Raw genomic sequence first — 287,165 nt, forward strand, 5'->3', positions numbered from 1 at the left:
CCCCCTCAAGGTGGTCAAATTGACCATTCCAAGAAGGACGGCACTTGGGGACAAATGGCCCTTGAAAACCTGGTAACCACATGCAAAAGAATGAGGTTGAACCTCTCTACCTTATGGATCAAAGGACTAAATGTAAGATCGAAAGTATAAAAGTCTGGGGGGCCTGGGTGGCTCAGTGGTTTCAGCCACTGCCTTCAGCTCAGGTCATGATCTCGGGGTCCTGGGATCGAGCCCCGCATCGGGCTCTCTGCTCGGCGGGGAGCCTGCTTCCCCCTCTCTATCTGCCTGCCTGTCTCTCTGCCTGCTTGTGATGTCTGTCTGTCAAAAAACAAACAAAAAACAACAAAAAACCCAAAACTGTAAAAGTCTTAGAAAAAACATGGGGGGGGGAAGCTTTGGGACATCAGGTTTGGCAATGATTCCTTGGATACGGCAACAAAGCACACAGGCAACGACAGGAAACTAGATAAATGGCTACATCCAAATTCCAAACGTAGCTGTGAAGGACTATCAACAGAATGAGGGCAGCCCACACAATGGGAGAAAGTAGGTGTAAATCCTGTACCTGTAAGAGATTAGTATCCGGAATATATAAAGAATTCCTAAAACTTAAGAAAACCCCAACAACCCAGTTAAGAAATGGATAAAAGATGTGAATAAATGTTTCTCCAAAGAAGACACACAAGTGGTCAGTAAGCTCATGAAAGATGCTCGAAACCACTAATCACAAGGGAGCTGCAAACCCAAACCCCAGTGAGACGGGTGCCACCCTACACCCCCTCGGGTGGTTGCTACAAGAAAGGAAACAAACCCACGTACGTACCAGTGGGCACGGCGTAGAAGGTTCAGTGGCTGAGGGGAACCGCACGGCAGTCCTTCCAACAATTCCAAACAGAATTACCCTAGGACACGGCAACTCCGCTTCTGTGCAGATCCCCAAAGGACAGAGCGCTGGGGGCCCAACCGGAATTTGCACGCTCATGTTCACACGGCGTTCATCGCAGTAACTGAAAGCAACCAGTCGAGGGACGCAGATAACCAGGTTGTGGTGTGGACGAAATGCGGGATCGCTCAACTTCCAGAAGGAACCGCGTCCACGTGCTCTAACACAGACGCCCCTGGAGGACGGATGCCGAGGGACGAAGCCAAGCACAGAAAGATATGTACGGTTCTATTTACCGGAAATGCCCGGAGCAGACACATCCATGGGACAGAAAGCAGAAGAAGAAACTGCCAGGGGCAGGGTCTGGTGTTTAAGGGAGGCAAAGCTTCCATTCGGGAAGATGAAGAAAGTTCTGGAGAAGGATGGTAGGGGTGGGGTGGGGTTACACAACCATGTACGCGCTTAATGTCACTGAGCCGGACACTTAGAGATGGTTCAAATGGTGAATCTTATGTATATTTTCCCATCATAAAAGTGTTGCCTGCTTCTCCCTCTCCCTCTACACCCTGACCACTACTCATTCTCTTTTTTGCTTTGCTTTCTAATAAACAAAATCTTAGAAAAAACCAAAAACTTAAAAAAGGTTAAGTGTCTAGTAACAGTCCTTACCTTGCAACGGTGCTTGGAGCATCAGGGGCACAAGCCGTGTGTGGTTCTCACAAGCAGACCGGTTCTCTGGCTTCCCCGCTCCAGGTCCCCGGCCTTTGCACATACCGATGGCCTGTCAGTGGTGACGGAGCTGCCCTGAGGAGCAGTCTTCTGCCTCACTGCTCCAAGGCTGCTTCTCCTAGAAAGCGGGGGCAGCGCTGAGGGCACGGTGTGGGCGAGCCTGGCACAGGACCCGGGCCCTCGGTACACCGGCTTCCCTCCTCCAAACACCGACCCCATGTGTCTGCCACCACTGTGCCCCACAGCTGACGCCCCTCTGAGCTGGGAAGCCCTTCTCTGGGAAGTGGAGGGCCGTCCCCCCAGCGTGCAGGGACCCCTCTACCTTCCAGGACTGGTGACCTGTGCAGCGGTCCCACCTCGGGGCCACCAGCTGCCATCGACCCTGCCTCCCAGGCGCAGATGGGCCCCTCCGCTGTCGCCTCTGCATCTTCTGCACATCCGGTTAGGCCTCTTGGACTGGACTTCGTGGGGACACAGCATGCGATCGGCCGCAGGCTTCCCCCGTGCTGGCCTGGGGCATCAGGGGACAACGAGGCTGGTGAAGGCAAGGCCTGGGAAGGGGTCCAAGTCCCGGCCCTGAAAGGGGTCCTGCCGGGCAGGCCCAGGGTTGTGGGAAGGCAGTCCTCCTCCTCAGAGCAGACAGAGTGCATCCCAGTGGAGTGAGCCCTTTTAAATTCAGAATCCTAATCCCAGCACCATGGGCTCAGGAACTGCAACCCCTCCACCCCCGGCCACGCTCCCCCTGCAGGCCAAGCTGGGGGCTGAGCAAGGCCTCCGTGCACAGAGACCACCCGGCAGCAGCCCTGAAGTGGGGAGACTAACCCACAGGGACCAGACCCTGGGCACGGTTCATACCATCAGAGTTGGGATCAGCCTTCTCCGTCACCATCACAGAAGCCACTGCGTGTGGGTTCTGACCCCGGAGTTCCAAGCTGAGACCCCTCCCAGGCATCATCGGCTCGTCACCAGAGAGCCACCCTGAGTGTGGCCCCTGCTGGCCTGGGAGGCTCGGTCCCCAAGGGTCCGAGGGCACACCTCACAGAAACAAGCATTTCCATACACATAGGGGAGGACACAGCCTTTTATAAAATATTTATTCTAAAAAAATCACACTGTACAAATTTAGATAGAACATTCTCAATACTCGTATTTATAAAAATCTGAACAGAACAGACTGGAGTGAACAGACAAACTTTGTGGCTGTTTTCTTTTTAAATTAGGAAGGAAAAGTGTTTTTCCAGGTACGATGATAGCGGACGTCCCGCAGGCGCCCGACAGGCAGCCGGTGAGAGGCGGATCGGTCCCCGGGCCGCTTCCAGAGTGCGCTCTCCCGGCAGAAGTCGCTTCCACCGCGCGGGAAAGGCCACCCACGGGCCGCAGGAGGCCCTGCTGAGCCGCGTCGGCTGCTCTGGGAGACCCCCGGGCCGGTTCCGTACAGCAGAAAAGTTTGTGCTTCGAGAAAAGCCAGCACAATGTGTTCAGAATTTCCTGTTTCTCTAACAAAGCGGGTTCTCTGTACACTTGTTACAAAGGTCTGTACAAAAGGACAAAGCTCCCGGGAGGTGTCGCTTCGGAGTTAAAAATGGACAATACGGAACTGTCTTCCGCAGCTCAAGCTGTACATTCACACAGAGGGAGGAACACAGTAAAAAAGAAAGAATTCACCAAGAAATTCCAGACCGGGGGAGCCTGGATTTGTAAAAGGAGCGGCAGAAGCTTGGACACTTCCGCTCTGCTCTTGCTGGAGGCCCGGCCCCCGTCCCGGGCAGGCGGCGCTCCCCGAGCTCCATGTCCTGCTCCCGCACTAGAGCTGCCGGGAGGGGTGGAGGACAGGGACAGCAGCCCTGCGACGCCGCGGACCTCGCAGCTGGTGCGGGGACAGGAGGACGGGAGCGAGCGGCCGGTGGGCGCGGGGCAGAGAGGCGCGTCACGATCCAGGTGAGCTCACAGCCACGGGTGCCAGGCGGGGTCCATGCGACACAGGTTGTCCAGGCTGTTGGCGGCGGCCACCAGCGTGTTCACTTTGCTCTCCCCGCCTTCAAACTGGGCCAGGTTGTGCAGGCGGGTCATGATGGCGGTGACCGCCTTCTGCACCAGGGAGACCAGCTGCTGGCTGTCCATGTTCTCGGGCTGCCCCGCAGCCGAGAGCGGAGAGGAGGTGTCCTCCTGCGTTTTTTTGTGCCAAGCAATGATCTCGTCCCGAAGCACCGTTTTCAGGATGCCATCCACCTGCGCCGACAGAGAAGGAAACGGCGCTGGTTTAACCACGAGCAACGCGGAGGGGCGGTTTCCTAACAGGGCTGGGCCCGACGGTGGCGGGAGCCACAATGCCCGGGGCCTCGCCAATGTGCCAGGGAAGCCGCCTGGGGTCGAGCGGTGGCCAAGAGGCCCAGCACTTTGATCTGGTCTGAGCAGGGCACACGTGTCCCATGGCACCTGTTGCTGACACACCACTGCCTGGAGCCAAACGTCTGTGTCACTCCACGCGACCCGTCGGGGCCTGTTCCCAGTGCTGCAACCAAGAGTGAACAGGACAGAAACACCAACAGCCCCTTGCCCTTAGGGGGCTTCGGTCCTAACAAAGACATGCCCGGCATGCCCTGTGGTGATGGGCATGTGCAGGGAACAGCCTCGGAGGGGGTTCTTGGCAGGGGGTGGGGGGGTGTTGGTGACGAAGTCACATTTGGGCTGAGAGGAAGGAATCAAGGACGAGAAGCATGTGGCTGTTACAGGACCCCAGCGCAGACACTGGATTCCAGCCCCAGCTCCACCACTCCTCGTCTGGGTGACTCTGGAAGTTACTTAGCCCTCTGCGCCTCAGTTTCCCCATTTACATACAAGGCATAGTAATAGAGCCTCCCAAACGTGCTTTTTAGAAGATTTCCACACAGAACGGTCTACATTTTAGCCAACTTAAAAGGCATTCTCTACATTTAGGCTGTTAGGAAATTTGAGTCCAAAGTTTGGAAACAGCCCGGAGTCCTTCCTGTCTACACTGCACTGTCTACACAAAGAGTAGCGCATGGCATTATCCAGTTGTAACAGGCCTTTGAGATATGGGGAGCCTTCCTTGTTCTTCTTAAAGTTTTGAAATAGATGCCATTCTAGGACCTGCCCAAATGCTGTTTCCAGAAGTGTAACAGTTCTATCTACCTGAGGACTTCCCATTTCAAGCCTTACGCTGCAGGTACGCGACTGTGAACTCGCTGCGTCAGAGCACAGACGGCTCCTCACGGAGAAATCCCAGGGCTATTTTTACTCCTGTTCATACTCATGCTCTCCCCAAAAAGCACTCGCCACTGATGGACATGTGCAACTGAGAACGGAAAACCAGAAGACGCGAATGATGTAAAGTCTGTGTTCACAGTTAAGCATTTAGCTAATAATTTAAAAACCGTTCTGAGTCTGTGCTTTCGGAAAGCAACTGGTATCTGAAGGCCTCTCAAGACACAAACTGCTCATCGGTAGAAAAAAAGGAGGGAAGGGGCACCTGGGTGGCTCAGTGGGTTAAGCCTCTGCCTTCGGCTCAGGTCATGATCTCAGGGTCCTGGGATCGAGCCCCACATCGGGCTCTCTGCTCAGCAGGGAGTCTGCTTCCTCCTCTGCCTCTGACCCTCCCCCTGCTTGTGCTCTCTTACATGCTCTCTCTCAAATAAATAAATAAAAATTTTTAAAAAAAAAAGGAGGGGAAAAAAGTACAAACGGTTCCAGTTAGAAGAAAAATGACCTGCATTCAGTCCCCAGTTGCAGGGAGAATTACTCCAGTGGTTAAGACAGGCTGGGATTTGAATACGAGAACTGGATTTGAACCCCGGCCAGCCCTCCCCAATGGTGTGAGCTCTGACAGTCGCTTGCCTTCCCTTGCTCCCTGTCCATACGACCACCCAGAGTAGCCGCTAAAAAGCCACCACGGCAGCCAGAGGGGCCATTGTCCTGTCACCATGTCACTGTGACAGAGCCGCCCCACAGCTTCCTGTGGCCGACACCATCCATCACGTCTCCCACCACTGGGTCTCAGGGTGTGCCTTGCCTGACACAGTCCTTTAGACCCTGTAAGCCACGCACAAGGCAGACAGGTGCCTGCAGACAACAATTCCGCCCTTTTATTTTTAGGTGATCTCTATACCCAGGATTGGGCCCGAACTCGCCATCGGAGATCAAGGGTCACACACTCTACTCACTGAGCCAGTCAGGCGCCCCTCTTCTGCCCTTTTGTAGCAGAAAGCTTTACAAAAATGTAGAATGGAAGACAGCTACAAAACCAAGTAAACAAAGCCGTCGAGCAACACTCATAGTGGAGAAAGTCATCCAATTTCTCTGTAAAACTGCTCCCTCAACATCCTCCATGCTATTAGACAGCAAAAATTTTGAAACGCTTTTAAGAACCCTGAATTGGGTGGCAACAACAAGCCTTCTCCTCCCTTACCGGCAGACCGGCAGCCTGTAGGGCTGCAGTGGCCCAGTGGCCCCGTGTGTGCTGCGTGGCCTACCTTGAAGTTGGGCTGGGCGAAGCAGCGGGCAACAGCGATCATAGAGGCCGTCAACGGGCCGGAGACGCCGATGGTGGTCAGAAATTCGGAAATGTTGGGAGTGAGGCGGAAAGGGACGGGCCGGTTGGCGTCCAAGTCTCCAGTGGCATCGTTTATATCAAATCGGAAGTAGGCCACATTCAGCTTGCCGGTGTCCTAAATCCCAGAAGGAGACAGTCTCAGAACTCCCGCAGCACAGTGCCCATGTGAAAGGACAGGCCCTGCCCGGCAACACCCAATTACCTGAGCGATCTGTAACATCTCGGGGTTGAGTCGATTTAAATGCAAGACGAACTCTGCAAAGCCAATCAGTGCGAGCTGGATGGTGAACATCTTCCGGAAGGTCCAGTAGTCCGTGGCGTTGGGGAATGTGTGCAGAGCCCACTCTTTGAGCATGCTGCGCGGGACCATGTTACTCTGAACTTCTTTGAGGATGTCTCGAAGGACCTGAAATGGCAGATCACTCCACCATAGCTTCCCTCGACTTGTTTTTTCTAAAGGAAAACTCTCAAATTGTACTTTCGTACTTACCTGGCACCAAAAGTGTGACTTCTGTTGACACACATACATATATGATATCATTCACCTAAACACGGGGATGTCAATTTCCCTCTTGGGCTCATGTCGTAAGCTTAGAGCAACAATAGAGCCACCTGAGTACAAGTGTTAGCGGCACGATGTGTGATACCCGTCTTACCAAAAATTTAGGTAAAACCTGAATACTGCACCTTGTTAACTACAGAATACACTGGAACAGTTAACAAAAAGAACAAATGAATAAATGGATACTAAAGACCAAAGTGCCCTAAACTGCAGGAGCCAGTTTCTCAAGGCAGAGCAGACGTTACACGACACTTCACACTGAATTCTGTGGACACCACGAATTCAGAGACGGTCTCGATAAAAAAGTTTACTAGAGTTAATTTAATTCTTGTTACACCAAATGGTAAGGGCACAACGTCTGTTCTGGGCTAAGTTCTACCCTTGGGCTTTCAGTAGCTACTAGAATGCAGGCCCTAAGCAACCAAGAACCACATAGACCATCAAGAACACTAGCACAAATCATAAAAAACAAACTAAAAAACAAAACCCCAAACTTTTGTATAAACTTTGGAAAATTTTTTAAATTCTAGAAATTAAAGGCTTACAACCATCTGAGTAGCTTTTACTCAAGAAAGAGAGCGTGAATCCTAGTGACAGCGAGCTTTGTAACAGTTTAATTATACTATTCCCATCCCCTTTACTCCACCTTCACGTTGGCCTTGAAAACCAACAGCTTCGCACCCACGGCAGCTGTAGAAACCAGCAGCCTAAACAGCCACTGCAGTGGGTGAATGGGTTCAGTGAGCCCCCAAAACCTCATCTCCAGAGAATTATCACTATTCGTCTTGTCTGACGGCTTCCTGAAAAAAAAGCCCCATTCATTGAACTCTGAGCTCAGTCAGATAAGCCCAATCAGTGAGGAGCATCCATTTCAACTGAAGGTCATTTGCTGAAAGCAATCTGGGACAACTGTTTAACACAGCAGATGCCCGAGGCAGTGATACCAGCGGCAGCACAAAAGACTACGGCAAACAAGAGGAAGAGCTAGGGAATGAGAGGACCACATGAGACTTCGAAAAGCTTCGTATATTCCTGAGAAACGTCAGAAAGTCCTATGCTCTCACATGTGGTTGGCCTTGAGACTACATAAACAGAAGTGCAAGCTAAGGCAGAGATGTAAATCACTTGGACATGTTGAAGGCATCTCTCCCCTCTCGCCAACACAAAGAGGTCCCCCAAAATGGGGAAGACTTACTGCTTAAAGGCATGTAAGAAAATCTCTGTCAAATCATTACTAGCTGAGCAGAGATTTCAATGGCTGCACATGACAAAAACACTTTTACAAGTAGTCCAGGAAAGTTACTAAACAAACAGCAACAATAACGAGCCTTGGGAAAAGGATCTGATTTCTAAAGTTGTCACCTATTAGAAATACCAATTTTGCAACGAAAATCATGAGGAAAGTGAAAGAACAGGAAAACACGGCTAATACACAGCAAATAAAGTGAAGTCCTTGTATCCAGAACATAAGAAATTCTTAGAATAATAAAAAGACAAATCATATAATTTAAAAACGAGCAAAGGACTTGAATAGACAGTTCTCCAAACAAAATATGCAAATAGGCAATTAGCACATGAAAAGCTAAACTGCACATCACTTGTTATCTACCAAAATGAATGACAACGACAATAACCAAAAAGACAGAATAACTACTGGCAAGAACCGCAGAGAAAAGATAACCTTTATACACTGTAATCACCTGGGAAGAATAGTTTGACAGTTCATGTAATGTTAAACAAAACTGACCATGTGACCTGTCCCATCCATTCTACTCCAAGGTGTATGTCCAAGACAAATGAAAACATACATCCACACAGAAACATACATGAATGTTCGTAGTCCTTAGCTCTGGCTGTAAGTCAAAAAGTATAAATCATCAGGGGCGCTTGGGTGGCTGGTGGGTTAATCCTCTGCCTTCGGCTCAGGTCATGATCTCAGGGTCCTGGGGTCGAGCCCCACATAGGACTCTCTGTTCAGCAGGGAGCCTGCTTCCCGTCCCCCTGCCTGCTTCTCTGCCTACTTGTGATCTCTCTGTGTCAAATAAAATCTTAAAAAAAAAAAAAAAGTATAAATAATCCAAAAGTCTACCAACTGACAAAGAGATAAACTAAACATGGTATTAGTCACATAAGGGAATATTAAGGAATAAAAAGGAACAAACTACCGATACATGCCACCAAAAAGCATGTATTGTAGGATTCCTGTCACATGATAATGAAGAACAAGCATATTCACGATACGCGTGAGACTGAAAGATTCGTGGTTTCCAGTGTCTGGGGCAGAGAGGAATAAGGAGTGAGAGTAATGGGTATGAGGCTTCTTTTGTGGGTGATGACCTGTTTTAATTCTTTTTTTTTTTTCTTGAAAAGGAAGCTCCATGCCCAATGTGGGGCTTGAACTCCTGACTCTTGAGATCAAGAGTCACACACTCTACTGACTGAGCCAGCCACGTGCCCCTGGGTTGATGAAATGTTTTATAGACGAATAGTGGTGATGACTGCACAACTCTGAATATGCTGAAAACGCTAAACTGTACATTTTATTTTATTGTATTTGAGGGGTGGGTAGAGGGGAGAGAATCCTACGCAGACTGCACACTCAGGATGGGGCGGGGAGCTCGATCTCTCAACACTGAGTTTAGGACCTGAGCCAAAAATCAAGAGTTGGATATTTAACCAACTCAGCCATCCAGGGACCCCTGGACTGTACATTTTAAAGGGTGAATTTTCTGGCAAGTAAATGATACCTCAATAAAGGAATTTTAAAAACCAAAGGATGAAGCAGAGTTAGCAAGGCAACAAGCCAGGTGCAGAGTGAGAAGGGGCCATGACATCGATTGTTCTGTTGGGCTGCCAGCACCTCGAGCCGGCCAGCAGGACCCCACTCCGTCTCTAAGCTGAACCGACTGCCACCCGCATCAGTCACACAGCCGGTTATAAAACACTAGGGGACCCTCATGTCAGCAAATATTTGCAAATGGAGGTCGGTCATCGGTTTCCACACCAAAGGCAAACGCAGCCTTAAGGATACAATCCATTCTTCTCCCACAAACACCCCGGGACGGTCCTTGGTCCACAGAGTGACCAGGCAGTGGCCTGTGACCTGATGAAGCCCAGACACCAATTCCCAAGGGAGGCCGCAAGCTCTGGCCATGGAGGTCAGTCAGGACAGACGGATTCTGCACAGAGGCAGGAGGCTGCACCAGACCCCGCAGGCCCTCTGTGCCCTGAGCACTGCCAGGGTGTCTGAGATGAGCACCCTGTGGACTCCATCTGGCTAAAAACAAAGTCTCCCATGCCCCAGACTAACCAAAGTGCTAACACCGGATTCCCTGGTGTTCTATCAACAGCTGTGTGACTAACGAGGGTGACAGGTGGTCCACGTAGAGACCCTGTGGGGTCCTGCTGGGTCTGCTAGACGTGGACAGACAGAGGTCAGCTCATAGCTTCCGGCTCCTTGGTATGGCTCCTAGAAGCCGGGAGGCCCTCCCAGGAGGCACAGGAAGGACCACAGTGGCATCTGGGGAACAGGCCAGGAAAGCGGCCTCTTGGTGATGCACCCAGTCCCGTGCAAGACCCCCTCATCCAGACCCCACGCTTCCCCCGCTTTCCGCCACGGGCAGGAATCTGCAGGCGGGGAGGGCCCTTCGTCCACCGGGTGAGGCCAGAGCCGTCCGGGCTCCTGTGGTCGGCACTGTGCTCCCTCCCAAGGGAGTTTCACCTCCCAACACAACTGGGCTGACGTGTTTCAGCACTCGCCCCTTTCTGTATTTTTAGAAGTATTTACAGTACGGAGACCGTGTGTCACCTAACGCCCCGCAACAAACCAGAGGAACGTGAATATGAAGGGGATAAACAGCCTCATGTCCCTTAGATCAAGTTTGGCGGCCAACTCAGTTTGCCATGAAGTCACTCCGCAGCAAATGGCATTTCACTAGGGTCCCGGGTCATCTCATTTCTAGCACCTCACACGGCCAAGGAGGGGAAAAGGTACCTCTCGGCTGCCCATGAGGCCTCAGGCAGAGCCTGCGCTCCCGACCGTCCCGATTCGGTACCTGGTGGCTGGCTTGGGTCCCGCGGGCCTGCACCGTGGCCAGTCTGTCATAGTACCGGGAGATGGGGTTGTCGTGCTCGATGCCCTTCTTGGCACAGCGCTGCTTGTAGATCTCCACGAGAGAAAGAGAAGAGGGGTTGTCCTCCACGAGGCGCATCTGTGGGGACACCGCCACCACTCGTGGAACTGGGGAGAAAGGAGAAGGAAATGGGAGCAGACTGAGAAAACGCCGGGCAGTGCTCGACTCGACATCCCCGCTTCCGGGCAGCGAGCAGCTCACTCAGCCCCTTGGTGAGCAGAGGAAGCGGGTCAGACCGGAAATCACACACCGTGTCCTCACTCCGCGCCTGGCGCGAAGCCCGGTGCCCTGGCGGAGCCCGAGCTGCCATCACCTTGTGAACAGAAATTCTTTAGGAAGCAATCTTCAAAAATACAAACTAGAGACTCTACCAACAATTCACTCTTTCAAGGCCTTTCCTCATCGGCTTCTATCGGGAGAGTCCCATCTTCCCACTCACCCCACGCGCCCGTCCAGTGCGGCTTCGTTAACCTGTCCTCCGGGGTCAGGAGGGCTGGCCCCGACTGGGAGGACACTCCTGCCCTGCTCTGTGTTCTCGGGTTCAGTTCGGGAAGCTCCCGGAGTGAGTCTGCTCACTCCACCCGGTTACCCCGTGGAGCTGCACTGAGAGTGGGGCGCACCCGGGACCCCGACGACCCCTCTCGCACTGGAGAGGCCGCTGATGAAGCAGTTCACCTCACGAGGGGACAACCTCCGCCAGGACGGCCCCCCACCAGAAAGTGCCGGGCGTGCCCGCCCCACAGCCGGACAGCTGCACTCACTCCCCAAGTCTGTCTTCCCACTGATACGATCTCGGGACCAGTCACTGGACTTCTGTGAACTTCAGCTTCTTCATCCATAAATGAGAATATAGTACATACTCTATAGGGCTGCTTGCACGTTAAATAATACTTTAGAGATACTAGATCAAGGTAATATTACTAAGAATCTTTTATTTTTTTAAGTAAGCTCTATGCCCAACATGGGGCTTGAACTCCTGACTCTAAGAGTCATGTGCTCTACTGACAAAGCCAGCCAGGCGTCCCTTAAGACATTTCTTGGAAAATATTTTGTAGAGAGCGGAGAAATTTCCAGAAGATAGCAAAAAAGACCTCAGAATCAATCTTGTCCAGTGTGGGGTCACAGCAGCCGCCGCGCGGGTGTTGCTCAACAGTCCAGAGGAGGCCGTGCCCCTGTGCTGGCACCAGCCTGTCCCTAGGCCCCTGTGACTGCCTGCCTGTACCTGCACCAAGTTTCAGTGTGGTGTGTACACACACACACACACACACACACACACACACACACACGCGCGCTTCAGCCCAGCGTGAACCCGGCCTAACATCAATGAAAGCACGCCTGGCCTGCTGCCAAGGCTTCAATCCATCGAGAGACTGCCGTGAGGGGCGCCAGGGTGGCTCAGTCGGTTAAGCGTCTGCCTTCGGCTCAGGTCATGATCCCAGGGTCCTGGGGTCGAGCCCCACACCCACCTCCCTGCTCAGTAGGGAGCCTGTTTCTGCCTCTCCCCCTGCTTGTACTCTTTGTACCTCTCTCAATGAATAAAACAAAAAAAACAAAAACTTGAAGAGAAAGAAAAGTTCCGCTGTGACTTGAAGGCCCCTACTTGAACTGTCGTTTGATGTGGACAAAGTTTGTTTCTTTGGAGAAAGCAAAGAACCATCTATTTTACCCCCAGACGAGACCCACACTACAGAGCACGTTACGTACATGTTAACACGCATACGGTTTTCTACAGACTCGTTACTCCGATCTATTTCTTATTTCAGGGATACTGAACTTAAGGGTAAGGGATTTGGGGTCAAAATGGGTTGGATTCTTAGTGTCAGAAGGAAGCTCTGTCAGGGACCAGGTAACATGCCCTGCAACAGGCTCCTTAGCCTGAGGGACGAGACGCTGCAGTGTTCTCACTGGTTCTCTTCTCTGGAATGACAGCTCACCTCTGCCCCCGTTAGAGACAGAAATGGGTCACTCACGAATGACCTACGAGTTGGTATGGAAAGACCTTACTCAGAGGCTGCCGGTCGCCACATGACCAAGATTTTTGCGGCCTTCTCGACCCCCTTGTGCTGCATTTCCTGCCGGGAAGGCATGTTCTGGCCATGGCCACGCAGTGCTGTGTGAGCTCCAGGAGTCGCTCGGAGACCGCCCACAAACACGCTCAGAACACGGCCCGTGCTCGGCCCACATTTCACCAGCGCATGGCTGGATTCCTGGGCAGGAAGGCGCAGCGGTGGGCACAGACATGGCACCCCCTTCTCTAAACCAATACTCATCAGACACTCGTCTTGCACTGAGAAGCCTAAACGCTGGGGAGCAGCTTCTCCTGGGAGCAGGGCCCTCCTTCCAGAACCTTCTGTGAGAGGTACGCTTCACAGCACTCTCCGCTCCCGAGGGAGGGCACATGTGCAAACCCATGAAGGCCAAGGGGAGCAGCCGCGCCCCCAAAGTGCACCTCTCATACCTGTGAAAAACAGGTGCCTCTTCGTGGTTTCCTTCCTCTTCTCCAGACAGGGGTTCAGCAGGCGGAGCAGCTGTAGCACGCGCTCCTCCCGCCGCGACTCGGTCAGGCAGGCATCATTCATGACGAGGTACGGGTAGATCTTGCCATTGTGGCCGCGGATGTAGAGTCTCCGGGCCGCGGTGTTGTGCTTCTGCACGATCTCCACCCTGGGCATAAACCTATGCAAGCGGGCACACGGTGAAACCCCAGCTCCCCGAGCCCCCAAATGCCAGTCCCTTTGAGAAGAAAAGGGAACTTGACACGAACGACATCTGGAGACGGACTCCCACAGGCGCAGCTGTCACGCCGATAAAGTATAAACGGTGCAACACTCTTACGACATGGCGGGGAAGACCCCTCAGCAGAGGGAAAACGCAGGAAGAGAAGAGGACACAGTAGCTTCAAAACATTCAGCCACGGGGTCCTGCCTCAGGAGCTCAGGGTGAGCTGCTGATTGGCTCTGAGCACCCAGCTGCAGAGCTGGGGGCGGGGGCGGTCCTGAATGTGGGGAGCAGGACAGACAGGCCCAGGACAGTCAGGCATGGGGGCTGCGGGGAGCGGTGCCCTGGGAATAAGCATGAGTAAGAGTGAGGACTACTCGCCCTCGCCGTCACCTCCCTCCCGTGGGCCAGGGAGCAGGGAGGTCTGGCCAGAAGGGAAGTCACATCTGGAGGCCAGGAAACCCGATTCTGCACGAGAAAGCAGACTTCCGGGGCTGAGTATGACCGTTTGTTATAGAACTTCTGACATTTACCGCAAGACAGAATGTCTACTCTAATAAATTTTAGAATTGTCCAATTCTGCTCTAAATACTGAGCTTTAGGAGTTCTATAGACTGGGTGACTTTCTATTCTGTTCAGTTCCGTGGGGATTCAGAAAAGGTTCTTTTTAAAACCAAGAGAAACACACACTTGACTCAAACAAGACATTTCACCCATCGGCGAGGCTAGACCCTTTAAGTGCCTGATCCCTGAAATCCCAGAACAATCTCACATTCTCCCTTTACAAGGGCAAGGAGAGCACAGGGGAGGGAACAAGCCCAGATCACCGCACGAGGTCTGCCCCGAGGCCCGTCCCACGGCGGGGCTGCCCCGGGTCCCGTGCGTCAGTGATAACCACTACACCGGGCACACTCACCGGGCAATCTTGATGTAATAATGGGTCGGCTTGGGCATCAAAAACTCCCCTGGAATTTCTACTTCAGCTGTCTGTGCCGAGAAATTGCTCAAAAACCGGCACTTTTCTTCTATGAGGAAGAACTTCGGAAGCTGCTTGGTTTTAGCCTCCAGGATTTTGATCCACTTTTTCAACTTGGAAATAAGATTATGAAGCTTCATGGATCCTGGGACACTGAAGTCAAAATCTTCAAAATAAAACACAATTAAAAACAGTTTAAATCATCTGGGCTATCTGGAATTCACTACAAAGTCATGCTCAAAAGCCTCCCAGGTAGGAAACAGGTACGTTTTATTGTACGTCTAACTCGGAGCCAGGAACATCTTCAGTCCCTGTCACTCTTAAGTGTGAGTCGCAGCCTGAGCGACTTCTTTGCTGACCCCGGGGTGAGAGGGAAGGGAGGAAGTACCAAGAGGAAGCCTCGCCCCCCCATCACCACAGGCCCTGTGTGGGCCTCTGAGGGGCACAGGAGCCCACTGGCCAGCCCTGAAGGTCACCGCCCTCCGCCACCCACAGCCCTGCCTGACAGCAAGCGTCACACTGGGGAACCACGGCCCTGTGCCAAAAGACAACACCGCGAATGACCTGAGGCTAAAAGAGAAAAAAAAAAAAAAAACAGTCCAGGGGAATACTCAATTATAAGTAAGTTCATCAGAAGAACGTAAGGCAAGAAACTGAAATGACAAAAACAGAAAACGTGTGCTTTTCATTTAAGCAACTGAAATACCCCTGATTGCTGTATATCTGATTTTCCTAAGACACGGCATTAAGAGGTCAATTAAACCGAAAACTCCTTCTTTAAAAAAGTGCCAATTCCACACAGACAAACACCAGGGGTGGAAGGGGCTCTGATGACTCGAACTTGCCAGAGCCCGAAGGTCAGGATAAGCCGAACCATCTCAGTCACAATGGGAGCCACCGTACCCTGCAGACAAGGACTGGGATCTGGGACATGGCAGGGGCCCTTTGCACGCAAGCAGATGGGCTCCCAGGGACCTCGTGCGGACGCTCTTCCGCAGAGTCAGGGTGCGTGGGGGAGCCTGGGGCAGACTCCCTCCCCCTCCACCATCCTCACTGCCTTCTCCCCACCACCCCCTCTGGGGCCGCAGCAGCCAGGGCCCGGAGGAGGCCCATCAACACCTACACAGGGGCCCAGGGGCATCCTCTGCGATTAGTGGGATAAATATTTCCTTTTACAGGACTTCAAATGCCCACCCAACCCTGGCATGCCCAGAAGCACCGCCCCGCCAGTAAGGTGTCCGGTGTCCATCAACGCAGACACCCCGTGTGCGCCCTCTGGCTACACCACCTCCGCCCTAACTCCCGGCCACCACAGACCCATTCTTCGCTTCCATCCTGACGTTCACAAATGCTTCCTGAGTGCAGACCATGCACTAGGTGTCCTTTCGGGGCTGGCTTTTTGCACTCAGCACAACGTGAGGTTCGTCCAAGTTGCTGCACCAGTGGCTAGCTCCCCTTTATTTCTCTCCTGTGAGTGCGGGCGCGGCTCACTCTGCTCATCCATTCTCTCAATTCGGAATTTCCGCAAATCAAAGGGCTGCCGCGTTCATGTACAAGTTCCTGCATGTAAGTCAGTCCTCATTCCCTGGGATCACGGTGATGTACTGTCCTTGAACTTTCTTCCACCTCCTTACTGGGGTGGGCGTTAGTAGCCAACACGGCGATGGGGCCAAGGACGGAGGTGGGGTAACTCTCCTCCGCTGTGTGGACGAGAACGTGGCATTGAAACACAGATCTCGTCCTCCCTGGGAAAGGAGGACCAGAGGGGCTGCGGAGCTCTGAGTTGCGTACGAAAACGCCCATGCCGGGAAGAAGGTCAGAGCCTCAGAACGGTCTTCCTCCAAGTTTCAGGTTTTGTATTTTTTTCATATCAAAATCCGAACGACTTGTCTCACTCTGAATTCTCTATTTCAGACTTCATTTGATTTAAGGAGTGGACGTTTTAAGATAAAAACTGAGTATCATTTCCCTTGAGTAAAATAGGATAGTTTCCATAAAATTCATCTCAGACTCTTCCTTGGTCAGGGAATACGACCCACCACCTCATGGGAGCGTCACAAAGAAAAAGATCGAAGAAGGAGGAAGTGTTTCCGTGGAAAAAGTGCGAGGGGCTCATGTTTCCTTGTTCCAAGACCATCTTCTTCAAGGTGGGATGCACTGGGGAAGCCCCTCGACCTAAAGGGAGCCCAGCATTACCTTTAACGACCCACTCACAGCACAAGGGGAGAAAATGTGGGGCCCTGGGGCTACCTGGAAGGACGGCAGGACACGCCTGATCTCACATGGATCAAAAGAAAGTCACGGGGGCGCCTGAGTGGCTCAGTGGATTAAGCCGCTGCCTTCGGCTCAGGTCATGATCTCAGGATCCTGAGATCGAGTCCCGCGTCGGGCTCTCTGCTCCGCAGGGAGCCTGCTTCCTCCTCTCTCTCTGCCTGCCTCTCTGCCTACTTGTGATCTCTCTCTCTGTCAAATAAATAAAATCTTAAAAAAAAAAAAAAAAAAAAAGAAAGTCACAGCTGTAGCTGCAAAGCATCCTTTGCAAGTAGTGGGACAAATATTTCCTTTTACAGGACTCCAACCTCGTCTACACAGCACAGATCCTAGCTGTGTTCTCTGTGATACGAGTTCTTAAAAGATACTTTAAATAACTAGCAGTGTGAACCATTATTCTATGGTTTAGTGTCTCTGTGAAGAAAGAATGTTCTGGAGACAGTTATAAAAACAGTAATTAAACGAAGATGTTTCTATTCTATCCACTGGAACAGTGAGCAGACAAATCTTGTTTCCCATGGTGATCACTCAGGTGTTGACGCTCAAGACAAAGGCCTGCAGAAGTCATCCAGGCGGCTAGAGAGACGCTCTGAGGCCTGGGGCTCGCCGGGTTCCCATGTCAGAGGATGAGCAGGTCAGCGGGATGGCGGTGGGACATGGGTGGAAGGATCGCCCGCACCCAGGGGACAAGGTCGGTCAGCCTGTGTGTGCACGCGCTGCGGGAACCAGGGCCCGTCTGGCAGGTGAAGACTGAGGCCAAAGGGACTGGATTCGTCTGCCACCAATTATAGACGAACCTTGAGGCCGAGGTTCCCACTCCTGGGCGTCTCGAAAAATGCACGAACCCAAACCAGGGGCCAGTAATGATGATACAATTTCCTTGTCTTTCTGTCACCCGAATCCACTACTGGTTTGAATTCTACTTGTCACCTTAAGTCCTGCACCTTTGTGCCCGACTCACCTCCCGCCCTTCAGTTTTCCCACAAAAACCAAGGGGAGAGAGGGACAGGAGAGGGTGGGTTCAGCCTGAAACCCTCCTCTTCTGAACACCCTCCGGCCCCTCATGCAGAGCCTGGCTGCCACCTTCACCTGTCGCTGGAGAGAAGGCTGTGCGGCCTCGGGCTGCAGAGAGTTACAGCGACCTCATGATCAGAGTCCACATTTTAAAGAGCCCAGTAAGCTCAGCCAGGTCTGTGCTCATGAAAACCAAGAAATAACAGCTACCTGAATGTTAAAGACAGAGGAAGAATGGCAAGTGGAACCTTCTCTAGGTACAGGGAGGGACTCACCAGTCGTGAACTGGCCCTTCAGCTTCTGGAAGACGGGGTCCTGGGCAGTGGCCTGCGCCCGCCTGGCTAGAGACTCGGAGGCTGCGCTGGAGAACATGGTCGAAACGTTGGACACGTTCTCCAGGCCCACCCCGAACGTGCTCACCAACTTCTTGACGAAATTTAGAGTATGGGGGGTAATTTTGGCATCTGACACAGCTCCGCTTTTCTCAAACGCAACGGAGTAACATTTCGCCAGGCCCTGCTGGAGCTGCCTGAGAACCTGGTGGAGAGAAACCCAGATACGTCGCACAGCAGCTCTGAAGGCCAGCAGCTAACTGACCGCTGAGCATCCACCCAGCACGCCCCCTCCCCTGCCTCCCGGTGCACAGGAGGCGTCACATCAGCGAGAACGGCGCAGAGCGAGCCTGTGCCCACCCCTGGGCGCGCCGCACTGCCAGCGGTGTTTTTAACCACAAGGACCAAATGTCCTGAATGTGAAAACAAACAAGCAAATCCTCCACTTTCTTGGGCATACAGCTACCCTGATGATTAACCACAGGAAAAACCTTCTATGCAGAGAGCTTTGAAGTTACTGCTGCGTGTCCGCGTGCGCGCGCACACACACACACGGTAACGGTAATAACAAGGGGGCCTCTTGGTCAGCAAGACAAACACTAGTCATCAGCTTATACGCACACCATTCAGGAGAGGGTCTGGCTGCTGAAAGTGCACTGAAAAATGGACTTCGCTTCTGGAGTTACTATGCCACAGCCGCCTGCCCCCCTGGCTGCCGCCCACCCCGCACAGCCGCGGCTGGCTAACTGGTCTCAGACATGAGCACAGTAAGCAGGGTAAGGCCAGGACTGGCTTTCCCAACCCCATCATCTTCTTTAGGCATATCCCGCGTCAGGTGTTTGAGGCTGTGTTCGTACGCAGACATCTGCTACCCGCCCACTCCACTGTCCAGTCTGACAACACAGAACCCAGACATGACCAGGCAGCGAATCTGCAGGACGACAGTTCCCCGCACGTACCTCTTCGTGCCAGTTCTCTCTGAACCAGACCATCTGATCGACGATGCCTTCCAGGGAAGACAGAAGGGTTGGGTGGAGCTCTCGCTGCATGTGCATGATTCGGCTGCAGCGCCACATTGGGGCTGTTGCTCTTATGGGCCCTGGATCTGATGCAGAATGGGACTGGTTACCCACTGAACTTGGCTGCTGCTGTCCAGAATCTGAGAGTAACACACACAACGCCAATGTCAGCGCAAAACTGGCCGGATGCGAGAGCTCGGTGCTCTAGAGGACCCATCGGCCAAAGGAACGCTGGTTCCTGCGGGCGTGTTAACACAGCACGAGACCGGCTCCCCAGGGACCCTGGGAGCTGCTCCGGCTGGCTCTAAGGACACGTGCGCTGAGGGGCTGGGCTAGCGGAGCGTGACTGCCTACAACCTGGCCTCAGATGTTTCCGTGAAAAGCAGAAAGGGTCACGTCGAGAGAGAGAGAGAGAGAGAGAGAGAGAGAGCGCGTGCGTGCGAGCATGCGTGCACGCAAACAGGGCCGTGTGCTATGTGGTGAACTAAGGTTTAAGGGGGCGTAAGTGTTCACTGTCCTCTTTCTAACTTCACTGTAGGGTCAAGCATTTTTTAAATGTTTGGAAAAACTATGTCATGATACATTCCTTGCAGATGGGTCAGAAAATCTAGAAGTAATTAATGAGCAGGTCTACATTTGTTCATCTAGGAAAGCCAAATCATGTCTTTTAAAATAGTATTTTTGAAAAATACAGTCCTTTGCAATGTGAGAAATATACTATAGAACCCAAATGCCCATTTCTCTAGCTTTGGCTCACTCAGAATAAACACCTTAATTTTCAAAGGACCCAAACACACATCTTAGGTAGGCCTGTGAGGCCAGAGCTGGTGCCGCGCGGTCTCTGGACCAGCCCAGCTCACCAGCGGCAGTGCGACCACGTCCAGGAGATCAGGTCACCTTCTTACAGAGTCTTTGGCCTCACACCATGAACACCTGGGTGTCAAAAATGACCTGAAGCAGATGGTGCTTTAATGGTTTACAAGGTACCATGTGTAGTGGGCAACGAACGAAACCATTAAAAGTTACTTCTTACATAGGAAGATTTGTATAGATCAAAACTCTTCTGTTTGAGTGAATCTGGTAAAACTGATTTCTATGCTGATTCTTCAGCAGCTGAAGATATGATAAACTAAATGACATACACGGCAAGCAACGTTTAGACTCCTTACCAGGATGCATTATTTAAACTTTATAATTCTTCAGACCTAAACATTTCATGTATTTTTCCTACTTATGGACCAAATCACTCAGGTAAACCAGCACCCTATTAAATCACAACCATGGGGAACCACCGACTTCCTTCAGAAACCTAACCCAAACCTTCCAGCCCCACAGTGTCCTCCCATGGGCTAAAGACAGAGGGCAGGAGAGTGTCCATAGCCATCCAGACATGGAGTGCCCCCACGGACTGAGCCCTTCACGGTCTGGCCAGCCAGCCCCGCCCAAGACATACCGCTCTTGTAGCGTTCCCGCTGCTCGATTTTCAGGGTCAGGTACAGGGTCCGGATGGGAAAGTAGACTGCCTGGGGATACACGCGTCCAACCTGCTTAGAGACACGGGGCGTAAAGAGCACTGCTCACCACCTGGCTTCTGGAAGACGACGATCTGCATGGAAAGTAACTGCTGCCACTTGCAAATGGGCTGGGGCCTCCATCCAGACCAAGGAGGCACAGAGTGCACCACAGGGCGCATCCACGAGCCCGGACTGAACAGCAGGTCAAATACCTAGTTTACCTTTGAAAGCTCTGAGAAAGATCAACACAGTGCACTCCCTCAGTTCTGCCCAGGGGACTGTTAATGACAGAGAAACCACACCTGCCTTGGATTTGGCAAATGTGAGGAGGACAAAACGCACTGGTCCCCAGATCTTACTCAGGCAAGTAACGAGAAAACTCAAAACGACACTGGTCAGTCTTCATATTGGGCACCACTCACTGGGGAACTGGAAACTGACTCTGACTGACAAATAGGTTTGCCAGTAACTTCACGTAACTGCAGTGAGGAGGATGCTGAAGATTTTCTGTTTCAGAAACACCAGTCCTACCAAACTGGGGTTCTATGGCTTCTTCAAAAGGCCTGAACAGCTACTCTGATGTCCCTCAGACCCTTCCAAGTGTGTCTATAAAAAGACAACAGCAGTGGGATCGAGCTCGGCCACGGGCTGCTGGGCAGCCAGCGAACGTACAGGGAGAGATGTCTGATGAACGACGATTCTCCCGCAGAGACCGATTCCACGTCCCGGCAGATAAACGCCAGCCAAAATGCCAGTACCCAGGGACATCACTGCAGCCTCTCACGGGGAAAAACAAAAACCATTTCCAGGTACAAGTAAGCTGCACAGACAGAACGTGCAACAGCACGATCTTAAGTATTTGGTCAGGATGCTCTTCACGAAAAGTCCGTCATGGGACCCTCTAACTTTGTAAAGAAGAAATGCGCTCACAGGCAGTGACACAGAACTGTCTCCGAATTCCCCCCATCGGGGTCCTTCCTCTACCCCTGGGCTGCTCACATGGAGGGACAACCTGAAACCATCTCGAATAATGGTCACGAAAGCCTTCCTCGGGGATCCCGGTGCGTGCACTCCCGAACCCCGTCCCCATCCCCAGGGCACACAACTTTCACCCCCAACAATGGCACGAGGGGTAAGGGGTCACAGCCGCTATGATTACAAGGACTTCAGTCTGAAGGGCAGCTACAAAGTATCAATTGGATTTCCGTGTCACTAATTCAGAGGATTCACTAGTAATATTAAGAGAATACCTGCTTTACTTGCATCTTTATGTGGCAACACAGACAAGAAAAAGAATTGGCATTTTAATCCTCTGACGATCTAGTGGATTACTTCGTTCTGATCCTGGATTATTTTGTTCCAATCACTTTTAATCGTGCTTTAGATCAAGTGACATTTAAATGTGGGCAGCTTCCTACATGTGAAATGAAGACCTAATTTTCTCGTGAACAAAGAGACCCTGTTGTTCCCACCTGGCTAATGAGGTTCAGAAGCAGCTTCCCCTCGGAGCCGACCAGGCAGGTGAGCAGTTGAGGGATCCAGGCCAGCCACTGGATGGGCGGCACGCCGATGCAGTACTTGTCCACGGCGTCAGCCAGAGTGTTCTTGTCGTCATCAAAGCTCAGAAGCCACAGCACCTAAGACAGAAGGAAAATCCCAGAGCTGAAGGGAAACTCGGAGGCCCTTCCTCAGTGACTTTTCCCCAGTGTTAAAACAGCACATAGCCTTGCTGACAATGTGGGGAAAGATGTACAAAAGGGCCAACGATATGGCTAAACGCACCGTATAAACCGTAGATGAGACCGCCAACGTGAATACGCCTCTTGCGTGGCGGAGGCATTACCGCCAATCACCAGCGACCAACCTAGTGACCCAAGGCCCCGCCAACCTGCCAGTTCACACTCGTGACCTCCCCACAACGAAATGGACTTGTTAAAAACCTCTGATGAACACCACCCCAGAACGAGGGGGCCACAAGCTGGGGGCTCGGTGCCCACGGATGTCTGAAACAACTACATCGAGAAGGAGGCGAATTCAGAGTCAAATATTTAGGGAGCGTCGCTGTGTCACCACAGCTGGCGCATGTTTCTGGAGTCGGCTGCGAACACATCTGGACATTAAGGGATTCGAAGAAATCCAAATCCATTAAAAGGAGACAAACCAGAAAAGCAGAACAACTTATTCCTAAGTTTTCCGCAAGGATGAATTCTGGGTTTTATGTATGTGTTTCCAGAGACGAGAGAGGGAGCAACACTTAAGAAGGAATCTCAGTGTTAAGCAGTCACCTCCGGGCAGGTGCCTGTCAGCCACCAGTCCCGCTCCCTACGCTGCGCTGGGGTGACCTGGGGGAAGAACTCCAGCGAGTGTGACCGCACCCTGCAGCGTGTGCAGAAATCCTGGCCTGCCGGACACCCGCGACTAGTGCTGTGCAGCTCTGGGACTGCGGGCACGTCCCCTGCAGGTGAGGGGGCGAATCACCAGGTGTGTGGCGGGAAGTTCTCCCGGCAGCCTCCTCATCGGTCTGCAGCCATCTCCGCCCAGGGTGAGGTCCCAGACAGAACGCTGGACCGAGTCCCAGGACCGACTCCAGGCCTGGCTTTGCTGCTTAAAAAGTCCTGGGACCCCAAATATGTCAGGGCTCTGTTTTCTTAGCTTTCAAATGGGGGACAGATGCCGCGAAGGCTGACGGGAAAAGGCCAAGCAGGCGGGAAATAATGCCTCACCCCCAGCACGGATGAGCCAAGAGCCGGCTTCTCCTGAAAACCTGAAGGCTACCCAACAGCTTTTGGTGAAAACGGGTTCTTCTCGTCTCACCTTGGCTAAGTACTTCCTTGACTTGCTCTCATTCTGATGCCGGCAGGCATGCAGGTAGCAGGTAATGGCAGATACGCCCAGATGGAGCTGCCGCTCCTTCACGAAGATGTTCTCCAGATAATCGCCCCACATGGCCCAGGCCTTCACCAACACATCATGCATTTGCACGGCTGCAGAAAACGCTTTGTTTGCTTCCTCCGATCTGTGAGGAGACAAAAGCAAAACATTATTATTATTATTATTATTATTTTTTTGGTGAGCTCCACGTAACAGAAAATCAATCATTTTTAAAATGAGTAATTCAGTGGCATTTAGTACGTTCAAATACAGTCACATAACTGCCACTCTGTCAGGTGCCAAAATGCTGTCGTCATCCCCAAAGAAAACCCCGTACCACAGAGCAGTCACTCTCTGTCTCCCCGAAGCTCCCATCCCTGGGAACCAGCGACCTGCCTTCTGGCCCCACAGACTGACCTCATCGGCGTACCTCACAGGATGCGACCGTGTACTATGTGACGGTTTTCGAGGTTCACCTACGCTGCAGCAGGTGTCGGCATGCCACTCTTTTTGGGTCTCATACTGTTCCCTTGTGGGTCTACACCAGGGTGTGCTTATCCATTCATTTGGGTTGTTCTGACATTCTGGCTACTGTGGACGGGGCTGCTACAAACATTCATGACCAAGAACCCGCTTCAGCACCTGTTTTCAATTCTTCTGGGTACATACATGTAAGAGCAGAATTCCTGGGTCACACGATAATTCCGTTTAATTTTTTGAGGAAATCACAAACTATTTTCCACAGTGGCCACATCATGTTACTATCCGCAAATGATGGTTTTACATCTTCGAACAATGTGCAAGCCAAGACAACTAGGTACTCCTATCCCTCGTGATTATAAACGCAAACCAAAGCCAGCTGCACGTGAAAAGTCTTATACATCATGATCAAGTGGGACTCTTCACAGCAAGGCTGCGGTGGTAGTGGCAGGTCAACACATACGAGAAGGTGGTGAGTCAACACGCACGCAAAATTAACCACATGCATCCCGTCAGCAGAGTGAAAAAGAAAAACATGATCCCCTCAGTGGGTGCAGGAAAAGCATCTGATGAAATCCAACACCATTTCATGACAAACACACCCAACTACAGCTAGGTATGGAGGGAAACTACCTCAACGTAATAAAGGTCAGAAAGGAAAAACCCACAGTTAACATCTTATTCAATGGTGAAGAAATAAAAGGTTTCCTCTCCAATCAGGAACAAGGCAAGAACTTTTCACCACTTCTACTGAACTAACCACGAGAAGTCCTAGGCAGAAGCAGTTAGTCAAGAAAAAAGGTAAAAGCATTCAGATTGGAAAGAAGACGTACAGAACGATCTCTACTCCCAGATGACCTAACTTTTTACACAGAGTGTAAAGTTATACTATACTACAGAGTACAGACACGCAAAACAGGGCAAGTAAGCAGTTGGCGAAGTTGAAAATGTAAGAGCAATATACAGAATTCAGTTGTATTTCTTTACCTTAGCAGTGGAGAATCTGGAAATAAAATTAGGAAAACTTATAATATCAAAAATTAAGAATACATTCAGCATAAGAAATGCAAGACTTGTACGCCAGAAACTGTAAAACGCCATTAAATGAAACAAAGATAAACACCTCATGTCCAGGAACTGAAGGTTTAGTATTGTCGTGACGGGAAACGCCCCAAGTTAACCTCCATGATTCAATGCAATCATCACTCGAGCTCCAACTGCCTCTTGTGCGGAAATGAATAACCTAAAACTCATGCGGAATGTCAGGGCTTCCAAACAGCCGAGCCAATCCTGAAAAAGGATCAAGTCGAAGAACTAAAGAAGAGCGAGTGACGCAGTGGGGCCCCAGCACGAGGATGGATGTACATCAGAGGAACAGAGCTGAGTGTCCAGAAATAAACCTTTATTTTTGTGGTCAGCTAACTTTCCAAAAGGAGGCCACGGCCCTTCTATGGGGAAAGAAATCTTTTTGAGGACTGATGCCGGGACAGAGTCTACACACGTGCGAAACAATGTATCTGGACCACCACCTCCTGCCACATATAAAAATTAACTCAAAATGGTTGAAGACCTGACTCTAAGAATTAAACCTCTTTGAAGAAATCGTAGGAGTAAATCTTGTGACCTTGGGTTAGGTGATGGCGTCTCAGCTATGACACCAAAAAGCATGAGCTACCTAGGAAAACAGATACACCGGACTTCTAAGTGAGAAGCTTTGTGCGTTAAGGGCACGGCCAAGAACGTGAGAAGGCAGCCTGCAGACAGCGTGAAAACGTCCACAATCATACACCTCAGAGACGCAGCCAAACATCTGGGAACTACTGCCGGATGATAAAAAGCCAAATAACCCAACTAAGAAATGGGCAAAATAACCGAACACGTGCTGCCGTGGAGCAGACCCGTACATGGCACAGGAAAGACGCTCAACATCGCCAGTCATCAGGACGACGGCAGTGAAAACCAGCGAGGCCCTCCATCATCCTCACGAGCACAGCTGCAGTCTGAGAAACGGAAGGTGACCCAGGCCGGCAAGGACGTGGAGAAGCTGGACACGACGGACAGTGCTGGCGGGAATGCACAATGGCGCAGCCACTGTAGAGAACCATCTGGCGGTTTCTTGACCAAAGATAAACGTCCCGCAGGACCCAGCAATTTCAGCCCTAAGTATATGCCCAAGGCTCCCCCCAAAGCCTGTACGTGAACGTTCACAGCAACGTTACTCACAGGAGTCACGTGTGCAAACAGTCCAAATGTTCACTGATTGTTGACTGGACTGAAACCTACAGACACGCCGGGGAACACTTCGCCCTGACGCAGCACAGATGACCCCTGAGAGCATGATGCCGAGGGAAAGCAGCCAGGCACGGAAGGCCACAGACTTAGGGATTCCACTCGAAATGCGCAGAAGCAGCCCATCACAGAGACAGAAAGTAGATGAGTCATTGTCAGGAGACGAAGGAAGGGGAAAACGGAGTGACCACTAACAGGTACGTGGTTTCTCTTGGGGATGATGGAAATGTTTCAGAACGAGCAGGCGGTTATGGCTGTACACCAGGGATGCCTGGAGCCCACTAACACTTCCAAATGGTGTACCTTAGGTCGTATGAGTTTAAAATATAAAAAAAAATATTTAGAAAAGCCTTTTTATCTTGACAATAATCAATAATTTAAAATAAGCTAAAAATGCAACCCCTTTTACTAAAAATATGAAAAGTGGGCTCTAAGCCCCACATATGGCAAAGAGCAGCATCTTTGAAGCCTACCTCCTTTGCCCACTTTTTACAAAATTTTGTCTAATGTTCATTTCTCTAAAACAGGGTTCTGTGACCTTCTTCTGAATGGGCCAGACAGTAAATGGGTTTAGGCTCTGGGGGCTGCACAGTTTCTGGCACAACTACTCAATTCTGTCGTGGGAAAGCAGACATACAGCCCATCCGCGGGGGTGGGTGAGCTCCCAGACCTCATTTACAGAAACCAGACGCTGGCCGGGTTTGGTCTGCAGGCCACAGCGGACTGACCCCCTGCTCTAAAACGGGAATTGTCTCCATAAAAGGAATCATATCAGCTCTGGTCCAAAATATCATGCTGCGAAAATGGGGAAACGAATCTATGTCATCAGCAGTCCTGTGTTCAAGCAACTCATTTTTTAAAAAAGCATTTTTAAGTACAACCCATCAAAGTGGCTTATCCGTCCACTGTAAGTTACTGTCTTCACAGAGACAGAACATCTCAACTATCACCCCTGACAACTGTCACGCAATCACACTGACTTCCAAGTGATAAATATTTAAATAATCTGACGACTTTTTTCTCTCCTGTATAACATACATACTTGTTGATCTGAGCCAAGAACATTCCCTTCAGTGCATAAAACTCAGCTGTCATCTCTTTCGTAAAGTATTTCAAGTTTGTAGATTCAATCACTTCAAGACCCTGTTTAAAAAAAGTAGGAAAAATTTTCTTGAAATTTCTAGACAATGGTGTCAAAACTGCATTAAAATATTTATCTAGGCACTAAGTCCTAAGGTCACTGACAAGCGCACTTGAAGCTGACGGTCGACCTTGCCTTCCACTAACAGTTCTTGACTGACAAGCGTACGTAAACTGAATCGCTAAGTGTCACATTCAGTCCTGGATACCTTAAAGGTACTATTTTTTCCAAAGCTTTCTATGTCTAGTCCATTCCATTGTTTTTATTAATATTTCTCTGAACTTCATCAAAATCTACTTTATATCCTCATACTCCTACACTTTTTCATTTTCTTTCCTTAAATATGTCAACCAAAGTGTAAAACGTAGACCGTAAAATGTACGTCAAACGTTCAAGTGGTTTCCTTTCCCTTTCTGGTGGTGAAGGGATGGTTTCCCACGAACGATGTCGTGTTTATGGCAAGTTCTCACCCTCCTTTCCTACTCTCTGCACCAAGAGTCCCCACGGGCACCTGCGCTCTGCTGGCCCTCCTTAGCAGAGGGGCGGCCGACGGCTCCCATCATCACTCTACCTGCATACACTCGTTCTTCCCCATGACTCCAGCCAGCTGGAGGTAGCATTTGACTTGCTGTCGGATCTTCTGGAAGCAATCCACGATAGGCACGGTTGGGATCGTATGAATGCGACTTAGGATGTCCAGAGCTACGTTGACCAGTCCCTGTTTTCGGGCGATCTTCCCATACTGGATGATTGCTGAGGCAGACGCGTGAACCCCAAGCATGGCATTGTTCGAACTTGGGTCATGCTGAGAACTGTTTTCATACGCAGTTACGATAGCTAGAGAGCAAAGAAAAGAGCAAACAGTCCATGCCAAACATTTCTCAACGCGTTCCGCAACAAGGCCGAAATAAAAAATGAAAAACACGTACACATGGGCTTATGAAAACAGGAAGCTCGGGGATAAACCCCCATTACTTTCCCTTGGGTTTTACACACGGAAGACGCGTGACACGAAAGGAAGAGGTAAACAGCCCGGACTGTGGAGCTGAGCGTTACCCTCGTGGCTAACTGAATTAGGACGGTGGCTCTAACAGATGCCCGGCAGGTTGAAGGGATGAACAAAGAGAAGTTGGAAAACGGCAGAAAGCTCCACAAGGACACTTCCAAGCAGCTCGTCCTTGGGGGGGGGGGCCTTCACAACGAGCACCAAACCCCAGAGCTCAGATCCCACCGGCCCGCGCCCCTAGCGCCGACTCTGTTCTAGCTGGATGATGTTAAAGGGTTGGGGGGCTCTCCCCACCTTTCACTGCCTACTCCCTGCCTTTCCCAGACCAACCACCACTGACCAAATCTACCAGAAAATAGAACATCTGATAAAGGGGAAAAAAAAAAAACACAACAAAACCGAGACATGAAACCAGGACAGCGGGCATCTGGGAAATTACATGATGAATGCATGCCGGACCAGGTAGGTTTACCCTGGTAATGATGCTGCCTCCACATGAACACGCTGCTCCAGTGCGACAAGTCGTCCGACACGATGGGCAGCCTGTTCCTCCACGTCTTCACCACCGTCTTCATGTCGTGTAGGCTGTTGTTCCTGCCCAGGTTGGTCGGCTGGAGGCCGGCGTTAATCTGCGCCGCTTCCTGGAGTTCGATGATCTGCTGGGCTGCCTGAATGGGGCCAGGATCAGGGACCCCACGGTGAGTGCCCATGAGGAAAACCAACCGGAGTCCGTCAGCAATCTGAGGACTATAAAGGTCTCCCGACTCACTCCCCCAAGGAAGCACTCTCGCTTCTCGCTTTCGTTTACTCTTTGCCTCAAACTCTGCTCTTGTGATTCCCGCACTTCTCAAAGTTCAGCTCTGTGGCTGCTGCAAAGCAGGAGAGGGAGGACAGTGGTGCAGGCAGCACACCCTGCAAACACGGAGCCTCCAAACTCTTTCTCATTCCTTTCGCCACCACCTGAGTCGGGCTCTCCTGCCAAGGGCTCAGATCAGAACAGTCAGGCCCGCATGCCCTCAGGCTCTCTTTTCACCAACACTCAAACCCCGTGGCCACACTAAGCATCTCAAAATGTGGTTTGGGTGATCCCTTTGGGCTGGCGAATCCGTCTTCCAGCGTGTCCCTTATGTGACTGTCTAGTTCACCACCTTCGACACCTCAGACACACTGGCTGCGATGCACAGCCTAGCCAAGTCCCGTTCCCTCCCCCTGCGAGGTTCCATTCCCTCCCACGGGGATTCCTCCCTTTTCTAAACCCCACATTTCCCCTCTGTCCTACCACATGGCACTGAATCACAGTCTCCCTCTGGTGTGAAGCTGTGCTTCTCGTGGCTATCCTCTCTCCAGCTAGATGCTCCTCTGGGGCAAATCTTTGTTCTGAGCTTGTCAGAATCTCCCAAGCAGAGCACCTAGACCCCCCCGCCCCCCCACTTGCCATCTTGTTGACTGACCTTAACTGGAGATACAGCCTGGAAGCACCACTGCTTTCCGGCCACACCTCAAGTTCAGTTCGTTACCTTCAGCTTTCTGAAACCTCCCTCTCCCCATGCTCCCTCCCCCCAGCAGGAGGTAACCACTGATCTGAGTTTCGTCTACGTGCCTCTCCCCATCCCGGACACTCCGCGGAGAGGGAATGACACAGAGCATGGTCCTCTGCTGGCTTCTCCACTCAGCATGTTGCTAAGGCTCACCACGCCATGACAAGGCTCAACACTCATCCCTTTTTATTGCTGCACAACAGCACGCTGCCTAGATCTGCCCCTTTTTATTTAATCACCAGCTGACGGTCATTTGGGCGGTCTCCACACTTTGGCCGTTACGGATATTGCTGCTGTGAACATGGGTGTGCAAGTGTGTGTGTTTAGGATGGAAACAGTAGTTACTATTTTGAGGAACTGTCAGACTTGTTTCCAGTCTGCCTTACAATCCCACCAGCAATATACGTGGGTTCCAGTTTTCCCACATCCTCATCAATGCTCGTGATAGTCTTTTTTATTCTAGAAGGGTAGTGGGAGTGAAGTAGTATTTCACTGTGGTATTGATCTGCATTTCTTTACTGACTAATGCTGGTGAGCAATTTTTCCCATGCTCATGTGCTCCTTTGTATGTCTGCTTTGTAAATGAAATTGGTTTATCAAATTGGCGCAGCTTTCAGCCATTATTTTTCCAATATTCCTTTTGCCCCTTTTTCTGGCTCCACTCCCTCTGGGACCCCCACGGTAAGTATGTTGGTACTGATTCAATCAAGTCTCTATTATTTACGGAACGTGACCACTGAAGTCTCTGCCCGGGCGGCTCAGTGGTCAACCAGTTAGCCCGAGATGTCCCTTAAGACCAGAACCACGAAGCCGCTCAGCCTTTGCTGAGGGCTGTGCGCCTGCTGCGGCCTGCGTTCGACAGGTCCGCCGTAGCCTTCACTTCCGGCTTGTAGGGAGCCTCAAGGTCAGGCAGCGGCCTTGTAAAGAAGGACGTTTGGTGGAGAGGAGCAGCACTGCGAGAGGCTATGCGAGAGACTGCGTCAGAGCCAAGCAAGTGCATGGCGGCCTGTGTGGCGGGAACGAACTGTCAGAAACCGTGCAGATGGCCCAGCCAGGAAGAGGCTCAGGCACAGGTTGTCAGCGGCACCCACAAGAGTCTCAGAGGATGCGCAGCGGCATCACACTGATGGGCTATGGTGGCTGTTAACAAAAATGCTGGAGAAAAAATGAGAAATATAAAATCCCTCCTGACAGGTCACCTGTCATTTAAATCCCATGGAAGCTCCAGAAATGAGAACATTACTCTCTATTTTGACTCTGCCTTCCTTTTACTGAGGATGAGACAAGTGGAAGGACTTTCCTCCGCCGTCCAGCTCGGTGCGCGCGCCACACTCACCTGGAGAAGAGGCGTGTGCACGTGGGACACGACATGGGGCAGCCGCCGCCACTCGCGGATGGCCAGACTGCTGGCCATTTCCACCAGGCGCTCGATGAAGCTGAGCTGCTGCTCTTCGGGGTGGCAGATGGCCAGGTATCCGCGGTACATGTTGACTTTCCACGCCATCTCTTTGGGACAACTTACTTCCACCTGGTGGAGGAAGAACATTACATGGGAAGTAACGGGCAAACTTGTCCGTACAAAGGTCAAAAATGCAAGCCAATTTTTTTTGTAGCCAATCATGCAAAGAGGTAAGCAGGAATTAAACTACGAACAGATACTTATGTTCTTTGGAGAAGTCATGAATTTAGATTGCATTTTCTGGACTCTCCTTTTCTAAATTCTAGGAGTAGCCAGTCTCTACAGGTTCTTTGCTTTGAGTCATCAGCAGTTCCAGAAAGGAGAGAAACGGATGAACAATGATGTGACAGACCAGAATAACAATAATCCCTCGGCTACAAAGTCAGTCAGCGAATTTCCAAAGCATTCAATATATGTTTGTCTCCACTCTGATAAATATAAATTTGAGTTGCTTCCAATTCATACTGTTATCCTGGGAAATCAATCTAACTTGTTCCACATTAGACAAGGAAGCAAAAGGCAATGACTCCAGTTGATAAGAATATGCGAGAACATAAACTTGACTGTTCTTCAAAAGCCGCACTCTGTCCTCTACTACAGAATTCCCCCCCAGGCCTCTCACATCCTGCCTGTCAGGCCTCTCATGAACTTCACTGAGCCCGGAGCTTTCACATTCTCTCTCCTCGGCTCTAACCCCTGCCCCTTCCCCCTGACAACGTGCACCTCCACATAAAGGCTCCCCGTGCTCCCCCTTCGGCCCTCGAAAGCTCTGTCTGCCTACCACCCTCTAAAGGAAGCATTAAAACTGGTCTTATTTTATCAATTCTGCCCAGAGCATTTAAAAACATAAATGATAAAAATTAAGGTCTTTTCAAAAATCATTTCTGTGTAGGAGAAGAAAGGCTATTCATTCTGAGGCATCTCTGGGCAGTAATAAAAACCATCCACACTTTCGTGCCAAAATACTAAGTGACATAAGGACCAGGATGATGAGGGGGCCACCCTGCATTATGTGACCCTCTGGCTTGTTTTTTTGACATCTTACTTCTCTAAAGCACATTCACATTCATGGCCTCTCTCAGATCTCAAGAATCTAACAATGAAGAAAGTTAGGAAGACAAACTTGTCAAAACATCTGCTTCCAACACGGTCCGCTAAAATCACACCAATCGCACATTTTCTGGGCTTCAACACTATTCAAGATAAGCCTTTGTCAATCACCACATCCATCCCTGTGACACTGAGAAAAAAGGCATCTCTCATTTTCCACCCCCTGAAACAAGCTACCCCATCGATTACACCGAACCAAGCAGCCCTGAAACCATAATGCACACTAACGAAAACAGAAGTGATTTTTTTTCTTGAATTATCAGTGAGTGAGTAGATAATTTTGGACCATCTACTTGAACCAACACTCTTCGAATTTACTACAGACTACCCAGAATGTTTATTCACATACAATGAGCATTTTTCTAACCCGTAAGCACAATTTTTAGAAAATGATTAAGGGTTTCTGAAAGAAAAAACTCACTTTTCAGACCTACGGCTGACATGCATGACGCCTGACGCTGCCTGCATCCAGCTAAGTAAAACCCCACGAAGGGAGAAGAAAGGAAAGAGCAGGGTAGGGTGAGCTCTAAATATTTATTCAGCAGAACATCTACCAGATCAAGGAAGAGGACAACCCACTATAAATGTGTTTTGTCAGAAATAATACAAGTAATGGGTTATCTCTGGAGTAAACTCCCTTCATCGGACAGGCAATTTCCAGATCCCAACCCCAAAGTCAAGCCCTGGGCTGTGTCCGCCCTCTGTGGTTCGTCATCTCAGTTCCACCATCTTTCACGTGTTTGTTAAAAAGCGACACTAGTAACAACATAAACATGGTAGCCAGAATACAGGTTAAAATTTCAGGTTCATCGTTGCAAAGACAGTCGCTCTATAATCTCAGTGTGCTTCTGAAGTCATCTCCGAATTACAAGAGGAAAGTGGCATTCACTGGTGTGAGCGTCAGCGGAGCCCAGCGTGGGAGAGGGCAGGTGAGAACAAGATGGCGGCACTTCCCCCACCTCCACCCCAGCCACGAACCCCACGTGGGAAAGGTGGAGAGAGGAGGAGCAGAAGCAGGGAAAGGGCCAAGGGAGAGTACGAGGGAAGGGCCCAGATGCAGGAAAGGACGAAGAACAGCAAGAATGGCCGTGTCGGAAGACCATCTAAGGCAAAAATAACATGTCGTGGGGCTCAGATGACACAGAGCTGTGCTGTCCCACACTGTGCCTCTCGGGTCCCCCCAGCAGGAAAAAGGGAATAGGGCCCCTGTGCCCACGCTCCCGCTGCGCACTGAATCCTCTGGATGGAGTTTAACTAAAAAAAAAATGTGGCATTCAACCAAGTTCCTGACTCAGCTTAATGATACTGGGTTCCTTCACTTCCACAATAAACACGCTTGAAAGAGAACACTGCCTCATTGAGCACACGGCTGCCGACAGCAACGACAAACCCACCAGGCCCGACGCTGATTCACCCTCGCCGTGCTCACCTCCAGCGGCGTTTCCGCACCAGACCCATCACGCTAAACTAATTCTTCCTCCAGCTCCCAAACTGAACAAATGTGGGAAAGGTGTCAGAGAACTGAAAATAATACTGGCTTCCCAACAGCTGTTTTTCATCTGCCAAAACGCCCAGCTTGCTCAGAGCCAAGAGAACTCTCTGGAGATCCACACCACCCGAGCCCGGGGGGAGCCACCGGTGGGGGAGGGTGGTCTCACCTGCACCAATGCCTCCTTCATGGCGGTCCAGTTGGACACCCGCCAAGCACACTCCAGGACCAGGTAAGGGTTTATGTGACCTTTGGACTGGCCATATTCCGTCAAGGCTTCCCACTGGTTCAACTCCTTAGAGCACCTGAAAGACCAGGATTCAAGGGCAGACGTTCACTCACCAACACACTCACAGATTCGGACAGGGCAAGGGACAAGATTTTCAGTTGTGGGCTGCAAAAAAAAATTGTCCCCCCACAGGGCAAAAGGTGAGGTTCCCAAGGTGCCCCACTGCAGTGAGCCCCCCCGATCCCCGAAGGAAACGGCTCCCCCAGGACACCGAGGGCTGCCCACCACATGGCAGGAGCCCTAAGCACCAGAGCCAGGGGGGAGGCAGAGATTATCTGTTCTTTCTCCCACCGATGCTTTTAATTACTCGTGGACTAAATGCTCTTCTGAGGTGCTTCTTTTCTTTGTAAGGCCATAAAGAAAATAGCAAAGGCCCCTTTTAAAATCACCCATTACAAGACAATTTCAGGGACTTTTTTTTCTTTCCCCACCAGTTCCCTTAACAGAGTCCTGAACCGTCAAGCACTGTGGCGTACCGGATCCAGTGGTCCTCCCACAGCTGGTACTCCGGGAAAATAGCAGGGGAGGCGTTACTCCTCTCATGCTCCTTCTTGGCTTTATCCATTGCCTTTTCGTAGGATTCTTGGGCCTGAAGAAGTCAGTAATGCTCTCGGTTATTTAGGGCAAGCGGGAACTCAGGCCTGGGGTTACCCTGCCCTCTTCTCTGGAAGATCACTGGCCCCCGAGGCTCCGCTCGCACAGGGAACAGAGTGCCATGTAACCCCGCCCCCCCCGCCCCCCCACGGAATGGACAGAGTGGAGACTGCCTAGCCCCGGGATGCAGCTCCCCGTCCTTCAGCGAGAGGACAGAAGAGGCCACAGCTCATCCTGTGCTTCCAGAGTTTGGGGGCTGAGAATCATATCCTGGGACAGGGGCCACACTTCAATGAAAGGATAGACATGAGGATTTCAGTTTAAACACAAACTACAATCTATCTGCCATTTCCGACAGGACCACTGAGTGCAGATAAAAAACATCCACATTAGCAACTAATTGGTAAAGACTTCACGAATGAGTTTCAAAAATGTTCGTGTCACGTAACGTAGGTTTCTCTTACACTCGAGACTTCAATCAAAGAGCCTTTCTATGTAGGATAAACACTTGAAATAAACCAGTCAAGTTATCTAACGTGAACTCTGACTTGAGATCCTTAGAAACGGCCTCTCCTTAGCCATGCGGCCCAGCCACGTCACTGGACACAGGACGGCGGCTACCTGCTCGAAGAATCCGTGCTGCTCATAAGCAATGGCCGTCGCCGTCTCCGAATACTTGCAACGCTTCTGCCACAGACCAGCCCACATATCCTCCTCTTGTAGCAGAGAGTACAGTTCAGCCAGGGAATCCAGGATCTCCTGAAAACACAGCGTGGATTCTTGAGTACTTGGGACAAAAACGTTTTCTTCCCAATAAGGCGACTTCACTGTGCTGCCATTTACAATCACTGGGGAGAGGATTCCCGAGGCAGGGAGGTCCCTGGCAGAGACGAGGGGACCCAGAAGAGGAGGCGGGCCTCACCTGCTGAGGTGGAGTTATGCTCTCCTGCTCATAAAATTCCGTCGTTTGCTTCGGCTTAATCTGCAGGCTCAGACCTTTCTCAAAAGCCTGGTGCTCAAGCATCAACGTGGAGCGGAACCAAAGGTTGTGCGTCTTCCCCAAGTACTTCAGCACGCAGGGCCGGATGGGAATCGGGGGGACGCACTGGGACATGGCCTCCACGAAGCAGTTGAGGGCGCTGGGTTGACAGTCCCGCTGCACCTGGTGGCTGCCGCTGCACAGGAACGGGCTGATCTCACCGGCCAGAGCCTGAAACCCAAGAACACGTCAAGTCTCCACTCAAAATACGGCCTCACGCTCACACAGCGTCTGACAGCGTTCTGGAGAACTCATGGACAAAGCAGATAGAGGCCAGCGGTCTCCTCGCCCCGTGAAACTTAACAAGGTGATTCACAGATATTTATCAACAGCTAAAACTACGTTTTCCAAAACGGGATTTAAGACATATACTCACGTGCTGCTGTCTGTCGGACAGAATCTTCCACAATCTGGGGAAAAGCTGGACCCAAGTCTTCTCTGCCAGTGTTGTGGAGATGTGGCACAGCTGGACAAAGGCGCTGAGCAGGGCTCCCGTCTACAGAAAGAACAGAGAATCATGGAGCCACGCGGGAGCCCACGTGTCCGCGCGCGGGACACTCCCGTCTCGTGCTTCAGCGGACGCTCCTCCATTTCCACACTTTCGGAGACTGAGCAAGTGTCAGGTCAGAGCGAAAACACAGATTCGGAGCGCCAGGGGCCCACGGTGTGCTTAGTAGCCAGCGGCCTTGCCTACATTTTTTTTTTTTTTTTTAAGATTTTATTTGTTTATTTGACAGAGAGAGAGATCACAAGTAGGCAGAGAGGCAGGCAGAGAGGCAGGCAGAGAGAGAGGAGGAAGCAGGCTCCCGCAGAGCAGAGAGCCCGATACGAGGCTCGATCCCACGACCCTGAGATCATGACCTGAGCCGAAGGCAGCAGCTTAATCCACTGAGCCACCCAGGCGCCCCTTGCCTACATTTTTTAACGTTCAAGGGCATTTTCTAAACATGTCTGCGAGGTAGGAGTGCAATGCTGACGCGGACATGAGGACGGGAGGCACAGGGATGCCAGCAAAACGAGGCCGCTGGCAACATGGAAGGGGAAAGGGGAGGAGCACACGCATGGGAGATGAGTCACTGGCCAAGAAGGACAGTTCTGAAGAACAGATCAAGAAGTGAGAAGTCTCGGCAGCTGACGGTGGGGGAGAGGCGGACAGGGAGTGAGCGGCCTGGCCTGGAATGGGACGCCCCATGAAAGGGGCCAGGGTTGGAAACAAAGGGCCCCCAAAGGGAACCAAATCCACAGGTGCCTCTGACTGTCCACAGCTTTGCTGTGTCTGCAAGTCTGAATTAGCTGCCAGGATTCCTTATGAACAGGCAGGTTTCTAGGCAGCTTGAAGCCATTGGGCCCATAGGGCCCACCTCCCCATGGAGACGGGGTTCAATGACAGAGGATTCATAATTATGCTTTCCTTTTTCCGACAGCAAACCCAAGAAAAGAAATCACCCTCAGATTCATGTCTACCGAAAATGCAAAAAGCAAAGACAGAGATATTTCAAGGAAAATGGGGGAAAACGCTTCAGGGAAGGATGCTCCTGGCTGGTACTCAGGCCGCCCCGTGAACCTGGATGACCCCATGTGGTGGCTCCGTCCTCCCCGGACAGTGTGTCGGCAGCCTCCCAGCCCCAGGTCATTTAGCAGAGGCCGAAGCACTGAAGGGCCACAAGCAGTCATAGACCAGCCGATTAAAATGCTCATCTCGGGGTGCCGGGGTGGCTCAGTGGGTTAAGCCACTGCCTTCGGCTCAGGTCATGGTCTCAGGGTCCTGGGATCGAGCCCCACATTGGGCTTTCTGCTTGGCAGGGAGTCTGCTTCCCTCTCTGTCTCTGCCTGCCTCTCTACCTACTTGTGATCTCCCGCTCTCTGTCAAATAAATATATGAAATCTTAAAAAAAAAAAAAAAAAAGTGCTCATCTCAAGCGCAGGTGGGGGATTCTAAGGCTCCTGGCTTGTCCTCATTCTCACGCGACCACAGGGAGAGGTGAAGAAGGGTGTGGGTTCTGTTGCAGCCGTCAGCGCCAGGGAGATAGGGAGGGGACACTGTGGGGGAGACAGGGAGGGGACACTGGCTTCAACAGATTTCCCACCGTGAGTAAAACGGTCAGTTCTGGGACCAGAGACCCAGAGCAGAGACGAGATCAGGCTTGCCCGGTTTCAGGAAAGACCTGTTCAGATGCCCCCTAGTCCCTCCAGACTTAGACAAAGAGCCTGGAGGCACCCACTGGCCCCTGACCACTTCACAGGTAGAGGAGCTTCAGGAATGAAAACGTCAGGGTGACTGACTTACAAATGCAGGGACTTATAACCCTACTTTGCTCTGCAAAAACCAGCTTCCATACACACGTGATATAATAACAGGAACACTCTTGCCATCTGCAACGATGTGGATGAACCAGAGGGTATTATGCTGAGGGAAGTTAAGTCAATCAGGGAAAGAGAATTATCATATAATCTCACTGATATGTGGAATTTAAGAAACAAAACAGAGGATCATAGAGGAAGAGAGGAAAAAATAAGATGAAACCAGAGAGGGAGACACACCATGAGAGACTCAATCACAGGAAACAAACCGAGGGTTGCTGAAGGGGAGGGAGGTGGAGGGAGGGGGTTACTGGGTGATGGACAGTAAGGAGGGCGTGTGATGTAATAAGCACTGGGTGTTACAGGATAAGGCATAAATCACAGGTCTGTTCCTCTGAAACCAGTAATATAATATATGTTAATTACCTGAACTTTAATTTAAAAAATGTTTAAATGGGATTGAACCATCAGAAAGGAAAAAAATATATGAAATATGAAAACCACCGCCACGCCCTCTAATTCCCTAAGCCTCCCGGCTGCTTCCCTGTTCCCCAGAGTGCTCACCACCTGACGCAGTACATACTGATTTTACTTCTTTCCATTTACCACTTGCCCCCACTGGAACCCAAGCCCCACGAGGGCTGGCTACTCTTGTCTGTTTCCTTCGATTGTCTAGCACTGCTAAAATGTACTCTGATCTTCCCCAACGAGCTGATCATCAAGCTTATGCCAAGGCTCCCAGTAAGTCAGCATCTACATGGCAACTTACCCTGATGACTGTTAGCCAAGAAAGGCCGTCAGGTTTGGGGGCACTGATCCACCACCCCACCTTCTGGCAGTGATGACAGCAGGGACAGGGGCCTAGTAAGGTCTTCAGTTTGGGAACGAGAGACCCTTACACGGTCGTGTAAGAACGCTCTGCTTCCTGTTCCGTGCACCAGGAGACCAAGTTTTGAATGTTTCTCCACACACAAATACCACAACTATCCCTCAGAAGTTCAAAGGCTGATTTAACACATAAACTCAGGATAGATCGTGAGAGATGTTTAAATGCAGAAACAATCTGTAATAGGTAGTTTCCCTCCAATTTTTTTCACCTAGCTCAAGGTATGAAAAGAATCATCACTGTTTCTTTGTAATACACATCAAAAGCAACTTGGTATATGGAGCCTTAACTTTTTAAAGATTTTATTTGAGAGAGAGAGTATAAATGGGGGTTAGAGCCAGAGGGTGAAGCAGGCTCCCCACTGAGCAGGCAGCCCAAGGCAGAGCTTGATCCTAGGACCCTAAGATCATGACCTGGGCTGAGGCAGATGCTTAACAACTGAGCCACCTAGGCACCCCTAGATTCTCAGTCTTTAAAAATGATCATACCGACAATTAATCTTAGACTTTGTAGAAGCAAGAGCTTCTAGCTCATTAATCTCAAAATAGATGCATCTGGGAACTTCTCCCTGCAAAGAGGGGTGAACTTCACTTACCATGTTACCCTATTCTCATTTTCTCCTTTTTCATTGCATTTGAAAAATAATCCAGCCATGACTCATCGTGTATTTGGTAAACCATTTTACCATTTCTTTCAAGGGGCAGCAGTGGGAAAATTAACTTTTTCTTATTTTCTCCTGGGAGATACTGTAAATTCTTTCTCAAATCTTTGCACAGAATAACCTCTCTAGAGTTTCACACAACTACAATGGCACCAACTGAGAAATGAAAGAAAGTTAACTGTAATTTGTAGAAGACTTCACACCGCTGGGGAGTATAGCCTTGCCTGAGGAGTCAACATATTCCAGAGAAAGAAGCAGCACCATCCTCCCGAACCCATTCACAGACCTTCACTTCCCGGAGAGTATCGAGGAATTTGTCGTGTCTGTTGGTTAACATGTGTAGCTGGTTCCCAATGTCCTTCTCAGAAAGTTCTTTGGTTTTGGGAGTGCTGGTCTGGTCTCCAGGAGCCAGCTCGATATCAATCTCTACATCCTGCGGACAAAACACAAATGGGCAAAACCAAAAGGTCAAATGATTACAGGAAATCCAACAAACACAACTCTTACAAACTTGTTATGCTTTTGCAAGTCAAATTTTAGTCCGTTTCCTGGAAGTTTGTAATTATTTAAATAATTTGGAGTTCCAGAAAAAACAACAAGCAGATTAACTGGACCAGATCTCTCTTTAAGTGATGCTATGGAAAAGAAAAAAAAAAAAGAAAGAAAAAAAAAAACACTATGAAAAGGTCAGTTTTGTTCTCCTGTTCGGATTGTGGAAAGCAGAATGAAAGCACGAACTTCAAGCAGCAATAATAAGAAAGACTGTAAAAGATTCTAAGGAATCAGAGCCTGCCATTCCTCTGTGCAGGAGGGCTGCCTAGCTGCCTTGCTCGTCCAGAGCAGGAATACTGTCAGGGTCACGGTGCGGAACCTGCTGGCACAGTGGTTTATAGGACTCATTCCCAGAAAGTAATAAACCTTATTTCTGTGGGAAGCTTCTGAGAAGTCACAGCCAAAATCCCATCACTGAACCAGCCTCCAAGCCAAATTACTGACCATTTGGGATGTGCCCATGAAAAAGCAGAGGAATCACTTCCAAGTTGATAATTTAAAAAAAATTTTTTTTATTTGACGGGCAGAGATCACAAGTAGGCAGAGAGAGAGGAGGGGAAGCAGGCTCCCTGCTGAGCAGAGAGCCCAATGTGGGGCTCGATCCCAGGACCCTGGGATCATGATCTGAGCCGAAGGCAGAGGCTTTAACCCACTGAGCCACCCAGGCGGCCCCCAAGTTGGTAATTTAGCTCACACAGAATGAGAAGGAAATGATCATATCACTACATGATCTAGTGTTTAGCAACAGAGAAGAAAATTCTAATTCTTATTTATTAATAAAATGAGTAGATATTCCACATCCAGGAGAGGGATCAAACTATTCCTTTTAAAGCAAAGAGGGTGCCTCCTCCTTCAAAACTAGCTGCTCTGCTTTTTAAGATTTTATTTCTTTTAGAGAGAAAGAGCATGCGTGTGTGCCTGCCCAGGACGGGTGGGGTGTACAAAGGGGGAGGGAAGAGACTCCCTGTTGAGTGTGGGGCCTGATGCAGGTCAGTCTTACAACCCTGAGATCAGGACCTGAGCCGAGACCAGGAGTCGGACGCTTGACCAACTGGGCCCTCCAGGTGCCCCAGGGCGGCTGCTTCTAAAACCCAACACTCCAGGAAGAGACTGAGCTTCTAAGAGCCAACCAGCTAAAGGAGACAGAGTTTAAAGATCTGCGCCTCTAATAGTGGCAGCCACTCCTCTCGGAGTGCCGAGGGCCATCATGATGGGGACACGAGCCTTGCCAGCCAGCTCTGGGCTCCAGGGCTGCCCCTGCCAGGACCAGGTGGAGATTCGGGAGGTCTGCAGCTGCCGGTGGAACCTGCTAGTGCCACGGTGGGCATTCCTCCTCAGGGTAGTGCTAATACAACATGGGCTGCCCTTCACTTGGCGAGAAACATTACCGACACCAGAACATCTAATACTAAGCATCACTAGTTCATGACAAAGTCCAAATTAAACAGCAACACGAGATGCTTATCAATTCAACCTAAGTGTCCCTCAACGGATGGATAGACATTGAAGACGTCATGTGGCTACATACAATGGAGGACTACTCAGCCAGAAAAAAAGAATGAAATCTTGCCATTTCCAGCAACATGGATGGATCTTGAGGGCACTTTGCTGAGTGAAGTGAGACAAACACAAATACCATACGATCTTACTCATATGTGGAATCTTATAGGCACAAAAATCTCCTAAGAAGCAGACTCATGCTTGCCAGAGAGATCAGGAATGAGCAAAATGGGTACAAACTTCCAGTTATAAAATCAGTCAGTCCTGGGGATGCCATGTCCAGCACGGTGACTGTACTCAGTAACACTGTACTGCACATCTGTAAGTTGCTAAGAGAGACTGCAGACGTTCTCATTATTAAAAAAATCCTGTAACTGCGTGATAACAGGTGTTAACGAGACTTATCGCGGTGACTGTTTAGTATACGAATAAATAGAGAATCCTTATGTTGGACCCCTGAGTCTAACTTAATTTATGCCAACTGTACCTCTATAAAAAAGAAAGAAAAATCTCACTGAATGCAGGTACCACGTTCAGAACTCCGGGGTTAGAGACAGAATCTAACCCCCAAATCTAAGGCTGATATAAAATTCGCCAACAGAAACGGGGATTCTGCTGTGAAAAGGAGGCCCCACGCTATCGGCGGCATTACCTCCTCTTTGGACTCGCTGTTCTCTCGCTCCCGAGGCTCCTGCTTGACATGCGTGACCATGGCGAAGGCCGCTCGGTCGTGGCTGTCGGCCAGGTTGATGACATTGGTGATGGACGGGAGCATCGCTCCGTGGCAGCTGGTGCCAATGGGAGTGCCCTTCTCACACACTGCCAGGAGCAGCTGAAGAGGTTTTAGGGAGAAAAAGAAGACAAACCTAAGACGTTCGCCTGGCATTTGGGGTGCAGGGACCCACGGGTAAGGTCTAGGCCTTGCGACTGGAGCGCACGTGCTGAGGACTCCTAGCCCACAGCTCGGCTGTGTGCTTCTCCCCAGCTGAGAAGGAGCCTGAACCTCTCTTCCAGACACCCGTACTCAGGACTTCTGACTCAAAACGTAAGCTCAGGATCTTTCTCCCCTACCAGACGGGCTTCCTCCTGCCATCGACTCCTGCCTGGACTAAGCTCCTGACGCATCAACCTCCTCTTCTCAAACCTCCCTCCTCACACACAGGCGACCCGAGTGCTCTTCTCCCTGTGCCCCTTAGTGGCTTCCCCATGACCCCGAGGGGACAGTGCTGGCTCCTGAGCAGGCTCCTGAGCTCTTCTGTAACGTAACAGTCTCCCCGCCACCCCAAGCCAGCACTCCCGTGACTCTGCCCCCACCGTCCCAATATGCTTCGGCACCTGGCCTCTGCCCCTCGGCCTAGCACTCGTGCATTCTGGGAACAGATATTTACTGAGGGACAGATATTTACTGAGCACCCCCTGGTGCTCTGTGAGGCCCTGGATTTGTATGTCAACTTCGTGGGAAGGTGTCCCTGCCCTGGTGGAGCTGTAGGGTCAGAGGGAAGGACAAGACCAACACCAGCACAACAACAGACACAGTAAAAAGCAAAACAGGCCCCAAACCAAACCTAGAAGACACATACTCACTGTGATGACATTCCCAGAAGACAGACAGCATCAAGGGTGCCCAGTGTTAGCCTGGGTGTCAGGAACATGGCACGGCTGGGAACACGAGAGGCCAGCGGGGCTGGAGACTAAGGAGGGATGGAGGGAGAGAGGCCAACCCAGGGCTGGACAGAGGTGCAAGGGTCTGGTCACGTGGGGACCAGAAAGACCATATCCCATAAGCTGGAGTTTGTGCCGGTACCAAGGCAAGGAGGGAAGTGATCTGCTTTACTGAGGACAATTTTGCCACAATAACAAGACTGGTGGGTAGGCAGGGAAGTGGGGACACTGAGCCGACTGTTCCCGTCACCCTTGTGAGCAGTGATGGTGGCCACGCGGAGAAGGAGGAAGAAAAAAGGGTGAGAAGCAGGCAGGCGGCCCTGGCTGGTAACACGCAGTGACAGACCAGACACGCAGAACAAACAAGGGAAGGAATGGCAGATCCCCAGCTGGTGCCCTACGACCTGTCCTTTCTCCGTCCGCTCCGGCATACCTACCGCGGTCAAGGTCGTTTCCATCTATGTCTCTACGACCTGACCCAGGGCCTGGCACCCAACAGCAACCAAAAGTTCTCTTGAACCAATGATGCATCAGTTAGGAACCGCTCACTGTGTGGCCCTTTGCCAAGTTCCCAGCACGCTCTGCACACAGCGCTATGGAACGCACACGCGGCACCAACACAAACATGTTAGCAAGTCCTCCCTTTTGCCTGGTACATAAGGCCCCTTTCCCCAAAGAGAACTTCACAAGCTTCAGTCCCACTGGACAAAGTAACACAGTAACCTGCTGGTTCCACCCGTCCTGCACCGGGAGACCAGGACCATCCGCCAGCACCGATAATGCATGGGAAACTGGGCGGCTCGGGGCCAAGGAAAGACCGTGGATTTCAATCACAAACAAACAAGAAACCAGGAAGGCTCACTACCGTCCAGTCAGCACTATCGTGGACATCTGACCAGACACTGGAATGGTCTGACAGGCTTACACAGGCCCTTGTCACTGGCACCTCGTCTCATCACAGAGGGCGCAAAGCCCATGGCTCTGTCAGGCTGCCCTAATTTCCAGCTCTAAGAACGATGGGACCAGACAATCACAGTACATTACATCCTGAAGGAAACGTACATTGAATTTACAATTTTTAGAGATGAGGAGAAATGAATCTTTTAGCTATAAACTAAGGAACACTATTCAACTTTCTAAGAACTTAAAATCACCCCTAAAAAGCCCCTTGAACTGAAAACACGGCTTTAAGTCTTTTTTCTTCCTAGAAGAGATGAGAGCAGGTTATGGTGGAGGTTTCCAGTTCCTCTCAGACAGTGCTAACCCTCCCCGACCCCGGTTTTGGTGCCTGGGCCACAGACGCTGAGCTAAGCCCATCCTACCTCAATGCACTGCTTAATCCAAAAGTGGTTCCCCATGGCTTCCCAATTCTGTGAACAGGTCACATAAAGCAGGCGCTCGTACACCCGACGTTTCATGGAGTTGTCAAAAACCTCAAAAAACTTTGCCCTGATCAGAGGCTGGGCACAGCGCAGCCCGGAGAGGAAAGCCGGCTCAAGTTTTGCCGTCAGCTCACTGCCCGACAGGGTCTCGTCCCTGCAACGGAAGGAGGAACACGGGGTGAAGAGCCGCAGCAGAGGGAGCCCCCGCAGGCCGCAAGCAAACAGGCAGAGAACCAGCGAGCGCCGACGTTCCGCAACCCCACACCAGAGCCAAGGGCGGATCATGAGGCCGGAGCACTTGAGCAGAGGGTGCGCTAATGGCGCACCTAACGTGTGACGGATTTAGTATTTACACGCACAGTCAAGCTTCAGCCATCATGAGAAGATTAAATGCCACATCAGTTAAGTCAAAGGACACACTGTGGACACAACACGTGCAGTATTTGGTTCACCGCGGTCATTACCTGTAGACGTAGTTCACGAGGTCTAAAAACTGGGCATTTAGCTCTAGGTCTTCTGGAAAGCGCTTTTCTATGTAGGCCATCATTTTCACGAGCAAAATAGACTTCTCCCGGAGTGTAGGTGTCTGTATGAATTGGATTTTTTTTTTTTTCTTTAAAGAAATGGTCAATTACATCTGCTTGAGAATAGACACATTCAGAAGTATTCCAGCCATCTGCTCTACTCTCTTTTAAGCTCCAACAACTCCGTCAGTAAATCTTTGTTTTTAAACAGAAAGATCCTGGGTCTATCTGCGAATACTTAAAATCAAGACTGCAGATCTAACTTTCCTAGAGGCTACATCTCACTTTGAAGAGAAAGCAACTGAATTAAACAAATTAGATACTTGCAAGCATCCTTCTAAATGCAGTAACAGTCACTCACTATTAATTTTTTTTCCTCACTATTAATTTTTGGGGGCTTAACTTTACCAATACAAAGACTAAGAAGTAAGGTTCACTTAACATTTTAATACAAGTAAAACCACATTAAGAGAAGTGACTACTTATTTCAAGCTTCTAGTTAAAAATCTGCGAAGCACAGTGAGAAAAATTCATCTTAAGGAAAAATACTGTCAAGGCCAACATAGGGGAGAAAACGTTTGCTGGAGAACGTTCAGAGAAGAGCTGAGAAAGCTGTGCTTAAAACACACACACACTCTCTCTCTCACTCTCTCTCTGTCTCTCTCTGTCTGAGGCGGGGGGCCTGGCTGGGGCATAGCCCTCTGGCTGCTCACCTGATTGGCCGCCATCGGGGAATTGTTTTTAACCCACTCTTCCACGATTTTCACCACAGCCCGTAGGATCTTGGCATCTGGGGATTTTTCAATTAGGGAGGTCAGGATGGCCTGAATGAAGTTCTTTCTCATCTCCATGCTCATGACGGCCAAGCGCGTCTTCACCAGCTCCAGACTCAGCATCACCAGCTCACCGGTTCCTGTTCACACGGAGAGAATCACCCCAACAATCCACACGCGTGCGCCCACGGGCGACCACTCTGCATTACGTGGTATGTCAGGGTCTGCCCATCCCCCTTGCCCCCCCGTATTTTCTCCAGTGAGAGCTCTGGGATTTAAGGTGCTGCCTCACCACTTCTCCGCTACTCTGCCCCGTTGAGAGTGGCCTCCTAAGAGCCTCTGCACAGGCAAGGGGACAATGGAGTGGACGGACCAGCATGGGCGACCCAGACCCAGCAGTCCTGAAGCCGCATTCCCAGCACTTCCGTCCTGAGCTGCCTCTAACGGCAGAGCCTAGCACAGCTCCTGCCCAGGCCGACGTATCACTCGGGTTCCTGGGCCCACTGCTCAGGCCAGGAACCTGCGACTTCATTCTGCGTCAGGCATGACGGCTCTGACCATGCAGTTTCATAGCAAAAACCCTGAGACCGTCCTTATTTAGTGGTGAATGTTTCCCGTGAATGTGCAACCACGTAAAATCCCTTCATCCTCACATTCACAGATTTGGAAAGTAATTTGTTTTGAAAACGAGTCTCACTTGGGTTTTACGTGAAATGCTCAGAACCTCTCTGTCAAGAGCAAACAGACAAGGGGCTGTGGAAACGCAACAGGAATTCGTGCTCGGGTCAGAGTCCAGTTGGGGTGTTACACGAAGTCTGAGAAAACCCCGAGGGACGCCAGCTGTCACCTGAGGTTGCGTCTGTGCTGCCCGACGCCGCCTGAGGGCTCAGGTGCTCGCGGACCATCTTCTGCAGGGAGCGCATGAAGACCGAGATGAGCCTGTCTATGTAGCTCGGGTTGTTGCTGCAAGCGGACTTGAGGATCATAAGGGTCCCTAAAAGGCAGAAATCTGCTGGTTGGTTTTTTTGGGTTTTTTTGAGAAAAGTTTTTTAAAAAGGAACAACAAAAATGTGCTACTTAAAACATTTTAAAATGCACTAAACAAAAATGTGCTCTTTCTGACAAAAGTATGGATGAGCCCCCAAATGTCAACATTCTAAGCTTTTGTAAATTCTCAATTCAGGATTGACACCAGGCAAGAGAGCCAACTTCCGTGCTTTGGTGGCAACAACATTCATATCTACTGCTCTGGATTTTATTCCTAGGTTATAGCGAAGTATCCTAAGTTTTTAGTCCCATGACATGCTTGGGGTGGGGGGCGGGGAAGGAAGAAAGAAAATCCTTAGGAAAAAAAAAAATCTGACTACCTGGTCATGATAAATGCTATAGAATTCAGTTTGTACCCATTCTGTAAAACTGTCTAAGATCAATAAAAATGAGCAAAATTGACGTCAGAACACGAACATGGAATTATGTGGGGGAAAAAAGGTTACCTTTTCTAGCTGACATTTTTATGAACATCCTGATCCTGATCTACACCTTAAATTTTAAGTTTATAGTCAAGGCTCCCATTATACACCAATAAACGGGTACTTATTTGCCATTTATAAGCGCCATCACCACAGATGTGGACGATTTCTCAGTAGAGAGCGAACTTATGCTCCGTCTGATTCTACAACAGGTAACCTTTAACACTTTGACGAGTCCGTAACTGAGCCCGGGGTTGGGGACAGGGAGGGGAATGGTGTGATCAACTCTCCAGCCCCAGTGCTGCCCCTGGCCTGCTCTCACCTCCTCGAAGGAGGGAGACAGGGCCAATGGTCATCAGCTCTGCTCAAAGAGAGTCCTCTGAAGAACTAACAAGACGTTTACGGAGAACTAGTAAGACGTTTATGCTCTGGAAGCCAGGCTGCAGAGTGGATCTACTATATGATCCCACTTTAAAAAAAGTCACAAAAGTATTCAACCATCTGGTTCTAGAATAGGGATAGCAAGCTTGAACAGTTAAGGATTCAATTTCAACTAAATTTATCTGGCTCCTGAATTTCAGATAGCAAATAGTAAGAGTTTGGAGAGCTAAAGTATTCACTTTGCAAATTCACATGTAAGTGTTTGCATAACAAAGGCTACCTGTATGTATATTTATATCCCTGTACACACGTGTCCAGATGTTAAGAGTAAATGTTACTAAGTAGAGAGACAACTTTTAGTTCCCCGTCCTTTGTACTTACAAAATTTTATACAGTGAATAAGCTTAAAAAATTTTTTCAATTGCTACCCCCAAAGTCTAACGCTCCTCACAGATGCGAGTTTCACAAAAATTAGACTTCTGGGTCTCTCCAGAGACCAAAATCATCCAGCTGCCCCGATTATCTGAGAAACCAATTTTCATTTCACCTGGGGCAGCCAGAGCCTCACCAAGCAGACAGGGACAGCTCTCATCTTGTAAGTGGTTCACTAACAGGTGGGCACACGATGAAAGGTAGCAGTTGTCCACACGCGCACATGGCTTTGGCAGCATCTCGTGTTCAAGGCAGAACCACGTGACAACAGGATCCACGTGATGTGGGACTATTCCCCCCCACGCCCAATCCCACAGCTGAGGCTGAGGTGGGAGGGACTAAGCACAGACACTGGTCGGGTGGAGGGTGTTCTCAGACCACAGGGTCGGGGGTCTCGTGTGTACCAGGCCACACACAGACACCCTCAGCACACATCAGCTCATAGCTCCTCCCGACACCCCGAGCCTTTCCCAGAAGGAAAGCTCGGACAGAGAGCACAGAGAGATCATGCCAAATGGAATGGCTGCCAGAAACACCAGGGCAGACACACACTCACCGAAGAGCTGGGAGGGATTTGCGTTGGTGGCCTTCTCGTAGTTGGTGAGTCCCTCGTAGATGACCTTCCCGACAGCCGCATAGAGGCACTCCAACTCTTCATACTTGGAGGCTACACTGGAAGTGCCTGAAACAGAAGTGAGAACATGGGTCCTATGGTTTGGGGTCTCGGGCCCATCTGGGCTCCAGGAGGTAGACCTTCCTCACACTAGGCACGGAGCTTTAGTTATCTTAGGAACTGGAGCAACTGGCCCAGGCTGGTCTCTCCTGCTGCAGGATGCGAGCTGCTCCTCTCTGGGCTGCTTCTGACTCGACCAAGGTAAGTGACGTCTTCTCTCCCCAAGCCTTACGGGAACACGCTCAAGAGACGCTTATTTATGATACGCCAAAACCTGACCGTGGCAGCTGCTTGAAAATCTGACCGAACACTATAACCCAGCTCCCCTTCACTGCCTTAAGGAAATGTCACGTTCGGCAGATGAGAAACAGCATTTCCAAAGCAAGACAAAAAAATACCACGTCATGACTGCTTATGTCCATTTTTTTTTTTTTTAAAGAAACATTGAGGGGTGACTGGGTGGCTCAGTGGTTAAGCCTCGGTCTTCGGCTCAGGTCATGATCTCAGGGTCCTGGGATCGAGCCCCGCACTGGGCTCTCTGCTCAGTGGGGAGCCTGCTTCCTCCTCTCTCTGCCTGCCTCTCTGCCTACTTGTGATCTCTGACTGTCAAATAGATAAACTCTAAAAAAAGAAAGAAAGAAAGAAACACTGAAAGCACAAAGAGGGACAATAAAATGCTCTCTACAGGAACCGGAGGATGAGACTCTCAAATGACAGGCTCCGTGCCCTCCCGTCCACTCAGGCAGCAGGGGCAGGGGTCACCTACTTGGCTCTGTCGGGAAAATGCTCATTAGGCGGGAGAGGAGGCTGTGGACCGCTCGCAGGACCTTGGTGTTCCCGCACGTCATGCATGCGGCGACGCCCCGTTGCAGCGGTTTGAAGCTGCTAAGGATGGCCGGAGACTGGAGGACGGTGAGCAAGAAACTCAGCACTTCCAGCCCCGTGCAAATATTGCCGTAGTTGACTTGATTAGGCTGCTCCTGGAATGGAAAACACAGGTCACACACAGACGGCATCACTCCTCTGGTCCAGTCCGTTACAGAAACGCCAATCAGGCAAAACTGAAAATTAAACATCCTTTTAAAAGCTCATGAAAAATACTAATACTCGATATTAAAGGGTGAGAATCAGGGGTGCCTGGCTGGCTCAGTCCGTACAGCATGTGACTCTGAAGGGTTGTGAGTTCAAGCCCCACGCCGGGTGTAGTGGTTACTTAAAAATAAAATCTTGAAAAAAAAAAAAAAAAAAAAGGAAAATCCCTAAAATTGATCTTAAAAAGCAATCACTGAATTTCACTTCTCTCATCTTTTCTACTTAAAATACAAATATCCTTCCAAAAGGAAGTATCTTTGAGATGGTGGGTCATGAAATCAATCTAACAGATGACGCTAGCATTAATAACAACAGAAAACTGAGTGCACGGTTGTTCCTTGAAACTTTTGTTTCCGTGGTCTGCACACACAGACGCATACACGGTGGGCTGAGATAAAACCTTCCACTCACTACGGGAACAACGTGGGAAGCTGCTATGAGCTCGGCACACCACGTCATGAAAATGTTAGCCTATCACGTGGCAGAGCCGTCCACTAATGGCTGAACTTGACTCAACCGCGACTGCATGAGGGGAAAGTAATCTGACCTTTGAAAAAGAGAAATCGGCAGGAAATCCAGAAGTGCGACATAAGTTAGAATCGAAGCACGTACTGCACAAAGGCAGCCTATGAACGCACGGTTTTCATAGCACAGGGAATCTTTAGAACCTTCCGAAACAACTGAGGCAATTATGTCAGTCTTGGCAATGTACAATAACAAAGGTTTAAAATGGGTCTGCAGCTGCCAGAAATGACAGGATCATGGTTTTCACAGAAACAAACCAAATAAAAAACCCACCAAATTAGTTCTGGGCGCTAATTTCTTTGCTACCTGACTTTACAGTGCTCAACAACAAACTGCATGTCCCCTTTAAAAACTCACATTTGTTTTAAAGGTTGTCACATAAATCAACTGAAATGGTTTATCCTGATCCAGCCAGGAGGTCAGTTTAAGAAATGAGATCTCAAGAGGCAAGAGAACTATGAGGTCTCCAAAGCTCCTCCCTTGGGGCTAGGGGCTCAAACTGATGTCTTAAAAATCTTTTCCAGGCAGTGAAACTCCCTCCTCCTCGTACTTAGCGGCCATGACTGGCTGAGGGACCGGAGGGTTCGGGTTTCGGTGGTCCAGGAGCGAGGGACAGACACAGGCACCCACCACACTCATCAGCAGCTTGTCGAACCACTGCAGTTTGAGCTCAGACTTGGACCACATGTCCGGTCGCAGGGCGGTCTTCAGGAGAGTCACGCACCGGCGAGATAGCACCTCCCCAGGAGACCCGGCGGTGTTGGTGTTGTCGTTGACCTGGAAATGCACTCAGATTCAAGGCCCGTCTCACTGTGTTCGTCTTCCGTGTCCTGACACTGCCTCTTGCCCGCGGAGCCCAGCTTCCCAATTTTGTACTTACAAAATTTTATACAATGAATAAGCTTAAAAAATTTTTCAATTGCTACCCCCAAAGTCTAACCCTCCTCACAGATGTGAGTTTCCCCCCACCCCGCCCCAGCCACCTCCTCTCCCGCCTGACTCAACGGGGCCTCCTGTGCTTCAGGGACCCTCTTGGATGGGGCCCTCCTGCTCCCTGGCTGGGGGGGGTCAGGTCAGTGGTGATGTGCACTCATTTGCTTGGTGTATGGATCAGGGTCGGGCAGCTCCCCAGAACAGGGCCTCCCCTGGCAGCTCCCCGCCATGGACCTCCTGGGCTGTGCATGCCAGAGCACCAAGAAGGGACTGGTTCGATCACTTAGCAGATTCTTCTCAGTACTCTGAAATCCTCACCAGTATGGCGAGACCTAATATTCCATTTAATAATTACACAAACTGAAGATTCCCAGATTCTTTAAAAAAAAAAAAAAAAACACTTAGGAAAATTTCACTTGTTTTTCTTGAAAAGGAAAGATAAAGTTTCAGAAATAGATTTCCAACAAATGCATGAAAATACATACTGACATGAATAACAAACACGAGTTTTAAAGGCATTTACATTACTAAATATCATATATAATCTATATACGTCGGATCATCCTAGCAGCAGCACCTTTATGAGACAGGTACCTTGGAGGTTAAAGAACGTGCCCAGTTTTAAAATATGCCATTATCACCACGGAAAGAAAAAAAATGGTTTTAAAATAATCTTATCGCGCATAAAACACAGACAGGTTTCAGAAATATTAGCATGTCATGAAATCAATGGAATCTGGTATGAAAGTGAGAGAGCAAGCCTCAGACCTTGGTGTGTCCATTTCTATCAGACCCAACAGTCTGGAATCTACTAAGAAGTCTGTTTTCAAGAAGCCCGAGCATTAGGCATCCAGAAAGCCGTACCTGGCAAGCCACGCGGATGAGGAAGTTCACCACGGTGTCTGTGTGCTGCTTATCGATGGGCTTGGCAAGAAGGGAGTCTGCTCCCGGCAGCGACTGGCTCCTCCCGAACACCTACGAGAGGCAGGAAGAACACATTCAACGACACATTCCCAACGCAGGGCACGGACCCGTGCCGCCAGCTCACAGAGCGCAGTCTTTATGGGGCAGACGCTGTTCTGGGCGCTCGCCTGACTTCGATCTGGTAAGAGAGCCGTGGGTGCTCTGCTCTGTGAACTGCACGTGGAAGAGGGCAGCGCTAGAGAAGGGGGAGGAGCTGGGAGGCTCCGTGGTGAGCCGGCAGGGCAGGGTGCATGCCCGGAAGGGCAGCTTGCCACCGCCCTGGGTGGACATGTAAACAGACAAAACCTCACGTGGTTCCGGGACGCCAACCCAGACACAGGTGGCTGCAGAGACCATGTGCTCGGGAGGAATGCAGAGGGGAGGGACAGTTCCACCAGGACAGCGAGGGAGAGTCATCACCTCAATAAGGGGCGAGGAGAGCCAGCATCCTCAGGGCTCTCTCGGTGGCTGCCCTCCAACAAAATGGGACAATCGTTTAAAAAACTAAACACAACACGGGTGCACGTTCTCAATGTCAATCTTCTTACCCTACAGTGTTTCTCTCAGTGTCTTACTGCAAGGAATGAACCATTCTCGTCTGAACTCTAAGGGTATTAAACGTGTATCAAGAAAACGCCATCTGGGGGTGCCTGGGTGGCTCAGTGGGTTAAACCTCTGCCTTCGGCTCGGGTCATGATCCCAAGGTCCAGGGATCGAGCCCCACATTGGGCTCTCTGCTCAGCGGGGAGCCTGCTTCCCCCACCCCTCTGCCTGCCTCTTTGCCTACTTGTGCTCTCTGTCTGTCAAATAAATAAATAAAATATTAAAAAAAAAAAAAAAGAGAGAGAGAGAGAGAGAAAGAAAACGCCGTCTGGTGACTTGGGAAACACAGCGGGTAAGCTGGTGTCACTGGGGTTCCCCCGTTGAGCGCAGCCTTTCCCAGCTGTGTCTCGGGCATGGTGCTGGGTGCTGAGGCACACTGAGAATTTATGGGAATAAATGAACAAACTCCCTCGAGGAAGACCTCATAAAAGTAAGCACACAGGGCGCGTGCCCACATGCTCACCGCGCTGATGGCTCCCGTGGCCGTCCTGAAGCGTTTCACCTCCTGGGCAGAATCCACCGACAGGCCTCTCTTAATGGAGGAGACAGAGTTGACGCCTTCTCCGCTGGAATTCGGGTCCATGTCCGAATCCGGCTTAAAACACACACACACACGTGACCTCACTGGATGATTTCTAGAGAAGCAGAAGCAATACCATCTGGGACGACAGAGGTCTGGTAGCCATACCTGCTGGTCCTTGATCCTCTGCAGTTCCCACTTGATGACGACTTCCGACAGGTCGACGGCTAGCCTCCTCTGCTCGATGGTGACGCTGGGCGTGAAGCCCAGTCTCTGCATGGCGCTGACCATGTGCTGCACCAAGTGATGTCGCACCGGGTAGTACACCTGCGGGCACGGGGACGCGTCATGCCTCCAGAACCCGTGCACACGCGAACACGCACACGCGCAAACACATGAGCTTAACGCAGACTCCTGCTCAAGACCACTGACCCACGGCCAAACGAGGAAATTCTCATCTCCCTGTGGACGTGTGTGGGCGTTTACCACCACACCCCACCCCAGCCCCTCGCTGAGTCACTGGAGAACACTGTATTTCAGGCCTTTAGTACCATCTCCAAAGAATGGTCAAACACAGGGGCGCCTGGGTAGCTCAGTTGGTTAAGTGTCATCTTCTGCTCAGGTCATGATCCCCTTCTGGGGCTCTCTGCTCAGCAGGGAGTCTGCTACTCCCTTTCCCTCTGTCCCTCCCCCCTGCTCACAAGCAGGCACGCTCTCACAAATGAATTTAAAAAATCATAAAGAAAAAAAAGGAGACAAAAAAGAGTGTTGAAACACTGAATTCTCTTTAGGTAGGCAAGACTACTAACATGCACCAAACTTCAGACTTGATGTCACAGACATTCAGCCATACCAAGAGACAAATCACTGGTTCTAAAAGAGCTGGCGGTAAAGAAATTTCTCCTCTACCAGAAATCTACAGGAAATATTTACATTTGGATCAATCTAACAAAGTGGGGCATCTGGCTCTGGGAAGGAGGTACTGGCGCAACAACTCTTGAAGCAAGTTACCAAAACCGAGAGCTAATGATGACCACCTCCCAAAGCAGTAAGTCATCAGTATTCACGGTTACCCATGTCCTTACAAGAAAAACACAGTCCTAGACAGAAGCAGACACCTGGGATGCAGTCTCTACACCAGAACCATTTCCACGTTGACAAAACCACAGACACACATGCAAACACACGCACACACACACACGTGCATCAATGGGCCAGAAGTAACTTTACTAAAAGGTGAATAAGCCACCTTGTTACCCCAGAAATTAAAGAGAAGCAAAAGGTCAAAGTATATGGCTGAACATGCCACACAGCCCCGTCTACACTGCTTTCTACACACCTTGAAATGCTGCACGATCAGATGCAGAATGTGAACCAGCTGAGGGACCGTGTGGCCCTCCTCCACAATGATCTTCCTCGTCCAGTGGGTCAGCATCTGGTGCCCATCCTCCATCCTGGCAGGCACCGCCGGGGTCAGTATGGCCATCGCTTGCCTGACAATTGCTCGGGCTTCCATCGCGTGGGCCTTGAGCAGACTGTGAAATACCTAACGCAGGGAAGAGATTCTTACATGGGATGAGAATAAACACTCAGAGAAACAAGAAAAAACCCAATCACTGAACCAAGGCAGGGTATTTCTGCAAAATGATTTTTATAAAATTCCTCAGGGCTGTCTTAATGGGAAAGAACACAGTTGCTTCCTCCTTCATTAAGTTTTGAGTGATGAACACATTCATTCTCTTCCTACCGAGCACTCACTTTGGGCCAATGCTGGACTAGCGTCCAGTGCACAAAGATGAGTGAGACCTAGCTCCCCGCAGGGATTTGCTCTCGTGTAACCCACAGCTGTCAGCTGAAGCAGAGACCCTTTCTTTCCCGCCACCATGTGGCAAAGGGATCAAAGGGGCTGCCATGGGAGGCAGTCTTAGGCTAGTGCAAGTGAGAGGTGATGTCCTGACGTCAGTAATATCACAGGACACAAAGACTACCTGACAGGTGCTGAGGGTCGAGGGGACAGGACAAGTGTTGGAAATCAGTAAGATTCGCCCAAACCCAGACACCGGGGGAGCTAGAGAGTGTCGGGGCTGGTCCCTGGGTCTCTGGCTGGGCGGACAGCATCACAGAGCAGTGCCTGTGGGAGGTGATGTCTGAGGCCGAGGGCTCAGTCGAGGTCTTGGATTTACCACCACAGCAGCTCACAAGACAAGGAGTCAGAGGAAAACATTTAGAAGTGACCTCACAGAACAGAAAAAGGGTGATCACTCATAAAATGTTACTGGCACAACTCAGTGCTGAAGTGTACCACCACCTTTGACTCTTAAGAGACAGAAATGTACATACTCAGGGTCCTAAGAATTTGTGACAGCAAAAAACAAACTCAAATCCAGAGCCGCCTGGCATCAAGGCCTAAACCACTGAGGGACTCAGCGAAGATCTCTTGTCGTCAGCAGAGGATCAAGACAGCATGAGGGTTCTGAAGCGCCTCATGTCTTAACTAAGGAGTGGACTGGGCCCTTCCAGAAGAGTTTCAGCAGACCAGAGAATGGAAGCCAGAATGCACTGTGTAGAGGAGCATGAGGTGGACAAAGGGGACATTTTGTTGTTTCAACAGCAAGGCTGCCGAGGAACGAGAGAGCAGAGCAGGAACTGGGGAGGGAGGAGAGAATGCACAGTCATGGGAGAGCTCAGAGAGCTTAAGGATGACAGAAAAGAGCATTTTTAACGGTTTCGGAAAAGACAATAGGAAAGGAGGCCCCGATGGTGGGAGGGGGAGGCATGCACATGCGCACAAGCCCAAAGAGTGCTGGGAGGAGCCGAGGCGTGGCGGCGGGCAGGAGGGAGCCTCGCGGCACCTGGAGGACGATTTTCTTGTGTATGGCAAACTTGGCAATGATGTGCGCCAGCAGCAGGTGGCCACTGTATTTGCAGGCCGGGTCCACGCAGGCCTTGGAGAGCAGGCACGGCCACGCGAAGGTCATGAGGCGGCGCAGCTTGCTGTTGCGGTTCTTGTTGTTGTCGTGGATGTGGTGTGGGGCGTGCTCCACCAGCAGCGTGGCGAACTGCAGGAGGTAGATCCTCAGGGAGTCCAGCATGTCCGCCTGCTTCTCGGGATCCAGCACCTGCGGGGCACGCAAGGAAAGAACTCACTTCTGGCCCCGAGCACTGCGACCTATGAAGGGTTCTACAACAAGCTTGTGCTTTTATAGCACGCACACACGCGCGCACACACACACTATATGTGCATATATAACATCAAGTTTTAGGACAAGGGAAGCAATGATGTCACATCAATTTTCCTTTCACGTGCATGGATTGGAAATTCGCTGCATTTACATCAATGCCGAAGGGCAGGCGCCCCCTGCAGGGGGTGAAGGTACCTGAGGGGACAAGGAGGGCCTCCTCTTTGATACAAGGTAACTGATTCAGGGTGGAGTTTAATTCCAAGTAGTTGACATTTTTTCCTAGTCAGTTATTCATGATCTCGTCCTGATTTCTGAGCATCGTGATCAGAAAATGCTACCCAGAAAACAAATCTCTACAGAAGCGGTTAGTTTTCTACGTAATCAAGTATCAGACAGATTCCTACATTTTATGAATATAAAAACAAGAGTACACCTCAAGGAACACCCCACGCGTCTCTACCGAATCTGGGGCACCGCTGGCATCCTCCTTCAAGTCCGCTTCCTGATCCCGTTCCGCCTACCAGAAAGCTCTGAAAGGCTGAAGTCTCCCCCACAACTGTGCTTTCGTCAGGGTCCCTTTAGTCCCCTAACCCCCCTCTCCCTGGACTGGTTGCTTACCGACGGCCCCACCATGGGGCCCCACCCGCCTGCTGCCATCTGTCCTCCTCCAACACTCAAATCTCAGCTCCTCACTTGTGCCGCGTCAGCAGCATCCGACCCCAAAGACAGTCCAGAGAGGGTAGCACAGCTGCCCAGAATAAGGCAAATATCACCATGGGGACTCGAAAAGATCCCTTGGGCTCAGCTTGAATTCCTAGAGAAGGTGGGGGGGGGGGGTGAAAACTGCAGAAAAGAGGCCTGTCTTAGGCGACAAAGACTATGTAAGGACCAATGGCTGCCCCTGGGAATAGTCCCCTCCACCTGGATCCTAGGACAGAAGAGTGACAGAGGGGTGAGAAACTGAGCCCTTCCCAAGGGCGTTCAGGCAGCTGCAGTGCGCTGCGAGGCATGCCTGGGGCTCACAGCACCCCAGCAAACAACGTGTAAAGCGCACGCTCCACAACCTAAAGCCGACATAGCGCCCGCTAGCAGCGCAGCAAAGTTCGAAGGCTGACCTGCACGGGATAGGCCAGGCATTTCTCAAGGAAACACTCGCCCCCTCTGGTGCAAACAGGAAACGCAGCCATAAGAAACGCAGACTGTAACACCTAAGGTAACTTAAGACATCGCAGCTGCCACGGCAACAGTTCTGCGAACTTGACAACAAAATCCTGGGGTGGGGGAGGAAGAAAGGGGGAACCAGATCCAGTCTGATGTTCCCACTGGGTTTTGGTAGATTCTTTTGCAAAGCTAAAGATGAAAACTGTACTTCAAAAACATTGACCAGCTAGAGGGGTTTTTACAAAAGAACTGATAACCTGAGTTTTTACTGACATATGTTCTATTTCTCACTGGGCTCTTATTAGTGTGGAAAGTCAGTCCATTCTAAAGTGAAGATGCCTTTAAAACTGCACCAGTAAGAATTACAATGCTCTGCTAGAAATGAACGCAATCATGGAAAGTAAGAACCTTAGGGAAATACGCTTATTTCAACGAACCCACCACATACGCGCGCACACGCACACATTCTGTCTCACTCACGCATCTGCTAAGTTACTTTTCATGCCAACATATTATTAGTGATGCCACCTTGGTTATAAACACACTGGTGATGCTTTCCGGGTTATCGCCTTCTGGGTTGGGAGGTCCCAAGAGCTGCTCTCCTTCCCCCTTCTCAAAGCTGTATAAGAAAGCAGGATTCAAGATATGCTGCAGAACCTACAAAAAAATTTAAAAATGAAGGAGGAGGAAAGCAAAGCCATGCTCTTCGTTTCTTTACGAAGGTGGGCGGGAACACCAGGGGGTCACTTTGCACCCGGGAAGCTAGAGCTCAGTCACGGGTATGACTCATCATCCCGACTTTTACTCAAGCAATCAGCTGGAAAGGGAGAGTAAAACAGGAGGAAATGTGACATCAGTCTGTCTACTCTTCTCATTTTCTCTTTTCATTTTCTACAAATCATTTTCTAAAAACAAGGACACTAACAAACTACTTCTCAGCACTGGTTCACTAGGACCTGCCGTATGCTTCTCAACAAGGGCATTCTCCTCACCAACAGTCCAGATGCTGTTGAAGTGTCACTAGAGGCAAAGCAGATGAATAGGCCCTCGCTTCCCTAGGAAACGCGCCCCAATGCCCACGGCTCCCACCGTCCAACAGTGGGACTCACCTTGGCTTTCAGTTCATCTCCAAAGTTGGGGTCATTGAAGTCCACAAAGCGAAAAAACAGGGCACGTTTCTGAGAAATGTTGTAATTTTTGGGAATCTCTTCCTCCATATACTCTTTCAAGAACGTCATGTTGCAGAGAAAACGACCGGTGAAGGCCCGGAGCAACTGGAATAGCAATTCTATATCGCCGTAATTCCTTCTGCGGGGTCAAACGAGAGCACAGATGAAGTCCTGGCCCACTTCAGGACTAGGCAGGATCTTTGCGCTGCCTTTCTTTTATTTATTTATTTATTTAAGATTTTATTCACTTATTTGACAGAGATCACAAGTAGGCAGAGAGGCAGGCAGACAGAGAGGGGGAAGCAGGCTCCCTACTGAGCAGAGAGCCCGATGTAGGACTCGATCCCAGGACCCTAGGATCATGACCTGAGCCAAAGGCAGAGGCTTTAAACCACTAGGCCACCCAGGCACCCCCAAGTTGCCTTTCAACAGCTCGAAGTCCCAGTCTGCTCTCTGTAACAACGTGACTACACGTGGCCAGTGAACCACAGCTCAGCCCAAGATCCCAGGCAGGCTCTGGCTTTGCCTGCAGGACAGAACAAGTCACTCGACGGGAAGGCAAACAGATGCACCCACTTGCAGTAATTCAGCAGACAGTAGGCCAGCAGCTTGGGCTCCTTCCAGTTGGTGGCAGCCATGTTCTCCTTCCGGTGTCTTTCTTGGAAGGTTTCGCTGACCCACACGCGTCTCAACTGGCTCACTAGAGAATGCTGATTGGCCAGCCAGGAGTCGTCATTCTTAACTATAATACTTATAATCTGTCAAAGAAGTGACAGGGTTAGGGAACGGACAGGGTTCTCTGCGTGTCTTGCCTAAGCTTTCAGGATTTCAGGTGCTCAGGGAAGAGCGGCTACCTTGATGGCCTGAAACTGGAGGTCCAGGCGCATGGTGCTGGTGCTGGGCGAGCCGGGGCGCACGGCAGTCTGCGTACCGCCGGGCACCAACAGAGTGATGAACCTGTTCGGGTTAGCTGCCAGCACGTCTCGCAGAGGTCTGGCATCTTTGTGTTTTAAGAAACTCTGAAAACGAAACAAAACAAGCCATTTTAAGCTAGGCCCAAAGATTTAGATACTCTGAATTCTAAGGTTCTTTCTAAATCTCTCCAGGCAGGCTAAAAAGTCTCCATAAGCACCCTTGGAAACAACAACAAAAAAAAGTGCTTCTCAGCAGTAATACTTTGGGATTATGGGGGTCTCATAACCTCAGCAGCTCTTTTCATTTGTTACCACCACCCATATCCTAAAGGATCCCTCCACTCAAACTTTCTGCATGCACAACAATGATGTTTCTGACACTCGGATATAGGACAGAAAAATAAAGCCGAGGCACTGAACAGTGAACTATTAATTTCAGATTTCAGAGCACACCGGCTAACACAAGTCTGTGGGGACCCCTGACTCCAGCTCCTCGCGCGCCTACCATGAACATTCTGCTCCACTGCGGATCATTCAGCGTCGCTTCCATCATGAACAGCTCTACCGTCTGTGAGGGGTGCCGTGTCAAGAACTTGATCAGAGGCTCTCTGAAGGGACTGCCAGCCTAGAACACATAGGGGGAAATGGCGTCTTCTCAGGGCTTGAGGCTTCGTTGGTCTACCGACCTACCATGGCAGAAGGAGGCACGTCTCCCCCTTGGGAATGGTGTGCGCTACAGCCATAAGCAAATATTAACATTAGACATCTTCCTGCTGTTAGATTAATGCATCTAAAATGTAACAAAGTGAAAACATCACAAGCCAGCAGACAGAGAAAGGATAAGAAGTAACCCCGAGTTTGACCATTACCTCAATCAGCATAGCCCGTTCTGTTTTCATCACCACCTCTAACAAAGGCTTGACCAGAGTTTGAGGTGCAGCTGGGATCAGATGAAAAAGGTTTATAATTGCTGAACAAATTTTCATTTCCTAGTGAAGAAAACCAGAAATTACAAAATAGGCCAATTAACGTTGCCAGCTAGAGATACCAACATTACTACAGACCCTACTACGGTCTAGCTCCATTCGCAAGGCTAGCCACCAGAAGCGAAGAATTAACATGTAAAAAGCCACAAGTTACCAATGTCAGGTTACTGCTGTGGCTCAAGGAAAGTAACTGCCCTTGGCCTTGAGATTTTATCTGTCAACGGAGGGGAGATGGAGCTGTGTACACCTGTCGTGATTGTGCTGTGTCTGTTTTCAAGAACAGGGCCAGGGGTTGGAAGTGAGCTGCCGGGTTGCCTGCGCCAGCCCCTCCCGGAGGAGGGGACGAGCATGCCTGGGGCCGTGACAGTGTTACGATTCCCCTGCTTTGCTGTGACATCATGGGGTCTTCCCGATACACTAAGGTCTGAGGGCACAGATTCCTTCTGCCCTCAAAACTTAGCACAAAGCAAGTCTTCAAAACATCGTCAAGTATTTATCCTGAAAATTAGACATTAATGTAAATAAACTGACCATGGTACTAAGTATTTGTCGAGCAGGCCTATGAGGCTGACAAACTCCTACTGAAGCATACGAAAACTGTGAAATGCCAAGATTTCTGCACTTTTTAAGGTGCTAAGAGCTCCATGGTCAATGGCTCTTGTTCCAACGTTCTGCTCTCAGTGGCAGTCCCCATGGTTTGGAATCCACAATTCAAAGAGACCCCAGGTGACCAGAGCCCTGGCCAGACAAGGGAAGACTCCCTGATGTACGGCCCTGCCTCGTGTGCAACAGGAGGCCCGTCACACTAAGCACAGTAAAACGGGGATGATAAACACTCGTCAGGAGGGACCACACCCCAGAGGCGTCTGAGATACTTCCCCAAAAGCCTCTACCAAGGGAAAGGCCAAACCGTGAGCTGGGGAAGAAATGACAAAACGTGGCTCAGGGTCACCCCACCTCTCCTGTAGAGTTCTCTTCTACAGAACTGCCAGGTGTTCACACAGAGGAAGCTCTGTTCTGAAATCACAACCTGCTCACAACGGCACTTTTGCATTATGGGTTTTCGTTTTCGAAGTGCGAACAATCACTTCTTTTGGTCTCCACAACACCACCGGAAGATAGGACTGACAGATGTTATCATCCCCATTTTACAGCAGAGGGAAAGCTCGGGGTCTGAATGTCCGAAGTCCCAGTGTCGGGACAACGTCAGTGTGGTGTGTGTGAGCGAGAGATGCGGGGGGACTGGGCGCGGAGGTCTTAAACTCCAAGCAGGCAGGCACTCGGGAGTGTGAAAGAAAATAGAGCTCCTCCCAACTCCTAGCAGGTATGACACTCTCTGTGTGGTTTCCTCCCAAGAGGCTGTTAGATGTATGAGCTCATACGAACATTCTGAGAGCGAAACCCAGTCGAATCTTAAACGGTGTTGACATACTGCCATTCGAACATGTAGAAAAACCAAAGAACTTAGAATCTTGCTTAAAACATCCTAATGGGAAACATGCGTGGCATCCGGACACTTCACAGCAATGGTACTAATACGACTCTGCCACAGACAGACGATACGGCTCACTGCACTCCAAGGCACAACGCACTCTGTCCACCACAGAACCACAAGTCACAGCAAAACCAATACGACAACACCCCCTCCTGCGCCTCCACTGGGATTCTCACCTCTACCCCTTCCATGGCAGGCTGAACCAAAGCAAAAATTACAGCATGAAAAAAGGCAACAAAAAGGTAAAAAGGAAAAGAAAAGAAAAGAAAATATAAACTGTTCTTCACAGCAAGTCATAAACTGACTTTAATAGGGTTGTTCTCACCTCAAACTGACAGAATGGAGACAAGGAACATCTCCCGCACTCGGAAATGCTTTCCTGAGGATGGGGAGGAAAATCATCTTTTTTTTTTTTCTATTTATGTTATTTACATAAAAACTTCCCATATACTCATACACAGTAAGGATTATTTGGCGGGGGAAACAAGACAGTAAAGACAATTATCAAAAAGCACACAGTAATTGGCAAATGCTTAGCAGCAAAAAAGTACACCTTCCACCCTTCAGACGTCAAAACAGAGCCCTTCAGAGAGTGTGGAACAGCGCATGTCCCTTCCCTATATCAAATTTAAAAAGCAGGAATTTCGGAATTCTGGCCCAGGGGGAGAAACTATTGTAAGCAAATACATTTAAAACTCTGTTTCGAGTAAGTTACGATCTTAGGTGCAGCACTGACTTTAACAAAATGCTCTTCCTCTTTCCCAGCGGAAGTCAGGAGAGTACCAGGTGGTTTAGCCCCTGTATCGGGGCATGTGTGAGGCCTCCACCCCCCGGAGGGACCCGCAGGCCAGGACGCCGCCGCCCACAGAGAGCTGGGTTATTCTAGGAAGCTGTGTACGCACACACAGACACCACATGGCAAGGGGTCAGAAGCTCTCCCCTGGGAGCTTAACGCTAAGCAGCAAACCTTCCTAAAAACGGTGCTCGTGCGAAGCTCTGCTCTTCAGGGTACCCAGCATCACAGAAAAGCTCGTATTTGTTTTATTATAAATAGTCACCTATTTAACACCTCTTCAGGTTCACCAATCGTGTAATATTATTTGGGGAGTCAACCAAATGGGGAAAGACTATGATCTAAGATCCATCCCAACCCTGAATGACATTCATAAAAAATGATCAGAGCTCAAGGACAGAAAGGCAGCGGCTTGGCCTCAGGCGGAGGCAATGAAACGGGGCACGCTGAACCCCAAACACCACAGCCTGAGGCCACCCCCGCAGAGCCGGGTGTTCCCAGGACGGTCAGGAAGTGGACTCCTAGGATGGTCAGGACACGTTTCTGTAGGAGCTGGAAGACTTTCCAGTACCCACAGCTCCGTCTCCTGCCCATGACCTCTGCCCCATCCAAGAAGCCCTCCCAATAACGGGCCGTAAAAGTTGATGGAATCTTTCTGATCTAATGCAAATCATTCACTTGCCCCCTAGAGGTTGTTCGATGTTTATTCTAGAACTGTGCATTTCAGAAAATTAACAGATTATAAAACAAATATAAAATTTAGAACAAAAATACCTAGTGGATGAGAGATGGGGAGGAAAGGCACAGAGGCACTGTACCTACTCCCAAGAGTTTAGGCTTTAAATACACTCTGCTCTCCCCCACGAAGAGTTCCTGATTTTCCCCTTTGTGTATAAATAACAAACCTCCCAAGAGGTCATGGGGGTATAACACTCCTAAAAAAAGTGTAAAATCCTGGTTTAGTTTTGCTTTAGTTGGCTGTTTTTAAAAGCAGCAGGAATTGAGACTTACATAAACAAAACACCTTGACACAGAATGGCCAAAACAAAGCATAATAAAGCCAAAGGAAAAAGAAAATTCCAAGTTGGGATGAAACACAGTATCCGACAAATGCGCAGAGGAAGACAAAAAGCCACGTTGATTATGCCTCTGAGGAGCTATAGCGTCCCCTCCTTAGGACACTGCCGTACAGTTTCACCAGGTGTAACAGGACCTTAGGGAAAACACAATCCTACCGATTGGACGGTCATCAACTTGGAAAGTATTTTAAACGAGTATTAACATACACAGATTAGATTCAAAACAGCAAGAACCATTATTTTTAAGAGTGAAATCTTAAAATGACCAAACATCAGACACATAAAAAAATTTACCTAAAGTAGTTTTCCCTGAAAGCCATAAAAATGGGTTTTCAAGTACTGGCCGTTTGATATTTAGCAAACAGTTGGGGTGGGGATTCAGACCCGTCAACATACATGCCAGTATCTACGTGATGCTTTGCTACGTTCTCCTCAGTGTCTGAAGCCCTGAAACCTACACTTAGTTTCATGAGGCAGTGATGATGGGAAGCAATGGGAAACGGCTGAGGAATGCACCCCAGGCAAAGAGCAGCTGCCAAGAACAGTCTAGAAAATACACTTTATACACTTTACAGCAAAACCAGTAAAATTAAAAATTCTAACATTACAAGCATCCCAGAATTCTTATCAACGAAAATGTATTAAAGTGAACAAAAAGAGATTTTAAAGAAACACAAAAAGGAATGTTCCAATAATTAAGAAAAACAAAGGCAAAATGTAATTGCTAGTAGATGTTCAACAGTTTACACGACTATAATCACATAAACTGGGTTTCTGACCGGGATTTTAATGAAAAGCCCTGCTTCGATAGTAACATTGTGAACAGCAGTGGCACGGGTGCCCTTCCCAGAAGCAAACAAGTCACTCACGTTTCCGTCGCTCCTCTGGCCCCCTTTGTGGGTGAGGACCACCACCTCCATCCACTTTCGTAGATGTTGCTGTTGGAAAAAACAACATCCTTAGACATTCTTCTCTCACACGTGAACAGTTCAATTCCATGCTGTTCTTAGATGAAAATTCATATGTAATTACTAATTCCCATCATATTCCATGTGAGGATGGCAGTGTTCGAATCTGAAACAGCCCGAACGTTGAACTAGAGGGAGTAACTGGCATTTGCATCATGTTCTGTGAGCAGAAGGCTGAATTTGCCCTGATGTAACAGGAAACGTCCTGAAACCTGGCCATTCCGATACGGCATTTTACCGCTGCACTCCTATGGCCACGTTACTTTGTGCTGCGCCTGTTCATGCAGAGCGTTGAGGAGCCAGGCACCAGGTTAGGCCCCCCGGGGTGGAGAAGTGAACAGGCAGACATTATCCCTATCCTCGTTCCAGCTCGGGTTCTAGCGGGGAGAGCAAGGTGAAACACACGGGTGCCAGCTGCGGCACAGTCACGGTAAGGGTTGTGGAAGAGGAACAGGAATCAGCTGGAGAAGGTGGTCTAGGTCGCGGAGGACCCTGCTGAGGAACACTCCAGAAGCACAAAGGGAGAGCACACCAGGCAGAGAAAAGGAGATGCAAAGGCCCTGAAGCCACCAACAGGCAGGCTTGGCTGCTATATGTGGCCCAAGAGCAGTGGGCACAAGGAGGGGTTTGGGGGATGGGCCGAGCACGGATCCCATCTCGTCAGAGGCTGCACAAACGAGTGCGAACAGGAAGCAATTCCCTCCTGTGCAGAACCAGGACAATCATTATGTGGTATGACCCTGTATTCTATGCCAAGAGTACAAGAAGAGAGATCCCTGAGCCCAGAGCAACTCTGGTCTGCCCAGGCACACGGCAGCCAGCCTTCCAGCCACGGTGTCCAGCAAAGCCTGGCAGATAAGCACTCAGAGCCTACAGGTAAAACCACAAGACTATCCAAATAACAGAACTATCTTCACTGTCCCACACTGTCCAAAACCTGTTCTTTACATACTGAAGCCCTACAGAAGTTAGTTGCTTTAAAAAGGATTCCGTGGTCAAGGTGGCTTGGGGACAGGTGACTTAAGTCCACCTAAACACTTACGGGGCCAGTGTTCCAAAGAACACACATTGAGAGACACTAAAATATACATGCTTTCAAAGAAACTTAGTATGTTATTTGCCAGTAAAATTTCTGGAAAGATATTAATAATCACCAAGATCTAGGTTCATGAAAGTCTATCTTAGCACAACAGCTGTTCTACCAAAGATAAGAGAGGAACAAAACCAAAGGCGAAGGAAGCAGCCAGCTGCTTCACCTAGGCACTCTGCTTTCAGACGCCACAAACGAAAAAAATAACACTCATTGTACATAAATTCACTTCTAGCTCAGTAGGGAGCTATCCACGGCACATACCCACATGAGAGACTTCAAGGTCAAGTAACACGAAGTTTGAGTTTTTAAAAAGGCACTTCTGGGGGTTGTTCTCATGAATGCCCATTCTACACAGCAGAGTGTTTCAGCTCTTAAAATTATGCTGAAGGCTTAACCTGTTCATCTCAAAAGCATATCATTCGCGGGAAAACAAAGACTGCCGCGCTGCCCCCGCCTCAGCGCGGCGCGAGCAGGACACATCAGGAGACCCCGCTGCCAACGTGCCGTCGGCACAGACCCAGGCTGGGCCTGGGCAAGGTGGGGGCCGGAGGAAAATGGCCGGACCTGCCAGGAAAGGGGGGGGAAGTCCCCAGCCGACGTCAGCAACTGCAGACCGTGAGGTGGGACAGCAGTCTCTCCAGACCGCTCTTAACCGCTGGGGAAACGACGTGCACTGAACGAGGTCCCGGCTCACCGCAAACACGAAGGGTGAGCCCGGCGGTTGGCCAGTGAAATAGCCACAAACATATCACCTCCAGCAGGCAGGCAAAGGCAGCAAGAAATGGCAGCGGGGAGGGCAGAGATGCCAACGACAATGCTGTGCCACCTGGAAGGCACACGAGGGTCACACGCCACCGGCACCGAGAGCTGCGATGTGATGGCAGATGCGGCACGGGTCCAATGTGCTTACGTCGGGAAGGGACTGCCCACGCCTGCGAGGGTGTGCGTGCGTGGAGGCTGGAAGGGCCTGTGGGTTACACACATTTGGAAGCTAAAGAGGAAGGAGCCTTCCAGTTTGGAGAACTTAATTCCATGGAATACTGCTTTCCAGTAACACACTCCAACAGGACGTCAGCTACAATCTTAAGGGCCAGCCACAATACTACCAACTCCCAGTCAAGGTGCTTTGGTCACTGATCCTTTCTTGGGCGTCTGCAGGTACAAAGAAACCGTATGTGAGGTACAAAGCTGTGTGGTCCTCGTGCAGGCACAGAGCTGCACTCCGCAGACTACACGCACCACAGCTACCGAAACAGAAGTCTTTCATCCCCCGAGATGGCAAATGGCCAAAGCCCACTTGAGAAACTTAAGCATGAAAAGTACGTGCACGTTTGCAGGCATGTAGCATGAAATCCTGTTATTTATAAACTTCTACTTACCAGAAGCAAAACTGAACGCATAAGACAGTTAATAGTTCAATCTCCTTCATCTGCTTATAATTCAAATTTAAACATTGTCAAATACGTATTTTATTTGCATAATTACCTGGTAATTTTAAAAACCCTAAAGACTTTTTTTTTTTAAAGATTTTATTATTTATTTATTTGACAGAGAGAGAGATCACAAGTAGACAGAGAGAGAGAGAGGAGGAAGCAGGCTCCATGCTGAGCAGAGAGCCCGATGTAGGACTCGATCCCAGGACCCTGGGATCATGACCTGAGCCGAAGGCAGCGGCTTTAACCCACTGAGCCACCCAGGCGCCCCCCTAAAGACTTCTAAAGTTCCTGTATGTTTTTTCCTACATCACTGTCTATAACAGCAAAAGGCTGGGCAGAATCTAGACGCCGTCAGTGGGGGAATGGTGCCATGAACTCTGGCATGTCCACATACTGAAACAGTACGCAGCCAGACAGAAGGAAGACAGAAGGAAGAAGCACTTCTGTTCTGATCTGAAATGATGAGTGGCAAACAGAAAAAGTAAGAACTCTGTGTATATGGTGCTTCCTTTTGAGGGAAACAAAAAAGAATATATGTATGTCCTACTACAAATATAAAACATCTCTGGACCGATATTCAGGAACCCTTTACCAGTGGCTGTCCCTGGGCAGGGGAGGTGGGCAGCTGGAGGACAGGGACGGGAGGAGACTTTCACAGTACTCCTTTCACACTTCCTAAATTTTAAACCATGTATATATACACACATATCTATTACTTACCTAAAAAAAAAAAATTACAATATCAGGTTGATTACTAACTACGTTTTAATGCATTTGGCTTACCATCATCTGATCACAAAATTTATCATTGAAGGAGTTTGGGAAGAGCCTGGTGACAGAAGTGAGACGATTCACGACATTCAGCGTCAAGCTTCGATAATCCCCCAGCATCATCAACAAAGGCCGCATGTGTGTATGAATTTGATCTACTTCTATGGTAGCACCTTCCAGAAACTATTTAAAAAAAGAAAAGTTACAGAGGAAAATAGCCAAGAGAAGACACTTTATAACAGAATAAACTCATTTGGCTCCAGCAGCCAATCTGTGGAATATTAACCACATACATTCCAAAAATTTATCATGAAACAGAGACTCGTCATTACTGTTGAATATTTTAAACAAGTGTGACTAGGAAACAAGCAGAGACATTACTGGACTCCCATGTGTATTCACGCGAGGCAGACTTCCAGGCGTACAAACCAGGTGAATGTTATCAGGAAGAAGCCCGGTGACAGGACACACGCACATTTGCACACACATAGCCGCTCGCTCACCTTTCTCATGCAGGCTTCTCCGGCCTCCTGCAGCTCGCTGTTTGTGGAATTCAGGGCCTTGAAGAGTGCAGCGATGATCTTCTCCCTGGACTGAGGAAGGTAATTGCAGGCAGCAAGCGCATCTTTAGGAAGAGAGATCAACACAATTTCATTACTAACCGGAAAACAATATATGAACAATGTCCTCGTCTAAAGGCTCTTCCCAACCAACACCAAGTATGAATCACTGAAGCACCTGCCAGATGTCTGGCCGCGAGAAAGACCAAAGAACACATGGTCCCCTAACACGTGTTTGCGTTATCTAAGAGGGAAGTCAACAGCCGCTCAGAAAGGCCGTGACACATACAACCGCGTCCAGATATTAGAAGGGCTGGAGGGGGAAAAAGGGGGCACCCACTGACACCCCTTCCCTAAGACATCGCCACACAGGGTGAGAGGATTGGCTGAGCTGCGGGCAGATGCACAATGAAGTGACAGAGAGGGCTGGCCTTGAACTCTAGCGCTGAGGGAGGGTACACACACCACACAGCCTGACTTCTCTTCCGCTATCCGTGTCTCATCGGGCAGCCTCCTCCCGTCGTGGGGAGTTCAAGGCTTTGAAAACACAAATGCTCTTGGAAAAGGCGACACACCTCAGTCCTCTAGAGCAATGCCCCTGTTAGCCAACGGGATTGCATGAGAGGTGCCGGAAAAAAGGTATCCCCACCAAAGAACAAAGCTGCCAAACTTGGCTACAGAGAGCCTCCCCCCAGCCGCCTGCTGTCGTCCACACCCCAGCCCTGCGCCTGAGCACAGGCATTATGGTCTGCCTCTCAATTTGTCTACCTCTAATTCAAGGAGGATTCTGGCAACATTTCACGTAGAGTATAGAAATCAACAAGGCAAGAGACCAAGTCAACTAAAAAAACTTTACTGCGTATTTATTCAGCAAAAAAAAAAAAAAAAAAAAAAGTAGGGGGAATGATGCTTCTAAGTGAGAAGAATTAAAGTCAGTAAAAATTCAACAATGCAGCTGACGTTGGTCATGAAAGCCTAAAGAGGGCAGGATTCTCAAATGCCACGGAACCACTGCAAAGCCTCTGAAGGTTGTAGCGTATCTTCCCGTATCCTCCGATTGGGTGAACTGGCAATATACGAGCACTAGGACTACGCTCTTCAACTACAGTGTTGGATTCACCAGTGAACTACCGCACTGAGTTAATCACCATAAAACTAAAATACATAGTTTGTAAGCGTAAACAGCTGTTTAAATCCTAACCATTTATACAACTCGTCGACACCTCATCATGTCGTTTCAGAAACAGACAAATGTAACTGTCCCACCTTAGAAAGAACATAAAAAAATAAAACCCCCCAAAAGGCCACTGCCTCCTTGCACCTTCGTACCTATGACTTGTTTCAGACTTAATGCACACGAACTTACTTAATGCCGCAATTCGCAAAGGAACGAGTGACGGGAGACTTTTGTAACAGGGCAGCTTTGTCAAGGCTGAGTCTTCAGCCTCACACAGATTTAACAGCTGTGAAAGACAAAACAACTTAATTTAGCCAGCTCTTTCTGTGAAGACACAGTGACCTTGAAAATAACAGAACACAGCAATCTTACACCCATGCAACACAATTAACTGACAAACTAAACTCAGACCCTGGGGAATTTAGTATCGAACATGACAGAGCTTCCCTTTCAAGCAAACTGTCAGCCTCATTAGTGAAATAAATTCTTAGCTATTTTCTCCCCCACTCTGATACTGTAACATGGTTTCCCCACCCCAGGGATCACCTGAACCGCAAACACGATGGCAGGTACGTCTCCCTCTGTATTCAGAGCGGCCTTCCAGAGCCGTGGGCTGGTGCCTGACAAACGTGTGCTGTGATTCGACCCTGGAGTGCTTAACATTTATTTCTACCCAACCCCCCCCAAAGTACAGGAAAGTACAAAGATAGAAGCTGAAAGTCACGGAGAATAAAGTAAGTCAGAGATTCCTGTAGCTGTCTTTCTGGACATTTTGTGATACCCCAGTATATACTGATATATCTAAAACATAAAATAGCTCGTGTGTTGTTCTGCTACTGTTTTCCCCTTCTACGTACATCTTGGGGGAAACGGTATAAACTTTACTGTCACCTTTTTTCCCTTAAAGATTCCTACTTAGTAAAAGATTTCTAACAGCCAAAAAGGATATATACCAAAAGCACTTCGAGTCACCACCTTACTCCACTCCATCACTACAACTCTCCTCCTGTATCAACACGTGTGTGTGCACACACGTGCAGACATCTGTGTCGGCAGCTCTAACGAGACAGAGCGAGCGTGCACCAGAATCGGCTGGGAAGCTTGCAGCCAGTCCATTGTAGGTCTGACCTGAGAACTCAGGAGAGTCTTTGTTTTTAAAAAGACCCTCACGTGTTCTGATACAGCTAGTGCTCTGATCAACACTTGGAAAACCAGTTACATCCGCCGGGATTTATCACTCAACACCACCAGGTTCTGGCCTTAAAATACATCTGCCTCTGGAACCAGCAAAGAGAAACTTCCCCTCATTCTCAGGTGGCTCTCCTAGAACCTCTGTCAGGTCACATGAACTATGACTCCTACACCAGGGATACAACAAGGTAAAAAAGATCAAAGCTAGACCATGTGATCATAGGATTCCATGTCCAAGTAAATACACAGAACTTAAAAACTCAAGAGGTAAATTTTCCGTAATTGGAAATTCAAACTCAGTGTGGATCAGAAAGAAGTTGCTTCCTTATGACTTTTGCCTCTGTCTAGCCTGACGACGCCTTAGGTCTTAAAAAATATGGGTCTTAAAAAAATCTCATATTGGGACTGATCACCAGATCATTACTGTATTCTACGAATTAATAGCTAGAACTTGACCGTATCTACAGTTCGATTTGTTTCTAATACCACCCCATACTAGAACGTTCAGAGACAGAAACACTTGCAGAATGCCATCTACCCTACCCCAACGAGAACAATCAGAATCTATAGTTCAAAGAGAGCTGTCAGAGCTCAATGATGGCCCTCGTGTGAAGTAAGTTCTCAACAGCACACGGCACATTCTCAGGGGACGAATACATTCGATGCCCTGGTGCTCGCTCTGAGCCCGTCTTACTCTGGGCACCAGCCGATAGAGTGGTCAAAGCAGAGAGTCCATCTTTCTCTAGACTACGTCCTTAAGGCTCTGCAGAGCGAGGTGCCCTGGAGAAGGCCTCAGAACACAGCCGCACTGGGTGGGACCGCTCCCGTCAGCAGGCCTACCTCCTGTCACATACCTGCGCAGAGCGCTGTGCCAGGTTAGGGCCGGTCCCCTGGGGTCACCACCCGTGCCTTCTCTGAGTGCTGCCTGACCAGTCTTCGCACACTGAGACAGGTTACCAGACACACGTCATCACCATCCACACCACGCCGCACCACCACCCCCCTACCTCTGTGTAGAACACCTTATGCTCCACCACGTTGAGGTCCATTGTGAAGAGCCTGGGCTGCAGCGTGGTGCAGAACGTGTTCCCCTCCATCAGGCCGATCTGCGCATTGGCAGGCTGGTGTCTGAGCAAATGCTTCTTCGGCGGGACCATATCCTGGAGGACCTGGGGCGGCAAGGGGGAAGCACCACTAACCGGCCGTCCCTTGAAGAGCAAATTCTGCTCATCACCACGTTCTAAAGTGACTATCAGTCTGAAAGCCATGACATGAAAGGTTAGGATGCCCTTTAGTTAGGAAAGGGAAGGTACGTTCCATGTGCTAAAACTGGCCGGTGAATAGTTACATGTCAGGTATACTGAATCCTAAGTCTCTCGAGTAACTGCTCTTAGATTTTTATTTTTATTTGACAAAGAGAGAGAAAGAGCACAAGGCAGAGAGGCAGGCGGGGGGGTGGGGGGTGTGTGAAGCAGGGTCCCTGCTGAGCAGAGAGCCCGATGATCGAGCCCGGCTCGATCCCAGGACCCCAAGATCATGACCTGAGCCTAAGGCAGAGGTTTAGCCCACTGAGCCACCCAGGCGCCCCCTGAGTAACCGCTCTTAAAAAAGAGAAGAGCGATGGGATTTTGTGAGAGACCCGGGAAACCAGCCTTCTGTTCTCTGGATGCTGACGACTACAGATATAGCCGTCAACATCAGCGCCCTGCTTTCTGCGTCCCCGAGGTCAAAGAGAGCACATACAGTAGCACCTGGTGAAGCGGACACGAAATTACAGATTATGTATCCTCTTCGAGTCAGATGTGAGGGAAAAAGGTCTCAGAAGTTGCTCCAATTATCCTTGTTCCGGGGACAGAAATCTCACCTCTTTATGGGGCTCCATGATCACAGTGACACTTTTTCCAGTGACCTGAGCCAAGACCTGCAGTGAGTGCATGGCCTGCTTTCGCACCGTGGAATTTGGAGAGGTGACTTCTCGCACCAAGTCGTGCGTCACGTGGTGAAAGGACTTCTCCTGGGCGGCCACGATCTCTTCGGCTCGCTCCTCGTCCTTCAACGGCGTCGCGCACCTCATCAGAAGCTGCTCTAGGGTGGTCTTTGCCATGGCGACGGCCCCGTTGGAAACCTGCAGGCCAGGGACTTGCAATGAAAGGGACTGTCGCTGCCAATCCACCCCCATCCCCGCTGGTTCACCAAGACCGCTTCGTAACCTGCACACAGTACTTCCGCGGCTACAGGACCTCAGCCTGCTGTATGTCACTCAGGAAAGAAAATGGCGACATAAAAAAACTCCTGCATTTCCCAAATGGAGAAGCTGGAAACGCCCACCACGTACTATGTGTGTTATACCTGCGCAGAGCTTCATGGAAATGCAACTTCCAGAGAAACTCCTGCAGCACGTGCACTATTTAGCCCTACAGAGAGAGCGAGGACGACGACTTCCCTCTAAAGAGGTACCGTGTTAAGTGCTCTGGTCTGGGATGGATCTTTATCAACGCAGATATTCAGGTAACCAGGGAAAGCCTACAAGGGGTCCTGATCTGTCCTCGTGTGAAAGACGGTAATGAAATCTAGGCCTCTAGGAGAGCATGCTGGCAGAAGGGCTTCATACTATGCTCTTGGCCAATCAGCTTCTGGAACCGCTTGGATAGGTCTGGGGCCACCCATCACCTACCTCTCCAGTCAGGTCCATCATGACAAAGAGAAGTGCCTTGAGGAATGTCTGCTGGTTCTGGAGAACCCAAGTGAGAGGCAGCCGCTCCATGAGAAACTTAATGGACACCACACCCCCCAGCTTGGCATACCAGGCCTGCTCATAGCAACACGCGCACAAGCGCTCCACAATGTACGAGAACAGAGGCAGCTGGCATGCCTGGGGAGAAACACACAGAGACACCGTGCTGTTAGCCCCCCGTGGAACCAGCTTCTAGAAGGACTACCCACAGGCACCAACATGCCCAACTACTCCTCAGCCCTTCCTTACCCTCTCCTTTGAGCCCAGGATGATACTTGCGACATCAAATATCACAGCGAGGGCCACCTCCCCAATCTTGCAAAGCTCCTTTTCTTCATACGCCATACAAATAGCGATTGCATCAATAAGGACCAACGGATCCATTCCTTTCGACCCATTTTCTTCGCTGTGAAACATGGCTGTGCTGGGCTGGCTGCCCACCTGGTAGCAAGGTAGCAGAAAAGGACCTGGAAGAGAGGTGGCGGGAATGGGAGAAGAAAGAAGAGCTTATTACATGAGTGTTCTTGTCTTTCAAATAGATTTTATTTATTTATTTGACAGAGAAAGAGATCACAAGTAGATAGAGAGGCAGGCAGAGAGAGGGGGGAAGCAGGCTCCCTGCCGAGCAGAGAGCCCGATGCGGGGCTCGATCCCAGGACCCTGAGATCATGACCTGAGTGAAAGGCAGAGGCTTAACCCACTGAGCCACCCAGGTGCCCCCAAACAGCAAAACCACCTCATTAAGAAGTTTTTCTTTTTTTTAATTTATTTTTTTAGTAATGTCTACACCCAACACAAGGCTCGAACTCACAACCCAAGATCAAGAGTTGCATGTTGCACCGACTGAGCTGGCCAGGCGCCCCAAAACTATCTCATTTTTTAACTTGAACTTAGGAGCCCAACAAAAGCCAGCACTGGTTCTTTCAGCAACTTCCGTTAAACTACAACTACTTGTAAACTAAGTGGTCTAAGGTTATTTTTCTGAATGTTTCCTATTATAAAGTAGGCTCTTTTCAGATTTTCTCTATGATAATGAGAACCATGTATCTTCTTAAAAAAAAAAAAAATCATTAAACAGGCCAAGGGGCACAGCACAGAAATGAGTGTGGGCTACACTCTGGACATTCCTGATGTACAAATAATAATTAAAAAGCAACCCGGCTCTGATGCCCAGCTCACAGAGAGAACAATTAATTGAAGCCTTGCAGGTACCCGGCAAGGTGGGTGTTCGTTATCAAGAAGTTTACAAGCCTGCTGGAAAGATGTTAACAGAGAGACAGAGAAACAATCTAAGATCGATGACTATTCGGGACAAGAAGAACTACAAGAGGGAATGTTCTCAGTGTTCTGCAGTGTTCAGAGAAAGCGGCTTTTATCCATCTGGAGGATGGGGGACCTCAGGGACACAAACTGCCACAGCGCTGCTTGAGTGTGTCCACTGACCAGCGCTGGTTGGGGGAGCTACAAAACCGGGAGTGAGTGTCCAGAAACTTCTAAAACTTCTATAGCAATGGGCAGTGTCGGGACACTTTTTCCCTCTTTTGCAAGAGCGCTACTCTGCGATGGATTAGAAAGAGAAACAAGGAAATGAATAAAAGTGGTCCCTCCCCATCTGGAGCCTGAGGACCCCAAAGCAGCGGTTGGGAACAGCAGCTAGGAGCATGGCAGGGAGGATGCGGCCAAAAGGCGGGGAGAGAGGCTGGGCCTTGGAAAGCAACACACGGAGGGAGGGAAGACCACCAACGAGGGAGACCCAAACTGTCTCATAGGCAGAGTGCCCACAGTATTCTACCCGTTTCCATGAACAACAAAGGATGAAAACCTTCCACTGGGTGTACTGCACAGAGACACTTGGTAACAGTTTTCAAGTTACTATTGGAACCACCACTGAAATAGCAATCATCCTGCAATAAGTGGGAAATCAGAAAACAAAGGCCAGGGGCGCCTGGGTGGCTCAGTGGGTTAAGGTCTCTGCCTTCGGCTCAGGTTATGATCCCAGGGTCCTGGGATCGAGCCCCGCAACAGGCTCTCTGCTTCCTCTCTCTCTCTCTGCCTGCCTCTCTGTCTACTTGTGATCTCCGTCTGTCAAATAAATGAATAGAATCTTTAAAAAAAAAAGAAAAAAACAAAAACAACAACAACAAAAAAACAAAGGCCAAAAATCAACCAGCCAAACCGCTCCTCTGAACACCACAACGTCCTGATTGCGTTTCTGAAGCACCGCAAGGAGTCCCATAAGCACTTCCTCTGCTCCACTCACCACACTGCTGGGCAACGGCCACCATCGTGTAGTGGCGGATCAAGCTGGCGACAAAGGGCAGGGCGCTGGGCCGGAGATCTTTAATGACAGCAGACATGAAGGCCCCGGTCAGGGCCTGCTCAAACGTCTTCCGAGCTGGAGTGTCTTGTGCCTTGTAACGATGAGATATGATGACATTCGGTATGGTCTTTTCTGTAAAGCTGGAAGACAAAAATCCAGTCCGTCCTCACAACACTGAAGTCCTGAGCTGATGATTCCACTTACATGATGAATTTCATCACGATGGTTCTAGAGACATCCAGGATGTCCTACCTCATACCAGCACAGGCGATGAATCAGACCCATTTTACGACACGGTGGCAGATTCAGTATTTTTACAGTTTTTAAAGTAAGTTGATGTCTTACTTTGATCTTCTATGATTAACTAAACCAAATTCTAAGAAGTAACCCCAATCAGTGAGGAAACAGAAATGAAAAAACAACTATTAATGGCAGCTATACGCACGTTATGTGCTGAAAAATCACCCCACGGGAACAGACTCAGACGAGGTCCCAGAGCTCACTGATGGCACAACATACCACCCCCCACGGATGCCGTGAGAAATGTGAAAATACACATTTTCACATTTGTGAAATGTGTACGGGGAACACAGCAAGAGAATGTGGGGAACACAGCAAGAGAATGTGGGGAACACAGCAAGAAAACATACACACACGATCACACAAGACCATCACCTATGGTCACAGCCCTAAATGGTAAGAGCAAAATACAAGTATCGCAAGACAAATGTTTGGGGAATGAAAGGATCACGGTGGACCAGAAGAGCCAAAGACCCACTGAACACCCGTCACGTGCCAGGCACTACGGATATACCAGCGAGCTACAGGAGAGAAAAGGGCAGGACCCTTGCCTCCCGAAGCTGACAACCTCAGGAAGAGGCAACCATCAGGAACACGATGACTAAGGCAAACACTAATTCTCCAGCAGCTGGTCCCTTCTTTTCGTTTCCTCTAAAAGCCCAGGAAAGCACCGCTAGGCAAGTACCATGGGAACTTCCCGACTCGCAAGAGCATGCACTTAGCACTAGGAAATCTGGGAGGCCTTCTGCACCCCTACGTCCTAAGAGGCACAGATCGCAGGAACCACATTCCCAACATACTTAGGGTGTGCGAGAAGCTGGTAGAGGGCGTGTTTGTTGTCCTCCAGACTCATCATGGCCACCAGGAAGCACTTGATCACCTCCCACGCCTGCCTCCGGTAGTAGGGCTCAGTGTTCGCACTCTTCAGGCAGTCCAGAGCGGTTTCGATGGCCTACAACAGCAAAGAAACACAGAAGCTACAGCTGACGCAGAAATTGCACGATCACTCAATTCTCTCTTCAGAAGGTAAGAGGGTTTTACTTTTTCAGAAGACCCACATGGCTACGCACACCTTTTATCCTATCCAGTTGGGGGGGGGGTACAAAATCACACACAGAATCATGTGACGCCTTTAATAGTAAGAGACCAGTCACCCGTCATGACAATTACATACCTATCAACCAAAAAACTGGTCTGTGTGACAGAGGCAAGATTTACCCAGGCTGTGTGTGAGGAAGCAGAGCGGGGCTGACAGGGACAGCAGCCCTGCCCTAGAGACTCCTACACGGCCACACGGAACATGACCACAGCTCCCTGCTGAGTCACCCCCGGCTTGTGGGGATAATTTCGGAAGGGGCTAAGGTTGAGCCAATTACCTGCCAAAAGAACAAGGGACTGTGAAGAGTGCCAAAAGCAGGATTATCTTAATGGGGATTTACTGGCACTCAGCGTGGCAAGCTGCCTCTTCCCTTCGCTTTGGCAGCCGCTCCAGCCGTAGCAGGGTGCTGCGTGCCCTCGGCTGCCAGCTGCCAGGAAACCAGCCCCTCGCACACCTGAAGTCCGTGTGGGCGTGCTGGAGGACTGGGAAGCCTACCTTCAAAAGTTGGTTTCTTCTTCCGGGGAAAACCACTTCTAAAGGCATTTTCTGGCTCTGTCAGGTACTTTAGTTTTCACTACTAATACCCGCCTTGCCACTGACAGGGCCGAGGCAAACAGAATCCTGTATTAAGGAAATTCCCTAAAATGTGGGAAGGGGCTCCTGACACAGAATGTTCACTACAGCGACTTTCAACGTAAAGACGGATTTTTAACTGTAGTCTCTTAGAAGGAAACTAGTGTTTTTCTGGCAGGTATTTTTGAGAAAGGCTTGGGTGAGGGGCCGGGGTTGCATGAGGGGGTCCCCCCCCGAAGTCTGGAGAGGACCCTCATCTATGGGCTGGGGCTGCGTGAGAGGCTGGGGGAGGGTTAGGGACAACGCGGGCTTCAGGAAGTGTGGGGTCAGGATGATTGAGGTGATGATGGAAAATAACTCTAGGGGGACATTTATCCATGATGGATATCATTCCTCCTAGACGTTAGGAAAGTCTTGTATGAAGAAAAAAGCGGGAGGAGCCCCTGGGTGGCGCAATGGTTAAGCATCTGCCTTCGGCTCAGGTCACAATCCCAGGGTCCTAGGATTGAGCCCTGCATCAGGCTCCCTACTCAGCAGGAAGCCTGCTTCTCCCTCTCCCACTCCCCCTGCTAGTGTTCCCCCTCTCGCGGTCTCTGTCTCTGTCAAATAAATCTTTAAAAAATAAATAAGGAAATAAATAAAAAATCACAGAACCCACCATGTGGGTAAACTTCGTCCAGAGACAGATGAACAGGCAGAGCTCTACGCTACGACATGACAGGACAGTTAGCCCGAGCAGAGGGAGGCCTTCGAGTCTCTCCAGGCCACAGAATGCGGTTTAAGACCAGATCTGCAAGGAGCTCAGGAATCCCAGCTGGTCTCTGGCTTATGAACAGCTGTGGCACAAAGGTGCACACAAAAGGCCACTCTAACACCCTTTAAAAAAAAATACTCCCTATGTAATGGCTAGATAATGGTAACAAAAGCTATAAGACAGGTGGAAGAAGGCTGGCTCTGTGATAAGGGGGAGATTCGACCTTCACAATCTAGATCGCAATCAAGTGGAACAATATGCACTTGACAAAGGACTCAGTGAGGGGGAAACAGCTTCCAACAAAGTGAAAGTAGCAGAGTGGGACACTCTGTCAAGACGCTGGGGACATAGTCTGTCCACTTTTTACCCAGTGAAACACAAGTCGTAAATGGCAGATGGAGAGAGAGTGCAGAGCTGTCCACAGAGAGCTCAGGAGCCAGGACAGACAGCAGGTACCAGGTCTGGGTAGAGAATGGGAAAGTCGCAGGTACTCAGGAGCGGCAAGTTTGGAATAACTTGGGTTCTAAATGACACTTGAAGTAAAGCCTGCCAGGCATCAGAACAGATGAAGTTCAAGGGTAGGGCGGGCTGGGTAACATCACTTCTTGCTCTATCAGGAAAGACAAAAATGCTCAAGGGTCCAAAATTCTTATGCAGCACACCTCCACCGGCCTCCTGGGGTTATGAAAGGCCCCTTGCCAACCAAGCTGGTCCCCAAATACATTTTCTACTTTGAGTTAGAAATTCCCTCCCAAGTGCCACCTTGCCAGCTGAGTCGATAGAGTGTGCGACTCTTGATCTCAGGGTTGTGAGTTTGAGACCCACGAATAGAGATTACTTAAAAATAAGATCTTGGGGTGCCTGGGTGGCTCAGTGGGTTAAAGCCTCTGCCTTCGGCTTGCATCATGATAGGGATCGAGCCCCACATCGGGCTCTCTGCTCAGCAGGGAGCCTGCTTCCCCCTTTCTCTCTGCCTGCCTCTCTGCCTACTTGTGATCTCTGTCAAATAAATAAAATTTTAAAATAAATAAAATCTTAAAAAAAAGATAAGATATCCCCTCCCAAGAAAATACATTTTATTTATATATCTTCAAACAGAAATCAGCATTCTTAAAATGAAATGCATAGTAACTTTAAGAAGTTCCTCAAAACTTCCGAAAGTTCCAAATTTACCTTCTCCATCGGGAGCTGAAGAGATGCTTTACAATCGGAAAACTCCACTGTGATGCTTGGGCCTTGAACCTCAGTCACAACATAGTGCAGCTTCTGGGATTCCTTCAACATCTTCCTGTTACTGCCACCAAATTTGCCAAGTACACGGTAGGCCACGTGAGAAATGCTATCAGCAGGATTACGCAGGGTGCGCCATAAAGCCTACAACCCAACGCACTTCCATTAAAATCCTCCCAAGGTCATGCATTCTCGTGGTTCATAAATAAAACCCGAAAGTTATGAAAGACTATACAGCAAAAATTCATCCTCCCATCTCTGTCCCCGAAATATGCACTTCCCCTTCTTGGGAGGAACCAATGTTAGTAGTTTTATGTATCCTTCCAGGAACATATTTTGTCTTTAAAGAAAATGCACACATAAACATAAATGTCCTTCCATGCCCCTGAAATACAAATGGTAGCATGTGATAAGTGTCACAGAGCTCAGGAGCAAGAAAACTAAGCCCCATATGGTTTAAGTATAAGCAAAATGCAGGGATGAGAAGCATGGAGGGACATGCTAATGACTGGTGAAGTTCTTGTCCTGGGGTTTGATGGTGAGTTCTCGGGTTTTTAGTCCCTCTTTTAAGCTTTATAATGTATGAATGTGACAAATTCCTAAAAATAGGACAGCTAACCCATCTTATACCTTTCAAACCTCACATTAGAAAGGATGGTGAAGAGGGGAAACACGGATCATGACAGGACCGGCGTCATGGGAACACGTGACAAGGACGTGTACTTCATACTTAAAATTCGTGTAAGGGCCACATGCACTCAACAGTTTCAAAGAACTTATTGTTGTTCTCACATTCTTTTATCTGAACTATCTTAAGTCCTAAAAATTACTATGTCTGTCTAATTAAGTCAATTTTCTTAAGTCATCTTCCATAACAATGCCAGATACCAGTACCTAGCAATAGCCAACATAAAATCTTGGAACTTTTCTTTAAAGCAAAATTTCAATTTCTTTTACATCCCCAAAGGTCCAAAAAGGCTTGTCTTAAATGAACACCTGTTGAGAGATGCTAATCCTCCCTACCTCCACTCCCGGACCCAACCCAACCACTCCTCACGTATCCTCAGGACAGGGAAATTCTGTTTTACTCCCCAGGAAGGAGTGGCATTGGGAATGAATGCTGGTGGATGGGACCACAGAGAGATGGCCCTTGTCCGGGATGGAGGCGGGGGGGGGGGGGGGGTGGTTTACTCCATCTCCAAAAGCAGGAAGTAGCCTTGCCCTGGTCTCTCCCTAGGGCTGTCTGCCTCATGGTACAGCAAGAGGCCCATGAGTCCATCCCTGCCTCCTCCTCCCCTCTTGTATGGTGCTCTCCCGCACCTGGGTCAGACCCAGAGTCTGCCTTCCAGAACCAACAGTGCTGCTCTCGAGGAATGCTCTCAAACTCTCCATAACAGCTGAAGAGAGTGGACTTGAGGCCCTGACCTGACCTCTAGGACCATTCCCTCCCACCTAGATAGAGCCCAGGGTCTGCATTTCAGGACTGGTGGGTAAGTCTCCCAACCCTGCCTCAAGCGCATGCTAAAGTTTCCAATCTGGACTCCTGCCTTTTAGGCGTTAGGGTGTCTCCATCATACAAAGCTGGCATTCTGACCCCTGCCTGGGCCCAAATACTCTCTACCAAAGGGGTAGACGAGTAAGTAACAGGCAGCCTAAACCTCTAACAATTACCAACTATATTATGAATCAACACAACTGCGAAACATGGAAGAGAAACCTGGTGTTTATTATACAAACTCTCATGAAGAGAAAATACAAAATGTTTTCAAAACAATCTCCTTGGGGCGCCTGGGTGGCTCAGTTGGTTAAGCATCTGCCATGTCAGGTCATGATCCCAGGGTCCTGGGATTGAGCCCCGCATCAGGCTCCCTGCTCAGCGGGAAGCCTGCTTCTCCCTCTCCCACTCCGCCTGCTCCGTGTTCCCTCTCTCGCTGTCTCTCTGTCAAATGATTAAATCTTGAAAAGCAAAACAACAACAACAAAACAATCTCCTTGATGATCTGCTTCATTTCCCTTGACCGCGAAGTGGACACCTATGCTTCCCTCAGGAGTCTGCTGCTCTTTACTGTGGTATCTCAATCTTCTGGGGGTAAAGGAAGGATCCCGCTGGCAGCGGAGGAACTGTTAAGGCCTGCCCTCACAGGTCATCCACTGAACAAGGACGTGCCACCTGGGAAAGCCCTCCGAAAGAGGGAAATACTACAAAACCCGTGTCTGCCTGAAAGGCAGGGAATTTCTGCACATCTCTTCCCAAGCCAAAGACTCATGAAGTTGAAAGCACATGGGGCACAGTGCAGGCCCGTCACTTCTGGAAACCACCTAAACCAGCCTAAAATTCCCAGTAGAAACTAGACACGCGAGCACCCACCGTCCGGCCCTGCCCCACGCTGGCCCCAGCGAGACCTCGGGCCTACCTGCATGAGCTCCGCGCGCACCGGCTGGATGTGGTCGTAGAGGAAATCAGGCTGCAGGTTGTCCACACACAGCTCCAGGGTCCTCAGGCCTTGGCTGACCAACGTCTGCGACCCATTGAGGGCGGACACCAAGGGGTCCATGAGCATGGGCAGGTAGGGCAAGAGCGAGCTCAGCCGCACGGGCACCGTGAGACACAGCTCCACAAAGAGGTCCTTCATGTGCTGCTTGTGCAGGCCGCTCTGCAGCATGTTCAGTCCTAAACACGGGGTTGGAGGGTGACCGAGAGCAAAGTTACACCCAGTCCGGCCGCAGTTAACTGTGCAAAGTAACGGTTCCACCTTTCCCTATCACCATGAACGTGATGACAGGAGGACAGCATCTCCCGTTCTCATGATCTACGCGTTAGCTAAATCCATCCTATAACCGTGACTCCTTCTGTCGGCCACGTTCACGGTAATAACAGCAGGCTGCACACAATTATACATTATAATTTAACTTATAATTATTTAACATTGATCTTCATGAAATGGTTAACATTATACATAAATATTTTAGAAACTGTGTTATGGGGGCCCGTGGGTGACTCAGTGGGTTAAACCTCTGCCTTCTGCTCAGGTCATGATCTCAGGGTCCTGGAATCGAGCCCCTCGTCAGGCTCTCTGGTCAGGAGGGAGCCTGCTTCTCTCCCCCTTTCTCTGCCTCCCTGTGATCTCATCAAATAAATAAAATCCTTAAAAAAAATTAAATAGAAACTGTGTTACATTGGCGCGCCTGGGTGGCTCAGTTGGTTGAGCGTCAAACTCTTGATTTTGGCTCAGGGTCATGAGATAGAGCCCCACACTGGGCTCTGTGATCAGTGTGGAGCCTGCTTGGGACTCTCTCTCCCTCTGCCCCTCCCACCCCTCAAAAAACAAAAAAATAAGAATCATGTTATTTCCAATAACATGACCAATCCAAAGACACAGACCAGTAAGATCCATTCCCCTCAAGCTTGAGGTTTACAACCTTACGTCTGTTATTAGGCTTTCAACAGACAACAGCTGAGGTCTATTGCTATAAAATAAACATTCTCTTTAAAAAAAAAAATCCACTTTGGTTTCCTATCAATAGAGAGGATCTTCCTTTCCACAAAGTCAATTCCCCACACTTCATGAGGGTCCCCTGAGCTCCTTCCTAACCGAAACATGTCGGATCAGCACGTGCCCCACGTGCTCAAAGCCAAGGCAGAAAGGGTGGAGACAGCCCAGAGAGAAGAGGCGCCGGTGAAGGCAGCACACAGCAGCAGCACTAGATTCAGAGTCCGGAAGAGGAGGAGGGAGAGGAGAGGGAAAGACCAAGTTCCCAGAAGGGGACCCACTTGAACACAATGAGGTAGGGAGTGCAGGAGGAGGAAGTCAGCCTCAGAGCAGAGGGCTCAGGCTGGGGAGGGACAGCAGACGGGCTTAAATACGGCGAGTGCCACTGGCTTACGGACGGTGGGCTTCTGGCCATGTTACAGGCAGCATGGTCAACCATTTCCCACGGCCTCCTCAGTACCATATGTCGGAAATGGCTTCTCTTCAAGGAGCCCCTTTTTAGCTCCCTATCTTGAAAGCATTCCTGCCTACATGCAATTACAGGGTTCTGCTTATGCAAATGCGCAACAAAAGAAAAATATAAACTCGTAAGTCAGCTTTATAATTGCTTTTTCCCTGTCTTACTCGGATTCTCTTTCGATCTAAGGAGCCCTGGTATTATTACGAAGCAGCCCCAGAAACCATTTTCCAGGCCTGCTTACCAAATGCTATGAAAATACAAAGCCTGACCAGCGTGATGAAAACCTTCCAACTCTGTTCCACTCTGAGCAGGGAGAGGAAGGTCCATCCCTGAGCAGGAGGGCTCCCTTTAAAGTCCCACTGCCTTTAAAGAGAGTGGAGCACACGGATGGATGGATGGACACACACACACACACACACACACACAACCCTGCTGGCAGGTGACATGCACATGCATCCCCTCGCCATGACCTTCACTGGGTGCAGAGGATGAACCCCACAAACACTGTCAGCCAAACCCCTACGTGCACACAAGACTAAAAGGCAACCCAAGTCGCCGCTCTGACCTTGCAGGAGGTTTGGTAGGAGAGGCAAAAATTCCTGATACAGGAGGTCATGGCTGCCTCCCCCAATGGAGCGGAAGAGGGCCCGAAGCAGCAGGAAGTAGTTGTAGGGCTCTTTGGCAGTCTGTGCAAGCTCCATGGAGCTGTTCACGATCTTGTGCAGGTGGGGCTGCAGGGTGGAGAAAAGGCAGGTTAACAGGCTCTCAGGGAGGAGCGGCCCCGCCCGCACAAGGCAAGCCCAAGGTTCACTGCAAACAGGAATGGAAGGTAATTCTGATGACTTTACTCCGTAAGGAAAAACAAGACCTTTCCGACCTTTATCTGGCTCAAATTAATTTCTCTTAAAATACACGCTGGTTTCCACAGGGGTGGCTAAGAAAGAAGCATTTAATAGGTTCTTTTGTTACCGCGCAGTTACCTGATGTTGAAAAAAGGACGCTCTGGAACAGGAACCAGAGGGTCTGTCAACCCTGCAAGTCCTGTGAACACAGTCACTTCCTTTACAAGACTCAATCATCAAACAAGATGAAGAAGCCCATTTTCTATAACAATCTAAATGCAAGAAATCCCCTAAGGGAAGTGAAACTTCACTATCAAATATGATACACACAGAGTTTGGGAAGAGCTGCAAAGATTGAGATTATAAGGGGGCGTGTGACCCTCGATTTTGGCTCAGGACACAATCTCAGGGTGGTGAGACTGAGCCCCAGGTACCGCTCGCCCTCAGCGCAGAGTCTGCTTGTCCCTCTCCCTCTGCCCCTCCCCCTACTCGCTTGCCTGTGTAGTGCATGCTGTCTCTCACTCAAATGAATACATAAAATCCTTAAAAAAAAAAACTGAGGGGAAAAAAAAAAACAGATTACAAGGTTTTGGACAACTCAACTGAAAAAATGGGTATTTCTTAAATAAAAAAGCACTTTATTATAGTAACTTAAATTAACATTTTAAGCCAGATTAACATTTTATTTTGTACTTCAGGTCCTGGTTTTAACATGTGACAGGTTAGGATGCACATGAAATGCCTTATAGGCATACCGAACATGAGCTGAGAAGTGCGGTATGGTCAGTGACATGGTCAATGACACGGTTCCCAATTTGCTGTCACAGGAGGCATGACAGATTGATTTTACAGACTAAATCAACTACATATATTATTTTGACAAAAACTTGCATGAAATTTGTTCTCTGAATGTTTTTCTGGAACAATATTCCAACACCCTACCATTAGGGTTTGTTCTGTTTTTGTTGTCCTGTATCTAATGTTAGCAAAATTTGTATTTTTTGACAATACCAAATCATGTGGACACAGATTGCAATCAAATATTTCTTCTTTGAAAAATTCAAGTATGTTTCTTTCATATGAATATGAAAGTAATGTCAAGGTTGTTGACAAATGATTACTACAGAACTGAAAAACTTCCTTAAAAACAGTCACATAAGAGCAGAGATGACCGGTGCTCTTTGTCACCATTCGTACATTTATGACGCGGGGCGGGGGGCGGGGGGAGTTTGTTTACTTCTTCAGAATTCCCCCACAGGAAGACAACACTCTTCGGAGACAACTGGTGATAATATTTGACTTTCTGCAGGAATTAAAATATTCTGCCTTCAGTGGAAGTGAATTTTTTATTAAATTTTCTGTTATACCATCTGCTGCTTTTTCAGTGGTAGATGGAACCACGGGTAAGTTTTTTAGCCATTTGCTAAAATCAAATAACTGATGAGATCAAATTATACTGCATTAGTCATCCACAAAAATGTCAAGAGACACAGCGCTCCAAGACAGTCTTAATAAGGAATACGAATCAGTAAGAATTCTTGATATAAAGGGGGGAAATAAACAAATGGTCCCGAACTGAGATATTCATATACTGCCACAGAAAATAAGAACATAGAGAAGAAACAGACTTAAAGTGGAAGATGCCCGATGTCATCAAAACGGTGACAAAACCAGCTGTTTGTCCTTGGACAGAAGTTAGCAAAGACATTTTTTCCTTCTTTCCTTTCCACTGCTCAATTTTTAAAATAGGAATGATGTGCTCCTAATTTGGGTAATCAATCCAAAGAAATTTATGTGGTGGCCGAAACTCCTGGCAACCTACTGCCGACCACAAGCATCCTGAAGGTCTCACTCTAAATCACGGATACACATCAAGCTCTGCTCAAAGACACATGAAATCTTTTTTACATCTGGCCCTTACTGGTTTTAAGTATTTATTAATTCAAAGAGCACTTTAGAAATAGAAAAAGAGTAACTCCAATCTGCAAAAGTGAAGATGGGAATTAAAACAACACCAACAGTATACCGGGATCTAAGTGAGCTTTACCTTCAGCATTTGTTCGTTTTCAGCTGCAAAGAGGGAGACAGAGCCGAAGACCAACTTGAACAGCTTGAGGTACAGGTTGGAGAGCTCCACGTGGGAGCCCATTTCCGGCAGGCGGTCCAGGAGGTACTCCACCAGAATTGTAGCAAACAGAGCCGAGGTAGTAGGGTTCGCCAAGAAGGAATTGGCAACAATCTGTCCAAACAAGACATACATGTGACAAAAATAATCCCCTCCTCCAAGTAGCTTGAGCACAAAGCAATGAACTGTCCAAAAATACAAAATCAAACCTGTGATCAGACACTCCAAGAATTTACTTATTCACCCCAAGGGGAAAGAAATTAATAAATCTGTGAGAACTGAATGGATTAGATCACTTCAAATACTTAAGTCCCTTATTTTATCCTCACCAACAAATACCAAGAGATGACATCTAACATATATTTAATTTCTACCAATGAAAGAAACTGATCCGAAATGTTTGTTATTTCAAAAAAGATTTTTTTTTTTAAGATTTTATTTATTTGAGGGACGCCTGGGTGGCTCAGTCGTTAGGCGTCTGCCTTCGGCCCAGGTCATGATCCCAGGATCCTGGGATGGAGGAAGCCTGCTTCTCCCTCCCCCACTCCCCCCGCTTGTGTTCCCTCTCTTGCTGTGTCTCTGTCAAATAAAAATTTAAAAATTAAAAAAAAAATATTTATTTATTTGAGAGAGAGAGAGAGAATGAGCATGAAAGGGAAGAATGGCAGAGGGGGAGAAGCAGGCTCCCCACTGATCAGGGAGCCCAACACAAGGCTCGATCCCAGGACCCTAGGATCACGACCTAAGCCGAAGGCAGAAAATCAACCTACAGAGCCATGTAGGCGCCCCCCAAAATAACTTTAATACTGTACCCCAATATCTCTCAGTTGGTTAGCTGTCCAAGTCGTGATTTCAGCTCAGGTCATGACCTCAGGATCCTGAGATCGAGCCCCTGCACTGGGCTCTGCAAGTCCGCTTGAGATTGTCCCTTTCCCTCTACACCACACCTACCCCCCCAGCCCCCGTTCACACATGCGCACATGCACTGTCTCTCAAAAACTCAACTTTTGTTCTATGAGCACATCCTTAGGCAGATTTAGAAAACCCTCAAAATAAACAGAATGCCAAGTACTCAAAACAGAAAACTTTAAAGTTAATGTTTAAAACATGAAAAAGGAGTTTTATACCTGAAGAGCATAATTTTTCGAGATTCTTTCCACCATATAAGGGACCGTTGTCTGAAAGATCTCTTTAAACGTTAGGGGATTCATCATTGTGAACACACCGGCGAAGTGTTCCAACACCTCCTTCTCTTCCTTCATTCTGACGGTCTGGCAGTTAGCTACTCGAATGTATGTTTGTCCATTTCCTGCTATCTGGACCTAGCACAGGGAGAAAAAACATGGACATTAAAACCAGGCATCTCTGAATGTATTGCATAAATAGATTAGCTACATATTTAAAAGAGAACATTTCGATTAGATAATCAATGCCCCAACCCATCTTTTAATTCACTATTCTCAGCTTAATTTTGGAAAATATTTAAAATAATCAAAAAAGCTTTGTTAAGGGTTCCAAACAGAAACAAACTGAGTAAACGTCAATCTTGTTTCTATTGCCGTCCATTTACACCAACCACCGGCCCACAGAGACCACAGAGCCCACACACAATGACACAATTCAGACTTCTCCCCGTTAACCCAGTGCTGGGCTACTGAACAGAAGCAAACCCAGGTGTTCAAATACTGTCGGCCAGCCAAACTATCGACAGATGAGACTCTGAAGACCCCTTCCATCACTGGCCGCTTTCCTCCACCCCTGGGAGCCTGGCTGGAGGGCACTGCCTTACCTGGTAAATATCTAGAGCCTGCATTGCATATTTCACAAGTTTTATGTAAATTTGGGTCTCTTTGGGCTGTAACTGCTTGTTGGGAATGAACTGAGCTTCTGGAAGAGAGAGAGCACAATCAGTTACTGGGAATAAACCCACTCTGTGGAAAGCATCATGTCTAAATAATTCAAGAGCGGAATTACCACCAGGTGCTTTACATGACGTTATGCCCCAAGTGATTGTCTTGACGCCACAGACCAGGGTTTTTACCAAACTTCGACAATCTGTGACCTGGAATGTCTGCTTGTCCTCCTTATCCTTTTCTCCTTGTTTTTCAAAGGGAGGCACAGGGGCTGGGGTCACAGGGGTGGCAGGGGTGGGGGGCGGAGGTGGAGGGGGGGCAGGAACAGGTGCGGGGGAGGGGGCAGGGCCGGGGGCTGCGGGGGCAGTGGGCACCCCGGGCAGGGCTGCCTCCACAGCTCCGAGTTCTGACTGGGGCTTGCACTTCTTAAAAATGGCAGAGAGCTGGTACCGGGCGATGGTGTGGAATTTCAGAACAAAGACCTATCAGGAAGAGAAAGTGGCGAGAAAGACAAAAATCATTCCTCTTCGACAGGCCAACAACCCTTTCGGAAGATGGAAGAACTGCGAAACCACTGGCTGAAGTTGCTCTGCTTCACGCCAAGGGAGGAGGAGCATATGCTCTTTTCCCCAACGGTAACCGCAGCGGCATCACTACGGTCACTGTCGCCACGAAGAATCTGGCTCAGAAAAGCTGGGGAACCTGTTGGTAAGCCTGGACGCGGCCCAGACTACTCCAAAACCCACGCTATCGCCCACTGGCCTTGGCAATTATGCTCTCCTCCGCACCCACACCCCCAGCTGGGTGCTTTGCCAGTGTTCGCAGCGAACCCAGCCCCTGGCTACACAGTGTCCCAGAAATACCTCTTCCAAGTACTTGCCAGGAGGCATGCTGAGAGCAACCATGTATTATTTTCTTATCTCTCATGACAAAATCCTGGGAGCCAGACCCTGTGATTATCCCCAGTCACATGAGTAGGCAGGCACAGAGAAGTTAAGCATCTTGCCCAAGGACACTTGGCTAGTTAATGGGGAGTGGGGATTTGAACCCGGGTGCTCTGACCCCAGGGATCCAGCTGGGCAATCTGCCGGCAGCAAAAACTTGTCAGCAAAGCCCTGGAACAAGTTTAGCCATGGGTGGGACGCAAGCGCAGGATGCCACTGCCCCTCGGGAGAACCGGTACCTCCAGCATCCTCATTAGGACATCTCTCCCGTTGCCGCTCTCCTGCTCGCTCTTGGAGCGGATACAATCCACCAGGTTTAGCAGCAGCTTGCACGACATGGTCTGGATGCTGCTGGGCAGAGACTCATCATCTATGTTCTTGGCAAAGAGCTGGACGGCGAGGGAGAGGTCGCTCAGGGGCAGGTGCTGACGGACGTGGTGCACGAGATCAGCCAACGTGCTGTAGGCGAGGGGCCTGTGGGCAGAGACTCTGCTAGTAGGCGGGTCACAGGCCCACGGGGCCACATGTGTAGGTGCATGGGGGCAGTACACCTGGGCACGCGTTCTATGGTTCCGGCTTCCCAGCTACACGACCACAAGGCTCGAGTCTGGTCTCAGTGCCTAAGTCTTTACTTCCACGTTCTTGCATGTCGTGCTCACAAGGGCACATACAGTACATGGGCAGGAACAACCACCAGTTCGATCACACACTAAGTGGGTTTTGTTATTCAAAGATAAACAGTGTGTGTCAACTAACACTTTACATACTGTGACCATTTTATAGAGACAGAACAAGAACATCTGGGCTACTGAGCACTTTCTCTGACTCAAGGTCTAGACACCTGCCATGTGCCAGCCATGAGCTAGATACCAGGATACCAGAGACCAAAGTGAACCGAGCCCCTGCCCTCAGGAAGCTTCTTCATAGGAGGGGAAACACACCAGGATGAACTGCATGGTAAGTGCTGCAGGAGATGTGAGAACGCCCCAGGACAGAGACCGGAGGGGGAGCCCACTCGTGGGGGACAGAGACCGGAGGGGGAGCCACTCGTGGGGGGCAGGCAAAGCCCCTCTGAAAAGGTCACACTGATGCTGAAACCTTAAGGACAAAACAGCCACAGGGCAAACAGCAAGGGAAATTTCCAGAAGGAGGAAACTGGAAAGACAAAAGCCCTGAGTGGCAAGTGCCAAGGTTCCACGGAAGCCAGTGTCTTTATATTTGCAACTATTTTATATGGAAAATGCAGTAAACAGTCTACCTCATATTCAAAGTGTTCTGCGTATTTTTCAAAAGATCTATCACACCTCCCATATTAAAACCAAAAAATTACTAACATTGCTTCATTTTATGTTGTAAGACATGGCAAAATATTAACTTTCTCCTTTAGAAACAATAAATGTGACCACAACTACATTTATTCTATAAAATGCATAAAAAACAAAGCTAGAAGGAAATACACCAAAATATTATCCATGTTACTTGAATAGAACTTGTGTAGAAAATAGAAAGGTTTCCTTTCCTTCTTGCTTCTTGTTGAGTTATTAAATATTCTTTTATAATAGACACACTTATTACATAAAAAGCAAAAAAGCAAAAAAAAAAAAAACCCCAACAAAACAACAACAACAGAAAAACTAACACAAGTTGGATATAATTTAAATCAAGATAATTATTCTGACTTCTCCCTCTAAGCTAAGGCACAAAAACCAACTAAGGCATTTCAAATTTCCTGCGATTCTAAATCCAACGGAAAAGTCAAGTCGTCGCCTGTTAAAATACTCGTAACACCAACTGCCCACCGCCCGCGTTTTGTCAATAGGTACGTACATTTAAGACCATACCTGAGAGTCTCTCGAGCAGTATATCCTGATCCAATGAGTACGGACTCATCGAACAGCTTGTCCATGCAAGGAATGAACTCTAGAACACAAATACCCATTGCACATGTCATCAGTTACACCAACAACACAGGAGCCTACAGGCAACTGGCAGTCTAGATTCGGGAACGCGTGGGGAGGAGGAAAACACACATGCTGTATTTCAGTCTGAGACAGTGGCTCTGCTGGGCCAGACAAGCCATCTGCGGGCAAAGGTGCAGTTGGGATCAGAGAATGAATAAGAAAAAGTGAGCTTCCTGTTCCTTGGCAGAGAACCTGCTCCCAGTACTTCGCTGGAGGCCCGTCCCACCATCCTTAAAACCTGTCACCAGCAGGGCACCTGGCTGGCTCAGGTGGAAGAGCATGTGACTCTTGGTCTTGGGGTTGTGAGTTCGAGCCCCACGCTGGGTGCAGAGATCACATAAAAATTAAAAAACAAACAAAAAACAAAAACAAGTCTTATCTGAAAAGAACAAACAAACAAAAAAACCTGCCACCATCCATCCAGGCCTGTCTGGAGAAGAGGGGTAGCATCTTCTAAATGCCCCTGTATTCACTGCCCCGAAGTCCTCCTTCTTAAACATTTTGTAGTTACTCATTATGGAGCAGTTAAGGGTATTTCTCTAAATAAATGACAAAAATCTAAAAGTTTTACAGGGTTCTCCTAGACGTGGGGCCCAGGTCAGGAGTCCCCACTTCTCGGTGATGCGAACAAGGAACTCACGGGGGCTCTGCCTAATCCTGCAGATGGAATCCTCACCAAACCTCCTGGCCACACACACCCCCCGCCCCCGCCAGGCCTGTATATCTTAACAGGGAAGAAACAGCTGGTCTTCACTCAGGGACAAATCACAACTCTAAGGATGGGCAGACAGGGCAGCAACATGCATTTTTTAGGCCTCTCCTCCACACTCCCCCAGGGAACTCTGGCCACAAATATTCAAAGGATGTTTCGATTCTGGAACAAGCCTGACATCGTGGCCAGCTTCAATTGATTGAATACAGTACCTCCTCCGCCAGCTAATAGCTATTACAGGTCAAAAGAAGTGTGGATACTGGAGAGAAGAAATGCACATCTCCGGGTAATTCCCAATGCGAGGCAGCACAGGGAGAAGTGCCAAATGCAAGAAGCAATCAGCGATCCCTCTGAAGGCAGAGAAGGGAACATGCTTGGGATGTCCCCAGTGGGTGGCCCAGAGGAAGGAGGCACAGAAGGAAAGATGACAAGGGCTCAGACACCACCTGCTGGTGGGCTGGCTAGGGATGAGCCAAGCGTGCAAGGAGGAAGTGATAAGAAATTAAGCTGTGCGGCACTGGTTCCCAGATTCCCTCCGTGACCTAGAATCAGACTCCCAGAAAAATGGGTAACGCTGTTGAACAGCCAGGTTTTCTCAAACCACTGCTCTTTAGTATTAGTACAAATGGGTTACCACCTGAGCCGAATGCAGAGGTTTTAACCCACTGAGCCACGTAGATGCCCCAATAAAAACCTTCTTTTGAGATGTGATGATGTTACCCACTTAGTCCAAGAACTACTATGGCCTTCAAAACAAAGTATCCTAGAGTATCCTGATTTAAAAAAAAAAAAAAAAAAAAATCAGAGGCACCCAGGTGGCTCAGTCGTTAGGTGTCTGCTTGGACTCAGGTCATGATCCCAGGATCGAGCCCTGCGTCAGGCTCCCTGCTCACTGGAGAGCCTGCTTCTCCCTCTCCGACTCCCCCTGCCTGTGTTTCCTCTCTGGCTGTCTCTTTTTCTCTGTCAAATAAATAAAATCTTATACATTAAAAAAAAAAAAAATCAAACCAATCAGTAGAAAAGGCTTAAGAGGGGGAGGGGGACTCTAAAAGCTGAATTCAATGAGCCTGATGTGATGAAACCCTGAGAGAGCAGCATCGTGGAAACACTGATCTTTGTGGAACAGCCTGGAGACCAAAACAGACCTGTGTGGCTTACGGGGCCAGGTTGTGGGTGATGGAACACGATTATCTGATAAGCACAGGAAAGGTTTTTTTAATCTGTCCACCTTCCACAAGTAGAAACCTCCTGCTACACAGTTCCCCAGCAGAACCTCCCAGAGCCTCGTGACTTGAACGGCAGGAATGCCTATAGTTAACCTGAGAACCGCAGTGATTAGATTTTAAACTGTTCCACTAAAAATTCTCCCATGTTGATACTGTTCAGAGATGAACATGTAGAAAAGCCACATATAGCCACGGGAGCCAGGGCTGGAGCAACTCCAACGGCCCTCGGCCCTGGAGGCACGTGGGGTGTCCGCGTGCCGGGAATGCTGGATTTCTTGCGCTGGGGGATGTGCACCTGCATTTGTCCTGTAATTTTTGGCAAAATCATATGTTTCTTTTGTGCACTCTGCTGTGTTACATTTTTTTAAAAAGGGGTTTTAAAAATGTCTATGTTCCACTTATATCCATATGCAATATCACTATAATCTATATTTTAGCAGCATAGAAATACCTGAGCTTTATGAGTTAGCATTTGAACTATTCCTTTTCTTTCATGTTAAAGAACTATGTAAGAAAGCCCAATCTTTGTTTTACATACACTCCAATTTACAAGCCACGCAAATAAAACATTGAATATTGAATCCTTACTGGGGGGGTAAAAGGATTACCACCTCAAAACAATTAGGATGTAACTTTGACACACGATTTGGAGACAGCAAATACAAAAATACTTTTGAATTATATATATCAATAATTGACTTAAAAAAAGTATAATTGTCAGAGTAGCAAAAAGCAAGTAATAATCTTGTGCATAAAAAGAGGACCCATCCACCATTTTCACACTATGGAGAAAGAAAACACACTTTTCTTCTCACCTTTTAAAGACTGTTAGCTGTGAGTTAATAAGCAAACAGCCCCTTGCAGTTTCAAAAGATACGCAGCCGAAAGGCAGGGAAGTACCATGAGATGCTAAGGACATGCACTACGCTAAGGAAATCATCACGTGAATTCTGAGATGGTTGGGAAGATACAGGGAGAACCCTGGACACAGCAGGCGAAGGAGAGAGGCAGACCAACAGCGCAGAGGGGATGAGGCCGGAAAGAAGGGGAAAGAACAAACCCAAGACAGCAGCAGAGAAAGGACACACGGAGCCTGAAACACCCGAGCAAACTCAAGACTCCGCCCAACAATGGGATGTTTGCAGTCCCACAGGCAGACAGGCCCACGCAAGCATCGCATGAGATGGTGGACATACGGTTTCTTAGCTCCGTGGTGAGGATATGCTTTGCGGCGATCAGAAGCTCCTTTCTGAGGTGTGCAGTCTCTGCAGGGCAATTTGAAAGTAACTGTAACATTCCTTTCACCATCTGCTGTGAGTACTTGGTCACCAACTCCTGTACAAACAAGAGGAAAACAACGGTTACACTGATACAGATGGGGGGGATAAGACAAACCCCAATTTTATAAACTTCAAAAAACTTCAATAAGACTAAGTGTGGTTCGAAGACTAAGTGTGGTTCGAACCACTAAGTGTGGTTCAATCATAGAGAAGACTCTATGATTACTCATAGAGTAATCATCCTAATAAATAAGTATCATCCAGAAAGCTTTCATAGTGTATATGCTCACTGCCACGGTGGTGCAATGTTTAGTAGTAGTTCCTTTTACACAATGGGATTATGGAATCCTTTGGACCTTTCTGTATTTTCCCAGCTTTTAACAATAAACATGAAATCACTTTATTATTGGTGGGAAGGAGGGAGAATACTGAAAATTTTCATAGAACGTAATCTACTCAGTCCTCGCATTAATGTGGTTGTGAATGACACCAGAAACACCTTTCCTCAACTCAGAACAAGCTCTCACCAGTTTCCTTTTGAGGAGTGTGAAGAAGGCAATTCACCATGACAGCGCAAGCTAACTAAAACGTACAGTGTACCTAATTCAGATTTTTAAAGCCAAACGTTCCATATTCTTATTACCATTATCTAGACAAATGCCCTTAAAAAAGGGGCAAAAAGAGTTATGAATTTTTTAAAAGATTTATTTATTTGACAGAGAGAGAGAGAGAGAGATCGAGATCACAAGTAGGCAGAGAGGCAGGCAGAGAGAGAGGGGGAAGATGTAACCCAACGTGGGGCTCAATCCCAGGACCCTGAGACCATGACCTGAGCCGAAGGCAGAGGCTTAACCCACTGAGCCACCCAGACGCCCCTAGATTTACAAATGTTTTATTTTTTTAAAAGATTTTATTTATTTATTTGACAGCGATCACAAGTAGGCAGAGAGGCAGGCAGAGAGAGAGGGAGAAGCAGGCTCCCCACCGAGCAGAGAGCCCAAGGCAGGGCTCGATCCCAGGACCCTGGGACCACGACCTGAGCTGAAGACAGAGGCTCAACCCACTGAACTACCCAGGCGCCCACAAATGTTTTAGAAATAGTTTTTTTTTTTTTTTAAGATTTTATTTATTTATTTGACAGATAGAGATCACAAGTAGGCAGAGACACAGGCAGAGAGAGAGGAGGAAGCAGGCTACCCGCCAAGCAGAGAGCCCGATGTGGGGCTCGATCCCAGGACCCTGGGATCATGACCTGAGCCGAAGGCGGAGGCTTTAACCCACTGAGCCACCCAGGCGCCCTTAGAAATAGTTTTTACCCTAAACAATTTGGTAATGTGTTTTTATTTTCCTGAAAATAAAGTTTCTTCTTTAAAAAAGAATTAAAAAATAACTATAATACAATTCCCTTGTTATACATAACTACAATTACACTAGAATCTTACTCAAATGAGAAAAAAGGCGTCACTTCTTTCTTCCAAGCTTTTCTCTGGACTGAAATCTGGACAGAATACAACTACGAGTGGGGAAACACAGAAACAGAATCACTCTGCAGACTCCTCCAAAGAGCATCCCAAACTCCTCTATCCCTGGCTTATGAACGAGGCCATTTTTTAAAGTTCTAATCTCGCCTCAAAGCTTGCCGTAACACACGACTTCCACCAACCGAAGTCGGCCCACGCGACAGCCTGTGTGCCAGGGCTTACTTACAACGGGCCCCTTAACGAAGGCCAGAGATGCAATGGCGTATCCACCGACAGAACGGACACCAGTGGTTGCCAGGGGCTGGGGACGGTAGGAAGAGGAATGTCACCGGTCATCAGGGTGGGGATTCTTTTAGGGTGAAGACACAGTTCTAAAACTGGACGGTGGTGACAGATGTACAAAGCTATGAATAAACTAACAGTACAGTTGATGCGTGAATTATATCCTGATAAAGCTCCTTAAAAGAGAAATTAGAAACAAGCCAAATGTTCAGCACCTGGTGAATGGATAAACAGCACAGAGCACCCATACGGGGCAGGACTGCACACAATGTGTCCCCTGCCCCTCAAATTCATGTTGACGCTCTCACCCCCACTGTGACTGTACCTGGAAACCAGAGTCTTCAGGAAGTAATTAAGCTTAAATGAGGTCTTACATATAGGGCCTTAATCCAATGGGACTGTGGCCTTAGAAGAGAAGCCGCCATCTCGCCCTCTCATTCCCCCTCCCCACGTGAGGACACAGCCAGAAGGCGGCCACCTGCAGCACAGGAGAGTCCCTGCCAGAAACTAAACCCTGCCAGAACCACGATCTTGGCCTTCCCAACGTCCAGAACGGTAAGAAAATAAATTTTTGTTGTTTGAGCCATCCGGTCGATGGTATTGTGTGAGGGAGCCTAAGCAGACGAAGACAGCTAACCACCCATAAACATAAAGCATCAAGACTGACTCTCAGCGTTACTGCTAAGTGAAAGAATTCACACTCCCAAGGTTACATGCACTATCAGATCTTGGATTCATTTGTCTGACATTCTGGAAAAGGCAAAAACTAGGTGCCAAAAAACAAGTCGGTGTTTGCCAGGGGCTGGGGAGAAAATGGGACTGTAAATGTATAAAAAGAATTTTGAAACACCCTCGATTTCAGTGTGTTGGTGGTTACTAACTGTATGCATCGGCCAATTCGTAGGACTGAACACCTATAAAAGGTGAATTTTATTGGATGTACATTATATCTCAGTAAACTTGACTTACAATTTTGTCAATGAACTTACCTGATAAATCCTGATGATATAAGCTAAAAATGACAATGTTTTAATCTGAGCAGCAATAAAGTCAGCATACAACTCCTTGTTGTAAAGCTTATGTTGCCTAGATGAGAAGTGAAAAGAATTTACAATGTTAGCTCTTAACTCCTTAGGTGATGTCAGTATGAATCAAAGCCTACGGTAATTACTTAGGCCCTGGAAGTGTGACACAGGCCGGAACACGGCACCGACTGTAACTACTCTGTACTCGTGCGCAGGTCCCAGTATCACATAGGGTATAAAGGCATGAAGCAAAGCAGGTTTCCAAGCCACTGCAGAGCAGCTGTGACTGGCTTCCCACAGAGCCCACACCAGACTGACCCAAGCAGCCAGGAGATGCGACCAGGGGACCGTCTACTCCGTGAAAGACCCAGTCAAAGCCACACAGAGTATTACGGCTGATTCACCCTCAGATCTTGTCCTCCAATGACTCAGAGCCAGAGGGGCTGCGGTCAGTGGAGTGAGTGATAGAGGTCTTAAGAGAATGCTGTAAGTTGGAGGAAAAAGCTTCAGTGGGGCTTCAAAGACAAATTTGCACGGTTCACACAGTGACGAAGGGTGACGGGTGACGGGGAAAAGGGGTGTAGAGAACCTTCTAGCACTCATGCCGAAAGGCACAGCAGGAATGGGGCTTGAAGGAGGGAAGGCTCGCATATCCCGCAGCTGGGAGTGAGCACCGTAACACCTATCTATAGCTCTAAACTCACAAGCCCCCCAAACCTGAGGTACTAGCTCATCTTTTCAAAATAAGGAACTGATAATAACTACTCACATCGTTATGGAAATACAAGTTCAAGAAGTCCGAACTGCTTATCCTTTAACCAAAATTTTATCACTCAAAATATTTACGTCTTACAGAAGACGACAGCAAGGGTATTTTTACTTGGAATTCTAGAACTGTGACAGTCGGCCATGTCTCTGTCCGAAGAAATCTCACCTGGCTTGTGCAGATACCTGAATTGCAATGGTATTCATGATCAAGGGCACAAACTCAGCAACAACATTGTGGATGTTCAGTTTGTAGAGCTAAAAGCAAACATACCAGATTTTCAAGCTCTTACGCTCTGCTACGGCAAAAGAAGTTGGCCCAGCAAAAAACCTCCACAATTCATTACATTAGTTAGCACATGTACACCCCACACATCTTCCATTTAGCACAGAAAATTGGATGTGAACTTTGTCATAATACAAGAAGCCCCAAACCCAAGACACTAGTGAGCAACACGCATACCTGATACATCAAAACAACAATAATGGGCAATTCTGCCAACACTTTCAGAGAAAGAGATCCTCTTGGAATGATGGAATGCTGGAAGAGAGAAGCAAGCAGGGCCACAGTTATCACCGTGGCACGTAACACGGCCCACCACTAAGCACCACCCCCGTGAAATAAAGAGAAAGTATTGCCACGGCTTTGTATGCATCTGTGGTCAAACAGCCCAGACATTTTAAAAACAAAGCACAAAACTATCATTTAATAATATAAGGGTTTTTGTATTTTCCAATGCCATCAACCACAGTTAAAACATCAGGAAAATTTGTCAAAACTTAGACATTCAAATCACTTGCGGAGATTTTAAATTAGTATCTATTAACCAACTCAAAAGAACAACAGCAAAAAGTACAAATTTGCCCAGTTTTACTTAAAAACATTTGTAAAGAAAGAATGTTTACAATAAATATAAGAAAAAGTTGAATGGTCTAAATATATAAGAACTCCCAGGGCGGGTAAGGAAAATGTGAGACTCGAATACCAAAGGACAACGGACAGGAGCAGACAAGTCAGGAAAGAAACACAAAGACTGAAACTGAAGACAAGTTTCTGAGTCGGGAGGAGAAAAGGAATGAAGGCTTCATTCAAAATGTAGACTCCTGTTTATTCCAACCCAAACTGAAACGTTTTGCAAAATGACTGCAGTAAAACAAATACAGATGAAATTCTTAATTCAATCCTGGAAACACAGTTGTGGTAACTGCTCCATACAGGCTATCTGTGTGCCAGATAGTTCGAATACGACCTATTACCTGCAGACAATATCAGCATTCTCTTCAAAACTCCACAAGACAGGTTTTTTAGATAATGAGAGGGAAAATTAAGGCCAGAACAAAAATTATGTGCTTTGCTGCAGTTAGAAAGCCCAAGTGGTGGGGCTGGAACATTGTCCCCAAGCTCCTGCCCCCGGAGCCCATGCTCTCAGGTACTGAGCTAGAAATTTCTGTGTAGCTTAAAGAGACCTTGTTAATGTCAAAGCTAAGGATGGAGGAGAGGCCTCTCCGCACGGACAGCTGTCTTTCCAACAGGTGATTCTGGATTTCCATTACAGTTTTATCATTTAATTTCTGCATTAGAGGTGAGCAGGAGTCCTGTTCAGCACCTCAAGGCTACACAGAGGATCAGTGATGCACACACGTGTTATCTTAAATGCCTCTGGTACTTGGAGAAGAAACCCCCAAAATACACTAAAGTCAGTATCTCATACTTTTCCTCTACCTAGTACAGGAAGACAAGGATAAAAACAAAACAAAACAACTGAAAAAAACTTACTGTTCTCGTCTCACTGTCCTCACGTTCTGGATTGACTTTCACAGCAATTGTTGTGATCATACCAACCATTTCCGGGGGAGGGACGGTGTTCTCGGGGATCACCTGAGGGTTCTCAAAGTAGCGGTTCTGCATAAAGAGAGCACAAATCATTCTTCCTAAAGTCAGACACAATATTCCTCAGCAAAACACACCTGACCTGTGGTGGAAGAAACCTAATGTCGCCCACGTCTCTTGTCGCACTGATTCCATACGACCTGGGGTTCTCTCTATGGACGAAGATAACACGACAGTGACAACATTCTCTGCCTCCAACAGTGAAGGAAAAAAAACCTGCCCAAAGTATTTTCTACCTTTTTTCCTAGCTGGTAGAAGCGGGTAGAAGATGAAATGTGCGACGTATTACATTACTACCTCAGCAGGCAGGGGAGAAGGTGGCCCCTCTCTCTGGTGGTAGGAACTTAGGAGCTAGTCCCCACTGAATCCACCTTGCAAACAGTCTCCTCCACAGAGTTCAAAGGCAGGGACCGAGGTAAAGGACAGACAACATTTTTAAAAGCCAAGGCCTCCTCGCCATGCTTAGTTCTCAATGCAATTTGGGCTTCACATGAAATAAGACCACTTCTTACAAAAAGTAGCTTCTCCTATTGAAGTGATAGGTGACAGAAATTGGTAACCAGAACTCAAGGTGTTTTTGGTTTTTTTAGATTTTATTTATTTGACAGAGAAAAAGTGAGCGCGAGCATGCGTGCACAGCAGGGGGAGCAGCAGGCAGAGGGAAAGGGAGAGGCAGGCCTGCAGAGCAGGGAGCCTGACGTGGGGCTCCATCCTGGGACCCTGGGATCATGACCTGAGCTGAAGGCAGACGCTTAGCTGAGTGAGCCGCCCAGGTGCCCCTTAAGTTTTAATTAAGTTTTATATATTCTGAGGTTAAAATCCTCAAAATACCAAAAGGGGTCCATTTTACTTTGATAATTTTTACAAATTGTTTTTAAAGCTTTAAAAAAAAAATCTTTAGAGGGGTGCCTGGACGGCTCAGTCATTGAGCGTCTGCCTTCGGCTCTGGTCGTGATCCCAGGGTCCTGGGATGGAGTTCTGCATCGGGCTCCCCGCTCAGTGGGGAGCCTGCTGCTCCCTCTCCCACCCCTCTGCTTGTTCTCCCTCTCTCTCCAGCAAATAAATAAATAAATAAATAAATAATCTTTGGGGGAGAAAAAAAAATCTTTAGAATAAAAACTCTGACATATGAACAGATTTATGCAGAATGATTACCATTACTTGTGATTACTTGTGATAGTTAGGAACTGAAAATTGGGAAAACCTGCACCAAGGAGACCGTCGCAGTACATGCATAGGACAGGAAGTTAAGGGGCCACTAAGAACTATGACTGCCAGGGGGCGCCTGGGCGGCTCAGTCGTTAAGCGCCTGCCTTTGGCTCAGGTCATGCCATGATCCCAGAGTCCTGGGATCAAGCCCCCATCGGGCTCCCTGCTCTGGGAGAAGCCTGCTTCTCCCTTTCCCACTCCCCTTGCTTCTGTTCCCTCTCGGTGTGGCTCTGTCAAAGAAATAAATAAAATCTTTAAAGAAAAAAAAAAAAAAAAGGAACTATGACCGCTGGCAAAAGTGATTTAGAGGACATTCTAAACTGGTCCCAGTGGCGCTAGCTACCAGGTGAGACTCAGGCAGGGAGGAGCCCACCCTCACGCACACCACGCTCTTCCACACACGACTGACACCAAAAGTGAGACTTCTTTCAATACAGAAAGAATTCTAATGTTACTGAAAAGGAGGCTGAAAGTGTAGGCCCCTTCCCCAGAAAGCCTTCACAACAGGAGTACAACCACTTTAAAAAGCAGGAAAAATATAGAGGCAAGAAAAACGAAAACCAAACAAAACAAAAACCCACACACACTCCTCAACATCAATGGTTTCTTACAAGTGAGGAAATTATGGATAATCTGCCTCGGGTTTTGTTGTACTTGTTTATTTATTATTATTTTTTAATTTCTAAAATAAAATTATTGCTCTTATGTCAAAAATAACATACTTAGGGGCACCTGGGTGGCTCAGTGGGTTAAAGCCTCTGCTTTTGGCTCAGGTCATGATCCCAGGGTCCTGGGATCGAGCCCCGCATCAGGCTCTCTGCTCAGCAGGGAACCTGCTTCCTCCTCTCTCTCTGCCTGCTTCTCTGCCTACTTGTGATCTCTGTCTCTCAATAAATAAATAAGATCTTTAAAAAAAAACAAAAACAAAAACATTTAAACTGTGAAAGCAAGAGAATTTTTTTTTTTTAAGATTTTATTTATTTGACACAGAAAGAGACAGTGAGAGAGGGAACAGAATCAGAGGGAGAGGGAGAGGGAGAAGCAGGCCTCCCACCAAGCAGGGAGCCTGATGTGGGGCTCCATCCCAGAACCCTGTGATCATGACCTGAGGTGAAGGCAGATGCTTGACGACTGAGCTACCCAGGCGCCTAGAGAATTCTTCTTTTAAATGGTTGATTTATCAGCCTACATTCTGACCATCATTAACCACTCCTCATTCTAAAATCAGCCTCCAGCCTTCCCCCATTATTCCTTCAACCCCACTATTCCGAATTCCCTTTGGAATGAGGAAGTAATAAGTGAATATAAATAAGAGTCAAACAGTATTAAAAACATACCACTACTTTTGGAAGCTCCTTGTAAATCTGTTTCACAAAATCCAAAAAATGATGAATCTAAAAATAAAATTTTAAAAAGACAGTATGAGGAAGATATTTATCAACAGAAAACGCTGATAGTAAGTAACAAAAATGTTAATAGTCTTACTATATAAGAACTAATAAACCAGGCAGGAAAACTGTCAGACTCAAAATACAAACAGGCCATGGACGTGAACAGACAGACAAAAAAAGAATAAGTTTCTAATTCAGGAAGAGCAAAGGAATGAAAATTAAAATAAATGCCACTTTTTGCCTTTATGAAAGTACTGCTACACCACGCGCGAGAGTCCAATGAGAGGGAGACTCTCCTGTACTACCAGGAAAAGCATCAACTGCTCAGACCTTTCCAGAAATCGACCTGACAGTATCTATCAGAAGCATTAAAGCATTGACACCTTTGACTTGATAACCCAGCTCTTACAAACACAGTCCAGGAAATAACCTGATAATAACTTGTTGATAACAAGATACTCACCAACAGTCCTAAAATAAAAATTCTGAAATACCTTAAATATCCAAACACAAGGGCATCATAAGAAAGACAATTTATTACACATCCATTAAAAACTACCTTTCTAAAGGACTTCTCATGATTGGAAAACACCCTTGTATGATGTGATCATACCTTGTATGATGATTTTTTTGGATTTCGGGAAACAAAAGCCACATCCAATACTATCACATTTATACAGAAAATATACATTGTAAAAAGAACAGAAATAAAGACATTAGTTTTCTTCAGATGACAAGAATTCTACTTCATCTTCTTTTAATTTCACAATAATCTACAACAGGCTACTAAGGTTCCCAACCGAAAAAAGTATCATAATTAGGGCTAACACAGCCTGTTTAGTGCCTACTACACAGGTACCAATCACTCTTAAGAACTGTAACTTTTGTTATTTCATTCTTTAAATACTCCAGGGTGATAAGTGGCTCCTCATCCATCTTCAAGACTTCAACCACCACTGAGTGGCATTTTGATAGGCAAAATCAAAATGCAGTTAGAAAAGCAGGGGGTTTATTTGATACGCTAAAAGTCTGCTAAAGGATCCTGACTCCAGATGGGGAAGTCTTCCGTTCCACAAAATCTACATGTTTCCCTATTTATTGCATACCCACATATTTAACTGGTATGAGTTCTCTGGTGTCATAGAGAACAGGACACAGAATCAAAGGTTTTCTCACACTCGCTACATTTATATTTTACTCCTGTATGACTTCCTTAAAGAAGACCTGATTTTTGACTGATTCTCCACTCTCGTTATATGAACGTGGCTACTGCCCACTATGACCTCTTCCACATCTAACTTGAACCAATAAAGAATGAGTATAAAAAACGGGCACTTTGTGGGAGAGTATGTTTGCTAGGATATACAGATTGTAATTTTATGTGTTTCCAAAAAAATTTTTTTAATTCTTCAAGCCACCTTTTGAGGATATGTCCTGTGAGAATCCTCATTTTACAATAAAGGCTCCAAAAGGCTAGACGCTTACAATGTTATTACCTCCTAATTACAAGGCTGAGATTCCAAGCCAGTTCTGACTTCAGAACCCACATCTTAAACCACTGCAGGGCATAAAATGACTGGAGCCTTTTAGCACACCACATGTGGAAATACCAGAATTACCCAAATAGCCCTGCCAGTCTGGTAGTTTACCACATTTCAAAGAAATGTACAAATTCAGCCAAATAGTCATGTAAACATTGTCAAGAAAAAAGTCACTGTGAAACCTGTAAAGAATTTCCCCCAAACTTAGGTATCCTTTTCTTGAACGCAGCACATCTCCTGTCAATTTTAAGAGAGCAAATAAACCACACAGTAGGGAAAAACCTTGTTGACAGACTTTCATAAATGCCATCCGGATAAACACTTACTTCTTGTGTGATGGGCGGCCTGAACTGTTTGTGTAGCTCAATGATTATTCTTAGACAAATAAGAACATTCTCTTCATTTTCCGTCTTTAAAAAAAAACAAAAGGCATTTAAAAAAGAGTTATACTTCTGAGGTTATCTTAATCTAAAGATTACAGACTATCTTCCAAGCATTTTTCTGCATACACACCCTACATCAGCCAACTCAGATTCGATCTGTGGAACACAGAACATTATTATCTCAGATAAGAAGCTTTTGAGGTCTTTGGTGGACCACATGAAGGGCATCCCACGAGTAAGCTTTGGAAAGTAATACTCCCACCGATGAAAAACGGCACTTAAGGCAGGTCACACTATGAGCGAAGGTCTTAGTGGTCCAAATGACACTTCTTCATTGCTTGAAAATGTTGTCAGAAAAACCCAGTAGGTTTTTATTGGACCATTGGCTAAACACTTTACGCTCTTGGAATGGGGTGTCTTCCCCATCTTACCCACAGGAAGTTAGTGCTCAGAGAAGGTAAGCCACATGGCTAAGATGAAACAGCCAACATGAGTTAGAGCCGGATCTGAAGCCAACTCTACCCCCTCCAAAGCTCATCCTTCCAAGGAGCCCAGAAGCACAACAGAATTCTAAACATATCGTCATTAAGAACAGCAAGAAAACAATTTTCGAGGCTAAAGTAACAGACAGGTGCCAGACAGATTCACCAGAAGAATCAGAGAAACTCTTTATAAGCATCTACTGTGCCTAAAGTAGCACGAACTCAAAGCCTTGCACCTCTGAGTTTACCAGTCCAGCCCTTTCCAAAGATTTCCACCATAGGTAGTCAATTCCCTGCCGACTCAAAACAAACGATCTTCAATTAATACTACTGCCTCGTAATTTGGTCAGCAAAATGGGGGGAAAACAGACAACAAGAAAATTTTTACTCATGTGAATCAGAACTTTAGTGAAAGGGGAAACAGTTGTGTAATACTAGATTCCACAATAAGAAAACCACTGACAATCAAGATATGGCTAAGGAACAAAAAATCTCAAAGATTACCTCTAAAAAGCGAAACATCACAGACAGAACATTTTTTGTATGAGGACGAAGATGTTCATTGGTTGGTATTCTGTGAATTATTTCTAGTACTAGCTTGCGCAGTTGCTGGTGAGGGAAAATAAAAAAGGTCAGTATCAAATCCTCGCAAAAGTCCCAAAGTCATTCTTTCACACTCTGTAAGGTACAAAGCTATCTGCAGCCAGCACTGGGAAATGCCAAACTACAAGACAGACCCCACTTCAAAAAATAATGCTGTGAATTACTAAAATGTTATCCCAGGTATGCACCACAAACCACTGTTTTCAAGATTTCTACAGCTGTGCACCGAATGAACCAAGTCCAACTTTCCCTCTTCCACAACTAATCATTACTCCCTGGTTAGGAAGGGCCCCAGTGTGTGAACGTCTGGAGGGTTTCACACGAACGAGCCCCGCACAAACAGAACTTGGTTTGGGGTCTCCGCCAACAGAGTTTGCTTCCTACGGTCCTATCTCCAGATCCCCCTTGGGTCCGATGACCGATTACACAACCCGACTAAGCTTTCAGGATTCAGGCGATAGAGCCGACAACTGAAAGGCAGGTCAAAGGTGTGGGCCTTCAACTGGTACAACATAAAAATGTGGCAATAACTTTATTTGGCAATAACTTTCACTGGCATTATGGCAATTTTTAAAGACTTATTGATATTGACATATAATATATATTTATGTATTTGTTCATAGAAAAAATTGGTATGAGACTTCAAACAATCAAGGTGGGGAAGGGGGTGCAAAGAGTGGGCAGGGATACAGATAAAAACTGGTCAGGGGCGCCTGGGTGGCTCAGTGGGTTAAAGCCTCTGCCTTCGGCTCAGGTCATGATCTCAGGGTCCTGGGATCCAGCCCCACATAGGGCTCTCTGCTCAGCGGGGAGCCTGCTTCCTCCTCTCTCTCTGCCTGCCTCTCTGCCTACATGTGATCTCTGCCTGTCAAATAAATAAATAAAATCTTTAAAAAAAAAAACCAAAAAACTGGTCAGAAGTTACGAGAACTGTAACTAGAAGAGCAGAGGCAGGCACTAGGTATGGAGAGGGTCACTAAAGGATCATTCCTTCTTTTTGTGGATATTTGAACTCAGTGTACACGTCACCAGCTGGCAAACGTGAATGACGTAAATTAAAACCTTAACTGATGAGGCATGGTTGGGGGCAGAGTTATCCTTATATGACAAAACCTTATTTTAAAGTGGAACCCTAGGGGCGCCTGGGTGGCTCAGTGGGTTAAAGCCTCTGCTTTCGACTCAGGTCATGATCCCAGGATCCTGGGATCGAGCCCTGCATCGGGCTCTCTGCTTGGCAGGGATCCTGATTCCCTTCCTCTCTCTCTGCCTGCCTCTCTGCCTGCCTCTCTGCTTACTTGTGATCTCTGTCTGTCAAATAAATAATAAATAAAATCTTCAAAAAATAAAAAAATAAAAAAAATAATAAAGTGGAACCCTAAATTTTCTCAGGTATTTTAATTCATAAATGCCTGTGATCATACAGCACAACACACCCCCGCTCCCCGACATTTTTGAACAGATTACCTGGGCTGGTTTCTCCTGGAGAAACTGAACTTCTCCATCTTGAAGAAATGTGAGAAATCGAGGGATGATATGTTCCAGGAACGTGGAATACTGAGGAGATGATGTCACATTCTAATTATGCAAAAATAAAAGAAAATCCCATTAAGTTTGCAGACATACCTTCCTTCCAAATTCATGTATTATAAGCTCAAGAAAATATAAAACGTGTTAGCGAAGCCAACAGTAATTTTTAATGCTTTTAGACGCTTCAGTGATAACACACTTTTAAGTAAAATGATCACTGCTTCTGAAATACAATTTAAGATAGGAAGGGAATGTTAAAATTTACTGTTCAAAGTACACATACTAATGCTGGGGGAAAGGTGGAATCTGGCGCCTGTCCTAGAGACTGGCTCTGCCACAGCCCAAGTTTGAGCCTTCTGAAAAATCTTTTGCCTTCTCGATCTTAGCATCTTCAAGCGGAAAATGAAGAGCTTAAACAAACTGGCACCTTTTTCTACTTTGAAAAGCAAATTTATTGGTCAGATCCATATTAATTAGATGGTAATCTAACCTCATCTATTATTAATCCCAGCACTGACTTTAAGAGGAGAATTGGAAATGAACATCCAGTCTGGAGACGGTGCAGTAAAATGCGTCCTAAGGAGTTTCTGGATCCCGCTTAGGAAGTGGGAACCCGAGGCAGTGACCACGCCCCAATCTGATGACTGTGTATCATTTCCCGCCTTACGGAATGACGTGGAGGTTATGTGAGTTAATTGAGGACGCAGTAAATGCTCTCCGGTAAATGGTCATTAATATCATCAAGTGTTATTACCAGAGCCCCCGTGTGCTAAATACTGAGCTGTGTTGTTCTTATTCTTTCTCACTCAGTCCTCGTGAGCCCAAGGGGAAGTATTATCTCCATATCACGGATAAAGAGGCTCAGAGAGGTCATAAAACTTGCTGAGTGTCAGTCCATGGGCTTTAGAAGTGGTTGGAAATTGAGTGTCTTTAACAGCCAAGTCCTTTCCCCTTTTAAGGCCTCACTTGCCCACTCAACAGTCACTGAGGCTCTATCATGTGCTCAGTGGGGATAAGACGAAGAAAACAGAGGGGCACCCGGGTGGCTCAGTCGGTTGAGGATCTAACTAACTCTTGGCTTTGGCTCAAGGCAAGATCTCGGGATCGTGAGATCGAGCCCCATGTCAGGCTCTATGCTCAGTGGGGAGTCTGCTTAGGAATCTTCTCTCCCTTTGTCCCTCCCTCCACTCATGCTAGCCCATGTGCACGCTCTCAAAAGTAAATAAATCTTTAAAAAAAAAAGAGAGAGAGAGAAAGTGAGAGAGAGAGAGAGAGAGAAGAGAGTTGATACAATTCATGCCCTCCCAGATGGGGGAGGCAGTCATGTACTGGGAAAACAGATAAAAAAAAGAACAATACAGAATGATGATGGAGGAAATACTGGCAACTAACGGAACACTAAGTGCTGGATGGAACCAAGGGCAGAGAAGGTTCTAAGAAAAGCCTATGCAAAGGCACAAAATTATGAGAAAGCACAGACGTAAAAGGCATGTAAACTAGCTGAGCCCCGCAGGAGGTGGGAGCGTGAGAGCAAGGGGTTCGGCTGTTACTATCACGAGCCTGACAGGCCCTTGAGGGAGGCATCTGGGCAGTTAATTAAATACAAGTGTCTGAAACTCCAGACGTGGATCTGGGCTCAGATAAAGATGTGGGAGTTTCTACCATTATAAAGTAATCTTGGAAGAGGAGTCTATGAAGGAAGAGAAGGAACGGATGAAAACCAAGGAAGTGTTGTCACAGGAGCCAAGAAAGAAAGTGGGATTCTTGGAACGTGGGCCTGAGCACCAGGCTCCCAGGCCCAACCCAGGACTCCATTCACACGGAACACTGGTGGGAACAGCCCTTAGGTACCTCCCAGCCTCTCCCCAAACAGGCTGGGAATTCACTGAGGGCAGGAACCTTAACCCCCAAAGCTTAAGGCTTTTTAAAAATACCCACATTCAAGGACTTAAGGAACAAGAAGATTCCCACTGCAACGTTATCACGTTTACCAAAAAATCAAGATCATTGGCACATGAGTCCATATCGACCGCTGCTTCCATAGGTTTCAACAGTTTCAAGTTCCTCTGATTAAAAAGATTCATTCAACAAGCTGCCTGGTTATTCTGACAGGATTTCAACTCAGCCCCCAGCTTTTTGACCCAAATGAACTTTTCATGGGAATTCTAACCTGAAGGTTCCTTTATTTCCAGTCCTGAAAGATGGCCCATAAAACCTTTACTTAGCCCACAATTTTATTCCTAAGTGCTTAGTGAAATGTATTTAAGACTCCTGAAAACATTGGGATTTTTCTTTTGTTAATTTCACTCACCTCATTCCAATATTCTTCTGGGGTGCTAGTGGTGGTAATTTAGAATTACCTACTATGGGTCATTCTAGTATTTAACCCTTTGAAGGGCTTAGTCATCTGAATTTCATGGAAGGCCAATGTTTCTATCAGATTTCCAAAGTCACAATTTTCGAAAGCCCCAAGTATACATACTGCTTCACTGCCCTTTAGTTCTGTGAATTTAATCAATGTGTCTGTGACCAAAGTCAGAAATTAACTTGCTAACTGCCAGACAGGAGAAAAAGGGGTGGGACACTTACAGCAGACAGCCCCAGGCCCACACGCAGAGGCCTGAAACAAGCGCTCCTTTCTGTGGGATCACCAGCTCCCCATGACTTCATCCTCTCAAAGCCGCTGAGGCTATGGTTCTCACTTAGCAGTTCTTCCAAAAATGCAGAATGCACGCCTATCACGTCCTCCCTCCCACCTCTTTTTTTTTTAGCTTTTTTGTTTTTTGGTGTGTTTTTTTGTTGTTGTTTTTAACAGCTTGCGTTAGCAGTTTGGGCAGAAGAGAAAGCTCTTTAGCTCAATCTTGAAATATCTCAGGATTTTTTTTCCCCCAGCTCAGTTCAAGGCAACAAGTCCTTAAAAACTGTCTACTTAAAATAAAACCACCAAAAAAACCTCCCACTGAACGGAAATACTATCCAGTGCTACAGAGTAGGGCCCTGATTCAATCCCACTAGCATTTATTTGATCCTTTGTAATTCAAATGACCATGCCAAAAGCTAAATACATTTTATCTGCTGTTCTTAATCACATTAACTGAGAAATGTTTTATTATCCCCACATTAAAAATAAGAAATGTGACTTTTTCTCCTGCCTATGAAACTAACAGCACACAACTAACCATAAAGTTGGACAAAACAAAAAAAGAAAAAAAAACAGAGAATGGTTTTCAGATGCTGAACAGGAGGCAGGGCCAGACCACAGTCTCCAGGAGAAGGGGAGCTTATATGGCCACCATGGCTCTAAGCCTGCGTCCCTCTGGACGTCCTGACTGGGGCTCAGCAGGAAGGCCCTGCCAAAGTGAAGAGCTAACAAGAATTCCAAGCAGTCCAGGTGGCCAGAATCTGCAAAGCAGAGCCCCAGAGAAACAAAACTACGGGGAATGGTCTTCTCTGAGACCTTGACTGAGGACCGGACTGCACGTATAAGTAAGATGAGGTAAGACAACCTGAACCTTACCAGACAGTTGACATCTTTGGGACTGAGATATCTGAAGAGGTACAAGAGGCCCAGCAATGTTGTAGGATGGTGGGGTTCCAGCTTGGACACAGTGCAAACACGTTCCTAACACCTCTTTAATACCCCAGACATCCAGGGGCACCTGGGTGGCTCAGTCAGTTAAGGGGCTGCCTTCGGCTCAGGTCATGATCCCAGGGTCCTGGGATCAAGCCCCAAATTGGGCTCCCTGCTCAGCAGGGAGTCTGCTTCTCCCTCTCCCTGCTGCTCTGCCTACTTGAGCTATCAAATAAAATCTTTTTTTTTTTTTTTTAAAGATTTTGTTTATTTGTCATAGAGAGAGCACAAACAGGCAGAGTGGCAGGCAGAGGCAGAGAGAGAAGCAGGCTCCCTGCTGGACAAGGAGCCTGATGCAGGACTTGATCCCAGATTCCTGGGATCATGACCTGAGCCAAAGGCAGCAGCTTAACCAACTGAGCCACCCAGGCGTCCCTCAAATAAAATCTTTTTTAAAAGAATGAAAACAAGGGGCGCCTGGGTGGCTCAGTGGGTTAAGCCTCTGCCTTCGGCTTGGGTCATGATCCCAGGGTCCTGGGATTGAGCCCCACATCAGGCTCTCTGCTCCACGGGGAGCCTGCTTCCTCCTCTCTCTCTGCCTACTTGTGAGCTCTATCAAATAAATAAAATCTTAAAAAAAAAAAAAAGAAAGAAAACAAACAAAACAAAACAAAACAAAACAAAAACCCACCCAGACATCCAGCTGAGGAAGGACCATGTCCTAGAGGAAGACCTATTCTAGATCTCTAAAACAAGCCAAGCCTAAAATCAACCTGTGATGGTATCCATGGGGAGCTGGAGTTTGGAGGCTGAATCCCATCAAGTTAGAGAGAGCTGGTAAACACCTTAGCTTTCCACGGATCCTCTTATGCCACAGCATAAAGCCAAGCCTACACATGTTCGAGGAGATCAGCTAGGAACTGAACTGCCTATCACAATCAAAATATCAGTACTCTTCAGAGGAAGGTAACAGAATCCAGAGTCCCTATACTTCACATACAGTATTCGCCACATTATCAAAAACTACTAGACAATGCAAGAAACAGGATAACGTGACCCATAGTCAGTAGAAACTAACCCTCATCTAGCCCAAATGTTGGATTTAGCAAACACTTTAACGCAGTCGTTATAAAATAGTCCGAGAACAATAACAACAACAAGACGATGTTGGTACATGATTATAATCTCCTGAAGAAGGGAAATCTGAAAGAAGAACCAAATGGAAACTCTAAAACTGAAAGTACAAGAACTGAAACAAAAAAAATATAAAAAGTAAACTGAAACTTTACAACCTCTCAGCCAACTGGAGAAGACACAGAAACAGCAAACCTGAGGGCAGATAATGGAAATCATCCGATCCAGAGAACAAAGGGAAGACCGAAGAAAAGTGAACAGAGCCCAAGGTCCCACGGTCCGCTGGGAAATCGCAGAACATGAGGCTCGGAAAGAGGAACTGGTCAAGGTCATACAAGTGCTCTCAGTCCACAGTAACAAACCTGAAAGTAATGAATCTACAATGTAAGTGTGAGGGCATCCTGAAAGTTTATGCCTCTCAAGATGGAAAAAAGTTTAACCACCAAAACCAAAGCAACATCCCTCAACTTTATCTGAAGTTCACAGTCATTAGTGTAAAGAAGCTGGACAACGCTGTGCACACATCAAATTTCAGTTCTGAAATAACATAAATCACATTAACAGAATGATTTTTGACTCACTAGTAAGACTGACAAAGAAATGACTGGCAAGTTCACATAAATATTTACCTCGTAATAAAAAAATATATACATTAAGCTCATACCTCAAAATTTTCACTAACTTCTTGCATCATTTTTAACTTTGTTTCATCAGCTGTGAATGACAAAACAAGTCGTCAGGTAATGGAAATTACATTAAAGATCTTCACAAAATTAATGGATTTAACAACTTAAGAGAAGCAATCAGATCTTATCAGTTCCACCGTCACAGTCCAACAGAAGGCACATAACTAGTTTCCCTACAACCAGTCACACACATTCACACTCTCAGACGTACGCGTGCATGCACAGACAAGGATACACACACACACACACACACACACACACACACACACACACACACACGTGCCTCTTTGGGGCTCCAGGTAGTAATGCTCATCACTTTGCTTCTCCACAAGGCAGAGAATGGGAAATTTAGGGTAAGAATATCTGTTCATCTCAAAGTGCGCATCATCTGAATTGAGATGAATGAGTCACGATAACGCATTTCTTAATGACAAGAAGGATCAACTCACGTGTATTTACATCCGTGAGAGCTGCCACAAACTGAAGGTATTTTTTCATCAGAGTGGTTTGGTCAACCACCGTGGCCCCCTGCGTTGCAACAAATGCCATTTTTCTTTTCAGTTGGTTTGTTTCTCAAGAGAAAAGTATCAGGCCCATGAGTTCACCAGCCTATGAAAAGAAGCATATGGTTAGCCAACTTACTGAAGGCACAGGCTCACCGTCATTACAAAAATCGTATCTAAATGGCTGTATTAAGCTAATTACTTTTTAATTACTCTTAAAAATACTATTCCCTCTGCTTTTTTGAAAGTAAAATTTACTTGCATCCATTTTTCCTATTAATTTCTAAACATGATTTTTATAAACAGAGGCTTTTCCCTCCCTTACTCTTTATCCTTCTTTCCTTAGGCCAGCGGTGGGCAACCTCTAAGCCAGACAGTAAATATTTCAGACTTTGTGGTCTCTATCAAACTACTCAGCTCTGTTACAGCCAGAAAACAGCCATGGACCACATAAACGGAAGAGCGTGGCTGTGATCCATAAAACTGTATTTAGGGACACTGAAATTTGAATGTCATGTCATTTTTCACTTGATCTTAGCCAAAAGGCCGAGAAGTGACTCAATGTCATATAATTCTTAAATGCCATAAAACATTACTTTTTTTCAACTTTTCTCAACCATTTAAAACATAAAAATTCTTTGTTTGTGGGCCAAATAAAAAGAGGTAGCTGAGGGGCACCTGACAGGCTCAATCTGTGGAACACACAACTCTTGGTCTTGGGGTTGTAAGCTCGAGCCCCAGGTTGGGTGTAGAGATTGCTTAAAAATAAAAATCTTGGGGCGCCTGGGTGGCTCAGTGGGTTAAGCCTCTGCCTTTGGGTCAGGTCATGATCTCAGGGTCCTGGGATGGAGCCCCGCATCGGGCTCTCTGCTCAGCAGGGATCCTGCTCCCCGCCCCCCCCCCCCCACCGCCTGCCTCTCTCCCTACTTGTGATGTCTCTCTCACTGTCAAATAATAAAATCTTTAAAAAATAAAAATAAATAAATATCTTAAAACAACGACAACAAAAGGGCAGCTGACTGGATTGGGCAACCTCTACCCTAGGTGACTGGTTTTCACACTTCAGTGTGCACTAAGATCACCAGGTGCCAAAGGTGAACCTCCAAGCACGACCCAGAGACCATGGTTCAGTGAGGGGCTGGGGAAGCTGTAGATTTTGCTTGCAGCTAGCACAAAGTAGACACTTAGGAAATGCTGCCTGAATGAATGAATGAATGAATGAACGCATGCATGCTTCAAGTTGCTGAGGACCACACTTGAAGAACTACCTCTCCTGGCTGACACCTACACAGAGGGAGACCTGGTTTCTGTTTAAAGAGCTCACAAAAGTATCTTGAGAACCTGGTGAAGTTGCTTTTATGCATCCTCCTCGGGTGTATAACCGTTTAATTCCACTCTGCATCAAGAGGCAGCTTCATGACTTAATTTTCTCCTCCTTTCTGCAGGCCTTTCAAAAGCCCTCCCTACCGGAAGCCCTCCCTTAGCTGCACACACTTCTGCTCCCAAGTGACGTGACGGGGACACCCTGACTCCACAGGGCCTCTTCGGGCCACTCTCTTCGAGACACCAAAAGCACTTTTCCTACGCAGAGAAGACGCCGACTGCTGCTCCCTCGCCCTCCGACTCAGAGCAGGAAAACTCTCCGAGACTGGAGAGGCACCCTGTCAGCCCCGCCGGATGACCTGCAGACTGCTTCCTCTTTGAGGACGCACGCCCTCTGCCAAACACGAACGCCCCCCCCCCCCATCCCATCCCTGGAGACCCAAGAACAGGGTCAGGGCCTCTCCGTGCCTACGAAACTTGTGGTCGTGCCCAAACTCCTTAAAAGCTTGAACCCCCTCTTTCACCGAAGTCGGTTCACTCTTCCATTTCCCGGGGCCCCAAAAGGCCAGGCCCCGCGTTCCTGCCGGGCCGTGGGGGGAGGAGGCGTGGGCCTGAGAAGGGGAAACGGCCCATCGCGCCTGTCCGTGGGAGAGCGGCTCGAAGACGCCGGGGGCCGAGGGCCTGGCCTCCGTCGGGCCCCCTCGTCCCGGCCCAAGTGAGGGTCCGGCGCCGCGCCCGCGCACGGACGGACAAACGGCCCCGCCGCCCCGCCCCACCGCGCCGAGCCTGAGGCAACGCCGCCGGGCCGGAGGGGGCGCTGTCTTGGCCGCTACCTTCGCTCCCCGCGCCGGGCCGGCCGAGCCAGGGGCCTGTGTGGAGGCCGGGGGTGCCAGGCTGGCCTGGGGGCGCTTCTAGGGGAACGGAACCCCAAACCCACACGCTCTCTCCCAGGTCTCAAACGGCTCGCCGTTTCCCTCCTTTTGTCGCCGTCTCCGGACACCCAGCGTCCGCCCTCCAGGCCGCGGTACGGCGAGCGCCGAGGGCCAATTCTCGCGCCGCTAGCCCTCCGCCTCCCAGAGCTCCTCAGCGCGGCCAAGCAGCGGGAGGCTACAGGGCGGCCGCCGGCTTCGGCCTGCCGGGCTGGGCACCGGTGGGTACCGGGAAAGGATGGCCGGGTGGACCGGGCGCAAGGAGCCTACCTCTGTCGCTGCGCGGAGCCGCCGCGCCGCAGAGGCCTCCCCACGCTGGGGACCCGACGCACCGGCCCGGGCCTCCGCGCGCGCCTCCCGGGGCCGTTCCGCCGCCCTCTCGCGCCGGCTCGCGCTTACCCTAAGCTCGGCGGCGGGCCTCCTGCAGACCCAGCCCGCGACCCCCAGCGAAGCCCTAGCAGCCGCAGCCACCGCCACCGTGCAGTCCCGCCCCCGCTTAAAGCGGCAGCGCCCGCCGCGGGAGAAATAGGTCCGGGCGCGCCGCCCCCAAGTGGGTGCGGCCTGGGCGAGCGGCGGGAGCGGGGAGGGGCGTTGCGCCGGATCGGGCCGGCTCGGCCCTTTAAACCTCCGCCTGGTGGGCGGGGCCGCCCGCAAGGTTGGAAAGGGGGCAGGTGCCGGCAGTCTGGGGGCTCCTTCTGCCCTAAATAGGCGCGTTGGAGCCAGGTCTGGGAAGGGTAGGGCAGGGACGGCTGGGGCCGCGGCAGGGCGGTGGGCACCCGAGGGGCTCCCTTAGCAGGCGGCCGTCGGGCCCAGACAGAGTCCATCCCTAAACTGAATGTGGCAGTCCGGGCGGGTTTCCTCCCTCCTCCCTTCCTGGGTTCGTTTTTTTGTTTTTTTTTTTTAATATATTTTTTTAATATTTTATTTATTTATTTGACAGAGAGATCACAAGTAGGCAGAGAGGCAGGCAGAGAGAGAGGAGGAAGCAGGCTCCCTGCAGAGCAGAGAGCCGGATGTGGGGCTCGATTCCAGGACCCTGAGATCATGACCTGAGCCGAAGGTAGCGGCTTTAATCCACTGAGCCACCCAGGCGCCCCCCTGGGTTCGTTTTTAACCAGTCGAAAAGGGGAGGAGGCAAGCAGGCTGGAGACAGAGGAGACCCTGTATGCAAAGGAAAGCCCTGGTGTTCTGCTCCGAGGTGGCCGGCCTGATCATTTGTTCTGCAGCTGCATCGCCGAGGCTGGACCGCAGACGATCTCTGTCAGCTCCTACCTGGCGGCCAGTTGTCTCTGGCCAGGACAGTCCAGTGATGAGAAGAAAGCGGAGTGGGGCAGAAGGCTCTGATGCCTACGTGAGATGGCGTGGGCAGGACCAAGACGCCTTAGAAGGGAAAAGTACTGTTGAACCTTACCTACGACTCCATCTAGAAGAGTGGTTGAATAGTGAGCGGCTCCTGGTAACCCATGGTTACCATGTTAGATGGACTGAGGATTAAAGTGATGGTTTATCTCCACCATCTCCATTACCTGGTTCCACCACCACTTCCCTTTCCCAACAATATCTTACCCTCCCCCATCATCACTAAGTTACCAAAGTCTTTGTGTTCCCTTCACAGAAAGATACATTTCACACTTTGCAATAAATGCAGCTTGCAACAGCTGCAATGTATCTCGGGAGAAAGGCGCCCTATTCAGAAGCATGCTCCTTACTTGTTTAAAAATGTTGCCACTCAAGAACAACCCTCTGTTGAACTGCTGGGATTTTACATCAATGTATTTCGTGTCACTTGTTTCTTCCCTGGGAGAAATAAAATGGGTCAGAATAACTTCCCTCGCCCATGGAAAAAGTTCTTGCAAGCACAATCCTCTCTGCTCCTAAGAACCTCCCCCCCAAAGTAACAGCTCCAAAGCTGGGGAAGGTTTAATCATCTGAGAGCTGGAATCAGTGTACAGTTGTTTCATACTGTTCCGTGGAAAGGGGGTGGAGAGAAAAGCAGAAAGTAGACAAATCTTTTGGTAAGTTTCAGATTAATTGCACAGCTAAAGACCTACAGTTAAGCCTAGCTCTAATGTTGGCTAGATTCTTGCACTTCCCATGGCCCTATCTTCTCCTAACAAAGTACCCAACATGCTGTTTGATTTTTGTCCACTTTCTTGTCAGAGACAGTGTCAACCCCATCCCTAGCAGGTAGATTAGATCACACGGTTCCTCTGCTTAAAACCCTCCAAAGACTTCTCAGCTCATCCTCGTTCCCTGGCCCTATGTACCTCCCAACCTTACTCTTCATGGTTCTAGCTGCAGTGGCCTTGCTGTGTGTCAGGCCAACCTAGGACCTCTGGAATGTTCTTTCCTCAGAGGCACACAGCTAACTCCTTATCATCCCTGATGAGCTCAAATATCACCTCCTCAGAGACAACTTTCTTTTTTTTTTTTAAAGATTTTATTTATTTATTTGACAGACACGGATCCCAAGTAGGCAGAGAGGCAGGCAGAGACAGAGGGAGAAGCAGGCTCCCCGCTGAGCAGAGAGCCTGATGTGGGGCTCGATCCCAGGACCCTGAGATCATGACCTGAGCCAAAGGCAGAGGCCCAACCCGCTGAGCCACCCAGGTGCCCCCAGAGACAACTTTCTTAAGGCCCAATGTAAGAAAACCACTGCTCCTTCTACCACCACTCGCATTCACTATCTCATAATACTATAATACTGTAATAATGTCACCAGGAGAAATACTCAAAATACTGTATCTCCCCTCAATAACCTCGTAATCTGAACATCAGTTTCAGGGTGGCCTTTGCAGTGGCTTCTGTGACATAGGACTACTACGTCTAGTAGTCCCAAGACTGTCTGTGCCTACTACGAAATTATTATCCAATGCAATCAAGTTACACATAAAAAAAACTAATCTTGTTATTTTCTTTTCTGCATTTAGTTCATTTTTAATAATTTTTTTAAAAGATTTTATTTGAGAGAGAGCTCGTGCATGTGCACGAGTTGGGGGAAGGGTCAGAGGAAGAAGCAGACACCTGAGCTGGGCAGGGAACCCCAACTCAGGACTCTGAGATCATGGCCTGAGCCAAAGGCAGATGTTTAACCCACTGAGCCACGCAGGTACCCCTAAAAAATTTTTTTTCAAGATTTTATTTTTAAGTGACTTCTACGCCCAACATGGAGCTCAAACTTAACGGCCCTGAGGCCGAGTCACACGCTCCACTCACTGAGCCAGCCAGTGCCCCCGCATTTAGTTTGTTTTAAAAGCCACTAATAACCAGACCTTTGAATAATGTTAAACAGTGGGGGGCGCCTCGGTGGCTCAGTGGATTAAATCCTCTGCCTTCGGCTCAGGTCATGATCCCAGGGTCCTGGGATCTCTGCTCTGCGTGGAGCCTGCTTTCTCCTCTCTCTCTGCCTGCCTGCCTCTCTGCCTACTTGTGATCTCTGTCAAATAAATAAATAAAATAATTTAAAAAATAAAAAAGTAATGTTAAATAGTTAAATATTTGAAACTCGGTTTATAACCTTAACATTTTTTCCCCACCACAATTTTCTCCTCAGTTCCTGATGGAGAAACTAGGGACACCCTTCCAGGTCTGTAAGCAATTCCAATGACGACAGCGAATACTGATCATGTGCACTGTCCCAAGCACTGTTGTATGCGTTAACTCATTTGATCCTTGCTACAGTCTCATAGAGTAGGAACTATTTCCATTTTAAAGGAAAGGAAAATGAAGGACTCAGAGGAAAGTGGCTTTCCCAAGTTCACATAACTCTCAGAAGGAATCCAAAGTCTCCTGATTCCTGGGCCTAGTATTGTCCCCACGATTTTGATTGCTGCTACAGGGGGATCACGCCTGTCTAGCACTTTCAACTCTCCTGGGAGGGCTCACTCAGATCTGTTCCCCCTCCCTTAGGGTGCGATGGCAGTGTGGCCAGTGAGCCCATCCCCTGTGGAGGCCACCGCTGTCCCAGAGACAGAGGCCATACCCGCGGGTGTCTTCACTCCCATGCTGCGGTTCAAGTCGTGGTCCATCCGAGCCCACCAGGCAGGAGGGGTTCATCCAACCTCCCTCCCTTACCCAAGTACAGGCTTAAGCCAAGGCAGAAGTGCGACAAGGATCCAAGCCGCCAGCTTCCAGTCTCAGAAGACAAGACAGGAACAGCCACCTTCTAGAAGGAAAGACCTGCTTCACTCTGTTACGGCGGGTGGAAGCGCCAGCACAGGCCAAAGGGGGGCCTCGTCACCCCTCACTGCGACTGTCTGAGTCTCACATGGCCCTCAGTGATACCCTAGCCGCAGCTGTGGGCACGAGCAATTTGACAGCAGGGACAGAGAGGGTAAACTGAGGAATGACCTGAGACTCGGCGGAGGTGCTTGACCCCCTCCCTCAGGAGGGATATGGGGTGTCTGCAGTCCCTCTGCCCAGCGCCTCGCACGCAGTGGGGGCTCCACGGGAATGAGTCGCTCTCCAAATCGTGTGCGTCAAGAGGGGAAATGGCAACTGGAGAAGAACCCAAAGGGGCCTGCGCACGGCTTTGCAGCGGGGCGCGCGCCTCTGGGGACGCTGAGTCAGAGGCGGCCGGCGCGGACGCGGGGAGGCGGCGCAGACAGGAGGCGCGCAGACCCGGGGAGGGGAGGATGGTGGGGAGAAGAGGGGTAAAGGGAGGAGAGAAGAGAGGAGGGGAGGGGGCGCGGGAGGCGGCGCGCGCTCGGGAAGGCGGGGGGTTCGTGGGGAAAGGAGGGGGACGGCGAGGGGAGGGAGGGACGCGGGGAGGGGGCGCGGCGCGGCGCGGCTGACGTGGGCCGGGGTCGGCGCGGCGGGCTGTGGGCGGCGGCGGCGCGCAGCGACACAGCGTCGCGAGGCGAGGACGAGCGAGCGCCGCTCCCGCACCTCCCCGCATAGCCCGCGCCGCGCGCCCCGAGGAGCGGCCGCAGCCTCCGAGTCAGCCGCGTCCCCTCCGCGCTCCTGCGGCTCCCGGCGCAGCCATGGCCCCGGCCTTCTGGCCGATCCTCAGCCGCGTCTTTTGGCTCGCCTGCCTCCTGCCTTTGGCCCCGGCTAGGGTGGCCGCAGGTAAGGCGCTGCGCGGGCCGGCCGGCCGCCCCCCTACAGCCGCAGCGCGCCCGGGGCCTCGGGGCGGTCTAGCCGTGCGCCCTGAGCGCACCTCCCTCCTCCCGGGCGGCCTCTGCAGCGCGCAGCGGAGGGGAGCGTGGCCGGCCTGCCACTCGAAGCCCTCTCTTCTCTCCCTCCATCCTTCTCCCCAGAAGTCGGCCCGGCCCTCGAGGGGGCTCCCGCGCTCCTCGGTTCCTGCTGCCACCTCCAGATCGGCCCTGTCCTGGGAACCGCGCGCGGTGGCCAGTGCACCCATGCGGGTTCCCGGGGGGGGGGGGGGGGGGGGGGCTCGCAGCCGCTGGGAGGTGGGGCTGGGAGGACGATGCGGGGAGACCGGGAATGCGCGGGACCCGTCATCACGCCACAGCCCCCCAGGGAGCGTGGACAGGTTGTTCGCCGAGCAGCGTCTTTGCCTTTAAATGTCGTCTTATCTGGAGAGGTTTTCCACTCTGTGTTGGCTTTAGGGAGGCTGCCATTTCGTCTTTGGAATGGTTTCCAAAATGGACCCCGAGCTGACAGGTTTTGCTGGGTGCTCCCCCCGCCCCCCCTCTCCGCCGGGCCGTGCTTCTATGCTCTCTACTTCCCCACCGCGGAAAGGCCAGCACCAACCTTTCTGCCACATTTTGGCGACAACAATAGGACCCGGATTGGAGAGTTGTTGGGGGACAGGTGGGACGTGGGCAGCTCTGGTGATGTGCGTGTGTTAAACTGACAACATTTTCCATTACGTCCCTTCCCCCGCTCCCCCAAGAAAGAGGGGGAAAGAAAGAGGAAGCGATCTAATGCCAAATCGTGTAAGACAATGGAAAAGGTAAAAATAAAAACCTGCATTTTAGGGATGAATTAAAATTTTGTGGGAATTGTGCTTGGTCAGGATTACCTGCTTCCCTCCTGGAATTTTCATGTAGAGATGGGGGTCTCTTGTCCATTGGGTTTACATGTGTCTGGAAATAAATGATCACCATGGCCTGAACTGCAAACAAGAAAAAAAAAAAAGTACATTAATTCTTTGGAAGTCATGTGTGGTTCCCAGACCGGCCTATTCATGGTATGATCGAAATAAGCTGGGAATGAGGTTGGGGAGCATACCTTCTCCCTCACACACAGGTTCAAAACAGAGACTGGGAAGCCCTTTCCATTCTTCCTGGGGTCTGGGTCAGCCTGCACTGAACACTTCCCACACTAGAAGTCACAGTCGAGTCCAAGGACTGGACCATTCATTAATTCCAGATTATGTTGTTCAGACTTCCAAGGTCCCTTGGGAGGTGTTTGGGGCTATGCACGTGTGCAGTGTGAAAGAGCTGATGCGGCCATTTTCTAGAATGTTCAGGGTCCCACATGCTGTGGGAAGGTGTGCTCCAAGGGGAAGCCCACGGCACCTATTCGTGAGTGAATGTGGCTTCCGTGGGTCAGGCTTCGTGGCCGTTGCCACTTCACTTTTTGCTTTGGCCCTTTCAGCTCTGGGTCACTCATTGCACCCATGGAGCCCCCTACGCCCCTCCCTTAGCTGCTGCTCTGTACTCTGAGGCCATGTCACCTGGGCTCCCAAACCTGCAAAGATAGGTTTGGATGGGTAGGGCAACAGGATCGGGGCTTGGTTCCTTTAGCCGCAAGTCGTAAAGCCTTCATGGTCCATTTCAGCTTGGATGCCACGGACACTTCTTAGAGCCCTAAGGAAGAGAGCAGCGGCATGACCCAGGGACTGTGAAACATATGCTTGAAAAATAAAAAATAAAAGCTTGAGAAAAAGTGCCCTCAGAGCCTCCCAGTGTCTGGACAGGTGTGGGGGCTCCTAGGAGCTGGGCCAGCCTCTGCGGCAAGGGAACTCTAGCCACAGCCCCTCCCCACCCTACCCCCCCCCATCTCACCCCTCCTCCCAGCCAGTCCATCCCCCTGGCAACGGGATCTGCGTAGCGCTGACACGCGCCTGTCTCCAGTCCGCTGCAGATGCTGGATGGCCATTAGCATGCAGCCGAATGTCCCTGCCACCTGCCAGCCTCGCTCTGGCCCACGCTCCTCGCCTGGGGGGACAGGAGGGAGCAACAGGGAGAAGGGAGGGGATGGCCCCTCTTTCTGGGAAGCCTGGCCAAGTGCTGCCTCACAGCCAAAGGGAGGGAGAAGAGAACTCAGCCCAGGGGAGGGGGGTGGGTACAGATTTGCTTGGTGACTCCAGGCTGTCACATGGGGCCCTCAGGGGACTCATGTCCCTCAGTGTAAAATACGTACTGTATTTTCTTGCAGAAATTTCTGCCATAGCATCTGGAATTCTCTCTTTGGGATTAAGACCACTGCAGGTCCCTGTGTCAAGGCCAGTCCAGACGACTTCACAATCCAAAATATGGCTCTGGGATGGGGGATTCAGAACAGGGAATGTGTGACAGCGGGAAAGGCTAGAGCAGGAGTCCCCAGTAGGGACAGATAACACTGCCTAAGGGTGAAGGGGATGCAGCTTTGCTGAGTCTACGAAGTCTCTGGTGAGCTCCCTGAGGGTAAGAGGCATGTCCTACACTTCTGGGTTCCCCCACCACTTGTGGGGTGGGGGACAAGGAAGGGGCTTAGTCAGTACCACCTGACTGAACAGTCTCCTGGGGCAGTGCTAGGTGGGCTGGTCCCTCTGCCACACTCTTCTCTCCAGGAGCCTTGGGCAACAGCAGTATGAAACACGTACTATGTGCCAAGCACTTTGCTGGGCGCAGGGGGAAATGACAATGACCCCTGCTCTCAAGGAGCTTGCAGGGCAGCAAGGGAGACAAAGAAACCTTCATGCCCATGTGGGGTTGGGACCACTGTGTGCCCAGGCTGCTCGGAGAGCACTAGCGGGAAAGGCGTTCAGGGAAGATTTCCTGGAAGAGGTTATATCCATTGACATGTAGGTAGAGAGGGGCGGTGGGGACAGCATGTACAAAGGCCCTGAGGTTAGGAAGGACAGAACATGTTGGGAGAGCTGCAGGAGTTAAAGTGGCCAGTCCCAGCATGGATGTGCCAGGATGTGAGTTCGGACTCCACACCGAGGCTGGTCCATGAACACATTAGGTGTGGAGGAAGCTTCTTGCTGGTTTGGGTTGGGGGGTGGATGGTGCTGAGAGAAGGGAGGACAGGAGGCCGAGCGCCAGGGCCAAGGATGAAGCAGTAACTATGGCTGAATGCTGTCTAGTCATGATGGAGAGGAAGCAAATGTACTCAGATGGGAGGAGTAGGAGCAAAGGACTCGGGATTGACTGATTCCTGGGACAGCTGCTCCCCCTGGCCCCAGTGGAGAGCAAGGGCTGAAAATGATAGGTGTGGGGAGGGGAGAGCCCTAGACCAGCACTGTCCAGCAGAACATGGGATGATGAAGGAAAAAGTCTACATCTGCCCTGAAGGGTAGTTCCTAACCACATCTGGCTCTGAAGCACTTGAAATTGTGGCTAGTGCAATTGAAGAACTGAATTTCCAGTGTCGGTTCAATTTAAGTAATTAACTTTGATTAATTTAAGCGTAATTACATGTGGTTAGCAGCTCCTGTTTTGCTCAGTGCAGATCGGGAGCCCAGAAAGTAGGTCTAGGTTACTTGGTTCCACCAGCGTTTAGGAGGCATCTGAAACTAGGAGAGCAGGTGTGAGTGGCCAGGAAGGTGGGTGGGAGTGAGGGAAATGAGCGGAGAGGGGCTTGGGGCCCCTGCAGCCTTCCATCTGTGTCCGCTCTTCTGATGAGGTATATGTTCGTACAGGCTGGACACTCTCGAACCTGCCGCCCTTCAGAAACCTCACCTGAAGAGGAGATTTACAAATTATAACCAAATTGTCACCAAGACGTGCAAGAATGTGACTGGCAAGAGTGAGGGGTTCTGGGAATCAAGATCTACCTGCTTGGGGTGCCTGGCTGGCTCAGTCAATATAGCATACGACTCTTGATCTCAGGGTAGTGAGTTCGAACCCGCGTTGGATGTAGAGATGGCTGAAAAACAAAATCTTTTAAAAAATGAGAAAAAAAAAAAGAGATTCCTGCTCAAGAGATTATCATACCCAGAGTGAAATTCACATTAGCAGACGTGCTTTAGATGTATTGTCCTGTGAAAATAAAATAATTCAAAACTGTGTGCAGAGTGGGATTATGTCACATTAAAAACTTCCATGCATGAAAAAGAGACACGAGGACAGGAGTATGGTTGCAGCTGTTTTATGGAAGTAGGATAATGGGACATTTCTAATATTCTTTTCTTTTTTTTTAAGATTTTACTTATTTGACAAAGAAAGATCACAAGTAGGCAGAGAGGCAGGCAGAGAGAGAGGGAGAAGCAGGCTCCCTGCTGAGCAAAGAGCCCGATGTGGGGCTCCATCCTAGGACCCTGAGATCATGACCCGAGCTGAAGGCAGCGGCTTAACCCACTGAGCCACCCAGGCGCCTCTTCTAATATTCTTTACACAGATGTATGTATTACTTTCATGATGGAAAGAAAGCTTATTTTATAAATCTTACTTTGTTTAGATAATAAAATATTATGCACAAAGTGAAGCGGTTGAAGAATAACGACTTAGGAAAAGGCCCTCGATGTGGAATTGAAAACAACAATGATAGAATACAGAATTCCAAATTATGAGCACAATTTTTTTTTCAAGTAAGAAATGCCCACATACGGAAACAGTGGGTTGTTACTGATTATTTTTATTTTTAATAGAATTGTTTAAGTTTTAATTTTCTATTTTCTCTATTTTCAGGTTACAGTTAGTTTTACTTTCCATGCGGTAGTCAGTCGGGAGGGGGGTGGTATTCGTAAAGGGCCACGACCCGGCCTCCAACCCATATGCTCAAGGTCCTGTTCTCTGTTAGGGTCCTCCAAGACTTGATTCCCAGGTTCCCCGTAAGAGCTGCATCCCCCACATTTTAGTTCAAGTTCCCTGAGTAGTTGAGCAGCCTTACAGGTGCAGCATTGGCCCCAGTGGGAATCCCGGAGGTCATTTAAGAGCAGTGAGCATTGGGGGTCCAGTGACAATGAAGATAGGTGACAGTGAAGATATTCCGTATCTTTACTATCGAGTACTTGAAATGCAGCTACGGGGGTGGGGTGGGGGGTGGGCGGGGGTGGTGACCTGGGTGGCGCAGTCTGTTAAGTGTCTGCCTTCAGTTCAGGTCGTGATCCCCGGTCCTGGGATGGAGTTGGGCTCCCTGCTTTGTGGGGAGTCAGGTTCCCCCTCTCTCTGTGCCCCTCCCCGCCCATGCTCTAGCCAGCACACACTCTCTCTCTCTCTCAAATAAATAAATAAAATCTTTAAAAAAAAAAAAAAAAGAAAGAAATGCAGCTACTGTGGCTAAGAAAGTGGGTTCTAAATTTTGTTTCATTGTCACTGAAACGTACGCAGCCACGCATGGCCAGTGGCTGCGGTGCTGGGCAGTGAAGAACTAGAACTAGAATGTTTTTCTTTACGTTCACAAGAAGGCTTGGCTTGGGGCGTCTGGGTGGCTCAGTGGGTTAAACCTCTGCCTTCTGCTCAGGTCATGATCTCGGGGTCCTGGGATCCCTGGGATCCAGCCCGGCATCTCGGGCTCTCTGCTCAGCAGGCAGCCTGCTTCCCTTCCTCTCTCTCTGCTTGCCTGTCTGCCTACTTGTGGTCTCTGTCTGTCAAATATATAAAAATCTTTAAAAAACAAAAACAAAAAAAAAGGAAGAAGAAGAAGAAGAAGAAGTGTTGGCTTGAATCATAGTAGACCTTTGTCTAGGGTTGGTCTATCACTGTCGAGGCATTTGGCCTCTAAGAGGCTCCAGACTTTGTGTTTCACATCGGAATTTTGTTTGACATGGAGAGACTAGTCCGAAGGAGTGGGTAATAGAGGGCAATTTTTTTGGCAGCACCCAAGGGAGTCCCTCCCGTGACATACGTTGGCAGTCATTTTCATAGCTAAGAAATAAGTCTGGCCGGGGCGCCTGGGTGGCTCAGTGGGTTAAAGCCTCTGCCTTTCGCTCAGGTCATGATCCCAGGGTCCTGGGATCAAGCCCCGCATCGGGCTCTCTGCTTGGCAGGGAGCCTGCTTCCTCCTCTCTCTCTCTCTGACTGCCTCTCTCCCTACTTGTGATCTCTATCTGTCAAATAAATAAATAAAATCTTTAAAAAAAAAAAAAAAGAAAGAAAGAAGTCTGGCCAGGTCAGGCCTGGGCTCTGGAGGGCCCTGCTTGGCTGGCATAAAAAGAAAATCTCCAGACTCACCTGGGCCCGGGTTGGAATCCCGGCTTACACTGAACCAGCCACGTGACCCTTGGGCAAGTCACTTGTGCAGGCTGAGCCTCAGTTTTTCCACTTATAAAACAGAGTAAGAGAAGCCAGCCCGGAAGGTGACGGTGGGTTCCTTGCCACACCTGTCCTGAAACACAGTCTTTGTCTCTGGACTTCTAGGGCTGTATGAACTGCACCTCACCACCGATGGCCCTGCCACCACGGGGGCAGAGGTGACAATCACAGCTAGCCTGGTGGCCAGCGACAATGGCAGCCTGGTCCTGCCCACCAACACCCGCCTCTACCACTTCCACTGGATCCATACCCCGCTGCTGCTCACGGGGAAGACCGATGAGGCTTTCAGCTCCACCATCCGTGCCGTGGGGACCGTGCCCGGGGACTTCCCGGTCTCCGTCTGGGTCACCGCTGCCAACTGCTGGACATGCCCACCTGTGGCCAGGAGCCTCCTCGTCCTCCCCATCACAGGTGAGGAACTTTTCTGTTTGCTAACTGGCCTTCAGACTCTTGCTGCAGAAAAAAACCATCCAGTCTGGTTCGTAATGGTATGAACAGGAATCGGACCCATGGTCCCTTCTCCGTTATCCGTGTTGGAATGGACACATGTTGCTACTGGGGCTATAAATTAACACAACCCTTTGGAGAGCAGCTGATCGATACGTTTCAATGGTTCTGCACTATTTCAGTCTCTGGTCTGTTCATTCTCGTCCCTCCAGCCTCCCACCCTAACACTCCTCTCTCCTTCCAGCAAGTCCCCGCTCTCTCTGAGTTTACAATCTGTCAAAGAATTTGTCTTCAGGAAGTACATTTCCATTTGGGTAATGTTTTATGCACAAATACGCTCATTGCAGTGGTGTTTATAACAACAGAAGAAAATATTAGCCAAGCTAAGTTTGCAACCATAAAGGGACTGGTTAAGTATGTGGATATAATTTGTATCATGAATAACAATGACATTTACAAAGACTTTGTAATGTCCTGGGGGAATACTCCTGCTTATAAAATTTTTAAAAAGCACAACACAAACTTCTCTAACCAATTTGCTTAATTGTGTTTAACATATATATGTATATGTAATGTACATCTTTATTAAACATGTACACACAAATGCTTTGCATCTCTTCAAAGCATCAACAAAAGTTGTGTTTGAATGACTGGTGGTTTCTTTTCATCCTACATTTCAGCATTTTTCCAAATGAGCTTTATTGAGCACACCTTACTTTCTGCATTTGGGGTGAAAAAAATCAGCTCCTAATTTTTATTTTTTTATTTATTTTTTTGTGGGGCAGAAAAGGAGACACAGAACAGCGATCCTTAACCCAGTCCAGGACATTGCATGTGATCAGTAGAAGTGCTAATTTTTTTCTAGATGCATCTAATAATCTGAAATCTCTCTTGAGAATTTCTTTCAAAGCCTATGCATTTTCTCCTGGTCCTGGGCATCTTTTACGCCAGAAAGTTCGGGATCCTGGTGAAAGTGGCGTAGGAGCAAGGCAGTGTGTGTGGCGTGTACTGTGAGTCTTAACCAGTGTCCCAGTGTCCCAAGCAGCAGGGGCAATGATGTGGGGGCTGGGCGTCTCTGTGTTCAGCGACCTGCAGGGTCCCCTCCCGCCTTCACTCAGCTCTGACAGCCAGAAGGTCCCGGTGGGGACAGGCTGTCCTGCCAGCTGGCCTATGACGTCACTCCTTGGCCCCACCTTCCCGCCCCCTTGGGGGACTCACCTGCTTATGATCTCTCTCTCCCAGAGCTCCTTGTGGGGAACCTCGTTGTCACCCAGAACACCTCCCTGCCCTGGCCCAGCTCTTACCTCACCAAGACAGTCCTTAAAGTTTCCTTCCTTCTCCATGACCCGAGCAACTTCTTCAAGACGGCCTCATTTCTCTACAACTGGGACTTCGGAGACGGGTATGTGCTTCCCCATTGATGCCCCAAAGCTTTGGCCTGCGGTCGGTGGCCCCATAGTCCCACAGAAAGTGCTCTGTACTTTCCCACCCTTACCTCCTCACTCCTTCTCACTCCAAACATTCCTTCCATACTTGCTCTGTGTCAAGCGTGGGATAGGTAGGGACCAGCGTGAGCCGGTCACAAGACCTGTCTCCGAGGTGCCTACAACCTGGTAGAGGAGGTCACTGGTGCCCCAAACATCCCTTTAAGAAAGGTCAAAGTAGGATTTTTCTCCATTTGACTCTGGAAGGACCTATTTGGCTGATGGAAGCTGCAATTATACACGTGTGGCAAAACTCTGGTGTTCTGGCTTCATTTCTCCAGACTTCTCCTCTCCAAACAAGCCTGGCTAGAGGAGGCAGGTCAAGGGAGTGGGGCTCGGGCACGGAGCCCAGGCAGCCCACAGACACTCTGATCGCCTCTGAAGGTAGTGCTCTGCTGAGACCCCTCAGTCCATTTCAGTCCCCTCGACTCCCTGGCTGATGGTCCTTCCTACTGTATCCCATATGTTTCCACCTTCCATTGGTGGAAGCCAGCTTCCCCAGCCAACTGCCGTTGCCTCCTTAAGACACTTCTCAGGCTTGCAGAGAAACACAGACCAATCTATCAAGTTCATCGAAGACTTAGTAATCCTTCTTGTGCATCACTCCGCACCCCCATGGGATTTACAGGCTTAACGTGCTTTCTTACGTACAGTAATAAGTTAGAAAACAAAGTGGGGACTCCTAATTATAGCAAAAATAGTACATAAACATAGGATCACACTTACTGGAAATGGACAAGACCCTGTGTGAAGAAAACTGGAGCTACTAAGACATATCAAAGTTTTTTTTTTAAGATTTTATTTATTTGAGGGGCACCTGGTTGGCTCAGTGGGTTAAAGCCTCTGCCTTCAGCTCCAGTCATGATCCCAGGGTCCTGGGATCGAGCCCCACATTGGGCTTTCTGCTCAGCAGGGAGCCTGCTTCCTCCTCTATCTCTCTGCCTGCCTCTCTGCCTACTTCTGATCTCTGTCTGTCAAATAAATAAATAAAATCTTAAAAAAAAAAGATTTTATTTATTTGAGAGAGAGGGGGGAGACCGCAGAGTGAGAGTAAGAGGGAGAAACAAACTCTGCTGAGCAGAGAGCCGGACGCAACACGTTGTCCATCCCAGGACCCTGAGCTCATGACCCGAGCTGAAGGCAGACGCCTAACCCACTGAGCCACCCAGGCGTCCCACCTAAGAGGTCTTAACGATTTGAGTAGATGTGTTATGTACACCATGTCCAGGATGGAAACTTAATATTACAAAGATGTCCATTTCCCTCTAGTTATCCCATAAGCTTGATGTAAGTCCAATAAATACTCCATTTAATATAATTTTGGAATGTGACAAAGATTCTACAGTTCATCTAAATTTGGTGTTTAAGTATGCACATATATACACCCATATATGCATGCGTGAATGGATATATACATATAGACATGTATAAAAATATATGTCATTACAAACATACATGTGGTTTCATAACCTAAAGAACATCTGGAACATCTGTCACAAACCAGGGGACAGCTGTATTCTAACTAGGAGCATTTCTCTTCACATTAAATACATTATTCACTATTTTTACTATAACGGGACATTGTTGACTAGCCAATGAAACAAGACAAGAAAAAGAAATGTAAATACTGTAAGGGAGGAGATAAAAATCATCACATATGTAGATGATATGGAAAACACAAGAGACTCAACTGAAAAATCTTAGAACTAAAAAGAGATTTTCGTGATATGGCTGATTATAAAACAAAGATTCATAGCCTTTCCATATGATGGCAATAGAAAAAAAAACTTTTACAATAGTTACAAAACAGGAAAACTAAGAGAATAAACTTAGCCCAAAATGTTAGGGTTTATGTAAATAAAACTCCAGATTGTACCTAGAACCTTAAAAAAAATGAAGAAAGAATGCCTCAATATTGTCAGAAGGAAAAAAGATCAGAAAAGCAGAGTGATCGGGGTGCCTGGGTGGCTCAGTTAAGCCTCTGCCTTCCGCTCAGGTCATGATCTCAGGGTCCTGGGATCGAGCCCCGCATGGGGTTCTCTGCTCAGCAGGGAGCCTGCTTCCCCCCTCTCTCTCTGCCTGACTCTCTGCCTACTTGTGATCTCTGTCTGTCAAATAAATAAATAAAATCTTAAAAAAAAAAAAAAGCAGAATGATGATGAGGGAAGATTGGGAGAAGAAGTAGAAATGCATACATAAATGTCTTTTCAAAACTACAAATAGGGGCACCTGGCTGGCTCAGTCAGTAGAGCATGTAATTCTTGATCTCCGGGCTGTGAGTTCAAGCTCCGTATTAGGTATAGAGGTTACTTAAAAAGTAAAATCTTAAAAAAAAAAGCCACAAATAATTTGCAGCAACCAAAGTCTGCTCAACAGAACAGACTAGAAAAGGCAGACACAAACCTGAGTTTATACATACATCTATTATATGGTAACAGTGGTATTTTCTAGCCAGTGAGTAAAGATAGATTATTTAATAAATGGCACTCAGGCAGTTGGTTAACTATTTAGAAGAAAAACAATCTATCCTTAACAAAAGCAATTCCAGATAGACTGAAAAATCAAATATAATGAACCAGGACTAGATTGAAATGTAAACGATCCCCTGCAATTGGATAATTTGGCAGTGGGGAAAGCATTTCTAAGAATAGAGAAACAGAGGCAGAAACTAGGAAGGAAAAGAAAATGCTAGATTTGGCTCACTAGATTTAAAATCTGAGTATGAAAGAAGTAAATCAAATCACAAGGCAAAAGTTAAACTGGGTTAAACTGGGTTTAGAAAATATTTGGAAGATATTTAATGGGCTAAGCTTCATATATAAAGAGCATTGAGAAATCAACAAAGATTTTCTTTACTATTAGACTTCCTTTTGAAATAATTCAGGTAATTGCAGGAGAAAGCATGATATTATATACTTTACATGTCATATCGTAACCTATGATGGAGATATGACTTTGTGTTACAGATGAGAAAAGTAAGACTGAGAGTTATACAGACAGGAAATCTAGAACTGAGATTCAAAGCCAAGTATGTCATAACTCCAAAGTATATATTTTTTTCCCTATCAGGATTGTTCTTGTCTCTAATTCAGGGGCTCTTTTAGATTTCTGGTGGAACGGGGCAGAACACTTCCTGGCAGGTGACAGGTCCCTGTTGCTGGGAGTTCTCCCACCTGTCACTTAAAAGCACAAAGATGACCAGCAGCCACTTCACCCAAGCATGGCTGCCCTTGCGTCCTGGCTGGCTCTGGGGGGTGCTGCTGTGATGATGTCCGGTTTGCTCACAAGTCATTGGTAGCCGAGCTTTTCACTCCACGGACCCCCCTGACTCTAAGAGTCCATGTGAGTCACTTCTGTCATCTCCCTCCTGTCACCTTACAGCACCCAGATGGTGACTAAAGACGCTATGGTCTATTACAACTATTCCATCATCGGAACCTTCACTGTGAAGCTCAAGGTGGTGGCGGAGTGGGAACAGGCAACGCAGAATGCCGGGAAGGGCATCATGCAGAAGACAGGCGACTTCTCTGCCTCGCTGAAGCTGCAGGGTGGGTTTCCGGGCCGTCCGGCCCCCTGGGGAGCCCTGGGCAGCACTCTTTCCGGGATTGGAGCCCATGAAGTTCAGAGTGGCTCCAGCTGGGCACAGGGCAGAGCTCGGATGCCCGTTCTCTCTTCGTGTCCCCCGGGCAGCCGTCTGAGCAGTTGGCCACTATCCCCAGTTCAGAGAGGGCACTGGAAGCCACGGAGGAGGTCACATGGCCACCAAGGGGCAGAGCTGGATTTGAACCCAGGCCCATCTGCTCCCGGAGCCCAAGCCTGTGGCCAGACACTGTGCTGTGAGCCAGTGGGTCCACGTGGCTCTTTGTTCTCAGGCCACACTGGCGTCCTGCCAGGGACTGTCCTGTTGGGGCTGCAACAGCCTTGGTCTCCTGAAGAGAGGAGACGCCCAAACCCATCTTTCCGTGACTTTGGCAAGAGGGGGTGCTTGGGCAGCTGCGGCAGCTTTCTGAGCTGTGCTGCAGTGGGTGTGAATGGGGTGCTGATTTCCCCGCATTGCACAGGTGGGGGTGATCCGGAGCTAGCCCTCCGTCCTGCTTACCAGAGCCCCGCCAGCTTCCTCCAGCATCCTTGCTCGGAGCAGCTCCGGCACCTGCTGCTATGGGGCGGGGGCAGAGTGGGACTCGGGCATGCCCTGGACAGACCTGTGACCCTCACCTTGGCAGAGACCCTCACAGGGTGGTGGTCACACAGCGCTGGGAGCACTGAGACCACTGTCCTCAGCCACCAGGTCTAATGGCGCCCTCTCTGCCTTTCAGAAACCCTTCGAGGCATCCAGGTCTTGGGGCCCACCCTAATCCAGACCTTCCAAAAGATGACAGTGACCTTGAACTTCCTGGGGAGGTGAGTGAACCCCAGAGACGACAGAGGGTGATTCATTGCCCTGCCCACACTCTCTCCCGTGGATGAACCTGAGAGCTCCATCCCCTGGGGGGCCCCAAGTTTGGGGGCCAGTGGAAGCTTATGCCATCTTGCCCAGCGGCCGTGGGGGAGTTGCGGGCACAGCTCCATACTCAAGATCCAGGGGACAGGGCACAGGCCCTTTGGAGCTGTCTGCAGTGTGGGCATCAAGGCAAAGGCAGGCAAGAAACCAGGTGAAAAGCCCTCTGCGTGTGGCTCAGGCCTGCCTCCAGCCCCCAGAAAGCCACCTTGGGTGGGAACCAGCCCAGTCTTGGCAAGAACAGCATTAAGCTGAGGATGTAGAAGCCGGGCACGTTCTTTGCACGAGGGTGGGTGGAGCCGCAGAGGTCAGTGGTCAGGGCTCAGATCTCTAGGAACTCTGGTTGGGGGGACCGGCCCCACTCTTCAACTCAGGGCCATGACAGAGGGAAGCAAGTCTTGATGGGGAGCAAACAATGCAGCCAAGAAAAGAGAAAGATGAGCCGTGGAGCTGGGGGAGGTTTCTAAAGCTTGTGGGGAGCTTTGCGGGCAGGTGCCTGGGACTTGAAGAGTGGGGTGGGAAGACCCTCGGGCTTGGCAGATGCAATGACTGAGGTGGCAGGAGTGCGTTTTCCAGCTCCTGAGCCTGGGCTGTGGCAGGTGGATGACCCTTTCAGATCCTATTCAAATGCCACCTCCTCCAGGAAGCCTTCCCTGACTTCCCCATTAAGAATGTGCCCACCTGTCCCCTGTGCCCCCACAGCACACCCCGTGGGTCCCTGGAGCAATCATCCTGCCTTGTCCAGCACTCTGTGCCTATCCCTGTTTGCCTTACTAGCCTGGAACTCCCTTGGGGTACGGGGGGGCATCTTTAATTTACCATTGTGTTCTCTGGGTCTGGAAGGGGTGAAGCAGAGGCCAGGACGGCTAGGTGTTTTGTCCTGAAAAGGACACTGAAGTTCACGGCTGTCTGGCCTTTCTCAGCCTTGGTCTGTGCTCACACTGCTTGCTGAGCCATTGCTGAAAACCCACCCCCGTTTCCCTGCAGCCCCCCTCTGACTGTGTGCTGGCGTCTCAAGCCCGAGTGCCTGCCGCTGGAGGAAGGGGAATGCCACCCCGTGTCGGTGGCCAGCACGGCCTACAACCTGACCCACACGTTCAGGGATCCCGGGGACTACTGCTTCAGCATCCGGGCTGAGAACGTCATCAGCAAGACACACCAGTACCACAGGATCCAAGTGTGGCCCTCCAGTAAGTGACCCTCCCGGCCGCCACCGCCAACATGCGAGCCAGCCCACCGACGCGAGAATCCTCACCAAACCTACTGGCCCAACCAACACCGCTGACTCTATGCCCAGACCTCCCCCAGCCCACCTGTGCCGTCGCCGGCCAGCCCAATACCCCTCGGTTCTACCAACACCAGCCCCGTGGGCCATACCGACTCCCAGCTTGACCACACAGCTCTGCTGCCATTACCACACACACTCCCGATGGCCCTTCTGGCACCTTCCAGACCCCGGAGACACCACCATCCCCACTCCTCCCACCAGCAACGCCACCGCCGTCTGCACCCAGGCCCTCGATCCCATGCTGCCCAGCAGCCAACAGCTTTAACTCTCGCTTGCTGCCACTATCACGGTCCCCCGTGTCCTTCCCATGCATTACCAATGCCACGCTGTCCCCATCGTAAGCACTCCCCCACGATCACAAGGCTCCCTCCTCCGCCGTCACCCTGATCCTGGTACTCCTGTCACCATGAAAACCAGCCCCCAGGGAGTGGGTGCTGCTCACCAGTGAAGTGGGGACCCTGTCATCTGTCAGGATCCCTGGCCACCTCCCCTGGATTGTCCTTCCCCGAGTCTCCGTCAGGCCCGGCCCCTGGCTAGTCACAGGATTGGTTGATGATGGCTGAAGTTCTACCCTTCTTTTTCCGGGGATGGAGGAGCTCTTCTGGGACCCCAGAAAAGCTCTTCCTTCCATAGAGGAGAAAGTGGGATCCCAGAACCCTAAGGGATGGTGTTTCAGGGGCCCAGCCAGGTCACAGTCCTTAGGGTGCACGCAGCAACCTTGCCAACTGCCCTCGTCCCCCCACGTCGGACCCACAAGTGCACCACTGTGCCCTGTGGTCTCCCCAGTCCCTGTCTGAGCCATTGGGCAGACGCTGTGCTCCATTCTGGGCCCTGGCTGGCCTTGTGGACCTCCCTGGGGGCCTGGGGCCCTGCCTCCCCCAGCCCTTCCTGGGTGCTGAGTGCCCCAGGGCCCCCCAAATCCTGCAGAGGAGACAGTTTTCCAGGTCATCAGCGCTGCCTTTTCCTGGGAAGCAGAGCCTCCTGGCACACTGTGGTGTCTACACCAGGGGCAAGGTGGAGGAGGGAGGAAGGGGGAGGGGGACTGCACTTGCTAATCACCTGCCGTGCCCCTGGCACACTCACACCCCTCCCCTCGTGGCGTTCCTGAGGCAGCCTCATGGGTCAGCATTAGCACCGGGGAGTTTGGTTAGAGCCGGAGTTCGAACCCAGGACCGCCTTACCGCAGACCCTGGGTTCTCCCTGTTTCCGCATGCACCTTCCTGACTCAGGGGGTCAGGGGGAGGAGCCTAGAGCTGGCGGAGGGCAGACAGCCACAGCAGGTCACAAGGTTCCGGTGTGTCCTCACAACACGCCTTCCCGCCTCCGAGGCAAGTTGCCCGAGTGAGAGTGGGGAGGCGACTGTGACTCTTGGATGGCCTGGTCATGGCTTCTATCCTGTGCTATTCATGAGGGCAAGTCATTAAGTCTGGCCCACTCTCAGGGGGTGGGGGACTTAGCTGCCCCTCTTGAAAGTGACTTTCCAGTAACATGTGGACATATTTTAAAACCCTAACGCACCCCTACTCGGTTTTTGTAGACTCCTAGATTGGCCCACTGGGGACTGCCTAGTTGGGATCCACGTGCCTAAGTTACAAATAGCTCTTGTGGGGTGTGACCGGTGTGTCCCCCACTGCGGTCTGAGAGCCGACCTTCCCCACCAACTCCCCAGACCCGTGACTTCGCCGTGTCTCACTCCCAGGCATCCAGCCGGCCGTCTTTGCCTTCCCGTGCGCCACGCTGATCACCATGATGCTCGCCTTCATCATGTACATGACCCTACGGAATGCCGCTCACCAGAAGGACATGGTAGAGGTGGGTGCTCACGAGGGTGGGGGCGTGGACGTCACAGCGAGGTCCTAGGGCTGGGCACGATGGGCCCGAGACGTTCATAGACCACGCTGAGTTGGGCCCTTCCCATCTGTGCTCAGCCCTTGCCAGCTGGGCCCCCGGGGAGGGCAACTGGAAGAGGGAGGGGCCAGGAACAGAAAAGCCAAGGGCACAGGGCAGCCCTGCGAGTCTCTAGGCAGCTGAGCTCGCAAGGCCCGGGTCAGAGAACCGGCCGGCGGGTGATTGACCCATGGGGTTTTGTTCACCATAGGTGGCTGATTTTGACTTTTCCCCCATGTCTGACAAGAACCCGGAGCCTCCCGCTGGGGTCCGCTGCTGCTGCCAGATGTGCTGCGGGCCCTTCTTGCTCGAGACGCCCTCGGAGTACCTGGAAGTTGTCCGCGAGAACCACGGGCTGCTGCCGCCCCTCTACAAATCCGTCAAAACGTACACCGTGTGAGCGCCCCCGGGTCCCGTCGCGGCATTAACTACCGCCAGCGGGGCTCTGCGGACGGGGCGGGGCGCGCCGCCGAGCGGGCGGGGCTCCGGGTGCGGGGCTGTCCTCCCTGCTGGCCATCATCCGTGTCTCCAGCTGCCGCCACGAGCCCCCCGCAGCCCCACACCCCTGCCATCCGTCCATCTGTACAGTCCGGCCTCTGCTGTGAGCCCCTCTCCGTCCACCCTTCCCAACCCCTTGCCTTTGAAGAGCCCCAAGTGGACCCCTGACGCTCAGTGGGGTCCCTCCCCTCTCCCAAGGGTGCCTGGCTGCCCCTCACCCATTCCTCCCCCCGTGTTGGCCTTTCTGCTGTCCGTCTGGGGTCTGAGCTTCCTCCCCGGGGTGGCCCTGCCCAGGTCAGAGAACTGGCAGGAAGGTCACCAAGGGTTGAGGCTACAACACAAAAGGTTATACACATAGAAGCAAGCGCATGCGCGCGCACACACACACACAGATACACACGTCACACATGTCACACAGGCATCTCCGACGGTGTCCTCTGTATCAGGGATGTTGGTTGCTGTGTCCTGAATTAGGACCAAGGTGACATCGGACTTTCTGCACTTGGCCATGCCCAGCTTCCGGGCCGGCCCTTCCCTTTGGGCACTGGTCCCCGTGGCTCCTGGGGCCCACTCTAAGGACACCCCGTTTCCTGCCTGCTTGCTGGGGGTGGGGGCGGGGCTAATGCTTCGTGAGTGAGGAGGGTTTTATAAGCAGCACCTTCTGTTCCTGAGTCTGTTAACTTCCATGGAGGGAAAAGAGAAGCCAGCCAGCGGGGACATGGGTTCACTGTGGGGGATGGTGTCCTTGGCCTTCTGCACGGCCTGGGGGAGGAGGAGGCAGGTCTGGAGGGATCCCTCGGGGGAGCCTAGAGCTGGGGGAAACGGCGGGTCCAGGTGCCTGCGGAGAGAAACCACAGTGAGCACCCCACCCCCCCACCCCGCCTGGCCTAGCTGCGCAGGAGCCTGGGGAGCCAAGTTAGGGGCCTGTTGGGACGGGAGGGGGCAGGGCCGTGGGGGCGAAGCTCTGTTGCCATAATCTTTGCTCTCGGACTTTGTGCAGACAAGAGCATTCTCGCTGTCGTGCCGCTCATTCTCATGAAACACTGCCATTAGTGAAGAATAAAGCTTGTGTGCTCTCAGAATAACCGAGCAGATGCCAGGGGGCCCGGAGTCTCTTTCTTTTCTGGGCACGGGGCTTTGGGCCTTGCACAACAGGCGCCCCTGCTGTGTTCTCAGGCAAGCGTGGATGGAGCTGCTGTCTGGGGGCGTTGGGTTCGGTCGTTGGGACCAGCACTCCTTAAACCTCTGCTCAGGCTGCATGGCCGACTGACCAGACTCAGAACCGGGGTGGGGGGATGGTTTCTTGGAGGTGGGTCCAGGTCCCCCACCCCGTGACTCCAACCTGCAGCCAAGCCTGCACTTTTGGGGAAGGATCAGAGCCCAGAGGACGGCTACACTTAGCGAACTTGGGAATGCGGATCCTGCGGCCCTGACCACATCCAAATCCACACCTGCTAAGGGGGCAGCCACCCTGGTCCCCTCCCCGCAGGCCAGCAGGACTGCTGGTGCACCATCAAGGGTGAGCGCCTCTGGTCGCACTTGAACTTGGATGTGCCTGGGTAGCACCAGAGGTCTCCCCACACCACATACTTTCATTCAGGACGTCCGGAGTGGGGCCTGGGAATCAGGGTTTCTAACGATCCCAGATGCGTGGGACGGGCCAGGTCTGAGGACCGCGTTTACAGTTACCCTCCTCTGGAGTCACCTCCCTTCCTAAACTCCCTTTCTTCCATAAGAGATCTGGAGTTTTTTCTAAATTGCCTGTGCTCCCCTGCCGTCCTCACGATCCAGCCTAGCGAGCCAGTGTGCCCCAATCCTCAAGCTGGAACATGGGTCGGCATGAACCCCACCCCTACCCTGGCTGTACCCCTCTGGGAAGCCCCACTTTTCCACGAGCCAAGTCAGTTGGGGAAGTTTCTCAGACTTCAGCACCAGCATGGGGGCAAATGCTGCCACGCACAACTTTCCACTGACTTCCCCCCAGCCAGGGGTGAGGGTGTCAGGCACCTGTGTGCTACAGGGGACCCTTATGCCTCTTGATAACTGGTTAGAGGATCAAACGAGACCTTGGAAAAGGTGGATAGGGTGGGGGGAGGGGACTGTCCTTGCCGTGAATCATTTTACTGTGTTCCTAATAGATGAGGGCGACACGTGGTTTGGAGCCACTCCCTGCCGGCATAGGACAGGCTCCCCATCTCTGCACATGCCTTCAAGAGATTCGAACATCTAAGCCCCTTCCCACCCCCGGCCAGGGAATTTAGAAGTGATTGTTCACGTTACAAAAGGAGATCTAGCTCTAAAAACCGCAGTACTCAGGTGTTCCTCTTTACAGAAGTTAAAACAACGAAGAAACCAAATTGTTAACCACCATAAAGGAGCAGGAAAGAGTTACTGGAAGAGAAATGCAGAAAATGGCAGCAACAACAATAAGAGACAGCAGCAGAGGGAGGCGTCACTTTGCCAATGGGAGACTCGCATAACTGTAGTATATTTGGTAGGAAAACATCTGACCCGCAAAATTTGGGGGTACGCAGGCTGCCGAGACCAGCGTCTGGGTTGAGCCGCAGAGCGCTGAGCACTGACCCTGAGCAAGGCAGGTCTTCGAGGTGCTCCCACGTTGCTATGCTGTCTCAGCTGGGGGTGGCGGGGATACAGGTGACTGCAGCCCAGGTGGGGGTATTTGTGGGGAGCTAACTGTATACTCGCCCACCAGCCCCCGGTGTCTTCATAAACGGTGTCACAATTCTATTCTGGCCCTACCCACACCCTACCCCCACGACCCCCCGCAGCCTCTTGCCCCGGCAAGAGGGGCTGGGGTAGGTATTCTCACAGCCTGCCCTTCTAGAAGGGACCCAAATATCGCCGATGAGAGGCTGTGGGTTCCTATGACCACAGGGAGTCAAGGGTAGAATCAGTTGAATATATATTTTTTAAAGATTTTATTTATGGGGCGCCTGGGTGGCTCAGTGGGTTAAAGCCTCTGCCTTCGGCTCGGGTCATGATCCCAGGGTCCTGGGATCGAGTCCCGCATCGGGCTCTCTGCTCAGCGGGGAGCCTGCTTCCTCCTCTCTCTCTGCCTGCCTCTCTGCCTACTTGTGATCTCTCTCTGTCAAATAAATAAATAAAATGTTTAAAAAAAAAGATTTTATTTATTTATTTGACAGACAGAGATCACAAGTAGGCAGAGAGGCAGGCAGAGAGAGAGAGAGAGAGAGGAGGAAGCAGGCTCCCCGCTGAGTAGAGAGCCCGATGCGGGGCTCGATCCCAGGACCCTGGGATCATGACCCGAGCCGAAGGCAGAGGCTTTAACCCACTGAGCCACCCAGGTGCCCCAGTTGAATGTATTTTTGCCTGGACTTGCGAGGAGCCCTTTTCCCCTTTGAGAAGCCTGGTCCAGTCACCTTGGACAGAGTGGCGTGTTTTTTGGAAGGATTCTGAGCAGTTGAGCCTGATGGGATTAAAGTGGGTTTCCAAGGAAATGTACTGAGTTGGTTCCAAGGAAATTGGTACTGAGTTGAATAGTGACTGCCCCCCAAATTCACGTCCACCCACACCTATGAACTGATATGGAAATAGGGTCTTTGCAGATGTAGTCAAATTAAGACGAGATCTTACTGGAATGAGGTGTACCCTAAACCCAACGACCAGCGTCCTTATAAAAAGAGAAGAGACGCAGACAGATACACGGGGAAGATGAGCATGCGGTGGGGGGCAGGGACAGGGTGATAAGAGCACCAAGGGTCGCTGGTGCCACCAGAAGCTGGGAGGCACAGAACGGATTCGCCCAGGTTAGCCTGTAGGGGCCACCATAACAAAGCCCCACGGCTGGGGGGCTTCAACAGACATTTATTTTTTCATAGTCCTGGAGGCTGGAATTCAGAGATCAAGGTGTGGAGGCTCCCACAGCCCTCTCCTTGGCCCGTCTCCCTTTCCTCTGAGCGTCTGTGTCCTAATCTCTTCTTTGAAGGATACAGATTTGATTAGGAACCACCCAATGACCTCTTTAAAGGTCCCATTTCCAGATGCCTGGTTGGCTTAGTTGGTTCAGCACCTGCCTTTGGCTCAGGTCATGATCCCAGGGTCCTGGGATGGAGCCCTCTATTGGGCTCCTTGCTCAGCAGGGAGCCTACTTCTCCCTCTGCCTGCCACTCCCCCTGCCAGTGCTTTCGCTCTCTCTAATAAATAAATAAATATATATATTTTTAAAGGCTCCATTTCCAAAGAGGGTGACCTAACGAGGTGCTGTGGGTCAACATAGGAAATCTGGATGGACACAGTTCAACGCGCCACACCTTGATTTCAGACTTCTAGTCTCCAGAACTGGGAGAAAATAGATTTCTGTCTTTCGAAGCCACCGGTTTGTGGTGTTTGCTTCTGCAGCCACAGGAAATGAATGTACTTCCGTGTCCTTGTGGCAGTTGGGCTCACACTCTGCACCCACCCATCCAGCCAGCAGATCTGCATCAGATCTCCCCACCCTGGAGCCTTTGCCACTCCACTGTCTCCTCCTCACCCTGCCCCACATGTGTGCACCAGGACCATGTCCTCTTCCATGCAAACCCAGCTCAGAGCCCTTCCAGTGGCCCCAAGGCTGGCATGACCTGGCCCCTTGAACCTCACTGCCCTCATTCCCTGCGGCTCATCCCTCCAGATCTGCCTTCCTTGGGCTTTGCTTCCGCTTTTCCCCCTGCCACACTCTTCCCTACACACAAACCCCTCTGCCCACACAGACACACTCTGCTTCCCCCTCTGCTTCTCTACTCTCAAGTGCCACCTGCTCAGTGAGACAGTTCCAACACCCCCTGCCTCCCGTACTTTGTATCCCCCACCCACAATAGCAATGATCACCCTAGAGCCTACTATTAATTTTACTAATTTATTGCTTTCATCTGCCTTCCCCCATAGAATAAAAACTCTAAGAACTCCAAGAAGGAAGAGGCTTTGACTACTGTGTTCACTATTTACAGTTCCAGCACCTAGGACAGTGCCCAGCACATAGTAGGTGCTCATTAAATATCATCCGGGAAGGGAGGGGGGAAATACCACTTCCCCCATTTATGGCTTCACAATGTCTGGAGTTTAGATTCAGTGTCTCCCCAGATTATCCGGAAAGAAAAAAGTGGCCTGGAAAGCCCTGATTTGGGCAAAGGGGTGATGTCCAGGGGACAGGATGTGGAAGCCTCCCTGCCTGGATCCTGGAGGGAGAGACCATTGTCTGGTGGCGTTCCTTCCTGCTGGGGACCTGGAGCTGCCTCATGTGATGGCATGGTCAGAAAGCGGTTCTGCTGTTTGTCCACCGTCAGGCTGGCTCTGACGATGATGCCTCATTTGGAGCTGAGGAGGAGGATTTGAGGGTAGAAGCAGGGAGGCAGCCAGGCTACGGGGCTGAAGGGGCAAGGTTGGCTGGGACCTGCTTGGCATCTGGCCAAGGGGCTGAGGAGGAGCTGGGGCCACCAGAAAGGGTTGGGGCCACCAGGCACGGCTGGGGCCTTGGGCTCTTAACCTGGAGTGCCCGATCCCAAGGGATCCATGGAGAGAATTCACAAACTCATGGAGGGGGAAGAAACTGCATCTTCAACATTATAAACCTTTGCTCAGATTGTGGTGGTTCCGTCGGCTGTAAAGGTAGGCAGTGCTTTTTGCAGCTGCCGCGGCTGACTTCGCAGGCCATAGAAATCGTAAATGTGTTCACATCACATTCCAGTTGTGTGGGTCTCTCGAAACATCAGCTATGCTGATCACATCTTCAAAACTACAGCTGCTGCTAGACCTGCTGCTGGATCTTATTTCACTAAGCACATATGTTATGATACTGTTTTGATAACTGTATCCCAGTATAATTGGTTTCCTTTGTAATCCTATATGCTTTTACCAACTATTCTAAGGGCTTGATTGAACCGGAGGGGAGCTCATGGTACCAGAAGGCTATCTGACCTCTGTAGCTGTTCCTTAAAGAGGCTCCAAGGGCATGGGGGAAACAGTGGGGGGACTCTGTTTGCTTTGGGGCAGAAGAAAGGATCCTTCCGGGGACCCTAAACTTTCCTATCCTGCGTATCTGACTCAGTATACCGGGCGGGGCCACCCCGCACGAGCAGGCCGTCTGCCTGCAGTGCCCAGCATGACCAGCAGGTGGCAGCCCCACCCGGCCATCTTTCCGCAGTTTCCTTCTTGCAGTGGTGGCTCTCAGGTGCCGTAGAGGGGACACATGGAACACAGATGGTGCAGGACCGGGCAGAGGCTCTGGCACCCGCAGACATGCAAACACCTGTGCACATGCATGAACACACAGGCACATGCCACGTGCACGGGTATGCTCACGCTCACACAACTAGAGCAGCCTACCCGAGAATCAGCTTCCAGAGCATTCCACCTCTTCTAAAACAAAAGGCACTCCTGGGACTCTGGAAGAGGGGGCCTCCTTTGTTCTGCATCATCTCTACTTTCCCTAATGGTCTTTCTGAGGTGTCCACAGGTCAACATGAGCCAACTCCGGCCTCAAAAACCTAACTGCAGCTGGGGCCGGAAGCGGGCGGCAGAAGGGGACGTCTGAGTTGCCGTCTGGCTCCGAGATCATGGGCAAGGGACAGTCTGAGCTCTAGTTTCTTTGGTTTGCACGATTTGTACAAAGAGTGAACTCTTTCAACCCAACAACAAGAAGACAAACAACCCAGTTAAAAAATGAGCAGAGGACTTGAACAGGCATTTCTCCAACGAAGAACTACAAATGCCCAATAAGCCCATGAAAAGATGCTTACCATCATTAGTCATCAGGGAAATGCAAATCAAACCACAACGAAATACCACTTCATGCCTACTAGGATGGCTATGATAAACCAGCCCAAACACAACACAACAGAAACCAAATAATACGTATTGGCTGGGTTGTGTCGGTGAGAATGGAAAACGGTTTGGCGGTCCCTCAAAAAGCGAAACGCAGAATTAGTGTGTGATACAGTGATTCCACTCCTAGGTCTACACCTGAAAGAACGGGAAACAGATGCTCAAAGAACTCGCTCACAGCCAATGTTCACAGCAGCAACACAATTTGCAACAGCTGGAAGGTAGAAACTGCCCAAGCGTCCATGACCAGAGGAATAAAGAAATTGTGGTCTATGCCCACACTAGAATATTATTCAGGCTTAAGAATAATTTACTGACACCTGCTACGATGTTGGGTCAACCCTGAAAGCATGAGACTCCGTGAAAGAAGTCAGACACCAAAGACCACATGTACGTTTCCATTTATAGGGAATGTCCAGAACAGTCCAAAATCCTTGGACAGAGAGTGGATGAGTGGTTGCCAGGGGGCTGAGAGGGAGGAACAGGAAGTGGTACTTTAGTCGGTAGGGGGTATTCTTTTGAGCCGATGAAAACATTTTGAAACGAGAGAGAGGTGGAGTTTGTACAACATGCGGAATGAGCTGCTGAACTGTTTGCTTTAAGATGGTCAAATGCGGGGCGCCTGGGTGGCTCAGTGGGTTAAAGCCTCTCCTTTGGCTCAGGTCATGATCCCAGGGTCCTGGGATTGAGCCCCGCATCGGGCTCTCTGCTCTGCAGGGAGCCTGCTTCCTCCTCTCTCTCTGCCTGCCTCTCTGCCTAGTTGTGATTTCTCTCTGTCAAATAAATAAAATATTAAAAAAAAAAAGGATGGTCAAATGCATGTCATGTGAATTTCATCAACTCTTTTTGCAATTAAAAAGAGAAAAAGAGGGGTGCCTAGGTGGCCCACTCATTAAGCGTCTGCCTTCGGCTCAGGTCTTGATCCCAGGGTCCTGGGATCGAGCCCCACATCAGGCTCCATGCCCAGCAGGAAGTCTCCTTCTCCCTCTCCCAGTGCCCCTGCTTGTGTTCCCTCACTGATCTCTCTCTGTCAAATAAATAAATAAAATCTTTAAAGAGAGAGAGAGAGAATGGGTGCATTTTCTGGGCATTCATTCAGAGAACATTCTGGCAGCATTGATGAACCCATACCAGGGACCCAGCGGGTCCAGGTTCTCTCCCAGCCTGCTGCCTCATGGCAAAGGGCTGTTGTGGAGACGGAGGATGGAAGATTCTGGAGATACAAGTATGAGGGGAGACTGAAGGCAGCTGCAGGACCCTCCTGGGGGCCACCCCCCACCACCATCTTTTCCAGCTTCCGACCAGATCCGGGTAGCAGACGCACACACCCCTCTCTGGGGGTCCTAAGCGAACGCCTCACTCGGTGAGTATCTTTTTGTCGGGGACACCGAGGCCCAGAGGTGGGAAAGCCTTCTCTGCCTTGCTGGCAGCGTCTCTCATCGGCTCACCGGACCTTCGTCCCTGCCACCAGGTGAGGAAGAGCAGCCAGGAGGAAACAGAGCTGGGGCGGGGGAAGGAGGGAGAGCAGGGGCCACAGGCTGAATCCCTGCACATGGGCCCTGGGGGAGAACAGGGAGGGACTTTAGGTTTCCGGGGGCGGGGGGGCTGCTAAGCACTGGGTGCCTCACCTCTTCCTCAGTGCTGGGTGCTGCTGTCCCCGCCTAAGGCCCGATTTCCACCACTGTGACCTCAGTCTCCCTCCACGTAGAGTTCTTCCGCCCCTGTGACACTCGTGTCTCTCCTTTTCTGTAAACTGCACGTGCCAAGACAGGTGCGCACCTCTCACTCCAGAGTGCAAGAGGAGCTCAGCGGACCCCCGGAGCAGAAACGTGAAGAATCACACTCACTTCAGGAGCCCGTGATGGAAAGCATCCTGGGCACGTTGCAAAGCCATGAGAATCTGGTGCCGTATTTTGGAGCCTGTGCTCTGTAAATTGCCTTGGAGCATTGGGCGGGAAGGTGGGTCTTGCTTTCCTTTTAATTCTGGTCCTCCAAAGCCCCCGTGTGCGTCTAGGAACTGGCAGCAGGGGGTGCTAGAAGCTCTTCTGAGAGGGAGCCAGCCCCAGAGCCGGAAAGGGAAGGCCAGGCCTGGAGGTGGAGGGGGGAGAGGATGACCCACTCTGGCTGTAGTTTCTGCCCCCCAGCCCCTCGCTCCTCGGTCCCCCAAGACTGTGTGGGGATCAGGTGCCTGTTGATCCCCTAGCCTGGTCCGGGAGGAGATGGGAGGGGATATGGCATCTTCTTTCAAAGAGAAACCACAACTTTTGGCCCCAAACGCAGGCTGGGTCCGCTCACTCTCCAGCTCAAAACCCTCAAAGGCCCCCCATCACCTTTAGTACCAAATCCAGACTCTTCGTTTGGCATTCATGCTCCTCATGCCTAGCTTTTCTGCCTTATTCACGATAACATTCCCCCTTTCACCAGGACGCATGTGGTCTAACCATCTCCACCCCCCGCCCCCCTGCTCTCAGGGCTCACCCCTCATTCACTGTGCCAAGTGCTGGGAACGCAGCCTCGAGTCAGCAAGGCCCGGCCTCCTGGGACTTCCTTTCCCTGGGATGACCAACACCACGCCATGAACCGCAGAAACAGCCACCGAATGGCAGGGGCTGTGATTCCTGCTGTCCCCATGCCTCTCTTTCACACCTGCCTGGGGGCATGCCCGAAATCTGTCCGGCGCCCACCATGGGGACTGGTCCACAAGAGGCTGAGCTTCCGGACTCCAGCCGGGAACATGGGGATGACAGTTCTGGTGACGGTCTGCGGCTCCTCGCAGAAAACCACGAGGCTTCCCCACACCCGCCCCCTCACCCCCCGCCCAGGTCTCCCAGGGAGCCACTCTAGGACTCTGAGCTCAAGGGGGCAGAGACCGTACACTTGGTCCAGCAGGCACCTGACCACAAGCATCCTACCAGCTACTCCCAGGGCCACATACCCACTTCTCCCAGATTTTAACAACCAGGACAAAGATCATTGCCCACGATCTCTTTATTCCTATAGTTCACCATGGACACAAAGAACATTCTCGCTATCTTCAGATTCAATCGGCCAATGAGAACAGGGTTCTCACTCTTGGCCATGTTGATTTTTTCCTCAGCCCTGTGCTCCCGGAAAACAGCAGGGCTTACAGGAACCCCCCACCCCCACCCTTTGTGTTCTGGAAAATGACTTGTTGCAAAGAACCAGCCTCCAACACACGATTTAGACGAGGCTCACGGATGCTCCCTGCCCTCCACCGTGACCTTGTTCACTTCTGACAAGGACAGACACAGACCCTCAAAATCCCCTTCATGGACCCATACATGATTACCTGAATTGCTTGTTTCACTGGTCAAGGGGAGCAACGTGCTTGTCAGCCAGGTTTTGGTTAAACGTCTCTCCTTCCTCCGGGCCCTTGAACGTCAGTTCTCAGCCTGAGCCAGCCAACAGCCCCTCCTGGAATGGCTCCAGAACAGGGTTAGACATTCTCCAATCTTCTTCTTCTTCTTTTTTTTAAAGATTTTATTTATTTATTTGACAGAGAGAGATCACAAGTCGACAGAGAGGCAGGCGGTGGGGGGGGGGGGGGGAAGCAGGCTCCCTGCTGAGCAGAGAGCCCGATGTGGAGCTCGATCCCAGGACCCCGAGATCATGACCTGAGCTGAAGGCAGAGGCTTAACCCACTGAGCCACCCAGGTGCCCCTGACATTCTCCAATCTTCTATCCCGCTTCCCCACACCGGATTCCTTCTGCCTTCATTTGCTCCTTTCTGAAGCAGAGAAACTCTTGGCCTCTCTTCCGATGCCGGCGGACCCGATGGTCACAGTCCTCTCCCTCTTGCAAGACTTTCTTCCCCTCCTTGCGAGAATCCTTTTGCATAAAGTCACTCTTATCAAGTCTGGATTTGTTTTTACTTGACACTCTAGAAGGAGCAACGTGAAGATGGTCCCTGATGGCTCCAGTCAGCAAGTCACCGGGCGGAGCAGCTGATACCCACCTGCCTTGGCTTTTACACAGGGGCTCACAGGATATTGGGGAAAGTGCTTTCATGTCCAAACAAGCCAACACTAGGATTCCTAGGAACACAGCTGAGCTCAGTCATTCTTACTGAGGAATGGATGCTTCCCTCTGGACTCAGCACCACCATCTCCCCAAGGGCCCCCGTCTGGGGCAAACCTCCTTCAGTTCAGCATTCACCACATAAGCCAGGAAGCTGTCATCGGAGGCAGAGGGACTCCGAGGCCGACTCTCTTCTTGGACCCCGGAACCTGGAAGAGGAAAATGCATCAAGAACAAAACACGAATTAATTGTTCAGGGTTTTCTCTTGCCTGAGCAGCTCCCCCAAGGTCTCAGAGCTGGGGGGGGGGGGGGCGCGGGTGGCGCAGCTGGGATTTGACTTCCTGGCTCCCTGGGCTTGCACGCCCCGCCCCACTGGGCTCCCAGGCTGCTGCTCCTCAGGCCTTCATGGGGGCCACCTGTCCTGGGAGTGACAGGTGAGGCGCGGGGGAGGCTCTGACTACCAGGGGGCGCCTGGGCTCAGAGGAGGGGGACAGGAAGGCCCTATCTCCCACGTCCTGGCATCCTCCTGACAGCAGGATTAGTGAGCCCGGCGGGGGTGGGGGGGTCAAATGTTTGCAAGCTGTGTGACCTTGGACAAGTCATTTTATTCTTCTGAGTCTCACTTTCCTTGTCTCAGTTGGGGGAAATAAGGGTGCAGGCCTTGGGGACTGTGTGCCATGTGCCCCACAGTGAGGACCGGTGACGACTCGCTGCCACTACTAGTTCAGGTACTGTTATCAGCCTGGATGGAAAGCAGAGGAAACTGAGGCCCAGAGAGTCAAGGGTACTGGCACATAAGCCAGAGTGAACCTGCCCCACCCAGCGCTGACTAAAAATTCTGGTTGGCAGCACCTCCCGATCTGGCCCTCACACAAAGTTCCAGAACATTCCAAGTCCCCTGAAACTGAGCTTATAATGGGACAGGTTGCTCCCTACAGTGTATAAGGAAGGCTGGAACCGTGGACACAGAAAGAGCCCCAGGATGGAGCCCCAGCTGGGCCACGGCAGCCACTGACTTCTCTGCGCCTCAGTGTCTCTGACAGGATGTCTTGGAAGTGGTTGGGATTAGGTGTGCGGATGCGTGTGAAAGCTTTATCCCCAGAAACGTGAGTCCCACCTTGCAGCTCCCTGGAGGGCAGGGACCAGGTCTGAGGACTTGGTTCCCAGGAAGCAGGGTACATGAGTGTAGGCCGTGACTATGTCCTAAATACAGGCAGCCGTGTCTACACGGGGGGCACAGGGGTGGAGTGGATTAATACAGTAGCCGCCTGTGGGTGCCAGAGGCAGGAACCGGAGGGGGAAGGAACGGTAGAGGCGCTGGTTGTGGGCAGGGCAGTTGTGGCATCTTGTTTTGGAAAATGGAATCCGGGATACCTGGGTAGGTCAGTGGGTTAAGTGTCTGACTCTTGGTTTCCACTCAGGTTGTGATCTCAGGGTCATGAGATCGAGACCCACGTTGGGTTCTGCTCTCAGCACAGAATCCGCTTGTCCCTCTCCCTCTGCTCCTCTCCTTGTGTGCGCTCTCTCAAATAAATAAATAAATAAATAAATTTTAAAAAAAGGCAGAATCCTTTGGTTCAAGGGAGCGAGCTGGGGACACTGTGGTGGATAGAGGGCCACGCTGGGCCAGTGCCTCGCTGCCTGCCCCTGGGGCCCGCATGAAGCTAGGTTTTAGGATTCTCACTCAGGACCTCCCCCTCCTCTAAGGCCTAGTGCGGGGGGGCGCCGTGAGGTGCACCCCCAGCTCTGGATTTTTCCCTAAGTGCCAGGTGACCTTCAGAAGATCGCTTTCTGTGATTTTCCTCACAGCCTCGCCTGCAGCTCCATCTTTAAAAATAGTTGCACAGAAACCCATTGCTTATTCAATGAGCTCTTTTGTTAAAAAAAAAAAAAAATACCCTGCAGCTTCGGTTTGTTTAGTTCATAAAAGGCCCACTGCGATTATCAAAGAGCCAGCTCATTAAAGGAAAGTGGGATGCTGGGAAGGAGTGGGAGAGGGCAGGGGTGGCCTGGGGGAGGGGGTCCCCCCCGCCCCCCCGCGGTGGCAGACAGGGGCCCAAATCTCAGTCCCCTCTGGAGACCTGGGACCGCAGGCCCACCTCTTGGAGACTTAGCTGGCTCATCTGCATGGGGGTAAAAAGAATCAAAATGTCAGGTCCTGGGATTTGGAGGGGACCAGGCCACGGTCCCTCTCTCCACCCCACCTCATTCCACTTGCCTCCCTCTGTGGCTCTGCCCACCCTCCCCTCCCAGCCAAACTTCTGGAAAGAATCACACCCACTCAAGTCTCACCTTCTTCTCTTTCCTCCGCCCGCATTTCCTCTGCCCTGCTCTTCCCAAGGTTATCAGTGATGCTCACGTGGCTGAATGGACGTTAGCAGACAAATATATTTGTACAGTACCTCGTGTCCGCCGGGCCCTGTTCCCACGGTTGTCAGCCCTCATCTTGCTGGGCGCTCAGGGGTGTGGGGTCCTGGGTGGCAGCCCCGTAACTGGGGGGCAGGGGTCCAAGAACCGGCTCCGGGGGTCCGGAGTGAACAGACCAAGTTCGGCTGGCAGAATCCAAAGCAGAGAGACGCGTGGCAGCGGAATGAGAAAGGGGTTTATTTCGGCGAGGCCAACACCAGGACGACAGCAGACTCGTGTCTCAAAGATTGTGCGGGAGGGCTGAAAATGCTTCCCGGTTTATGGAAGCAAAATGCGGACGGTCGGTGGGGACGTACAGGTGGGCAGCGAGGGTCAGATCAATCCTTGTCTTGGGGTCAGACAGCGGCGTCTCGCCGGCTTGCTTGGCCCACAGGGTCTTTTGCCTGAATTAAGAGATAAACTGGAAAGAAACACTTGTCAGTTAGAAAGTCTGAGGCCAAAATGAAGGTGGGTGACGTCCTTTTTCAGGCCCGCCTCCCAGAAATCTACAGACCCTGGGCTCTCCTCTTAGCCGCCCTGCTGGCTGGGCCTTTGGTCTCTTTCTTCTCTTGAGTTTCTCCCAGTGGACTTGGCTATTTGTCCACCCAACCTCTGTTTGTTTGTTTGTTTGTTTGTTTCATTTTCTATAATGGGAAGGGGGCTCCCCATTTTTTCTGGACGTTCATGAATCCAAATGCCTACATTTTCCAGTCCCCCTACAGCTGGGGGTGGCTGATAAGAGAAAAGCAGAAGTTTGGGTTGAAACATGTCAAAAGGACCCTTAAAAGGGACACAGGCAGCACCTCTCCATTCTGATCCAAGCCACTACCCTGTCTGATGAAGTTGATGCCAATGGCTTTCCAACTGGGTCCTGCTCCCCTACTTTCCCCCAAGCTGCCAGACAGATCCTCTATAGGCATCACTGTTCTATTCGAACACCTTCTGTGGATCCCCATTACCCAGAAAGAAGTTTGAACTCTATGTTGAGCCACCAGGATCTCCAAACCCGCTACAGACCTCTCAGCTCACTGCCCAGCTCTCTAAACCCTAGTCCTACCTTGTCCCATAGAAATACATTTGAGCCACGTAAGTAATTGACAATTTTCTGGGGCACTTGGGTGGCTCAGTTGGTTAAACCTCTGCCTTCAGCTCAGGTCATGATCCCAGGGTCCTGGGATGGAGTCCCCCCCCCCCACAACACCATGTTGGGCTCTCTGCTCAGCGGGGAGCCTGCTTCTCCCTCTCCCTCTGCCTGCTGCTCCCCCTACTTGTGCTCACTCTGTATCTGTCAAATAAATAAATAAAATCTTTAAAAAAAAAGTGATCAACAATTTTCTAATGGACAGTGAAAAATGAAAAGAAACAGGCCGGATTATTTTAATAATATTTTCTCTTAGTGCAATCTATTCAAAATATTATCATCCCAACATATAGTCAATATAAAGTTTATTAATGGGATGGTTTACCTTTGTTTCTTCATACTACATCTTCACCATCTGGTGTGTGTATTTTCTTCTTAGAGCGCATTTCAACTTGCTCTGTGTTTAGATTTCATAAAATGTACAGTTGGAAAAGTGGATTCACATACCCGACTTGTTCCAAATAGAGTTAAAAGCCTTCCAGTGACAGAATTAAAGATCCATTTTTCAATTTTAATTTTAACGAATTAAAATGAAAACTTGGAATTCCTTTCCTTGGTGGCCCTAGACACCTTTCCAGAACTGTCTGTGGTCAGTGGCTGCCACGGAGGACAGAGCAGCTTGGGGTCTCCACCAGCGCCGGCCGGCAGACTTTCCAAGATGACGAGAATGCTCTCTACACTTGTTCGTGCGCTGTCTGACGCTTCTGAGCACCGAGGAACTGAATTTTTAATTCTGTTTCCTTTCCACGGATTTAAACGATGTGGCCAGTGGGTACCCTAGTGGGAAGCTGCTGTCACTCCCCAGACCTCTCGTGTGCCAGCCTTGGCCTCCTGTCTTCCTCTTGGCTGAGTCTTCTGTTTTAAAGATTTTGTTTTATTTATTTATTTAATTTTTTTTTTAAGATTTTATTTATTTATCAGAGAGAGATCATAAGTAGGCAGAGAGGCAGGCAGAGAGAGAGGAGGAAGCAGGCTCCCTGCTGAGCAGAGAGCCCGATGCAGGGCTCCGTCCCAGAACCCTGGGATCATGACCTGAGCCGAAGGCAGATCTTCACCGACTGAGCCACCCAGGCACCCCTCAAAGATTTTATTAAGTCATCTCTACGTCCACCTTGGGGCTCGAACCCACAACCCCAGACCAAGAGTCACATGCTCCACCGACTGAATGAGGCAGGCACCCCTTGGCTGAGTCTTGTCACCGCAATTCCTTGTCAGGTTACTGCCTCCCTTCTGGACATTCCCCATCACCTTGTTTTGTTTCTTGTCCCAATACTGACATTTTTTTTTTTTTTAAGATTTTATTTATTTATTTGACAGCGAGAGAGAGATCACAAGTAGGCAGAGGGAGAGAGAGAGGGAAGCAGGCTCCCTGCTGAGCAGAGATCCCGATATGGGACTCGATCCCAGGACTCTGAGATCATGACCCGAGCCGAAGGCAGCGGCTTAACCCACTGAGCCACCCAGGCGCCCCCCAATACTGACATTTTTAATCACAATTAATTGTTTGCTTTTTCTTCCTAGGTAGGGGGAGTGAGCTCCATGAGGGCTGCGCCGTATCTGCCTTGTTCATCTCTCTGTGGCCAGTGTCTTGGGATGAGCACACATAGGGCATTCTGTAACACTGAGTCAAACAGGTAATATTCATAAAGGATGAATATGAGTGTCCAGCATTATTCACTTCACAGTGTTTATTTTTTTTTTTTTTTAAGATTTTGTTTATTTGACAGAGAGAGATACAGCGAGAGAGGGAACATAAGCAGGGGGAGAGGGAGAGGGAGCAGCAGGCTTCCCGCTGAGCGGTGAGCTCGATCCCAGGACACTGGGATCATGACCTGATCTGCAGGTAGATGCTTAACCGACTGAGCCACCCAGGCGCCCCACCTTGTCTAAAAAGAAAGAGAAGAAGAAAGAACAGACCCAAAGCAGAGTCACTTGCCCCCAGGACAGCAAGCCTCTCAGACTGCTGAGCTCTCAGCCTCTCTGGCAGTGGAATTTGAAAGCAATCAAAGCAATCGGTCTGGAATTTCCTGGTCAGTGAGGTCATCTGGAAGAGAAGACCACATCTCTTCCCCTAAGGGAAGATAACCTAGCCTGAAATAATCCTTTCCTTTCTTTCGCTAATAATCTCATCCCAGTCCTTTCCCTCTGCCTATCAAAGCCTTCCATTTCCTACAGCTTCTGGGACTTTTTGTGTGTTTACTGGAAGGAACTTCGCCCCCGAGCGCCCCATGCGCCAAGTGAATGGTTGAATAAAGCAGATTCGATGCTCAAATTTACTCAGCTGAGTTTTTGTTCTTTAACAGTGGTGAAGCAGTGGGGCTCCTGGGTGGTCCAGTGGGTTAAGCCTCTGCCTTCGGCTTAGGTCATGATCTCAGGGTTCTGGATCTCAGGGTCCTGGGATGGAGCCCAGAGAGCCCAGAATCCATCGGGCTCTCTGCTCAGCAGGGATCCCACTCTCTCTCTGCCTGCTGTTCTGCCTTCTTGTGATCTTTCTGTCAAACAAAAAAAGAATAAAATCTTGGGGTGCCTGGGTGGCTCAGTGGGTTAAAGCCTCAGCCTTCCGTTCAGGTCATGATCCCAGAGTCCTGGGATCCAGCTCAGCATCGGGCTCTCTGCTCGGCAGGGAGCCTGCCTCCCTTCCTCTCTCTCTGCCTACCTCTCTGCCTACTTGTGATCTCTGTCAAATAAATAAATAAAATCTTAAAAATAAAGAAATAAAAATAAAATCTTAAAAAAAAACGGTGAAGTATTGTCTTTCTCTTCTTAGGAAACACACATCCTCCCACTGCAGGCCAACAAATTCCTGCCTCTAGAGTACTAGCCGTTATGTATATTATGGCCCCTGGAGTGATAGTTACTACCTCCTGAGCCCTTGCAATGTGTTAAGAGAAGAGCTGGAAGCACTTTCCATTTACTAGCTCACTTGATCCTCACAGCAGTCCTATGGTGGGGCTGGGATTATGAGCTGCACTAAGGCACAGAGAAGTTCAGTAACTTGCTCAAGGCCACACAGCCAGTAAGTGGCAGAACCAGAACCCAGGCAAACGGACTGTAGAGGCTGAGGTCAAATTAGCTATGAGAAATAACTTTCCAGCTCTTTTGACCATGACCATGGTAAGAAGTACATTTTACATTCAGACCCAGGACATACCTCTCTCTCTCTCTCTCTCTCTCTCTCTCTCACACACACACACACACACACACACACACACACACACACACACACACTCACACACATCCCTGAAAAAAAAAATACTACATTGTTGTATATGATACTTTCTGGTATATTCTATTTTATTCTTTCTCACAAGAAAAAAAAAAGTGCTGGTGTGACCCACTGAATTGATTTCATGACCCACTCCACTCTACTATTTTTTTTTAAGATTTTATTTATTATTTATTTGACAGAGAGATCACCAGTAGGCAGAGAGGCGGTGGGGGAAGCAGGCTCCCTGCCGAGCAGAGAGTCCAATGCAGGGCTCGATCCCAGGACCCTGAGATCATGACCCGAGCGGAAGGCAGAGGCTTAACCCACTGAGCCACCCAGGCGCCCCTCCACTCTGCTATTTTGATCCACATTTTATTACGGAACATTTCTAACACAAGAGTTGGGGGGGATTATGAGCCCCCCTCTCCCCACGAACCTGTCACCAACGCCAGCAATTATCAGCATGGGGCCGACCCCAGTCACCTCTGCTGGGTTCCTCTTCTGCCTTGTTTTGAGGCATCTCTCAGACTTGATGTCATTCAGTGTGTAAACACCACAGCTCAGGTCTTAATTGGTCAGAGCCGCCCTGACAGGATACCACAGACAGGACGGCTGCAGCAACATTTATTTTCTCACCGTTCTGGAGGCTGGAAGTCCAAGGTCAAGACCCTGGCTGATTCAGTTTCTGGTGAGAGCTCTGTGCTTGGCCTGTAGACGCCCACCGTCCCGCGTTGTCCTCACCGGGCCCTCCTTCAGTGCATGTACGCACAGAACTCGGTAATGTTTTGTCTTATAAGAACACTAAGCCTGTTGGGTCAGGGTGCTTCCCTGTGACCTCATTTGACCTTATTTACATAGGCCCTATAGCCCAATAGGCCCTATATCCTAATATAGTCACATTGGGGCATCAGAGCTTCAGCGTCTGAATTTGGTGGTGGGGGTGGAGAGGACGCAAGCTTTCAGTCTGTAACAGTTCGATAATGGTTTTGGCGAAAATGTCCTTCTCCAGGGGAGATGAGGATGGGGACATTGAGTACTTTGGGGACTGGAGTGGAGGGGACAAGAGAGGAAGGTGTTAAATTCTCCCCACATCAGTCTAGCACCCCCGAACCTGGAGAGGGGAAAGGGGTTCCCAAGAGTCCTCTAGGCCCTGCCTGCAACTGAATTTTGGCTGTCTCAGAGATCTCAGCTGTTAACGCCAGGAAAAGACACTCATTCAGAGAGCTGGCCTTCGAGAATTCTGGGGTGTCCAAGGAGCACCCACACACAACTCTATGCCTAGGAGTGCCTGCTGGCCCTATGGACTGGGATAAAGACCTCAGGCCGAGTCAGGAGACCTGGGCTCTGTGTTGCCTGGGACCATTTACCCATGGCATGACTTGGGCAAGCTGATTCTCTCTCTGGCCTCAGTTTCCCCTCCGTAAGAAAAGGTTGTCAAGATCAGGTTGCCTAGCACACACATTCCTGGATTCTCACTATCGCAGCTTGATGATGGGGCAAACCCCAGCGGGTCTCTCTAGGATGTGTTTGTAGAAGGACCAAGGGATCGTCTGCCTTGAGGGAAGCTGGGAGGACCCCCCAGAGCAGCGCTGCGAGGGGACACGTTCCTGGCCCAAGTGGAGCACCAAGCTTGTAAATCAGGACGATTCCATTTGAGGCAGGGATGGGGGACTGGAGGGACAAGGGGCTGGGGAAAGGACAGGTTTATTTAGCAAACCCCAGATGGGCCATTCTGATGGGAAGAGGAGACTTGGGGAGGCCTGGAGAGGGGTAGGTGAGGGCTCTCTGGTCAGGATAGTTCCCAGAGCAGGACTGGCCACCGGGTTGCCTTGTTTTAAAGGTTGCAGGATGTTGGAGGCTATGACAGAGCCAGGAGAAAGCTGCCGATGGGAACAAAGTCCCCGCAGCTCTGCGGATGTGAGCCCCGGAGGAAAGGGCCGGCTGCTACAGCCACCCGCACGGCGCAAGGCAGATGGGGGATCCGGCAAAAGTCGGAACTCTGGAGCTGCGTCAGCCTCAGCAGATCCCCCGGGACCGGCAGGAGGCTGGCGTCCCTCCCAGGCTCTGGGCGGGGGCCAAGGCCAATTTTGTGCAAATGTAACAGGACAAGGTGACCCCAGCTGGCTGGCGGGCACGGGGGGCGATGGGAGAGGCGGACAGATGGCCCAACACTAGCAGAACGCCCATGCCCTGATTTGGGCTGCGCCCCCTGCACCCGCCCACCAGCTCATGCGCAGCCAGTAGGTCTGTGCACTTGCGTAGGTGTGTCCCTCGTGGATGAGCCCACGGACGTGCCCGGACACACTCCCTGCAGGCCTCCCTCCCCCAGGCTTTACCACTGACACTTTCTGTTCCTAGAGGTGTGTTGTCCTAGAAATCCCTTTCCATTCAAGGATTTCTTGGATGCTGCAGCCAATTTTCATTCCTGCCATGGAGTTCCTCCACACCCTCTGCCAGGAACATCTCTTTTTCATTTATTTCTGGCGCTGGAGAGGCAGGGCGAGGAAGAGCCCTGCAGACGGCTCTGTGGTATTTTCATCAACGCAACAGCCTCCCGAGCACGTACACTCTGGAAGCCGGGGCCTGGCTCCAGAACTGGGTCTTTCTTCCCCTGAGCATGAATGGTGACTCCCTTCTCCCTCTCCCCTGGGAGGCAGGGAACCCCGGTGGAGGTGGGTGTCCCCGGGCAAAGGGACTCCATCCCCAACCTAATCCTCCCCCACCTGTTCCCGTTCCCAAATCTTATGTCCCATGAGGCCAGGGGCCATGTGCCCCCGCCAGACCTCAGAATGTGACCTTATTTGGAATTGGGTAGACATCGTAGACATAATTTGTAGACATAATTAGTTAAGGACCTCAAGAAGAAATTACCCGGGATTTAGGGATGATTTAAAATCCAATGAGTGAGGGTCCTTACAAGAAGGGGGGGTACACAGAGACACACAGCAAAGAAGGCTACGTGATGATGGAGGAGAGATTAGAATGATGGATCCCAAGGATTGCTGGCAGCCATGGGAAGCTGGGAGAGAGGCTCCCAGTGGTCTCTCCCGTGGGAACCAATCCTGCTGATAACTTGGTCTGGTCTCATGAACTGTAAAAAAAGACATTTCTGTTGTTCATGCCCCCTGGTCATGAGGAAGGGTGGCCTTGGGGCTGAGGCAGCTGTGGCACGTTCCCACGTGGCCACCAGCGTGGTGGAGGCAATGAATGGACAACGAAGGCAAGTTGTTGTTGGCCTGAGAAAGATCCTGTTGGAGCCCCGGAAGCGGGACATGCTGCCATTGCAGAAACCTCTAGGGGGAGGGCCTGCATTTGTTGCCTGGGGCCACCATAAAATACCACAGATCACAGCTGGCTGGTTGCAGAGGAGCTGAGCTCCTCGTCCAGGGCTTCTGTTGGCTTAAAACAAGTTGTCCTCTCCCGGACCAGGAGACCAGTTAGGGGACAGGACACAAAGTCTTCACTTCTGACCCCAGTGGCAGAGTTCAGGGATCTCCAAGACCACTCCCATTTCTGACACCATTTGCCAATTTGGGGGGTCCCCGAGACTACCCTCAGGTTCTGTCATTTGCCGGAAGGACCCACAGAACTCACCGAGAGCTCCGGTTCTCATGGTGATGTTTTATTACCGCAAAGAAAAGACGAAGATCAGCCGAGGGACGAGACTCGTGGGGCAGGGTCCATCCAGGAGGGCTCCAAATGAAGAGCTTCCAGTGACCGCCCTTCTGGTGGAGTCAAGAACGGTGGTTACATTGTTTAGCAACAACATGCGACAGCAGGCACAGAGCACTGCCCACCAGGGGGCCTCCCCTGAGTCTTGGTGTCCATCCAAAATCTTTATTAGGGTTCAGGCCTATAGACATGGTTGACTTCAGCGTCCAGCCCCTCCGGAGTTCAAGTTCACCCTGCATGACCCAAAGCCCCTACCCTAAATCACGTTGTTTGCTGTCTGGCACGGCCCAAAGCCCCCAGGGAAACAAAAACCCTCTAATCAGGCAGGATGTTCCAAGGGCTAAGAGATCAACGCCCAGGAGCTATGGGCAAAGGCCAGATCTCTTTTTGGATCGGGTTGATTCTTTTACTAGACACCTGCCAAGGGACCTCCAATAAGATGTTAAACCTCATGGTGCCTCAGTTTTCACATCTCTAAGATGGGTATGCAGGTACCTTCCATCCAGCATTGTCAGGAGGATGCTGCAAGGCGGCATCTCTGAAAGCCCCCAGCCTGGCGTCCCCTGTAACACAGCTGGTCCTCGGGTAGAGGGCAGTGCTGGCCAGGCCTGCTGCCTGACTCACAGGTGATTCATCCCCAGCCTCGGGACAAGAAGATCTGAGGTCCCCAGCCAGCGTGTGGGGGCTCTTCAAAGGTGAGCTGACAGGCCTGACTGCAAAGTGAGAGCGGAGCTCATTATGTGTGGCCTTTTTGATGAATTATAAAGAGCCCAAGCCTCACGCTGCGAACGGAGAGGAAGAGATGTAAGACCACTGGCAGACGCATATGTTTTATTTCTGAAGCGAGAGGAATTCTGGATCTCTACCAGGAGAGGGGCATCTTTGTGCGGGATGTCCACGTAGGCTCTGGGCTGTGCGGCGCTGAGCCTGGAGACTGAGCCCATCACAGAGGGGGCGGCAGGGCCGTTCCTTTTAGGGGACTCTGCTCTGTTGGAAGCTCTGGGCTGTGTCATCTGTTGGCAATGAGGAGTTGCCCTAATCACCTCCCTGAAGGTGTTTTTCCTCTCTCCCTCGAGTCAGGCATGAGCCTTTGCAGGAGTGGGAGACCCCGGCTCTCTGGTGAGGGCTCCCCTGGACAGCCCTCTTGAAGACGAACACGCAGAAAGCAGATGTCTGGTGGGTTCCTTGGATCTCGCACTCCCCTGCCCTTCCCTCCTCTTCCTGTCTCCTGAAACGGGCTCCCAGTGGGTTTGAGGGGAACCCTCGGTCTCTTCCCAGCTCTGGGCTACTTCCATCCCGCTGCTCACAACCTCCCCCTTCAGCTGACGGCAACTGCTCCCTTCCTGTGTCTCAGGCCAATGCTTGGCTTTGGTCTGGATCTCTCTCTCTTTCTTCAATGAGCTCATTTATTTGTTGACAAATCCCACTGGCAACCTTCACAACTTTTCCAGAATCCACCCATTTCTTTCCACCTCTACAGCTCCTAGCCGGGTCCAAGAGGTATCACCCTCTCTTGCCTGGATTATTGCTGTACTTTCTGTCCCCATCCCCTCATGATTTGGTCTCAGCCGTTAAAACCTAGGCAGACCATGCCTCACCCTTGCCCTAAGGCACAACCACCCCCCACCCCACCGAGTCTCCCAGTCTCCCTCAGGGTCCCTGACCTACTCCCTCTGGACTCTATACTGCAGCAAGGGGACATCGTGGGTGCCAGGGGGTCAAGGGGATGGAAAGAAACACTCAGGTTCTCTCATGTTGGAGACACTCATCCTATAATAAGTCACTAGAATAGGACCTAGGGTCAAGAGGTGAGCTGGCTCCATCTGGGGTCTTCCCTTCTCTCTACAGCTTCTACCAATGCAGGAAATACCCCCGAATAAGCAGAGATCACCCCTTGGGAAATACACTGGCCGCCATTTTGTTTCATGATGGCAGCCGGACTCCCACAGAAAACTCCTAATATGCACATACACATGCACACAGACACGTACACAGCACTTGGCTCCAAGTTCTTTCTGTGACTGGATTCATTTAATCCGCGCAACAGCCCACAAGACAGGTTAGTACTATTATCTCTAGATGTGCCGGCTTTCATTACATTCTCTTTAGTAACATTGCAAGTATTGTCAACGACGACTAATTATTTAGAAATTTTTCCTGGGGCAGGCAGGCAAATGGGAAGCCCTACTCAGCTGGGCTAGAGCACAACCCTCCCCTCGTGTGGTCAGCTGGGGCTCAGTAGCCACTTGGCCTTGTCATAAAGGGGAAGAGTTCATATCCCATCCCCCGCCCCCAACTCCAGTTGAGTGTGGGATGGAAAAACTGGCAACTTTGCCACCCTCAACACTTGCTCGTCGTGGGGGCACCCTTGCGACTCTAACACTAACAGCTCGTGTGAGTTCTGGGCTCGCCATGTGCCAGGCCCCCTGCTAAATGCTTTGTGAGATCTGTCTGCTTCAATCCTGCCAACAATTCAGCATCATGGGGCATGTGAGCTCCATTTTACAAATAAGGAGAGCAAGGTTCCAAGAGGTTAAGTCACTCATTCCTGTCCACTCGGTGGCAAAGCCGCCAAGCTTGCCCTGATCCCGGGGGAGTCACTCTGATCTTCCTACTTGTCTCCATGAGGAATTTGTATCCAAGGCAGGAGGAGACCTGCAGGCTCACAGGTAAATCAGGGAAGGCCTTCCCTCTCCCAGCGCTTGGGGGGGGGGGGGGCTCTTCTCCCTGACTCTGCACCACTGAGCGGCTCTCTGCCTGTCCACCCACTTTCCCTCCACGTTTTTCGAAACCTGCCAAGCCCTAGACTGCCCCCCACCCCCACCCCAGAGCTGCCTGTAAGAGTTTTCTAAGCAGGATGGCCACCCCTTATCCAGACTTTCCAGGCTCTACTCTGGGACCAGTTTCCAAAAATACACAGTGGCTCCAGCACATGGCTGAAGGGCAGGGCAGCTGGGAATTGGGGGCCGGGCTGTGCCAGAGTCATCTGGTAGCTCTCTGAGATGGAAATTTTACCCAGACTTCCAGAGGTGAGGCAAGGACCCACTCCAGACTCCAAGACCCATGCATAGGGGATGGGTGTCTGGGACATCTGGTGTCCTAGGTCTCACCGATAACCTCTGTCGGCCCCAGCAGTGGTGAGGCAGCTCTTTCCCACTGCGAAGGCAGATATAGTGTGTGGGGCCGTAAAACCTAATGCATTTGCCACCGGGAAGACATTTTAATAAAAGCCACTATCCACCCTTTTCAAGACAGGCTTGTCTGATGAATAGCTCGGATGAGCCTAATAAAGTTATAGGTGAATGGAAATTAGGCCTTTAATGGGTCCAGTAGCAGCCGAGGCTCGTTCACACTGCCTTTTTATGAGACCAGGATAAAATCCCCCCTCCTCCTTCATTCCTTCAGTTCTACCCTGGAGCAAAGGTTCTCATAGCTGAGACCCAGAATATTCCATGAACCTGTTCCAATCCTCTGATCTTCCATCTCCTTTTGACCACCTGAGCCGAGGGACCATAGATATTCTCAGTCGGCCTTTGATTTGTCCGTCCTGGGTTGAACAGCGGTCTGGCTCTGCACTCACAGCCTCCTTCGCTGATGCCCAAGCTAGAAGCGAGGGGCGTGGGGGCCCACCGAGTGGAAAGAGGAAAAGCAAGTCTGCGTCTGTGAGAGCCGATTCTGTTCCACAGACTTGTTCTGAGTCTCCACCGAGGCCCGGGGTGGGCCACATGCTCCCTGATGGGGACCTGGAGAGACTGTCCCAGAGAGGAAGATGCAGGCCTGACGGGCACAGAGAGGTGAGAGCATGGCCGGTGTTGGCTCTGGGCAGGCGCAGGAAGAAGGGCCCCTCCCCCACCGGTGTGACTATGGAGGACGCTGCCCACCTTCAGACCATTCTCCATTGCAGCCTGGATCCCCGCTGGGCATTCCAAGTTACAGCCTGGGGTCTTGATGCTGGACTCTTCCTCCTCCTTCCTCCTCTTTTTCCCACGGGAAGCAGGTCTGGCTTCCTGTGCACGGCTCATGATGCTTGCAAGTGTTCTGGCCAGTAGAACCTCACGCACTGCTGTGGGGCTTGCCTTTGGGGGCTGTTGGTCTGCGTGGAGCCACGGTGCTTGCCCCCAACCCCAGATGGCCCCTGGATGAGGGGGTGCATCAGTGAGTGCACAGAGGCAGTGCCCACGCCCCTGGGGCCGGGAAGCTGCCCAGCCGGAATCAGGACCCCAACCTGTCGGCTCTCCCACCAGACCTCGCCGCTGCTTGCCTTGCAGGCTTCCTTGGATGACTGGATCCTTGGCCGCTAAATACTGCTTATGCATCCATGTAGTGCCTTGACCCAGAGTCTTCATCCAGCTGGTCTTCTAGAACAAACTACCACAGATGGGGGTTGGGGGGAAGGCTTATATACAACAGAAAATTATTGCTCACAATTCTGAAATTGGAAATCCAAGAGCAAGGCATCCGCAGATCTGGTGTCTGGTGAGAACCTGCGTCCTGGTTCATGGACTACATCTCTTCCCTGTGTCTTTGCCAGCCAGAGGGGTGACGGAGTCCACTGGGGCCTCTTTTACAAGAATGCTAATCCCGTTCCAAGGGCCCCGTCCTCATGACCTAATCACCTCCCAAAGGTGCCCCTCATCCCCAATACCATCACATTGGGCATTTGGATTTCAACTTATGAATTTGGAGGGTGAAGTCCCAAACGTTTAGTCTGTAGGACCCAGAAAGCCCATATCATGTAAATTAGGGTGAAGGAAAGTGGAGATTTTCCTTAAAATAACCAAAAGGAGAGTTACATGCAACTTTGCAGAGTACAACGTTCACAGGGCTTCACCTCTCCAAAGGAGCCACTTTCTGAGACGATGACCTCAAGATGGGCAGGCTGGGATGGAACAAAGCCATGAATGGGGATGTCCCAGCATCTCGTGTTTGTAAGTTCAACCGATGGTCATCGTCATGACGGGTACACCTCGATATTCACCTGTTTAGCCAGGAACGGTGCCGGGGACCAGGAGGGTGAGTTAGATGCGGAGTCCACGCCGAGAGTGGGGGCAGTGGAGGTGATGTGGCTGCAGGTGCTCAGTGACCAGGATGGGAAGGGCAGCCAGGAGGATCCCCCGTGGGGTGGTGCCGAGGAGAGAGAATGAATCCCCAGGAAGGGGTGTGGGTGTGAGCAGACAGTAACTCCACAGAGGCTGGGTGGAGGAAGGAAAGGGAAGTTGAACGTTCTCCACTTTTTGAGAACTTCTGATTATTTATTTTAAATAATTTTATTTATCTTGAGAGAGAGCGTGCACTTGAGATCTCGAGTGGGGACAGGGGCAAAGGGAGAGGGAGAGAGAGGATCTCAAGCAGACTCCACACTGAGTGCAGAGCCCGACGTGGGGCTCGATCTCACCACCCCGAGATCATGACATGAGCCAAAATCGAGAGTCGGTCCCTCAACCGACTGAACGGCCCAGAATCCCCAAGAGAACTTCTGACCATTTAAATTTGACCTTGGAACCGTCTGTGAAGAGGTGATCTGCCAAGCGCGTGAAGGCCGTAGATAAGACTGCGGGGAGAAAGTTCACAAGCTGCTTTAGAAAGAGTGTTTCAAGCCCCGTGGAGGACTTTGAAGCCGATGGATGAGGCCCACTAGGGAGCAGGGGGGTGACGGGCAGCAGTATGGCACCCCAGGGTAGGACCTGGACGCTGACAAAAATCGCAGTGTCGCGGCTGCCAAGAGGCTCCGGTTTCATGGGCCTGGGATAGGGCCTGGGCATCCGGATTTTAAAAACCTCCCAAGGTGATTTCACTGGTTGGTCTGGAAGTCAGGACAGCTGGGGTCACTGGGGGATGCTGAGGCCAGCTGGTGTCCTTGCTGGCTTCCCCTAGATTTCCCTACATGGAGGCAGAACTACGTACACAGTGACCTGTTCTATGTCATCCAGGGACCTGATAGTTAGTCATCCCTGGCTAGAAGTGGGCAGCAAGGAGGCAAGGGTTTCTCTCCTTCCTCCCCGACAGACACCAGGAGCCCTTGCTGCTCTCCCCTCCAGTGGCCTGATGCTAGCTTCCCTTCCCTGTCGTAGCTCAGGGCCGCCTCCACCAAAGCCTGAGATGTCCTCAGGGTTCCAGTCTTCAAGGGCCCTGCCCACACGCATGGGGGAAGGGGGAGATGGAACTTCCGGGCTTTGGCCTAATTTCCCAGCTTGCTTGGGCTCCGCGGCTGCCCAGGGGCCTGGGGAGCTTGTGATCCCAGGCAGGGAGAGCCTTTGGTCTGTGCCCCAGTTTCTCCAGCTTGTGGGTTTTGGCTGCCCTCCCGTGGCCTGGAAAACCGAAGCCAATGACCCCCTCTTGGGTGGGGTGGGGCAGGTTTGGTTGCCATGGAGACGTTTTGCCTTTCAGCCAGCTGAGCCCCATTTCTGCCCCTGCCGCATCTGCCCAGGCTGGCCCTGCCGGGCAGAGTTTCCTGCTTAGAGGCGGTCCCAGCCAGGGAAACAGGGTATGCCGCACAGCACCGGAGAGAGCCCAGCTTTGCACCGATGGCCACAGTTGTGGCGAGCCCAAGATGCTGAGAACTCCACCTGCCAGGCTTCATGAGCTCCCCTTTCCATCCGGCCAGATGGGTGCCCTTGGAGGGCCAGCCTGTGGCCACGGCCCGGGCGAGCCACCACTGTGGACATCCGGGGGACACTGTCTCTGATCCTGTTCAATAATCCCATAGGGATGTCCTGCCAATGATTTCTCAGGTGAGAGGCAGACTTCCTGGTGGTTAGAATGGGTGTGTGGGAAAACGGAGGGTGGGGTGTGCCCGCCTCTGAGCGTGCGGCAGAGGGCAGTGAAGGTGATCGGAGGTGGGGCCTTTTCCACAGACACGTTGGTGCCCTTGACCCGGTGAGGCCCTAGCCTGCTCACCTGTCTGCCTGGTCCAGTCTTACCTGTGGGCCGGCTGGCCAAGGCCGGAATCAACATACCCGCCCTCTTCTACCATGAGCCTGGGCTGACCTCCCAGGTGGGAGGAACGAGGTGGACTGCTGGGTAGGACCCAGGGGTCCCTCTCCAGGGCCCAGAGTGGAGGAGTGGATGTTGGACTGAACCCCCGGTACAGGGTGTGGGAACACTTTGTAGCATGTTATGTTGGAGAAATGGCTCCAGCATTTATTAGCTGTGTAATACTGGGCAACTTGCTTGACTGCTCTGAGTCTCACTTTCCTCCTCAAAAATTGAGCTCACTTCATGGATAATGAGGATGGCGAGAGATGGCGCAGCAAAGGGATGGACGCTATCAGAGCTCAGAAATGTTGGTTCTGAAAATTATTAATACTCCTGCCTTGGTGGGTGCACACGGTGGCCTGGGCCCCAAGGGTCCAGTGGGGAAGGGGGCCTAGACCTGAGATGTCCATGTCCGATGTCCATGGTGAGGAGCACACTGGCTGTGGCCATGGCAGGAGGGGGGTTTGTTTGGACAGAAAGAATTCCTCAGATTTGTCAGTGGGATCCAAGCTGGAAAAAGAGTTGGTGGGCCTGTGTGAACATTCGTGGGGGGTGGTTTAGATCATTGGCGAACCTGGCTCTGCCTTTGGGTCAGCCAGAAATGGCCACAGCGATGCCGTGTCATAGACCAGCCCAGAACTCAGTGGCTTACACTCGTGCCTGCGGACCTATGGATCCACTGTGGGCCCCGGAACCCTGCTGGGCTCTGCGGGGCTCCTCTGCTCCGTGAGGCAGGTGGGGCTTAGCTCGACCCCGTGTGTTCATTCTGGGACTTGGGGCTGATGGGCCCGCAGCTCCCTGGGGGAAGCGCTCCTTACGGTAGTGGGAGACCTGGGAGAAGGCTGGCACACGGGCCTGCAAAGGGGCCATGAGGGCTGAGGCCCGATAACAAGCATTCCTGAGGGGATGGGAGGAATTTTTCTAGGAAGCTCCCAGTCCCAATTTCTGGTTTACCACACCCCACTCCGAGGGCAGTTCCTTGCCTTGATTTACCAGCCTCCACCCCAGAGCTCGGTGCAAATGGTGTGCGGATACCCACAAGCCCTTGGCGTCCACTGACTGCAACCACTGTACTCACTCCTTAGGGCCCCCGGTGCACACCCACACTCAGCCTCCCACATTTCTACAGCACCTTCCTTTTCTCAAGAGCACTGGGATGTCCGGACCGTGCCCCCTTGCTCATTCAACATATGACCGCAGTTGCAGACCTACGTATGAGCAGGACTGGCTGCTTGATCCTGGCTGCCTGAGTCTCTGTCCCAGCTCGTGTCATGTGGTTGGAGACTTCCAGACACATTACTGTCTCTCTGGCCTGGCCTGGCCTGGGGGTGGGGGATGTCTCATTCATGTTTCTCATATCCCAGGCCAAGGGTTGGCCCCAGGAAGGGATGCAGGCTGGAACCAAGCTGCAGCCTTCCCACAACATTGCGGCCGCCTCCAAGGCAAGTCCCAGGTCCTTGGTAGCCTCACCAGCCTGCCCGGAAAACCTCCATTTCATAAACTGTATGATCACCCCCTTTGGGGGGTGCAGCCAGCTCCCTCTTTCCCCCTCCCTCCCCAGACCTCAGTCTGGAAAGCTGGAAGTTGGCTTTTTTTTTTTTTTTTAAACTTCTGCTGACAGCTTGAGAATCTTGTGATTTATACGATTAATATGAGAAGCAACATCATTATTCTGTTAATATATTATTCATTTCACTAGTGATCTATTCTCTCCACACCCAGCTCCGAGAGTCAATTTTCCCTCCCTGCTATTTTAATAGAGCTGCATTTTAAATGGTGAGAACAGTACATTAAACATGTATAAGATGTAATCCCATTTAGAATGTGCTCTTGCAGGGAATCCACCTCGTAAGCATGAAGACAACAATGTGCCTGGTCTTATCGGGTTCCCGCTCAGGTGGGCCGCCATGAACAAAGTTGAGCTCTAATTAAGGAATCCATTCAAACTTCTGATTTGGGCCTCAGGCTCATCAACAAGGGGCATCGGCTCAATTCTGAGTCCTCCAGATTGTGCCCACTTGGAGCATCTCCTTTGCCGACCCTTGCCTCTGACATTGTGACATTGAGGCAAAGAGGGAAGGAGGGGTTCTTCTCTAAGAGAGTGGGACCCTCATCTTTCAATTAAAACGCACTTGCCAGGGGCACCTGGGTGGCTCAGTGGGTTAAAGTCTCTGCCTTCGGCTCAGGTCATGATCCCAGGGTCCTGGGATCGAGCCCCGCTTTGGGCTCTCTGTTCGGCAGGGAGCCTGCCTCCCTTCCTCTCTCTCTGCCTGCTTGTGATCTCTGTCAAATACATAAATAAAATCTTAAAAAAAAAAAAAAGAGCACTTGCCATGGCTGTAGCCTTCCTGATGAGTCCCATCCTTCCCCTTATAAACCATGAATCAAACAGTAAATCCATCCATGCATGGGCGCCCCCTACAGGCCATCTGGACCAGCTTTTGTTGGTGGAGCAGAGTTCTCCATGCAAGGTCAAAGGGGAGATGGAAGGGAGGATGAAATGTTCTAGAAGCATTGTGTCATTGTTGTTACTGCCAGGATAGGGGGAGATACAGGGAAGCCCGTGCAATGTGTCTTGACCTTGCAGAGTTTCTGGCTGACCCAGATCGGTGACTCCCTGGTCTGAGCGGGGAGGTGCCCTGGAGTCTGGCAACGGGGCTCCAAGGGCACAAAACTGAGCTGTTATTGTGAAGTCACCACTGAAGGCTTCCTGGGGGAGAGGGCATTTGGATGGCCCAGAAGGACAGACTGGATTTGGCCAGTTTGGGCTCACTGGGGAAAGTGGTCGGCAGCGGCCATGGCATGAGAACAGAGTGAAGCCCGTCTGCACATGGCTCCCAACTATAGAGCCAAAGAGCTTGGACCTGCTGCAAGCCATGGGGAGCCACTGCAGGTTTCAGAGCTGAGTGACCAGTCAGAGCTATGCAGGTTCCCATTCCGGAATCCTGCATGTAAGAGATGGGTACCACTGTCCAGGCACATTCTGCAAATAGCTCAGGGCTAAGATGGGGGAGGTGGAGGCCTTCCTGCACTTTTTTCCTTCACAGGCAAACTCCTATTTACCCTTCGGGAATTTGCTAAAGTGGCCCCTCCTCTGCCAAGCCTCCCCTAACTCCATTCTCTGCCGCCCCTGAGCTTCGCCCAGCCCTCCGCAGAGAGCGACCCATAATCAGCCCTGGCTCGCCGAGCGTGATCCACGGAGCAGCAGGTCGTAGAATGAGGCAGGATGGGAGCCGTCTCAGTCCAGGCTCCTCCAATAACAGACCCGGTGACGAGGAGTCGAATGCCCGCTCATTGGGAAGTATCCAGGGGGCATTTGTGAGGTAGCCAATGAAAGGGGAATTCTCTGGGGTGCCTGGGTGGCTCAGTGGGTTAAAGCCTCTGCCTTCAGCTCAGATCATGGCCTCAGGGTCCTGGGATCAGGCCCCGCGTCGGGCTCTCTGCTCAGTGGGGAACCTGCTTCCCCTTCTCTCTCTGCCTGCTCTCTGCCTACTTGTGATTTCTCGCTGTCAAAATAAATAAATAAAATTAAAAAAAAAAAAAAGAAAAGAAAGGGGAAGTATCAAGCGAGCTCACACCACAGGAAACAAGCTGGAAGCTTCTGGAAAGTCTTGGGAGACAGTGTGGAGCACACGCTTTGGGGCTACCCACCGTGCTGGGGGCTGGCAGGGAACTGATGCACCATTGCCTTCAGCAGTCACTTGTTGGGGACCGGCCCTAGGGACTTCTGACCAGCTGCGTGTCTAAGAGAAAGTCCTCGGGCCACCAGACATGGAGGCTGGCAGCTGGAAGCCTGGTGGCCAGAGGGGATGTGTGTGCTGCATCTGCCCCCCAGCCTCGCAGGAAGTCCTGTCTGCAGGCAGGAGAAGTGTGTGGTCACAGAGCTGGGACTTCAGGAGACAGGAGCTGGGGGTGCATGTCCGGTCCTGTCCTGTGTCTTGGTCACCACAAAACCGTTCCCTGCAGAGAGGCTGGTCCAGCACGCCAGCCGGGGCGACACACCGTTCCAACTCCCAGTGCAGGCTCCCACTGCCTTCTGTCTAGAGGCTGCCCTGGGCAAGGGTCCTGGGTGGCCAACGGGAGTGTGTCATCAATGAACAATCTGGGAAGAATTTCTTTGTTGTCCTCCCTCGAGTCTGCTTCCGAGACACAGGGACCCCTCTGCACCCTGACACTTGCCAGTGTTGTGTCACGCTCTGGGGACTAGGCTGCATGCTCCTGAGAGATGCTTCTCTGTTCCCCTTCCAGCAGGAGCAGCCTGGCTGCCTCGAGCACCCCATCTGTGAGTCACCCCTCCCCTGTGTGTCACCGACACTACAATGAGGACTTCCGGGCAAGGACTGGACGGAAGGAGATTCGGGGTCCAATGGCCTGCCACAGAAGGTCACACGGGCAAATGAATGGTGGCTTTCCCCCAACGTGCCCCACCAATGTGCTGACCAGATCTGACATTCTCAGTGGGACGACAGCACCCCCAAGGGGCTAAAATTAGCTCTGGGAAGAGGGCACAAAGACGTCTTAGCTATCGTGGTTGCTTGTGTCTATCACAAAGCTCAACGCTACCTGCTACCAGACAAAATCATATTCCCTTTAGTTTCATGGGGGCTGGGACGATTATTTAAAAAAACGTCTAAAAAGGCTCCTCAGACAGGTGATAATGGGAAAAAAAAAGGTGAGAAATGCTGGACTTGATGGAGACTGTGTGATACCAGCTCACATCCGTGCCCATTCATAGCTCCTTGCGGATCACACTTACTGGCTGGAGAGAGGAGCTCGGGCTGGGGCCGGGATCTGCGGGATCCTGCAAAAGGCAGAAAAGGAGGAAGGGGCTTTCGGACCCAGGCCTCCCCGGCATGGGAATGGGTGGGTGTCTCAGCCCAGGAGCCCCCATGTTTGCAGATCTGAAGGGCCACGGGGAACCTGCGAGATGCCCCCTCCTGCCCCCTGATCTATTCATTCCTGTGGAAGCCTGCAGCCTTGTGCCACAAGAGGGGGCGGGTTCCACGTTGTTCCTCCTCCAACTGGCTTTCCAGGGTCCCGTAGTTCTCGTTTCTGTTGCCAGAGGACCACAGGTAATGACTGTCCCCAGGGAGACAGCACACGAGACTTGACTTTCTTTCCCGGCAGTTGGAACGTTTCATCTAACTTTCTGCTGTCTGTGCCTGGGGGCAGAGTGGCCACCGTGCCGTCCTCAGGTCCAAGTGCAGCTCTCCCTCTTGCGGGCTCCGTGGCCTGTGGGGAGCCACCTCACTGGCCGCTGTCAGTAAAGGTGTGAGAGAAGAGTCACCCAGGGAGGGCAGGGAAGGGCAGTCCTCCCCTGCAGCTCACCTGTGGGCATGTCCCTCTGCAGACGGTTAGGGCCCCCTTGGGCTACGGTCTGCCTGCGTCTCTGCAGGGGCCAGACTCCGGACCATGGGGTAGAAGGGGTGTGGCAATGAGGTTTGTGCGAGCTAGCCTGGGAAACTGGCAGCTGACTCACCAACACAACTTGGGTGCCCAGGGCAGATCTGGGGCTGGGGCTGTTTCCTGCCAGGGCCAGGCCACGCTGGGGACTCCCGTGTGGACCCAGCCTCCTCCGGAGCCGGCAGGCCTGCACCCCCCTGACCACTGGACGATGGGGAGCTGGAAGACACTGGTGTGGATGGGGATGGGCTCATCTCCTCTTCTTGCCTTCCTGGCCCCACATGGACCCACTGTGTGACCCTGGCCAAGTCCTCAAGCTTCCCTGCACCCCTGGAAATGAGCAGCTGTGCTGGGTGGCCTCCTCTGGCCGAATCGTGTGATCCAGAGGCAACCCGATTCTCCATCACTGCTGAACGGCTGCATCTGTTGGGCCCAGCTCTGGTCTCTGGGAGTTTGGCCTCTTGGGTTTGGTAAGTGGCAGACTTGGCTGCTGGGGAGAGACCCCTTGGTCTTTGTGGTCTGGGCTTGGCATCACTTACGCCGGCCCCAGGGCTATGCGGTTTCTCTACCTCCTCCCCAGCTCTCTCCCCCTCCCTTCCTCTCTACCTGCCCCCTCCCTGTCACCCCCACTCCGCCCTGTTAATGAGTCCCAAGGAGATGCTGTGTGCTGGGGTTGCATTTCGTGTTGGCAGACGAGAGGCCCTGAGAGCCCCTGGCAAGTGTGGCTCCGCTAAGCGCAGCCCTGACTCATGGTTTCCATGGCAATGGCACTCTCGGTAACAGCCTTGGCTTGTTGCCAGGGCAGATGACAATTGTGACAGCCCATCAGCCCTCGTCCAGCTGTGCTTGCAGCCAGAGGGGACAGGATGCTGAGTAGGGGGCGGCTCTCCTGCCCCTCTCTCTGCCCAGCCAGGGTTCAGCCTGGAGCACTGAGCCCCTGAATGCCACTCCTCTGGCCCGGACAACCTCAGTAGTGATGCGAGGGCTTAGAAGGAGTCCCAGATGGGGACAGGACAGAGGAGCAGGCTTATTGTCCCGACACAGCCCAGTGTCCCTGTAGCGCCCAAGTTTGCAGTCTCTTGGGGTCCTGCTGCTTCTGACAATTCCGCAATTCTTTGTTCCAAATATTGAAGAAAGGACAGCAGATTAGAGGAGGCTGGAAAAGAGAGCCTCCCTAAAGAGCCTCCTAACCCAGTGTCTTGCTTGCGGTGTTTCTTAGGGTCACCTCCCATTGATGTTTCACAAGGGGTTTTCTGCAGATTTCAGCCCCGAGGGAGGTGGAGGGTGAATCCTACAATTTCATTTCTCCACTGCCCATTAACAGACTGCCCCAAACAGCCAGCCTATTACCGATGATATTGCCAGCCCGTTATGCTGGGCTGGCTGGGCTCAGCAGGCCAGTTCTTCTGATCCCACTGCAAACCTCCAGAGAGCGGCTGGGCTGCTGTCATCTGTGGGCTTGACTGGACCCTGAGAGAGCTGGGCTTCTCCCTGTTCCATGCAGTCCAAGAGTGCCTCTTGGGTCGTCTTCCTGGAGGGGACCTGGATTTTGGAGATGGGGCACAGAGCTCCCCAAGGTGCAGGATCCAGGAGGAAGCAGCTGAAGCCGGCAGCCCTCTGACAGGCCAGACCTGGAACCGGCACGTCTCTGCCACAGTCGAATCACAGGGTTGGCTCCAAGAGGGAAGGACTGCATGAGGGTGTGAACGCCAGGAGGCCATGGTTCACCGGGGCCATCTTAGGGACCTGCCCCATTGCCCCCACCCATGGATAGGAGAATGGGGTGCAGGTAGCTTATGTGATTTAAATCTTGGTTCAATGAGCAGTGTCCTTAGAAGAGACCCAGAGGCACGTGCTCGCATATAGGCTTGACAGAGTTCAAAAGCTAATGTCCGGAGCGAGCTGGTTGTGCAATGGGGATGCAACTCCAGATTGCCCAGGTTCCCAACACAAGACTCTGCCGTATGTTCAAGAAGACCTTTGGGGCAGCTGGTGGCAGTATTTCTTGTAGTGTTCAGAGGAAAGGGCAAAGTTGGGGATGACAGGGTAGATTATCACTGGATGTGAGGCTTTGGGTCTCCTCCGCCTTCTGGGCTCTCAGGGATGTGGCTGTTGGCTCACAGACATCCCTGGCCACTGGTGCAGGTCTGTGCAGGCCCTGTGACTCACTTGTACCATGGAACCCATCCCCCTACCCACTAAGGCCCCTGGAGTCCTGGAGGTCCTCAGATGTCCCTGTAAGGAAACATCTGCTCTCTCCTTCCTCTCCTTCTTTGGCTGAGGCTTTTGCTGCTCGTGAAGCCACAGGAAGCTGCCACTGCCTTAGGTGGCCCTCATTCCATCGGCCTCCTGATGGCCCTGAGGGCTCCAGCAAGCCAAAAACCCACAGTATGTCTCAGTGACTTCCCACACTGTAGAGGTCGATTTCTCTCTCATGCCTGAGCCTGATGTGGGCTGGATGGTGCTCAGCTCCACACAGTCATGTGGGGGTCCCGGCTCCTTCTATCGAGTGGCTCCAATCTCCCCTGGAGCCCTGGGATCCGGGAAAGGAGGGAGGGTAGAGGAGGACTTGATGGGCCGGACTCGCAGGCTGGGAAGTGTGGTTCAACTGTGTGTCCAAGAGGCACATGCTAGAGCATCAATGCTCTGATGCACACAGATTTCTACATGCCAAAGCAGAAATGTGGACAGATCTGGAGGAGAGGGCCAAAGGGTGAGTCCCAGAGAGAGCTGGAGGGGAGAAGCCATCCCTGCAGGAGACATAAGACCTTGCCCTCTCTCACCACAGGCCCTTGGCCTGGGAGCCTGTGGCTGGTGCTCAGAGCAAGCTGAATTTGCACACCAGGCTTCCCAAGGCCTAGCCTGCTGCCCTGTGGGACTCACACACTGGGCTTGGTGGCTCGGGGAGGCCAACCTAGACCCCAGACCAGATGCTGCCATTTCCAAGCCCTGGACAAGCCTGCCTGTCCACTTCCGTCCCTGCACCCATACAGGTCTCACCAGCCTGCTCCACACAACAAAATCCCTGGAGTTCCCCGTCGGGCTTGAGCCTGACCCTGGACTCCAGCACAGGAATGGAGTTCACTCCCTCCACATGCCTGGAATCAGTTGGCATTCAGTCCTGGATATGAGCCCCGGTCTGTTTGTGCAGCGTGGGGGCTGGAAATGAACATTCCTCCCCAAATAATAACATCAACAGCAACCTAATTCAAACCGAGCCTGTGCGTGCTGAGAGCTTTCAGCACCTCCCTGAGAGGGCTGGAAACTGGGCCAACACTTGTGGGTAGAGCCGAGCCTCTTGGGGGTTGGGCAGGTCACAGCTGGCCAGGAACAGGGGGTGCAGATGTGCGGGACAGTGGAGGGACTGCGCCCACTGTTCAGGCCCTCGGGAGCTGCTGCTGGCGTCCACTATCTAGACAGCGCCGCTCCGGGGTGCTGGTGGGCGTGCTGCACTGTAGCCTGCTTCTGGGGCTGGACCAGCTCCTGGGCTTTTGGGCCAGCAGCATCTGTTGAGCCCAGCGCTAAGAATCTACCCGGGGGACCCGTCACACTCACGGGGGATGGGGGTGCTCCTCAGCTCCTGTCACCCACCTTGCTCAAGGTGTCTCTTGGGTTCTGGACCTCAGGGACTGCACGATGGGGTGGGGGGTGATTAGTACACGTTCAAATCCTTGTCCTATGTCTTCTCTGTTGTGTGACCCTGAGCCAGTCTCCCAACCACTATGAACCTTGATTTTTTCATCCATAAAGTGGGGACAGTAGCAGTTACCTTGAAAGATGGTCTTGAGGGATTAGAAATCCCACGTAAAGCATCAGCGCCTAGAACACTCCAGAGAGCATGGCTACTGTTGTCATGGCGATAAAGATGTTTCGGGGACAGAGATGGCTCCGAGACCTGGTCCCCGCCATGCTCCCCTCCCCCACCTCCTGCCTGGCCCTGCCCAGCTGGATCCCAAGAAATGAAAGAAATGGGACCTGCCTCCTCCAGATTATTTTCAGAAGATCTTTCCGGATACCATATTCACCTTTCCTGGGTCTCATTGGCAAAGTGAGTTCTGGGGGCCACCCCAGGCTCAGAAGCATTGGGATGGTATATCTCAATCATCAAGGAGCCTTTGTATGAAGACGGGAGCAGGCCCCACCACAAGGCCCCCCAAAGCTGGCTCTTGGGGGACAGTGTGGGGCACTTCTAATTCGAGAAGCTCTCCAGGTCGCTCGGAACCACTGGCCAGACAGGAGTCTGCTACACTACACTGGCTGAAATGTTCCACACCTTTAGGACATGCTCATCCCTCAAACAGAACAGCAGACTGTCGCCATCCTGGGACAGCTCTTAAGGACCCTCACTGTGCAGAGAAAACTGAGGACCAGGGACAGGGAAGGACAGGCTTGAGCCACAGTTCATGGTCTTAAAAAGGCTCCATGGACACAGAGCTGCCTGTCCCTCCCTCACGGTCCTCAGTCCAGACCCAGTGCCCCCTGTCCTGCCCCCCTCTGTCCCTACATGTGCACTGACCGGTCTGTATACTGCTCACACCCTCCGCCAGCCTCTGACACAGCTGGACACAAGGAACAGAGGCAGCAGTGTGGCCTTCTTGTGTGGCATTGGCCTTGATGCTTCCCTAGAGCACTTAGCTCGAAAGACAGTCTCCGCGACCGGTGCCCCCGGGGCTCTCTCTGCCTGGTGGTTACTGAGACAGACCGGGATTTTTCTTGCAGACCCCGGGGTGGGCTGCCTCAGCGCGAGGACACTGCGACCACGGGTTCTGGGTTTGCTCAGACACGAAGAGGGTGCTCATTCTGGACAGAGCAAAGTCCCTTAACCCCTAGCGAGTTGATGTATTTATTTATTTATTTATTTGGTGGCAAAATCCAGACAAAATTTGCTGTTATGACCATTGTTGGGGGTGCGGTTCAGTGGCACTCCGCACGCTCACACTGTGGTGCTGCTATCCCCACCGTCCATCTCCAGAAGCTTTTCATCCTCCCCAAAATCAAAGTCTGCCCCCATGACCCACGGGCTCCCGTTGCCTGTCTCCCCCAGTCCCGAGCAGCCGCCATTCCCCTTCCTGCCTGCATCCGACAACTCCGGGGACCCAGACGACTGCGATCATGCAAGCTTTGTCTTTCTGAAACTGGCTCATCCCCACCCCAGCCTCGTGTCCTCGAGGTTCATCCCCGGTAGAGCACGTGTTGGCATTTCCTTCCTTTTTAAGACAGAATGACCTTCCATTATGTGGACAGACCACAGTTCGTTCATCCATTGGTCTGTTGGACATCTGGGTTGCTTCTTCTTTTTGGCTCCTGTGAATAACAGTGCTAGAAGCAAATATTTCTTGAAGTTCTCACTTTTAGTCCTTTTGGGTACGTTTCTAGAGGCGAAGTGGTAGGGCACATGTTGAGTCCCTGTTTACCTCTCAGAGGGAGCGCCATTCTGGTCTCCGTGGCGGCGGAACCACTGCAGGGGACATTACAGCGGATGGCAAGGGGCAGACTCAGAGGTAGGGAGTGCGGGCATCATATGGAGGTTCTGGGGAGCTAATGGCACCCACACTTCATCCCTACTCTCCACCTCCTCCCGAGCAGCTTCAGCGTGCAGCCATGTCTAGAGCCCTGGGGCTCCCTCCATCCCATGGGGGCCTCTCAGGGCTAGTTGGACCTCCTGAGAGACGGAGATAGTCCAAGAGCTCCCCTGAGTGCTGAGGGCCAGCCAGGTGCTGGCCTGGGGGCCTCTCCCATCAGCCCGGGACCCTTCCCCACCATGGCTGCACTGCCTTCCGGCAGGTGTCTCCAGGAGTCCCGGAGCCTCTGGCTTTCCAAACACAGGAGTCCTCTCTTCACTCATGTACCCTCCAGGCAACCACCCACTCACACACGGGCGCCATCCTCTTGAACTCAAGCAAATGGTGCCCCTTCTCCCTCCCGAGGATCCTCTTTATCTCAGGCACCCCCGAGGACTTCCTGAAGCCTGGCTTTTCTTTCCCTGGAATCATGACTTGAGTCTGGCCCAATCGCAGGGAATCCATTCTCTGCTCACCCAGACACACCTGGTTGAGTGTTGCTTTGCCACGATTAACTGCCTGGTTCTGCAAACTCATTCTGCTATTCACACAAGTCCTTCCCACTCTCTGGCCTCAGTTTCCCTACTTGTAAGGTGAAGAGGGAAACTCCAGTTCTCTGTAATGTATCCTAGCTCCTTCTCTTTGACTAAATGACTTGACTTTTAATGAGTATTATGTTTAGGATGATTTCATTTTTTCAAGGTGAACTTTCACAATGGCATGATTCACCCAGCTTTCTACGGGCTGGCGCAGTGTGACCTGCTCTGATGACTCAGGGTCACTCAGCATGGTAACGTTTCTGATGGGGTGGTGCTGGTCTTCTCTGGGTGCAGGAGCTCCAAAGGCTGGTAGAGTTACGAGACAGAGGATAGTGGCAGGAAGGAAAAAGAAAAGAACCAATGTCAGGAAATTACTGTGTGCCAAATTCTGCACCCCCTCTATTAGCAGTCCTTCTTAAGAAATTACAGCTTCATAACAAATTACAGCTTCGTAACAAATTACCCCAGAAGTAGTAGTTTGAGACAACACATGTCTATTATCTCATATTAATCCATATCTTCTGTGGGTCAGGGATCTGAGCACAGCCTAGCTGTGATGCTCAACTCACAGCCTCTCACTGCGAGCAAGGTGTGGGCCAGGGCTGTGGTCTCATCCAAAGATTCAACTGGGGTGGGTCCACTTTCACATTCAGTCACTAGGATGTTGGCAGGATTCCATTCTTGGAGGGTCTCAGTTCCTTCCTGGCTGTTGGCCAGAAGCTGCCCTCTCTTCTGTGCCATGTGGTCCCTCCAAAGGACAGTTTACAAGTGGCAGCTTAATTCCCTTGGAGCAAGGGAGGGACAAAAGTTGACAAGCAAGGTGGAAGTCACAGTCTTTTTGTATCCTAATCTTGGGAGTGACAGCTCATAACTTTTGCCATATTCTTTTTTTTGTTTTTTAAAGAAGTGAGTCACCAGGTCCAGCCCACATGCAAGCAGAGGGGATTTCACAAGGGTGAAGCCTCAGAGGCTACACACCACTCTCCCTATCATGTAGGATTTATTTTATTTTTTAAGATTGCATTTATTTATTTGACAGACAGAGATCACAAGTAGGCAGAGTGGCAGGCAGAGAGAGAAGGGGAAGCAGGCTCCCTGCTGAGTAGAGAGTCTGATGTGGGGCTCGATCCCAGGACCCTGGGATCATGACCTGAGCCGAAGGCAGAGGCTTTAACCCACTGAGCCACCCAGGCACCCTCCTGTAGGATTTATTATCTTGAGATAAGGCTCCAGGCTATGCACTGATGCATCCCAGTCCTGCAGGATGTGAACCCATGCTTGCTGGTTTCAAGGCCCATGCTCTTCTATTTACTTCTACTGATCCCCCTTTCACACTCAGCCATGACTGGGGGACTTCAGCCTTCACAGGGCTCCTGTCCCCTCTGACCTCTGACCATCCCACACTTGCTACATCAGAATCTTCACGGCACATGTAACATTGAATGCACACTCCCCGAGGTGGGAGCCAACGCAGTAGTCTGGACCCCTTGAACCTCCATGCCACATATCACGTGTTGTGCAGGGGGCAGCCTGGCTGAGCCTCTCCAACTCTGCCATGGGCATGCTCTTGATCCACACATGGGCAGGACAGATTCACATGTGCTGGGGGCCAATGGAAGAGCCCTGTGGCCAATGACATTTGGGAGCTGGAGGAGAGCCTGCAGACTTCTGTCTACTTTCTCTGACTACTCTAGAAACCTCATGTAAGTGGAGTCGTACAGAATTTGCCTGAGATCCGGGCTTGCACCAGGCTCTAAACTGACTACCAGCTTATTTCACTTAGCATAATGTTCTCAAAGTTCATCTATATTGTGGCATGTGACAGGATTATCTTCCTTTTTAAGGCTGAATAATATTCCATTGTGGGGATGGACCACATTTTGTTTTCCCACTCATCTGCTGATGGACATGTGGGTTGTTTCCACCCTTTGGCTCTTGTGAATAATGTTGCTAGGAACATGGGTATGCAAACATCTCTCTGAGACCCTGCTTTCAAGTGTTTTGGGTAAATACCCAGAAGTGGAATTACTGGATCATATGGCAGTTCTATTTTTAATTTTTTGAGGCACTCATCCACTTCTTCCATGCGTTGCCATTTATGAATTTGCAGGGGAACCAGGTGCATGCGGGAAGAGTCTAGCATTTCCTTCAAAAGGCGTTGGCAGCATGGCTCGGGCCGTGGAGGTGGGCGAGGCCCATCTGCCTTCTCACTTTCTTCAGGCTTTGCTGGTGAAAGCTGACACTTTGATCTCATCAAATTTCCAAGGGAAAGAAGAAAAGGAGCTCTTTGATGGGTAGGCGACAGGACACAAAGCCTCCTCTGGAGATAGCTCATGATTTGGGGAAGGAGAGAGTTGGAGGGGGGGTTGCTTTCCTCCATTCTTGTACAATCCAGGTCCTGAAGCCTCACCCCAAATGCTGGTTTGCGGCTTTTGAGATCCACCAGGCAGGGTGGGAAGAAGCAGCAATTCCGTTATTCAAAGTGTGGCTTAGTGGGGGCAAGAACACCGTTCCGGGCATAATGAACACAAGTGGTGATGGCCGGGGCATCGCTACTGCTAAACGCACTGAGTCAAACTGTCTGGACTCAAAATAACTGTTTTCATGGACACAGGCCTCTGGGGCAGCAGGGGGTGGGGTGGGGTGTGTGGGCTTGCAATCCAATTTTTAAATGTTTGAAAAAAGGTCTTAGTTGTGTTTTGGGGGCAGAAAATTACAACCAATTTGCTGACCGTTTTGGAAAATATCTTCCAATCGATACACTGCATTAAATTTCAGGGAAGACAAGGACAACCATGTATGATGGGAAGGAAGGCCCGTGAAGCCCAAGAAGATTCCACTTTGGACTTAACCAGCGTAGAAAAGCCTGTCTTGGGTTTGGGCAGATTTAAAAATCTGCGGGGAAGATGAGAGACCACCAGAAAAATGGCCAGGAGCTGCTCTGAAATCTTGCTTTGCAATCAATCTGGTGCACCAAGAAACCTTTCCCTTCTGATCCTTCTCAGGGTGCTGGGTCCTGAAGGGAGCCCGGGAGCCTGCTTCCTGCTTTTGGGGCAGTGCCCTTCCTGGGTAAACAGTTCCAAGGGCCTCTAGGGGTATCCTGGGAAAAAAATCTTGCCCACAGGTTCAGGTCAGAAAAAGAAAGCCAGAGGGGCAAACCTGACTGCCTCCCTGCCCGGTGACTTGGTGGACGCCAACATGGGAGGAGCACAGAGGCAGGGCTGTGACAGCGTGATCCCAACATGGGCTGGAGGTTCTACTGACTTTCCATGATCCACGCCAGCCATTGGCTGGAGCTGAGGGGCAGCGGCCCTGGGATTCCCGCCTCAAGGCCCCATTAGCCCATCACTGGAAACTCTAGGGAGATCCAGGCTTGCACAAGGCTATACACTGAATTACTTTCTCTCTGGAACAATCAACCATGAAACCCAGGATGACTTCCTGGTGGAGAGAAGGGCTGGCTGGGAAAAGATGCCAGAATTCTGCAGTGTTTCCTATACTCTGTCTCTGCTTACCTTCTCAGCTGCCCTAAATAAAGGAATCATACTCACTACTGCATACCAAACACCTTCAGCATGTCTGGGGGTCTCTGTGCAGCATTTCATTTGATATGGACTGAATTACATAACCCCCAAATTCATATGTCAAAGTCCTAGCCCCAGGATCTCAGAATGTGATTGTATTTGAAGACAAGGTCTCTATCTGTCTTCAATCTATCTACCTATGCAACCATCCATCTATCTATTTATTTGTTTTTCTGTCTAGTAGGCTCCATGCCCAGTGTGGAGCCCAGCACAGGGTTGAATTCACAACCCTGAGATCAAGACCTGAGCTGAGATCGAGAGTCAGATGCCCAACTGACTGATTCACCCAGGAGCCCCAAAGACAGAGTCTTTAAAGAGGTGATTAAGTTAAAATGGAGTCATTAGGGTGGGCTGTGATCCATTATGACTGGTGTCCTTGGAAGAAGAGATTAGAATTCAGACACACGCACAGAGACCACATGAGGACACAGGGAGAAGACGGCCATGTTTAAGCCAAGAAAGAGGCCTCCAAAGGAACCAGTTCTGCTGACACCTTGATCTTGGGCTTCCAGCCTTCCAGGCTGTCCGAGAATACACTTCAGTTGTTTGAGCCTCTCAGTCTGTGGTACTTTGTTAGAAGAACGAATACATCTTTTAACTACCAGAAGAGCCCAGGGAGGTGGGAGGAAGAGCTTTGGTGAGGTCAGACTCCTGCCCGAGACGGCCGGGCAGTGTGACAGAAGCCAGTGGGTGCTGCCTCCAACTTGCAGGCTCCAGCGGAGTCGGTTTGTTTCCTGGGATTGTTCCAGGCTGGACAGGTGGCAGGTGGACTGGCTGGCGTCTCCCTCCACCTTGACCTGTGGCTGAAGTTGTGTCTCTTCCTGCTATGCCCCAAAGCACTGTCTGTGTCCTCAGGGACCGCTGGGGCCAGATCACTGGCTTTGCTGCTTCCTGATTCATGAACCACAGGCAGCAAGAAGGACAGCAGGACAGCCAGGCCAGGGTCGAGCCCAAATACTGCTTAGGTCTGGGAAGCACCAGTCAGAGGGTCCCTGGAGAATCCTGGGCACTTGAGGGAAGCCCGTGGCGTGGCTCAAAGGCTAGGGGATGGGGCCAGAAAAGCCATGTCTCATCTCAGTGTGGGAGGGTCTGCACCCACCGGAGGTGGCGGTGTGGATACAGCCCAGATAGCGCCCATCCGAGGTCCATGCTGAGCCCTGCTGAGAAAGGCCAGACCCCTAGATGCTTGCTGTGAAAATTCCCAGTGCTTTCAAGTCCTACCTTAGGAAGTCTCTACTGGTGGAATTTATAGTTCACATTCGTTTCTGGACCCCCCAGGGGTCACCCTACCAGGCGCCTCTAGCTTGTGCCAACATCCCATGAAAACTACCTCCCAAGAGCTCCAAACATTGTGTCTCCTTTCCAGAGACCCTAAAACCCCATCAGTAATCTGTGTCCCCATGCATTCGAGAGAAGGCAGGGAACTCCCTTCTCTTCTTGGGTCGTGTCATCTTATTATTCGTTTGCTTGGTTGCTTTCCCTCTGATTCCTGGAGACAGCATCATCGTATGCACATTGGATCGGTGATTTCTTTCCTGGGCCTGGATGCTGGGTGGTAAAGTTAAAGACTACGACTTCCCCTTGGAGAAGAGAGAGCATATCCACTGTGTTGCCCCAAGAAGCCGTCATAACACATCAGGCACAATTTCCTCTGCGGAGCTTGGAATGGAAAAGGATTGCTTACACATTTGTATTTCAGTCAAGTGCAGGCTGTTCCTTCATCTGTAATAGCATCTTCAAATAGAAAGGAGACTCTTGGACATCCCTCTCTCTCTCTCTCTCTCTCTCTCACACACACACACACACTGCAGGTGTTGAGGTTTTAAAAAAAGCCATGTGCTGGGCATCCGATCTAGCCAAGTTTGAACCCGGGGCCCACCAGCTCCTTGTTATATGCATAACCTGACTTGAAAAAAACTGACCTGACAGCCTAAGTGGAAGATTTAATGGAGGGACAGGTAAAGGTGACTGGAGGAGACCAGGCTGGAAGTGCACGGAAGTCAGGGACCATTGTGACAGCCTGGGAGAGGGCCGGTTGTGACTCAGGCCCGAGATAAGGCACTGTGCCACTGCCCGAGGCTGACGAGACCCCAGAGTCAGAGCCAGATGGATGAGCCTGGTGGTCTTCCTCTGCCCCCGCTGAGCTGGGGAGCAGAGCTGGGGGGGGGGTCCAGTGCCTTGGCCGTCACGGTGGGAGACAGGGACAGGCAGGGGAGGCGGGATGCAGGGCTGACAAAGAAATGGCAAATGCAAACACAGTACGTGGCTGCCCAGAGCTCTAATGGAGGGTTCAGAATCTTGGCTCCATGGTGGATCTTGGGGGTCTGGAAGACCCCTGAAATGGCATGCAATGGAGCAACAGGGGCACAAGAAAGAGCCTCTGAAAGTCTGCAGCCTTGTGCCTCTATGGGAGGAGCGTACCCATGGCCCTCATCAGGTTGTCTGAACTGGTCTGTCGCTACCACTCTCCCTAAAGCTCAGAATCACTGCCTGAATCACCTCCACAGCCACCTGGGGCCTCGCCTGCAGTGCACCTGTGTGAGGGGTCTGCCTGCCCCAACGTGCCCCCATACTCCATTCCTCACACAGCAGCCAGAGGAGCCCTTGGAAAAGTCACAGAGCTCAGAGCGTGCCCCCCTCCACCATGAGACACTCCCAACTCTTCCCTTTCTCTTAGCTAAAATCCGTACTTTCCTCCACGGACAACAAGGCTCCTGAGGATCCTGCCCCTTCTCAATTTCTCTGTACTCTTTGCCCTAAACTCTTTGTCCCGTCTCGGGGAGAACAACCCTCCAGGTACCTGGCGCCATGGGGCTTCCCAGGACTTGGGACTTTCAGTGCTAAAACTGGGACAGTCCCTGCTACCCGGGACAGCTGGTCACCCTAGCTTCCTTCTCTTCTGCCCGGGCAGCTCTGCCCCGTCCTCATTAATGACCAGCCACCCTACCCACAACAACGTGGGTGCCCCTCATCTGTGCACCCACATGGCCTCATTCTTCCCGTCCTAACGCCCACCCTGCTGTACTGAAATTGCTTCTTTAATCATCTCTCTTCCTGCTGCCTTATTCACTGCAGCATCCCTGAACCAAGCAGATGATCTAAATTAGCTGAATAATGTGTGTGGTCGGAGCAGGAAGGAGCAGCTGATTCCACGCAGAGCAACCCTCATGTCCCCTTTCTGCCTGGGGACCTGCCTTAGAGCGGGCAGCTCTCTAGTTCTGGGGTTGGTCAGGAACATCTGATGGCCAGCAACAGAAGACAATTCTGAATACAGTAAGCCCCCCTCCTTATTAGGAGGCTTGAGGTAGCTCAGAGTTGAGGGGAAAGCAGGAAGGGGGTTCCCCACAGGAAAATCACCCAGCTGGCAGAGTATGGCAGGACTCACGTTTGACAACCTTGGGATTCAAATTTCGGGGACGGGGCGTTGGGTCAGCATCTTGGCCAGAGCAGGTGGGGGCATTGTGACTGATGCTCCCATGGTGCTAGTCCACTGTAGACTTTTAAGCCATTAAAAATGCCCCAAACCGGGGGGTGCCTGGCTGGCCCAGTCAGTAGAGCATGGGACTCTTGATCTCAGGGTTGTGAGTTTGAGTCCCACATTGGGTATACAGCCTATTTAGAGAAAAGTACTGAGTAACTGAGTAACTTACGCACCAGAAATGTATTGTCTCACAGTTCTGGAGGCTGAAGTCCAAGATCAAGGTGTCAGCGGGGCCATTTTCCCTCTGCAATCCCTGGGAGAGGCCCATTGCAGGCCTCTCTCCCAGCTTCTGGTAGTTTCCTGCCTTGTTGTAATATTCAAGCTTCACATGGTGGTTTCTGTGAGTGTGTGTGTGTCTCTGTCTGAATTTCTCCCTTTCATAGGAACACCATCATACTGGATTAGGGGCCATACTCCAGTATGACCTCACCACAACTAATGACATCTGCAGTGACCCTATTTCCAAATAAGGTCGCATGTTCAAGTACTGGGCGTTAGGACTCCAACATACCAATCTGGGGAAGGGGGAGACAATTCATCTTATAATACCCACCAAGACAGAGGACAGGGAGCAAGGGGGCCCCTCATAACAAAGTGACGGTACCATCCCCCGAAGAAGGGAGAATGAATGCTGTGCTTGTACAAGAGATCCCCTAGCCGATTAGGTGATCAGATGGCAGAGGGCCATGGTGTCAATCAACACCATTCTCCCATATCTCAGGGTGTAAGAACACAGTCAAGTTCACCCGGGCACCTACTTAGCAGGCATTTACTGAGCACCGAGAGTTCTGTCCAGCTCTGTTCAGCCACTTGGGCTATAGCAGTAAAGAAGCCAGATGAAATCCCTGCCCTCGTGGGGCTTCCACCCCAAACCTCTGATGATCCCCTTCCAGAGGGAAGTGGGGCCTCACCTTTCCCACCGGGGTCTTTCCTGCTGGAGTTTCAGTGCTCAGAGACGAGATTCCCTACAACACCTTCTCCTGGTGGGACAATGACCACCTGACATGCCAGCCCCTACCCCCACCTCCTCCATCTGGTGTCCCCCCCACCCCCCCACCCCTTATCTTTCTTTGTCTCTGGAACTAAAACAGGTGGTGAGTTTATCAGACACAAATTGCTCAAGGACCTCATTCATTTTGTGCAGTAATTAAATAGAAGCTGTTTGGAAATATGATTATAGATGGGCCCATCAAAGCAAATTAAATCTTTGAAGAGTAATGGCCTAATTAGTTTCCAGATTCTGCCATTAAAAAAAAATCCAAATGCCCTATTGTCCCAAACCAGGAAATATTGGGGGCCCAGCTGTGAAAGGCATCAAAGGTGGCTGTGGGTTCTGAGAGGATGAGGGGCCACGGGCATAGACCTATTTATCAAGACTAACCTGGCTGGTCAGACTTCTGTTCCTTGTTATTTACTTGCTTCACAGGGTTGTGTCTTTGGTGGACATTTACGCACAAAGTATGCACTCAGGAGCTTCTGGACTCAAGCTCCTGGCAGTCCCCTCCCCCCGTCCTCCCCTTCCCCAACTCCCCACTCCCGCCTTGCTCTCCCAGCCCTGGACTGAGCCTCTTCCCTTTCCTTCTTAAAGCTGCCCCACACATCTGTGCCGGTTCCTGAAGACCAAGCCCCACCTGACCCTCCTCACATTCACAGGGTTCCCACTGACCTCGGAGAGAAGGAAGATGAGGTTCTGGAAAGTTCTGGTGGGTGTATCGGCACGTCTCAGGTCCTGTCCCTGTCTGAGCTCAGATTCTGCATAACGGATGCCCCCACAGGCCTTGGGCTCCCTTCTGCCCTGTTACCTGAAGGTGGGGCACCCCCTGCCAGGGAGAGAAAGGCCGCTTTCGGCTGTCACCCTCCAGCTTCCCCTCTTTGAGGAGCAAGCACCCAGACTTTCCCACATGGAACTGTCACGTGGTCCAGGCCTGGCCAATCAGGACACTTGATCTCCCTGGCCAAAGTGATTGGTCAGTGGTGGGCATGTGACCCACCCCCACCCCTAGCCAAGCCAATCAGAAGCAGCATTCCGTGCCTGCTTTTCCGCAGACTGGCTGTGCTGGAAGTTGGCGTGTGGCAAGCCTCGCTGAGGATGGCCGTCCACCAGCAAAGTCGAATCCCAGGCTGGAGCCCTACACGCACCTGGGTCGGGAGTGAGGCCTCCCTGGACTTTGCGGTTACTACATGAGCCCTTCGTTTTTCACATCTGCCGGTTTGAGTTGGAATGCTGGCAACTGAAAATGATCTGGTTTGCAAGCTTCTGCCTGTCGGCACTCCCAACCCATCAGGCCCAGTTGCCAGCACATTGCCAGGCTCGTGGGCCTCCCCGGGGACCCCCATCTTTGTCCTCTCTCCCCCGGAGAGGGACTGAAGCTTCAGCCCTGTACGTTCCCTCACAAGCAGACAGGACTTCCTCTGCACCCCCAAGAATGGAGGCTATGACCTATGCTTAAATTTTATTGGGATAAACGCTTGTGGAAAAAAATGGGGAGGAAGTCAGGAAAAGTTGGGGTGGGCCGGTCTGCCCACGTGCAAGGTGGACCGAGGGAAGGCAAGAGTGGGGGAGAGTATGTGGCGTGGAGCATCCTAGAGGCTATGTAATCTAAGGGAGGCTCAGCAAGACTGCTGGGGAGGCGTGGAGCCCCCGCCTTCCACCCTGTCACCCTCCATCACCAGCTGGGAGCAGTGGGTCTCAGGGCACAGCCATGAGGGGTGGGGGCTGAGTCAGTCCTGTTCCGTGCAAGGAGAGGTCTGCAAGGAGACTCTCAGACTGGGGGTCTCAGCCCTCCCTGCTCGGGATCCCCCAGGCTGCACCCTAAGGAGCAGGGCTGAGTGTCAGGGCTCTGACATGGTCTCCTGACAGGGACCCTTTGTGGGCCAGGGGCCAGCTCCGACTCCACCATGAGCTGTATCTGCTAAAAAAGGTCTTGGAGCCCCACTTATTGTCTGTGCAGTCCCCACATCGGGCATGACTTACTGAGCTCAGTGTCTTTGGCTCTAAGAGTATCTCCAGGGTGTTGTGTGGATCGAAGTCACTCACTGACTTGTTCACTCTTCATTCACGTGTTCTTTTGCTCATTCGCTCACTTGCTGGGCACTTCCTGTGGCCAATTGGAAATGTGGAAATTGGAGTGAATGAGTGGGTTTTGGGCACTGCCCATCATGGAGCCAGCGTCCAGTGGGAAGAGTGACAAAAACAAAGCAAAAAAAATTAACGCAATGAATACCACTGTCATGATCAAGAGGGACTAGCTGTGTGTGTGTGTGTGCATGGTGGGATGAGAAGGGGAGAGGGGAGGGATGCTGCCTGGGACAGGGTGGTCCTCTCTGAAGAGGTAACATTTATAGCTGACATTCAAAGGATCAGGAGCAAGCCCCAGAGGGTGAGGAAGGGGGGATATGAACAAAGGAGAGGCTGATCCTCTCCTCTCTGGGCCTGAAGAGCTACAGCTGGTGGGGTGTAGGCCACAGAACCAAGAGCCCTCCAGGGGTGGTGAGAAAGAGCTAGGCTGGGCCTGCCTACAGGGGAGATCTGGTCCAGAGCCCTTTGAGATGCAACCGGGATACCCCATGTTAGCTGGCAGGTGGCAGAGGGAGAGGCGACAGGGCTGGCCTCCAGCAAAGAGTCTCCAGCCTGGAGGCCCCGTGGGGTTCCTTTGACCAGAGCCTTGACCTACCCACCTCCTTGTCAAGTCATCACAGATAAGAAGACATAACCACCCCTGATTTAATAAGAGCTTGGGGGAGGCAAAAATACTGCACTGAAGATGGTCATTGGTTGTGAGATATATGCAGATTTCAGGACCATTAAAATGTGGGAGGAGAGGCGCCTGGGTGGCTCAGTGGGTTAAGCCGCTGCCTTCAGCTCAGGTCATGATCTCAGGGTCCTGGGATCGAGTCCCGCATCGGGCTCTCTGCTCAGCGGAGAGCCTGCTTCCTCCTCTCTCTCTGCCTGCCTCTCTTGTGATTCCTCTCTGTCAAATAAATAAATAAATAAATAAAATCTTTAAAAAAAAAATGTGGGAGGAAATGGAATCTTAAAATCGAGGAAACACAGAGATTGAAATCCTCTCAGTGGTGGGGTAAATTGTGGCCCTCCCCAAAGATATATCACGTTTTAACCCCCTATAACCTGGGAATATAACCTTATTTGGAAAATGGATCTTTGCAAATGTTAATTAATTAAAGGATCTTGGGATGAGATCATCCTGGATCAACAGAGCAAGCCCTAAAGGTGATGACAGGTATCCTTATAAGAAACAGAAGAGAAAAAAAAAAAAAGAAAGAAAGAAAAGAAACAGAAGAGAAGACATAGGTCCATGGGGGGAAAGAGGCAGAGATTGAAATGATGCTCTCACCAGCCAAGGAACACCAACGATTGCCAGCAACTTCTAGAAGCCAGGAGAGAGAGCAAGCCATGGAATGGATTCTCCCTCAGAGCTGCCAGAAAGAACCAGTCCTGCTGACACCTTGACTTTGGCCTTCTAATCTCTAGAACTATGAGAGGATAAGTTTCTGTTTTTATAAGCCACCCAGCTTGTGACAAATTGTTACAGCAGCTACAGGAAACTCATACCACCTCCAAGATGAGGAACAATTTCCCAGGATTTCCAGAGGCTTTCTAGGGCTCTGGGTGCATGGATGACACGGCCAAAGAGGGGGAGCTGGGTGCACATGTCCAGGCTCAGAAACCAGTAGGGAGGTCTATGTGCCCAAGGCCCTTGGGGTACCCTGCATGGCTCACTGCTCCCTTGAGGGCAGCCTGGGTGAGAGTTGGGCTAGGAAATGACTGTCCCTGGAAATGTCTGGGGTTGCCAGCAGAGGCAGGAAGGCATCTCCAAGACCCCACTTCCCCACTTTCTTCATTCTAAGGCAGGACCAACAAACACACATGATGAAGTTAATACTGGACCCTGCTGGGGTCCCACCATATGCCAGTGTGTACGTGCACGATCTCCTGTAACCCTCGCCATAACCCAACAAGAGGACCCACTGTCACTGTCCCCATTCTATAGCTAAGGAAGTTGGCCACAGAGACATCAAGCAACTTGCCCAAGGTCACACAGCCAGCTAGAAACAGAGCCAGGCATAGGACTTCTGCTCCTATCTCCATGGCACTATCAGGGGTGTTAGGCCTGGAGCTGCCGCTAATGAATTTCGGAGCTGCTCCTGGAGACCTTCCTTCCCCTACCCTGGGCCTCAGTTGCTTCACCAGAAAGGAGGGTGCTGGAATCCAGGTTCTTAAGCAAAATGCGTGCCAAAACAATCGGTGAATTTCTGCAAAACCCACCCAGGGCTCACCCTGTGAGCAGGGATCCTAAGCGTGCACTTCATACAAGTTCCCTCGGTGACGCGCCCAGGGTGAGTCTTGAGAAACCTCTGATCCTCCCAACACCCCAAATTCTTCCCCAGGAGGCAGCTAGAGCACAGGTTTGATTTATTCATGTTCATTACAGGTTAGGTCTGCAGAGCTGTGGGGAGGATGGGCTGGCAGGCCAGGTTGCAAATGAAAGCCAAACACATTCTAAATTATGAAATGCACAAAAAACCCCGGAAACCAGGCTCTTTCATTCAGATCCGGAGGACTGGATGCCGTATCCTTGGTAACGTAGTTCGAGAAAAACAAGTCCTTCTCCTGCCAGTGTGGAGAGGCCCAGGCTTCCATCTTGGGGCAGGACGCGGGATCTCGCTTCGGCCTCCTGCTCCCACCCTCCCTCTGGATCAACCGCGCGTGTGGCTGTTGATTAGTGGGGCTGGGAGGGAGGCCAAGCCAATGGCGCGATTCGAGAAACTTTCCGGACACAGCGTGAAAAATGCAAACCTAAGAGTCACGTTGATCTCATTTCTGCAACTGTTGCAAACCAATTCCCATTCCCCAGTTTCCTTAATCTTTTTGATAAATAGGGTCCATAATTACGTCTCCTTTCGAGATGTCCAACAACAAAAACTCTAAGCCTGGGAGGGATAATAGTTGCTTTGTCATGGCATTATTCAAAGGCGACAAGGAACACGTTCAGGATAAATTTTGCTTTACATTTAATTTACTCTGTATTGATTTTCATCAGTGTGATTTAAGCAATTACCTCTGAGCTAATTCTTAGTTAAAAAGAAGTTAAAAGTTATACGACGTAGACATTAAGATCTTGGAGCTTCGTGACGGACAGAGCTGTAGAGACTGGGTGCTCTCCCTGCCACGTGTCTCCATTTCTACTAGTAATGATCCGATAAAATGGTTCAGGTTGTGGGGGGCGGGGGCAGGCACCATGGAAAGAGTGAGCCCACCGGCCACAAATACGGCAGGGACTGAGTTGACCGTGTGGTGGTCCCCTTTACAGATGGGTGCCCTGAAACACTGGAAGGTTACGTGTTCTGAAGTGGGGGGGTGTGTGGAACTGGGGTCCTGTGCCTCCCCAGCAGACAAGACATGTGACCAACCGTGTCTCCAGGTCAGCAATGAAGAAAGCAAACTGAACCCCTCGGCGTGCTTTCCCTTTGCCCCCATCCTGCGAGACCCGCCCCGTTCATTACATCTGCAGGACTCACGAGCACCTGCTCACTGACAGACAGGTCTCCCTTAGCTCTGTCCCTTGCCAGGTACTTTGAGGGTGGTCGGGAAGGCTCCAGGACCTACGGAGGAGGCCAATTTGATGCACAAAGAAGGAGGAAGCGGGGAAGGATATAAGAACTGATCAGGTACGAGGAAAAGAAGAGAGCAGCCAAATGTGGGAAAGGCAAACCCAGGTGGTCCCCCGGGGGACTCCTCGCTCCGAGCTCTGTTCTATAGGACACCCTACCCCCTTAGTGTGTGGGTTGTTGGGGGCGTGTCCAGGAGGCATGGGCTGCGGAATAATGTTTAGTAGAGGTGTGGCCCCAGGAGGGAACGGGGAGAAAGCCTGGATATAAAGTACCAGTAACTCTAGGTGTGATTTATCGAGCTCTGTTAGGAAAGGCAGGCATTTGGTCCCCGCTTGGTCACATAAGGACAGACCCTGGCCTGGAACACTTCTTTCCCAGGACGTAGGGAGCCCACACAGCCTGTGCAGGCCTATTGCCTTGCCTGGGAGGACCTTTAGCTATTTCAGACCCAGTGTGTGCTCCTTTGTTCCTCTGAAGCATGTGGGCGGGGCAGTGGCCGTCAGGCATGCCTGCAGCTGTCTGTATTTTAGACCCCACTGTATGCAGGGGCTTGGGACAGGTCAGGTCCCTTCCACTGCAGCAGGAAGTGGGGTGCGTGCACCCACATGGCCCAAGTCGGCTTTGGGGCAGACCCACGGGGTGTGGGTACCCTGCCAGCGGCGGGCGCTTGTGTCTTCTGTCCTCTCCGACCTCGCCTGCAGGTCAGTCCTGAACCACTTGAGCTCAGCATGTGTGTCCTCTGTTCTCATCTGATCATGCGCCCGTCTCTTCCCTGGGAGGCACTTACTGCCTTTAACCTTGGCCGCACGAGTGTTCTACTTAGTCCTGCGGCATGGCCTGGCCGCCCAGGGATGGGTGAGACAAGCACCTGCTCCAGTTCTCACATGCGCCCTGGCTGGAGGAAGCCCTTCTGTTCGTCACATGAAGAAACTGAGGCTTGGGGACAGATGTGGCTTGAGGTATCTTGAGAATCTCTTGAACCGGGTCAGCGTGGGGTGGCATGAAAGGCAGAAGGCGCCCTCCAGGTCGGTGGGGGGAGGAGCAGGCGTCAGCTTGGGCTCACAAGAGACCTGCAGGGAGAGAGCTGCCACCCATATCTACACAATGTCACTTCGTGGCCGCAGGTCGGCAGGGAGGAGGTTTGACTCCTGTGTGGTTGGTTGTAAGTGGCCTTTCAGGAGGAGCCCAGGGGCACTTGAAGGTGCTGATTGCAAGGCAGAAGGGGCTCTGTTTTAGTTTCCCTGGGGCCACCATCACCAAGTCACAAATCACCACAAGCCAGGCGGTTTAAAACAATAGAAATGTGTTCTCTCATGGTTCTAGAGGTCAGAGTTGCAAAGTCAGGATGTGGGCATGTCCCCCTCCCTGCAGTCTCCAGGAGAAGCCCCCTCCTTGCCTCTTCCAGCTTCTGGTGGTTGCCTGCATCCCCGGCCTATCTGGCTATTCGCTGCTCCGCTCCTGTTGATCTCTGCCTGTGTGTTGCGGGGCTGCCTGCTGTGGGTATTTTGCGTGTGTGTCATGCCCTTTTCTGATAAGGACCCTAGTCATTGGACTGAGGGTCCACACGAATCTAGTGTGACCTCAACTTAACTCAATGACATCGGTAAGGACCCTATTTCCCCATAAGATCACATGCCCTGAGGTTCTGGGTGGATGTGAATTTGGGGGGCATGGTATCCAACAGTCTCCAAGGTAAAAAAGCGTACCTGGGGGCCAGGAAGGACAGGAGTGATCTTAAGGGGATGGAGGGGAAGGGGTTGGTCCTGCCCAAGAGCCGGCCCTTCTGGCCGATCCCCACCCTGGCTGCCAGGAGGGAGGGTGAAAGAGGGGTGAAGAATGATGCGGATGGGCTGAGCAGATCTGCAGAAGGGACGCTGGGGACACGGGCATATTTGACCGTGAGGGAATCCTGAAGCCAGCAATAACAATTGTCAGCAGTTTCGGAGTATTTCACATGGACCAAGCACAACTCTTTGCTGTTACAAGTTTAAGTCATTGAATTCTGCTCTCTGCTGTCGGACGCGGGTTCTGCCATTACTCCCATTGTACAGAAGAGGACACCGAGGCTCAGAGAAACGAACCTGCTCAAGGTCATGTAGCTAGTAAGTGGGAGAGTGGGATTTGAACCCAGAACCATGGCTGTCTGCCTCCCAAGCCTGTAATCATTCACAGGGCCCAAGGCTGCCTCCATGTGGAAGATACAAAGGGGGCAGGTTGGATGGGGCCAAGGCAAGGGGGAGACCACCCTTCCAGCCCCACCCTGAGATGGGGAATGGCGAGAGGGGGAGTGATTTTGGGGTGTGTTGGGGAGGCACTTAGAGAACACATCCATCTGGGACATGTTGAGGAGGAGGGGCCTTGGGACACCACGGGCAAGGCTCAGTGAGTGGCCAGACCCTCGGGGGAATCGGAAGTTGGGTTTGGACAATTCCCTGGGAGTTTACAGACCAAGAATCTGAATAAAGGAGAACATCCCCACCCCTGCGTGCCCAGCCCCACCACCCATACATGCACACTCTCTCCCTCAATAGTCAGGCCCTCGCTCCCACCTCTTTTCCTGCTTTCAGAAAGCTCCCTTGACAACCTGCCTCCCTCCGCTCGCGTGGACACAGCAGCAAACGAGGGCTATTTTAGGACCTGCTTCATCTTCACGTTGTTTTCTCCCCCCACTGGTTCTATTCGCATCGGGTTGTTTGGCACAAGGTTTTGAATTGTTGGTTTTTGCGCTAAATTCATTTCCCAGAAATGTCAAGCATCACCAAGGCCAAGAGTGGGACATGTGTTGTTCTCTGCCTTTTGTTCCGAGGCTTCTCTTTCCACGCACAAATGCGTTCTGTCATCTGGCGGCACATGGGACCCGGTACCTTGAACTAAGCTGAGAGCTGCCGCCCCACCTCCCCCCAAGTCCCCCCACAACTCCCCAAGGGCAGCCTCCTGGTTCAGCCTCCCTTTGACAGAATTGCTTAATATTTGATGAGTGGGAAGAGGAGGGGTAGTCTAGGTTCTCAAACCCTGAGGGTATTGTGGAGTGAGGGCACACAACTCTGGGCAGACCCAGACAGACACCAGCCTGAATTCCCTATAAAAGCAGCCACGAGGGGCACCTGGCTGGCTCAGGGTGTCAAGCCTCTGCCTTTGGGTCAGGTCATGATCTCAGGGTCCTGGGATCGAGCCCCGATAGGGTTCTCTGCTCAGCAGGGAGCCTGCCTCCACCCCACCCCCCACCCCAACTGCCTCTCTGCCTACTTGTGATCTCTCTCTCTCTCTGTCAAATGAATAAATAAAATCTTTTTAAAAAATAAAATAAAAGCAGCCACAAGTCTATGTGGTTTGGGTGCTAAAAGGGGACCCTTCTCCCCTAGCCCTCCTCCGAGGCTGTTCTGGGCAGACCTCTGAGCAGCATGGGCAATGTCAACTTTCCTCTCTGAGCCTCAGGACCCTGAGCTTCCCGTCTTTGTCCTTGATTCATGTATCTCCTCATTCATTTTCTTGCTCACTTCACAAAGCATTTATTGAATGCCTACTGTGGACTAGGTTTGTAATTAAGGAAGCTTGAGGGGATTATTAATAAAAACTTGGATTCACTTTTTTTTTTAAAAGTTCTCCTCTACATGGTTACATCATCAGTTCGATCAGGATGGTTCATTTATTTATGTTCTTATTCATTTTGGGACATCCCCCCGCCCCAACCCTATAGAGTTAATTTTTGATGCTGAAGTGAAAACTGTATAAAAAAGGTGTAGTGAAAGGGGTGTCTGGGGAGCTCTGTGGGTTAAGCCTCTGCCTTCGGCTCAGGTCATGATCTCAGGGTCCTGGGATCAAGCCCCGCATTGGGATCTCTGCTCAGTGGGGAGCCTGCTTCCCTCCCCCACCCCGCCTGCCTCTCTGCCTACTTGTGATTTCTCTGTCAAATAAATAGATTAAAGTCTTTTTTAAAAATTTAAAAAAGAAGGTGTAGTGAAAGAAGTACTCCAACCACCTCACCCCCTGGGGGTAGCCAATCTCATTAACTTTGAGGTTACTGTGCAATGTTTCTGTTTGCAAAAATTAGCCAATATGTATGTATATGTATTTTTCCCCCTTTCTTTCTAATACAGAAAATAACCCCATAGTAAGTATTTTTTTCATACCTTGCTTTTTCCACTTAACAATGTATCCTGGAAACCACTCCATATCAGGATATAGAGATCTTTTTTTTTTTTTTTTTTTTTTTTTTTTTAAAGCAAGTGCATAGTATCCATTATGTGAATGCACCACAGGCTTTTCAGCCACTCTCTGATGTATGAGTGTTTATTACAGATAATGCTGCAGTAACTTGCCAGTGTATCTCTGTAGTATCATTGGAAGTGTATCTTCAGGGTTGATTCCAGAAGTAGGATTGTTGGGTTGGGGAAAAACACATGATATTTTGTCAGCTATGACCAACTTTCCCTCCGTGGGAGGGTTGTACTCTTTCGTACTCCCACCAGGAATGTATGAACGTCCCTGACTGGGGTGAGGGGAGATCCTAATGGGCAGATCTACATAGAGCCTCATTCTGTGATGTCCTGATGGCATCCCTCTGCCAACAGGAAAATCCATCAAAGGGAGGGACGGAAAGCGAACAGATGAACATGAATTTGTCTGCAAGATGTTTTCTGCTTGCAAGGAGGCAGGGTGAGGGGCTCCAGAAAAGGTGGGAGTCAAACAGGCCTCTGGTTCTTGCACAAGAGATCCTTTTCCTTAGTGAGATATCCTGAGAAAACATCCTTTCCCAGACAACCCTGTCTGCCATCCCCTTGGGAGGGCAGGGTGGGGAGGGAGAGACCACAGGTCTCCCTTATGAAAATAGCCGTGAGGGTCCTCTGATGACTCCTGCTAAACCCCAGAATGAGTGGGGCAGTGGGGGGGCATCAAAATAGTTCACATCGCCATGAATTTAAAGAAGGATGGTCAGTGTTCTAGATCTTGGTTTGGGTGGTGTTTACCCTGGATGTATTTGTCAAGACTCACTGACCTATACACTTAAGTTCTGTGCTTTTCACCACGTGCAGATTACGCCTCAATAAACTGAGCATTTAAAAAGTGGTGGTCTGGGGTGCCTGGGTGGCTCAGAGGGTCGAGCCTCTGCCTTCAGCTCAGGTCATGATTTCAGGGTCCTGGGATCGAGCCCCGCATCGGGCTCTCTGCTCAGCAGGGAGCCTGCTTCTCCTTCTCTCTCTGCCTGCCTCTCTGCCTAGTTGTGATCTCTGTCCGTCAAATAAATAAATAAAATCTTAAAAAAAAAAAGTGGTGGTCAGAGTCGACCTCATTATGACAGTGAGGTTTCTTAAAAAGGGACAGGAGATGGGGAGAGACATGAAGCAGATGTCTGGGAGAAAGTCGAAGCAGGTAGAGGAAGCAGCTAGACTATAGGCTTTGAGCAAGAATCTCCCACAGGCATCTAGAAAGCCACCTGGAGCTACGAGGATTCATCTTACCCCATTGGTTGATGGGTGGGTCAGCTTGGACCAGGAAGGACAAAAAGATGGGGCAGGGAACTTAGGAACATCATGGAGGACAGGTGGATTCACCCAGCCCATTAGGCCTCGTTGAGGTCGATTTGTCAGTTTTTACTATAACAATGCTGTGTAACAAACTGTCTAAAAAAAATCCCAGTGACTTACAGCAAAAAGTGTTTATTTCCCTGTGCATGGGTTTCCCTGTGTCTGGGCTTGGCTGGGCTCAGCCAGTCCTGGTTCCACACCTTGGGCTGGCTTCCCCATTCCTTCACTGCTCTGGAAACACAGGCACATCTCAAGCCTTTGCTCATACTGCATCTGTTGAAAAATATCGCACGGCCAAGGCCAACGTGGATAGGCAGGAACGTGTATGACAGCAGGAAGTTCTTCTACACATCACAGAGCAGAGAGATATCTGCATCATCCCATCACAGGGAGGGAAGAATTGGGAATGGTGATCCAATCTACTCCAGGATCTCTGATCGAGACAGGGACCTGTGACCTCTGAAGGCAGAGTAGAGCCAGCGGACCTTGGGGTCTAGCCACCTATGCTCTCAGATGTCACTTGAATGAATGCCCAGAAGGAATGTCAGACACTTTGATATTGTCATTGGAATTAATGAGGGCCCGCACAGGTGGGAGTGGGGCTCTGCCACTTCAGAAACGTGGGCCCTACCTTTCCCTGCCTTCTCGGGCATGATCTGGGATCCTCCAAGAGCCCACATTTTTGGGGTTTGGAATATTTTCCGGACACGACGGGAAGAATCTTCCGGTATGTAACACTATGATCTGACACAGTGGGCTGGCTTTGAGGTTTTAGCCTGTATCTTTAGCCAAAGAAACTTTCATTTCTAAGCTTTATTGGACTCTGTTGTGCTTTTTTTAAAAAAAAATGAAAGAGCCATCTACAACTTCTGAACAAACTATAATAAAAGTGATAAATACTGGTACACCGTACACAGACTGTCACTTTGGATTTACTGCCCTCCAACTTTTTCTGGCGAGTCTCACTAAATTTACGCTTTGGGCCTTAATCCATCACTCTATCTTTTAATGCAACATCTAATCTCACCACTTCTTTTCTTCCTTTAATACGGTTTCTCTTGAGGTGTATTTGCAGGACTGATTTTTATCATGTGTAATGTGGTTAAAACAACGCGTTGGTTATAAATCAGAGCCATTATTGGGATGCTTGAGAAGTCGCATTAAACACGATAAATTTAGTGCCTTTGATTCATTCTGGGAAATCTGACAGTTGGAAGAGTAACTGAAGTCCCTTTAAACTCCGGGGAGGAGAGAATCATCCCTTCAAGGTGAAAATCGAATGCTTTCTCCAACCTCAAAACTTTCATTCCTTGAGACCAGGATTTGGGAGCTGATACCAAGCAGTGAGTGGGTTCGTAGAATCCTCCAGGAGCCAGATGAATCTTGGTTTGAATCCCAACTCAGTCACTCACATGCTGCGTGACCTTTGGCTCGTCAGACAACTTCTCCGGGCCTCTTCCCCACTTTTAAGATGGAAATGGATTGCTGCCTCCAAGGTTGGGAGAGTTCATGAACAGCCTGTGGGGGTAGACGGAGCACATAATAAGTGCTTAACACATGTGCGTTTACTGAGATGGTTCCTCAGCAATCAAGGCCTCTGGCCGTAGGACTTGGTTCCTTCTGGAGGAAATAAAGCCGCGTTTGTACCTAGTTGGGTGGAAGTCTGCTGAGTCCACACCTCACTCCTCCTGCAGGATGGAGGAGGGTCCGTGTTCAGCTTTTTGCCCCAACTCAGAGCCTGATGCCGAGGATTGCCGGGCTCCCTGGTCCCTGTCCCTGCCTCTAGTGCCTTCCCAGGGCTTCCTGGGGTCTCCAAGGACATTCCTGCCATCCCCAGCTGCATCCAGGAGGAAACCCAGCCGTCCCCACAGTGCTGTAAGAGCGAGGTTCTATAAGACCTGTCCTCCTGTCTCCACTTCGGACACCCCGCCCAGCCTCCCCGTCTTACGTGGAAGATGGGCTCCCATGTGGGTGTGAGGATGCCTGTGTGCAAGGTAGGCAGGGGCAACCAGCCTGGGGTCCTGATAGTCAGCTCCCAACAGCTTAGCAGGGGACCCAACAAGATGAGGGCAGGACTCCACAGCCACTCCCACACTCACGGCACCCCGCAGCAGGCACATTTCAGACCCAGAGCATAATATAGCCACAGTAAAACCTGGACAGAGAGTGTCCACCCCACACCTGTATATCTCTCTATCCTTCCCACCCCCTCACTCATTCACCTGTCATCCTTAAGTCTCCTACTCTGTGCCAGCTTACGGATCAGACCCGGGATGCTGCTACTCTGGGTACAGTTTCCCTGGCTGTGTGAGCACAGGGAAGCATGCTGGAACTCAGGGCCTTTGCCCTGGCTGTTCCCTCTCTTGGATGCTCCTTTTCCCAGGCTCCAAAACAGCAAGGAGTGTCCAGTCTAGGGGAGGGACAGCTTGAGACAGGCATTTCCAGCCCAGTGGGGACAGGACTGGGATCAGGGAAGGACGAGGGCCCGGGAGCCCAGAGCGGGAGAGGGCTCTCTCTGGGGAGCAGGGGCAGGTTTGAACAGTCAGAGATGGGATCTGGGTGGAGAAACGTCCTCCCCTCTTCTTCCTGTCCCATTCATGTTCTCCTAGACGCTCCTCCATCTGTTTGCTCACACCAAGTCCTTCGCAGGTGGGCCCACAGCTTCTCATTACCTTTCTGAAGCCCCTGGTCCTCGGGGTCCTGCTCAGGTCCCATCTTCCCTGAGAAGATGTCTTTAGCCCAGTCCAGCACCTTCCCTCCCTCTTTTCTAACTGTGAAGTCATTAAGTGGCCTTGTGAATGGTCAGTTGGGTGATGGCCTCTCTCACAAACTCTCCCCTATACACTGTGATCCTAGAGTCCCTGCTAAAGCCCTGTCCCAGGTCGGGAGAACGCTGAGGGGGAGGCTCGTGTGTGGTTCCTGCTGTTGGAAATGAGGCCACCTCAGCCTGGGAGCTCTTTCGAGAATCCACGCAGCAGCTGAAATTAGGGGGATAAATGGTCCCCAGCATTGGTACCAGCAAAGACGCTTGGGGAACATAAAACTCACAAGAAATTAGTCACTCTAAATTGCTTTATTTAGTTTGAACTTAGAATAGTGCTTAAATTATTCAGCCAGGGAGGGGGAGGGAGGGGGCAGGAACGGGTTGCCAGGCCTTGCATCAACCTGAAGGAGTCACGGGCGGGAAAGTGGCGACATCTGTCTGGGGGTGGCCGTTGGTAGCTTGTGGGCCGCCTGGATTCCTTCTGAATTTGGTAAAAGCCCCCGGGATGTGAGCGGTGAAGGCACGACTTCGCATCAGGAATGCGCCCTTTCTTTTTACTCCAAGGTGTGGATGCAGGGAGGTGCGGGGACTGCTGCAGCTGAGACAGCTCTCCCCACCCACCCCCTGCTCCAGTGGCCCATCTGCCTGCTTCCATTTGCAACACGACCCTCACTGGCTCTCGCCTCTCCTCCCAGCCTCTCGCAAACGCGCCCACGTCGCTCCTTGGGATGCTCCCAAAGCTCTGTGGGCTCAGTCCGGTCCCCTGGGAGAACTTTCTTTCCCTGGCTTCCTGGACCACACATCCTGGCTTGCTTCCCGCCTCGTAGGCAGGTTTCTTGGTCGCTTCCCTGGCCCCAAGCCGCGGATTTTGGACCTCTCCCTCTGACTACAATCCCTCTCCTGGTGAGCTTCCAACCCACCATTGGTTGAAGAGCTCTGAGTGTATCCCTCTCACACTGCAGACTCACACGCACAATTGCCTTTTTGACTTTTTCACTTGGATGCCTGAAGCTTATCAGCCCCCCACCCCCCCGCCTCCCACTGAGTTCCCAGTACCTCCCCTCACCGCCCTAAACCCTGCCGAAGGACTTCTCTGCTCCAGTCTCTCTGCTGCTCAGGCCCAATCCCTGGCCACCTCCTTTCCTTTCACATCCCCTGCCTAAGGCATCCCTGGACCCTCTTTCTGCCAAACGGGTCCAGAATTCACCCCACTCTGCTCCCTCCCTGGTCCCAGCTGCCCTCTTCAGTATCCTAGGTGGACTCCATGAGTATTTCCTGTGTCTGCTGCTGACCCAAAGTCTAACCTCAGCGGGTGGCTGGAGGGACAGCACAAGGTGTGTCCTTGTATAGAATACAAACTCTGTGTCAACACCTCCCTGTCACAGAGCAAAGTCCTCATCGGGGCTGGCAGGACCCACTTCCAATCTCTGTCCTTTTTCCCTAAGTCCCTTCTGCGACTGGTCTGCCTGCTACTGGAACACAAGAGGCATGCTTGACCCCGGAGCCTTTGCACTGGCTGTCCTCACTGGTGGACACCAGTCTCCCGGACACCTTTGGTTCATTTCTCCTTCAAATCTCTGCTCATCTGTCGCCTTCTGAAGGAGGCTCACTCTGGCTGGCCCACTTAAAACTCAATCCCGCTCCCAGGGTGCCTGAATGGCTCAGTCGGTTAAGTGTCCAACTCTTGATTTCGGCTCGGGTTATGATCTCAGGGTGGTGAGATCGATCCCCTCCATGCTGATCATGGAGCCTGCTTGGGATTTGCTGCCTCTGTCCCTCCCCCCTCACAAACAAACAAACAAACAAACCCTCAGCCTCACTCCCATACTCCATACCCCTGCTACCTTCACCTGGCTCTTAATAGCATTTGTTCTCCTCTAACACATCATGCAACTTACCTAACCATTGTTTACTATTTATTAGTTATCCCCGCCACAGCGGAAGCCCCAAGAAGCCCAGGAATTTTTGTTTCCCTGTTCACTGCTGTATCCCTCGTGCCTAGGACAGTGCCCGGCAGACAGTAGGTGCTCAATTAAACCCGTACTGGGTGAAAAAATAATGCCATGAAGTCTTGGCTAGACTTTAGGAGAACCCACGGGGAGGCTTTGAGCCAGAGGCTGTAGAATTTACTTGGCTGCTTGACAGTTCCCTTGGCAAGGGCCAAATCGGAGGACTCTGTTCGCCCCCCCTTCCCCCCACAGCCACCCGGGCAGGTTTCGCTGAGTTAATGGGGCCATGGGCCCCTCCCCATCCCAGCCACCGGCCGCAACCACACCAACCCCACGGTGGCCTCATCTGTCCAGGGAGCAAGTGCACTAGCACACATCGACGCAGGGTTGGTGAGGGCAGCAGGCATGCAAGGAGTAGCTAGCTCCTCAGAACACAGCATCCAACTTGAAGCATTTAAAAAAAAAATCTTTTCATTTTATTTTCTGTATAAAAAAACAAAGCCCAAGATTCCAGAAAAATGTAAAAATCTGATGGAGAAAAATGAAAGCTTGGAAAAGGGAGGGACGAGGCAGCAAGCTGAGGGGGCCCATTCGCCGGCTGCTGTGGGGGTGTGTGGGGTTGCAGAGTTACACAGATGCGCTCCAGGTGCCTGTCAGGTGCCAAGCATCTTGCCTCACCCTCTGCATCTGATTGTCCTGAATTCCCAAATGACCCAGTGGGGCTCTGGGGGTGACAGCTGTGGTTTCCACCTACCCAGCTCCCTGTCCCCTCTTTCCTAGTCACAATACTCCCATTTTCCTAGGAGAACCATCCCTCTCCCAGTTTCTGGCCATAAAGTTTGTGTGAGGATGTGGACGCTACCACCAGTAGCCGGTGTGACCACCGGAGGTAGGCTCAGCCAGTGTGTGCCAAGTTCCTGGGGTAAGCCTGTGACCTAAGCACAACCGTTTAGCATATTCCAGGTTTTCTTTTTTTTTTTTTTTTTAATATTTTATTTATTTGACAGAGAGAAATCACAACTAGGCAGAGAGGCAGGCAGAGAGAGAGGAGGAAGCAGGCTCCCTGCGGAGCAGAGAGCCCGATGTGGGGCTCGATTCCAGGACCCCGGGATCGTGACCTGAGCCGCGAAGGCAGAGGCTTTAACCCACTGAGCCACCCAGGCGCCCCCGTTTAGCATATTCCAGAGGGGCTGGGCCATGTGACCCTCTCAGCCAATCAGTGCCTCCCACACCTCTGGCTGGAATGTGATTGGCTGCGAGTCAAGAGAGACCATGAACTATTGGTGCAAACAGACCAAGGCCCAGACATTGCTTCCTACAGGTCCCTGTGACTGGACCTAAGAGCTTTCCCTTGCTGCGGGAGTGAGCTCGCCAGTTGCCAGTTGTGAACCAGCTGGATGAATAAGCATTGGTGGGTAAATATTCCGCTTGTTCACCCCTCAGGCAGAACAACCCTGAGGCATGTTCTGAACAGTCTCCTGGACGTCCCCTGTAGGATTAAGCTTCAGGTGTCCATCGGGGTAACTGGCTTCAAAATGCGCACTATTTTGGCCGCTTCCCTTCCCTGTCACACTCCCTGGCTCCTCAATCTCCCAAATAAATGATTTCACTCAAATATTTATCTCAGGATCTGCCGGAGTGCAACACCAAGCACAGGTACAAAAGGAGCCCATCCACATGAAACCAACTCAGAGGCTAGTGTAGCCAAGAGAAATGAGCCTTGAGCCATGCATATGCCCCTTGATCCAACAGTACCTAATGTCCTCACTCTGAATGTTTTAGTGACATGATTCCTTAAATTTTTCCTTCTCAAGAATTCTTGAACTTGGGGCACCTGGGTGGCTCAGTGGGTTAAGCCTCCGCCTTCTGCTCAGGTCATGATCTCACGGTCTTGGGATCAAGACCCGTGTCGGGCTCTCTGCTCAGCGGGGAGCCTGCTTCCCTCTCTCTGCCTGCCTTTCTGTCTCTCTCTGTCAAGTAAATAAATAATCTTAAAAAAAAAAAAAAAAAAAGAATTCTTGAACTTGTGGGGCTCCTGGTTGGCTCAGTGGGTTAAAGCCTCTGCCTTCCACTCAGGTCATGATCCCAGCATCCTGGGATAGAGTCCCGCATCGGGCTCTCTGCTTGGCAGGGAGCCTACTTCCTCCTCTCTCTCTGCCTGCTTCTCTGCCTACTTGTGATCTTTGTCTCTCAAATAAATAAATAAAATCTTTAAAAAAAAATTCTTGAACTTGGATTTCTTTCACTTGCAATGGAATGAGAGCTACGAATATTTCCATGTTATCAGTGAAAAAACTGAAATTAGATGACCATCCAAGCAGATCATGCTTCCTAAGCCATGGTTTCCCTCAGGAAGTTGCAAGAGGGAGGAAGAGGTGAGTGTTAGAGACGGAGCAAGGCAGGCAGGTGAGAGACAGTTTAGCTTCTACAAATGTCTGTTGACTTTCTGCTGCGTGGTACTGGGGGACAGAGAGATGCAGTGGAGTTCCCAAAGCTGTGGTGTCAGCTGCTGTCTGCCAGATCTTCTAGCCCCAGGAGTGGGGGACCCCGATGCTGGGCCCAGCTCATTAAACTGTAATTGGCATGCAGGTGGGACTGTGGCCACTTCTGAGTGTGGCGCACAGTGTCTCCTATGACTCCATGCCCCACCGCTGAGGCTGCTGGTTCACCCTCCACTGTGGTTAGAGCTCCATGCTGGGCGGCCATTCTGTGGACCAACACTTGTGTTCCTGGCTGGTGGGTTTGGGAAGCTGTTACAGATGGAGGTGCTTATTGAGCTCACCCCAAGCCAGGCAGTCCTCCCCCTTGGATGGGCCCCTGCTGGCTAGTACTACCCCTGATACCAGGAGCCCATGGCCTCAAGTGTGCGTGGAAGGCTGTCTCAGGCACCCTTGTCCACCATTGGCTCATTCATTTAGAACTTTGTGCCAGGCTCTTTGTTGGGTATGGGGAAGCTGAGCTGAAAACAGCCCTGTTCTAGAGAGTTCCTGGGTTCTGGGTAGGGAGGGCTGAGACACAATGCATATAGGGTGGTGGGACTGTATGATAGCTGTACTCACATGGCTGGGAAGAAAGCACGCCGGGCCAGGTCAGAGATGGTAACTGTGCATGACTTGAGCAGAGCACAGTGGCTGGGCCATGGAGAAAAGGTGTTGGTGGTATGGACAGAGTGGGCAGCAGCGGGGAGAGATTCTGGAGAAGCAGAGAGTCTGATGTCTTGCCCCGTTGGGCAAGGTGGTCCAAGGGAGCCTGGGCCAGCAAGCTTGGCCAGTCCAGGCCAGGAGGGGAGGGGTGGGAGGGTCTCTGTGAATCCTTGAGCAGGGTATCAAGGGTAGGGGTATGCCTTAGTACCTGCCTTGCTTTGACCTGCTCAGTGTGGTGATACACTGAGGGGACAGAAGACTGGAGTGGCTGCTGGTCTTTTTGCACTTTAACAACAGAGTCTGCCTGAGAATAAAGCCAGCCCAGGGAGCCTAGAGTCCAGAACTGAGGATAGATAGATTGCTGAAGACCCATTTTGACACCTGGATCCAACTCTACCTGAAGCCAATTTACCCTACTCCTAAATCTTCACTTGCATTACCCAAGAGATTACTCGCTCTCCCCCTCCCCACTTCATAATCTGATTGAACTGAACAATTTCTGTTATTTGCTGCTGAAAACGTACTAATAGACTTAGTCCTTCTACATGTAAGCTTATTCACCTGTAAAGGGGACACAAGATGTCTCAGGGAGGATTCCAATAACCTAGTATGTAAAAGAGTTTGTAAATTGTGAAGTGCTGAGTGGCAATGTGGGTGGGGACCACGCCCATCCTTATTATGGAAGGAACCTCTTGGGTCTGGACAGAGGGAGCCAGGATTGAGCCAGCTGTGGGAGGGGAACTAAAGAATGGGCAAAGGGTTTGTCTGGGGTCTTGAGCCAATGCCAGGTCAGTGAGAGCCTGTGTTTTATCCAGATCCCTCAGGGCCCCTGCCTCCAGCCCCTGCCTGCACACAGTAGGTACAAAATCAAATGAGAAGAGCTCTTTCCACGGGCAAATGACACATACTTGTTGCTGAAAACTTTTTCATGACATACTTGTTCCCTCCCCTGTGCCTTGGGCTTTACGGATATCCCTGTTCATTCCGCCCATTAGTCTGTGGCTGCATTTCTTTGCTAAACCATGAACAGGGATTCTGGGATGTTCAAAGAGCCCCAAGCTGGGTCCTGTGTGGGAGTCAGGGAGGTCCCAGGGCTGCAAGGAGGCGAAGCAGGCCCAGAGGCCTTCTGTGCAAAAGGCCTGATCAGGCCTGTAAATTGGCAAGTAATTAGCTTGCTTAATTAAGGCGTGCAGGTGCAGGGTTCCCGCCCGGGATGCGCTGGGGACCTGTGTGACACCCGCCACAGAAGGGGTCTCCTGCTCCATTGTTATCGCCTGTCAGGGGCCGGGGAGAGAACTAATTAGGCAGTGAGTTTGGGGATCGTAGCCCCTTGGAGCAGAGGCCTTGGCAGGCTGGGGCCCTGGGTGCAGGCAGGGAGCACAGTGGAGTGGTAATGGGGGGGGGATGGGAGGTGGGGATGGTTCCTGGGATGGCCCACCCCTGGCAGGTTGGGGACAGGGGTTGGGGAGGGGAAAGAGCTGCCAGCGGCAGCCAGGCTTTAGGCAGTCACAGTGGAGTTGACAGGCTGGTATTTTTCACCTACTCCATTAAATTCTGTTTCCAGAAATCATGGGGCAGCTCCTCCTCCTCCCAAACCACAGGCATGAGCTGGAGAAGGTTCTAGAGAATGCCACTGCCCTCCTTCCCTGAACCAGGAGGGCCTGTTTCAACAACCTGAATGGGGAACGAGAGAGTGCTCACAATAGCTCTCCCCAACCCAACACCCTCAACTTGCAGATGGCAGAGAGACGAGCAGATAGTCCTTGCTCCTGAGGGACATCTGTCCCCATGGTTGGCCTGGGGTTGGGGGTAGAGCACAAGGTCTCTCAGGGGCGAAGAGGGCTACCAAAGGGATGCGACAGGGAAGGAGACTGGCGTCAGGGCTGGTCCGAGGAGTTCCTTCTGAGGAGGAGGCTGTTCTGGGCTGAGTTGTGTCCCCTGCGAATTTCTATGCGGAGGTCTGAATCCCCCACACCCTGTATGTAACGAGAGATAGGACCTTTAAAGGGTGATTAAAGCTGAACAAGGTCAGAGGGGTGGGTCCTCATGCAACGTGACTAGGGTCCTTCTAAGAAGACATCAGGACACAGACATGCACCCAGGGGTGACCACGGGGAGGACACGGGGAGGACACGGCAAGTCATGGAGGGAGGGAGGCCTCAGAAGGAACCAACACTGCCAACACCTTGATGTCGGGCTTCTAGAACCGTGAGACCCAAAGTTCCTGTTCAAGCCCCCTAGCCCGTGGTAGTCTGTTGCCCACCTCTGAGTGAAGCCCGGAAACAAGTTACCCACTGAGGGCCACCAGATAGCATTCCAAGAGGAGCCATTGGGACGAAAGCCTCCTGGACAAGCCCAGACACCAGCAAGGAGGCCTTGGCGCTGAGCCTTGGGACATCCCTCTGGACTGTGCGGTAGGCCTGAAGCAGGGAGACAAGGTCCAGAGAGACGGGACAAAATCCTGGGGCACATCCAGTGTGAGACACAGCGGCCGGTTGCGGCAGGGGTGGCCTTGCCCGCGTGAAGCAGGTTCTCTGGAGAGCTGTCGGTCTAGGCACCTGAAACCCACAACCTCACAGGATTTCCCCCCACCTGCAGTCGTGATGGGGGTCCTGCAAAGGAGAAGAGTCAGGCCTGGCCGAAAGGGCATCCTGGTGCGGGAGGCACATGGGCAAAGGTCCAAGGCGGGGTGCAGCCCGCAGTCCTTCGGGAGCTGAGCAGAGCAGAGCACAGGGAAAAGGGAGCCGAGGGCTTGGAGGCCTGGAGGTGGTGTTGATTTAATCAAACTGAACCGAGCTGCTGCCACCCAGCCAAGGGCTGCACGCGAGCCTCACGGGCCTGAGGACCCATGTTCCAGGCCTGGCTGTGAATGGAGGGATGCTGGCGGCATCTGGACCCACACTTCTATCTGCGACCAGGTCTCCTAAGGGAGATCCTCCCTTCCGAAGGGCCACAGCTCAAGGTCAGCAGAACCAACTGTGAGAAGGAGAATGAACTCCTGGGCCCTCCCCACCACTCTGGCCTTCTGAGTCAGAGTCTTGCCAAGTATTGGGAAGGACTGGGTTTGGGGCTAGACCAGAGCCCTCCTGATTGGCTCCATGTGTCCCCAAGTCTCTGGTACATTCCCAGCTCCCAAGCAGAATCTGGCTTCTCCTGGGAGAACTGACAAGTGTCTGGATGGGAAACTATAGTCCCAGCCTCAGCTGCCCCTGGGCCACTCTCGCCCAGGGCCTAGCTGTCCCCTCCCTGTGTGTCCTCAGAGCCAGCCTTGGGCTGCCTTCTTGTCCTGCAGGTGTCCCCTGGGGCACACCACGGAGAGCAGGTCACAACACCAGTCCTTCCCCATGACCCTTGAATGCAGCTCTTCCCTCGCTTCCTTCTCATCACCATCTCCTTCCTCATGATCTGGCCACAGTGATTGCTCTAGAATTTCCTCAGTTCACACTCCTTACTGTAATCACAACAGACTGAGCTGTCCAGCCTCCTCTCTGCCTCCTTTCTGAATCAGGTCCTGTGTACCAGTCCCACGGACCTCAACCTCTTCTTCCTCTTAGCCCCAGGCACCCCACACAGGCTGTCATTCTAGTATTTTCTGCCTAGAACTCCCTCTTTTTCCATACAAACAAGACCTTTCAGGGCAGTGTGCTGAACTAGGAAGCTATCGGTAGGATCAGAATTTCTGGGTTAAAATGTGCATTGTCAGCGTTTCCTGGGGTTAGAGGAATGAGAACAATGACAGCCTCCTTATCTCCCTCTTGGTAACAGGGGCACTGTGTAACTAACAAATGTGTTAGTTGGGAAGGTTTGGTTGAATTTGAAAGCCCAGATGGCTTAAACAATATAAGAAATTCATTAGCTTGTGGGAAAAGTATAAAGGTATGTGGGTATCAGGTGAGGGTTGATCCAGTAGCTCGACAATGTCAAGCAAGACTGTTTCCGCCTCCTACTTCCACAGTGCTGGCTTTGTCTTGGACATGCACTCCCTGCTGGTTGCAGAATGGCCATACATGCCCTCATTCACATCTAATAAAACAGTGAGAGCTTCCCCCCCCCAACACAGAACAAAAATCCTGGGCTATTGGACCAATTGGAGCCTTCTGTCTGCCTTTAAGCCAATCACTGTGGCAAGAGGAATGGGATGTTGTGATTTGGTTTAGACCAACAAGGTTCCACTCCTAGACCCAGGGATAGGGCCAAACCTCCACAATCACCATGGCTATCATCCAATGGCGAGTGTATGGTAGAGATCAGAGAAGCCACCACAAGACTCCAACTGTTGGCTAAATTTGATAAAATAGGGATGTATTGGAAAGACATGGTGACTCCCCAACCCAAGGACAAGAAGAAGAATCGGGCACCAGAAAGGATAGACCATGTCTGGTCCAGGGAGCTGGTGCCGGGAGCCAATGAGTTGGAGTGCTGTTGTTGGCCAGATGGACTTAAGTGTTTTCAGCCTTTGTGCTGCCTGCTTTAGCTTCTGGCTGCCCTGGTCCACTATAGACGTGTGTCTGACTTCTGGCCAGGGTAGATGGGAGATCCCGATTAACAGGTCTGCCAGACCATGTCCAGGGGCAAAGGGGATGTCTGCCCCCCGCCCCAATCTGGGCACTGCCACCAGAGGATAGGGCTATGACTGCCAGGTGCAAATCCCAAACATCAGTGATACAGATCTGGGTAGAGAGGACTGAGCCAACTGCTTCCTGGAGCGAGTATCAGAATGTTCAAGGCTCCTCCTCTGTGAAGCCTTTCTGGACTCACAGTGGAGCTTTGGGGCCTGTGTCCCTTGCACAGGGTTTGGCACAGCACAGGCGCCTTGGGTTCTGCCTGTTTCTCCTGAGCTTAGCCCTCCACCAGTTCTCTGGATTGGGTTCCCACGGGCTGCAGCTGCATCGTTATCCTCTGGGCCCAACAGGGTCTGCCTGCCATTGGAGGAGGACTTGGGGGGACTGGTTAGGAAATGCAGTTATGCAGAGGTTACTGGGAGGAAGCCTGGAATCCCCTGCTCTGAAAGGAACGGTCTACCCCAAGGATGCTGCACCGAAAGCAAGAGATCCGCCGAAAGCAGGCGGGTGATGTTGGGTCCATTCGGCGGGAACTGGGGGTCTCCAGAGCCTGGCTTCCTCGTGTGCACCAGCTGGAGCTATGAAGAGGGAGGCCTCGAAGGGATTTGGTGCACAGCGTCTCACTCATCCTTTGCCAGAATGCTGGCGAAGGCCCACTTAGAGCAGGCACTCCTACGCTGTGGACCCTCGGGGAGGACCAAGGACATAACGGGACCAGATTTTGATCGGTGAGGCACTGAATCTAACGTCAATTTGGTGGCAAGTGGTTATCTTCACAATATGGAGCCTTCCCATCGAAATACACAGTATTTCTCTCCTTATTTGATCTTCAATGTTTCTCACTAATAATATTTTATGGTTTTCTGAGAACCAAACTTTCCGTTTGAGAAAAGTTTTAATCGAGACATAATTGACAGACCCAAAATTCACTATTTTTTTTAAAGATTTTTATTTATTTATTTGACAGAGAGAGAGATCACAAGTAGGCAGAGAGGCAGGCAGAGAGAAAGGAGGAAGCAGGCTCCCTGCGGAGCACAGCGCCCGATGGGGGGCTCGATCCCAGGACCCTGAGATCATGACCTGAGCCGAAGACAGCGGATTAATCCACTGAGCCACCCAGGCGCCCCCAAAATTCACTATTTTAAAGCATGTGATGAAGTTTTAGAACCTAGGTGAGGTTCGGTGGGGTGAGGTCCGGAGCCGATGACCAAGAAAGAATTCTTGAGACATCTTTGGTGCAAAATGGTGGTTTATTAAAGCACGGGGACAGGACCCGTGGGCAGAAAGAGCTGCTGCCCCGTTATCCTGAGGAGTGGCTGATTATATACACAGGAGTTGGGTAGGTGAGAACAAAGGGGGTGGTGTTAGTCTCTAAGGAATTTTGGAAGCAAGGTCTCCAGGACCTTGAGGGGCTAGCTATTGTTGGGAGAAAGCTTATTTATTACTTATTTATTACTAGTAGTAAAAATCTTCTTGTGAGACCCTTTAGATGTATATCAGTGGGCCATATGCTCGGGAATGATTCTCGACACTATCTTGGAGATCTAGAGATAAAGTTTCCCATTTCTCCTCTCAAGTGTCCTTGTTAGTGAGATTTGGGTTTAGAAGAAATTTAACTTTATTTAGGGCTTGAGGAACTGAGTTATTTGCCTCTGGAAATGGTGCTATTGATAAGGTAACTTCTTTGTTTGTAGATCTCTAGGACATTTGTAAAGCAGGGGAGACTCCTGTCTTGCAGGACTGTGATCTCTGCAAGTTAACTCTTTGTTTCTCTTTTAGGGCGGTCGGGGTGCCTGAGGAATGTCACACATATGACCGAGGGGAGCGGGTGGAGAGGGGGTACAAGGCGCCAGCTGTTGCTTTGTCCTCAGCCAGCCTCCTGCTCCCTCATCCCATGCGGTCAGTGGTTTTTCAGTATGTTTGTAAAGTTGTGCAAACATCACCACTATCTTATTCCAGAACATTCTCATCACCTGTCAAAGAAACCCTATTGCTGTTAGCGGTCACTCCCCGATCTCCCCAATTCCTGGCAACCACTGATCTGCTTCTTGTCTCTATGAATTTGCTTATTCTGGACCTTTCATATAAATGACATCGTATATTATGTGACCTTTTGTATCTGGCTTCTTTTACTCAGCATAATGTTTTCCAGATTCCTTCATGTTGTGGCGTGTGTTATCCATCTGTTCTGTGTTATTGTGGAACAATATTCCATTGCATGGATATACCACAATTTGTTCATTGATTCATCCACTGATAGATCTTTAGCTTGTTTCCGCCATTAGGCTGTTATAAATCAGGCTGCTATAAACATTCGTGTACAAGTTTTTCTGTGGACCTGTGTTTTCATTCTTTCGGGTATGTGCCAAGGAGGGGAACTGCTGGGTCACATGCTAACCCTATGTCGAACTTTCTGAGGAGCTGCCATTGCTTTCCAAAGCAATGTATGAGGAAGGTTCCAGTCGTTCCACATGGACCAACGCCTGTTATGAGCCATCCGTTGTCTGTCTTGTCCTCTAAAGTAGTTGAGTGGATAAGGGATGGACACTCACAGGGGAGGAGCCTGAAGGTCAGGGAGGAGAGCTCACTCAGCCCCAGTGAGCCCGGGCAGAGCTGGGATCAGATTCCAGGTCTGTCTGATGCAAATGTTACGCTCTGCCCTCACCAAGAAACATTCCAATAAACGGGTCAGTGGCGTGCCTTCCACAGGGCACTAGGAGACTTTGAGTCCTTGGTGTTGGGGGTCTTGGAGGAGGAAGAAGCCCTAGAAATCAAAGGATGATGGGCACGGAGCGCTCAGTCTGGTGCGAGCTCACTGGGAGTAAGAGTTATGATAATTACTATGTTAACTACAGGGTCCCCTCCAGCCACTGCGCTAACTGTTCAGCCTCTGGCCCCACCCCCAACCCAAATGCAGAACAGCTGCTGAGCTGGATCCCCTGAGACCCAAGCCTGCCCTTGACCTAGCACCGCCAACTGCTTTTTTTTCCCCCGTGACGGAGTTTTTCAGCTTGATCCCCATACCTGTCACATTGTGGGGCGCGCTATGTGACGCGTTCCCTCCACACGTCAAGTCCTCAGGCCCCATGACCTTGACAGAGCCCAAAAAGCCTGACTCAAAGGCACAAGGTGCACACATTTGCTTTGGATGAAAAATAAAGTGTCTAGTTTGTTTTAACTTAGATGTGAGCCCACAGTTTGCAGAGAGATAAATGAACGTGGGGTGTTGAAGGAACACAATTAAATGCTCTTCAAGGTTGTATTGGGAACAGAGGTGCGATTCCTGGCCATTCTATCTAAGCTGTCATCTGCCAGGGGCAGGGGCGGGGGCAGAGGGGGCGGGTTCGGCTGTGTGTGTGTATTTTGCATATTGAGAAGGACTGAGGGTGGGATTCAGTCCTGGGATGTGCCCACAGGATATATCCACCGGAAGCTTCTAATCACCTGCAGAAAAGGCCGGGAAAGGGAAGAACCTTACTGCCGAGGGCAAGGACCTGATTTCTAGTTGACTCTCCATGCCTTGCTGCTGTTTCTCCAGGCACGTCCGAGCTCAGCTGTGGGCTGGCCACCTGGCACCTCCCCCCTGCTCTGCCAGTGTGCCCCCCATTCCCAGCAGTTCAGATGATTATAGACACCCCGCGCCTCCACCGCCCGTAACAGCTGGTGGGGCCCATGACTGCATGAGGCTTCCGGCTGGGGGTACTTGGGGCATGGGGGTGGCAGCTGAGAGGGTATTAAAACACAAATTCCAGAAGCACCATCTGTAACAATATCCCGGATAAAAGCCCCAGCCCCAGTGTCCGATGGAACTGCTTTGAAAGGACAGGGGGCCGGGGTGGGGGACGGGTGGGGAGCCTTGGTGGCTCACTGGGTTAAACCTCTGCCTTCGGCTCAGGTCATGATCTCAGGGTCCTGGGATAGAGTCCTGCATTGGGCTCTCTGCTCAGCAGGGAGCCTGCTTCCCCCTCTCTCTCTGCTTGTCTCTCTGGCTACTTGTGATCTCCCTCTCTGTCAAATAAGCAAGTTAAAAAAAAAAAAAGAGAGAAAGGACACGGGATCCCTATAAGAGCAGCAACTTCACAGTAAAGGGGCTGTGGCCGCCCTCGAGTGAGGCTGTGATATAGGCTGGGTGCCACTGTGTTTTGGGCTCAACTGTCCCTCACCAAGCCCCTATGTCGAAATCTTAAACCCCAGGAGGCCAGAACATGACCTATAGGGCCTTAGAGAGTGAAAATGAGGTCAGCAGGGTAGGTCCTAATCCAATACGACTAGAGTCCTCTTAAAAGGGGGGAAATGTGGACCCAGGCACATGAGCACACACACGTGCATGCACGCACAACACCATGTGAAGACTGGAGTTCTGCTGCCATGGGCCAGGGAACTTCCAGAAGCTTAGAGAGAGGCTTGGAATAGAACTGTCCCTCACAGTCCCAAGAACCCAAGCTCTGGCCTCCAGAACTGTGAGACAATAAACTTTTTTTTTTTCAAGATTTTATTTATGTGACAGAGAGAGTGAGAGAGGGAACACAAGCAGGGGAAGTGGGAGAGGGAGAATCAGGCTTCCCGCTGAGCAAGGGAGCCTGACGCGGGGCTCGATCCCAGGATGCTGGGATCATGAACTGAGCAGCGGGCAGACGATTAATGACTGAGCCACCCAGGCGCCCTGAGACACTAAACTTCTCTTGTCACTGCATAGTGAGAGCAGCTCAAGCCAATGCTCCCATGCCCGGTGTAGGGGAGGGGGGGGATCCATGATGCCTTTGATGGGGTGCCCCCTGCCCTCCTGCCAGCTGAGGCAAGGGACAGTCTCCTGGCACAGACTTCCTGACCCACCGGCTCCGGGCTGTAGCAACGGAGCTGACTTGTTTGTGTAAAATAAACAAAACCCTGAGGGATAGATTAAAGTCATTAAGAACCAGTTTCCTGAGAGGAGTGTTGCTGTTCTTCCTGTGAAAGCCGGGCCCTTCTCAGACTCAGCCTGGGCACGACGTCCCCTCCCTGAGCACCTGCTTGCTGGCGGTGAGCGCAGCCCACCGCACTGCACCTTGCGTGAATGGCCCCTGGTGGGAGCGCATACCCTCTCTGTGGAGGCTTGGAGCTTGTACCAGTCACAAAGGAGATGGGTGACCCCACACCACGCTGACACCCGCTGCTGTGTAAGTGGGCTTCCTGCTTGGGCATCGACCCCCGAAGCCCTGCCTGGCCCTGCAGAAGCCCACAGAAAGGTCCCATTGCACACGTGGGGCCTCATCCCCAAGCCCACCAGGAGGGGGCACTCTTGCGTGGAAGTGTGTGCAGCTCTGGAGGCCCTGGGGGCAGCGCTGGGGTCTCTTTTTTTGTTGCTGGCACAGAGCAGGTTCTAGCTGGTGAGAACGAGCACTGGTTATGGGTGGGGCCAAGTAATGACATTGGATCTTTTCCCAGTAGGGACTTTAGTGGGTATGGGGATGGTGGGTGGGCAGGATCCAGGACAGGATATAAGCAAGACAGAAATGTCTGGACTGTTCCTTTTTCTTACAGGTTGGACTGCGTTCCCCCAAAAGGATGTGTTTCAGTCCAAACCTTGGTACCTGTGAATGCGACCTTATTTGTGAATAGGATCTTTGCTGATGTTATCAAGGTGAAGTCATTAGGATGAGCTCTAATCCCACAAGGCACAGTGAGGGGTGCCTGGGTGGCTCAGTCAGTTAAGCGTCCAACTCTTGATTTGGGCTCAGGTCATGATCTCAGGGTCATGGGATGGAGCCCTGAGTCAGGCTCCCTGCACTCAAGAGACTCCACCTTCGGCCCCTCCTCCCTCTAAAATCAATAAATAAAATCTTAAAAAAAAAAAAAAAAGAGGAGGGCACCTGTGGGAGGCAGGTGCAGTTCCGGGTATGGGGGTGGAGGGACGGGATCTGATGTATCCATGATTTGGCAACTCGGGGGTCCTGGGCAGATGAGCTTGGCTTCTCTGGGCCTCTCTGGCTGGGTCTGCCTCGTAAAACCCGATGAGGTCCAGTTAGTTCTTCCTCCCAGGGGAGGAGCGTCATCTTATGTGTAAGAGGTCTGGACTCTGTCCCAGCTCCTGGGAGGTAACCTCCACTCATGGGGAATTTCCCAAGTAATAGAAGGATGTTTGCTATTCATGGGCCCCTCACACCTGATAGCGTATGCTAATAAGGTGACCCTGGTAGACCCCCAGAGAGTTTAAGTCAAGGGGATGGACTCAGGGTCGAAGCTGGCCACAGGGGAAAGAACAACCCCATGATTAGGACACTAGGCCATTCGGCCACGTGATATCAGCCTGACCTCTGGGAGGGGAAGGGCCTGGAGATGGGGTTCAGCCACGTGGCTAGGGATTCAATCATGCCTACAGAATGAAAACCCAATAGAAACCGTGGACACTGAACTCAAATGAGCTTCCCCGGTTGGCAAGAGGCTCACTGAGTATTGTCAGACATCACAGTTGGGAGGGGGAAACATTGTCCAGGACTCCGTGGGGAGAGGACCACGGGAGTTCCATGTTTGGGCTCCTGGCAGACTTTGTCCTGTGCAAAAGCCAAAGCCTTCCTTCGGCTGGTTCTAATTTGTATTCTTCTGTTCTGACAAAACTGCAATAGTAAGAATAGTGCTTTCCCGAGCTCTGTGAGTAGTTCTCTTGAATTATTGAACCCAAACGTGGTTTTGGGAAATCCCTGAATTTGGCCTTGAGGTCTTAGCCTTGCCTTCCGCTAACTCTGGGTTCAACCCAATGCCAGCAGGGGGCAGTGAGGAGAGAGTGGGGCTACCTTAGGGGTAAGACATCAGTACTTAAGCCCCAAATAAGGGCAGCAACCAAGACATCTCATTATTAGTCTGTCCCTTCCTCTGCTTTTCTGAATTGAAGATAGAGCCCCTCCTCTCTACTTCAGCAGCAGTTTAATAAAAATGTAAACACAGGTCCCCGATGGCGAGAACCGTGTCTCCATCACTACCACTGTGTCCTGGTGCTACTTTCATTCTTCTTTTAAGATAGTTAAGGAAGGGGATGCCTGGGTGGCTCAGTGGGTTAAGCCTCCGCCTTCAGCTCAGGTAATGATCTCAGGGTCCTGGGATCGAGTCCCACATCGGGCTCTCTGCTCAGTGAGGAGCCTGTTTCCCCTCTCTCTCTGCCTGCCTCTCTGCCTACTTGTTATCTCTCTGTCCAATAAATAAACAAAAATCTTTAAAAAAAAAAAGATAGTTAAGGAAGGAGTATTTCTAAACTTAAGGTGTAATTTTTGATCTGAAGATGCCCCCACAGTAAAATAAATTGTCACAAAGCAAAGAGCAGTTGTAGTTAATGAAGCCCACACAACGATTCGTCCCTGCTGTGGATGTGCCTTTTTAATGTCATCATTGTTTCCTGGTGGGGAGAACATCTTGTTTTCTCTTTTCTGCATGGCCTGGACTCTAGATAGAGATATGTGGACAAACCCCTCTCTGCATTTGAACCACCTCAGGGCTCTCATAATCCTGTGGTCATTCGAATAACATGGGAGACTAATTGTGCCCCCAAATCACCACGTTGGAAAATAAATTTCTCTCATTGTGTAAAAACAATTTTCCAAGTGTTTCCTTGTCAATTTGGAGCAGGCTTAAATCCTCAGTTGGTTTCCTTTCATCTTGATTTGTCTGATGGATTCTTCTGAGGGTTCCACTTTGAAAACGTAATTGACCGTATACAAAACAAAGTCATTGATGGCTTTGGGAGAGTGTGTGTATATACAATATTTGATGGGCTAATTTTACCACATTTTAATTACAACACTGGATGGTATTATAAATTTGTGTTCAATTAGGCTCAAGCCATCAACTGCAGAATACATTATAAATTTTGTTAGATGAGCCCAACTGATGTTATGAGCTCCACCATAATAGCAAGCAAAGATACTGTCAGATGAATTTAACCCCCTAAGCTCCAACCAAACTTGTGTTTGTAGCCATAAGATTGGCTAAGGAAGGGAACAGCGTTATAGTGAACATCAGTGTGGACATAAAATCAAGGCATAAAGCATTTTGCAAAACCCACATTAGATCGATAATGCTTTCTGCTTCTGACTTTCTGAACCACAGAAAGAGACTGGTCATTCAAGCTCAGTCTCCTCTGAAGGAAAGAGGAGGACTAGAAAGTTCTGAATTGAATTTCTGTTAAATCTGACTCACCTAGCTGCAGCAGGTCCTTCAATTGGCGCACACTGGTTAAATATTCTAGTTAGAAGAAAAAGGGGGATTAAGAGGTGGGGTGGATAGTACTCTGGTTCATCAATCTCTTCTTGGCCCTTCCTTTCCAGCTCATGGCAGCTACACCCTGACTGTGAGTCCAGATCTGGCCAATGATATGCAAGGAGTGGTCTGTATCATTTCTGAAAAGCAGACACGATCCTGAAAAGCAGTTGAGACACTGAAAAGCAGACATGATCCTCCAGGCTCTCTCTTTCCAGGGATGGATGATTGAGAAGGTCTCCACCAGCCTGGATCCCCGAGTGACTGCATGGGGAAAATATGGGTGGTCCCTCCCCTGGCCCGCCCCGATTGAGGTGCAGGATAAATACTGGGAAACTAGAAAGAAATCTGTGTTAAGTCATTGAGATGTTGCACAAAGATGAGATGCACAAAGCCTTCCCCATACTAACTAATACAAGGACTTTAACATAACTGAAATATGGTAAAACTCAAAGACAAGTCCAGTTTGGACCATCACTTTATTGTGATCAAAACTCTCCTGAGAGAGTTTTGATGAAGGCACTGCAGCATCGAAGAGGGCTTTGGGTTATTATTTTGCCTCTTAATGGTTAATGCACAAATCTGTCTCAAATTGTTCCTTGATAACCTTTGTTGCCCTGGGTCATAGTTTTTTTTTTCTTTTCAGCATAACAGTGTTCATTGTTTTTGCACCACACCCAGTGCTCCATGCAACACGTGCCCTCCCTAATACCCACCACCTCATTCCCCCAACCTCCCACCCCCCTCCCCTTCTAGACCCTCAGGTTGTTTTTCAGAGTCCGTAGTCTCTCATGGTTCATCTCCCCTTCCAGTTTCCCTCAACTCCCCTCTCCTCTCCATCTCCCCATGTCCTCCATGTTCTTTGTTATAGTGAGACCATATGATACTTGACGCTCTCTGCTTGACTTATTTCACTCAGCATAATTGTCGTGCCCGCACGGCAACCGGCGAGGGAAAAGAAAAGGGGGAAAAGAGGGAGAGTCCCGGGAGGTGAGGGAATGCGAAGAACACGCGAGGGACACCAGGCCGATTGGCGCAAGTGACAAAGTTCTTTATTAAGCATATATTCTTATAATCTGTTTCATAAGTGATTACCACAGCATATTCTGTTTCATAAGTGATTACCACAGCATATTTGCACAAAGATGAGACATGTCTCAAGTACAGGATGTGTCAGTCATAATTACAGAACATACAGCTGCAGGGTAGACCGCAAGGTCCGCTTTCGGAATGACAGCAGAACATGGGAGAATAATCTTAAGGCAAACAACAGGGCCTTAACGAGCCCAGGGGATTAGCCATGAGTGCCCTCCGACCGAGGACCAGGGAGCCTTTGCTACCACCTGCTCAACTCGCTCTAGGAGAGCCACTCACAACACATAATCTCTTCCAGTCCCATGTTGCTACAAAAGCTGGCTATTCATCTTTTCTGATGGAGGCATAATACTCCATCGTGTATATGGACCACATTTTCCTTATCCATTCGTCCGTTGAAGGGCATCTTGGTTCTTTCCACAGTTTGGCGACCGTGGCCATTGCTGCTATAAACATTGGGGTACAGATGGCCCTTCTTTTCACTACATCTGTATCTTTGGGGTAAATACCCAGTAGTGCGATTGCAGGGTCATAGGGAAGCTCTATTTTTAATTTCTTGAGGAATCTCCACACTGTTCTCCAAAGCGACTGCACCAACTTGCATTCCCACCAACAGTGTAAGAGGGTTCCCCTTTCTCCACACCCTCTTCAACACACATTGTTTCCTGTCTTGCTAATTTTGGCCATTCTAACTGGTGTGAGGTGGTATCTCAATGTGGTTTTAATTTGAATCTCCCTGATCTGGGCCATAGTATTGACCTGAACTTCTCAAGTCCTATGTTTTTGTTTTTGTTTTTAAGATTTAATTAATTATTTGAGAGAGAGAGAGAGCAAGAGCAGGGGAGGGGCAGAGGGACAAGTGGACTCCTCACTGAGCGTGCAGCCTGATGCAGGGCTCCACACGGGACTCAATCTCAGGACCCTGAGATCATGACCTGAGCCAAAGTCAGACACTTAACCGATGGAGCCACCTAGGTGCCCCTCAGGTCCTACGTTTATAAAATAACGTTAGACTTCACTCATTCATTCATCTGTATGTTCTGAACATCAGAATGTGTTTCAGCCCAGGTTAGGGGCTCCAGGGGGATAATTATAAGGGCTGATAGATACTGGGAGCTCGTCATGGGGCAGACATGATGCTGAATGCTTCATGAACACTTCATGTTCACCCTCCTACATGGGGCAGGTGCCCTCCTCACCCCCATTCCTCAATAGAGGGAATGGGAACTAACCAAGATGAGGAGGGAACTTGCCCAGAGAGTCCCCACAGGAAGTGACAGAGCCAGGATTTACCCCTAGCCCTCGGATTCAAGAGCCTATGCCTCAGCCTGGTCTGTCCAGTGGCAGGAGATGAAGGCCCCTCCTGCCAATCCCTTTTCTGAAACACCCATTATACACCTTCAAAGGCTCCCTGCTGCTCTGAGGCTCCTGGCTTATACCCCTACCCTGGCTTCAAGGCCAGCTCTGGTAATCAGGCCCCTGTGGCTTTAGGCTTGTCACCATAACCCCTGTCTCTCTATCCCATCTGTGTGACCCTTGGGTCTTCCTAAGGAATCTTCCCTTCTCCAAGACACACCCCCAAGCCTGCATCTCCCAAGAAATCCTCTTACAAGAAGTCCTCCTACTCCCTGACCGCTTAAGCATCTGTTCCTCATGTAGCATGATCATGGTTTACTCCTGGTTGGCAGAACCCCTGGCCCAGAGTCCCTCATGCTGGTCTCCCTTGCTCAGCGCACCGCTTGGCACCCAGTGGGGTTCAGGGCTCATTGGTTTGGTCATATCCAAATGCACCTGGTGGGGGCGAGAGCAATCCTGGCAGATCTGGAATGGCAGTCAGCTCCACACCGGGGCTGCCACAACCTCAGGGATGACAGCCCTGACTCTGAGAAGTGACATCTATATACACCCGTAATCCTGGACTCAGCAGCTCCCGGGAGGCCCTTCCCCCATTAACAGAGAGTAATGGCTTCCAGCAGGTGATTTGGCTTCACTTAATCCCAAATAGCAACCATTAGCACTCATCCTTCGTGGTCAAAGGGGACACAACGAAAGGAAGAGTTCGAAAAGAGCCAATTTTCCCATCTGATTTCAGCCCAGTTCCTGGATCTCTCCAGCCACATCTGTCTCAACAAAGCCACCGCCTCCCAGGTCCACCCAAGCTACTGGGGACAGCGTCGGTCATTTCAAACAGATCCCCAGGTGGCTGGGGTGAGGCCTATATTCTAGAACTGAAGTCCAAGACCTCCAACACCAAGGCAGTGGTATTTTCCAGGGTTTATGAAGCTGGAACGCTCTTCCTAAAGGTGACCATCTCTCCCCAGGGTAGCTGTTCTCAGTCCTGGTGTGCTTTTGAGTTATAGACTCTGTGGGGCAGGGATAAGGCAGCAGTATTTTTTTTTAAGCTCCCCGGGTAAGTCCAGTGTGTGGCCAGGGTAAGAACAACTCTGCCAAGGGGCACTGGGTGGAGGCAAGAAGCAGTAGGGGGCCGGGCTGACCCCTTGGAAGAGAGTCGTGCTGCCTTCTCCCTGCTTCCCCAGCATCCAGACATCAAAGATGCTCTATTAGAGGAAGGGAACAGAATATTCTGAAGTTACAGCAGATGTCCAGAAGAGGCATTATATTGCTGACGTGTCCCTCTATGATGTCTATTAACTGAGGGGTGTACAAATCAGTTGCAGGTAATAGAGCCTGTTTCTCTTTCACATGACCCCCTCAGAACTTCAGCCTGCCTTATTTTCAAGTCCAGCCTCCCTCTTCCAGCTTCATTGTGACACAGACTAAAGTAGGGACACCTGGCTTTTGATCCTTCCCTGCCAGCCCTGTGCTAAGCGGGAATGACTCATTGTCTCTGAGACTCAGTAACCTCATCTGTGAAATGGGAATAATAACTCCCTTGCCAGGCTCAGGCAGACCCCTCAGTGTGACCATAGTAACGAAAGTGCCAGTTAACTGCACAGGGAGCCGCTTTCATTCACTGGGTCACCAGACAAACATGTGCTGAGCCCCTGGTGGCTGACTGGGCGGCATGCTGGTTGCTGGGCATGGAGGCTCACCAATACATGGCCGAGAATCCATCGATCGGATCCCTGTAAGGCCACGGGTTCCACTCTTTCTCCACATAAAGTGTTTGTAGGTCAGCTGGGGGAAGGCAGTCCAGAGGCAGGCCAGGAAGTGGGTATTGAACCTCACAGATCCCTTACAGTATAAGAGGGGCCCAGTGGAGGCTGGTTCTCTAGAGTTTAAAATTAAGTTAGGATGCCTGCCTCCCCCTCTTTCCCTCCTCCTTTCCATGTTTCTTTCTTTTTTTTTTTTAAGATTTTTATTTATTTATTTTACAGACAGATCACAAGTAGGTAGAGAGGCAGGCAGAGAGAAAGAGGAGGAGGCAGGCTCCCCGCTGAGCAGAGAGCCCAATGAGGGGCTCGATCCCAGGACCCTGGGATCATGACCTGAGCTGAAGGCAGAGGCTTTAACCACTGAGCCACCCAGGCACCCCTCCATGTTTCTTTTTTCTTTTTTTCTTTTGTAGGTACAAGGACCATTTTCCTCTTATCAGCATTATTTCTTATCCACTATTTTCTTTCCCACAATAAAACCCTCCTTGGTGTCTCCATTTATGAGGATATCTGGAGTTATTTGCATTCTGACAGCTTAAATCACGTGTTTTAAGACCGGTCATGAGCAAAGCAGTAAATCTCTGACTTAGCTTCAGCCCAAACAAACAATAAAAAAAGATCTCCCATCAAAGCAATAAACATCGGCAGCACTGGTGACTCGTTAGGGTTCAGGATTCGTAATTGTGACGGACAAGTATTTTAATAAAAGGAGCAAGGGCAGTGGGAAACCAGAACGTTTGTTTTTCTTCCTTTTTTCCCCCCCCACTCCTTTCTCTTTATTTAGGCCTCTTCGGTGTGATTTCAGATGATAAGTTTGGAGGGTGTGAGATCTGAGGACTTCTGGTTTTGACTGGGACATATGGTCAGAGACGTGCTTGTATGGGCAGCGGTAGAAGGAGAAGCAACACCAGAGTGAGGAATCACTGGGTGAGTCACAGCCACGTCAAAGAAACTCCCAGTCCATTTCCTTACTAACATCCCACCTTGTCTGGGGCCAAATTATCCTCTATTTCCAGAGCTCTGTGGCAATCCATGATCAGTTATGGTTATCACCATGGCGCTGCTCTTTGTGCTAGAGTACCCCCGGCACGTGTGGATATAGACAATGTAACAGCTACTCCTGGCTGCATAACAAATCACCCCCAATCTTAGCAGCATAGGACAGTAGACATTTATCAGCTCACACAACGTCTGCAAGTCAAGAATGGGAGTGTGGCTTAGCTCGGCTCACTGACAAGGTTCAGTCGGGATGTCTTTTGGTGCTGTTGTCATCTGAAGGCTTGACTGGGACTGGAAAACCTGCTCTCGCGGGGCTCACCCACATGGCTGGCAAGTTAAGTGTGGACTGTGGGTGGCACGTGGACTTGCCATGAGGCAGCTTGAGGATCCTCACAACATGGCGGATGGTTTCCTCCGGCGGGGAGTGATCCAAGGAAGAACAAGACAGAAGCCCCGAGGCCTTACATGATCTAGGGTTGGAAATTATATTGTCATTCCCACAATATCCCACTGGCTACACAGGTCAGCTACATTCAGTGTGGGAGAGGACCACGCCAAGATGTGAGGACCACGGGGGCCATCTTGGATTCGAGCACAACAGATACAGCTCACTATGAAAGGAAATGCTTTGAAGAGCATCATGCGCAAGCCACAATAAGGCCTGTCCCCATGTTTTCTGGAACTTTTCTATCAAGAAGGGAAGGAGAAAAGCGTGGTAAATAGGTTGTAGCTTGTGTGCTTTTGCATATCAGTTGGTGGGGCTATCTGGAGCATTGGGGCTCAGCAGGAAAGCATGGTGATTGATTAATGAGGCCTACCACAGACACAGAAATGGGGACTGGGGACACGGATGTACCCTTATTACTCTGACTTATCATAGCAGGCTCTCCAGGGGACATAATATGAATGATCAGACATAGTAAAAAAGCAAGCAGCAAGCCCGAATTATGATATCAGGTAGAGTCACAAGACCCTATCACCAGACAAGTGTGGAGGTGACCATTGTCTTCAGGGGATGAATCTTCCCCACCAAAAGTGTTCTGGTCCCAGAATCACATGATCGAATCACAGTCCCGTGAAACCTAGAACCAAAAACTTCCCCAGAGGCCATCAAGTCAAGTGTAATTCAAACAGTTTTTGCTTCAGACCCCCTTAAAAAAAAAAAAAAAAACAACCCTCCAGGACCATATCATACCAAACGGGTAAAGGCAGAATTGTTCCAGTGGCGGTGAGGCGGGGGACTTGGAACCTGCCCATTCTGATTTCCCCTGCGTCATCCCAGGGAACTCTGATGTGCCTCTGTTAGGGTTCCATGACACACGGTTTGAAAACCACTGTTTTACTCCATTTTTACTATTTTAGAGCTGAAAAAAAACTGAGTCCAAGAGAGAAGCAGGGATTCCCAAGAACATGTTGGAGAGGGGCTCCTGGCTTAATTTTTGCAGCATTGGGTCTCTAGATGGTTGCTGCATTACAGAGGTGGAGGAAGGACCCTTCCCCCCGCCCGCCTCCCATCTCCCCCCCTACCCCATCGTGGCCAGTCCGGTGCTGGCGGCTCCCCACCATTTTAGCGAGACTGATAGACAGGTGGGCTGTGATGGGGATCCCTGCACCAGGGCCGACGGCAAAGGCAACTTCTCTTCCATCCTCTTCTACTCACAACAGCTCGACACGGGTGCACGTGAACATGAGTTTATGTCAAGCACGTCCAAACGCGCAAGATGGAGTGGCGCCGGGGATTTTTAAAGCCGAAGGAGACAGTGTTCTAAGTATGTTGTTACCTTCCCCAGCCTCACGGAATGAAAGCAGCAGGCCGGAGCTTCTGTGCAGCTTCCACCAAGGGCTAATTTAGTTGTGATTTGTGGCAAACATTTATGGTTTAATAAAGTGACTTTCCGGTTGCTGTGTTTATCACAGCTCAAGTGAGGAGGCTCACCAGGGAAGCATCTGGGGCTGATAATTATTAAAATAAAAACACTTTTGTGAGCCATTTTGTCAAGCTCCTTCAAAGTGACTCAACCTCCCCAAGCCCAAATGTGATAAAAGGGAGAGAAAGTGCAGGGAGGGAGAAGCTGTGCGGAGGGCGTGTTGTCTGGAAGGGTCTCCATGGGGCAGACAAGCCTTCTCCTTGTGGTGACTAAGGAAACTACCCCATGTGACATCTCCTTAGACCACAGAACTGGCACGACCCTTGTGATCATGCTATTTGCAAACATACGATAATAACATCGTTTCATGCTTTTTTTTTTTTTTTTTTTGGGTGGGCTCTAGGAGTCCACAAGAGCCCTGACCTCTGTAGGTTTTGGGGTATAGTCTCTACTACAATAAATGGGGACCCAGAACTCAATGGAAATCAGAAATTTACTTCCTTCTTCCTCCTTCCCTCCCTCCCCTTTCTTCCTTCCTTCCTTTTTTAAAGATTTTATTTCTTTGAGAGAGGGAGAGTGTGAGAGAGAGCACCAGCAGAGGGGCAGGAGCAGGTAGGGGCAGAAACAGAGGGAGAAGCTGAGCAGGGAGCCCTACCAGGGGCACCTAACCAAAAGCAGACACTTAACCGACTAAGCCACCCAGGCGCCCCAGAAATAAGAAATTTCTGCTTGAACATGGTCACAGGCTGAACTGTGGCCCCTTCACAATTCATACGTTGAAGTTCTAACCTCTAGGACCTCAGAATATGACTGTATTTGGAAATGAGGTCTTTAAAGAGAAAATTAAGGTAAAATGAGGGTACAGTGGGCCCTCATCCAGGCTGACTGGCGTCCTTATAAGAGATTAGGACACAGACACACACCGATAGAAGACTATTAAGGGCACAGGGAGAAGCGAGTCATCTACATCCCAAGGAGAGAGGCCTCAGGAGACTCCAACCCTACTGACACTTTGATCTCAGACTTCCATCCTCCAGGACAGAGAGAAAACCAATTTCTCTTGTTTGAGCCACTTGGTCTGTGGTATCCCGTGGTATCCTATTATGGAGGTCGAAGCAAATAACACACAAATGACCAATGGAGATTCATTCGTTAAAACAGCCTGTTTGTTCTCACTAACTCAGACCCAGTGCTCATCTGAGAATGCTAAGGATACTCAGGCCAGAAGAATTCTGTCCTAAAGGCACACTAGCCAAGACTGTTAAAATAACATTATTGAATGGTTAGCAAAATGAGACAATGGGAGAAAGACTATTATATCATATGATTTCAGTCATATGTGCCATTTAAAAAAGAAAACAGAGGAGCATACAGGAAGGGAGGGAAAAATAAAACAAGATGAAATCAGAAAGGGAGACAAACCATAAGAGACTCTTAGTCATAGGAGACAAACTGAGGGCTGCTGGAGGGGAGGGGAGGGCGAGGACGGGGTAACTGGGTGATGGGCATTAAGGAGGACACTTGATGTCATAGGCGCTGGGTGTTACATAGTACTGATGAATCACTGAGCTCTACCTCTGAAACTAATAATACACTGTATCTTAATTAATTGAATTTAAATTAAAAAAAGACTGATGAATCACTGAACTCTACCTCTGAAATTAATACACTATGTTAATTAATTGAATTTAAATTTAAAAATTAATAATACCCTCGTATAGTGGCTCATTGTAAACCATTAAAATCTTTATAAAGAAAAAAATAATAAAAATAAAAATAAATTTTAAAAAGGTATCTTAAGTACAAAAAAATTTAAAAAAATGAAATTTTTCAGGTATATTATTCTTTTGAAAAAATAATACTTGCTATCTCTATATTTAACAACTAGATGCATACTAATTAAAAAGCATTACTTTATTTATTTTTTTAAAAGACTTTATTTATTTCTTTAACAGACATAGATCACAAGTAGGCAGAGAGACAGGCAGAGAGGGAGGAAGGGAAGCAGCCTCTCTGCTGAGCAGAGAGCCTGATGTGGGGTTCATCCCAGGATCCTGGGATCATGACCTGAGCCAAAAGCAGAGGTTTTAACCCACTGAGCCACCCAGGTGCACCGAAAAAAAAGCATTACTTAATTTTTTTAAAAAGTATTACTTTAGGGGCGCCTGGGTGGCTCAGTGGGTTAAAGCCTCTGCTTTCAGCTCAGGCCATATCCCAGGGTCCTGGGATCAAGTCCCAAGTTCCCCCTCTCTCTCTGCCTGCCCCTCTGCCGACTTGTGATCTCTGTCTGTCAAATAAATAAATAAAATCTTTTAAAAAAAAAAGTATTACTTTAAATATTGTCTGTCTCATAAAAATGTTAGGTCTAATAAAAAAAAATCAGCTCCAAATGGGAATATTTCTCTTTGTGGACTCAGGAAAAACCTCTATAAATTTTGCTAATATTTTCTTTTGGAATAGAATACATTTCCATAAGAAAAACAAATAACATTGTTGAAGACAGCAAGTTTTTCAGGCCCCTGAGGACCCCAGAGGGCTATTGCTGAGATAAAGCTCCTTTCCGAGAGCTGTTACCTCCTTCACCCAAGACAGGAGGAGACAGGCCGGAGGAATATTAATATGTCTTCGAATTCATTCATTATTCATTTGTTCATTTAGTCTTTCAACAAACACTCAATTTAGCACCTAGCCTCACAGCCTACGAGAGCGGACTCCAGCCAGCATAGGGATTTCTTCTCTCGAAATGTGGTCCTTAAAGCTCCTTTTAAAAACTCTAGACTACGGGGTGCCTGGGTGGCTCAGTGGGTTAAAGCCTCTGACTTTGGCTCAGGTCATGATCCCAGAGTCCTAGGATCAAGCCCCACATCGGGCTCTCTGCTCAGCGGGGAGCCTGCTTTCCCCCCTCTCTCTCTGCTTGCCTCTGCCTACTTGTGATCTCTGTTAAAAAACCCCCAAAAACCCAAACCCTCTAGACTTCAAGGCCCCACCTCAGGGCTGATGAGTCAGAATCTCTAGGGGTGTGATTTCCTGGGAATCTACCTTCAGAACACACTTTCTGTGTGATTCCTGTGAAGACGAGTGTCTCAGAACCTGTGCCCTATGGTATTCCTGGTGATGGTCGCTTGGTCTCTGCATAGACACAGTGGGTGACAGGTTTGCCACCCACCAAGGGGGCCCGTCTCGAGAGACACGGCATGCGTTTCTTTCTCTGGGGTGTGAGGACATGCGTGTGAGCCACTAGAGTGGGTGAGGGGGGAAAGGCGCCAGCTAAGGGCAGAGCACGAGGGGAGAAAGAGGAAAGAGACCAGAGAGAAAGTACTGGAGGCTGGTCGGCATCCCCATTCCTGCAGAGGGGAGCGATGAAGAGAGAAGTGAGACCGGAGGTGATATTTTACAACCTTCACCTTCACGCTTTGCTTTTCTGGACGACGTCAGGGGTGTTCGCACAGGCTGGGCATGAATTAGGATGGTTGAGGCTGAGCTTCCAAGAGAAGTTCAGCTTCAGCTTCCAGAACAGGCTTTTGAAGGGAATTCAGGAAACTATCCTGGTGAGAGAAGCCGAGAAAAAGTTCCAGAAGAGGGCCGACCAATAGAAACAGAATATGGGCCACATCGGGGTGGGGGGGGGGATGTGGGGGGGAGGGGTGTGGGGGAGAAGAAAGAAAGAAAGGAAGAAAGAAAGAAAGAAAGAAAGAAAGGCAGGCAGACAGACATGGAGACTTGCACATTATTTTGGAATCCAAGGCATATCTGGTGCTCGCTTACAGTGCTTACCGTTTGGGACACGCCGCCTGTCAAGTGCTCAGTAGCCACGTGTGGCAAGGCCACGTGATTGACAGCAAAGCTCTTGATGACCAGACACACAGGGCCGGGGGTTTCAGCCACGCCAGGTGCTCTGAGTGAGCAGAGGGGGTGACTCGCTGCCCTCCCCACCCCCTGGACAGGGGCAGAGGGGAGTCATGTCGGCTGGCAGGTGGCATGGGGTCTGACCATAGAGGAGCATGAGGGGGCAGTCAGGGAAGTGACACCCAGTTCAAAGAGGTGCCCAAAACTCAGCAATGAAGGTGAGCAATGTTTTAAAAAATCAAAAGAGATGCAAAAAATCCACGATGAGCAAGGTGTCAAAAGTATAAAAACAGGGTCCAACACTGCCTATGACTTCACTGCCCTCGCTCACCTCCCGCCAACCCCAGCCCCTTCGGATCCATGGGTCTCATAGCCTCGTGCCTTCTCTCCCTCTCAGGCCTGTGGTTCCGGAGGACGGCCCACAGCCCTGGCTCTGGGGCTCGGCTGGTGACCCAGGCCTTTCCGACAGAAGTCACCATTTGTGAGGTTCACTGCGTGGCCGCCATGTGGGTGCCGGCCGCTGGTGGGAGGCCTCAGTTCTCCACAGAGCCACTGGAGCGTCCTTGTGACACGGTGGCCAGCTTCGGCTGGAGTGGGAGGTCTAAGTTGTACAAGATGAAACTACAATGGCCTTTAAGACCTGCCTCCAAAGTCATGTTCCCTCGTTTTTCAAAATCCTCTTGGTGACAAGGACCAGCCCTGTGTCTGTGGAGTGGGGACTACACATTGGGAATGCCAGGAGGAGAGAAAGCCATTTCAGTTTCAGGAGTGCATGTGTGGCCCATGTTGGTTCCAGAACTTTCTTCAAAGTCCCTGGGAGAGAGGTGGTCTTCCTTGCAGCAGGACCAGGAACTAGGTGACTCCAGAGCAGTTTCTCGGCTTCCTCATGCCTCGTGTATTTATTTAACATGCATTTTTTATTATACAAACAGCGAAGTCTTTATAGAAATATTTTAAGATTAGTCCTAATCTTGCCACTTAGGGGGGATGCTTGCTAACATCCTGGTGTATTTCTTGTTTTCTTCCCGTTGGTCTCTGTCTGTCCATGTCAGTCTGGCTTTCTTTCCCTCTTCTCCCACCGCCCCCCATCCATCATCCTTTTTATAGCAAGACATTTAAGCTGATTTCCTTGCTGCACATCTTCTGTGGCATAAAACTAAAAATAATAGCTAATGAGTCATGGTATCTCCAGGCTCTGGCTCCCCGGGAACCTCAGTGGTTGGGGGGCTTGGAACAGGCTCCTTATGACTCCGGCAGAGCCACCTGCTTCTTCCTGTTCCCCCCGGGGGCTGGCAGGAGACCACTGGGCAGCTCTGGATACTGTGAGTCCCAGGGCCTGAGCGGCTAGCCTTTGGGGGTGCGGGGTTCACATTTCCCTTCTGCCCTGGTTTCCAATGCTTGGTCTCTTCCCTGGGGTCAGCCACATAGTGGTGACGCCTGGATCAAATTCCAGTGGCCTCTGATGGCAGCTAGATTGACAGAATTGTGGACAGATTGACTCTCCTGACCCCATGCACTCTCTTGGTGATTCTGCTCTCTTGGTTTCTTTTTTCGGTAGCTGTGGGCTGCTGGCACTCCTCTTCCAGGGCTTGGCAAAGCTGGGGTCTGCTCCCACCAAGATGCACAAAACTTCTGGCCCAGCCAGAGCAGGAAAAGCAGAGGAAGGGGCTGGTGGGGCCAAGGTAGAGCCTGGAGCTCCTGGTCTGGCTCACAGCCCATCTGATTCCAGGCCCTTTCTTGCCCGGCTCTCCCTTGTCCTACCCCTTTACTTTTGGTGCCATCCACCTTCAGGCCCCACCGGCTCATGGCCTCACCCCAACTCAGAGTCACTCCTGAGCCTCCAGCCCGCTCTCAGGACCCTCATCACTAATTGCTATAATCATTCTCCACCACACTTGAACTCATACTACCGAGGTGACTCAGGGTGGGCCCCTACGTAGCTTCAGGGTTGGGGCTGGTCCCCAGAAAGACTAAATATGGGATCAGATGGTGGGAGAACTTTAAGCCTCACCTCCCCCAGCCTCTGGGGAGGGGAGGGCTGCTGGAGGTTAGGGGTATAAAAATGCAACAGCTCCCAGTTTGGTGAACACACTGACTTGCTGGGAGGGAGGTGTGCCTGGGGAGGACATGGACATTCTGCACTCCTTCCCCCACCCCTTGTCCCACATGCCTCTTCCATGGCTATTCTGGAATCGTCTCCTTTACAAGATATCAGTAAATGGAAGCAAAGTGTTTACCGAGTTCTGTGAGTTGTTCTAGTGAATTATGAAACTCAAGGAGGAAGTATGGGCCGGTCAGTGGGAAGTAGAAGTGGCCCCCGGAACTTGGGACGGGTGTCTGAAGGAGGGGGGCCAGTCTCGTGGGGCTGAGTCCTTCACATGTGGGCTCCGTGCCAACTCTGGAGGTCAGTGTCAGAACAGGACTGAATGGCAGGACACCTGGTTTGCGTGTGGAAAGTCAGAAAAGACACCACACTTCTGGTGTCAGGAAGAAAACATCAGGCAGTCTCACCAACAGAGACATTTGGGAGAGGATATGAGGGGGCAGCCGGAGATCGGGGGGCTTCTGATGTGCAGTGACCCCATCTCAGTCCTGCACAGGGGCTGCCCCCCCCCACCAGAAGCCTGGTTCGTGGGCTCTGGCACAGGTGGCATCGTGGGCCGTGATGGCAGAGCTGGAGACCCTGACGCTTCGTTGGGAGATTTTCACGGAATCAGTTGCAGCCTCCCCACGCGATACCCTCTTCCTTTTGTTGTTGATGAGCTTCTGAAGCTAACGCCACCAAATGTGTCTCACGCTGCACATATTTGGAAACGGGTTTTTTATATTGCTCATTTAGAGAAGAACGAAACCTTCCTTGGAACACAGGTCGTAATTATTAAGTCACAGCCAAGGAAACGCCGCCAGCATCTCAGGTTTGCAAGAAAGCGGGTGCTAGGCTATTAATTTGGTCTAGTATATCAAGGCCATCGGTGACCTCAGCCCTCTGTTCTTGCAGTGAGAGTGCATTCCCACTCAAGGGGGGGGATCCCTTTTCCCTCCAGATAATCCTTGGCTCTGTCAAAATCCTAATATGACCCCCTCCCCTATCTCAGCATGAGTTCTGGCCAGGAGAAGGAAAGAAATCTCTGGTTTCAAATTCTTCCCCTGAGCTAGGAAGGCCAGCATTCATCAAGAAGTATGCGGAATTTGTTTCCTTGGAAAAATTGGTCTGGCTTCCTTCTTCATTCCAAGAAAGACTGTGTCTGCCAAAAGAAAAGGGAAAGGAGAGGATGATGGACCGAACAGGGAAGAAAGGGAGGAAGAGAGAGAGGGAAGGAGGGAGGAACTGAGTGGTCAGATGCTGTAATTGGCTTAGAGCATGGGCTCTGACACCAGATACGCCAGGGTGGGGGTGGGGGTGGGGGGGAAGCAGAGTCAGACACCCCAGGACTTCTCACATGTTCTGTGACATCTCAGAGTCTGTTTCCTCACACATAAGATGTGAGTTATCAAACCTGCTTTGCATGATTGTTATGGGGCTTAAAATAGGAAAGAAATATAAGAAATGTCTATAATAAAGAAAATAAGTATTTCAGTTAAAAAAATCGGGAAAAGATTTGGGCAGCCCCACCCCTCCCGAAAGCAAGTACAGTTGACTCTTGAACAACACAGGTTTGAACTGCACGGGTCCACTCATATGCAGATTTTTTCTTCAATACATACAGTACAGTTCTGTAAATGTATTTTTTTTTCTTCCTTATGATTTTTAAATAACATTTTCTCTTCCCTAGCTTTATGGTAAGAATAGGGCATATAATACACACAGCATTCTAAATATGTGTTCATTGACCGTTTATGTTATCCATAAGGCTTCTGCTCCCCAGTAGGCTGTTAGCAGATTTGAGGGGAGTCAAAAGTGACATGTGGACTTCCAGCTATGGGGGGGGGGTTTGGGGTCGCCCCCCCATATCCCTGCCTGGTACAAGGGTCCGCCGTGCACAGATGGTCAATAAGTATCCAAAGAGATGATCAGCATCGTTAATCGTCAGGGAAATGCAAATTAAAACCATAAGGTGACACGATTACACACCTATTAGAACAGCTAAAATAAATAATATTTTTCAAAGGACAGACGGACGGCACCCATGCTGGCGAGGACGTGAAGCCAGCAAATGTCATTTGTTGTGGCATAGCTGCTCTGGGGGACAGCTCAGCGGTTTCTTAAAAAGCTGAAGCCAGGCTTTCTCACTCTGAGACCTGCTGATGTTTGGGCCTGCTGGTGCTCTGCCTCGGGGCCTGCCATCTGCACCCCCAGCGTGACGACCAAAGACGGCCTCGGCACTGCCACGTGTCCCCGGAGGGTCAAGAGCATCCGCTGCCGAGAACCACTAAGTTGAAAGTACTTAGCATTTGACCCAGCCATCTCGATCCCGGGCATTTATCCAAGAGAAATGAAAACTTACGTCCACACAGAGACCTGGGCTCTGATCTCCACGGCAAGTCTAACCGTAATTGCCCAAACCTGGAAATGACCCAAGTGTCCCTCCACTGGGGAGCGGATAAACAAACTGCAGCATATGTAAAATCGCGTTATATATTAGGCTAAGAAAAGAAGGCAGACTGGAAAGGCAACACACAGTATGATTCTGTTTATCTGGCAATCTGGAGAAGGTAAAACTCTAGGGATAGAGAGCGTGTCTGTGGTTGCTGGGGTGGGGGATGGGGAGGGGTCAATTCCAAAGGGGTGCGAGGGAATTTTGTAGCACAATGGAAATGTTCTTTATCTCGACTGTGGTAGTTACAGCCTGGAGGGGGTTTTGAAAACTCTTAGAAATGTCCAAGCAGAGAATTGAATTTTATTGTATGTAAACATGCTTTAATAAATCTGATCTCAAAAAAAAAAAAAAGGGCAAGAGAAAAGGAAGAAGGGAAATGGCAAAGGGGGTGGGGGAAAGTGAGAGAAGAAAGAAAAAGATTGAAAATCACAACCCCCAGTGCTCAGGTGGCAAACAGTCAATGAACTTTCTAAATCATCGCTGTTTTAAAAACAGAGAGACAAGAAGACAGGAATAGTTGGGCAAGTATGGCAACTTGACAAAGCCTGACATTAGGCTCCGGTTTAAGTGGGGAGCTGGGGGGCACCCACCTCGGGAGATCAGATATCAGGAACACTGAGGCTCCCTCCATCCCAAGACTTTCCTGACATCACACATCAAGGAGGCACAGTTTGGAAGGCGAGTGTGTGTGTTTGGGGAAGGCTTGGAGATGGAGTGTCTCTCCCTGTCGCGCCCCCCACCGCCCCAACGTACTGAGATGGGAACAGGGCAGGATAGTGCTTGCCACATCCAGGGCTTGGATTTCTACTCCAGAGAGATAGGGGCAAGGGTTGTGGTTTACCCGCCTGTACCCCCTGCCCACGGTGAGACCCCTGAAGGACCGGAGACCCACCCAGTGCACCTGTGTGCCCCGTGCTTAGTACAGAGTAGGGTAGACAGAAGGTGGAAAGCTAACGAAGGCTCCACCCCCTTGGTGAATGAAGAAATGAACACACAAATAAGAATTCAATAAATGGGGGCAGCTGGGTGGCTCAGTGGGTTAAAGCCTCTGCCTTCGGCTCAGGTCATGATCCCAGCATCCTGGGATCAAGCCCCGCATCAGACTCCCTGCTCGGTGGGGAGCCCTCTCTCTCTCTCTGCCCGCCTCTCTGCCTACTTGTGATCTCTGTCTGTCAAATAAATAAATAAAATAAAATCTTAAAAAAAAAAAAAAAAGAATCTGATAAATGAAAAGGGTTTCATCTCTATGGGTAATGATTTCTGGTTCGCTCCATTAGAAGCACCTCAAAAACTGGGGGAGCTGAAGACTGGCACCATGGAAGCAAAGCCCTAATATTAGGTCTCCTCACTCCTGATCATTAGCTTGGCTGTCTCATCATTTCAGCTGTATGGGTCTCCCTGCCCAGCCTCCAGCTCCTAGTCAGGATCACTCTTTCCCTTCCTCAGTCTGGGTGGATGGCCCTGGGCAGATGATGGCGACTGAGCAAAGCTGACATTCTCCAGGCTTGGGGCAGCCCTCTATCAACCCAAGGGCTCACCTGGTTGGTGTTTGGAGGCAAAGTTTCAGGAGCGTCTGGCACACTCATTGACTACAGAGGGAGAACTGGTGCAAATCAGGGTATTTCCAAAACTGGGCTTTCAGTCCAGCTGAAAGGAGCCTGACTAAACTTGTCAGGGATGGAAATCTCTTTGATGAGAGATCAGTCTGTGAATTTTGGCCATAACGCTGAAGGAGTTCCCACTGCTGAGGAGAGCTGCTGTCACAAATCCCCTTCCATTCCCATCTACTTATTTTATGAACCAGTATATATATTTTTTAAGTTTACATTTAAAAAAACAGAAGAAAAATCAATGCTAAAATCTGGGTCTTTGTAGCCAGAGCTATACCCCTCCATGGATTTCATGAACTAAGAGAAAATAAAGACGGTTTCATCTATCTCATTAAGAGATGCAGTTCTGATGAAATTTTATTTTTATGCTTATAATTATTTATAAAAATGTGTAGTGAATTGATTTTGATAAATTGGATACTCATAATTGTACTGTTAGTGCAAACCAGGAGAAAAAAATTTTTTTTAAACTCCTGAGCTTTATGGTCACAGGTAATTAAAAAATGTAATTTTAACTTCTGTGCTTTTTGTTGAGAGAATTATGGTAGGATGATTAATAAAATACTTTCAAGCATAGAAATATATTACATTAAGATGCAATTCTGTGGGAGAAATGGGACGGAAATACGAGTTCAAGGGGAGACACGGAACTTACAACATTTTTGACTATTTAAAAAAGACTTGTTGTGTATCTTCTAAATGAACGATGATGGATATTGAATTGCTACGGCATTCAGATTTCATTGGATGCATTGAAAGGAGTGATTTCATAGTGTTATTTTTACAGTGTTAATATTCACAATGCATAAGACGTTTTATCCTTTGTAACCATGTCAATTCATGAAAAAATTTGATGTCAACTAAAAATAGGGGTGAGGTTACATAGTGTTTCTTTTTGGTGGTAGAGGAAGGTACATAAGAAAATAATAATAATAATAATAATAATAATAATAATAGTAATAAAAAATGATTGTTGGAGTGCCTGGGTGGCACAGTCAGTTAAGCATCTGACTCTTGGTTTTGGCTCAGGTCGTGATCTCAAGGTCATGAGATTGAGCCCCTCATAGGGCTCCATACTCACTGTGGAGTATGTTTGAGGTTTTCTCTCCCTTTCACTTATAATGCACGCTCTCTCTCAAATAAATAATAAATCTTTAAAAAAAAAAGGTTGTCCTTAGAGAATTCCTCGAGACTCTTATCTTGAGACTGTTAACTCGTCTTTTGCAAAAAGTGCTATCAAGCCTCAGTTATGTCACTTCCCAGCCCACAGTTACTAGAAGAGTCAAAATAAGGGGAAGTGAGAGAAAGAAGGTTGTCTGCCTGTAGGAAGGATACTTACAGATGTAAAAAATAGCTACCTAGGCAGGAGGAAGGATACAAAAAAATTAAGAACCCAGACATTAGCAGTGTCCAGTGCTTTCAGCTCGGAGCAGGCACCTTGCCCCATGGCCAACTCACACTGGTCCAGTGACCCAGTGAGAATCGTGTGGCAGCCATTACCGTGTTAGCTGAAAAGGCTGAGCTCAAGACATCTCAAGACACCCCTGGGGAATACATAGCATATTTCAGAAACATTTTCATAAAAGCTCTAAGGAAGTAGGCATTTAAAAGGGCAAGGTTCTGGTTTCAGAACAAGTTTACTCCAACAAACTCTGGTCCACAAGCTTTGCTGGACAGCTTGCTTACTCCTTGCTGATGGGAGTGTCTGGGTGGGACATGGTATGTCTGTCCCCAGGGGCATTCCCCAGGGCCATCGGTCAGGCTTCCAGGGATTACGAGACAAGCACATGGAAGAAGGTGCTTAGGGAGGATCAGAGCATGGCTTCTGGGCTCAGGCTGAGGGATACGATGCAGGGGGATTATCCTGAATATTGCGTGGGTCTTGAATATAATCACAGGTGTCTGCAGAAGTAGGAGGTGGAGGGAGCTCTGAGACAGGCAGAAACTATGCCTGTCTCTACATGAAGGTAGAGGCGGAGATTAGCCGAGGAACAGCATCCACCTGGAGCTGGGAAGGGCAAGGAGTCGGTTCTCCCTTACAGCCTTCAGGGGGAGGGCAACTCAACCCACACAGTGGTTTCAGCCCAGAGATACTGATCCCTGACTTCTCCAGAACTATATAAGAATACATTTCTATTGCAAGTTACCAAACTTGTGCTAAATTTGTTATAATAGCCACTGCAACGAATACAACTTTCACATACACCACCTGTGCGGAAACTTTGACTCAGAGTCTGTGACTGGGGGATCCCAGCCTCTGACAGCAGACATGGGGTGCTGGGCATATGGGTCCTGATGGGTGTGTTCCAGAAGGCTGAAGGTCCACAAGTCTGACCCCGGGGCTGGGGACACAGCCGTACAGCAGGGGGCAGAAGCCACATTCCCCAGGGAACCGAAGAAAGTCTGGACAGATGATCCTGGAGAGCCCAGAACAGCCTTTCTCCATGTCCAACCTGCCCTGCCTCAAAAATGCAGATTCTTGTGGGACTGAGGAGGTGAGGATCAGGGGTCTGCCTTTCTAAAATGCTCCCCAAAGTGTCATCATAAGAGAGATTCAGAAGGAGGCTTGGCACACAAGAGGAAGAGACCATGAGATCTCAGAGGCAGAAACTGGAGTGATGCAACCGCAAGCCAAGGAATGTTGGCAGTCAGCAGAGGCTGGAAGAGGCAAGAAACACATCCTCCCCTAGAGCCTCCAGAGAGAGTGCAATCCTGCCAGCACCCCAATTTTAGCCCATGCAACGGATTCTAACTTCTGGCCTCCAGAATGGTGACAGAATAAATTTCTGTTGTGTTAAATTTCTGTTGTGTTGTGGTCATTTGTTATAGCAGCCCCAGGCAACTAATACAGGTAGGTACCCTTATTATGCCCATTCTGCAGACAAGAAAAGTGAGGTTCAGAAATGCTATGTCAGGCCGACTTTCCCTGCCTGCTCTCCGCAGGGTGCTTCTGGGTCCAGGTTGCTCCCAGAGCAGCTGCCCCAGACATGCAGGCCAGGCTGTCAGTGAAAGATCCCTCAGATCCCGGGAGGTGCTCATGACCTTGGACCTCCCGCCAGACATCAACCAGGCTGCTGGTGCCATAAGACCTCCACTTTAGAGCATGTCTTTGAACACCTATGGAGAATCTTTTCAATACATGCAGTGCATGTATTGCACTGGGGACCTGAATCACCTGAATTTTGATGAACTAAGAAGATGACAAAGTCCCATGGGAACACTGGCTCCTCAGCCCAGAGGGGCATGCCTTTTAGCAAAAAGCAAATCCTTTTGTAAAGGAACCTGCAAGGGCAATGGCGAATCTTGACCTACTAGCAGTTTCTTTACGACCACAGCTTCAGTGGATGCATAATTCATTTATAAACCATACCTTCAAGAACCAGGATGAGTAATTTTAATTAACAAAGCCATCATAGCCAAGGATAGAGTTCGCCTCAGAGACCCACAGAGGGACTGAAGGGAAGCACAGGGCAGTTGAAAGCTGGCAGCTATTAAGAAGGTTTGGAGAGGCTGGCACCAAAGGAAAAAAAAAAAAAGGCTGAGGCATCCAGGGAATCCCCTTGGCAGGCATAGGGACCCTGGGAGTGGGGGGCTGGTTAGCAGCATTCTAGAGAAATCATTATAGAAGGGGGTGTAAGACATTATGTTCACAAAGGTCCTCAAGCTGGCCATATACAACTTTTTAATTTACTATTTTTTAAAAGATTTTATTTATTTGACAGAGAAAGAGACAGAGATCACAAGTAGGCAGAGAGGCAGGCGGGGGGGTGGGGGTGGGGAAGCAGGCTCCCTGCTGAGCAGAGAGCCCAATGCAAGGCTCCATCCCAGGACCCTGAGATCATGACCTGAGTCAAAGGCAGAGGCTCAACCCACTGAGCCACCCAGGCGCCCCGAAAAACTACTTTTTTTTTTTTTTTTTTTTTTACCCCAAACCTACTTCACCAGAGGAGATAAAATGGCATGGCTGGATTCCGTAAATGAAAGATCAACCGGCCGAGGACACGGAAGTTACCGAACCCTCCTCTGATGTCTACAGAGGTCAATCACCTTTGGACTCCAACCCCCCCCCGATGCGTTCCCCTTTTTCCTGACGTGAAAGAAGCTTGGATTTCACGGCAAGAGGGGTTGGTTCTTTGGGACAAGAGCCCACCCTCTCCTCAGTGTGCTGGCTTTCCAAATCAAGATGCTTTCCTCACCCTAACATCTTGCCTCTTGACTTATTGGCCTGTTGTGCTGGGAGCAGAATGAGCTTGGGCTTTTTTATGCTCCTGTTCCATCTCTGCTCCACTGTCCCCGTCCTGGGCTATTTTGAAATAAACTCTAGTCCATCATCTTTTGTTAGTAAATGTTTCAGTAATGTGTTTCTAACAGATAAGGATTTGTTTTTTAAAAAACAGAGCCACAATATCATTCTCATATCTAAAAAACTAACTCTAAGTCCCCAATATCATCAAATATTATGAAGCATTCAGATTTTTCACATGTCCCCAATTCTTTTCTAAAAATGTATGTATCTTCGACAGGCTGTTTGGATCGGGATCCAGATGAGGTCCGCATATTCAACGGGATCACCCCACATCTCTTTTATTCTGGAGCATTTCCCCTCCCTGGATCTTCCTCTTTATTTCTCCCCCTCCTTTGTGATTTACTTTTTGGAGAAATGCTCTATGTTCTATTGGATTCCCTCATCTGGATTTTGCTGATGGCAGCTGCTTGGTGTCCGGTAACCCGTTCCCCTGTCCACTGTAAGTTAATAAAGTAAATCCAAGACCTGGTGATCCAGGCTGAGTTTTTGGCAAGATCGCTTCATGAGTGACAGCGTATCCTCCCATCAGGGCATGTTTTATGTCAGTTGGCATCTTTTTAAGATCACATCATTGCTTCGTTTGCAATAGCTATGTGTTCTACTGTGCATACTAGCTGGAAGACTTCTACAAAGAAAAAAAATGCCCCATAGCCATCTGGTTATTCTCAGGGAACATTTATTCAGAAAGAGCAGTATGAATGCTTGATATTTTTCCCTGCCTTTGTTAACCGATTTTTAAAATCATTGCTTATTTTAATCAATGCAATTATTTTTCTTATGGATGCTCAAAATTCCCTCTCTTAAGGAAGCAGGTATTTAGTGGGGACCTTGGGGAAAAAGCACAAACCAAAGAGATCAGCTGGGATGAGTTTGGTGGAGAAATTTCCGATTAAGAACCATGAGAGACTATGGACTCTGAAAAACAACCAGAGGGTTATGAAGGGGCGGTGGGAGGGGGTGGGGTGGGGTGGGAGGTTGAGGAACCAGGTGGTGGGTAATAGGGAGGGCACGTACTGCATGGAGCACTGGGTGTGATGCCAAAACAATGAACACTGTTATGCTGTAAATAAGCAAATAAAAATAAATAAATTAAAAAAAAAAAAAGAGTTCTGTTCTGTTCTTGGGGCACCTGGGAGCCTCAGTGGGCTAAAGCCTCTGCCTTAGACTTGGGTCATGATCCCAGGGTCCTGGGATCGAGCCCGGTGTCGGGCTCTCTGCTCATCAGGGAGCCTGCTTCCCTTCCTCTCTCTCTGCCTGCCTCTCTACCTAATTGTGATCTCTGTCAAATAAATAAAAAAAATCTTAAAAAAAAAAAGTTCTGTTCTTCACATGAGGATTTTATATTAGAAAAATCTGTTCGATCTAACTTGTCATCAACATATTAAACACTCTCAAGGGAGAACTCTCAAAGATTCTTATGTCTCAGATGTTTGATCTTAGTTTTGAAACAACCTCAGAATAAAGCAACTCACCTTTTATACTATAATTACCCTGTTGCGTTAAATTCAGTAATGTCTGGTTCTTTCAACCACCACACAAAGCTATGTGCTTGGATTTGGTGTATAAGTGATAGCTTTGTAGTGAAAATCATCACTAACATAATATATAACTCTAACATGAAATCTGCTTTAATTGCATTAGGACTAGATCATTTTGCCAAAACATTGTCCTTTGGCAAAAAAAAAAAGTATCTAAATGTCTTTATAATTCGGAATGCCATATTATGGGCTGGTTCTGTGAATGCTGCAATTTGAATCCAACCAGAACACAAAAGTCATTTCCTGAATTTCGAAACGCTGTAAACTTAAACTGAGAAACAGCTGTTCATATCTTTAATGCATTCTCCTTGCCATGTGACAAATCATTCCCTAGTAATTGCTGTAACATCGGTCCATTTATTTAATTTCAATGCTTAACTACATTTTCCTTTTTGAAATAAATGGGACCTCATGAAGTATTTCTTTACATGAAGTCCTGTACATGGTGTGATTAATTTCCTGCCTTGATATGAAACACAAATCCCAACTATTAATAATCCAGTGGCATGGGGGAAAAAATCACTAATCACAAAGTGAAATTGCCTTGAAGCTTTTATTTATGGGAAATCCTTCCTTCAGGTGTCAAAGGGTCGGCTGGATTCCCCAAAACACAATTCAGTAAAAGTAATTTGTTTCATTGGCAGAACATCTGAAGTTAAACAGTGTTTCTGACACCCAATTATTTCTGTAATTTTGATGTGGCATATGGAGTATTCCGTTAAAAGGAAATCAGGCTTTTCCTTTAACTTGCAATGCTTAATGTAAGTGATAAGTTTCGACTCCAGTATATTATGGAATGGTTAATGAATGCTTGTCTGTGAGCCACTGAGATGGATGGTTACTGGATTATGTGAAAATTAGTCTCTGTCTGCTTAAAATATCATTTGGTTTGAGATTTTTAAAAAATACATTTGAAAAAAAAAAGCTCAAATCTTAAGGTTTGTGGATCTTTTTTTTTTATAACCATCACAACACTTCAGCCAAACAGAAGATGAGTCCTGGCTGGTCTGATATAAGGTTGGCTTGTGGATGTCTCGTATGCTAAGCCTACTCGGGGAAAAGCTGTGATGCTCTCGTGGTAGCATCTTTCTAAACATTCCTGTATCATGTGTAGTTCCCTGCCACGTGATCTGTGGCAAATTACATGTATGACTTCTGTTTCAAGATGTGGTCACCCCTGTTGGTAAGTTGCTGTCAGATGGGGCCTCTCCCATTAAGGTGTATGTAGCCAGCACACACGATGGAAACAGAATCCATGGATCAATTCTCCAACAAGTGAGCAACTGATTCAACCCACCATGACCCGTGGAAGAAACAAATGCCACGATCTGAGAACTGGGCTGCGTGCCATGCAGTCGCCATCTTGGCCACCTGCACGCCTGGGTCCCGGGGCACCCGTTGACCCACTAGAAGCACCACCTGTGGGATTCTCTTTGTACCTAACTTGCAGGAGTCCAGGACACAGGAGACACCCTATGGTCAGGCAGCCAATCCTTCCACCAGGAGGCTGTCTTACCCCCCCTTAGGTCATTGGGCTCTGTGTCCCTGGGCTGCTGACTCTGGCTCACAGGCCTTGGGGGTGCTTGATGAAGGTGGGGTGACCCTCGTGCTCTGGCCGCAGCCCCTCAGCATCTCCACCTTGGAGCCACAAGCCCCCATGTGCTGAGTTCTGCGACACAAGGCAGCAGCTAGCTCCTCCTGTCCCCCTGGGTCCCAGTCTCCTGGCAGGCCTGGTCCATCTGGCCTCCCTCACCTCCCCTCCTGCTCTTACTGCTGCCTGCCAAGCCTGGAGCCACAACCCTCTTGGACCCTCAGTGTTGGAAGGATAAAATCTACTGCATCACAGAACTAGTTTTCTCACGGTTCTAGAGACTGGCAGTACTGGTTTCTTCGCAGACACCTCTCCTTGGCTTGTAGACAGCCTCCTTTTCCCTGTGTCCTTGCATGCTCTCCTTCTGTGTGTCTACAGTCCCAATCCCCTCTTCTTATAGAGACACCAATCAGACTGGAGCAGAGCCTGCTCCATGACCTCATTTAACTTCAATGACCTCTTTAAAGACTCTATTTCCAAATGCAGCCACATTCTGAGGTACTGGGAGTCAAGATTTTAACATGTGAATGGGGGGGGGCACAATGCAGCCCTTGACACCTACAGTAAGAGCTTTTATGTACAGCTCTTAGAAGTTCTGCTGCTCTGACCTAAGCCTGACTAACACGCCACCGCCCCATTTTTTTGTGTCTTCCCATTTTCACCCATTTAGTGTTTTTGCGTGTGTTCAGGGGTGGGGCAGGGAGGCACGTTGGCCTCAGTACGTTGTACACTCCTCTAGGGCATCTCGTCTATCTTCTCCTCTCTCACCATGTTCCTTTGAATGTTCACTCCACCCACCCTTACTGAGCACCTACTAATGTCAGGCCCCGTGTTAGACTCCGTGGACTTAGTAATTGAGAAGCCCGTCATATGCATTCAGTAGGACGGACAGGCAGTAAACCCCACCATCAATCACTGAGCATGATCACTTCAGATGGTGGTGGTGAGCAGATGGAAAAGGAAGTGTCTAGCTATGTGAGGGGATTCAGAGGCCAAGGCCAAGAAGCTACGAGAGGCCAAGAAACAAGAACACCAGAGCCCCAGATGATGTGGCAAGGCCTTTATCGTTAGGAGCCTAGATTTAATTGTAAGAGAAATGGGAAATCTTCAGAAGGCTCTGAGAGACAGAATATCTGATTTATACTTTAATAAAGTTATTCTAAATGGGTATAGAGTTTCAGTTTTGCAAGATAAAAAAGTTTTGGAGATGGTTGCATAACAATGTGAACGTACTTAACACAATTGAACTGTACGCTTAAAAATGGCAAACATGGTACATTTTATGTGTATTTTACCACAATTTTTAAAAATTTTTAAAAACCTTTACCACAATTTTTAAAAATTTTTAAAAACCTGAGATGCTGAACTCTAGGACAGCATCTAGGAAAGAAAGAGGGATATGGAGGGGAGGCAGGGGGAGAGGATGGGGTAACTGAGTGATGGACGTTAAGGAGGGCACGTGATGGAATGGGCACTGGGTGTTAAATGCAACTGACGAATCACTAAATTCTACCTCTGAAACTAATTAAAAAAACATAAGTGTGAACTTCACCCATACACGCATTTGATAATTTTGTTTGATTTTTTTCCTCTGCTTCTGGGGGTTAGAAGAAAAAAAGGCGCAGGGAATGATTCAAAGGGAGTTTGTTCAATATATACAGAGAGGATTAGTTCTCTGCTCATGATAAGGAGAAATAGAAGTTTCATTATCCTGAAAAAAAAAATTCCAAACATTCCAATCATCAAAGTAAATGTATGGGGGACACCTGGGTGGCTCAATTGGTTAAGCGTCTGCCTTTGGCTTGGGTCGTGATCCTGGGGTCCTGGGACTGAGCCCCATATCAGGCTCCCTGCTCAGTGGGGAGTTTGCTTCTCCTTCTAGCCCTTTTGCCCAACTTGTGCTCTCTCTCTCTCTCCCTCAAATAAATAAATAAAATCTTAAATGTATGGCTTGAGCTCATTTTAAGGTGCATGTCCAATTTAGGTATTTTAGTTAAACAACTGACATGTTGATCATTGGTGCCATTTAAAATATTAACATTTACAAGCATATGAGAAAATTTAGTTATTGCATGTAATAAGTCGGGGGTATTTTTTTTTCCCCACAGGAGAACCCACCTGGCCTTCTGACAACCTAGAGAATTCATGACAATGGTAAAGTTAATAAATTATATACATATTATATACATATATAATATATAATACATATTATATGTAATATATATTTTATTATGTATCCATGTAACCACCATCAGATAAGGATGCAGAACACAGATATTACACAAGGGGTCCTGGATGGGAAGGGACATCGGGGCCCTCTGGGGTGCTAGAATGTTCTACATCCTCATCTGATCGTGGTTACACAGGGCACATGCAGACAGGTTCATTGAGCTGTGCACTTAGGTCTGTCCACTTTTATCATAAATCATATCTCAGTAAAAAAGTGGGGACAAAGAGGGACGAGCCAGAGGAAGAGCAGACGTGCTGCTCCAAGTCAACTTTACACTTTTCAACAAGTAGCTGGGGCTTTGCTCACACAATTCTCCTCCATGTCAAGGGGTCCGCTTTCCTGACCTGTGTCGGTCCCTGTTCGCCTGTGATGAGTCCCCACCTCTCGAGCCCGCCTCTCCACAAAGCGCCAACGATAGCACTCTGGGCTTGTAAAACTTGAAAGGAAATGAATTGAAATATCAAGGCCATAGAAATGAGTATTTAAAACATGGAGTGCACCCAAACATCAGTCTGGGGCTAAAAATCAAGTCTGACTTCCTTGAACACCGATGTTAAGAGCTTGGGTAGCTCCCTTTCATGAAAGAGCCGTTGAAATATTGCATGCTGGGCCCCCATCTCCCTGGGATGCGCCCCAGCCCCGTTTCATCTTCTGTCTCCATCAAAGGCAGGATGGCTTCATCGGAGATTCAGAGCATGCGGCTGTCGGCCCCCTGGGCCAGCCCACGAAATTAGCATTTTCTACATGCAGCTGATGAGACGGGGAATAAAATAAAGCAGACGTGCGGAAGAGGGAAATGAAGGCTAGAGCCACATGTGCTGGAACTTTGTAGGAGAGGGTGATCCCTGTGGTGGGTGCAGCCATGGGAGGCTTCCTGGAGGAGGTGGAGATCGCACCGGGGCCCTATTTATTACTACCCCTATTACTGCTGCTGCTGCTGCTGCTGCTGATCCTCCTTCCTCCTTCTCCTATTAGTAGGACAAGGGTCTTCATTTGAATTCTGCCTAGAAGCAGACCCTGAGACAAGGATTTCAGTGCATGTGGTTTATTCAGGAAGCCCAGGGAATATCAGTAGAACAGAGAAGTGAGACAGGGCAGAGAAGGAAGCCCCCAAGCCAGCTTCCCCCCCGGACAACCAGAGCTTCACCCCACTGGGGACTCTGGGAACATGGACCGGATCACCCCATCCAAACGCGACAGAGCTGATGTTTACACCCAGTTGGCAGACGGCTGTTGGAGAAGGGGCAGGCTTTATTTCCCTGCTCCTCCATCTGTGCCACAGGTACCATCAGAGCAGGCTCTGGCTGCCAGGAAAGCCACAGGCAGAGGGACGCAGATGCTGGAAGGATGTAGGTGGAAGGGATCAGTTGTGGGAGGGCCTAGTGTCCATTGCTGTCATGCACTGTGGGCTCATCCTGGACCAGGCACTGGGTTTAGGGCTGTATCTGCACATCCCATTCCTGCAGCCCACATGGACACACTTAGGAGGAAACTGAGTCCCAGACAGGGAGAGGAATTAGCCCAGGCTGAAGTGTAGGGAATGATCCAGAAGCTGTGTTAGCCACAGGCTGCTACCAGGGGCCATACTGACAGGTGTGGGCCAGCTGCCCATGACCCATCCCCTCTATCCATAGCTGTTCATCCTCACCCTCCCCCCAACCCCAGACCTGAAATGTCCCTGGGACAGAGTTTGAGCCATGATCAAGGTAAACACGGGCTTTGTCTGAAAGGAGCAACACACGCCCTGGTCTTGACAAGGCCAGGGGCAGAAAAGATGGCACAACTCAAGTGTCCCCCAGTGGATGGATGGACAAACGCGATGGAGTACACCCAGACAACCAGATGTGATTCGCCACCGAAATGAATGGAGTGCTGACCAGAGCTACAACATAAACGGATCTTGAAGACGTTACCCCAAGCAAAAGGAGCCAGACACACGAGACCACATACCCTATGATTCTGCTCCCGTGAAATTCCTGGAACGGGCAAGTTCATCGGGACGGGAAGTAGTTTCAAGGTTACTGGGGGCTGGGGGAAGGAGGCAAGCAGGGAGTTGTTAGCTAAGGGGTACCAAGTTTCTGTCTGGAGTGAGGAAAAAGTTCTGGACATAAATAGTGGTGATGGTCGTACGACATTGTGAATGTATGCGATGCCCCTGAATGATATACCCACAAATGGTTAAAATGGCAAATTTTATGTTATCTGTATTTTATCGCAATTTTAAGAATTTTAATATAATATACTAGAAATCATCGACTTGTCCACCTTAAGTGTGTGTACTATAGAGTGTATGAGTTACATCTCAATAAAGCTGTTTAAAAAATCTGGGAGCAGGTGTGGATGCAGAGACAACCCTTCAACTCCTACCTCTTCTGGATGAGTCTACAGTTTACAAAAGGAGAAGCAGTTCCTATTGGAGAGTGAGTGTCGCATCGGTGGTTGCCACACCCAACAGGATGCTGGCTGGTCAGGCAAATGTTCGGACTCACAGAGGATCCCAGGAGGGGTAGGGCTGTGCAGGGTAGGGGTTGGAGGGCACCCCTGAAAGCCATATCCCTGGAGACTACCGCAGAGCTCCAGAAGACCAGGCAGGGGGCCGTGGTCCAGGAAAGGGTCCATAACTGAGAGGTTCCACCTAGCCACGGGTTTTGGGATGGCTGACTCACGGCAGTATGGTGCTTTCCTCAGCCAGGATTGCTTAAAAAAAATTTTTTTTATAATAAAAGAAAGCTTGTTCTGTTTTCTGATTATATTGAAATGCCTGATAATTAATTGTCAAGGAAATTGCAACAAGACAGACAATTATAGGGAAGAAAAACCACCTAAGTTCTATCATTTTGTGACATTTTGGAGGCCATCTTTTCATGAATCTCTACACATTTACACATTAACACACAGAGGTTCATAAATGGGGTCATGTACAAGCAGGTTAAATCATGGAAACTTTTGCTTATCTTCTCTCTCTCTCCCCCCGATTCCTTCCCTCTTCTGTCTTCCATCATCTCTGGTCAGTGTTAACAGCCTGGTAAATGTCTCAACCCATCCCTTCCTACTCATATGATCTTGAACAAATATATAGCTAAGTATCTCATTATCTGTTGCTACCTAACAAACCATCCTAAGCTAAATGACACGAAACACAAATTATTTTAGAAAACTTATGCTGTCTGTGGGTCTGAAATTCAGGCATGGCTTTCTTTCTTTCTTTCCTCCCTTCCTTTCTTCTTTCTTTCAAGATTTTATTTGTTTATTTATTCGGTGGGGGGAAAGACAGACCATGAGCAGGTCCTGAGCACAGAGCTGATGTGGGGTTTGATCCCATGACCTTGAGATCATGACCTGAGCTGAAACCAAGAGTCAGATGCTCAACTGACTCCCCCGCCCAGATGCCCCAGGCAGGGCACATTTTTTGTTCCATGGGTGTGGGGTCTCAGAGGGGAAGATGCAAACAGCAACAGGTGACTGGAATCATCTAGAGGTTTCCACTCACACATCTGCTGTCTGGACTGGGATGTCTGGAAGGCTGGGCCCAAGTGGAACTGTTGCCTGAAACACCTAAACATGACTTTGTGTGTGGCTTGGGCTTCCTCACCACATGGCCGCTAATTCACACAAGGAGGGTCCCAAGAGGAACTGTCTGGAGAGGAAGAATTTCAAGAGTTTCAAAGTCACGGGCATCCCTTTCCTCTCTATTCTGTCGGCTAAGAGTGAGTCATAAGGCCAGCCCAGGTTCAAGGACAGGAGAATTAGATCTTCCCAGCCCTTGGGTATCTGCACAGGCAAAACGTGTTCTGAAACAGAGAGGTGACCACATAGAAGTCTAAGAGAGGACTTGCCTGAGCCCTGTCCCCATAAAGGGAGCCATGACTGGACAGGGTGGGAGGGCGGTGTCTTGGCTGAAAATGAGCAGGAGCAACCCCTGTGCACATGCCCAAGCGTGCATCTCGTTCTTGTCCCTGATCACAGAGCATGGAAATCTGTGTCCCCGGGTTCACCAGGCCTTGACAACATATGGTTATTGGGGGATTAGATCAAAGTGGAGGAAGCCCAGAGCTCTGGCAGCAGTTTGACCTACTGGTAGACCAGTGACACGGCAGGAAGCAAAGAGCTCTAGAATTTGTTGCCGTTTGAAGGATGGCAACAGTGGCAAGAAATAGACCTACTGTGAAGCTAATGAAATTCAGGCTTCAAGCTCCTCCCTTGCAATGCAATTATAACATCTGCTTCTAATGCTTTCGTGGTAGCTGCGAATTCTTTTTTTTTTTTTTTTAAGATTTTATTTATTTATTTGACAGACAGAGATCACAAGTAGGCAGAGAGGCAGGCAGAGAGAGACGAGGAAGCAGGCTCTCTGCTGAGCAGAGAGCCTGATGCGGGGCTCGATCCCAGGACCCTGGGATCATGACCTGAGCCGAAGGCAGAGGCCTTAACCCACTGAGCCACCCAGGCGCCCCGCGAATTCTCTTCTTGAAGAGCACACCCCATGTCACATAAGCCTCAGGTCCTGCAAAACCTGGACCCACCCCTGGGAAGTGCTCTCCCGAAACATACATATGGCAGGGTGCCGAGTCCCTACCTTTGAAACTTTTTGCAATTCCCAAAGGACAGTGATGGAGGAAACCATAGCAGCCTGTCTAGTTGTCGAGTCTTTGCTTGTTCTCATTTTTGTTAGGGACACAAAGGTTAGTGACGGGAAAGAAGTTAGGAAATGGGAAATGTATTTGCATGCTCTCAGATTATTAAAAATAAATACTTACCATACTGTATTGGTTTCCCAAATCCAAATGCAAATGCAGGCGGAGATCCAGCCTTGGAATACAGCCCTCCTTAAAAAAGGCAATTATAAGATTTCATTTTCTTTCTTTTCTTTTTTTTTTTTAAGATTTCATTTTCAACAGTGTCTTTTATTGTCAAGCCCTTTGGCAAAGAAGTTGAAAGAAAGCCAAGCCTATAGTGGCTGCAGTGATGAGAGGCATGCTAATTCACAGGTTCTCATTCTGATCGAGAAAGTCACAATCTTGGACATTCCCTGCACACCAGAAATCAACACACCAACCTAACCATGCTCAAAGCCGTGCCCTGTTAGAAACAGACTCAGCGAACATGGCTGACGCAAGCAGGAAAGGATGCCATTAAAAGGAGGTTGGGTGTCTCCAGGAACACAGGCAGGGTCTGGGGGAGGCTGATTCAGAGTCAGTCGTGAGGACCCTGCTGCTGGGCCCTAAAAAATCCAGTGAGTTGGACTTCACTTTGACACTTAATGCAGGTCACTAGCCAACATGTGTGGTCACGGGTACTATGGCAGCCAGTGTTACCAGTAGTGCCAACTTGTCCTCTGCTGGACTCTACTGGCCCTACTCATTCCAGTCAGCAGCTCACTGTATACAGATGGGGCTGGGTGCATTGAACTGGTCAAGCCTGGATTTCATGACTGCAGGCCAGTTGCGAGAGAAGCTGGGAAAATGACATTCAGGCTTTTGTTTTTTTGTTTGTTTACGTAAAAGGCACACTTCAAAACCATAGACGTGGACAAGAGATTTGAACAGACCCTTCACAAAAACAAGTGCAGGAACAGCCAACAAGCACAGGAAAAGATGGTCAACATTGTTACTTGCCGGGGAACTGCAAATGAAAACCGCAGGGAGAAGCTACTCTACATCTACTCAAGGGGCTAGAATTTAAGACTGACAACACCAAATGTTGACAAGGGTCTGGAACAACTGGACCTCTCCTATGTTGTCAGCCCACACGTAAAATGCTATAACCACTTTGGAAAAAACAGTTTGGCAGTCTCTTATGAAGTTAAGTATACACTTATCATACAACTCATAATTCCACTCCTAGGTATTTAGCCAAAAGAAAGGAAAATGTACGTCCATACAAACGCTTGTACACAAATGTCCATGAAAGCTTATTCATAACAGTGCAAACAAGAGACAGTTCAAATGTCCATCAACAAGTGAACAGACTGACAAATTATAAATTGTGATGTACCCATGGAATGGGATCTGAGTCTTAAAAAGGATTGCAACAGCATGGATGAATCTAAAAACATCGAAGTGAGTGAAAGAAGCCCGTCCAACAGGAGTACCTCCAGTAGAATTCCATTTTCACACACTTTAGGCAGGAAAAAACTATTCCATTGGGATAGAAAGCAGATCAATGATTAGCTGTAGCCTGGGGTGAGGGTGTGTTTAGTGGGAAGAGGCTCGACAAGGACCCTTTTGTGCTGAAGGAATTGTCCTGCATCTCGATTGGGGTGGTGATTTTGTGTGTATATGGTCAAAATTCATCCAACAAAAATATGTGCATTTTATTGTATGTAAATTGTACCTCAATAAAATTGATTTTTAAGAAGCGTGAGGAGAACACGGGGGGCCTGCTTTCAGATAATGTACATTTCCTAGGGGAGTCAGGGGGAACACAGCTTGCTGAGCTCCTGTGAGGAGTCTTCAGTATTGAATGTGTGATATCCCATCATTTAATTATTCATGATAATCTCTAAGAGGTACTTTGACCCTCTTACAAATGAGAAAATTAGACTCTAGAAAAATTGTCACTTACCACAACTAATAAAAGGTTAAATTATTAGTTAGTTTATAAAAAGTGATTTATTTGCTCCACCAGCATTTATGGAGTGCCTACTGTGTACAAGGCTATGTGCCAGGGCTCTGAGCTCCCATCTCCGGAAACTCAGAGCTGGAGAGTAAGGGCCATCACAGAGAACAGCGATCCAACAGGGGAGGGGTGTAGGGGTGTGGGAGGAGGGGTGTAGGGGTGTGGGAGCAGGGCTGCGCGGGTCAGGGAGGGTTCCTTGAGTCTTGAAGTGTTAGTGAGGTATTTACAGTCTTGAGAAGAAGGGAATGTGGTAGGGGTGCTTTCCAGTTGTCTAGAAATACCAGATAGGCCTAGGCACAGCTTTCCCATGGATGGGGATGGTATGGACAGATGAGGAACTCAGATCACATAGGCTCAGAATTGTTACCGCAGGAAATGGGGAGTCACAGCAGATATTTCAGCACCACAATGATATGATCAAGGAGTAAAGAAAGAGCTTCATTACAGTGGCATTCATCTGGAAAATTCCTTGTCCTTTCTGGGCTAGCTTAGATGCCACCTCTCAGAAATTGTCAAAAAAAAAAAAAAAATCATAGTGTAGGGCCACCCGTAGAGTATCATCTTAAGGGTTTATGGGCAATGTATCACATTCTATCATGATGTAAACACATCACAATGTATCATAGTCAAAAACAAGCAACAGCATTTCTTGAGCTCATATTCCATGCCAGGCAGCTGGCACACATTATTTAACTTCATGCCCCTAACAACCAGCTGTGTTATCCTCCCCTTCTTATGAATGAAGACACTAGAGTATAAAGAGGTTAACTTCCATTCACAAGGCTGGCGAATGGCAAAGCCACAATTTAAAACCTGATCTGACCCTTTACATCTCACAGTGCAACTTTTTTTTTTTAAGATTTTATTTATTTATTTGATAGAGAGAGAGAGAGAGACAGGGAGAGAGAGAACACAAGCAGCGGGAGTGGGAGAGGAAGAATCAGGCTTCCCGCTGAGCAAGCCCCAACGCGGGGCTTGATCCCAGGACCCTGGGATCATGACCTGAGCTGAAGGCAGTCACTTAACGACTGAGCCACCCAGGTGCCCCTCATAGTGCAACTTTTTGATTATGAAAGCAGACTTCTCTATTGGTCTGAGAGGGCCCATCCTTCAGGACCAACAGGCTGGCTGGGGACCCTGGTCTGCCCCCTGGTTGATGCCGCTGCCCAGTCCTGTAGGGAGAGGCAGCCAGGAACTGGGTCGCCACCCCACACCCAGGGTGATGCTTCTCCCGTGCAGGATTCCCTCTCCTGCCCTTCAGACCATCCTCTAGGCTTCTCCAAGCTGTCTCCTCACAGGGCTGCCCTGGCCAGCCATACCCTGAGATTCTCTGTCCCCCTGGCTTCTCTTTAGGTTTGGCAATGGGGAGCCCAGTAGGTGCTAAGAATGAGGAAAGAGAGCGGAGTCTGGGTATTTGTTTCTTAGCTGCCTATCCTCAGAGACACCACCGGCTGGGCTGCTTCTTCTGACAAGCGCCACAGGTCCTATCAGGTGGCTCTCTCCTCTCCTCTTGGGCCCCTCATGCCAGTCTCAGTGGCCATCCCTGTCCCTTCTCCCCCACCACACAGGTCTAGGGTCAGTCATGGAGCCCCAGGCACTGCCTCAGCCTGGTGGTTTTCCTCTCCCCTGCTCACACCTCTGACAAGTCTCTAGTATGCTCCCTTCAAACTATCCTATCATTTGGTGTTCCTACATGCCGTTGGTATCAACACATCCCCCCTTTCTAACCACACTCAACTTCTCCTTGTGTGGTTCGTCAATTTTGGGTAATTTGGTACATACGTGGGTCATCCACGAACGCAAACATGTCCCAGCCAAGTTGGTCCACTCAGAGCGGAGCTCCTCTGGGACTCTTTGATGGTTGTGGGAAACTATTCACCTGCTCACCCTCCTCTCCCCTCCTCAAGCCCTCCCCTACCATAAGAAGGAGAAGGCTTGCAGCCACATGTCCCCTGGCAGCCCTCTTGTTACCATGAGGGAAACCAACGTGAGGAAAAAGCCAACAAGGAGAGGGAGGGAGATGAGAGAACAGTAGAGAAACTGGGTCAGAGCCCTCCTACAGGATTATTTATTCTATTTTTAAAGATTTTTCTATCCCTTTCTTTCTTTCTTTTCTTTTCTCTTTTCTTTCTTTCTTTCTTCCTTTCTTTCGCATGAGCCAGGTCGGGGGTAGTGGGGGAGACTCCTGTGGGGAGAAGCAGACTCCTGGCTGAGCACAGAGCCAGATGCTGGGTTCGATCCCATGACCCTGAGATCATGACCTGAACCAAAATCAAGAGCCGGAAACCTACCTGGCTGAGTCAGCCAGATGCCCCGTGGCCTCTTTAGTTTTGTAAGATGACAAAAAGTTCTCTATGCTTAAGTTCGCTCGTATTGGATTTTCCACCATTTGCAAAATATGCCTTCAAGAGATTTACCAAAGACAGTCCCCAAACTGCTTTACCTTCCCCCTCTCTTTTCCTAATGGATTCTACACAGCTCTTCACCCATTTGCATTTCGCTCTTAGATGTGCAGCCGATTAGATTACTTCTAGAATGAAACCCAGGGCTTATCTTGTGGAAGCAACCACCTTCATCTCAGGCCACGCAATCACTTTTATTCCTACCCCGGAGTCTGGCACCGTCTTCCATTAACGTGTCAGCGTGGAGCTCCCTGAAATAAAGTGCCGGAGCACAATTGTTGAGCTGGGCTAATTAAAGATGTGTATCGTTGGTGGAATTGTCTCTTTGGAACCAAAAAATTAATTATGTTTCTTTGGCCTGGTGACCAGATGTGGAAAACAAACCAACAGATACACATAATTGTTTGCTATCTCCTGTTCTAATAAATTATCTCCAGACTCGTTTGCTTTTTCAGATTCTGTGGGTACCAGACGATGAATGTCCAATGGGATCTAAAGAAACGGATGTCACATGGTTGGCAGTTCTTGGAAAGGCTCGCTTCCCTCCCGGGACATGTGACTGGGGAGGAGATGCCAGTCACATCCCAAGGAGCATGCGGAACTCTGTGGATCAAAAGTGTGTCTGTTGGTTTGTTGGCATCAAAACAGGGAAGTGGGGCTTTCTGTGAGAAGACCCAGATGGCAGTGACCTGTTCTTCTGAAGAGGAGTAGCTTCCAGAAACGGCCTGGAGAGACTCTTCCCTGGTTCTTCCTCGTGCTCCAGGTGTGGGTGGCCAGAGTGAGCTGCCCTGAGGGTGTGTTTTGAGGGTGTATTTTGCACATGGTGGAAAATCTAATTTTCAAAGTTAGAGGAACAGTCCACAAGACCACCATCCCGTCTGACACCAGGGGTCCCCAAAACCCCTGGTTCGGTAATTCACTAAAGGGACTCATAGAATTCGCCAAGAGCTGTTACACACAAAGTCAGGGTTTATGGCAGTGAAAGGACAGATTAAAATCAGTGTAGGGAAGAGGCTCATAGGGCAGGGTGTAGACAAGATCCAAACACGGAATTCCATGGAAATTTCCAGTTGTTGCCCAATGGTGGAGTTAAGGGCTGTCCTGATATCTCCCAGCCACATGGGATAATATGCATGGAGCCCTGCCAAGCAGGCAGACCACCCAGCCTTGGTGTCAAGACTCTTTACAGGGGATCCATAGTTGACTCTCCAAGTGGCTGAGCTCAGTCTCTAGCCCATCCGGAAGATAAGCTGACCCTGTGTCACCCAAGACCCCCACCCTAAATCCTATAATTAGACTGTCTGCCATGGCCCAGGGCCCCCAGGTAAACAAAGACACTCTTACCAGGCAGGACATTCCAAGGACTCAATGGATTTTTGCACAAATATACAGGTGGTCACCACCAAGATGAAAACACAGAATGCTTCATCTCTCTCTACCTGTCCAACAGAATCCGCCCCAGCTGTTGAGATTACTGCCAGCTGGTCTCCTCCTGGAAGGACTCAGGGAACTTCCACAGCTCCCTCCAACTTCCATCAGGGAACTTCCATCCCCTCCCCCCAACACCCCCTCCCCAAATCCTCCCAAGAGGGCAGTTGACACAGTAAGATCAGCTACAAAAGCACTGGGAATTTTGTACAGAAGGCTACCCCCTCCCAAATCCCAGCTCATCACCCGGCCCCCAAATGGACTCCCTCTAGGGCTTCAAAGTGCCTACTCAAGGGCCAGACTGAATCAACCCAACTTGGCAAATGAGTATTTTTTTAAAGCTTTTATTTATTTATTAGATAGATAGATAGAGAGCACAAGCAGGGGGAGCAGGGGAGGGAGGAGCAGGCTCCCCACTGAGCAGGGAGCCCCATGCGGGACTCGATCCCAGGACTCTGGGATCATGACCTGAGCCGAAGGCAGACGTTTAACCAACTGAGCCACTGAGGCACCCCTCAGCAAATGCATATTACAAGAGTGTCTCCCCAGAGTCATTTGAGCACGAAGCAGCCAAAAAGTCCTAGGTGTCTGTTTCTCAACCTTTCCACCAAATTCCAGACTGGTTCATACAATGTGGGCCTAAGACAACTACGGACGTCATGTCCTAGGTCTTACCAAGGCGGTACCTGGCCCAAACCCCTCACTTACAGGTGAAGGGATGGCTGGGAGGTGAGAGCAGTCTTACTGTTCTATCCTCCCTGCTGGCCTCTCTCCGCTTGCAGGTACCTCCAGTTGTTAAAGGGTTTTACAATTAACGTAATGAATGTCATTCCATGGGCCTTCTGCAAAATTGGCCGCTTAGAAAGGCTAAAGTCAGATCCTGTCTGATCGCATTTTAAGCTCCGTGATTAACCAACAGCACGTCTGGAAGCCACACAAAGCCTGAGAAATGCTCCCAGCCAGCACAAAGCCTTCGCCGACATTTGCTGTTGAGATGTGGGGAGGCCACGGAGATCCGGCCTGACTTTGGGAAGAAAGAGCAAGATTGCAGTGCCACGAAAGAGACCCCAGGTCACCAAGTCTGTGGAAACAAACACCCCACCATGGCAGCTTGCTTTTCACACGCACACAGTGGGCACTGGGTGTCTTTTATGGCTCTGTTATTCTTTTGCATTTGCTGCCGATACCAAAAGTCTGCTCTGCAGGTTTGTGTCCAATTTATGGACACGCACATATGATTATACCGGTATTATATGGCTGCACATAAAAGCTGGTGACTGTGGAATCTCATTAGTTTTCACTTTGGTAAATCACCATCCTCGCTCAACTCAACAAAGAAGTGGTTTGTTCTGCCGACAGGCCTGGTCTGCCACAGCGCTTCCTAATTATGATACACTCTCAAGGGCTCATTAGCAACTAAATTACATCCTAGTCATTGAGGAAGCTGGCTTCTTGCTTTGCAAGGAGGCACACTGGTTGGATGAAGGGGCCTTGTTATGTCATTCATTCATTCATTCATTCCCTCCCTCATTCATTCATTCATTCATTTATAATACCAAATTGGAGATGCACAGGGATTGGCCGTGTTCTCCTTAGTCATTGGTGCAAGCCAACGAGGTGCCATACTGTAACATGTCCATTAAGAGACATCCCAGCCTATCTGCTGGTTCCACCTGCATTTGGCATTCAGCCAAATGAGTTTTGGGAGTTTACTGTCAACTAAATCTGGGAAATGTCATAAACGTGGATGGGGAGAAGCTGGAGAATATAGTACCACACATCTTGAGAACAGATCCTAGGGACACTCGGGCTGTTATGTGGACCCCGGAGCCACTCCAAGTTACCTCGGCACCCAGGACCCCCCACAGGAATGGCTCCCTGTCCCTGTTTCCACTGACTGTCCCTGTTTTCACTCAGGCTCCTCGTCTCTTGGCCAGACAGGTGAGATAGCAAATCTTCCCATCTCTTCTTGAGCACCTCCCCCCTTAACCCCGCAATGGTGCATTGTCCCCATCCTGTCACATTTGGCTTTCTAGCACCTTCTTCAGACTGTGGCCTGCCCTTGCTCAAAGCCCTTGGGTGGCTCCCTCTTGTTCCCTAACTTCCAGAGTCCAGATGACCTGGTGCTTGCTCTGTCTATCCTCATCCCATCTCCCTACCTCTAGGGGGGCAAGAAGCCCTTCAATGCCTCTGCTCCTAGGTGCTCCCTAGTCCCTGGGTCCTGTGCCCCTTCCTGACGCTGCTCCCTCTGCCCCGTGTGCCCTTCCCCAGGATGACACATCTCTCCTCTCCCTCCAGGCTCAGCTCATGTATCCACATCTGTGATGCTTTCCTGACAAGACTGAGGACGTGGAAAGACAAGCTCATCCTAAGGCTAGCACAGAGTAGGAGCACTCGAGATGAGAGACTGAAATGCCAACCACAAGCCAGACTGTATACAGAGACAGAACCTGAATCCACAACCCGCAGCAACGAGCCCCAGACAGCCAGGAATTTATCGACCAGCAGCTTCTTTAGTCTTCCTTCCTGCTTCTAATTTAGGACAAATCAGAGAAAGCCAAATATGCTTCCTTAACCAACCACACAGGATGTTCCACTTTTAAGAAGCCCACCTCCTGCTTCCTCAAAACCCCCAGACAGGGCATGTCTGAGCCCCCCATCAGCCCACTATGAAGCTTTGTCTCCCAGCTACCCACCTCTGGGTCTCTGCCAAATACAAATGACAGGGGCTTACTTGTCATCAGAGGCTCTGAATAAATAGCATTGGCTTGTCCTCATTTGGGTGGCCTTGACTTACGTCCACACTGACCCTCTCCCTCCTCCCTGAGTGCAAGGTCGCACCCCTCCACAGCTCAGCTCTGTCACTGGCGTCTTCTTGCCAAGTTAGAGTCGCCTGTGAGCCCATCTGCCCACCCAGCACCCAGGACAGGGCCCACCCCCACAAATGCTTGTGCGTGGAGGGAATGAATGAACCCACCAATGACACAGATGTTTATAGGCTTGGTGTCATCATGCCAGATGCCTCAAGTCCAGAGTCCTCACTCTGCACCCACGTGGGTGTCAGGCCAGTGAGGACCAAAGCCGGTGCCTCCCCCAACTTTGAGATGTTCGAGAAACAGGGTGATTTGGTTGCGGCCCTGTAGGGCTTGGCACCATTGAGAACATACACATGTGACCCCTGAGGATAGTTCCTGTCCTCCTCCAGGCTGTGCACTTCCTGAGGGCAAGGACATGGCTCCATTGTCCATGGTATTTGGTGTCTTTATAGGTGCCTGGCTCATAGTAGGTTCCTATTAAATATTACAGGAAGGAAGGGAGTGAGGGCAGGAGAGAGGGAGGAAGGTGGGCCGAACCTTGGGTCTCCTGGGGTACCCCTCTCCCCTCCACCTTTACCATTTTTAAGACTCTCCCCTCCTCCCTGGTGTCATCTGGCTTCTACCAGACTCACAGCAAAGGTCAACACAGGACAGTTCCGAGGACTCCAAATGAACTTCAGGAACCCTAATATGTCTCTGAGCATCCTTAAATGGGGTTTGACTCCCACCACCGACCCCAATTCCCAAGCCAGTGCCAGCCAGGAAAGCCCCATCCCAGGGCATGCGCTCCTGACCCGAGGGAAGGTGGCAGGGAGGGCGTGTCTCTGCTGAGATGGGGAGCCTCTTTTGAAAACAACACCAAATGCCAAGCACCACAAATTATTACGCGAATTTTACAGGAACCATAAATATTACATAGTACATTTCCTCAGTTCTGCAGGCCCAGGAAGCAGGTGTTACACGCACTCCAACACAGTAATTAGGCGGACTCAGCCAAAGACCAGACTCAATTATAAAAATGCTGCCACTCGCTGTCTCCAGACCGGTCATTAGTAGAGACCACAGTGAGAAGGGTCCAGTTGCCGAGAACATCCGGAGTTGACTTGTGGGTTATCTCCTAAGAGCTCCAGATTTTATTTTCGTTTCGGTGCTATCTGAGGCTGATAATGGCCCCACCAAATCCAAATTAAATACATATTTTAGGGATTTTAATCTAAGCAATACCAGCAAATGTGCCACTTTGGGGATGAATTATTTATTTGTCTGAGGCTAAGAAGAGATTCGCACAAGCAGACGAAGGCCCTGGAATAGCGGAAAATAAATTAAAGCGGCAGCCTGTGGCCGGCTTAATGCGCTGACAGCCCCTCGCCGCCCTTAAGTGTCACCAAAAATGAACTCGATGGGCCCCGCCCGGGGAAATATTTAAAGATTTGCTTGTCTCAGACTTTGCTTTTCCACATGTTCTTGGAAGCATTTGTCTCTGAAAAGCTTATTGAAATTTTTTGGTTTCAAGTCCCCATCTGGAAAACAAAGGTCTGGGGGAATATTGAATCAATCTGCCTTCTCATTCTGGGTTTTTTGGCCCATGTTGTTTGCGGAATCATGTTTGGGGTTTTTTGCAAAGGTATTACGAGTCTCAGGAGTGGGGGGTGCATTTGGGGGTCACGTGGGGTGTGTGCCTCCACCCCAAGCCCCTCAGGAGTGAGGGAAGGGTCCGAGGCAGTGTCTAGACGGGTCCTAATTCATTGTTAATCAGCGCCCTGCCCAAAGCACGTGTAGACTGGATCTGTTCCATGCAACACAAGTCTCCGCCCCGTGGAATGTTCTCTACCTGAGCTGTCCAGCACAAAGGTCAGTGGTTCCCTGCGGTTACCAAGCACTTGAAATGTGCCAGTGTGACCAAGGAGGCTGAATGTTTCATTTAAACCTTTTGTTTGTTTTCCATTCATTTACAACGTTAGATGCTTGACACAATTTTTGGAAAACTCTCAAGGACGTTTGGACCCACTTGGACATTTGAATCAGCTTTTTCAATGGCAAGTTTGATGAAGTCTAAATACAGATCAGGTATTTCAGGTGAAAATTTAGGGGTCAAAGTTGAGCTCTGTGGTAAATGTAAAACATTTCATTACTAAATCTTATATTGATCCTATGCCAGAATGACAAACATTTTGGGTATTTTGTATTAAATAAAATATAGGGTTAAAATTTATCTTCTCTGTTGCATTTGCTGTTTTAATGTGGCTACTGGAGAATTTGGATCACGCACGTGTGCAATGGTTTTGGTGGCAATGTTGATGGCCCAGGCTCAGGTAGGCCCTCAGTACTGGGGTGATGAGGTCTCAGCTCTCATGGGGCTCAGGGTTGGAAGGATGGAGACACACACAAGCAAGTGAACAAGCATCAAAATAGCAAAAGACAGGACAAAACCCTCCCTGTGCATGGAGCCTTGTAGGACCAAGTGTCTATAACAGACTCCACGGTAGATGGCAGGCCTACTGGGTTCCAGATGCAGCAGCTCCCCGAATCAAGAGCAGAAAAGGCAGCAACCAGGACCGAGGGGAGTCCTGACACAGGGACAGCCAAAGCAGTTACCACCAAGTTCTCAGTGGCCTCAACTTCAGAACAAAACTAGCCCCATCTGGAGTCTCAGGAAAACCTGGACATTGCTTGTGAAGTAGACTCTCCCACCTCCCAATTCCCCTCCTGACCCGGCACTGCCCAAGCTGTCACCATATTGCTACCCTGGGTTCATGGCCTGTGTGGCACTGGGGGTCCCAACCTCATTCAGTGGGAGAACCCCTTTGTCAAGTCAGAAAAATCCACATAGCCAAGGATGGTCATGGTGCTCTGAGTGCCTGCAGAGGGAGACACCAGTACAGGACAAACAGCAACCTGAATTCATTCAGGTGCATTTAAAAAACAATTTGAAAGTGATTTATCACAGCCTCTCCATACATTTGAAACCTAAACCACTGTGGAGAGATTGTATTTGGGCCAGCTGCAGAGTGGGGATGGAGGGCAGATTTGAGAAGCCCTGATGGGAACTCTTGGCAGGATGCTGGGAGCAGGAGGGGAGAGGGAAGGGTCTGGAATGCCCTTGGGATCCCCATGCCTTGAGTGTCAACACCAGCTTGGATTCAGGAGGCATTTTTTCCACCCAGGACAGAGGAGGTGAGTTTTCTGGGGGGGTGTGAGACCCATAGGAGAAGCAGGTCCCTGGGGCTGGATGCACTGTGCCCAGACTTCCCCTATGTGGAGGCCACAACCAGGCCCTCACCAGAGCAATAATGCCCTGAGGGGAGGCAGGACTGCATGGTAGAGCATCTGACATTCCCTTTCTCTTAGGTTGGGGCTTCTAGAAGGTGACTCAGAGACAAAAATTTGAAGACAAGTATGACAAATGGTCTACTTGGGAGGGAAAAGGATGGGGTGGCAAAGTGAGATATCGGAAATAATCCCATGGACAGACCCCAGACCCCAGTGTGGAGTACAACCTCACAGTTAGCCCACCAGAGACAATGCTACCTGCTGGGGTTTTCAGATGCACTGTCAGTTATCCATTGCTGCATTAAAGTCATCTCAGCACTTACCTTAAAAACGAGAGCAGTAACAATCTTGCTTTCTGTGGTTCGGGACCTTGCGAGCGATGCTGCTGGGTGGTTCAGGCTTAGGATCTTGGGAGGTTGCAAGGGAGCTCCCAGTGGCAAGTCTCGCCCAGGGCCAGATGATTGGCTTCTACAATGGCTCCAAGGGGCTTGTGAATTGGTTCCCAGCCATCTGGCCTCCTTGTGGTTGAGCCAGTGTTATCTCAGTGCTGAGACTCAAAGGGAACAGGTGTGTCTTTCCGCAGGAAGGCTTCTCAGAGGAGGCAGTGTGGAGAGGGATTTTCCAAGGCAAGAAGGCATTCCTACCAGGAAGACGTGATTCATTCGTTGGTTGACTTCAGGGACTGTGCCGGGTGCTGCAGCGAGGTGAACACTGGCATGCGAGGGCTGGGGAGTTGGTGGGAGATGCCGCGTGGCCTTCAAGGCAAGGTCTGGGAGGACAGATCATTTGTTTGTTGCTGCTCGAGGCTCTGTGTGTGATTTCATTTATTACCATAAACCCAAGTGTAGAAAATGGGAAACTGAGGCACAAGATGGTGAGTGACATTTGTAAAAGTCAAGCAGCTGTAAGTAGTAGATCTGTGTTCAGCAGCCAGTCCGTCCAACTCCTGATCCCAGTCAGAGCACCAAATGCCTCTCAGGGAGGTGGGATGCTTAGCCTTAAGGTCACTGCTATTTTCAAGGAAGCAGGATGCAGGAGACTTTGTAAGTCATGACAGAAGAAGAAGAAACCTGAAGCTTCCATGAGAGAGTGGGTCTAGATGGAAGGAGCACAAGACACGGAGATCCAAGACCTGGATTTGAATCCTGGCACGGACCCATTTTGTGGATGCTGACAACTCTGTTAGCCTCTGGGCCTCTGTTTTGTTATCTGCCAAATGGGGTCCTTTCATTTGCCTGATAATATTTACTGAGCACAGGGTGCCTGGGTGGCTCAGTTGGTTAAGTGGTTGTCTTCAGCTCAGGTCATGATCCTAGGGTCCTGGGATGAAGTCCCGCATTGGGCTCCCAACTTGGCAGGGGTCTGCTTCTTCCTCTCCCTCTGTGCTTGTTCTCTCTCTCTCTCTCAAGCAAATAAACAAAATCTAAAAAAAATTAAAAGTTTACTGAGCACTACTGTGTGCAGCATTCCTTCCTACATACTGAGGTCTAGCACCTGCGCCCTAGTGAAGGGAGAAGGATAGTAAACAAGTAAGCAGCTAAGGAGACATTTCAAGGCAAGTGCTGGTAAAGAAGAAAACCAGAGAGAGACTGAGTGACCACTTTCATTAGGACACTGTGAAATCTACGCTGACTGCTTAAGCGAGAAAGGGCCAGGCGAAGATCTGGGAAAGAATCCATTCTCTGGCTGAGGGCAAAGCAAGTGCAAAGGCCCTGAGGCAGGAATGACCTTGGAGGTTAACAAGCTCAAAGAAATTAGTCAAATCTCGTTATACGTCAGGATCTGGGGGTGAGTAGGGGCTGCTTGGGGGATGAGCTATTCCCCATCCCAGTTTAGCTCACAGGCCCCAGAAGGAGGACATGTATGTCAGGCAACAGCCTCTGACTTCTTTCCCAAATCCAACGCCACATGGGGAGGCTGATTCCCCTGAGAGCCAGCTGCTTGGTGTCTGTTTGGATTTGCCATAGAACATGAATACTCCTAATTTAATTTTTCTTTTGTGTCTCTCTGAGTGACTAACTCCGCGAGTCATCTCTAAGCAGAATGTGCTGGAGGTAAAAACCAGCAGATTTTACATGAAAACCAAGAGCTGCCTACAGACACTTGGCAGCCTCTAGTGCTGGGCGGTGACCTTGTCTGGTCCAGGGTCGTGCACACAGATGGTGCTTAATGTATGCTCAATATGCCTGAATGACCTCACCAGTCAGGATGCTCTATTTAGTCCCTCCCAGGCCTTGCTGCTGCAAAGGAGCATTGGAGGAGGTGGGCCAGCTAGGAGGTTGCAAGACAGAGCCACTCATCACAGTGACCAGCTAAACAAAGTGTGGCTGCTGGCCTCTCCTGGCATCTCCCACCCCATTTCTGGAGCACCTACTATGTCCCAGATATTGCGCTTACCCACTAGGCCTACATGGACTGTGGCTGTTGGCTCTACACAACCGCAAGACATGTCCATATCACTTTCTCAGGACCAGGGGCTGCCTGGGCTCCTAGGAGAGCAGCCCCAACCAGAATGGTCTTGGGTGTCCCAAAAGTTGATCCTGTCCACTCTCCCACTCTTGACCCCTTGGGGGCTCTCTGGGCCAGATAAGCGAAGGCCAGAGCTCTCCTGGGCGGGAGTTCTGCTGGCCTGCCCTTCTCATTCCCCAGTTCTCACCCCACGGGACCTCAGAAGCCCGGGCAGCCCACGCGACAGCCCACAGCTCCAAAGGGCAGTCAGTTCAACTGCTACTTTCTGCTCAGAGATCTTCCCACTGGCAGGACCGGCCACCCCCAGCTTGTTTTCATCTTTCATCTGTTTGTTCAGAGCAAAAAAATCTATCACGGGAAGTGGGAGCGGGGGTGGGGAGGATCCCAGCTCTACCAGGGAGAAGGGCGGGCGGGGCACACTGCTGGCTTACCCCACCTCTGTCACTCTGCCTGTCTTGTGGTTTGGTTCTGAGTCCCGCATGGCCCAGGCAGGCTGGTAGCTGTGCCCGGGGAAGCCCGCTGGGCACACTCTCCCTCTGCTTCCTCCCGGCTCTGTTCCCCTACAGGCTGGGAAGGAAAGAAAGCAGGTTAGCTGTTTCCACCCTCAACCCTCAGGCCTCTTCAAACAGAACTCTAAGCTACCTCTACAGGGATTTCTGGAATATGTTTCTGTGCAATTTGGGATAGTTCAGTAATTTTCCAGAAATGCATTAACTGGGCCTGTTGCCTGCCTTTTACGTAAATATTGCTTTCTCGTTATAATAACTATAATAATATTTGCCATGTATTAAACACTTACTGTATCCCAGGCATGGCAACCCTGGGAAGGAGGTTGCAGTTGGTGTTCTCATTTTCCAAATGAATAAACAGAAGTTCAAATAAATTCTTTGTGCAAGGTCATTCTAAGTGATATTACCAGATCTGCCCGTCTCCCGCAGCCAGGCAGGATCGGATGCCCAAAGCCATTCCTAACTTGCGTTCCCCTTCTAAAGAGAATAGAAAGATAAAATACTCATTTTGTCAGACTTCCTTGCAGCTAGAATGGCCAAACGACCAGTTTTGGCCATCAACACGTAAGAAAAAGGACCAGGCAGAAGCTCTTAGGGCAAATTCAGCCATTCAAATTTTGCCCTTTTTTCTGTCTGGAGCTCAGATATGATACCTGGAGGCAGAGCAGCCATTCTGTAGCCACATGGTCAAATCCCCACGCCAAGGATGGCAGAGTAGGAAGGTAGAAATAATCTGGGTTTCTGTTTACATTAGTGGATTGCCTTCCCCAGATCCTTGCTTCATGAAGCAAAAACATTTCTTACTTATTTCATATACCATTTATTGGGTTTTGTGGTTTCTTACTAGCAAACAAAAATAACTGACACCTGGCCCCCTCACACCCCAGGGTGTTACAAAATTTTGAGGCTGCCCATCAAGGAGGCTTTGGACTGGGCCCAGGAAAACAACATTAGAATGAACTTCAATTTGTCAAAAACCAAGGACTCTGACCCACAAAACACTACCAGAGTGCCCAGAGAATTTTAGCTGTGGAAATTTCCATTTCCTTGGTGGGTCAACCATGTCATTACTGAGGTCAAAGATTCTTAAGTCTCTGCAGAGAAGCTGCTCCCTGCAGGAGAGCTGGGAGTCTTGGGCTGACCTCAGTTGGTGACCTGGTGGGCTGCTGCCACCGTTGCCCCTCTCCCATTCTGGGGAAGGTGGAAGTTGCCACATTCTCGCCAACCCTGTTGGTTCTGATCCACTCATGAGGGCCATCCCAGGCACGTGAAAGGCAGTGGCTGTGTGGGGGCCTATGCACAAGATGCAAATAGACTTTGCCAAGGTCTGCCTTGGCCCGGAAAGGCCTGGGGAAGCTGTTCTGGGCATCCAAACCCAATGGGCAGATGTCCAGCTCAGCAGAAATGAGTGCCCACTATGGCCTCTAAAAGGATCTGGGACGAGGATGTAAGGACGAGCCTAAGATCCCAGTGTGGTCCCTGGGCCTCGAAGCCAAGCTCAGCCCTGGGAAGTAGAAAGAAACTGGGAATATGGGATTGCGCAGAGCCAATCCAGGCTTCTTGGAGCCTCCCTGCAGGGGCCAGATTGGCTCCTGCCTCCTCCATCCCCCCAAACTCCAGGACTGATTCTCTTCCCACAGACTGTCAGCCTGAAGCAGGCGGTACTTCCCTTGGTACCCTTGCATTAAAATACTGTCTGCATATGGTGGGGAAATTAATGTCCCTTTTTCTTCTTTGTGTGTTTTAATGACTTAATATACAACAAAAGGAGAATTTTTCTCCTGGGAGTTTCCAACAGATGTTGCTATTTCCGTCCAGACTGTGCCTCCCCTTCCAGCTGCCTAACCCAAATAAGGCATAATATCCCAATAATCTGGATGCAGGGTGGTGGCACTCCTGTGTCAGAACACAATCAGGACGTGGCCCAGCCACGCGGTGGGGACCGCTGGATCCAGTCTGGACTCTTTGCAATGGGGGTAAGAGTCAAATTGCTGTCCAGTGGCGCTGGTTTTCTCCCAAATGGAAATGGCAATAGAATCAACAGGGATACCAGCTCATAACGCCCTTTCAGGGACTCTAGATCTAGCTGAAGAAAGACCCCAACAGCCTTCCTGGCTCCTGCCTGGTCCCACCCGTTGCCTCCGCCTGGGCTCACCTCATTCAGCACTGGTGTTTGTCATAACTACCCTGAGTTCTTCCCATGCTGTATTCGCAAGTGCTTGCCGCAGAGAAGAAATCTCCTTATAGAGTGACTAGGAGCAAGGGCTCTGGAACAAGCTGCCCTAAGTTTCCAGGCCTGTTCTGGGTCACGTGGGGGAACCACGAGTTGCTGACGTTCTGACATCTGGACCTCCTGACCCCAGAGAGACGGCTCCTCCCAGGGCTAGCCAATTCCTAGATCCACTAAATAAAACGCTCACCTTGCGAGTGTGTCGTTTACCCGCAGACCAGCCAATCCGGAGTTCATACCTTCGATCCCCTTCTCTATCAGGCTCTCACCCTCTGGACCACTTCCCCCTGCCCTAATTGCCAGACAGCTAGCGACAGCCCCCTACATTCCAAGGCCCTCCACAATTATTCAAACTAGCCAGTCCTAAGTCTGCCTTCCTGCGCAGACCACAGTCAAGTGTCTCACCCATGTGTACCCCTCAGTCTGCATCCTGACTGACGCGGATACTTCCCTGTGTAACCGGAGGGACGTGGCGTGGCGTGGGGGGTGTGTGGCATGGGCACGTGACATGACGTGACGTGACGTGACGTGATGGGCGTGTCGGGCTTGGCCTGGGGGCGTGGCGTGGCGGTGTGGCGTGGGGGCGTGGCGTGGCATACCCCTGCCTCTTGGGAACTTCGAGTGACAAACTATCTCTTCAATGTCAATTGTGTCCTGATCTGCTGGCCTCACCACGCCGGAATGATCATACGACCTACATTTTCAAACAGTTCCTTAACCACCTGGACCTTAATGTCTTCATCCTTAAAACGGGGATAAAATTAGTATTTGCCTCCTAGGGTTGCAATGAGGATCAAATGAGTTCATAATTCATTTATTACTATTATTACATTGCATTACCAAGGCTCAGTTGTTGAACACACGGCCCAGCACATAGAAAGTGTCCGTTCAATGTTGGCGATGATGATTATAACGAACAGCACAGTCGCTGTGGGATCACTGTAGAGAGAACATGATTCTGAGGTCAGAACTCCCAACGCTCCCTAGCAGGTTCACTGGGTTACTCAGCCTTTTGGGGACTCGGTTTTCTTACAGGTGGAGATTAAAAATATCAATTGAATGATATTGCTGAGATAAATCACCCAAGGTGTGCTGAGTGCTGGCACCTAGATCTACTCCTAAAAAAGAGTGCTATACTGGGAACAGGATATATTTTTGACAAATATGAAAGAATAGGTTTTAAGCCCAAAATATTGATTGAGAGCTTATTTTAAGCTCAGCCTACAAGAATAGCTGGTCTTTCTGTCGTCACTAAGCCTGACTTTTTGCCACCTGGGATCTCCTGAGGTGTATGGTAACTCATCCTTCACAGCACCCGGCGGTTATAAAAAGCTCTCATCTTCTAGAAGAATGACTCAGGGGGCCCATTCTAAAAGCTGGGCCTGGGTTCAAGTCCCATCTCCACCACAGTCACTAATGGTGCCACCTGACAAAAGTGACTTTATTTCAACGTGCCTAGGTTTACTCATCTGTAAAATGGGCTCTGGTGATGATGAGCTGGTCCATCCATGCAAAGTGCTCAGTGAGACGCTGGCCTGTTGCAGGCCCTTGTAAATATGGGTCCCCCCCCCCCCCCGCCGTTCCTCTAGCCTTCTCGCTGTTCCTCAGAAACCTGAGCTCTGAGAAACAAAAGGGGCCAAGCCTCCCACCCCGTGCTTAAAACCGGAAGAGCTGAGGGTGTTGAGCCTCGAAGAGGAAAGGCACAAACATAGGCAAAGAACTATTGAGCACTTACTGTGTGCCAAGCACTGTTCTGGATGCTAGGGATTCAGCAGGGAGCGAGATGAACCCAGATTCTGCTCTCACGGAGATGACATTCTAGCTGGGGGGATGGACGGTAAAGAAACCAGCAAAGCCTGCACAAACTTCACTTAAGGACAAGAGCTATGGAGAAGAGAAGGGGAATCCATAATGGTGAGATCAGGGAAGAGGGTGGCAGGTGAGGCGGGCCTGGATGAGGGGTCTGCATTCTATTCAAAGCTGTCCTGGGAGTACTGCAGGACCATGCTGGCCTTCCCTGCTGGGGCCTCCAGCCAGAGGGGGAGGCCAGGAAGCCCCAGGAGAGCAGGAGAAGCCCCTCAGAGCTGTTTTAATTGAAAGATCGGTTCTTCCCTGTGTTCTCTGTAGGCAGCAGGGCCTTTGAATTAAACATGAGTGGTGATTTATTTATCGAGTCTTTGAAAAAGTCTCTCTCTATGATTTGCTGCACTTCTCCAGTTAACCCTTCCTGGCCTCTGACGGGGGTAACTGAGAGTATCACGGACCAAGTTCCTCTGGGAACGTGTGTGCTGGTGGCAGGGAGGGGGATGGTACAGGAGAGGAGGTGGGATGAGGTGCCAAGGGATGGGGCCTGCTAGCTACTCTCTACTTATTCAACCTCCTCCTCTCCCTGGGCATGTGGAGCCTGACTCTGAAGACCACCCCCGCCTCCCTAGTGGATGGGTTATTGGTCATGATTCCTCACTCCCCAACAACAGAAATATACCTCCCTACCCTTGCCATGGCTTGGTGGCAGGCAGAGTGATCTTCCCTAACCAATGACGTGGCCAATGGGAAGCTAACAGACATGAGGAACACAGGCTGGAACGTGCTCGTGCAGCCATGAAAAGGACCCACCCTGGACAGCTGTGGCCCTTCCAGCTGGGCCACAGAAGATGTGAGACAGTTGGAGCAGAGCTGCCCCGTTGATCTGAATATCCTTCAACATGAGAACAAATGATTGTTGTCTGAGGCCACTGAATAATGGCTGGGGTTGTTTGTTACCAGCATGAAATTGACTGGAACTGACCAGTACACCCAGGGTCCATCTAAAGGACCCACCACATCCAATTGCTGGGGGAAGGATGTCAGGATATCACTGTCCCTTCACCAATGGTCCTGCTCCCTCTCTGCCTTGTTGTGGTTCTAGAAGATATGGTTCCTGCTGCGTAGCCCCAAACATGCCCTGGACTCTGGTAATACCTTTCCCTGAACTTGTCCATCAGCCCGGGAGGTGGTAATGACTTTCCATTCTTAGGAGTCTCTGGGTGTATCACCACATTTTGTTGCTCCTTCAGTCTTGCCCTTAAGTCTGTACCACAGCCTTCGTTCAAAAGTCTCTTCAAAAAATTTCCGGGTGAGTACACCCATGTTCATCGCAGCATTATTCATAGTAGCTAAAACGTAAATGCAACCCAGATGTAGACAGATCAATGGATAAGCAAAATGTGGTGTATACATACAGTGGAATATTATGCAGCCTTATGAAGGAAGAAAATTCTGACACCTGCTACAACGTGGATGAACCTTGAAGACATGACAGTTCAGTGAAATAAGCCAGTCATCAAAATTCAGTACTTTATGGTTCCACTTCTATGAAGGCCCTAGAGTCGTTAAATTCAGACAGAAAGTAGAATGGTAATTGCCAGGGGCTGGGGGAGGGGGAAGGGAGGTTAGTGTTTAATGGGGACAGAATTTCACTTTGGGAAGATGATCCTGGCTTCCTCTGAACCTGTGGGCAGCTGGCTGTGGGTGGGGAAGCCCAGACATCTGGGGTCTTAAGACTCCTGGACTCAGCATCAGCTGTGGGGGAATGGGACAGGGTAGATAAACAGCCTTGCGAAATCATCTCTCAGTGGGACAGTCGTGAGTCCCAGTTCCCATGGGAACCTGCTCATTAACACGTCCTTCTCAGATTCCTGGTCTTCTCTGCCTTGCTTTCCTTGCTCCTTAATCCCTGCTTTTTGGAGCATCTCCCCAGTAACCCTCTGCACCTGAGTCCTTGTGCCAGGGCTACTTCTGGGGAACGCAAACTAAGACACAGACAGAGAAGAGAACACAGGACGGTGACAGAGGAGCCTTCACTTCTGGGTGACCATTTGGGATCTGAGTCCAGACAGTATCCTCTGCAGGGAGAAGTGGGGTGAGAGTGGATTCCTGAGAATCTAGAGCAGGGGAGTTCTGGCGGACAAGCAAGCCTGCTTTCTGAACCTGGGGTCTGACATGTGAGCAAAGCAGAGTATGGACTTGCCTGGGGCTGGCACCCACCAAGATAGCAGATGGCTTGCCCGTCTGAATGAGGGGATTGGACCCATCAGGGGACTCGGTGGGAGGCATTGCTGCCCTGAAGCTCAAGAAGGTGGTCATTCTGCAAGTCCTTGCCCCAATACTGACCACCTCTGCTGGCCTGGAATATCAGCCCTGCGAGGCCAGGAACCTGGTCTGGCTGGCTCACTGCCTGGGAGGGTGGCTGTCTAGATCAGGAGCCCAAGAAACATGGTGGGGAGAGCAGATGCTGTTTGGCCAAGAGCAGCAGTGATCCTCTTCTGCGTATGGAGCAAGAAAAAAGGAGTATGGGAGTTGGTGGGAGGTCCTGACTAGAGCTTCCCTCTCCTGCATGGGATGATGCATTCCTCGGGTCCCTTGGACTCTTCCAGGGCCTCCTGTCCTGTCACCTGCTGGCATCTCTGGGCCCCTCCTCTATTGCAAAACACCTCCCACCGGGCCCAGCATTGATCCAGGAGGGCCATATGGCTCCAAGAAGCAGCAAGGCATGGCTGGACAATTTGATTAACTTGCCTAATGAACTTGGAATTCACTCCATTTTTTTCCCATGACTACTGTATTTTCTCCCTAAAATTGTTATTGATTCCTCATATTTGGGGACGTAGGTGTAATAGGAAAGAGCGTTCTGCACATGGCAGACAAGGATCCAAATTGTGGGAGTGGAGAGAGGTGAGGTGGGTGAGGGGATGACACAGTGTTTATCTAGCTGAGAGGTGGTTGGATGGCCTCTTTCCTAAGACCTGGCCATAAATCCTAGATGTGGGAAGCAAGCTTTAGCAAGTGAAAGATTGCCAGATTTAGCAATTAAAAACACAAAATGTCCCATGAAAGCTGAATTTCAGATAAACACCAAAGAATTTGTAGCATAAGTATATCCCAACTATTGCATGGGATATACTTATGCTATAAAATTACTTGTTGCTTATCTGATATCTGATTTTGCTGGGCATCCTGTATTTGACAGTCAACCCTAAGGGTATGGTGTGTTGTATCTCTGTGCCTTGGCTACCACATTGCTATCTATCTCCAACCTGACTCTTGGTCTCTGGACTCACACCCACCTTCCCACCGGATGCCTACAAACATCTCCGGCTCGAGTGCCCACACCAGCCATGCCATGTCCCTAAACCCACTGCCCCTGTTCTCCATATCAGCACATAGCCTCACCACACCCCAGCTTTGGCCCAAACCGGAGTCATCCTCACCACACCTCCTCACGCAGCCACTGCCAACCTTTCGGGAAACCCTGGTGGCTCAACCTTCTGAGTCAATCTGGAAGCTAAGTCTTTATCACCCACTCTACTGCCCCCCACCCTGGGCTCGGCCACCACCATTTCTGTTCTGAATTGCCAGACAGGCTCTCCATCCTCCTTGCCCTCTCCCCAGGGCCCTACAACCTGTTCCTGCAGCAGCTGGGGGGCTCCCGTTAAAACCAAAGTTGGACCGTGCTGTGGTCTGGATACTCCAGTGGCTTCCCATGATACCAGAATGAAAGCCAAAGTCCTTACCGGGGTGGCGAGGTCCCAGAGACTGTGGGCCGGGAGACCGTATCTCACCACTCTCCTCTTCCTGCCACATGGGTCCTACCTACCATGTGTTACTCAGAGAACATCTCCCGTCAGGGTCAATGCACCTGCCTTCCCTCTGCCTCTGTATCTTGTTGGTTCTGCTTCTCTAGAGAACCCTGCCAAGTACAATCATTATATATATTTTGCTGCATATATTATTGATAGAAAAACGATAGATAGTTGAAAGACATCATATAGATATATACTATCTATTTACTAGAATCTAAACTCCATGAAAGGAGGACTTTCTCGTATTTTCCTTTTGCATCCTCAGCACCTAACCAGTGCCTGGCACCTAATGAGTGTCCCAGAATGTTAGCTGAAGTCATCCCCATCTCATTCAGCTCATTCAGCTCAGGCTGCCACAGTGAAATACCACTGACTGGGTGGCTTGCGTGCAGAAATTTATTTCTCGTGGTTCTGGAGGCAAGAAGTCCAAGATCCAGGTGGCAGCCAGGTAGGTTTTTTCCTGAAGCCTCTTTTGATGGTTTGCAGGAATCTGCTTTCTTCTCTCTCCCATTGCAGAGAGAGAGCTCTGGTGTCTCTTCTTCCTCTTATAAGACACCAACCTTAACAGAGGAGGGCCCCTTCCTTACGACCTCATTGAACCTTAATTACCTCCTAAAGTCTCCATATCTGCATATATGGCCACATTTTGGGTTAGGGCTTCAACACATGAATGGCAGGGGCCGGGGGGGGATCCAGTTGGGTCATACAGATTGTCGTCATTCTGGAAAGCTTCTCTGACATCAATAGTAATCTTCTGCAAGTCGGAGGTGGACTCCCACTTGCCTACTGTGTGGCTTCCGGACACCCCATCTGCTTTGAGGGAATTTTGCTTTTCTGAGATTTCTTCCACCCGTAGTAGTTTCCTAGGACTGCGGTGACAAAGTGTCACCAATTGCATGTCTCAAGACCACATAGATTTGCTTTCTCCTAGTCTGGAGGACAGGAGCCTGGAATCATGGTGTGGGCAGGTAGGGGGGTCCCATCTGGAGACCTCTGGCAGGAGTCTGTTCCATGGTGGTGTCCTAGCTTCCAATGGCGACGTAACGCTGACCTCCTCCTTTGTGTTTTCGTGGCCTTCCCCCTGGGTCTCAAATCTCTCTCCTTTCTCTTTGCAGGACACTGTCATGAGATTTACAGCCCACCCTTAATCCAGGATGATCTCCATTCCAGGTCCTTAAGTTCTTGACATCTGCAAAGACCCAGAATATGACCCCCAAATAAGGTCATATTCACAGGTACCAAGGATTAGGACTTGGCTGTATCTTTTGAGGGGACACTATGCAACCCCCTGTCCTATCTAACCTCTCTTCCTCCCCCCCTTCCTTGGGGTTGGCCAGCACCCCAGTCCTCCCTCATGCTCATGTCCCCAATACATTTCTTGCACCTGGATCCTGTCTAGTCCCATGCTGGGGTTGTTTCTCAGATGATCCAAGATAACACATACACACAGATGCAACTTTTACACAAAAGCATTGATATATGTCACTGTGGAATTTGTTTCATTTTACTATCACATGTCTTTTCCATGCCCACCTGCATATTGCTACATCAGATCGTTTTGAAGACTTGTATGATAGTCCATCTTGATTTATTCACAGTGCTTCTGAGTGTCTGTGGACAACTTCTGCGGTGGTTGTTCTGGTGTTATAATATACATGCACAATTTGGGGAGACTGGGTGGCTCAGTCGGTTGAATGTCTGACTCTTGGTTTCAGCCCAGGTCATGACCGCAGCACATGTCGGGCTCCATTCTCAGTAGGGAATCTGCTTGGGATTCTCTCTCTGTGTCTCCCTCTGCCCTTCCCCCTGCTCGCTCTCACTCTCTCCTTCTCTCTCTAAAATAAATAAATAAATCTTAAAACAAAACAAAACAATATCCATGTGTAATTTACAACGGTCTTCCGGTACCAACAGCTTGCCACTTGGAGCGAGTTGTGAAGACCTTACTTCTATTTTGGTCCCTTTACCTTCCCTGCTTTTGCTATCACTACCTAGTGTATCAGATGGTGTTATAATTTCGTCTCAATCATCAAATATGATTTGAAAACTCATGAGGAGAGGCACGGCCAGTCTACCATGTATTACCCATATGTCCTTCCTAGTGCTCCTTCTCCCAGAGGCTCCAAGATTCTTCCTCACATCATTTCCTTCCTGCTTGCAGAACTTCCTTCTGCCAGTCTTTCTCAGTAGGTCTGCTAATGTCAAAATCTCTTAGTTTTATCTGAGAATGTCTTTATTTCCCCTTCATTCCTGAAGTCACCAGATATAGAATTCATGGTTTATCTCAGACCTTGTGATTCTTCTCTGTAGAAGGAAAGTCTAGGTCTTTGCTTTTATCTACCATGTCTCTGCTTCCCATGCCCTGTTATGTTACATAAGTTATGTGTGTGGTGCTATATATTTTCCCCCTGGCTTCTTTTGTTTTGTTTTGTTTTGTTTTGAGAGAGAGAATTCATCCCGTGTAACAACTGTACTGCCTCCCATGCCCTAGGTGCTGGTACTGGGTGAGTCATTTCCAGCAGTGGTAGCCTACATCCAAGATGCTCTGGCCTCCATGATCTCTGCCTCTTGAATGCACAGTCTTGAGTAGACCCCCACCTGGCCACCTATGGCACCAGAGTTGGTGTGTGTGCCCCGTAGAACACAGCAGAGGTGACGGCATGTCCCTTCCCTGAGATCCGAGACCACATGCCATCAGATCACTCATTATGTGATGCCAAATACCCTGTCGTGAGCTGCCCTTTGGAGAGGCCCAAGGGGTGAAGACCTGAGGCCTGCCAACAGCCATCCTGGTAGCGGCCCCTCCAGTCCAGGCGAGCCTTCGGAGACTGCAGCCCTGGCCAGCATCTTAATTACGACTTCATGAAAGATCCTGAGCCAGAACCATGCAGCTAAGCCATTCTCAGATTCCCAGCCCACAGAAATTTCGAGACAAGAAATAGTTGCCGGCTTTGGAAATGAAGATTTGGAGGAATTTGTTACACAGCAACAGATAACTGATACACCCATCTTAGCTCCTTCAGTCCTTGGAACAACTCTGTGCTGTGTGTTGTTCTTCCATTCCACGGCAGGACATGGCCGTTCGGAGACGTGGAGTCACGGGCCCAAGTCACCCAAAGGGGAGGCTGGTGCAGGGCAGCTCAGCTGTTTACCTCTGATACAACCAGACCACCGGGCTTTCTGTCCGCTGACGAGCACACTCCTACTCAGAAAGCATGTCCTCATCTGAGGGCTGTGCTCCTCAAGATAAGCCTCGGGGAGCTAACTGCCTTCATTTTATAGATGAGCAAACAGAGACTCAGAGAACCATGACTTGTAGAGGCTCACACAGCTGGGAAGGAGGGTGCCCGATCGGAACTCTGGCCCCAGGCCCCAGTCCCCTGGGGTCACTGGAATCTGGATCCCTCCTGCCCAGAGGAGGCATCTCATCAGAGAAGAAATAAAGCCTGGGTGCCCCCCTAAGGGAGGACTATGTGGCCTCAAACTCTTCTTCCCCTCCCCTCCCAGGCTTGTGGGGCCTGGTGGAACCTGGGAGTCCCTCCTCCACTGTCCTCGACCCCTCAGCCAGCAAAGGTCTCCCATCCTGGAGCGATGGGTACACAGTCACCTGTGGGGCCAAGTTTTCAAGAAGCAGCTGTTTATTCTAGGTCTTGAATTTTAAAGAGGTTTATAGTCCAACTTGGACCTGGAGCTCCTGGGATGCCTGTAACCATGGCAGCCCCTCACGGAGCAATAGCAAATATTTGCAGAAGGAGAGCCCGAGCCAGGTAGAAAGGAAAAGGGACCTGAGGATATGGGAGTGGGGCTTTGTTCTGGGGGCCTGCAGATGGCGGGGGGCTGTCCCCACATCTGGGGGTGGGGGCACTAAGATGTCTCCAGTAATACCCAAGGGTATGTGTCCCCCTCCTGCCCCCATTTCCTGAGTCTCTGCGTGAAATATTCCCTTGGGGCAACAGGTCCAAGGCCAGAGCCTGGGGGGAGCTCTTCTGCATCAGCAAGCCCCTTCTTTTGCTTGAGTCTGTTTCCTCATCTGTGAAAGAGGAGTAACAAACCTGCCTGCCTTTTCAGGGATGTCACGTGGCTTAAGTGAATTCCAACATCCTGGAACATCCTCATGATGTTGTGAAGAAACCCCATCCCCACCCCAGCTGGGCCACCTTCCAGATAGCCCAGAGAAGGAAGTGGCTCATTCAAGGCCACGGGCAAGTGCAGCTGAGCCCAGAACCCAGCCACCGAGCCCTCCTGTCATCTCTGCACCAGGCCCTCCCTGACCAGCTGTTGCCAGCTGAGCGGCCATGAATGATGGCAGCAGCGTGCTACCCCGTGGACGTGCTCAGGGCTTAGCCACAATCTGGGTCAGGGCTCGGGTGTGCCAGGCGCGTGGACAGTAACTGCCAAGTATGTCTCAGCAGAGAGAAAGCCAGGAAAGCAGAGTCTAGAGTCCTGCCCCGTTAGGGAGGGGCTGAATGTTCCTGCAGAAACCTGAGGAAGGGACCCGGGCTCTCCCTGCGGACTGTCCCCATCGCCTATAGTCGCAGGTTAACCGGTCCATGTACACACCTGACAAGTAAACCAAAAGCTGCATTTATTTTTAAGTTACATTCTAGGGAGTAAGAAAGATTCCATCTTATTGTTAAGAGACTAAGATGCGCCGACCGAGCATGCAGCATACACCACTAAGTGGTCCAGGATCCTGTCTTGGCTCTTTTCGGAAGCTGGGGCCTCAGTTCCCCGCCCCATGTAAACAGGGAGTCTGTTTTCAGGAGACACTGTTCGCAGAGTCTCCTTGCAGCCATCTACACTCTGCCTCCTCTCTCTGCTGGAATGCAAATATATGTATTTGTTCCATTTCCCTATTTCTTCCACTGGAGACTCCTAAAATAGGACAGGAGGTGCGGCTGTGAGGAGAGGTCCCAGGCGGAAGCTCCTCTCTGAGGGCTGAGAGGCGGCGGGGGCTCTGCCACCCACAGCATGGGGAGACCTGAGCTCATCCCTCCACTCCAGTACAGTGCAGACCTGGCGTGGCTCTAGGACAATGCGACCCCCACTCCTCTCCGCTCTGCCAGAGGCCCTGGCTTGGGATACCCATTGCTCTGGGGACAATAAAGGCTATGTATGCAGCAGCCCAGTGGCCCTGGGGGACGGTACCCTGCAGGGAAGCTCATGGGCAAGAACACATCTGCAGGGGTATCCCAGCCACACGGGGCCATCTCCCGAAAGGCAGTGGCTGCAGGGCCACCAGCCTCCTCGGGCAGACGGCTCAGTCCTTCCACTGTCCCTGGACAGAGGGGCAGGGCTCCTGGAAGCCAGGCTCAGAAGTGATATAGATGGTAAAATAAAGAGACAAGGACATTAAAACAATTATTGTAACTGTTCACTATGTCTCCAAAGTTCTGTTCTGTATGTCCAAAAATCTAAGTGAGGCATTATGAAATAATTAAAAATATATATATACACATATATATATGTTTCTGACCCTACTTCCTGACACTGAGCTCCTAAGTCCCTGGCAATTTCCTGGGTGATAGAGCATATTCTGTTTTAATGAGGCAATTCTTTGTTTTAATGAGGCCCCTGGATGGGGCTGATCACAGAAAGACCAAGTCCTGATTAGATGCTTGGAAATGTCATCCCCTCTACCCCGGAGAGGGGAAAGGAACTGGAAATGGAATTAATAATTAGCCATGCCTGTGTAATGAAGCCTCCATTAAAATCCCCAAAGTGTGAGGTTTGGAGAGCTTCTGGGTCGTGAAGACATTGACGTGTGGGAGGGTGGCGCACCCCAACCCCATGGGACAGAAACTCCTGAGCTCAAGATTCTTTCCCCATGTCTCTTCATCTGTATCCTCTACTATATCCTTTATAATAAACCAGTAAATGTAAGTAAGTGTTTCCTTGCGTTCTGGGAGCCATTCTGCCAAATTACCAAACCTAGGGAGCATGTCATGGGGACCCCAAATTGCAGCCCATCGGCCAGAAGGACAGTTGACAATGTAGGACTTGTGATTGCTGTTGTGTTCCAGGCCTTTCTCCTCGCTTCTGGAAGCTTCAGGTGTTCCCTGGCTTACTGATGGCATTCTCTGGATCTTCACATTGTCTTCCCTTTACGCTTGTCTGTCTCCACATTCAAATTTCCTCTTTTAATACGGATACCAGCCATGGGACGCCTGGAGGGCTCAGTCAGTTAAGTGTCTGCCTTCAGCTCAGGTCTTGATCCTGGGGTCCTGGGATCAAGTCTTGTATCAGGGTTCTTGCTCAGGGGGGAGTCTGTTTCTCCCTCTGTCTGCCACCCCACCCCTGCTTGTGCTCTCTTGCATTCTCTCTGACAAATACATAAATAAAATCTTTAAAAAGTCATATTTGATTAGGCTCATCCTAATGACCGCATTTCAACTCGATCATCTGCAAAGACCCTATTTCCAGATAAGGTCACACACCCAGATCCTGCAAGTGAGGGCATACAACATTTTTTGGTGGAAGGAGGAGGACACAATTCAAACCGAACAGTTGGTCCAATGTGAAGATGTTCCTATCTTTGAGCCCAACCTTCGTGCTCCTGGGTGCTAGCCCTAGAGAAAATTCCTGCAGGTTGCACTAGTTAAGTAGATAACCACTGACCAAAAGTTCATCAGCAGAACGGAGAGATGGAAGCAGTATGTACATTAAAGAAAGCTACACAGGGGTGCTGGGGCGCCTGGGTGGCTCAGTGGGTTAACCCTCTGCCGTCGGCTCAGGTCATGATCTCAGGGTACTGGGATCGAGTCCCGCATCGGGCTCTCTGCTTGGCAGGGAGCCTGCTTCCTCCTCTCTCTCTGTGCCTGCCTCTCTGCCTACTTGTGATCTCTCTCTGTCAAATGAATAAATAAAATCGTTTAAAAAAAAAAGAAAGAAAGCTACACAGTGGTGAAAATTAGAGAATTACAGCTACATACACCATCCTGGAGAAAGAGCAGAAGCATCTTATTAATGTAAAAAAAAAAAAAAAAGAGCAAGTCACAGAAGAGCCCATGGTCTGATCATGCTGTAAAGATCTGAGTTCTTCTGCTTCCTTCCGAGTCTTTGCTCCATCGTCGATAAAGCCCACCCCATGTTCCACAAACCGAAGCCCATGCTCCACAACCACACCACTATTCACTGTATTTTGTTCTACCTGTCCTTTTCCAAGACCATTTATCAACTCCTCACACGCAAACCTCTAGTAGTTATTGTCGACCTCCTCCCACCAGAACATTAGATCCACAAGAGGGGAATTTTTTGGTCTTTCCTTCACTGATGTCCACAAAGTGTCTAGAATAGTACCCGGCACAAAGTAGGCCCTGAACAGAAATAAATTTTTTTAAGAGAGCAAGGGATAGGCAGGGGGGGAGAGAGACAATCTTAAGCAGGCTCCACGCCCAGCATGGAGCCTGATGCAAGGCTCGATCTCACAACCCTGAGATTATTACCTGAGCCGAAATCAAGAATCAGTTAACTGACTGAGCCACCCAGGCGCCCCCAGATATTTCTTAAACTGAGTGGTTGGTACACTAATGTTCATTTATGATTATTTTTAAACTGTGCACATGCATTACACCTAGTCTGTTGGAAATAGGATGTCTCATGATAGCCTTGGAGGAAAACGGATGTGGTATATCTTGCAAGACCCAAATCTTGAGCGTGATCAATGCCATTCCCTTAAGCACAGAAAGCCAGGAGAAGACTGCGTTATTCCCTCAGGATGTGCTCTCTGGTACATGATGATGAGTGACAAGGAAATGTCAATTTACCCACAAACTGCAGTCTTCTGTGTTTTATTTCTGCTTGAACAGGGTTTTAAAATGCACTTGTGAATATTTGCACTGACAACTAGAGAAAGCAGGACTGCTTTGTAGAGAGGGGTAAAACCACCTGGTAAATTTGCCCCATGCTTCCTTGGGAAGCCAGCAGCCCATCAAGGACAAAATTCTATAACCAAACCTGCATAATCCTTGTTCTTAACCAGCTTCCCTATCCTATTGAAATCCCTTGTAACACTCAAGTCCCTTCTGTAGGACTGGCCAACGCCAACCCCAGGCAGAGTCAACCTGCTGCTCTAGGAGCCACTGAGATTAAGGGCAATGGTTGGGTTGGTTCAATTTACAGTTGAATGTGGAAATGCCCCCCCCCCCCCCAGCACGGGCCAGCCATGGGTTTTTGGAGACAATGATTTGCTTATTTGACTTAATTGATTTAATTGTCTGTCTCGTAACAGGCTGTGCATCTTCCATCCTTTTAAATATGACTCACAACAGGATTCATTTTGAGTACATGTTGAATTAAACTGGCTTGTGGATGAGTATGGTTCCCAACAGTGAGGAGCCTGTCATCCATTTAAGAAAGGGCACACCTCTGTTTCTTTACATTTACTCTCAAAAAGAGCAGAGGCTGGGTAATCACTCCGGGAGTGCCTAGAGGGTGCGGACCATGTTTTTAACCCCAATTTTAATCTCCACACTTGACGTCGTGCAAAACCCAACTGCCCACTAGACAGCTCCCTAAAAGTGCGTTGTAGGTGTGTCAGATCTATGTTCAAAACAGAATTCTTGATTCTTCTTCCTCTCAAACCTGCGTTTTGCCCTCCCCCATCTCAGGAAATAGCATCTACCACCTGCTCAGTTCAAAACCTCATTTTTTTCTTTTTAAATTTGAGGTATAATTTGCATGCCATAAAATCCACCCTTAATTTTAAAGTATACAATTCAGTAGTTTTTAAAATATTCAGACTTTTGGGGTACCTGGATGGTTCAGTGGGTTAAAGCCTCTGCCTTCAGCTCAAGTCATGATCCCAGGGTACTGGGATTGAGCCCCGAGTCGGGCTCTTTGCTCGGCAGGGAGCCTGCTTCCTCCTCTCTCTCTGCCTGCCTCTTTGCCTACTTGTGATCTCTGTCTGTCAAATAAACAAATAAAATCTTTAAAAAAAAATTCAGACTTTTTGCAACCATCACAACTCATTGGAGAACATTTTTATTACCCTAGAAAGAAACTCCATACCCATGAGCAGTCACTCCCCGTTTCCCTCTAATCCCACACCTACCCTCAGCCTGAGTCAACCACTCATCTGCTTTCTGTCTCTATAGATTTGCCCATTCTGGACATTTTATAGAAATGAATCATACAAAATGTGATCCTTTGTAGCTGGCTTCTTCCACTTAGTATAATGTTTCCAAAGTCTATTCACGTTATAGTATGTAACTGTACTTCATTCCTTTTTATTGCAGAATAATATTCCACTGTATGGATATATCACAGTTTTTTAAATCCATTCATCAGCTCAAAGGCTTTTGGGTTGTTTCTACTTTTGGGCTATTGTGAATAACACTGCTATGAACATTCCTGTGTCAGTTTCACATGGGTATGTGCTATCAAGTCTCTTAGGTTTATACTTAGGAGTAGAATTGCTGGGTCATATGGTAACTCTGTTTACAATTTTTTGAGGAACTGACAAAATGCTTTCTGAAGGTAGCTGCACCGTTTTACATTCCCACCAGTAATGTACAAGGGTTCTAGTTCCTCCATTTTTCCAATTTTCATGTTACTTATTTACTTATTTTTAAGATACAATTGAATCGTCTCCACTGGATGTGAAATGGTCTCTCTCATTGTGACTTAAATTTGCATTTCGCTGATGACTGATGACATTGCCTATTTTCACGATGTGCTAGTGGTCATTTGTCTATCTTCTTTGGAGAAAGATCTATTCACATCTTCTGCTCACTTTTAAATTGGGTTATTTGTCCACTTTTATTATGGGGTGGTTACGAGTTCTTTACATATTCCAGATACAAGTTTCTTTTTCTTTTTTTTAAGATTTTATTTATTTATTTGACAGAGAGATCACAAGTAGGCAGAGAGGCAGGCAGAGAGAGAGAGAGGGAAGCAGGCTCCCAGCTGAGCAGAGAGCCTGATGTGGGACTCGATCCCAGGACCCCAAGATCATGACCTGAGATGAAGGCAGAGGCTTTAACATGCTGAGCCACCCAGGTGCCCCGTGGATACAAGTTTCTTATCAGATATACAATTGCAAATATTTTCTCTTATTCTCTGGTAGACTTTTCACCTTAACAGTCTTCTCTGAAGCAGAAAAGGTTTACTTTTGGTGAAGTTCAATTTATCAATTTTCCTTTTGGTTGCTTGTGTTTTGGGTGTCATACCTAAGAAATCAGTACCTAATCCAAGGTCACAAATATTTATAGCTATGTTTTCTTCTGTGAGTTCATAGTTTTAGCACTTAGATTTAGGTCTTTGATCTATTGAGTTAATTTCTACATATGGCGTGAGGTAGGAATCCAGCTTCATTTGCTTTGCATGTGGATATCTAGCTGTTCCAGCAGGATTCATTGAAAACACTCTTCTCCTCCCACTGACTGGTCTTGGCATTTTTTTAAAAAATCAATTGATCATGAATGTATAGATTTATTTCGGGACTCTGAAACTATTCCATTAATCCATGCATCTATCCCTAGGCCAGGACCACACAGTCTTGTTAGTCTAGCTTTGGAGTCTGTTTTGAAATCAAGAAACTTCAATTTTGTTCTTCCTTTTCAAGATTATTTTGGCTCTTCTGGAGCCCTTGCATTTTCATATCAATTTTGGGATTGGCCTGTCATTTTCTGAAAAAGTCAGGTAGGTTTTTAATAGGGATGGTGTTTCATCTGCAGATCCATTTGGGGAGTACTGTCATTGTAAGAAGTCCTCTGAGTCCATTTTTGACATTTACCTCTCCCTCCTTCTGATGAGAAAGCCCAGGTGCTCTCTTCCTTGGTGCAGGTGGGAAGTTCAAACTATATACAGAAACCTCACCCCAGTCCCACCTTCAATCCATCATAAAAATCTGTTAGTGTCCTTTTCCTGCCTTCAAGTCAACTGCAGCCCAGCTTGGGAGTCTGTTATAGATATAACTGATCTGAGTTGGAAATTTAGAAAATTGGCATTTTGGACAGGAATGTGGGATGGGGGCTCTCCTTAGGTTTTTTGTTTTTTTTTTTAATTTGTTTGTTTACAGCATAACAGTGTTCATTGTTTTGGCATCACACCCAGTGCTCCATGCAGTACGTGCCCTCCCTATTACCCACCACCTGGTTTCTCAACCTCCCACCCCCCCCCACCCCTTCAAAACCCTCTAGTTGTTTTTCAGAGTCCATAGTCTCTCATGGTTCATCTCCCCTTCCAGTTTCCCTCAACTCCCTCTCCTCTCCATCTCCCCATGTCCTCCATGTTATTTGTTATGCTCCACAAATAAGTGAGACCATATGATACTTGACTCTCTCTGCTTGACTTATTTCGCTCAGCATAATCTCTTCCAGTCCCGTCCATGTTGCTACAAAAGTTGGGTATTCATCCTTTCTGATGGAGGCATAATACTCCATTGTGTATATGGACCACATCTTCCTTATCCATTCATCCATTGAAGGGCATCTTGGTTCTTTCCACAGTTTGGCGACCGTAGCCATTGCTGCAATTAACATTGGGGTACAGATGGCCCTTCTTTTCACTACATCTGTATCTTTGGGGTAAATACCCAGTAGTGCAATTGCAGGGTCATAGGGAAGCTCTATTCTTAATTTCTTCAGGAATCTCCACACTGTTCTCCAAAGTGGCTGCACTAACTTGCATTCCCACCAACAGTGTAAGAGGGTTCCCCTTTCTCCACATCCTCTCCAACACACGTTGTTTCCTGTCTTGCTAATTTTGGCCATTCTAACTGGTGTCAGGTGGTATCTCAATGTTGTTTTAATTTGAATCTCCCTGATGGCTAGTGATGATGAACATTTTTTCATGTGTCTGATAGCCATTTGTATGTCTTCATCGGAGAAGTGTCTGTTCATATCTTCTGCCCATTTTTTGATATGAGTATCTGTTTTGTGTGTGTTGAGTTTGAGAAGTTCTTTATAGATCCTAGATATCAACCTTTTGTCTGTACTGTCATTTGCAAATATCTTCTCCCATTCCGTGGGTTGCCTTTTTGTTTTGTTGACTGTTTCCTTTGCTGTGCAGAAGCTTTTGATCTTGATGAAGTCCCAAAAGTTCATTTTCCCTTTTGTTTCCTTTGCCTTTGGAGACATATCTTGAAAGAAGTTGCTGTAGCTGATATCGAAGAGGTTACTGCCTATGTTCTCCTCTAGGATTCTGATGGATTCCAGCCTCACGTTGAGGTCTTTTATCCATTTTGAGTTTATCTTTGTGTACGGTGTAAGAGAATGGTCGAGTTTCGTTCTTCTACATATCGCTGTCCAGTTTTCCCAGCACCATTTATTGAAGAGACTGTCTTTTTTCCATTGTATATTTTTTCCTGTTTTGTCGAAGATTATTTGACCATAGAGTTGAGGGTCCATATCTGGGCTCTCCACTCTGTTCCACTGGTCTATGTGTCTGTTTTTATGCCAGTACCACGCTGTCTTGGTGATCACAGCTTTGTAGTAAAGCTTGAAATCGGGTAATGAGATGCCGCCAGTTTTGTTTTTGTTTTTCAACATTTCCTTAGCAATTCGGGGTCTCTTCTGATTCCATACAAATTTTAGGATTATTTGCTCCAGCTCTTTGAAAAATACGGGTGGAATTTTGATCAGAATGGCATTAAAAGCATAGATTGCTCTAGGCAGTATAGACATTTTAACAATGTTTATTCTTCCAATCCAAGAGCATGGAACGGTCTTCCATCTTTTTGTGTCTTCTTCAATTTCTTTCATGAGTGTTCTGTAGTTCCTCGAGAACAGGTCCTTTACTTCTTTGGTTAGGTTTATGCCCAGGTATCTTATGGTTCTTGGTGCTATAGTAAATGGAATCGATTCTCTAATTTCCCTTTCTGTATTTTCATTGTTAGTGTATAAGAAAGCCACTGATTTCTGTACATTGACTTTGTATCCTGCCACGTTACTGAATTGCTGTATGAGTTCTAGTAGTTTGGGGGTGGAGTCTTTGGGGTTTTCCATATAAAGAATCATGTCATCTGCGAAGAGAGAGAGTTTGACTTCTTCCTTGCCAATTTGGATACCTTTTATTTCTCTTTGTTGTCTGATTGCCGTTGCTAGGACTTCTAATACTATGTTGAACAAGAGTGGTGAGAGTGGGCATCCTTGTCGTGTTCCTGATCTCAACGGGAAAGCTGCAAGCTTTTTCCCATTGAGGATGATATTTGCTGTGGGTCTTTCACAGATAGATTTTATGAAGTTCAGGAATGTTCCCTCTATCCCTATACTTTGAAGCGTTTTCATCAGGAATGGATGCTGGATTTTGTCAAATGCTTTTTCTGCATCAATTGAGAGGACCATGTGGTTCTTCTCTCTTCTCTTATTGATTTGTTCTATCACATTGATTGATTTGTGAATGTTGAACCAACCTTGCAACCCAGGGATGAATCCCACCTGGTCATGGTGGATAATCTTTTTAATGTGCTGCTGGATCCTGTTTGCTAGGATCTTGTTGAGAATCTTTGCATCCATATTCATCAGTGATATTGGTCTGAAATTCTCCTTTTTGGTAGGGTCTTTGCCTGGTTTGGGGACCAGGGTAAAGCTGGCTTCATAAAAAGAGTCTGGAAGTTGTCCTTCTGCTTCAATTTTTTGGAACAGCTTCAGGAGAATTGGGGTTATTTCTTCTTTGAAAGTTTGGTAGAATTCCCCAGGGAATCCATCAGGTCCTGGGCTCTCTCCTTAGGTTTTGGCCCAGACTTATCCACGTGTGCCAGATTGAATCCTGTGTCTTTTAAAAAATTTTTTTTAATTCATTTGACAGACAGAGCACAAGCAGGGGGAGTGTCAGAGGGAGTGGAAGAAGCAGGCCCCCTGCTGAGCAGGGAGCCTGACATGGGGCTGGATCCCAGGATCCTGGGATCATGACCTGAGTGGAAGGCAGGCACTTAACCGACTGAGCCACCCGGGGGCCCCGAATCCGTGTCTTGATTCAATTCTAGCAGGTCATTCTACCTCCTTCCCCACCACTGACCCTGAAATCTCCACTAAATTCCTGAAGATCTTTTGGTAAACTGAAGGCCACTCCATCATGGACACTGCCAAAAAATAGTTACCTTCTCTCTCAGCATCCACAGCATGGAAACAAGCCTAACATCTTCTAGGACTTCTTTGGGTTCTGGAAGCAGTGCATACTGCATTTACAAAATTTTTTTAAGTTCACTTGTGCTGTTACTTGTAAATCGCCCACTTCAGGTGGGGGCCTCACAACAAAAGGCTCTAGAATCTGTGTGAATTGCAATGCAACAGGCATTCCCAACAGTACCCCCGCCTCCAGGGTTCTTCTCTACAGAGGCCTCAGCAATTCCCTCCCATGCCTCCTGGAGCCTCTGGAGCATCTAAGCTACCCTTGGGCTCCTTGGCCTCACGCTATATGTCATTAGAACTGCAATTGCTGATTGCATACTAGATCCTGGAAATAGCAGCTGTCCTAGGTCCTGGCCTGAGACCTCCCATACCCAGCTGTCCCTAGGTCTTGGGTCATAAAAGCAACATCCCAGCAATAATTTCAACATGGCCACCAAGGCCTTTCTGCTACATAATAGAGCTGGACCCTCTGGTACAGTTTTAGCAGGGGGTGGCCTTCCCGGTCCTCAGTCCCTTGCCAGATGCCCTGGTGCACTCCTCTCTCAGACCCCTCAAAGCCACTTGCCATCAGCTGGGTAAACAGCAAAGGGAGTTCTCACACTTTACAGATAGAATAACCACCATGACTCCTGCTAGTGCTCCATGGGGAAAATGCTGTTTTTTTTAATACCTTAACCAGGATGTCCCCAAAGAATAGTAGGACCCAAAGGTCACCACAACTGGCCAAATTTCAGACAGTCATTTTAGCACCGGGTACCCTGGCCAACAACTGCCCCATGCGTATATTTTTTTACTTTTGAGCCAGATAGCCTGTTTTGGGGTAAAGAACTCTGGGAATCTCTTGTCCCACACATACTCAAACTATAAATCCAGATCACACATATCTCACTACTTACTAAAGCTGTAAGACAAGACCTCACCAAGATACTCCTCTCGTTCAGAGTTCCAGATCTTATTAAGCGTGACCAAGATACACATTGTATTTCTTGAAATACCCAGTCTGGGCCCTTGAACAGGTATTGAACAGAATTCTCTCCTCCCCACCAGCCTCAAGCTATAGACCTCGTAATGACTTACTTAAACAAGTTCAAATTCGATTAAATGCAACATGGCCCATGTCAGCCATCCGTCAAACATCTGAGATGAATTGCAGTAACGTGTCTACAGTTTTTGATGTTTGTTGACAGTTTTAAGCCTCATCTCTCCTCTTCCCATCATGCCCCACATCTGGACGAGTAATAGAGTCTAAATTCTTTTTCCTTTGGTGCAGGGGGCTGGGAGGATGGTCCTACACACAACCACCGTAAAAAGCCAAGCCAATATTCTTTCTCTGCTCTCTCAAGCTATTTTAGAACTGTGTGGGTGCCACCTTGATCTCCCCAGAAAGTTCTCATTATATGATCAACCT

At 49.8% G+C, this 287,165-nt stretch overlaps 2 protein-coding genes and 1 long non-coding RNA gene across 13 annotated transcripts; 2 read left to right on the plus strand and 1 right to left on the minus strand.

The window, feature by feature from the left end:
- Positions 1-2,689: 2,689 nt before the first annotated feature.
- On the minus strand, positions 2,690-116,977 carry LOC123933429 (transformation/transcription domain associated protein). 10 transcript variants are annotated; one of them, XM_045992564.1, is made up of 73 exons: positions 116,863-116,977; positions 114,158-114,317; positions 113,687-113,736; positions 108,255-108,365; positions 106,692-106,796; positions 105,649-105,732; positions 103,728-103,784; positions 101,068-101,193; positions 99,754-99,831; positions 99,460-99,548; positions 98,490-98,586; positions 95,654-95,792; positions 92,400-92,478; positions 90,798-91,032; positions 89,736-90,096; positions 89,551-89,648; positions 88,889-89,083; positions 87,684-87,875; positions 85,360-85,525; positions 83,258-83,514; positions 80,787-80,987; positions 77,988-78,139; positions 76,828-77,027; positions 74,817-75,034; positions 74,508-74,705; positions 73,698-73,958; positions 72,841-73,002; positions 70,832-70,928; positions 69,409-69,530; positions 68,918-69,088; positions 65,507-65,575; positions 63,091-63,144; positions 62,942-62,962; positions 61,154-61,273; positions 60,790-60,909; positions 60,225-60,389; positions 59,947-60,128; positions 59,311-59,509; positions 58,730-58,858; positions 56,711-56,977; positions 55,198-55,404; positions 54,027-54,185; positions 53,802-53,933; positions 52,637-52,747; positions 51,470-51,616; positions 49,989-50,202; positions 49,106-49,231; positions 47,115-47,261; positions 46,208-46,407; positions 45,435-45,556; positions 44,911-45,124; positions 42,579-42,758; positions 40,161-40,307; positions 36,403-36,522; positions 35,910-36,197; positions 35,609-35,746; positions 34,870-34,982; positions 34,274-34,409; positions 31,383-31,574; positions 28,948-29,176; positions 28,074-28,339; positions 27,404-27,504; positions 23,536-23,737; positions 22,194-22,358; positions 20,661-20,751; positions 19,148-19,347; positions 18,132-18,393; positions 14,512-14,737; positions 13,336-13,553; positions 10,800-10,984; positions 6,385-6,588; positions 6,103-6,297; positions 2,690-3,841 (listed from the first exon to the last, which is right to left on the minus strand). In XM_045992564.1, the coding sequence occupies exons 2-73, from the start codon at positions 114,255-114,257 to the stop codon at positions 3,557-3,559; spliced, it is 11,649 nt and encodes a 3,882-aa protein (XP_045848520.1). In that variant the 5' UTR covers positions 114,258-114,317; positions 116,863-116,977; the 3' UTR covers positions 2,690-3,556. The 10 variants fall into 10 exon arrangements, with proteins under 10 accessions (XP_045848520.1, XP_045848524.1, XP_045848525.1 ...); XM_045992568.1 differs by having other exon boundaries at positions 28,981-29,176; positions 116,734-116,960; XM_045992569.1 differs by having other exon boundaries at positions 19,148-19,293; positions 116,734-116,960.
- LOC123933431 lies at positions 113,845-139,031 on the plus strand. Its single transcript, XR_006816600.1, has 2 exons — positions 113,845-113,987; positions 138,327-139,031. It is a non-coding gene; the product is annotated as an uncharacterized LOC123933431 (long non-coding RNA).
- On the plus strand, positions 121,278-139,031 carry TMEM130 (transmembrane protein 130). Of its 2 annotated transcripts, none has more exons than XM_045992574.1 (8): positions 121,278-121,530; positions 127,938-128,243; positions 129,522-129,681; positions 133,145-133,311; positions 134,080-134,164; positions 135,249-135,451; positions 137,249-137,361; positions 137,648-139,031. In XM_045992574.1, exons 1-8 carry the CDS (start codon positions 121,446-121,448, stop codon positions 137,834-137,836), a joined length of 1,308 nt encoding a protein of 435 aa, XP_045848530.1. In that variant the 5' UTR covers positions 121,278-121,445; the 3' UTR covers positions 137,837-139,031. The 2 variants fall into 2 exon arrangements, with proteins under 2 accessions (XP_045848530.1, XP_045848531.1); XM_045992575.1 differs by having other exon boundaries at positions 121,279-121,530; positions 137,684-139,031.
- Positions 139,032-287,165: the final 148,134 nt, after the last annotated feature.

The sequence above is a fragment of the Meles meles genome, chromosome 21 (genome assembly GCF_922984935.1).
Source record: "Meles meles chromosome 21, mMelMel3.1 paternal haplotype, whole genome shotgun sequence".
Lineage (NCBI taxonomy): Eukaryota > Metazoa > Chordata > Mammalia > Carnivora > Mustelidae > Meles > Meles meles.

Bases quoted from the DNA above. Each gene is read 5' to 3' on its own strand.
- LOC123933429 (XM_045992564.1), bottom strand. From the start codon at position 114,257: ATGGCATTTGTTGCAACGCAGGGGGCCACGGTGGTTGACCAAACCACT. The intron at 87,876-88,888 runs GTATAAAACTCC...TTGTTTGGACAG, and splicing joins CGAAAAATTATGCTCTTCAG to ATTGTTGCCAATTCCTTCTT. The intron at 22,359-23,535 runs GTGAGACGAGAA...CTTCTGTCTTAG, and splicing joins CAAGGAAGTACTTAGCCAAG to GTGCTGTGGCTTCTGAGCTT.
- TMEM130 (XM_045992574.1), top strand. From the start codon at position 121,446: ATGGCCCCGGCCTTCTGGCCGATCCTCAGCCGCGTCTTTTGGCTCGCC. The intron at 128,244-129,521 runs GTGAGGAACTTT...TCTCTCTCCCAG, and splicing joins CCTCGTCCTCCCCATCACAG to AGCTCCTTGTGGGGAACCTC. The intron at 137,362-137,647 runs GTGGGTGCTCAC...TGTTCACCATAG, and splicing joins ACCAGAAGGACATGGTAGAG to GTGGCTGATTTTGACTTTTC.